The following is a 288,358-nucleotide window of genomic DNA, read 5'->3' as shown; positions in this document are numbered from 1 at the left end:
CTATGTGATGCTATGACATCATCATCCGTGTGATCCTGGTTAGTTAGGAACCTTATGTAAGGAAGAAGATTAAAAACGGCACAGAAGGAGCTGCAGCGAGTGGGAATATAGTAACTACAAACAACAACAACAACAACAACCAACATTATTTAAAAGGGGATGGTCATGCTGCTTGGTTTTGCACTGCGTCATTAGTGGCTAAGCAGATTCTGCAAAATTGGAAACTAGGCAGAAACTCAGATATACACAGTGGGATTCAAGATTTGTTAACTTTAGCCTCCCATGAAAATGTCTGTTAAAACAAACTGCAAAAAGATAGTAAATTTCAATTTATATGGGGTAACCATCTCGAGTTGTATGCAGAATAATGTCAACCACTACAAGGGTGGTGTAGGCCTACAAAGAGATGTGCATGACATTGAAGTATTTTCCCTTTCCTTCCCCCGCCCCCTAGATAGTTTGCTTTTTCTTCTTTGTTGTTGTTTATTAATATATTTAACTTTTGTTCAAGTCTCTTGTTTACATCCAGGATATCTTTTATCTGTTAAGAATGGGGCTGTATGAAGAGGGATGGGGAAACATGGAGGGGAGGGAATGAGAATAGGGAGAAAGGGACAGGGGAGATGTTAATATTTTGTATTGCATTGTAAAAAGGGGGGCAATAAAAAAGGCATGTTTTAGAAAGGCTGGGAGGCATCTTGCACCCCCACCTCACCCCCCAGAAGTACCTCTTTGACCTGAATGTTTTCACAGGATAGTCCAGTGTTTATTATTTTATTTATTTATTTGTTACATTTATATACCGCCCCATTGCTGAAGCTCTCTGGGCGGTTTACAAAAGTTAAAAACTGTAAACATTAAAAGTATACAAAATTTAAAAACATAAAAACAACAGTATAAAAACAACAGTATCCATTTTTTTAAAAAAAAGCGTTTAGTCTAATATGCAGTTTGACAAATTTTGTCGCTCTGAAGTGAGTTAATTTTTTGTGCAGTTGGACATACGGTATTTTATAAGGAGCTAGAAAGTTCCTTAAAAATAAGTAAATGTGGAAAAAATACATAAAAGCTATAAAAATAACTATTTATTAATATTTATATACCACTGAATATAATACAATATCTCAGCAGTTCACAACATTAAAATAAAACATTAAAAATGTAACATTAAAAATACAGCATAAAAACAGTTGCAATTGCAACATAGTAAAATGGAGTGGCATGATTAGTTCAGATACAGACCAGGGAAAGGCTGGGTGAACAAATGTGTCTTCAGGAGGTGTCTAAAAAATTCCACATTTTCTGCCTCCTGAACTACACAAGGGAAAGTCTTCCAAATGATGGCTGCAACTACAGAGAAGGCCCATCATCTGGGCACTTCATGGAGACATTCCATTTGTTCGGAATGACTAGCAAGACCTTCTCTGCTGATCTTAAAGATTACCTGGGTATGTAAAATGGAAGGTGGTCTGCTAGGTATCCTGGTCCCAAGTTGTTTGGGCTTTCTTTGACAGTAACATAACCTTGTACGTGGCTCAGTAGCTAATAGCTAACTACAATTTTCTTACAATCTTCATAACACTATTCTAATAATATCTTACAGGCTTCCCTTTCACCTCCATTTCATGCAAGATACCTCCACTTTTCTTTCCTTTCTGCCATTTTCTCACTCATGTTTCCTTCCTTCCTTCTTTCCTTCCTTCCTTCCTTCTTTCCTTCCTTCCTATCTTCTTTCTCTCCTGTTTCTTTCTTGATTTATTCTCATTTATTCTGTCCTATTTCCCAGACTTTTCCTACAAAAACTTATGTGCGGGGATTGGGCAGGATTCTTGTGACTCTATTTTGGTGCAAGTGTTGCCATTCTTAGGTTTTGTGTGTATGAGAGAGGGCATGTCATAAGGGGAGAAAACCTACCAGTCATTCTCTTCTTTGCATTTTTTTCACACCATTGCAAATTAATTGTAACTGAAGAGGAACTGCTGATTTGGGATGATCAGGACTGAATGCAAATTAATTGAATAGTTTATTTTAGTTGAGGTGGTTTTAATGAGAAATTCGTTGCCTGGCTTTGCCTCCTATGAAATTTAAATAAATCCCAGTAATTATTTCTAAATGTGCATACATAGAGATATATATTTGCCAATGCAAATTTTATCCAGATTTTTTTTCCCCTATGGGCCTGGGCTTTGAATTTTCTAAATGCTTAGCAACACCCCTGGGGGAGTTTAGAATATATGCTGGTGTGGTGAACTGTTTGTGGTCATCCTAGACCTGTGTGGAGCAAACATCCACATGTGTCAACAACATCAAACAATTCACACATGCATGTTTATGACTTGATGACTGCAGCACCAAGTGGTGACAAAGAGCCATCACAGAACAAAGTCCAGAGTTAAAGCTTTTCCATCACCACAAACACAAGGTTCTTCGAGAAACTCAAGTCATCTGATAACTTAAACAATGTACAGATGTGAACCAGTCATTAGATACACCTTCTTTTTCAATATTTGAAAACTGCATAATGACTCATGGCTTTATCAATAAAGTTACTGCATCCAAGAATGCACCTGAGAAAAAGAGGAAAACGGAGCACCCGTACCGTCCTTAAGGCTTACAATCAAAAATTGGCTGCAACTAGATAACAAATTGGCTGTCTCTTATGGGCAGACGGTGTATATTTCAGCTACCTGCATACACTGCTTAGACGCTAGAGTGACAAGCATTTACCATGTAGATAAATGGAAGCACACCTAACACGCCCTCTTTTTTGAATCTTAACACGTAGCTTGGACTTTTTGCTTTTGTTTATAGCATCAAGATTTCTCACACTATTCAATGAATAAAAATGATAGATTCTGTTGATCACTTTGCCCACAGCTGATGTCAGTCGCCTCTGAGGTGTGTATCAGGCACAGAGCCCCCACCAAAACATCATTTAAAGTATTTCTAGGTTTGTCCAGGGGTGGCACCTCAGAAAACCACAAAATGACTTCATTGGCCATTTATCCATATAACAGATGCCTTCCAACAGAAGAAGATACAGAGTGACTTGTGCAAGCTGTAAATGATGAATAAGAAGGAGCACTATCTGCAATCAAGAATCCAGTGTAACAGGAAAGGTCTACCCCATAAAACCTATACAAAGTCAGGTTGTTGTTTTTATTAATTGAATCCATCCCATCACCTCTGGGTGTTGACTGACATCTTTTCTTTTCTTATTTTGGAATACAAAGTGCACAGTGAAAGCCTGTTGAATACACAGTATAAGTGGGAAATAAAATCTCTTTCCTAGACAAATTCCCATCCAAGTAATCACTTCTGACTTCAGCAGTGGGGCAATATCTGCCACCATTCCCTAGAAATTGTGGTCTTTGCTTTTATTGGTAAAATATAAATGAAGGCTCTGAATGAATATCTGTGGTTTTTAGATAGATTAAATTCTCCAGCATATGTCATTTACTATGTGATTCCTAATTGGCTGGGATCACACTGAGGGAGAATTGCGCCAGAAACCAAGCAGCAAGTGGGAACAAACCACTAATGAACAGTCACCATCCTCTCGCCCAATGGGGATAGGGGCATTTTGTGACCCACCTGTCCCCTTTTACAACCTGAAAAGTTTCACAGGAAAACATTAACAACACACTAGTTCCCCATTTGATTTAGCTGTGCTGCTTGCGATTGTGCATCATTCAGGTCAATTGTATGTGCTTTCTAATTCAATTGGCTGAATGTTCAACGTATTGCATTACATCACTCTTTTGTCCTTTTCGATGTGTATAGATCCCATGATAATAGTCCAGAAATGTGTTGCTAACATCATGAAGCTACATAGACAATGAGATTTGGCTGTGTAAATTTGCTGCTGAGAAAACGACAAAAGGAGCCCTTTGCTCTCACTCAGCAGTGGAAGAATGGCTGAGGCAACCAGGCAATACTACATGTTTTCCTGTACTGTGCTGTAAAGGTTATTTAATTGCTCACCCTTGCAGGGCAGCATAGCAATACAGGGACACATTCCTTTCCCCCTCTCCTCTGCCCCTGTATCTGGATACAAATCAAAATGCACATTAACTCACCCTTCCCACTGATGCATGCTTGAACACATGTTCAGAGGCCCATTCAATGCAACTGTTTTTAAGTGCTGCACTGCATTGGTTCCTTTGCAACAGTGAAGCATGGAAAACAAGGAGTAACAACCCAGGCCTTAGCTAGACCTAAGGTTTATCCTCAGATTGTCCCGGGGTCGTCCATGCCTGCTCCCTGGATCCCCTGTGTCATTTACATGAACAGGGATGACTCTGGGACAATCCCGGGATAAACCTTAGGTCTAGCTAAGGCCTCTGTAGCTGAAACAACAGGTATGCATTCCCTCTCGCCCACATCGAAGCACTTCTGTGCCCTTTCCAGTGCCTCCAATGCCCTCCAATCACTGAAAAGTGCCTCCAATGCCCTCCAATCACTGAGAGGCCTTTAGCTGAGCTCAGCTGCACAGTAAAAAGTGGAGCACAATAGTCCAGCACAAAGCACAATCACAAGCTGGTCAGATATTTGAATGGGGTCAGTTGCACCATGTGAAATAGGAAGCTGGTTAAATATTTGAATGCACCATGTGAAATAGGAAGGCGGTCAGATGTTTTGAATGGGGAACAGTTAGGATTGGAAATAAAATCCAAAACCACAAGCAAATGGATGCTGCTGTTTTTATACTGTTTTCATGTCTCTGATGGTTTTGTATATTTTTAATGTTTACTGTTTTTAGCTTTTGTGAACCACCCAGAGAGCTTCAGCTATGTAAATAAATGTAAATAAATAAATAAATAAATTAAATATACCATTTGGAATAACCCACCCTTGCAAAAATGGCAAGTGTCTGAAATGTGAAATATCAAACTTTTTCTTTCATTCTTTTTAAAGTTTCGTCATGCTATTCCACACTCGGACATAGGAAGATGCCTTATTGGTCCATCTAGTGTCCGCATTGCTATCACTGACTTGCAAAGGCTCTCCAGGTTTTCAGGTAGGATTTTCTTTCCAGCATTACCTGTGCAACAATGTGTGGGCTTTTGTTCTACTCTTCCATTTTTCCTGTAAAGCAGAGGCTGTTATGGAACAGTCTGTTTTCTGTTAAGAAGACAGAACCTTCCATCAAACTTTAATGACAATGTTTCAACATACAGCCACATTTCTTTGACTCTCTGCCTTGAGTAGGATTTCAGTTTTAATGAACCAATTCTCGACATATTAGCCACGAAAAGTCTTCTCCCACATTCGGAGCCTTTCCATCAGTGACCCAAACTTTGGTATCACTAAGTAGATACATTTGAAATCATATAATGAGTCAGCTCTTCAAAATCACGACTTTGAAGACATAAATCATTGGGGGTGTTTTCGTTACCTTCTGATGGCAACACTCTTAGAAGTGTTACCATCATGTTTTCAACCTTTTCTTCACATTGCTGAAAGGTACAAAATTGCTTTCCCACCCCCAACCCCACCGCTTCTGCAGAATAGTTTTAAAATGAAAAACTGAAATTCCCAGGATTGTACTCTCACATTGCTTTCTCCTTCTTGGAAATTCACACTCACCTATGGGAAATCAGAACTTTAGCTTAAATGGGAATAGTCACAATATGACTGAAGATGCCTACATTTTCTTTTCAACATATAGATTGGTACAAAAATATACAGATGTGCACCCTTTTCACATCATTCTCATTCATGGCTCAGTATACAAAATTACAAGCAATGACCAGCCTTATGGATGGGTGGGAATTTCATTTCAGTTCAGTTTTGATAATTTACCAAAATTTGAGACAAAAAGAACTTGAGATTACAAATATGGGAGAAACCAAAACAGACAGATTAGTGATAGAATATTGGCTCTTGAGGGGAGAGGTTTAATTAAACAATGGGTTTGGGAGCCCCATGCCTGCCTCATAACATGTAGTTCTGTTCTCATAGATCTGCCCCAGTTAAACTTTGTATTTCCATTTCCAAAACCGTGAATAAAGAATGTTTCATTGTGTTCAATCCAGATTTAGTCCTACCTAGAGCAGTCCCTCTGAAATAAATAGGTCTATTTATGACTAAATATGACTAAATCTGGATTCAACTCATTGAAAATAAAATGGCCATTTATTTATTTATTTCATTTATATACTGCCCCATAGCTGAAGCTCTCTGGGCGGTTTCCAAAGTTAAAAGAAGCTGTAAAAACATAAGTGCCATGCTGGATCAGACCGAGGGTCCATCTAGTCCAGCATTCTGTTCACACTGTGGCCAACCAGCCATCAGCCAGGGATGAACAAGCAGGACATGGTGCAACAGCACCCTCCCACCCGTTCTCCAGCAGCTGGTGTAGCTGGGTTTCTGCCCTTGATATTGGAGGTAGCATATAGCCATCAGGACTAGCAGCCATTGATGGCCTTCTACTCCAGGAATTTATCCAAGCCATCCAAATTGGTGGCCATCACTACATCTTGTGGTAGTGAATTCCATAATTTAACTATGCACTTTGTGAAGAAATACTTCTTTTTATTAATTTTTTCTAAATGAGTCTTCTTCAACCTGACACCCTCCCATCATCTCCCAACAGCTTGGAGAGATCTCTTTGAAGCTCTTCACAATCCCTTTGTGTTTTAACAACCTTAAATAATTTGGTGTCATTGGCAAACTTGGCCACTTCACTGCTCACTCCTAATGCACCAGCACATATCACAGAACCTTTGAGATCTGCAGAAAGTGTTCTGAGTTCCATTGGACCTACTCCCATTAACCAATTGTCCCCTGCAGTATTCCAAGAGTTTGCTTTTAAATTTCCAAAAGATCATCTATTGAGTCGTTGTCAGATCACTGACACTGCCAATTAATTCCCTTTGCAGAAAAAGAAAGCAAGATGTTCCAGATGGGATTATTTGTTATATCTAGACTTTATAATGATAATGCCCAAGTCATGGAACAAGGACATCTGGATCATTTATTACCCACACTTTTATTCTTTTCTCTCTTCCTTCCTTTTAGCCAAGTTAGCACTTTCAGTGCCTTCTTTCCAGAAGCTAATACCCAAGGTGAATTTAGAAGTGGCAGGTCCAAATTGTGATCGGATCATCTCAGTTGTGGCAGCCGAAACTGATCTTATCTGGATGGTGACCTTATCCCACTCAAGAGAGCACAACTCATTACAATAATAAGGAATAACAGAGACAGAGAAAGAGCAATCACAGCAGAGCCTGGAAAGAATTCACTTTGCCATCATTTCGGAAGATTAGTTCTAAGCCTTTCTCCCGTAAACGTCATTTTTCACTCCAGCAGGAGGTCCAGTTCAGAAATTATTTTGGCCGACTTGCAGGCTATATCTCTTTACCCCTGATTTGCAATCCATTTCTACCTCCTCCTAGCGCACTCAATTGCATTTGTTTAATAGCTACACACACACCAAAAAAAAAAAAACTTTACATGGAACAAACAATGCTATTTCATAATGCAATACTTTGTTCGGTGTATAGCAGGCATGCTGATCAATATGTGTGTGTGTGTTTGCATGCAAGACGGCACCTGAAAATAAACCCACTGGGTGGCCTTGATGATAGGAATAGTGAGTATATATGTAGCGGCGGGAGAGTGAGAACAACTGTGAATGATGAGTATGGATGCAAGAATGCAAATGCACAAGCAAAGATACTGAAGCAGATTTATCTGTACATTTGTAGTGGCAATCGCCCACCAGTTTTTACTAGAACTACCACTGGAGGTGCTCCTGCAGGTATATATGTCACATTAGGCTAACAGAAAGAGCCATAGCTCAGCAGGAGAGCACATGCTTTGCACATACACAATCTGACATTTACAATGCAGTCCTATATGTGTCTGTTCAGAAGCAATTCCCATTGAGTCCGAGATGTGTGACTATAGGATTGCACTCTTAATCTCCAGCATTTCCAGCTAAATGAGTTGAAGGTTTGGAAAGATCTCTGTTTAAGACCTAAACAAGATTTTGCGAGTGAGTAGACAGTCCTGAGCTAGTTGAGCTGACTCAGTGCGCCACCAAGGTTCACCATGAATAAGAGGAGCCCTACTGGATCAGACCAAGGGTCCATCTAGTCCAGCATTCTGTGCACTCAGCGGCCAACCTGCTGCCCACCAGGAACCTACAAGCAGGACATGAGTGCCACAGCACCCTCCCACCCTATTCCCTACCAACTGGTGTACATAAGCTTACTGCCTCTACTACTGGAGGTAGCACATAGCTATCAGGGAGCTGTCTGTACATAAAGAAAGCCCAGGGGTGGGTGCATGGTGGTGCTGCATTGATTATACGATGCAGCAGCCACCTCATAATGGGACTTTCCCATGAAGCCGCAAAGAAAAAAAGTTGGGGACTTACCTCAATTTTTTTCTTCAAGGCAAGGCAAGAATGGCACATCCGCCATCTATCCTTGCTCCGGAGTCGCATGGAGGCATGGCCAGGCAGATGGTAGCCCCTGATTGGTCACTGTCCACCCAGGCAGAGGGCAAGGGGTGGGCCCAGCTGCCAGAATCCCTGCATTTTTGCTGCTGCATTGGGCTTAGCCTCCACCACCCCTGAAGCAGCAAATGCACAGGCTTTCGTTTATTGTGGCAGCAACCTGTCACCATATAGGCAGCCCCCAGGACTAATAGCCATCAATAGCCTTCTCCTCCAGGGAAGACAATACAATGAAAATGGCAACACAAATGGTTCTGGAAATTGGAATACAGTACTATTCTTCTCTTAGGCCAGGGGTGGACAACATGGAGCCCATGGACCACTTGCGGCCTTCTTGGCTGCTTGGCTACCTGCAATATCCCACCACTAAAGATGATGATGATGATGATGATGATGATGATGATAAATTTACTACTGCAGAGGTGGCAGCAGGGGGAAAAGCAGCACTTTGCTTGAAGTATAAAGCATGTGGGAAGGGTACACCTTGTTTGGAAGCAGAACCATGTCCCTGATGTGCCTTTTCCCAAGTAAAATCACTGCCTTCAGTGGCAAATCTGGCAGCAATGCAGCCCCTTGGGGGCCTGGGGGGCAATGCAACCCCTGACCCCTGGAAGTTGCTAGTCTCCGTCCTAGGCACAAGCAGAGTGCCCTTTTCAAAGGCAGCATCCTTCTTGTTCACTTACCCAGTTCAAGGATAGGCACTCCTTTTCTTCCCAACATGGGAAAGCTGAGAAATCTAATGCTTTATAAACAGATTGTTTATGGTAGGGCTGTGCTCCACTCCGATTTGGATCACGAATCCGGAGCGGAGCGACCCGATCCGCCTCCGCCAAAGGCGGATCCAAATTGAGTTGGCAGAGCTGCGGATCGAGGCGAAACAGTTTGCCTCCATCCGGAGCTCTGAATGCAGGTAAGTGGGGGGAGGGGGCTCACCTGGTACCGTCGCTGCCGTCACAGTTCATGCGGCACTGGCGGAGGAGCCAGTTAAGGGGGCAGGGGGGCTTACCTGTGTCTGGTGCGATCCAGTGCCGGCTTCACCTGAGGCCCAGGCCTCAGCTGAAGCCTGGGCCGGACTGCGATGGAGGCAGGTAAGTGGGAGGGCTTACCTGGCTCCGCTGCCGCTGCCGCAGTCCATGCAGTGACAGTGGTGGAGCCAGGTAAGGGGGGAGGGGGGCTTACCTGTGTCTGGCGCGATCCAGTGCCAGCTTCACCTGAGGCCCAGGCCTCAGCTGAAGCCTGAGCCAGACCGCGATGGAGGCAGGTAAGTGGGAGGGCTTACCTGGCTCCGCTGCCACTGCCGCAGTCCATGCAGCGACGGCGGTGGAGCCAGGTAAGGGGGCAGGGGGGAGGGGGGCTTACCTGTGTCTGGTGCGATCCAGTGCCGGCTTCACCTGAGGCCCAGGCCTCAGGTGAAGCCGGCGCCGGACTGCGACAGAGGCAGATAAGTGGGGGGAGGGGGCTTACCTGGCTCTGCCACCGCAGTCTGTGCGGCGACAGTGGCGGGGCCAGGTAAAGGGGCAGGCAGATGGGGGCTTCCCCACTTACCTGCCTCCACTGTCCGCCGCAGAGGCAAGTAAGTAGGGAAGGAGGGCAAAATCTCGAATCGCCCCTCTGGATCTCACTCTGCGGAACAGAGCAGGGGAGGGTCGGATCAACCCGAAGCTGTTGGGGCCCGATCCGAAAGTTCCAGATTGGGGCACGAAGTGGTTCGGGGGGGGGGGGTCCGTGCACAGCCCTAGTTTATAATTTATTTATTTATTTATTACATTTTTATACCGCCCAATAGCCGAAGCTCTCTGGGCAGTTCACAAAAATTAAAACCATCATAAAACAACCAACAAGTTAAAAACACAAATACAAAATACAATATAAAAAGCACAACCAGGATAAAACCACGCAGCAAAATTGATATTAGGTTAAAATACAGAGTTAAAACAGTATAATTTAAATTTAAGTTAAAATTAAGTGTTAAAATACTGAGTGAATAAAAAGGTCTTCAGCTGGCGACGAAAGGAGTACAGTGTAGGCGCCAGGCGGACCTCTCTGGGGAGCTCATTCCACAACCGGGGTGCCACAGCGGATAAAGAATCCTTCCAAAATATAATAGTTGCAGAATAGTTGTAAAAAAAAATTTATTTTTAAAAAGGTGATTTCAGACTGTTAGAGCAGATTCCTGACTGTTAGAGCAGTACGACAATGGAACTAGTTACCTAGGGAGGTTGTGGGCTCTCCCACACTAGAGGCCTTCAAGAGGCAGCTGGACAACCATCTGTCAGGGATGCTTTAGGGTGGATTCCTGCATTGAGCAGGGGGTTGGACTCGATGGCCATATAGGCCCCTTCCAACTCTACTAGTCTATGATTCTATGCTATAATTTCCAGAGATTAACTATATCAAACTATACTCCACCCAGGCCAGGCCACCCAACACTTTTTAGGACATCTTACAGAATTGGAACAAATTGGAGCAAATATCAGTGGACAAGTCTTGAAGTAAAGTGACAGGATGTAGATTTCAGAAATGAAGTTAATATAGGAATAAAGTCCTGCAATTTGAAAATGCTTTTCATACCTCTTAGGGAAAAGATGAGAGCATCTTTTTTCTAAGAGAGCATCCTTTCCCTACCTTTCTGAGAGCATCTTTTTTGGCCTGCTCCATGTTGTCTCTGAGGAGGATAAAGTCACACTTGGCTAATTTGGTAATTTCACAGGCCCACCAGGCAGGCGCAGTGCAGGCCATGTATAGGATACGTACAGTACATACAGGCCATTGTCCTTTGGCTGTCTGCTCCTTTCCATTTCCAGTCTCTCCTGCAGATTTTGGCACCTGAGGTGGAAAATCCACCTGCCTCAGCCCAAGATAGAATAATGTAATAATACATTCAGAGACTGACAGCTAGCCTTTAATGGTCTCTAAATCTGTTGCCTGAAGCGGCTGCTTCACTTTCCTTGTGATAGTGCCAGCCCTCTTCTTTTCTTTTCTTTTTTTGCTGTCTCTGCAGGTGTCAAATTATACTGGTTAGCTGTGCTGACAATCAGGATCCCCTGTAGACAAATGTTCAAGCCTTCAGACTTCCTCCAAAACATGGCCTAGTGAACACCAACAGAAACCGGACACCACCTGAGCACTCCATGCTCCATACAAATAATATTTTCTCCCTTCCTTCTTTTATTTCTTTTATTTATTATTACTTTAATATCCCACCCTTTTTTCTTGTGCAAGGAAACCAAGGCAGCTCTCATGGTCCTCCTCATCTGTCCTAGCGTTAACATCTGACATCATCTCTTACTTACACTTACAATGGAGTCTTGATCATGTGTTCATCATGACATCACAACAGGCTACTGTAGATGTAAGCCAATTACCAGGACTCTACTTTGGCACAACATCCATCAGTTGGCAAGTGCTCTCTGCCACCTATTAAGAGGGTTCCAGAATGCAGCTGTTGCTCTCAACACTGGTTGGCAGGTTTTTCCTGTGTGCAGATTTAGCACTAATCTTCGGCCCTCCCTCATCTGTTACCTAGTGGCAGCCATTCCAGCAGTCTGCAGAGCAGAGGGAGAGAAGCGAAGCAGGGGTATTCTATTCCTTCTGCTGAGAGAGCAACTGTCTTGGGCTCTCTGAAACTCTCACAGAGGCCACAGCTAGACCTAAGGCTTATCCTGGGATCATCCAGGGTTCACCCCTGCCTGAGCACTGGATCCCCTGTGTGTCACCTAGGTGAACAGGTTTGACCCCTGGACGATCCAGGGATAAAACTTAGCTCTAGCTATGGCCTTAGTGGTGGCCATTACAGCAGGCTGTTTGAACTGTTTCCATCCCAGCCACTCATTACAAGAAGTGTAACTTTAAGAACTAATGCTTGAGCTTACTTTTTTCTCCTCCTTCCCCATCATTTTTTGTTTGTCTTCAAGTCTGCAAACCAGAGGGCAGGGACGGTTTTACTTGTACTTTTTGTAAGGCAAATAAATTTGTTTTCACTTTTAATGCTCAATATGGCCAGTTGCTCCTGTGTTCAGGAAATATGAGACCCAGATCACCAACACAGCATACTCAAGGGCCCCAAGCATTTTAGGGCATCCTAACACTATGTTCCTTTAGAGAGAGAGAAAAGAGAGGAAAGTCTCTAGTCCTCATGAAAGTGGAGGATTATGCATATTTTTTTTAATCATATCACATGCAGAAGTTGGTATTGCATACAAAACTGAGCATCCTGAAAATCTCCAGTTTCTTTTCTTTAAAATAAGAATTAGAATAAAAAGCAAGATTGCTTTAAAATGGGCTCCAGAGCAGTTCTGGTGGTGGAGCCTGAGCATTCTTTGGTGGGCCCAATGACAGAGGATAGTGGGTTTTGCTGGTTCCGGAAGCCCAGCACAAAAGGTGACAGCATCAGAATAGCCCTGTTGGATCAGATCAAAGGTTCATTCAGGGGGAGAGCGGGATAGAACAAAAGAACATGTCCACAGTAGAACCCAAAAATTGTTCTCCAAAAATTGGAATTGTGCATAATGCCTCTGATCCTGAAGATAATATATATACAGGCGTTATGACTAGTGGCCGTTGATAGCCTTATCTTCCATCTTATTGTGCATCTGGCTGGTGACTCATTGGCTGGAATAGATGCCCTTTGGTCTCAGCCATCAAAATGGACCATGTTTTCTATCTATCCCCACCCTACTGGGAGAAGTTAAATAAAATATGCACATATATGGGGTGCACAATTTATAAAGGTCGCAAGATTGAGCTTTTCATGACGCAATATTTGACTTATGCTCTTTAAAAATATATATTATCAAGCAAACACAACTTGTTAACATAGTGGAGGCCAAGCCTACAAATGGTCCATGATCGCTCTTTTCTTCTCTCCCATGACTACCGTCCCACCACTATTATCCTTTACTTCAGATCCCTTTCAAGGTTCCTCCTGGAGCACTTTTAGGCAGGACTTAAAGAGACAGGTCTTAGCTAGATTTTGAAGCCTGGGTTGACTGAATTTCTACAACATGAAAAGAAATGCAACATGTGAAGTGAAGTAGGTGGCACTGTCATTTTAGTGGGTGATTCCCACTGTATTTCAAGGGGACTTTGGTGGGGAAATATATAGCAGTTAAATGGACCAAATGTTGTATTCCCTTTTAACACTCCGTATCACATTGATAGAGCACATCTGTTATGAGCAGAAAGTTCCAGGTTTAATCAACAAAAGGACTAGGTGCAGATGATTTGAAACACCACCAATCAGTTTAAACAATAGTGACTAGATAGGCATAGAGTATGACTAGGGTTGGACAGATCAGACTATTTCTGGTTTGTGGCAGTTTTGCATGTGTTAAATGATAGCTCCATCCGATCCTATTTTCTTTGATTTAAAACAGAAAATGGGATGGAATGGGCCACCCAAAGTACAGCGTCTAATATCTTAAACTCATCACTAATTTCGAGGAAAAGTGAGAATCACATTTTGTTTGTGATGAGTTAATTTGCTCAGACTCATGAAACACATAATTTCTATAGACTTTCCCAACCTAGTGCTCTCTAGATATCACAGAATCACAGAATCACTCTCATCATAGAATCATAGAATAGTAGAGTTGGAAGGGGCCTGTAAGGCCATCGAGTCCAACCCCCTGCTCAATGCAGGAATCCACCCTAAAGCATCCCTGACAGATGGTTGTTCAGCTGCCTCTTGAAGGCCTCTAGTGTGGGAGAGACCACAACCTCCCTAGGTAACTGGTTCCATTGTCGTACTGCTCTAACACATATCCACAGTATGTCCTGATATGTGAACCACCCAGAGAGCTTCAGCTATGGGACAGTATACAAATGTAATAAATAAATAAATAAATAAATAATATAGAATGTTCAACCTTTTTTTACTGGCCCTGCTCTGGTATATTTAACAGTACCAGACAGAAAGAAATGTAACAAGTGAAGCATATGCCATAATTTTAATTTATTTATTGGCCATGTCAGGAAAAGCGTTACCTGCAACGGCAGGGGTGGACAACTTGCGGTCCTCCGGATGTTTTGGCCTACACCACCCATCAGCCCTAGCCAGCATAGCCAATGATGAGGGATATGGGAGTTGCAGGCCAATGATCTGAAGAGCCACAAGTTACTTATTCCTGTGTGAAAGTGTAAGATTGTTGTTAAAGGGACAGGAGTAAGGTTAGTAACAAAGACAGCAACTCTTCATCAAGTCTCAATTGGCACTCTCTTGTTCATTTCTTAAATTTATTCCTCCTTCTATAAAAAATAGTGCTCAAAAGTGTTCTGCATAAGTTTCAGTTGAATTGACAGGGGGAGTGTGTCCCTGTTGGTACTTCTGGACTTCTCACCGACTTTCAATACCATCACTACCATGGTATCCTTCTGGAACACCTGAGGGGATTGAGAATCGGGGGCACTGTGCTCCAGTGGTTCTGGTCCTACCTCTTGGGAAGGTTCCAGATGGTGATAGCTGCTCCTCAAAGAAGGAGCTGTTGTGTGGCGTACCAAATGGTGCCATCCTATCCCCAATGCTGTTCAACATCTACAAGAAACCGCTAGGAGAGATCATCCGGAGGCATGGGGTGGGGTGCTATCAGTATTCTGATGACACCCAAATATATTTCTCTATGCCTTCAACAACAGCGTCAGCTAAGGATGGTGTGTCTCCTCTGAATGAATGCTTAGAGGCAGTAATGGGCTGGATGAGGAAAAACAAACTGAAGCTGAATCCAGACAAGACAGAGGTGCTTGCTGTCAAAGGCCACAACCTGGGTTTGGAGGTGTGTCAACTGGTTCTAGATGGGGTTACATTCCCCCTGAAAGATTGCGTTCACAGCTTGCGGGTGCTTCTGGGTCCATCACTCCAAATGACAGCCCAGATAGATGTGACTGCCAGGAGTGCCTACTATCAGCTTCAGCTGATATGCCAGCTGTGCCCCTTCCTAGAGTTGGAAGTCCTAAAGAAGGTAGTGCACATGCTGGTAACTTCGAGGCTCGAGTTCTGCAATGAGCTCTACCTAGGGCTACCTTTGTGCCTAGTCCGGAAACTTCAACTAGTTCAAAATAAGTCAGCCAGGTTGGTCACCAGTACCCCTAGAGGTAACCATATTACACCAACTTTAAAATCACTTCACTGGCTGCCAATTATTTATTTATTTTATTTTTATTTATTGCATATCTATACCACCCAATAGCTGAAGCTGTCTTAGTTTCCGGGCAAAGTATAAAGTGTTGGTTATTACCTTTAAAGCCCTACATGGAGGGGATCTATACTAGTATATGAAACGTTGTTTTTACAGTCATTAAACATTTTGTTTTTGAACTATTTAAAATGTAGCGGTTTTTAAAACGTTTACTTACGTTATGCATTCTTTTTGGCCACACTAAGAAAATAAATCCGTTTGTTCTATTTCCCCATCTGCCAATTTCCCCTCCCACTTCCTCTTCTCTCTGCTTCAATTGCCCCTCCACCTACAAACAATCCACCAAGATGCCTCCCAAAAGTGAAACTGGAAGTGGCTGCAAAAAAGAGGCCTGAAAGAAAAAATAACCAGCTCCAACTTTGGGTGCAGAAATTACATAAACACGCCCCCCAGGAATGCGATTGGCTAATTAAAAAATACAGGAAACCCATTTAATACGATGAAATCTGCCACATAGAAATCAGTCAAATAGAATGACTTATTTCAGAGAAGTTCAAAATAAAAACTGGAGAACAGACAACAATAAAACGTCACAAACTATACGTCATGTGGCGTAATACTACAAAACACACACTTAAAAATGGTAAGACACATTCTAACTTGACTAGTGTAGATCTCCTCATGGTTTGGGTCCAGGTTACCTGTGGGATCGCCTTTGACAGTGGGCAGGGGACAAGGCATGGCAAGCAGGGACGGGGGAGAAGAACTCAGGTCCTCTGGGAAGGGTTTACTCCAGTCAGCTACAACTAGGCTGGCAACTGTTACCCAGAGGACCTTTTCTTCTGCCACTCCCAGACTGTGGAATGGCCTGCTTAATGCTCTCTCTGAGTTTAAGACAGCTATAAAGACTAGTCTCTTCTGGCAGGCCTACCCAGCTGAATTTTAAACCTAAGAATTTTAAGATGTTATGATTGTTATTTTAATATTATATTGGTTTTATATGCTCTTTTAACTAATTTTATGTATTATATTTTATTTTGTGTTGTTCCCCACCTTGATCCAGAGGGGAAAGCGGGTAATAAATTATTATTATTATTATTATTATTATTATTATTATTATTATTATTATTATTATTATTATTGCCACTTTCAAAACCTCAAACTTGAGTCCCCAAATTCTAGGAGAATGTGTGTAGCATTTCTGCCCTTTTTCTTCTCACTGACGATAAGGTGAAAAGTCAACTTTATCCATCTTTCCGTCCTTCATTTTTCATTAAAAAGACAACGTGAAAGGCTATAAGCATCATCAACCAGGACAAGGTGCTTTCCCCACCCCAGAAGTTAGGACTGCTAAGTAAAGTATTTGAAAGAAAACATTAGACTAACACTACAATTAATCCAGGCGTGTGTGTTTTGTGATTTAAAGGCAGACCCCATATAAATATAGCGAAGGAGAGGACAGTTTAGGTGGAAAGCACTCCCCCTTCCTAGACCGACCCCAGTATCCCAGACCAAATACACATCATGCTTCAGGGCATCATACAAATTGCTATTATAAATTCGTATGGTGCACCAGGGAGTGCCTCATTGTGTGTGATTAGAGACTGTCTCGAGAGCAGTTTAGACACTCAGCCTGCTGCACGCAAGCACTGCCCCGGGGCTGCTGTTACTGATGCATTGTTACAAAGTGCCATAATAAAGCATGAGCTAAAACAACTTAGTTGAAATGAAGATTAATATGGAACATGTGTTCCCCTCCTTTCACTCAGATGGATCAGCCCAATCAAGACAAGCTCCACAAGGCTCAGAAGAACACTGGTCTCCAAGAACAATCTGATTGGCTGATGGCTGCCATTGCATATGCATGGCATCTCCAAGCCATTTGTGGCCAAAGTTACTGTGGTGTTGCTAAAAGCAGTCAGTTTTGGGAAGGACGGCTTGCCAAATATTGAAAGTTATTTCAGCAAGCACAATGTAAACTCCTATACATCTTGGTCCAATATAGTCTTACTATGCTTCATTGTAGTGGCATCAAAGCAACTGGGTTACTCTGCCATGTGTCTCCTTAAATGGGTATAAGAAGAGAAGGGCCTAAAAGAAGAGCCATGCTGCATCAGAACAAGGGTCTACCTTGTCCTGTACTCTGTTCACACAGTGGCCAACCAGCTCTCAACCAGGGAAAATATCCCCCATCCTGTAACTGTGCATTTGGTTTCCTTTTTCCTAGATGTAGAACTTGGCATTTATCCCTGTTAAATTTCATTCTGTTGTTTTCAGCCCAGTGCTCCAGCCTATCAAGATCACTTTGAAGGTTGTTTCTGTCTTCCAGGGTATTAGCTAACCCACCCAATTCTGTGTCATCTGCAAATCTGATCAGCATTCCCTGCACCTCCTCATCCAAGTCATTAATAAAAATGTTGAAGAGCACTGGGCCCAGGACTGAGACCTGCGGTACCCTGCTCATTACCTCCCCCCAGTTTGAGAAGGTACCATTGATTAAAAAAAAACCTCTTTGAGTCCAATTCTGTAGCCAACTGTGGATCCATCTAGCCCACTTTTAACTAGTTTGCTGATAAGAATGTCATGGGGTACTTTGTGAAAAACTTTGCTGAAGTCAAGATATATTATGTCCACAGCTTTCCCACAGTCCACAAGGGAGTATACCTGATCAAAGAATGAGATCTGATTAGTCTGGCAGTCCTGTTTAAATTTATATTTTATCTTTCCATCTGGCAGAGTTATCAGTAGACTGGATGGATGAAGTTACATTTGGATGGAGCATTTTAAAACCTTCTTCAGGGTTATACTTTATTCAATCAACAGAACCATGAACATTACATCAACTTGCAGGGGCCTTTATTATATGACAGATTTAAGCCAAGCATGGAAAGTTGTTATGAATATTTTCAACAAAGTAGCCAAAACTACTTACCTAATTTCGTGTTCATTTTCAAGTCAACAACCCTCTTCAATTTTTATTTTAAAATTCATGTATGTGTATGTGTTCTCCCTTCTCCTTTGCTCTCACTCTCCATGCCTTCACTTGCCCTCATTGCCATTTAATCCCATTTAACAGGTGTGCACCAGATTCAGCCAAATCCTAAACTGCACTGGGTCGATTCAGACAGATTTGGGAGATGTTTGAAGTTGGGCTTCTCCGAGTGGATCGAATCCAAATCTGAAGCTCCCTGAAGGTTCAGGATATGAAGGGTCAGAGAAACGCAGACAAGGCTGTATGAACAATAAAGTCCTGCCCACAAAACACCCACAGGCTAAATTCCAAAAAACAACAACAACACCTTGCTGTGGGAGGATTTGAAAGAGGAATGGAACTTCAGATTTAAGAGATAATAAAGTATTTCATGCCTTTTTAGTAAGCAAGAAGAGCTAGGCCGTTGCTAGATGAGGCGTTAGCGCGGTGTGAGGCCCGGTCTCCCTCCTGTGCATCCAGATGACGCACAGGGGATTCCGGGGTCAGGCCGGGCTAAGACCTCCCTTAACCCGGGATAAGCGGATTCGCTTATGGCCCGGCTTTTCCGCAGCCCCGGCCTCAGGCCGGGGCTGCAGAAGGTCTAGCAGGGTCCATGGCTTTTCCCGGCTGCTCACGAGTAGCCGGGAGAAGCCACAGACTGGGCACAGCATTCCATAGGAGCGCTGTGCCCATCGGGCCGGGGGGGGGAATCACAGGGAGGGAGAAGGGGGCCGGGGGAAAGAGCTGACCCAGCAGGAGAGATGGGGGGGAGAGCGGAGCCAGGGCATGGCAAGCGGGCATGGGCAAGCGGGCAGGGGACGGGCATGGCGAGCGGGCAGGGGACAAGGCATGGCAAGCAGGGACGGGGGAGAAGAACGGAGACGGGGGACAAGGCATGGCTGACAGGGGGAGGATGGGTGAGCGAGTGAGCAGGGGAGGCATCAGACATTGTGTGGGGGGGAAATCGGGCAGGGGGAGCGGGGAACCCTTTATTATTATTTTTAAAAGACTTACCTGTTTTGGCGGTGCGCTCCTGCGCACATGGCCCTTTGAGGGGGTAAAACGTGGAGCACGCGACGGGGCTTTCCCTTGCCCCGTCGCATGTTGAAGTCTGGAACAGGGCAACGGCACGCGCTAGCTGTAGCACGCCATCGCCCCTCCTCCCAGATGGATTATCCAGTAGGTCTAGCAAGGCCCTTAGTTTGTGATTGCTCCTGAGCATAACAATGAAGCAGGGTCCCAAACATAGCAGGGTCCAAAACTCCCTGCCCACTTGTTTAGCGCACATAGTCAGAAGTGTGGGCAACAGCTCCAGGAAATAAGATGCCACCATGTTGTCCTGGCTGTGCATTATTGGCTATGTGGATTCCATCATCCATGTTGGCCTGGCTTTTCCCCAGCTTTGGCATTCAGACTAGTAAGAGAATCCTACCAAAGTATCCGTTATATCAGCATTTCCAAATGGTACTATTTGTTCTCAGAGTGTAAAAAAATTACAGTTTACAATCTTAAAGCCCCTCAACTTTTTGGTCAACATTTATGGCCTTTGGTGTCTTAAATAACACTGTGTGTCTGTGTTAAAAATGTTGTGTGTGTGTGTGTGATTCCACTGACTCAGTTCTGCAGCTGCTAACACCAGAAGGTTTGTTCTTTCTTTCAAGTGGAATTGTCTTTGCTGGCCCTCCATTAAATCAGCTCTGTGGGTAGAGTAGGAAGAGAATCCATATGCCGCATGCTGGCTTGTCGCTCAATTTCTGCCATATCCCACAAAGTGCTGAGCAACTCTCACACCATGTTCAGTGGAAGATGCCTTACAGGTCAGTCAAATGGACATTGTTTTCACAATTGAACAGGGTACAATGTCCCACGATGGGAGGAAAAATCTCAAATAAAATGCTGAAGGACTTGGTAGATGGGCCTGAAAAAGGCCCACTAATCTCGGTCCTTTTGTTCCTGCCTATGCTGATGCCCATTTCTCTCCCTTCCTTTCAATGGGCAGAATCCAACTTCCAACCTGCCCCCTTCCAGAAACAAGCGCTTCTACTCATTTTGGGGCTTTCCTCCAGAATTGCTAAATCATGATAAGGAGCGGCTTGTTAATCGGAAGTGACAGGGCTGGCCACATGCAGGCTAGAATCAGCAGCCAGCTCTGCCAACAGTTGGGCAATGTTGGATTCTGCCCTATAACTTATATCCTACCTTTCTGCAGGCAATACATTCAAGGTATCTAATAATAAACACAATACAAACACTATAATCTACAATATAAAACAACATCAAAATACAGCAACAGATTCAGACAATGTTCAAAGTGGCAGCATTTCTAAGGAGCTTGCTGGAACAACAGCCTTCATTGCCTGTCTATAGCAGGCAGGTGAGGACAGGTGTACCTCTCTGGGGAGGCTGCCCACTATCTGGGGTGGTGGTGGCAGAAAAGCCCCTTTCCCTTCTTCATATCTGCTGAGATGGACTTCAGTGGTGGAACAGAGTTCTCAAGCAAGTTTATATGGGAGGAGTCAACCCTTGAGATAACCCGGACCCAGTCTGTTTAGGGCAGGGTTCCCCACGCAGCCTATAAGCTTCTTTGGCCCTGTTCAGACAACACGCTAAACCATGCTGCTTAACCACAAAATTCCTTTAACCATTTTGTGGTTAAACAGCATGGTTTAGCATGTTGTTTGAACCAGGCCATTTTCTCTTATCTTCGAACAGTGATCAGAGGTAAAGGCAAGTAACCTTTAAACACCCTGCAGAGAATCAAGCTCCTGGAAAGAGTCTGAGCTGTGTGTTTTGCAGGCAAGAGAGCTGTTTCACTGAACTGAGGTGTACATTTTCAGGAAGGGGAACTGCTGCACTTCAGGGCTGTACAGTGAAAACCCAGAACTCTGAACTGAGCCCAGAAAAACATTGATATTTAACTTGAAGTTGGTACAAGATTGGCATGTACAGTTACTTTACTGTATATTTTAAGGTGTCCATTAGTTGCTTTGAGGGTCCCTTTCAGGGATGGAAAGCCAGGATATAAATGTTCAAAAAAGAAAGAAAGAAAGAAAGAAAGAAAGAAAGAAAGAAAGAAAGTGGGTTTAAATATTTAAGAGGATAAATACTTAGCAACTGAAGGTGGAAGTCAGCTAGGGTAATTATGGTTTCTTGCAATTTCTCATTTTTCCAATCTTAAATTCAGTTCATCCCAAATCTGAGAATTTTTCTAATGTTAAATTCACTTTGTCTTGAATGCTGAGGAAAAAGTTTGCATGAACATGCATCTGTATTTTTTATGCATTTCTCTTAATGCATGGATTTTTCTGTGCAATTTTGCCTAATGTGCACATTTTTGTAATAGAATTTTCCTAATAGAATGCATTTTGGGATGTTCCCTCCTCCAATGTACACATGTTTGTACGCACATTTTGACTGGAGAACTCTATTGCGAAATTTGGAGAAATGCAAAAGTGGAAGAATAACTGAGTTTTGGTTCACATATTAGTGCAAAAGTGCAAAATTAGGTAATTTCAAACTGGGGGAAAAATCTCCCCCTTCCTAGTAATTATTTTGATAACCAGCAAGAGACCATCCTGAACATACACACAAACACACACCAGCTTATCTTTATACCCAGTTGCAGTATTGACTTCCCTTTGGACATAAGAAGAGCCCTGCTAGATTGACCAAAGGTCCATTTAATGCAGCATTCTGCTTCCCACCATAGCAAGCCAGCTGCCTGCAAAAAGTGCACAAGCAGGTCATGTCTCTCTCTTATACTGGCTCCTCAGTAACTGGCCTTCAGTGGTATACTGCATTTGAACATGGAAATTTCATCGAGCCACCATGGCTAGTAGCCATTGATATCCCCCATGGATTTTGATAATCCCCTTTAAAGCCATCAAAATTGTGGCTACAGCCACATCTTGTGGCCGTGAATTCCACAGATTTCTTGTGGAGACACAGGACACTACTAGGTGTAGCAGCACCAAAAAAAGCAGCAGGAAAGAGAGAGAGAGAGAGAGAGAAAGAGAGAGAGAGAGAGAGAGAGAGAGAGAGAGACTCTAGGGGAAATGGATCTAGTGCAACACAGCTACCAAACGTAGGCGGCTCTATGCTTCAGAGGCAGGGAAGGTGGGATAAGGACTAATTAAAAGCAGGGAACAGATGCCCCTGTGATGCTGGCATTGATGACGTTTTCTGTTTATGGAAACAAAACCCCAAATCATTTGTCATTTTTTTTAAAAAAAAATAAACAAAATGACATCAAATATTGAAACAAAAACAAAAACGAGGAAAGATTGAAGAGGAGGCAACCCTCACGGAAAACAAGCAAAACTCCATTCAGCACATCTGTTTTCCCCTCCACACATCGAGTTGACACCGCGAGAGCACAGCTTCTCGGATGGCAGGATTTACAACCTCACTGCCATTTCTAAAGGGGTTGAGATTCTGCAATGAGCATTAATGGCTAAAAGCTGGGCAGCCTGCCTTAGGCAAAGCAGCAGGGACAAAGTCCACGTTGAAGGGGAGCTTTTGTGAAGAGCAGAGAACGTGAAAGGGTTTGTTTCACAGCATAAATCCATCAAGTCACACATTGTTTGCCATTTCTGCCCCGAGGATGCATTTATGTGGCTTTCACATCCTTCTCAGTCCTACGTGATGCTTTTTAATGTGCCTAAAAAGCCCCATGGGCACAATCCACCAGGGATTTGTCCATGCAAATTTTCGTTGAAATGAATGGGAGTTGTACAATATCATGGCACCAGGGGACCTGTGCGGGAGAACTTCCCAGTGGATTGTGGCCTGTGTTGACAATCTTTTTCATGCTTGTCTTCACAGTGAAATGGTAATGTAGGTCACTAGTATTCTCATTTTACAGATGGGGAACAAAGATGGAGGCTCAGCTAGCCTGTGGCTGATGAAAGGTTTTAACCTGCCTATGCTGTCCCCCTTCTCTAATATCAACATCGTGATCCATTTTTAGACCCACCCCACCCCACCCCAAACATCCTAGAATTGCAGGCAAGCTTCTGTGATTGAGACAGACTTTGTAAAACGCTTTTTGGAAGCAGTAGAAACTGAGGGCGCCCATTCCAGTGGTGAGGCTGTGAATCCATTCTGGGTTTAACTCAGAACAGGCCAGAACACTAAAGGAGCTACTGAAGGTGCTGAACCTTATTGCCAAAATAGGTTCAGCACTTTGGATAGCTGCTTTAGAGTTGCGGCTGGTTCTGACCCAAACCCAGAATGGTTTCACAGCCCCACCAAAATTGGAGCCACCGGCCTCCGCTGTTTGGAAGTCTAGTGTTCTTGAATTAGCAGGCAAATCCTTTGCTGAATTGCCCCTTCACATCACCTTCTACCTTACCCTGTGTAACTGGAGATGCCAGGGATTGCACCTGGACCCTACCACTAGAGATGTGGAAGGAATCCATTTGTGGGGGTCAAGCTCAGTGAGTTGTCACTAACTCGACACAATCATCCTCAAGTTGGCCCAATTTGACGAGTGATGAGTTGGGCCAAGTTGCAGATTTTTCACGAGGTTGTGCAGATTGCTATTTGCACAAAGCGCTGGCCATAAAAAGTGCAATTTGCACAAAAATTGCAGCTGCAAATGGACTAATTTGTGCAAAGTAGACCATTTATGGCTGGGATTCTGTGTAAAATACCCTCGATAATGTTCCCAAGTTTCAGGAACTATTGTGTGGCTCAGCTCACAAATGCAAGCTGAGCCAGGTCCGTCAGGGGATCCTTCTGGCCCCCAAAGTGCTGGATTTCTCCACAATGGACAACCCTACCTGTCACTGAGCTGCATACGGTCTCCTATATTCTATATAGCTGGGCACGTAAAACCCTATTGTTCTTCATGGTCCCCGATGTTTTTTGGTCAGTGGGCAAATTTGGAATTTGGAGAGAGTGTCATAGGCACACCCACAAAATGGCTGCTTGAGAAGGTTGCCCATTCTTAAAATGTTGCACCATCCGGGAGACCCCACAAGCATCATGTTGGAGACCCCGTGTTAGGTAATCATGATTCATTACTGGGTCACATACCCCAAACTGAGCCTCAGTTCCTACATTTTCTTCTGTACAAGGCATCATGTGGAGAGAAGCATCCCAGCAGCTGTAGTAGCAAGGAGAACTGCCATTGCAGCTGTTGACTTAGGCCACAGCTAGACCTAAGGTTTATCCCGGGATCATCCAGGGTTCGCCCCTGCCTGAGCACTGGATCCCCTGTGTGTCACCTAGATGAACAGGTTTGACCCCTGGACGATCCAGGGATAAACCTTAGGTCTAGCTATAGCCATACTCTCATGGAAGTGCAGTGTGGTTGTGGTTGTTGTTGTGGCAATTTTCTCTTTTCCACATGCATTCTATAAGGAGATACCTATAAGGAGGAACAGAAGGTGGGGGTATCTTTGGCTGTTGTGGCAAATGGCAGTCTACAGCAATGGGAAAGCTTCTCTCTCTTTAGTTCCTCAATATGAGGCCAAACAAATGAATTGAAGCTAAGGTGAGATGCAGCAATGGTGTTTCTGCCATTTTAAAAAGGAGAGATGGGGGAATGGAAATGGATAAATACCTTAAGCCATCCTTCACCATTCCTGGTACTTTCCAGCTGTTTTGGATTAAAACTCCCAGGACTCTTGACCAAGGGCCATGCTGGCTGGGATTGATGGGAGTTGTAGTCTAAAACTCTGAAGGACATCAGGTTCTGGAAGGCTGCTGTAAACAGTTACATTGGGTCCTTTGTTGCATGTTGGGGTAATATGTGATTTCAACTTCTCAAAAATCTGAAGATTACTGCTTTATAGAAAAGGAATCTATAACCTATAGAATATCATGTGGGTTTCTACACAGGTGATGACTATGCCATAAAAACACCATGAAGACTAACAAATGCATTACAGCATAAACTTTCATAGTGCCATGCTGGATCAGACCAAGGGTCCATCTAGTCCAGCACTCTTTTCACACAGTGGTCAACAAACTGTAAACCAGGGACCAACAAAGCAGGACATGGTGCAACATCACCCTCCCACCCATGTTCCCCAGCAACTGGTGCACACAGGCTTACTGCCTCGAATAATGGAGGTAGCACACAACCATCAGGGCTAGTAGCCATTGATAGTCTTTGCCTCCAGGAATTTATCCAACCCCTTTTAAAGCCATCCAAATTGGTGGCCATCACTACATCTTGTGGTAGTGAATTTCATAATTTAACTATGCGGTGTGTTCTGAATCTCCCACCAATCAGCTTCTTGGGATGATCCTGGGTTCTAATATTTTGAGAGAGGAAGAAAAATGTTTCCCTATTCACATTCTCCATACCATGCATAATTTTGCACATCTCTATCAGGTCTCTCCCTAGCCTCCTTTTTTCCAGGCTAAACAATCCCAGTTGTTGTAACCTTCCCTCACAGGGGAGATATGATACTGGCAGTTTTATTCTCAATTCCTTTTCTTATAATGCTTAACATGGAGTTTGCCTTCTTTACAGCTGCTGGGCACTGGGTTGAAATTTTCATAGAGCCGTCCACTACAACCCCAAGATCTCTTTCTTGTTTGATCACTGCCAGCTCAAATCCCATTAGGTTATACTTGAAGTTGGGTTCCCCCACCCACCCCCACATGCATCACCTTACACTTGCTGACATTGACCCGCATCTGCCATTTGGATGCCCACTCTCCCAGGTTGGAGAGATCCCTTTGGAGCTCTTCACAATCCCTTTGTATTTTAACAACCTTAAATAATTTGGTGTCAACTCTAGCCCAAAATGTTTATACTATAATAAATTTGTTAGTTTTTAAGGTTCTACTAAACTAGAAGTGAGTATCTTGTAGCCCTCCAGATATTTTGGCCTACAACTTCCATCAGTCCTAGCCAGCATAGCCAATGCTGAGGGATGATGGGAGATGTAGGCCAAAATATCTGGACCATCTCAGCCAGGGAGAGGGCCTTTTCAGTGGTGGCCTCTCAGTTATGGAAGAGTTGCTCTAGAAACTAATGAACACTGCTTCTTCCTGCACTGCTGGGTTTGACATGAGAAATTGTGGACTTTGGCTTCTTCCGACACCAATGTCAGCCCTCCAGAAAACTGATTAATGCTGTCATGGGGAGAAGCCATAGTATGGACTCTCCTAAGCTTCTGATGTTATTCAGCATAGTGTGGAAATGAGCAGTCCCACACCACTATTGCTATGTACAAGTCAAATTCAGTTCCAATAGGTGACTTCCAACATTGTCTTGAAAACTTCAAGGGAAGGAGATTCCACAATCTAGATTAATTGATTAAACAATCAAAATGTTGCCAATGATTAAGTAGGCAAATTAAAAATTGCAGATGCGCCATGTCAAGAGAGGCATTCTTCCTTCCGTCGAACTCAGGCGGGGATGCCTCTTCTAAAATGATGCCTGCTATAGCACTTGCATGGATAATTGAAAAACAATGTATGCTTCTTGTTTCAAAAATATTATTTTTGCCCATATGCAAATGTATGCAATTTTAATGGATTGATTAATCAACTAACATGATTAATCAGTTAAAATGTCTTTTTAATGAGGTTGCAACATTACTTCCTATGCATTTGCCTTCAGTGCTGAACTACCCTTAGAATTAAGTTTTTCCTGATTATTACCCTTCTCCCATCTATCCAGTCCATCCATCCATCCATCCATCTATCCATCCATCCATCCATCGATCTTTCTGCAGTTTAAATCCATTTCTTCTTTTTCTATACTCAGTGGATAGAGTGAGTGATTACTCTTCCTCTTCTTTCTGTCATTTATAACATTTGAAACGCTTGACATATTTCCCCTAAATATTTTTCCTATGCCATGCATGCCTGGCTCTTTCAACTTTCCTTATATCTGCCTTCTAGGTCATGCATTCTACTCATAACTCTTCATTTGTGGTGCCCAGAACTGTTTTGTGGCACTCTGGATACTATACAAGCAACAATGCAAGCCACATATATTGATCATTAATTTCATTTTATGAAAATGTTTATAACCTGCCTTTCCATATCAAATTTAAAATGACCAAGGCAGCTTACATTAAATTAAAAGAAACTAACTAAAAACAAAATGCAAAACAGAGAGCAGCAGATAAAAGGATCAGTCACCACACAACAGAGTCAGTGGTCTGCTGAATAAAGAGGGGTGAAAGTCTTCAGTTTATGATGAAAAGGGAGAGAACCAAATGGATCTCCCATAGTAGAGACTCCCACAATTGAGGGGCAGCAACAAAGAAGACCGTCCCATGTTTTCCTGCTAACCATACTTCAGATAGGATGTGTAAGTAATGTTGTTTGTTTTTGACCAGAATTTACCCAGTTTGTAAGTCTGGGAACGGAATGCAGACCCATACACAATCTGCTGTCAAAGTCTGAACACTGTCAAACTTGTGATGCAAAAGGAATGTGTTAGAAAAACGCATCCATTTCAAAATGTGCATGGAAAATTCATGCTTTTGGAAAATGCACAGAAACATGCTTCCACAAACGATGGAAGAAAAATGTGTGCACTTCAAAAATTCACACAACTGATGTGTTCATTTGGGGAAATGTGCAGAAAAAAAGCATGAATGTCCATGCGAAAAGAAGAAAAACAAACAAGTCTCAGACTCCAATAGGAACATGAGTAAGAATGAGATGGAATTTCCAGAACCTCAATGAGCTCAGGTTTTGGTGATTTACACACCCATAGGTTCAGATGGTTGCAACACATGTAGGAGGGCTTTCCCAGCTCATAGAGTGGATGGGCAGAATTATGTAGGAGGAGATGGTCCTTGAGATATTATGGCCCTAAGCTCGTTGAGACACAATACTATCTAGAGGGCCATAGGATTTCTCAGTTCCTGAGAACTGAGGTTGGAGCTAGGGGTCCAACCTCAGTTCTCAGAAACTGCCCTCCCCACTCCCTCCCCTGTCCCCTCATAGCCAGTGCAGTTCTCACTGCACTGGCTATGTCTCCGCACTTGTAAACAGATTGCAAAAAGGGGCAGACCCTTGGGTGGGAAGGGGAGGTGACTGCAGAAGCCATTTTACACAGCTTCCTATGTGCCTGTCTAGCCAAAAATGCAGGGTGGTGGGAGCACGGAGGTGAGGGACTGCATTGGATGGTCATCAACCTCCGATTTCAGAGGCTGATGACTATTTTCATAGGATTGTGTCCTTAGACATTTAAAGAGCATGACCAGCACCTTTGAAGTGAGCCTGGAAATAGAGTTGAAGGCAGTGAAGCTGTGGGGAAGGCCCACTGCTCTGTGGTAGTGCAGAGAAGATCCCCAGTTTTATCCCTGGAATTGCCAATTTAAAAAAGGGATCAGGTAGCTGGTGATGGGGAAAACCTTTGCTGGCATGCTGGCTGGGGGATGCTGGAAGTTGTTAGACTTTTCATGTCTAAACATGAATAGGATTGCATCTATAGGAGACTTTGATGCATCACTTTGAAATACTAAGTTCTATGTTTTCAGGAACCTACCTTATTCCAGGTCAAATTATTTGTCCATCTATAATAGCATTGTACCCTTAAAGAGTTACTGATAAAATCATTTCTTGCTTACAGGATCTTTTTTAAAGCATCCAAAAGCCATAATATGATGAACTACATGAGACCATGTCCTAAGGAGTGTCCCTAGTAGTAAAAAGAAAAATCTATATTCTTATCTCTCATTTTCTTTCCATTCCTATCTTTATCCCTGACCCTTTATTGTGTCTCCAACAGAATTGTTTTGTCACCATAAGACTTTGCTTTCCCTTAATTGCTTTGAGTTTTTCTTTCCCTATCTCTAAAAAGGAGATAGGGATGCATTTATTTGTTTGGGAAGGAGGGGACATTGGATGTAAATATGTATAAAGTGCATGAATACTTACAAAGATCTCCGAGACCCTTGGATGAAAAGTGCTGTTTAAGTGCAGATTATTAAACCTGTCATTTCGTTGAGTGCTCTTGCAAAGAATTCTTTCCATTTCTCTTTCCCCTGCCCAAATCCCTGAAAACAGGTGGGTGGGTGGCAAGCACTTGGCACACAAAGAGTTTAGAAAAGCTCCAAGAGGCTTAAAATAACTGTTGTATTATGGTGCTTCAGTATGTAACACTGAAAATTAAGCTTTGTGCAAGCTCCATTATGCCCGAATGTTAGTGCCTCTGTCCATGGTGCTGAATTTTAAACTTTCCCCTCCTCCCTCGCCTCTATTTCTCTCTTCGCAGCAGTTTCTTGTTTCATTCTCCATGGTCTGACCTTAATGGCCAGACATTTATCAGTGTTCTTCCTTTTACTAAACAACATTTACTCCACATTATATGCTGGATGGGCTGCATCACAGAGATATTGCAAATAGCTCTGCTGTACATTGTTGCATTAGTTCAGTAAAGCAACCAAAGTCCTCAGCACAGATCTCTATCTCAGATCTAGGTTACTTGCCCAAACGTTGTCACCCATCCGGAATTAGTTCAGAGGGAAGCAGATCAAGACGGAATTGATTTGTGACCTCTGAAGACTTCATTATATGTGTGTGTTTAATGCCAGCTAAAAAATGGTGCAGCAATGAAGCTGCAGACAAAGGAAACGCTAAGCAATAAGCTTCTTGGGGACAGACACAGTCATTACCCTTGGTTACCAAGAGGTAATTGCTGCATTTTGACCTCAATTTTGGTCAAATACATCCTACTGAACACTCCAGTGCTTCCTTCCATTGCCTGAGCTCCAGTGCACACAAGGAGCTCTCATATTTGCAAGGGCTTCCTCATTCATATCCACAGAAAAGAGAACCCCACAGAGACAAAGGGACGCACATGTGGAGCTTCTCATTTCATTAAAGTAATTCAGGAATCAGATGAAAGCCCTCTCTAGTCCTGCATTCTGTACACACAGTGGCCAACCAGCTGTTGACGAGGAACTCACTAGCAGGACATGAGTGCAACAGACCCTCTCACCCATATTCCCCAGCAACTGTACTGGAGGTAGCATATAGCCACCAGGACTAGCAGCCATTGCTAGCCTTATCCTCCATGAATTTGTCCAATACTCATTTGAAGCCATCCAAATTGGTGGCCATCGTTTCAGCTTGATGAAGTGAATTCCATAGTTTAACTATGCACTGAGTGAAGAAGTACTTCCTTTTATCTGTCCTGAATCTCTCACCAATCAACTTCATGGGATGACCCCACTGGGTTCCCATATTATGAAAGAGGGAGAAAAATTCTCCCCCTCCACTTTGTCCAATTACCATGCATAATTTTGTACACCTCTATCGTGACTCCCTGTACTCATCTTTTTTTCCTGTGCTAAACAGCTCCAGACATTGCAACTTATCCTCATGTGGACATGTTTGTTAAGCACACCAAATGAGGATAGCTATTTTACTGACCTTCACTTAACAGTAGAAAAAGCAAGGAGAAACAAGCAGCTAATCTTGCTTTTAAAATGGTTATAAAAAGGACCCTCTCCCTTTTCTTCTTAATTCTGAGTAAAAATATAGAAGCTTAAAGCTGCAATATAAAAATGCAACCAGAATAAAACCCAGCAGCATGTATAGTATATTTACATGTGGCAGAGTCAGCAATGTGTCTATATGCAGTTTCCCCTTGTCACACTGTACATGTAGTCTTCATGATTTATCTTACATGGAAGTATTTTACATTTAGAAAATCTGTAACTTTTGGAGCTCTCCTCAGTTGCCACAGCATTTATTTTATTTTATTTTATTGGTGGGGCGAAGGCTCTTACTGTTCAAGAAATACTAATCTTTTGGAACTGAAGATTACCTATATCCAAGCAGTCACATTTATGTTAATATTTCTGAATTTAGACACTTGAGAGCCATGATGAACAAAATACGAAATCTGGGTTTTGGGCTTAATTGGATTTTAGAAGCCCAGTGAATAAAACTGATAAATATTTATTACTGCAGGTGATCTAGCTAATTCTAGGTAATTTCCATTTCCTCCTTCCCCCTCCCCATTCCATGATGTTATATTAACCGTTTGGCCAGAGTATAGCAAATATTACAGAATCATAGAATAGTAGAGTTGGAAGGGGCCTAAAAGGCCATCGAGTCCAACCCCCTGCTCAATGCAGGAATCCACCTTAAAGCATCCCTGACAGATGGCTGTTCAGCTGCCTCTTGAAGGCCTCTAGTGTGGGAGAGCCCACAACCTCCCTAGGTAATTGATTCCATTGTCATACTGCTCTAACAGTCAGGAAGCTTTTCCTGGTGTCCAGCCAAATTCTGGCTTCATGTAACTTGAGCCTACTATTCTGTGTCCTGCACTCTGGAATGATCATAACATGCCTTCATAAATCCCCATGCCAAACATTTAGCAAACTACTCTTGGACTGCCTCCTTATGTAACACTAACAACTGGGAGGCTAGTATGTATAACTTCTTTCAGTATGCAGACTATTAGATATGCTTTAGCTTGTGTTTCCTCATAACAAACCTGTGATAGGTTACTGTTACTCCCATTTTATGGATGCAGAACTGACACTGAGAGATAATTATTTGCTGAAGGTGACCCAGCAAATTCATGGATCAGTAAAGCTTGAATCAAGTTCCCCGAGATGGAATTCTTTACACCTGTTCCATATGGTCTTATAAACATGCAGCCTATTTTCTTTATCAGTTCAAACCTCTTTTTGGCATGATCTTTGAAAGCAAACTTTAGCATCAGAAAGGCAATAAAAACTTGAAGAAGAGATTTCAAACTTAAACCCCCATGTGCTAATAACATGCCCATGAATACTCATCGACATCTTTTATTTGTCCCTCTATTGAATATTATTTACTTTGGCTTCCTAGTTTATAACTTCCTTTCTCCAAATGGGAAAACATGTTTTATTTACTCCAATATTGCTCCACAGAGATCAGGAAATAACTGAAGATTCTCATTGGCTCCTTTGTTTTCAGGGAATACATTTGATTGGTGTTTTAAACCTGATGCCCTTCATCTAGAATCATAGTTGAGAGGCAATGAACAATGCAGCAAGGGGAGAATGTATAATCCAAGCTCATCTCAGACTTGAAACATCATGACAGTGATGCTAGAATAGTAAAGGCATTTCAAGTTAAACAGTATCCACTAACAACCTTTGTCCTGTATTGGCATTCATATACCCAAGTACTACTTTAACACAGCAGGGTTCCCTTTAAACCTTATACTAGCGCTGGGGGAGGGGTTCATCCCAAAGCACTAGTATCACACATAAAGGCCACATAGCATGGGTCTTCCTGTAAAATTGGCATCCAACCAGGCAGGTACTAAATCCCAATGGAGGGTGGTGGCTCCAATGTTAGTGGGGCAGTAAATCCACTCTGGGCTTCAGTCAGAACCAGTCTGGACTCTAAAGGAGCCATGGCACTTTGCTTTGCCCTGTGGATAGCTCCTTTAGAGTTCTGACTGAAAGCTGGGGAGGATTCGCTGCCCCCCTGACATCAGAGCCACCAGCCACCACTGCTAGATTGCATGGAAAGGGTTCTCTGATCATGTGTCAAGGGCTGTGCAGTGCTGTGGAACCACCTCCTGAATCACTTCCTGGCCTTTTTTTAAAAAAAAAATGTTGTTTTTTTTAAAAATCGCAATGGCTACAAACCATAATGTTTATCGGCTACCTTCAGGATCAAAATACCAGGTGCTGTGGTGCATGAGTGGGAGGGTGATGTTGCCATGATGTCCTGCTTGTGTGCATCCTATAGGCAACTGGATGGACACTGCAGGAAACTAGATGTGAACTAGACAGGCATTTGGCCTAATACAGAGGGGCTCTCCTTATGTTCATAAAGCCCATTTCACTCTGGTTAGAGTTGGATCCAGGTGTAAGGCAGAGTTTTTACCGGCCGTATGAACTAGGACAGCCTTCCCCAACCTGGTACCCCCCAGATCTTTCAGACTGCCACTTCCAACATTCCTGACCATTGGCCATGCTGGCTAGGGCTGATGGAAGCTGAAGTCTGAAACATCTGGAGGGGATCAGGTTGAGGAAGGATCGGCCAAGGGCAGGGCTTACAGAGAGCCTATATAGGGTCTCTGCTTAATCCACAGCACATTCTGGTGGGGGAGCTTCTTTGAACTGAATCAGACAAGCTCAAGGACTGTGCCGGTCCCTCTCCTTTGAAGCTTGGGAAGTTTCTTGGGCTTTCCCATAGTTCCCCGGAGCCTTAAACATCACCCCAGCTCTGAGAGAGTGTTTGGCCCTTTCTACACCTAGGATTTTTCCAGGGATCATCCCTGGATCATCCCTGTGCGTCCAAATGGGGGATCCTGGGATCAGGGAGGGATGATCCCTCCATTTCCCCAGGAAAACCGAGACCTCTGTTATCCTGGTTTTACCCACAGTCTTGGGGCAATCCCAAGGACCACGAGCAGTGTGGGTGCCTGTCCCTGCTTCTTCCCTCTTCCCGCAAGCAGCAGGAGTCATCAGAGGGAAGGAGCTGGGATGGGGGGAGTCCAGGGCCATCAGGGGTGGGGTGGGGAGCAGGCGTGGGCTTCTTCTTTTTTACCTTAAGTTTCTCTGGATGATGCTTTAAGGAGCAAACATCCCAGATCAAGGGACGTGTTTTCTGCCAAATGCAAAAGTGAAAGCAAAATGGAAAGACTGCACTCACACATTCAGAGACAGAAGAGGACTCTTGGGAACTGGGCAAGCTTTTCCCACATGCTGACTGAGAATGCTGGTCAATACTGAGCTGGTTCTGACTCAATCTGAGAAGAGTTTGCCTATTGCTAGCAGAGAGAAATGCTCCACTATCAACATCCCCTATTCAAGACCCCTGGAACCTTTCAAGAACGTAAGTCTAGGATCATTACAGATGGTCTGGTGGAGAATGAGAAAAGCCCAACGTGTACCATTGCAGTTAACCATGGAGACCATGAACAGGTCAGTGTAAATTATTGCCTCCTCTCAGAGCCTTACCTGTGCAGTACTTCTTTCAAGGTTTGGGGGCACACTTTCAATGTATTCCAACAATGCCCAGCTTCTTTGGCATGGAGCTTAGACCTTCCATGGCCAAGCTGCTTTTGCAAGCATTGGGGGCATTGCTTTGATCTTATAATGCCCCCCAAGCAGTTTGACCAGAAATAACCTAGTCCTCCAGATAAAAGAACTGGCAAAAGTACCCCAATTGGAAATGAAAGTTTCCCCACAGTAGTGCAGAATTCCACCGGGTGTTGATTTCCAGTTCACCTGGCTGTGGATGAACATTGATTTAAAATGGGTTTGGAAGTAAAACAAAATTAGATGTGGTACTGGTGGGTGCTTTAACCAACCAGTCCAATAAACTGGCTAGCTTAGGGGCAGACAGAAAATCCCACAATTTCTTAACCCTCCATCCACACCCTTTGCTGCAGTCTGAAGTCAAAAGCTATTTTCTGCAGTGCTGCTGTCAGTTCACAATTCCCAAGTATTTTGGAACAACACCAATCTACTTTAATCACCTGTGGAAACAATCTGTCATTGGATCTACATTTTCCGTGGTTTGATTTAGACAGTTTTGTTACCAGCTTATTAGCAGACTCTTATAATCTTTCTCACCCACGTAACTGCAGGTGTTAAGGGTATGTGGTAGTTTACAGGGCCATAACAAATTTACACAATAATGTATCCTGCATGGTATTGTTTGTTTATCTATTTATTTATTTAGAATATTTTTAGATTGTGCCTCTACTAAATGAGTGCTTCAGGCAATGTACAATAAAAATTCAAAGATGTAGGGGGAGCAATCCTATGGCCCCTACTTCAGATTCCCAGATGCGTGACAGTGCTCCCACCTCGGAGGGGGGAATTTGCACTCTGCCTCCTCCAACCTCCCCCTTGCAGTTGGTGCAGATAGAACCACACCGGCTGCCTCTCCAAGATCAGAAACACAACCTTGGAGAGGGTGGAAATGGAATGTTTTGGAGGGTGGGGATTTGAGGAGAGTGGAGAGGCCAGAATATGAGCTATTCTGGGGGCTCTCCAGTCTCCTTCCCTCCCCCTCGGAAATGCCCCCCGCTAGATGGGAAGAAAGCCCATCTAGCAAAATTGTGGAGTGGAAGGACAAGGAGGTGAATATTGTCTCCACCATGCTGCCTCCTCTGCATTGGATAGTTGAAAGCTTACAATTATCGAGTGTGGAAACAATAGGATTATTTATTATTTATTATTATTATTATTATTTATTACATTTATATCCAGCCGTTTTTTCCTCCAAGGAACCCAAGGCGGCATACATAATCCTCCTCCTGCTCCCCATTTTATTCTTACAACAACAACAACCCTGCGAGGTGGGCTGGGCTGAGAGTGTGTGACTGGCCCAACGTCACCCAGTGGGTTTCCATGGCCGAGTGGGGACTAGAACCCGGATCTCCCGACTCCCAGTCCAACACCTTAGCCACTACACCACACTGGCTCTCCATACTGTGAATTTGGCTGGATTGTGCCCTAAATCCATAAAAATTCAAAACCCTAAAACGTACAAGAATTCATGATAAAAAGAGATTGGGGGGGGGGCATCACCAGACATCCAAAGGACACTAAAGAGGAGGCTGGCCTTCTGAGGAAGGTGTTCTACAATGGGGGTGCAGCTACACAAAAGGCCCTGTTATGAGTGCTGTTCAAACTCACCTCCTTAGGAAGTGGGAAGCACAAGGAGCTTTAGATGATGAGAACCAATTTCAGGCAGGTTCATATGGGATGAAGGGATTTTTCAGAGCAAATATTTTCCAAACTAACAGTATGTTATTTACAGAGTGCCTGAGCTGATGTGCTCCCATTGCCCTGCTGAATTTTAGGGCCATAACAGCCAATGATCAGTGGGGGAAAGAGATCAATCCATACCTTAAACCTCCTTTGCTCATTCTTTGCTGCACCAGCTAAGGATAGTTGACAAATTTGTTTGCTGTGGGGTGGGTGGGTCGGTGGTTGTTTTTTAATAAGAACTCACCAAAATTCACAAATGACTTTGTAAATGGGACAGAAAGAATTTGATTTTAAAAAAAAGAATTTAGGAGAAACCAAAACTGATTCATCCATCCAGGTTGAATTCTTAGCTCTTAAAAATCTGGGTTCAGATCCCTGACTATTCAACCAGGGCAGGATCTACACTACTGCTTTAAAACGGTTTATAACTGTAGTGACAACTGTTGATGCCCAGGACACACTGCCTATAAAGTCTTCAAAACTTTTTCAAAGTGTTATATCCTGTTTAGTATAGATCTGGCCCAGGTTTGTGATGCTGACTTGGGTTTGCCGTCTCTTCTTTCTGACAAATTCCTTATCTTTAATATCTTCATGGCAGGCAGGCACAACATGATCCTCTCCATACTGGGAATAGCTGTACATATTTAATTTGGCTAGTTCAGATGGGTGGGAATGTCATTTGCTTGGTGTTTGATTAAAAACTTACCCAAATTTGCAAATTTCTTCATAAATGCAGTGCAAAGAACTTGAGATTTAAAAAAAAATGGGAGAAAGCAAGAGTGATAGATTAGTTTATCCCTAGCACCAGCACTTAAGTACTTAGATTGAGGTTATTACTAGCAACACCAAAACAAAAAAACAAAACGAAACCCATGATGTTAGTGTTGGCAGTGCAGGCAAATACACCCATCCAAGAGTCTCAGACATAGCAGAATGATCCATTATTTGAGGTGGATGGATGGAAAAGAGAAGCTAGAATCACCTTCCCAAGACATCCAAAATTCTGGAGTTGTAGTGCAAAAAAAGAAAAGGTGTTGAAGAGCATGGGTGTAAATATAACATTTGTTGTCACAGTGAGCATCGGTTTTGCCCTCTTGCCACTCAGAGAAGGAGTGTCATTAACTTTCATTGTGATAGGAGCATGAAGGAGCCACAGATGGAGCAACGGGAATCATTTACATGGAACATTAGTTTTAGGAGCTCCTTCAGGGCAGTCAAAGGAGGTGGCCTATGCATAATTTTCAACTTGCCAAGGCCTTAATGTGCCATAAACATAGAAGATGGGGACACAAAATATAAATGCCATAAATGCTGAAGAAGCCCCTCCCTTTCTATCAAAGAAGCTCTCTTTTTTTCACATCACACACACATACAACTCTTTCTTCCTGGTAGTAGTCATTGTCAGCTCCAAGGAATATCAGGCATGAAATAATGTGGGGGATGAATTTCCCAGATGCATTGACCAATGTACCTTATAGTGCAAGGGGAAAAATAGGTCTGTCCCTCTCACCCCACTTTGGATTGCTAGCTCATCTTCCAGCTGCTGAGGAAGGCCTTAGCTAGACCTATGGTTTGTACTGGGATCGTCCCAGGGTTGTCCCTGCCTGCTCCCAGGATATCCTGTGTGTCATTTACATGAACAGGGATGACCCCAGGATAAACCTTAGGTCTAGCTGAGGCCGAACAGTTCACAATGGTAGCTTATGTGCACATGGACAGGGAAATTCACCTCTATACTATTATTAGACAAAAAAGCCTACACGTAAATTATTCTGCAATTGGTGTTAAACAAATTACCATTCACACTTATGTTGCATATCAGCCTTTCCCAACCTAGTACCCTCCAAAAATGTTCAGCTATGACTTCCATCATTCCCGGTCAGCATGGCCAATGGAGTTGTAGTCCAAAACATATGGAGGGCATAAGGTTGGGGAAAACAGTTGTATATGTTACGTGTGAACTGGGAGACAGGTATGCTTAAGCGTAAGTATGAGTCCTCAGCTTTAACAACTTGTGTGTTAGCAGAACAACTAGATTCTCATGAGGTTGAACTGGGTGAAATCCTGGCTGAAGGAGCATGCATTACCCTGGATGAATCACATTGGACACTCTGAGTCAAAGGAATAAGAAAGCTTTATTTTATTGCAGGAAATACGTGTTGGATGGGGGGGGGCAACCTAGGATGGAGGGAGTCCCAAAAAGATGTCTCTTCTATGAGAAGCAAGAGCATGAAGAAGTAGGAAGTAAGAAGTGTGGTCAGCAACACTAAAAGTACCAGTCTAGCAACAGAAGGAAGGTCAGCACAGGTCAGAGAGCAGCCTAGGAAGCTTGGAGGTCCTCTATCTGTTCTCTTTGTTTTCCTTTTGAAGCTAGCTGAGCTGCACCTACACTTCCAACAGTGTGAAGCAGCTCTGATGTGATAATTGAAATAGCTAAGAGCCGCAGTCCACTATAAATGACGGGCACATCAGCTAGGGTGGATGAATCAATCTATTGCCAATTTGTGTTCCTATGTTCATTCATAAATTTGTTCTGTCCTGTTTCCACCTTACTTAGGTGAGTGGGGAGACAGAAATTTAAAACCTGCACAAAAAATCCCTTTCTTGAGGGAACCTTATGGGCATGCTACCAGGCCAGGATTAAGGAATTGTTGTGTATAAAGCCCTAAACAACTTCAGACCAGAATATTTGAGAGACTGCCTTCTCTCACTGAAATCAGATGAGGCACTCCTGATGGTTCCACATGGATCTATAGTCCATTTGGAGACCACTCAGAGCAGAACCTTCAATGTATTGACTTCTTCTCTATGGAACACCCTGCCTGATGATATCGGGCACGTATAACATTGTTGGATTTTTGGCACCTGCTAAAGATGTTTTCATTTAAATATGCTACAGGTTTATTAGCATAGTTTGATTTTAATGATTTTAATTCTGTATTTCGATTCTTTTTCTTCCTTTCTATTGTTCAACTCTAGGGAATTTAATCGAATGTAGAGTGGGATATAAATCATATAAATAGTTAAATAAATCATATTTAAATACATTTTAACAATTATTTTTGAATGTATTTTGAAACATACTATACATTTCTAAGCATATTTTCTCCAAAGTGTGTTTCTAAACACACTTTGTCCTAAAATATACATATTTTGGTCAATTTGTGAGCCAAGAATTGGATCGCAGAATTGAGAAGTGCATAATCCAAAAGATAACGTGTGTCAGTCCGGGAGATATGGATCATGTTCCATTCACATTGGAATTTGCAAAATCAAAAAGAATTAATTCCTAAAGTATCCTTAACATCATTGCAGGGTCTCTCCTTAGATAGCTGCCTCCAGCCGCACATGCCTATTTTCCGGGGGAGCCAGTTGTAGCCAGAACGACAAACACTCAGATCGGAAATTGACTGAGTTTTACTGTACAGATGCATTGTGCTTTGACACATTTCTTCTTGCTTTTGTATCTGGTCAAGAGAACAGGGTTCCTGCAGCTTTAACTGTTGTGGTGAAGAGGGAATTTCACCATGTGCTGCATGTATACAAGTGACACCTGCTGAAATCCCCCTTTTCTGTTCAACTGTTAAAGCTACAGGAGCCCTGTCCTCCTTTCCATATGGTCACCCTAATTTCTCTCCCATCCCTAATAACTACCGAAGGAGGCTTCCACTTACTGTTCCTCCTGAAGCCCCTATTGCCTGTGCTTTTGCTCCTGCTTATACATCCCCACGACCCTCCTATCTGCACATCCAGGGCCGGCACTACCATTAGGCCAACTAGGCAGCCGCCTAGGGCGCAGACCTCAGAGGGGTGCAGTACTGACCTTTAAGGGTCACAGTTTTATACAAATTAGCTGTTTTAAGAAAAAAACAATAAAAGGAAAATATAATAGTTCAGAAACTCTTCTTGAACAGCTGAATCGAAGTTGGCAATTTTTTTGGGGGGGGGGTGCAAGTAGCTCGCCTTGCCTAGGGTGCAAAATAGTCCGGCACTGGCCCTGTGCACATCTTCCCCCATCACAACTGCTTCCTTTCTCCAGCAGGCCAACCCTACTGTGAATTCGAGATCTTCTGTGCTCCTGCCATCCAGATGCCAGTCTTCCCAGGCTTTTTTCTTGTACCTCCCTGCTTGCCCCATGGACTCCGTTCCGGGATCTAGACCCTAATTTTGCTACCAGTTCTTTCCTTTGGTTTTGATCCACTGACAACCCAGTGCAGGCCTCTAGCTTGAAAACTCCATTTGAACTCAGGTGGCCAAGACCTCCCTCCCTTGCAAAGGCAGCTCCCACCCCAACTAGCCTTAATGCACTCACATGGTGTCCTAACACTTCCTTATTCCTTTCCTTTCTGTTTTCTTTCCCATCTTTCTTGTTCACGCTAGAGCATCTCAGGTTGTAGATGCTGCCACATTCCTGTGACGTGTCACTCTGGTTTCACAAACACACACACACTAACCCGGCCCCTCGCATTTTGTTTACAGGCCGTTCTTTCTCACTTCATTTCCAGATTTACCATGTTTGGAAAGGCAACGTGACCTACTTAGGCTTCCTGACCTAGTTATAGCAGAAACACGGACTCCAAATGCTCACTCTAGGAAAAAAAAGGAAAAAAGGACAAAGGCAGTGGAGCACGGAGAGAAATATTATCATGATTGTTGCTAATGAAAACAAACCCACCCGTACCGAGCTGCCTGCTGTTACCTTTTTCAATTGCTGCTGATTCCCTGAGGGATACTAGAAGTTCAGCTGTTCTTCCAGTTCTGCAGCACCAGAACTACCATCCAGCTTCATTCTGACCTTTCCTTCAATTTCTCTGCTGCCCAAACATTGTACTATACTATGTCTTGGGTACTTTTTTTAAACAAACTACTTAGTTACTGTAGGCTCCTTGCATCTCCTCACTCCATGATTCTCCCTATTCCTACACAAACAGGAACCTCTGAAGTCAGGGTTGGATTAAGACATGCCCAGGCCCTAATCCATATCAGGGTTCAGAGGCCCCATACCATAAAAATAAAGAGAAAAAACGTGATTTTAATAGAAAGAATAACGAAAGGATACCACCCCCAGCATTAGGGAATGCTTGTATTTGTGTTAGACAGCCTGCTCTGAAGGTGTGTATGAAAGCACTCATAAAACTGATTTGAATTTCTTTTAAACTGGCTCTAGTCTGTGCTTATTGCCTCCAATACTAAATGCTGCATTGGCACGCTTCCTCTATATAAGGCAACTCTGCGGTAAATCACACCAGACTCCAACATATTTAATCCATATTTAAAATGTGAATTACAATGCATCTTAGTTATCGCCAACATATTTAGAGGTTCCTCATAATATGATGCCCTAAGCCATGGCTTATTTGACTTGCTCCTAAATCCAGCACTGTCTGGAGTGAGTAAATGCTGTTGGCTGTTGTTTCAAGGTTTCCCTGCTTCCAACATTTACCTCCATCAAAAGGCATTGAACAGGTTCATGGCAGAATATACTGTTCCTCTTTATGACTGTTGTAGTTTGTGGCTATAGATATAGTAAAAGGAGAGACCTACCATGATCTTAATTACATGTTTCTCTCTCCTGACCCTGCTGATGGGGGCCTCAGAGGCCCTATTAACAGGGCATTTTAGGCCCCCATCAGCAGGGGGGGCAGAGAAAGTGGAGGAGAAAAACCACACAATTTCCCTAGCCTTGGGGAAATTACATGTTTCTCCCTCCCCCTCCCCCCCCAGGCACCATTTGGGGACTTAAAGGCCCTCTTACACAAGGTAAGATTATTGGGGGGATCAGCAAAGCATGCCAATGGCATGGCTGGGGGAACTGGGAACTTTCCGGAGGCCCCAGAAAGTGTACTTTGCCAAGGGCTCAGGAGGCTAACACAGCCTGCAGAGCACTAGGCAAAGCCCCACATGGAAGGCTCCTTGAAGTGGGGTTACATGAGTAAGGGCCCTCACGAATTCTCCAAAGCCTAGTCTGCATGTCAAATACTGAGTTGACCTAAAACCAGCCATTACACCTCGTTATATCTCTGAAGCTAATGTTTCAGAGAAAATGCCCAGAGAGCACATGCTCTAAGCGGTTTACAATCATTTTTTTGTGCAGAATATTCTGAAGTTCTCACTGAAACTCAGAACCATCCAGTGAAGAAGGTTAGATAGAAATATAGGCCCACACTACCCAGGGAGCTTCCTGGACAAGCCATGCCTAAATACATACACTTTATCCACGGAGCTACTATGGACATGTCTTCACCACCCGGCGTTCCTGGAGGGAGGGGGGAGGACCTTGCGATATGCTGATCGGAAGATCTTCCCATTGCATTCACACGCAGCGCACGACATCCAGGGAGGAAGGAGGATGTCACGTCCACCATTTTTTTTTAAAAAAAAAAAAGACACGAGCTGGGCCGCACCAGCACTCCAGCACAAAAGTAAAAAAAAAAAAAGCCCCAACCCCACTCTCCACCCCACCCCAATGGCCCTAGACTCTTCCCATCCCATCTCCTTTCCTCTGATGCCCCCCGCTGCTCGCAAGGAAGAGGAAAGCCTTGATATGTGGCCACACCACCCGTGGTCCTTGGGATTGTCCCGGGACTGGAAAAGCCACGAAGAAAGGGTATGGCGATATTCCCAGGAAATGCAGGGATCTTCCCTCCCTGTTCCCGGGATCCCCTATGTGTCATCTAGATGCACAGGGACAATCCCAGGACGATATCGCCCAGTGCAGACATGCCCTATGAGACATTCCAGGAAAAACTTCTCTATTTTTTTTATAATGACATCCTCATTGGGCTTTCCTGCAATGAATACGTTTCGTGTCCTTTATTTAAAAGAACAAAAAACAAAAAAACACCCTTCATTTCTCATTTCAAGTTCTAATCATTTTTTTTCATACCTTGCTGTATCTCAACTCCATTACTTTTTATGAAATGTACTTGTTTTCAATGTCAAGAAGTAATCTGTTGCAAGCAGAACTGAGCTTCCTACTTCATGATAGGCCCACATTAAAAATTTGCTTCCGTCCGATGGCAAGTGTGAGATTGACTTTAAGACGGCAGTGCTAATGATGATGAGGGTGATCGTAATGATGATGATAAATGACTTCTGTTTATTCCTTGTTGAGGTAATGAGCCTTTAATGTCAACAACACTTCTTCTTTTCTGCAGTCACAAGTCTAGAAATCTAGTCAGTTTCTGGGGATTCATTTATTTATTTCATTATTGGAGCTAGAAAGCCAAATTTAGATTTCCCAGTAGTTTCCTGTCTTTCTGTGACTGGTTTAATAGATCAGCAGTACCTTCCAGTTGGGACTCAGGGCAGGACCACACAACAGTTGACATCTTTTGGCCCTACGGAGGGACAACTGCTGACCAAGTTTGGCTAAATGCCAGCGCTGGTGTGACATTTTCCAATTACGCAATGACATTTAAAATGCACATGTCTGCATACATGCGAGAAAGTGATATCCGAATAGATCAGCGACCGTTTATAAGGCAGGGTTGTTAAATCTCTATCATGCCAAGGGCCAAATTCCATTTCAAAGAAGCTCTCAGGGGCTTCACACCAGTGGTGGGTGGGAGTGGGCCAAAAACACTCCTAAACAATTTTAGCTGAAAACTCTTAGTGACAATAAATAACCCTTAGAAGAAGCATTTCAACCTTTTAGATTAAGGGGGAAAGCTGCAGAAAAGCTGGGAAACCACCCAATAATTGTTGCTCAGAGGGGAGGAGTTGAGGACAGTGGAAAAGGGTATGACCATTTGAAGACCTCAGGAGGGCCAGATTTGGCCTCTGGACCTGAGGTTCTGCATCCCAGTTATAAGGGGATGCACCATGTAGGTGGAAGATCCCATAAGAACATAACATGAGAACATAAGAACAGCTGGATCAGCTCAGAGGTCTATCTAGTCCAGCATTTTGTTCACACAGCGGCCAACTATTCTCTCAATCAGGAACCCACAAGCAGGACATGAATGCAACCGCACTTTCCCACCCATGTTCCCCAGAAACTGGTGTACATAGGCTTGTTGCCTCTGCTCCTGGAGGTAGCACATAGCTATCCAGACTAGGGGCCATTGATACTCTTAGCATGAGGATTAGCAAGGTGGTACGAGAGAAAGAGGAGAACCTGGGTCAACTGCATGCAGATGTGTTGCTTAGGGTGACCATATGGAAAGGAGGACAGGGCTCCTGTACCTTTAACAGTTGTATTGAAAAGGGAATTTCAGCAGGTGTCATTTGTATGCATGCAGCACCTGCTGAAATTCCCTCTTCATCACAACAGTTAAAGCTGCAGGAGCCCTGTCAAGAGGGCAGGGCTCCTGCAGCTTTAAATGTGGTGATGGAGAGGGAATTTCAGCAGGTGCTGCATGCATACAAATGACACCTGCTGAAATTCCCTTTTCAATACAACTGTTAAAGGTACAGGAGCCCTGTCCTCCTTTCCATATGATCACCCTAGTGCTGTTGCTACCGGGCCAGGCAATTCCAATCTAGATTTCAGCAGTCCCACTGGGCACAGCTGGCCAGCCTGCAGCTATACACTACTACTGTGCTGTCTCAGATCCACCTCTGTCGCTGGTGCCAGCACACGATGCCCACTGGTAAAGGGGTGAGCTTGGGGCTTCCACCTAAGTTACAATTTGCTACTCAGTGGTGGTGGCTTCTTCCCATAAGCTGCACCTGTTAGTGAGCAATGCCTGGAATGACAATCTGTTTAAACTTTCCACAGCATGATCTTATTACAAGTTACTTTTCGACCTAGATTTATGATATCACTTTCCAGGAAAAGTGACATGAATTTCAGGGTTTAGTGAGTAGAAAATGTTATGACTGCACTGGCCCTCAGCAAGAACCACTGTGCAGATCACAAAGACCAGCTCCAGAGGGGAACAATTGAAACAATAAGGAGAATACAATTAAAGGATTAAAAAGAAACGATCACTGATTCCTTCTCCCCATCCCACCCCACAAAATCCATCTCCTCTTTCAGGAGAATTATGAATATGTAAGACAGGGGTGGAGAACCTCAGCCCTCACCCCGTTTCCACCAACCACTCATCATTTGGTAGGTTGCCAGCTTTGGTGCAATTTCCCCCTATTCTCAGAGGTCGGATGGCCTCCCCTAAGGCTCAGTTACTGGCAGTAAGAACTTCAAGCTAAAATACCTTGGCATTTTTTATTTATTTATTACATTTTTTATATTGCCCAACAGTATAAAATGGGTGGTTCACAACCATTAAAACCCTAAAATAAGAAACAATGAAATGCAGATGATAAAATACAATATAAAAGTTTAAAAGTTTAAAACTACAATATAAAAACAAAACAACCGAACAGAAGCTAACAGCAAAAATTTAAAATAAAGTACCAGATAAAAAACAAACTGAAAAGGGTAAAATGCTTGGAAGAATACAAAGGTACTCACCTGGCACCGAAACGAGCACAATGTAGGTGCCAGGTGAACCTCTCTGGGGACCTCATTCCACAGCTGGGGTGCCACAGCAGAAAAGGCCCTCTTCCTAGGAGTCACCGAACTCACTTCCTTTTGCAGGGGCTTCTGAAGAAGGATTCACCCCTTTTGCCTTTGCCTCCACTGCATGCTGTCCTGAGAGCTTCTCTGAAATTGAATTCACACCTAGAACTGAAAGACTTTCTTCACTCTTGATATAAGTCCTAGTAACTGCTTTTATTCTATTTGGGACGAGAAAAATACAGATTGTTCCCCTCTGGACAATGGGGAGCAGTGAAGGCTGGTGGCTACAATGGGTGTTAAATCCACTCTGTCTTTCAGTCAGAACCAGTCAGAACTCTAAAGGACCTCTCCAAGGTGCAGAGCAAAAGTTGTCAGGACATAAGGACATAAGAAGAGCCATGCTGGATCAGACCAAGGGTCTATCTAGTCCAGCACTCTGTTCACACAGTGGCCAACCAGCCATTGGCCAGGGATGAACAAGCAGGACATGCTGCAACAGCACCCTCCCACCCATGTTCCCCACCAACTGGTGCACACAGGCTTACTGCCTCGAATACTGGAGATCGCACAGCTGCTTTCTTTTCTCCTAAGGTTTTTTCTTTTCTTTTTTGCATTGCCATGCAAGTGGAAACAGCAGCAACTGTGTCAGCAGCCTGGCTTCAATTTGCATTGTCCAAAATAACTCCTTACCTAGCATTGTTCTGGGGCATTGTGGAGTTGGGAGAGAGGGAAGGTGAAAACCACCCCCCAAAAAATGGGGAAGAAAATTTGGGGAAATTCTGCAAAGTGGTCTTATATTTCCAGGGAGGGGGGGGTTAGGAAAAGAAAAATCTCAGGACTTCCGAGAAATTTTTGTTCAGCTGTAGTTCATTCTTTAGATTCTCCCACCTCCCCCAGGATCTTCCAAATGTTAAATTTCTGAGGACTGATGGTGGGTGCATCTTGTCTCTCATGCAGGTGGACAGTGATGATTGTACAATGGAAGACAGGATACTCATGCACATTCCTTGGCCATCTCATATGTAAGATAAGCACAAGAACCCTGAACCCAACTCATGATAATTTCTCTGAAATTTCTTCTCCTTTGAATTATTTTTCAAAAGGAATTTCTTTTCTATCAAATTGAATGGGAATAATGTGGAAGAAATTTTCAGCACAGCACTAGTTTAAACAACACACTTTATAGATTGCTTGAATTGGGCATTATTTAGACATCTGGACCTGAAGTTCTCAACTTGCTCAGGAACTCTCGAAGGATACAAACTTGTAAAATGTCTCTCAGCTGTCACATTGGACTCAAGCTTGCTTCAGCTTCATCTGAAGTGTTTCTTCTGGTCAAGGGCATGTCTGAAAAGTGGGGGGGGGAGTCACTCAGTTGCCTCATTCCAAAGTCTCTCTGCTTCTTGAAGCCAACTGCTTTATGCCTGCAATCCGACCAGAACGTGCCTTAAAAGTGGTTTTGCATTCTTCTTTGCCTAGCAAATCCTCACAGCTCCTGCCTTCTGTGATTTCAGCTCCACATCTTCTTCAGCCTCTTTCCTTAGGCTCTTCTGCTAGCCTTCTTCTTCCTTAGGCTCTTCTCTACCTGGCTGACTGCCCAAACTGACTCTTGGAGAGTGTTAGGACTGTCCTTTTATACCCTCTAGTGAGAATCCTCTGGCCAATGACCTTCTAACTTGCTGTTAGCTGTCAGTCCATTGCCTTATATTTATGAGCCAATGAGTAAATAGAATGTTCATTAACTGATCTTTTTGATTCCCCTCTCCAGTATATAAACACCTGGAGCAAGTGTAAACTTGTTAAGGTCCATAATATGTTCCTTAGTAATGCAACAGTAACAGTTTTACTGGCAGTTGGCAGACAGCCAAAAGCACGCTTCCTATACAAGGCAAGCGATGGGCTTCAGTTGAAGGCAAACCTTTTCAATGCTCCTTGTTAACCTCCATAACCATAATGCTATACTACACAACACACTTATTATAAATTTTAGACCAGATTTTAAACATCTTTCCTGTCAGGATTTATATATTTTCCACAGGCACAAAGGATTCTACTCTTAAAAGTGGCTTAGAAATAATTTTAGATTTAGATTTAGAAATGAGTCAATTTCTGTGCCCACTTTGCACCTGTTCATCTACGCACTTTCAAATAGTTCAGTCTTGGCTTTGCAATGTACTTCTCAATCCACATGACCAGTGTGCAAAATCCTATCTTGTGCTTGCCCTGGAATATTTTAATGATCCAGGTATGTTGTGACTTGAGCATCAGTACATGGCCCTTCATTGGGTCGTGGACTGGCAGGGTCCTGAGATATGACTATTCTGGAATGCCCATCATAGGACAAAGGAGGGAAATAGAGGAATCAGCCGCACCAGTGAAGGAAAGTAGGAATGGGAGAGCCAAGGAGGTTTGAGGTCACTGACATTCTCTGAACTTTTCTTCAAAGCTCACTCCCATTCTCATTTGGGGCTGTTTTCCAATTTGTTGAAATGGGGAAAACCGTGCATTTCCCAAAGTTGCACTTTTTGGAAGTTGTGCCTTTTTCAAAAGTTATACACTTTTCAAAAGCTGTGCTTTTTGAGAAAGTTGTGCATTTTCCAAGTGCCTATCTTGTAAATATGAACGCAAGTTCAGCAATTGGTGAACATTTTCAGCAAACATGTGCTCCTTTTCACATTGATATTCAGGATTGCAAACAGGGCATTTTTGAGTAATTTGCAAACTGAAATGAAATTCTCATACAACCCTAAAGGAAGAGTCACTAATGTGTATCATTAGTCTAAGATGGTCAGATGATATTCACTGAACCCTATAAAGATTCCTGGGCCAGTTGTGCTTATTGGACTGAGGAATTAGGGGACCTGATCTTACTGGCTACAGTTCAGTTTCAACAGGTCCGATGCTAACTGCGGTAGGGTAGGAGGAGACCTGCTAACCATGAACAGCGCAGATATGTGAACTGGCCATAATACCAGACCCCACTGCCACATTTGTTTTCTAATGTTATATCAGGAAGATACCAATATAATTAACTTAACATCAAATAAGTGCTAACTAATAGCTGCCTTATGTCTCCTGTACTGAATTCCTTAATCTCCATAATGTGAAAGGAATGAAGGATTCTATGAGAACATGCTGCAGTATCTCTGGGAATAATCTGCCTAAGAGATCATGCTGTGATCTCTGGGGATAGCTAGGCCTGATGCTTTGCAACAGAGATGTTGAATATTAGATATTCATGCCAAATCTGGCCCACCTGGTTTTCCATTCTGTGGATTTCCAGTCTTGAGGGGGGGGCTGCCCCAAAACAGTGGGGCAGGCCAGCATATAACTACATCTAGGAAACAGAAACCAAAGGCACAGTTACAAGATGGGGGATACTTGGCTCAGCGATACTACAAACGAGAAGGATCTTGGAATTGTTGTAGATCACAAGCTGAATATGAGCCAACAGTGCGATATGGCTGCAAGAAAGGCAAATGCTATTTTGGGCTGCATTAATAGAAGTATAGCTTCCAAATCACGTGAGGTACTGGTTCCTCTCTATTTGGCCCTGGTTAGGCCTCATCTAGAGTATTGCGTCCAGTTCTGGGCTCCACAATTCAAGAAGGACGCAGACAAGCTGGAGCGTGTTCAGAGGAGGGCAACCAGGATGATCAGGGGTCTGGAAACAAAGCCCTATGAAGAGAGACTGAAAGAACTGGGCATGTTTAGCCTGGAGAAGAGAAGATTGAGGGGAGACATGATAGCACTCTTCAAATACTTAAAAGGTTGTCACACAGAGGAGGGCCAGGATCTCTTCTCGATCCTCCCAGAGTGCAGGACACGGAATAACGGGCACAAGTTAAAGGAAGCCAGATTCCAGCTGGACATCAGGAAAAACTTCCTGACTGTTAGAGCAGTACGACAATGGAATCAGTTACCTAGGGAAGTTGTGGGCTCTCCCACACTAGAGGCATTCAAGAGGCAGCTGGACAAGCATCTGTCAGGGATGCTTTAGGGTGGATTCCTGCATTGAGCAGGGGGTTGGACTCGATGGCCTTGTAGGCTCCTTCCAACTCTGCTATTCTATGATTCTATGATTCTATGCATCCCTTGGTTTACTAATCTCCCCTAGCTTAAAACTGTATGGACTGCAAAGCAGGTTAGGGATTCTAACTCTCGTGGCTCAAGGTGTTACTACGGGCTTCAAGCACACAGACATAGTTAAATTAATTAAAACTAATTAGTGCATTTTTAAAAAGATGAGGTGCACACCCCTAGGGCCCCTTTTGAATACTTGCTATGTTTCAGATGTCTAGATCCTTTGCTAGACCTACCAGTAAATCTGTGACAGACAAAGGGAGACCCCGCAATGCAAGTATTGTGGGATGTCGCCCTCGTTTACATGTAAGGCGAGGCGACCTCACAAAGAGAGCTGTCACCCCCGCCATTTTTTTAACTTTTAAAGGGGACTACACGCACAAATGATCGTGCGCAAAGGTAAGAGGTTTTTTTTTAAAAAAATGGCTTTTCCCATTCCCCCCCCACCCTGCCCCCAATGGGCGCAGAGCCAGGAAAAGCCACGAAAACGGTTCACACGCTCGAGGTCTCGGGACCACAGTGAAAAGCAGGCCCAAAGGGGTAGGCTATATCCCGGGGCCAGGAAGGGTTGATCCCTGCCTGAGCCCGGGATCCCCTGTGCGTCATCTGGATGCACAGGGAACGATCCCAGGTATCACCCCGGGATATAGCCTGGTCTTGCAAAGGCCTAGGTTTCATGGTCTTGGTGATATGGGGCAGAGAAACAGACGGAGAGACATATTCTCCCTTACAGATTAATGCCCATGTTTCTGGTGTGGCCAATTTTCCTTACAAGGACAATGCATGGCTATTGCAGAGCCGAGTATGAATTCCCCACCTTTGTTTCTACGACTAAGCTGAAGCACACTTACACACACCCCACACACACAGCAAAGCACCTGCACCCCTTGCGAATGTCTAGTGTGCTTTTTGCCATCCATATTGCAGAATGTTTTCAAAGCAATGTATTAAACCCAAATTCCAGACACACTGGCTACATTTCTGACTCTAGTCTCTGATTGAATTTTCAGATGTCTCTAAGCATCCCTGAGCCCATCGTGTGTCAGCCACACTCCACTGTTAAGTTTTATGTTATTAGTATTGACAATCATTCACTTTAAACCTAGGTCAGGACCGAAATCCCATCTTGTCACTTATCTCTCCCTTTTTATCTTGTTTGTTTCCTCTCAACATTACAGATAAATCCTCCCTTTCATAAAGATTTTTTAAAAAAAATGAGGAGAAAGATGCAAAAATGGAGACAAATGGATTAGCAAATGGCACACAGAGCTAAAGAGGCAGGCCCAGAGACAAAGAGGAAGCTTTGGTTTTCAATACTAGTGGTGTTAATTTTTTCTCTCTCTAGAGTAGCGTTGGTAGATTCTTTAGTAGCATAGTGAAGAATATTATTTTCCTTTAGGAAATGAGGAACACAAAGAATGGGTAAGAGTTCTTGCGAAGGAAGGATGACCAAGTGGTAAAACCAAGAATGGGCAAATCTGTTAAACTCGATTTCACTCAAATTTTCATTTTTCCAGTGCTAAGTTCATTCTGTCCCTATTATTATTATTATTATTATTATTATTATTATTATTATTATTATTATTCCAAAGAAAGCTTTGTATGATTTTCATACATTTGTATGAATATATGAATAAAAATTAATTTTAAATGTGTTTTTAAATCTACATTTTTGTGCACACTTTAGCAAATACATTTATTTTTCACCCCACGTCCCCATTGAATAAAGCATTTTTGTGCTCATTTTTGCAAATATAAACTGGCACTTGATACTGCATCAGTTTTGTTGTTTTAGTTGTGTGGGGTTTTTTTTTGCGGGGGTCTACTTTTAGTGCCTCCCTCCTGTTGTCTCTGTTTAGGGATGGGAGGAACAGCAATTTTCTAGCTTGCCTAAATTCTCCAAGAATCATTCCGAATCTCATTTCAGCTCACTCTCATTTTAGATTTTGGGCTGGTTTGGGGCTCATTTAAATGGGAAAGGTGTGCATTTCTATGCATATTTTTCAAAAGTGCATGCTTTGCCCCATTAACAAAAGCATGAAACTACTTTTTAAAAAATTGGTTTTTCAAAATCAAAATACATTGAATTAAAGAAAAAACACCACACACATTAATGCTTATTCCAAATCCCTCCCCAATCCCTCCCTATGCTTGGTCGATTACAGAATTTTGCCTCTTACATCTTTCATTTTCATCTTCTTATCTTATAAATTTCCATTTCATTTATTAATCATCTGCTTTTCATGAATCTCACAAATTTCTGTAGGCTCCTGCAATTCAGGGTTGGGCTAGCACAACCATGAGTAGGAATTCCACTCTTAATATAGAAGAAAACTGCCTGCTTCTCCTGCAGATATGGGAATGATGGTGGGTAACACCAGCATAAGATCCTGAGCACCCATTGTCTGCATGGCCAACCGAACTGGCTGCTGTTGAAACCAGAGTGATGGACTAGATGTAACTTTGTTCTGATCCAGCAAGGGTTAAGATGATGTTCAAAGAGATCAGCCGAAGATCTGCTCTGGTGAGATATAATAGGCTGAATTCCTAATTCTGATATGGAACCAGACTAATCTCACTAGTTGCCCCTGCCCATTTCAGTTCAGTAGCCCTTTCTTAGGGCCTTGCTAGACCTACCTTATAATGCGTCTGGGAGTCGGGGCAACGGCGCGCTACAGCTAGCACGTGCCGTCGCCGTCTTCCAGACGTAACACGCGATGGGGCAAGGGGAAGCCCCGTCGCGTCGGCCATTTTGTTTGTTATTTTAAAGGGGCCATGTGCGCTGGAGCACCGCCAGAGAAGGTAAATGGGTTTTTTTAAAAAAAAAACCCGCTCCCCCTGCCCCTGATTCCCCCCCGCCCGCTCACTCGTCCTCCCCCCGTCCGCCAGGCCTGTCCCCGTCCCCGATCTTCTCCCCCACCACTTGCCAGGCCCATCCTTCTTCCCTCGCCCCCCCAGCCCCCATCCGCCATTCCCTATGCCTGCTCTACCCCCAGCCCCCGTCCGCTTGCCATGCCCGATCCCCGCTCTACCCCCAGCCCCCATCCGCTTGCCAGGGCCGATGCCCGATGCCCAATGCCCGCTCTACCCCCGCCCGCCCCCGTCCAACGCTTGCCAGGGCCGATGCCCATCCTTCTTCCCCCCCCCTCTCTCCTGCTGGGTCCAGCCTTCCCCGGCAGCCCCTATCTCCCCCCTGGGATCCCCCCCGGGCCTGATGGGCACAGCGCTCATATGAGCACTGTGCCCAGTCCGTGGCTTCTCCCGGCTACTCACGAGTAAGTGAGCAGCCACAAAAAGCCACGGACACTGCTAGACGTTCCTAGCTAGACGTTCCAGGCTGGGGCTGCGGAAAAACTGGGCCATAAGCGAATCTGCTTATGCCGGGTTAAGGGAGGTTTTAGTGCAGCCTGACCCCAGATTCCCCTGTGCGTCATCTGGATGCACAGGAGGGAAACCGGGCCTCACACCGCGCTAACGCCTCATCTAGCAACGGCCTTAGTCAGGGAGCTTCTTCTGATGACCATTTTATCGCATACCCACAACTGGCCACTCACGGATCTTCGAATGTCATTTTGATGATGCCGTCTTCCTCCTGCACACCTCCCACTGGTCTCCCATTCCTTCCGCCATTTTTTCATTATGAAATGCAACTCTTCTGAGCTATAGCAAAATTTGTCGCTATTTCTTGCCCTGTGCAGCAGTTTCACTATAAAACACACAATAGAGGGCACTGTCCCACTACACTGAATGGGCCATGTGGTTGCTGCTTTCTTCCCTTTTCTCCCTTGTGTGATTCTTCTCTTCCCTATCATGGAAGAGAAGCAGGAACCAAGCGCAAAGGTAAGGAAATAAATTTTCCCTGGTCTGAAAGAGCTCAGGATCTGCACCACTGCTTTATAACGGTATTGGAGTGCAATGAAAACTGCTGGGGCCCATGACACATTCCATATACTGTTTTCAAACTGCTTTCATGGTGTTATATCCTGGTTGGTGCAGATCTAGTCTTACTCAAAGAAAACCAGCTCCACTTTCCACCATCCTTGCTATTGTGCAAGGAACATGCTGCTTCTGCTGAACTTTGTTTCCCAAAGTTATCCATAATAAAGTACAATATTGTATTATTATTATTATTATTATTATTATTATTATTATTATTATTATTATTTAAAAAGAAACAACCAGCAACCCCTTTGGGAAACCAGACACCATTGTTTTGACTTGCACACACATTTGGTATCTTTTCTGTGTGTGCGTTGGTTTTCAGCAGGAAGAGCATTTGTTGCTTTTAGCACACTTATGAGTTTAAATAAAAACAAATATATCTGTATTGACTCCAGTTATTATGCTTGGTTTCATACAGCATAAGTGGTTCAAATAAAAATAGATTGGTTAGAGTAAATGTGCATCAGTTCCAATAATAACAGAGGCAGCTTCGAGAAGCACAGGAGTTTCATTTAATGCACTTTGGATTGACAAAGGAAAGGAAAGAAACCTGGGTGTAGAAGAGCTTTTAGTCTAAATTTCATGTCTAAATGCTTCCCCCCCCCTTTTACTGTTTCTTTTTTTTCTTTGCTGCAAGGTGAGAACATTTGCCAGATTCACAAAACAGCACTGCTGAGCGATTAAAGATATATCAGAAGGAAGACGAAGTTTTCTTTTGCAAAGTCAATCAGGGATGGAAACTAAAAACACAGGATGAGTGTCAAAGAGTGCGGAGACTTGGCAAAGGTCTTGCACTTGTGGATCCAGCAAGCATCCTCAGCAAGCCGTAGCATCAAGGCTACTATGCATTTGCAGGACTGGTATTGCAGCGGGGCTCCTGTATTTAGCATGTTCTATGTCACTAAGGGCAGAGGGGCAGCTAAAGTTGGATGTTGGGGCCAAAGTCTGGGGCCCGGCAGCCCTTGGGGCTCACAAACCACCACCCAGAGAGCAGCAGGTGATGAGGGTGTCAGGGCAGCAAAAGCAAACTGGGGCCTTAGCTAGACCTAAGGTTTATCCCGGGGTTGTCCTGGGGTCATCCCTGCCTTCTCCTGGGATAGCCTGTGTGTCATTTACATGAACAGGGATGAACCCGGGACGATCCCGGGATAAACCTTAGGTCTAGCTAAGGCCTCCATCTTATTCCTGTAGTCACAATGGTGCTCTGATTTAAAGGAGTTCAAAATGCAAATACAGAGTATTATTATTATTATTATTATTATTATTATTATTATTATTATTATTATTCAGGGCTGGCAAACATAACAGCAACGTAGAAGCCATTGTAAAGCATGGAACAGTGGCTGGGGGTATGGTGGAGGGAAGAGAAATGTTAGTTGTGTGCTTCACAACTGAACTACTACTAGGGCTGTGCACAAACCCCAATTCAACTCAGAGGCTGATTTGGAGCTTCCAAATTGGCCCCGATTCAATTCAGGGTGCCTCAGAACTACTCCAACCCATTTTGGATTCAGTTTCAAATCCAAAGCGGGGATGGCTGTTGCGGTTTCCCGGGCACTCAGGAAATTTGTGCGCAAGGCCGACCGGGAGTCCACAGGACTCACTTCCCCTCCCGCTTGCCTCACCAAACCCGGCGAGCTGCGGTCCCCACCCATGGGACTTACCTGAAGCCTCCGTTTATGCCAGCAAGCCACCCATCCTCAAGGACGGCCGCTCTGACCTACCATAGACCTGCTGTTGTAAGCTATGGCAGCCAGAAATGGCCAGTTCCAATTGCTGCAGTTTATAACAATAGATCTACATATAAGGGTTATTGCAAGGAGCCCTGCAAGATGAGATGCACATATAATTGCCCTGTGCTGTCCCAGTGAAGATGGCCTGAACTACCCAGTGTCACAGGTAGAAAGCAAGTTTTACCCTCACTGTAACTGTGTCACCAAGTTCGCGCCTGACTTTAACTCATAGGAATGAATGGCAGCCATGTACTCCTATGGGAAGAAGTATAGAGGCGCGCTGAAGGAAGCCACTGGGGTGGAAACTTAACATGTTCCCTGGCACTGATGACCCCAGTCACTGTAAATCAAGCCTGTGCCAAATTCAATAGCTCTGCCGTTTCCTCATCCTAATTCTGTTCCTTGTGTTGGAATAAGCATTAGTTAATCCCACTGAATTCAGAGAAAAATAATTGGTGGAAAAGCCACTGAATGGTTAATACATGTGGGAACAGGGAGGTGGGATGTTTCTTTCTCTTCCTCTCTTCCTGTGTAGCTCTCTCTGCATTGGTTTTGGTTTCACTTTTTGCCACTTAACTTGGCTTGCTTCACTGGTTACCAAAAAAAATATGCCTGATTATGTTAAGTAAAAAGTCCTGTTGAAAGCTTTCGGTCATTTCCATCTTAAGTGTGGTCAGATGAAACTTAGGCTGCAACTCCTTGGTCATGCTCCAGTGTGCCAGAATACCGGGAACTGCCTTTATGTAGACTATTATGAAGTGCCATCACTGTGCATTTTCAGAGGTGTGCATAAAAGGAGAAAGAGACTGGGACCTCCAGAAAGGAGACTGGAGAACAAGGTTGGACTGCAGGGAAAAGCAAGTGATAGGGATGGGAAGAAAAAAGGAGAAGGAGGAGGACAATGGTTCACCAACACAACCCAGCATCAGCACCTGGCCCTCTCCAGGTCTTGTCCCCGTTGGAGGAATCCTCAGAGACAAATTGCATCAAGGAAGCAGCTATGCTAGGAAACCAGGAGGCAGACTTGGAGGAGTTTGGGCATTGTGGGAAGTTAAAATGGCTAGCCATGGCTACCATCAGCAGGTAATCTCACAGATGGGACCCCACTAAGATAGGAGGGAACCCACTAGTGGAGGCAAATCTGGAGCCAATCCTGACAGGATATAGCAGAAGACCAAGGCTATAGCTAGTCCTAAGGTTTATCCCTGGATCGTCCAGGGGTCAAACCTGTTCATCGGGGTGACACACAGGGGATCCAGTGCTCAGGCAGGGGTGAACCCTGGATGATCCCAGGATAAACCTTAGGTCTAGCTGTGGCCCAAGAGTCTGAACATACGGTAAGTCTTCTGGAGAGTGACCTCAGTCCAGCAATCCACCATGGCGGCACTTCGGACATCACAATCCAACATTGCATAACTGGAGCTGAGGAAGAGGCAGCTGCGGACTTAATTAAAAGGTGCAAAAGAGTGGATCGAGCCCATGGGCCAGCAGTTCTCCATCCCTGCCCTAGCAGGATGCAAGGACTGTTGGAGTCCCACCTCTTTGGGTCAGACTATGCATAGTTATAAAGGTAGCAGTGACATCTTTATTCCCCCCCTCTCTCTTGAGTGGTCTGACCTACCCACCCTGTATACTTTTCAGGAGGTCTGTGTGGAGTGCCACCTCAGTGGCCAGATCTGGTGGCTTCCAGTGGCCATGAGACCTCTTGGGCAGATAAGCCTGCCTTGAGGATAGAATTTGACAAGTACCTAAAATGTGGGGAGGGGGTCCTAAGACTAAAAGCTTCATCCCACGTACCTGTTTCCCTCAAATTATCCCCTACAGCACTAAGCTGTCAGCCTTGATGTTGTTGTTGCTAAATCACACCCCGGGCGGCAGCGCTCCTAAGATCCTTTGCAAAGGGTTTAAGGGGGGAAATGTAAAAAAATCATGAAAAATCAACAGATGACCCAGTCTGATTCAAATTTGGTATGCTTAAAGCTCTCCTTAATATTTATTACTGTGCCAATTTTGAAGTCTTTATCTTTAAAGCTTACGCAGATGTAAGCATTTGTTTAATTCATATTAAATCCTGCTCCTGCACCCCAGTGGCCGCTCGGAAAAAACACTTGAAAACTAGTAGCTAAATACCTCGATTCTTTTCTTTTTATAGCACAATTAAAGCAGGATGCACGGGAGTACTTCACAGTCAAAGCAGATTATAAACTGGAAAACTTCGGAGTCCTTTGCATGCAATTCGCAGTGATTGCACAGTATAACGCTGGTGTGATAAAGTTCTAAGTCACAATGCTCTGTGCCTGATGTTGCTAAGCGAATCGACTGAAACTGTGTAGTGAACCTTCTAGGAAAGGAAAGGAAAGGGAAGGGAAGGGAAGGGAAGGGAAGGGAAGGGAAGGGAAGGGAAGGGAAAGGAAAGGGAAGGGAAGGGTTTCTCTAATCAATGTGTTTTACTTGCTTGGCCCACTCTTCCCTCTGCCAGATTTCTGCTGCTCTGAAGACGCAAGCAGCAGAAAGAAGAGCATTGCTTTACCATCTGAATCCAGTGCACCCACCTTAACTAGCTCCTACCCGATAGCACGAAGAAGCCGTTGTGGCTAGAGGTGATGGAGCTGTGGTTGGGGGAGGGTGGAAATACAAGTTTGTCTCTAGCATGGAACCCTGGAGTGAGAAATGGGGTCTGATTTCTCTGTTCCACTCAAATCCATAGACGCTTCCTCCCAGCCCATGTGCCATCTGTTTTTCCCTCCCGGGGCCATCTGTTCACAGTGAGCATCGCTCACAGGACACGGTGTTCACTGCGACTGGCAGATTGAAGCATGCCAGGAGAGGTGAGAAAGCAACAAGCAGACTATAAATGCAGAGTGCCTATTTCCAGCGTTTGAAGCCTGCGTGCTTCCCTTGCTTTCCCGTGCGCTGCAATGGGAGGCATTCAGAAGCATGGCACAAAAATAGAACGGCAGACTCTTGTCTCTTGAAGCCATCCTTACTCCAGCTAAATGCTTATTGGATAGCACAAACAGATGCATTTGTACCACTTGCATGAATGGGAGCGCTCCTAGAAATATACAAAGATGCCAATGAAGCATTATCAGTTCCTCAGCTGGGAGCATTTTATTTATTTATTTTGCTGTGTGTACGTGTTCAGCCCCATGTGATAGTAAGGAATTATTCTAGGACTGGCTACAAACCTGAGCCAAACTTTCTCGGGCCGTACAAAATGCATAGCCCCCAGATTTCCATTTTGGAGAGGCTAAAAGCTTGAGATGTTATTTTATTTGTTTATGCTACAGGGCCATCAGAAGCCAATGGTAAACGAATGAATAAAAGCATAACCCCCAATTGTCCTAATTCAGCCAGGACAACCACAAATGTTTCTTCCCCTATGCCTCAGTGCCTCTCAGCTGTAAAATGGGACCAATATCTCTAAAAGGTGTAAATGCAACATAGTGCAAATAGGTTATTGTATTTGATTTGCTGTTTATGGTGCCTCAGTGCATTGTATCAATGCTTTTATCACCCGGGACCATCTGCTGACATTCCATGGGAAAGTACCTGGACTCGCTGACTCCTAAAGGCTTCAAATGGGGGTGATGGCTGCAGGAAACATGCCAGGGGATGGCTCATCTGTATGGCTAGCTGGGCAGATATGCGGCAATTTGCGAAGCAGGCTGGGGTCAAGACAAAGCTGAAAAGGTAGAACAGAGGAAGACGGAAGGAGGAAGGAAAGGCCAAGCAGGAATGACTGGAGGAGGAGGAGGAGGAGGAGGAGGAGTCTGAACAGACAGGCAAGTGATAAGATGACTGCTTAGTAGAGAGAGAGAAAGAAGAACAGGGAGGCAAGTGGAGAGGAAGAGGGGAAGGGACCTCTAGGGGGGAAGAAGAAGCCTTGACTGGAAGGTGGCATCAGCCAATAGGGATGGGCAGACAAGAACAGTTCTGGATGGTCCCTGTGAAGCAGAGGAAGAGGGGTTTGCTCAGACCACCTCTGATAGTTGCTTCCATCAGCCCCAGAGATCCTATGCTGAACTATTCATACAACATACCTATAAATAACAATGTGGGAGAGCTGTTGCCCATCATACCTGCTTGTTGTTGTCATTGTTGTTATTATTATCCCACCTTTTGTCCAATGCTGGGCCTCAAGGCGGCATTACAAAATTTAAAACCTATACATTTAAAACCTATAAATAGAAATATACAAAGTTAAAAAATATATTAAATATATTCCAATATTAAAACATTTGCACATTTAAAATGACAGTTTTAAAAGTCCTTGGCACAGACAGAGGCCTTCCAGGAGGCATCTAGTTGGCAACTGTAAGGAGTAGGATGCTACACAGGATGGATCTTGATGCCCTGCTCGAGTGCCACCATTGGAACATGTGTGGATGGTGCAACCCCTGCAAGGCACCAAAAGGAGCTCATAGGTGGACTGTGTCCAGCATGGAACCAAACTCTGGACTCCATGGGCAGGTTCACTGCCTTCTCAGCACCATTGTCACTAGCTACTATTGTTCCTCATTCTCTTTCTCATCGTCACTACCACTTCCTTGCTTGACAGGCAGAAAGCCAGTAAGCAAGTAGGCAGTGGCAACTAGTGCTCCTCACCACCACCACCACCACCACCACCACTGTCTAGGCCAGAGTAAGAGGCAGGAGAACAAGGAGGTAGAAATGGTGAAGAGGAGAAGCAACTCCAGAGGGCTCCTGTCAGTGGGACTCTGCTGGAGTGTGAACAATTGGCAAGTGCCCAACTACCCCTACCCTTGGTGCTAACCCTGGGGGGTTCACATTCTGGCCCTGGAAACATGGGCTCTGTGCCGGAAAAGAGCAAGGAGAGTACTAGAAAAGGATCATGAGGTATGGGCCTAAGAGCCAAATGAACCCTGGCCGATTCTTACAGCATAGCTGAGTCCCAGGGCGGCAGAGCAGTAAGAATGCATTAGTTGCCCAAGACTCAAGTTAGTTGTTAATTTCAGAAAGAAGAGAACCAATCTCTGAGACTGGACTCAGGGTGGAGTAGAACCTCTGCAGATATACCTAGCCACTTGATAGAGTTAAAGCTAACTAGCTGAGCATTACAAAAGTCATAGGTCCAAGAGAATGTTAGATGAAGGGGTAGAGACAAGGACAGGAATCGTGGGGGTGGGGAGGAGATGCCTGTGTGGTGCTTTAACCAGCTGATCTATCTCAGGGATGGAATGATGGCGGACTGGGCCATGTTTCCCACCAAGGTTCTGTATTGCCCAATTGAAAGCTACCCTCATGGGTGATCTGGCCAGGATGGTGACTTGGAAGTCCAGTAGGCATTTGCACATAGCTGCAGTTCCATGGGAGAAACTCCTTTTAATTTAATCAGTGGAGGACATACATTGGCAATTATATCTTGGCCCTCTGCAGCCATCTGGGGCTCTCTTCTCGTTCCTGGCAGGCTCCAAGCCTCTGTTCTGGCTGCCCTTCCAGAACAAAATGGACTCTTTAGCCAAGGTGTCAGGGTGATGCTAATAAAACACACACCACATGTGTACAGAAAGCCCCCACTGCTGATGTTCTCTGTAACATGACTTCTCCAGGTTACAGGTCCTTTGTTTCTCTTCTGCTTTGTAGTGAGCCACTGGTGTTGCATTAAGCCTATATGCACCAGTTGCTGGGAAACATGGGTGGGAGGGTGCTGTCGCACCCATGTCCTGCTTCTGTGTTCCTGGTCGGCAGCCGTTTATTCCAGAATAATATTGAAGTTGTCCCTATCGGGCCACATCACTCACAGCTGATCCCACTTTGATCTCAGCTCCACCACTCAGTTATTCTGGGATTTCGCTGACTGGTTTTGTCACTCCCCCCCCCCTCTTTTGCTACAATCCCAAAGTCCGTGGCCAGTGTGCCCCTCCTTTGCGAGATCGTTGCTGTTCGCCGTGAGTTTCGGGATCAGCAACCAGCCAATGACCTGTGAGGGGCATGTGCATGGTTATCAGCAGGTTTCATCGCTGAGTGACTTTTTTGTTTTAACACAAACATATTTCTGTGACGCATTGCACATTTGATGGACTCCCTATCCCCCATGTGTAGCTGTGCATTTGCATTCGTGCACATCTCTGAGGAGTAAAAAAAATCCCCATCCCCGTAGCCACGTAATCTGCCTATCCCCACCCACATCTCCCAATCCACATGTGGAAGCACTGTCACGGGGCCCATGTCCTCCTGCAATGACACTCCTGAAAAACTTCGTTCATGTGTTCCCTGTGAGTGTGGGAAAACTCACAACCACCCCTCCTCCTTTGCAAAAGGGCTGTAGGTGTAGATTAGGCCCTGGTTGGCGACTGTGTGAACAGAGTGCTGGACCAGATGGACTCTTGATCTGATACTACATGGCTCTTCTTATGCCTTTAGTTACATTTTGTGTACTCTTTATATCCTCCTGCACATTACAGCTGCCAGTCTAAATCTCCTTTAGGAATTTCAGCAGGTGTCATTTGTATGTATGCAGCACCTGGTGAAATTCCCTCTTCATGACAACAGTTAAAGCTGCAGGAGCTATACTAGAGTAACCATATACAAAAGAGGGCAGGGCTCCTGCAGCTTTAACTGTTGTGATGAAAAGGAAATTTCACCAGGTTCTCCATATATACAAATGACACCTGCTGAAATTCTCTTTTCTGTACAACTCTTAAAGATACAGGAGCCCTGTCGTCCTTTCCATATGGTCACCCTAGCCCTAGGCATATAAGGAGGGGCAGAGAGCCCCCTGCCATGTGTGTACTGGTCTGCCAACACAGTGTGTTCAGATTTAATGTTCCTAGTGTAAAATATTATGGTCTGTTGGAGCAGTATCAAGGGACAAATTTGAACATTTTCCCCTGCCTCTCCCCTTCCTTCTTCTTATGTGCCTGGCTGCAGAAGGGACTTCCTGGTTTTTTAAACCACAGTTTCCCCGTGACGTTAAAATAAAGAAACTGTGGCTTAAGTGCTCCCTGCAATGCTGGATCGTGAACTATATACCCACCAGGGTTTCCAAGTAGCTGTGGTTACTACTTCCAAATTACTGCATACTATACTTGCCAGTGTTAAAGGGAAAAAATTCTACACACGAACCTACAGGGAGGTCAGTTTCAGAGCAGAAGCCGGAGGAGGAGGAGGAGGAGGAGGAGGAGGAGGAGGAGGAGGAGGAGGAGGAGGAGAAGAAGAAGAAGAAGAAGAAGAAGAAGAAGAAGAAGAAGAAGAAGAAGAAGAAGAAGAAGAAGAAGAAGAAGAAGAAGAAGAAGAAGAAGAAGAAGAAGAAGAAGAAGAAGAAGGAGAGCGGGCCCAAGTAACTGCTCAAGTCACAAATCAGGTATCTGACAGATCTCAGATGCATTTTCCTATTTTAGCCAACAGGTTACCTTGAATTTCTGTCAACCTAGTTCTGAGCAGATGAGTTTAGGAACCACATGTCTTAGTGCTTTGAAATGATTGTTCCTCCCATTACATTTTATCTCTAAGAGGATCTAAAGCTGCAGCCACCGAGCCTGTCTCTAAATCTGATCAAATCCTCACTTTCTCTTTGGAGAGGGAGAGAAATCTTTATGGCCACTCTTACTGCAGCTTCACCTCCTGACACAATATTATTTCATCATAACCTGCCCAGTAAGCAAATGGCTTCTTTGGCCCCAGCGCAATCTATGTACAAAGCCAGCTGTATTGATTCTGACTCTACGCTGGTGCTTGTGGGGCAATACCAGGAGACGAGGACTCGAAGAGGGCACAATTGCTCCTTCACAGAACTATGCGATGCAAAGGAGAATATAAGGATCACATCAGTAGGAACACAAAACACATTAGAATGTCCTCACTTGAAAGGGTGCAAAAGCAGAGTGGCCACATGAACTGAAGCACTTGCTTTTGAATAAGAAGCCATAGCAGTATTAGTGGTACTTGTAGTTGCTGCAGCAGCAGTACATTGATGGTAGTAGTAGTAGATTGATAGTAGAAGAAATTTGTAGAAGTATTTTAGCTGGGCTTGGCAGGTAACTATTATTTCTGGTAGCCAATAAGGCATGGCTTTCTTATTTCCTGCTTCACAGAAGTCAAGTAACTGCATTACTTCTGTTTCCCTGTACAACAAGATTGTGTGTGTGTGTGTGTGTGTGTGTGTGTGTGTGTGTGTGTGTAACCTGTCTCCCCCTCCCCTCCCACTCATGACTCTAATGTTGTGTCCCAGCACAAGATGTAGCCTGGCGGTTTTTTTCTTTACATTGTTCATCCTGTGGCCACGTATAATGGATACTTTCCCTATTGATCCCCACAATTTAATTTCTGGTCATCACTGGTGAACTGATTGTGATATTTGTAATCACTTAATCATTAGTATTTACACTGCAGTTTCCTGTGTGCTCAAAGCCCTTCACATACATTATCTCTGGGCGGATCCGCACATCGGCCCCAGAGTGCATTTATGCGACCCCAGGGCACCCCGAAAACGATAGTCTGTACTTGCCTGTAAAAAGAAACGAGGAAGAGACGACGATGATGCCACCGCCACCCAGCTTCCTGCTCCCCAGCCGGCTCGGAGAGTTCTTTTTGAAGAAGGCGGGGTAGAGAGCTTTTCCCACTCTCCACCCAGCTCTCCGTCCCGGCCGGGGAGCAGGAAGCTGGGTGGCGTCGGCGTCAGCGGCGTCATCGTCGTCATCTCTTCCTCGTTTCTTTTTACAGGCAAGGACAGACTATCGTTTTCGGGGTGCCCTGGGGTCGCATAAATGCGCTCTGGGGCCGACGTGCGGATCCGCCCTCTGTAATCTTTAAAACAGTCCTGTAAAGTAAGCCATCATCATCATCATCTCCATATAGGAGTCCCATTGTTAGTAGAGGCAAGGAGGGGGCAAAGCAGGAGGCAGATTGTGAGTGGTTCAAGAGATGCTTTGGATCTGAAGAATCAAAGTCTTCCCGGCCCCTAGACACATCTCGGATACTTGGGGAACTGTACACCAGCACAAAGCTGGCATAAATAATTTTCCTCCTATTGGTTCCAATGGGAGGGAGATATCAAAAGAAAAGGAAAAAATGAAATGATGGAGGAGGAGGAGGAGGAGGAGGAGGAGGAGGAGGAGGAGGAGGAGGAGGAGGAGGAGGAGGAGGAGAAGGAGAAGGAGAAGACTACTCTGCTCATTCTCCCTTCTGCCCTGCAGGTGTGAGCCCAGCAAGACTTTGGATAAGGCTTTTCCTCTGCCTTCATATCTTCCCCTAACCACTTTTAGGTTTGGTCTGTAATATTCCCAATTGACAGATGGGAGTATTAATATTGTGATCCTTAAATGGAAGCAAGTTCAATTGAAAATCATTTATTTGAGTCAATAGATTTTTTTAAGGACTGCATAAGAACAGGTAGTGAGACTGTGGCCAGATCTACACCGAGCTGGGTATATGGTAGATGGAGTGTATCATGGGTCCCGACAGTTGTCAGTACCATTATAAACCATTTTAAAGCAGTATTTTAGATCCTGCCCAAAAGACCAACTAGGGATAGACAGATCTGTCAATTGCTCTCACTGAGCTTGCCTGTTTTGAGATTAAGCTCATTGTGAGCCAGTTGGTTTAGTGGTTAGAGTGATGGACTGGGACTCAGGTGAACTGAATTCTAGTCCTCACTAAGCCACGAGGTTTACTGGGTGACTTGGGCTGGTCACTGACTCTCAGCCTAACCTACGTCACAAGATTGCTGTGGGGATAAAATGGAGAGAAGGAGGACCATGTGAAATGCTGTAGGTTCCTTGCAAGAAGAAACAAGGCAGGATACATATCTAATAATGACCCTGTTCAGACAACACACTAAGCCACAGTGACAAAGCATTTTGAGCTAAACATTATGGCTTGTAAATAAAAATAAATTCCATCCCATTTCCACACAAGCTTGCAGACAGTTTTTAAAAGAGAAATCTGTACAGAAATCCATTTTTTGTAATGTACGCATTTTAAACATATGTGTTTTTAAACCCATTGGCTAAAGCGTGATTGTGCCCCCTTTTGAAAATGTACCCATTTTTCTTTGTTCATTTTTCAAACATGCACATAATAGTAAAAACATTATTTTTTGTTTTCTGGAATGCATCACAAGCTTGGAAATGTATGAAATTCTGACTGCAAATTGAGGTCAGTTCTGGGAGGTGCCAATTGAGTAACTTCATTAAGTGCTCAATCCTACACATGTTTAGACAGAAAAAAGGCCCTCAACTCCCAGCATTCCTCAGGTGGCCATGCTGGCTGGGGAATGCTGGGAGTTGTTGACCTTTTTTTCTGTCTAACGATGCAGACAATGGCTCGCTAAAAAAACACACCAAATACTTTAACCGAGCGAATTTCTCATACATCCCTTAATGCAACTGGTAACTTGTGGATATCTTGGGAAAGACCCAGTGCCTCTTGAATTCTACTTTCAGGCTCATTCCAGGGGGTCTCGGCCTTTTTCTATATTTTTTTCCTCCACCTTCTTTATTGGGTTTGTTGAAAGGAAAGACATTTCATTAATATTTGTAAAGTTCTTTGAAGATTAAAAGTGCCAAGTAGGATTATTAATACAGTGCTTGTTTCATTTGCTTCAATAACAGTGACTCCAGGGAAAGAAGACTCTCTGCATACATGAGCCGTGCATTTGCTTGAGCCACTATAATATTTATCAACCCTTGCAAGCTTAGAGGAGCGAAAACAAAATGAGATGAAAATGCCTTGTATTCTGGGACAGATGAAGACTGAGATAAAATTTAGCCCCAGTCATGGGTATCCTGCCACCCCCTCAGAGAGGCAGAGCTACAATAGATGCCAGGTTAGGTCACGTTCCCATAACATCTTGTTCAATGGCATCCTATTTGGAAATGTGTGTGGCTTGGATGTGTCTCATAGAGTTAGCAGCACATGACATGGTGCCCCTGTTGTGTCTTTGTGGGTGATGCTCCATCACTGACACAGCCACGCTGTTTACACTTCCAGCTTTATAGTGTTGTGAGAGGAGTAAATCCAAGTGATTTATTGTCTAAACACCTGGTGACAGGCAGACACTCTCCTGCACTGGCACAGCCAGGCTAAAGCATTTCGCCTCTCCTCCTATCGATCAACAAAAGCCTCCAACGCATGTTCACTCCTGTGCAGGCAGGATGGAGAAGGTGCTGATGGTGCCAAGAAAAGGACTTTGGAAGTGATTGTTTCACTGTGGAAAGTTTGCATTCTTCCTACCTTTGCGTTCTTCCACAGAGCTCAGAGTATCTGTGGGCAACTCTCACTTGATCCGCACAACAGCCTCAGACTGACTTGGGCCTTAGCTAGATTGGGCTTTATCACGGGGTGAACCCCGGGATCATCCCTGTGCGTCCACACAACGCACAGGGGATCCCAGGATTAGGGAGGGATTTATATGGAATAATGAGTTGGGGCCAGTCCAATGCACTTTGCTGCCTGAGATGAAGGACAAGATGGCACCCCCTTCCCATTCCATTTCAAAAACTGACTGGGTCGGTAGTTGAATTTTTCTACAATCTTTCTGGTGATGGGGAAGCATCCCTCTAGCTTGGGGGAGGGGAGCCAAGTAAAGGGGTGGGTGGATATGATAAAAGTGCATAAAATCATGCACGGTGTGGAGGAAGTAGACAGGAAGAAATAGGGCATGTCTACATCTAGGGACGGAGGGGCACGATTTCGCGATATGCTGATCATGAGATCCTCCCCCTGGATTCACACATGGTGTGCAACATCCAAGGAGGAAGCAGGATGTCATGGTCGCCATTTGGGGGGGGGAAGCAGTGGGGGTGGCTATGCAAGAGCAAGGCCCTACTCCAACAGAAAGTAAGAAAAATAAAAATAAACTTTCCCCCTGAAATTGGCCCCCAAACCCCCTCCCTACCATCCCAGGGGTGTCAAAATTGCTGACACCCCCTCCCCTGATGGGCACAGAGCCAAGTCATGTCCCTCTGCGCCCATTTCTGGTGCCACGTTTACTCGAGAGTAAGTGGACATCAAGCGGGATGGGCATCCACACCTCCTGCAGTCTCAGGACTGTCCCTGGACTGTGGGAAAAATGGGGTTAACTGGGGAACTAGTTATCCCGAGAAAATGGAAGGGCTGTCTCTGGTTGCCCTCGGGATCCCCTGTGCGTCATGTGGATGCATAGAGATGACCAAGGGACAACCCCAGGATAAAAGTCCCATGTAGACATGCCCATAGTTTCCCTCTCTCATATTACTAGAACCTGGAGTCACCCAATGAAACTGAATGATGAGAGATTCAGGGCAGATAAAAGGAAGTACTTTTCACACAGTGCATGGTTAAACTATGGAATTCCCTACCTCAAGATATAGAGATGGTCACCAACTTGGATGGCTTGAAAAGGAGATTAAACAAATTCATGGAGGAGAAGGCTATCAACGGCTACTGGTCATGATGACTATATATTACCCACAGTATCATAGGGAGTATACCTCTCAATACTCTTTGCTGGGGACCACAAATGGGAGGATGCTATTATGCTCATGCCCCATTTATGGGCTTCTCATGAACATCCAGTTGGCCACTGTGAGGACAGAATGATGGACTAATAAGCCTTCAGTCTGATCTACCACAACTCTTATTATGTACTTATTTGAACCAATGGCTTGGTCCTATGTAAGGAAGTTTTCTGCAGCTCTTGGAGCATCTCTGCTTTATACCTCTGCTTTCAGAAATCTAACTGTTCTCATCAGTGGATATTACTTTTAATAGTTAGTCCGCTTACAATCTCTGTTATCTTTCCCCTGCAGCATGATGTCATGGAAGAAAAAACCCTTCTGTTGTTGCTGGATCATGACACTCCTTCCTTAGACGATAATGTCACTATGAGACTGACATATTTCCAAGCATTTTCATGTCTTAACAGCCCACTTCATAGGAGCATGGATGGGCCTCTAAAAAGGAAGTAGCTATCATTCAGCAATCAGCAGGCAGCAGGGCCACCCCTACCATTAGGCAAAGTGAGGCGGCATGATGCTGGGAGGTGGAAGTAAGGTGTTGGAGGAGAGAGCTATGTGCCACAAGGCCTGCTCTGCACCCGAACCCCACCCCAAGAAAGCCTGCTGCCTTCAGGTACAGTGGAGAATGCTTCCCCATCACCACAAAGATTGTAGAAAGATTCAACTACCAACCCAGTCAGTTTTTGAAATGGAATGGGAAGGGGGTGCCATCTTGTCCTTCATCTCAGGCAGCAAAGTGCATTGGACTGGCCCCAACTCATTATTCCATCATCTAGTCCACGTTCTGATCATTGTGTTGCTTTCTGGATGACATTTGGGAAAGGTGAGCTGGCAGTTAACTAGTCTAATGATTTTTCATACTGATGCAATCCAATCAGCACATTCATATTTATTTGGTTTCTCCTATATAGTTATGGAATGAATGTTCCAGTACTTCTTAACATATGTGTGTGGGGAGGTGAGGCTTCTTTGAGCCCACGGTTACAATATTTGTTCATCTGCCCCTGCAAATACAAATTCCATGGATTCCTATCACACCACACACAACTCACCACCTATATCCCTTAGTCACGGCCATGTAACCATATGCTCAACTCCAGATCAGCTCATCTCCCCAATGCTGGATACATTCCTCTCTCTTGCCACCCCCTTCCTATTCTTCTCCTTATAAATCCTGGGCGTGGCGGACTCTCCCCTTCTGGTAAGCAAGCAAGGCAATCAAACCATATCAAATAGGCCCTAGATGGGCCCTAGATAGCAGTCAAACTCTGCCATCTTTGCATATGCTCAGATGATGGTTGCTGTAACCTTTTAGATACCAAAGGAGAAGAAAAAGACTGGTTTGGAAGGCATATGTGCTGAATAATTTTGCTTTAGTTCCTCTCTGCCAAAGGAATTATTCCATTTTAAAAAACAATCTAAAACCATACAGCAGCCAATCACATTTGAAGAAAGTTGATTTGTATCCATCCCTTGTTCAATATTCCTTCTGCACTCATTGCTGGGCATTCATTTCTTCTTCAGCTAGTTGATGTTTCCCTTGAGCATCAAGGATAAGAAGTCTTTTTTTCTGATAAGTGTGCGGATGGCACTCTGAAGGATATGGAAAAGGTTATGTTTCCTCCATGTGTTCAGCCACTTGCTAAACATGCATATTGAACTTTTGAATGAGTCCCAGGACTTAGTGGTGCTGCATGCATGTGGAGGGGTTCCATATTGATCTACTTCAATGGTAAACAAAATACAAGTGATAACCAATCAGAGAAGGATCTATCAAGACACATGATGTCATAACACACATGGTGGAAATGAATGTTATATTATGCATGGCATGTTTCCAAGGTGCACTTTGTTGACATGCATGCACAGAAGTTTGAAGGTACTTCGAAATCTTGTAATAATAGATAACTTCCATCTGAGTTTATGAAGTTGGATTTCTAACGTAGGCCTTAGCTAGACCTAAGGTTTATCCCTGGATCATCCCGAGGTCATCCCTGTTCATGTAAATGACACACAGGGGATCCCGGGAGCAGGCAGGGACGACCCCGGGAAGATCCCAGGATAAACCTTAGGTCTAGCTAAGGCCTTAGTGAGGAGATATTATTACAAATTACCAAGGAAATCTTCTGGTTGTAATTCAGTGCAAAGAATGGATAAGTATTTCTCGAAGCTCAATACGTTTTCCTTCTTCACACATTTGATTCCTGCCTGTGGATCAAAAAAAGAAAGCTCTGTCTACACAAAAATGAAATACCATGCACTGTGGAGAAAATCAACAGGGAAGTCAACGGCCTATGACAATCTTTTTTCCTGACATCCCTAAATATGTAGCCCCCTTTATGCTGCCTTCCAGCCAGGGATTCTGAAGCTACTAAACATTCTCTGCAGAATCCTTTGTGGTATTCCACACTGGAGGCTGGTGGCTCAGATGCCAGTGGGGTGGTGAATCCACTCCAGGTTTCAGCCAGAAACAGTGAGAACTCTACAGGAGCTCTCCAAAGTTCAGAGGAAACCCGGAGCAAATTCAACACCCCTCTAACATCAGTGCCACCAGCTTCCACTGGTATCCCAGTCTCAGAATGGCTTCAGATAAATTTGAGGTACTTCAGAGAAAAGCAACCATAAATTATGGAAGGGCTACAAGGACTGATTTATGAAGAAAGGAATATTATATATACAGCTTGGCAGGGGTACAGAGTTTTAAATGTAGAGCCTCTTGTGTATTCAATCATGATTAATAGCAATTAATAATTTAAATAATAATTAAAAGACTATGAAGGGAGGGCAGGACAATTGCTTAGAAAGAATACGTTCTACGGAGTATGTTTAAGTGGGGTGCTAATGCAAATGGAATAACATCAAGGCCATTCAGATCTTATCAGGGAATGTTTCCTAATTGGACGATGTATTTAAGATTAGGTTTTGTGTGTGTGCACAGTGTGTGAAATCCAGCTGGCCTGAGTGGCAAAACAGCCTGGACATCTGATGTGGATGCATGAAACCATAAGCAAACACACATCGCACATTTGAATGGGCTCCAGTTGACCCAGGCGATTTCCAGGTGAGTCAGAGACAGTAAAACAGGAGAAATGTCCTCCCCTGCAGCTGACCCAGAAATAATTTGGCTGGTTTTATTTCTCCCAGGCTGAACTCCTGTGCACATATACTTTGGAATAAGTCCCACTAACCTCAGTGGGACTTCTTTCCAAGTAAATACAGTATGCATAGGATTGGGGTTTAAGTCTGCCATTCTATGTAGATGTGCGCTGGAGTAATACCCATTGAAATCAGGAGGGTTACTTGAATAAACATGCTTAGGATTGTGTTGAGTAAATTCCCTTAACTTAGAATCATGAAGTTATTTTATAAGAACTACATCACTGCTGGGGGAGAAATAGATTAACCCACTCATCTACAACAGACCTGGGGAACCTATGGCCCAGACTACAACTCCCGTCATCCCTGATCATTTGTCATGCTGGCTGTGGCTGAAGGGAATTGAAGTTCAACAACATCTGGGAGGCGTTCCTCACCTCTGACTACACAATAGGATTCAGTGGACTCTCATATTCAGTTCCCAACCTTAAAACTAGATAGCCTAAACCAGACCTCCCCAGACTGGTGCCCTCCAGATGTTTTGGATTTCAACTCCCATCAGCCCCAGTCAGCATGGCCAATGGTCAGGAATCATGGGAGTTGTAGTCCAACAAATCTGAAGTACACCAGGTTGGGGAACACTATTCTGAACCTAAAGTATGGAACCAAAATCCTTCCTCAGCTGTGACGTTTACTGTGTTGACTCATTGACAAAAAACAACAACCCACCACTTCCTCCATAGACATTTTGTACAGTTTGTTGCCACACCAGGAACAGCGTTTAGTGGTCGGGCCTCATTGTCAGGAGCACAAGTTACTAACAATGCCTCATGAAGATCCATGAGACACAAATGAACCCCATAGATTGAAGCAGTTATCAGCTGAAAAGGAAAGAATGGGAACAAGAGAAGTAAACCTGAAGCAGATAAAGCAATCATCATGTTGAACAAAAGAAATGAAAGAAATAAATGGGATTCATGGGGATGAGAAAGCAAGGTTGCTGCATGGCATTGCATAATAGGACACAGATGCTAACTTTTTGATAATGATCTGCTGTGAAGTACTGAGAAATTGAATTTGCTTGGTTTAATTTAAATTTGTATATAAAGGCTTCCATTAATTACCTTTGAAGAAGGGGATCCGCACCAACCTGAAATGACGTCCATCCTGCCCCCTTTTCCCCCGACCATGACTTCAAGATGCAGCATTGGCCTCATCCTTCTGGGTCTGGTTCTAATCAAGTCTTGGCATTGCAACATGCTGGAAATTAGAGAGTTGGCTAAGCTCACAAATAAGCCTTAGAGGATGCAACCTTTATGGAAACAGACATGCCAAGATGAGCAGAGACACCAAGCTGGGCACCTGGTCCAGAAGGACAAAAGCTTATTGGGAGATTCTCAATGGAGGAATTGAAAGTTGCAAAATACTGTAAAAAAAAAAGTGAGCATGTTTTAGGCTTTCCATCAGTTAAGGTTCTGTGATGCTCTATGTAGCATGCTTCCAAAACTGGAATAGTCTAAAAAGTTTCTTCTCTTTTCAACACAGACGCACTGGCCTCCGATTCCTATGTCACAAAGGGTAGCATGCACCAGGCCAGCCTTCCCAAGCCTGATGCCTTCCAGGTGGTTTGGATGTCAACTCCTATCATCCACAGGCAGCATGGCCAATGGTCAGGAACGCTGGGAGTTATGGTCCAAAAATCTGAAGGGCATTAGGTGGGGAAAGGCTGTACTAAATGCCAACAACTTGTGAGTTCACTATGGTTCTGCATTGACTAAAAATCCCGTTCTGTTATGAAGTCGCCCTCTTTTAAGTGAGCAGAACCAATTCCATTTGAGATGAAGCTAATAAGCTAGGTGTCATCATCACAAGCTTCAGCTGATATGGGAAAAAAGTACAGGAACTGAGAGCAGCCAGGTAAGACTCCCTAAAATGCATGCCCTAAAATGCTCCCTAAAAATTGCACTGAATCTAAATGTGCTGAATACCAAGAGTCAACAACCTGCATTGTGCTCCTACCTTTGTATTCCAGCCTTTTTCAAATGTATACATGCTGGCAAGGAATTTAGGGGGTCCACAAATCACATTGCCAACTTGGAAACATACAGACTTTGACTGCAGATTGTATCCAGGTCAGTTTTCAGTCCAGAAGGTGCAAATTGGGTAAATCCTGGTTTGAAAAATGAGCTGAAATGAATTTCTCATACATCTCTTGTCCTAAAATAGCTCCACCCATTTCAGCATCTTCAGTGGCAGCCAATTATCTACAGTATATGACGCAGCCACCGTCACGAAGCCATCCAGGGGCAAACCCCCCAAAGCTCCGCTTTAAAGAAGTCATGAACTTAGCCTGACTTTTTTATTATTATTATTATTTTTGCTGCGGAGGCGTGTCACAGCCAATGTCGCCCCCTGATTGGTTACCATCGGCTGGACAGGGAAGGAGGCGGCCCTCCAGCAGCTCCAAGTTAGGAGAGCTGGGTCTGGGCACCGGGCATCCCTCTCTTCCTCCCCTTCCAGCTGCCTCGTTCCTTCCCTCCTCCCCATTTTTTAAAAGATTTTTTATCTGTAAATAAATAATAAATAAAAAATGGTGGGGAGAGGAATGGGGCCCGTTCCTTCCCCCCCACCCCCATTTTTTTATCTGCAAATGCGAAGGGGGGAGGGATGGGTCTCTTTCCACTCCCCCCTTTTATGATTTTTTTTAATCTGTAAATGAGAAGCTTTGCATTTACAGATCAAAAAAATAAAAAAGAGGGGGAGAGGAGCAAGACGCTTCACATTAACAGATAAAATAGAAAGGGGGGAGGGGAACGGGGCAGCTAGAGGGAGGTCAGAGGGAGGAGAGCTGGTTTGGGTACCGCACGTCCCTCTCTTCCTCCCCTCTGGCTGCCTCTTTCCTCCCCCTACCTCCCTTGTGCTCAGCAGTGGTGCCAGCAGCAACTTCGCACTCGCGCTCCTTCCTGTGCAGATGCCAGGAAGGAGCCCAAATGTGGGAGCCAAAGGCCTCGCAGTGCCAACGCAGTGCCGTGAACTGAAGACGCGTTCCCGGAGTTGCAACACCCCCTACTTCCTTTTTGCAGGAAAGGGCTTCAGCTCAGGGAAAGGTATATTGTACTTGGAAGATGTTAGTACAAATTGTAGACTCACCCCCTCTTCCCTCTCTTTCTGTATGCTTCAAGCCACAGGAAGATTCCTTCCCACAGTCTTGAAAACCACAGTGTGTAGATGCTGGAATAGATGGAATACAATCCCCCTTCTCTTTAGCATAGATTCCCTTCAACCCGTTCCTTCTGCCATGCTCCAAATCTCTCTCTCAATCTCTCTCTCTCTCTAGTCTGCCCCAGGTTTCTGAAAAGGTAGCCTGCTTTGCTTTTAGAGCAGCAATTTTAAGGAGGAAAGTTTGTGATAAGTTGAACTGTCATGATGAGTAATCCCTTACTGTTAGGTTTTATTATTATTTTAAATTGACGTGTATTTTGCTCTTGTTTTTATGTGTTCTGTTTTATTGTAATGGCTTCTGCTACACAAATAAACTATTTGATTGATTGATGACTCTCTCTCCAGGGCCTGATCTACACCAAGCAGAATACAACACTTTGAAAGCAGTTTGAAAACAGTATATGTTGTATGTCCTGGGCCCCAACTGTTGTCAATACTGTTATAAACAGTCAGAAAACAGTAGTGTAGATCCTGCTCTATAGGCTACTCCCCTCTGGCTCCCATGAGCGCAAGTGATTCATATTTACCCAAATCCTTCCTCTTTAATCTGTAGGAAGCTTATAAGGCATTGGGCCTTTTCAGGCGACACCCTAAGCCATGGTTAGGCCGCTAACCCTTTTGCAGCAAATGATTAGTGAGCCTGTTTAAACTGCAGTTATGTAGCCACTGTGGTTAGGAATGGTTCACATGACACACCAAGCCATAATGTTTAGCTCAAAATGCTTAACCACCGTGGCTTAGCATGTCATCACAACAGGGGGCCTTGCTAGACCTGCCGGCTTACGCCGGCAGGGAGGCGGGGCCGAGGCACGCTGAAGTTAGCGCGCCTCCCCCAGGCTACTAGACGCACGACACGCAGGGACGTCGCGTCCCTGCGGCGTCCAGCATTTTTTTTTAATTTTAAAGGGGCCGGGTGCGGCCCGAAGACTCCGGAGAGGTAAGTGCTTTTGGGGGGGGGTTACCGGGGGGGGCGAAGGCTGGGAGGGTGGGTGCCAGGGTGGGTGGCACGGGGGAGGGCGGGTGCGATCGCGCCGCGCGCCGCCCGAGCCCGGGCAATGCCTGGCATGGGGCGGCGCCCCATGCCAGGCATTGCCTGGGCGGCGCGCGGCGCGATCGCACCCGCCCTCCCCCGTGCCACCCACCCTGGCACCCACCCTCCCAGCCTTCGCCCCCCCCCCGCCGATGGGCACAGCGCTACTATAGGCGCTGTGCCAGGTCCGCGGCTTTTTGTGGCTCCTCGCGAGTAAGCGAGGAGCCTCAAAAAGCTGCGGAAGTCCCTAGACGTTCCCCAGCTCCGGCCTGAGGCCGGAGCTGGGGAAAAGGCGCGCCATAAGCGAATTCGCTTATGGCGCGTTGGAGGAGGCCTCAGCGCGGCCTGTGTCCGGATTCCCCTGTGCGTCATCTGGACGCACAGCAGGGAAGCCGGGACAGAAGGCGCGCTAAGGCCTCGTCTAGGAAGGCCCAGGGTCACTGTAACTGACCTTATTTTAAGGCAAACGGCTATATGAACCTGTCATAAGGTTTTTTCTTATAGGGAAGAGCAGTATAGATAACATAAGATAAGTATAAGATGGGATACCTAAGAGAACCAAAGGTTACTAGGCTTGGTAAAAGATTGGTTCTGTGGGCCTAGTTTGAGCTGTAGCGAATTTTGAGAAATGTTTGTATGGATACCAGCATTATCTTTTGGCTTTGAAAAGGAGAGGGGTTTATGGGGGAAAGAGCCTCATGTGGCACAGAGTGGTAAGCGGCAGTTACTGCAGCCGAAACTCTCCCCACGGCCTGAGTTCGATGCCAGCGGAAGTTGGTTCTCAGGCAGCCGGCTCAGGTCGACTCAGCCTTCCATCCTTCCAAGGTCGGTAAAATGAGTACCCAGCTACCTGGGGGAAAGGTAACCACGACTGGGGAAGGCAATGGCAAACCACCCCGCTACAAAGTCTGCCAAGAAAATATCAGCGAAAGCAGGCGTCCTCTAGGAGTCAGCAATGACTCAAGTGCTTTCACGAGAGGTTCCTTTCCTTTCCTTATGGGGGAAAGGTTGAGGTTAATGCACCTTTTTAGACATGTTGCCAACCACAAGGTACAGGATGCTTAAGGAGAAGTTAAGGACTTGTCAAGTTTTTCTCTGTCAGTAATGACCTTTTCAGAAGGAAGGCATTTATATTTAGGGGAAGTCTACACCAGCCGTTTTTTGCAGGATTGTATCATAGTCATCACTTACAGGCCACGTGATGTTCACCTGCTCCCGTGGTGATCTTGGCACCACCTCTCACTTTTACCAGAATATCCCTCACTGCTTTTGTCGCGGTTTTGCCGTCTTTCTCGCTTCCATTTCGAAGAACGTTTGTGGTGTGCCCCCCTTTTGCGAGGTCATTGCTGTTCACTGTGAGTTCCGGGCTCAGTGAATAACCAATTAGCTGTGAGGGGCATGTGCAGGGTATTGGCGTGTTTTACCACTGAGTGTGTTGTTTTTTAATACTCTGCGCAGGAGCACATTATTCGACGGAGTTCCTATCACCCCATGTGTTGCTGCATGTCTGCACTCCTGTGCGTCCTTCATGAGTATTTTTTTAAAATATCCTGTGCCCCATAGCCATCTGCCTAGCCCCACCCACTTCTACCAATACACATGCGGAACCACCATAACAGGGCACACGTGCTCCCGCAATGGCACTCCTCTAATTGCAGTACAGATCAGTCACATGTGCCCCATGAGGGATGATCGCTGAAGCCGGCAACCTTCGGGAGCATGCCTCTTCCATTGCGAAAGGGCTGCAGGTGTAGATTAGCCCATAGAGTAAGGAGCTAGACCACCTTGTAAAAACCCATCAGTAAGCTTATAGCATAATGGATACCAAGTATGGTATTGGATAAAAGGTTGGCAAAGGACTTATGGATATAAAAATCTTTTTTATCTAATGGGTGAGGTTCCTGCCTTCTATCTTGACTCTGTTTTTGTTGTTTATTCATTCAGTCGCTTCCGACTCTTCGTGACTTCATGGACCAGCCCACACCAGAGCTTTCTGTCGGCCATTGCCACCCCTAGCTCTCCCAAGGTCAAGTCTGTCACCTCCAGAACTTATCCTCTGTTCCTCCCCAGTAGCATTCTGACCATCTTCCGACCTGGGGGTCCCATCTTCCGATGGTATACCGACATATCTCTGGTTGTACTGATCCATTTAGTTTTCACGGCAAGAGTACCGGGGTGGGTTGCCATTACCTTCCCCAGGGATCGTATTTAGTCTGACCTCTCTGCCATGACCTTCCCGTCTTGGGTGTCCCTTCACGGTTTAGCTCATGGCATCCTTGAGGTGCTCAAGCTCCAGCACCACGACAAGGTAACGATCTCCTTTGCTAAAAGAACTTAATTTTGGTGAGAGAGGTGACAGGGCCTCTGTCAGCAGATTTGTTGTAAGTCTAACTCTTTTCTGTTCGATGTCTGTAGTAAGCATGAATGGTGTGTGCAAATAAATCGCTATAATAAAAGTACTTCCTTTAACTTGAACTGGTTGTATGTGTAAGGTGTGTGTGTGTGTGTGTGTGTGTGTGTGTGTGTGTGTGTTTATATATGAAACTCAGCCCTTCACTGTGTCAAGATAATAATATCTCCTAACCCAAGTCAAATTCTAAAAGACTTTACTCCTTAAAACACTATTCTTAAACCTAATTTCTTTTGAATCTATCACCCCAGCATACTCTCCTCTGGCAACCCAAGCAGCTCACACCTGTCAGCAGCCGTCCTTTTAGGACTGGAGCCCAGCTTCACTGAGAGAATGCAGCTAATTTCCCCATCAAGGCATCCCTCTCGGTGAAGGCTGGAGCGTCCCCAATTGGCGTAATCGTTAACAAATCCATTTGCTCAGCTAATTCTCCCAAAATCACCTTGTGCATTTGAATCTCTGTAAACCTCAATAAATGTGTCATTGCGGTGTTGTCATTTTCAACAGTGTCTGAGTGTGGATTTCTTTAGGTGGGAATTGCCTTCTCAGCCACAGATGCTACATTTGCCATTGTCTAAAGATTCCTTATAAGTGGGTGTGTGGGTCTCATTGGAATGTGTGTGAGTTTGTACATGGGTTTAACGAGAGCACATCATGAAACCGTTCTCTGAAAAACAATTTAGAGTGCAACCCTAAACCCATTGAGTTCAATGGGACTTTCTCCCATGTAAGTGAGTATATGATTACGGCCTTAGGGTTGTGAGGTGCTATATATACCTGCCAATTTTGCTGATGAATCATCTGAAGTCCAGAGAGTTCTTTGACGCAGCGTGCCATCACTGCATTTAATATAGCAATATAATATTAATACCAATCCTTGTGCCGCACATACACTAATACCAGAGTTTTCAGCTGATATCTGCAGACTGTCTTCAATCTGAAGATTAAAGTCACATGAGTATCAGTTATAAGAGAAAAAACATGGGTTAAGTAATATAGGCATGCACAGCACATTTCATTAGTGTGCACCCAGCGATTTTTCTAAAAGATGAACATTTATTGAATGCTCAATCATAAAGAACATTATTTTTATTCATTTATTTATTAAACACTGTAGACACTGATGTGCTACTCCACATTCGGCTTGTCTGACTGCAGGAGGGCCATTGCAGGTGTGGGGGTGATGAGAAGATGCTCCTCAAGCCCCAGCAGTGGTGGGGTTTCATGGTGACACTGGCCTTTTCATTCCTGCTGCTGGGAGCAATGATGCTCTCTCAGAGGCAGCAGTTCTTCAGCGTGGCAGTGGGGCAGCCGGAGGGCCATTCCTGCTGCATCTGGATCCCCCTCTGAATCTGCCCCCCTCAATTCAGCATTTCTTGCTTGAGATATTAGGGTGTGCCTGGGCACACCCAGTACACTCCTTGTGCATGCCTAAGCAACAGGTGGCAATGGCCACTAACAGGAGACATAAAGCCAGTTTATACATTGAATAGAACCATTACACCAATGTATGACAACTAGATCTTTCCATGGATATTAGTCAGGCCAAAACAAATCAAGACACCATGATTAGAGATAGAGGTAGATATTTTATGCTCCCCAAACATTAGTTTACATAATTAGCATGTCAGGGATATATTTTTAAACATATTCTTGCCCGCCTTGAGCATTCAGAACAGGACAGATACACATTCTAATAAATAAGAAATCCTACCAGTTGCTTGCACCAAACATAGGTATATTATTTTATATATCCTACTTTTTATCTCCCACTCAGTGAACCTAACCATAAGCTCCCAAACGTAGGTGTACAGTACTATAGTGATGACAGGAGCTACAAAGGAATTGAAAACCAACTGAACAGAACAGAGAATGACACAGATCATTTTTGCAAGTGGGACTGAATCACATGCTTACATTTTCTGCTGCAGAACCAGACTGTATTCCATGCGTCCAGCCGCTAACATCTCCATGCTCTTAGAAATAACCACGCCTCTCATTCTCAAGGGCAAGGGAAACCATATCCCTTGGATGAGAGCCTGGAAGCAAGGCTCACCCATGGTAAAAATTCAGGCCTTCAGAATATGTCATCTTCTGAAGTTGTCCTGGCTTTTGCACATCTTCTGTTCTAAAGAGCCAGTGTGGTGTAGTGGTTAGAGTGTGGACTGGGCTCCGGTGTTCTAGTTCCCACTTGGTCATGAAGCTCACTGGATGACTTCGGGCCAATCACCAACCCTCAGCCTAGCCTACCTCACAGGAATATTGTGTGTATAAAATGGAGAGGAAGAGGAGGGCTACATAAGCTGCCTTGGGTTCCTTGCAAGAGGAAAAATGGCAAGACATTAATGCAATAACATATATGTTCACATGTCCAGTTAATCTCACTACCACCACATCATTCTAACTCAAGGTCATTGAACCTCTTTCAGCCCAATGGCTCAATTGTGTTTCAGAGAAGCTCTTGTGGGGAGACTTATTCCAGAAGGGGTGGGACCAGAAATACAGCATATTTTAGCTTAAAACTCCTCCTGTAACTAACCCTTAGTAGAGGCATTCCAACCGTTATTTATTTATTATGTATATATCCCACATTTCCTCCCAAGGCAGCATACACGATCCTTCTCTTCTCCATTTAATCCTCACAACAATCCTGTGAGGCAGGTTAGAGTGAGAGTCAATGACTGGCCCAAAGTCACCCAGTGAGCTTCATGGCTAAGTGGGGACTAAAACCTGGATCTCCCAAGTCCCAGGCCAATACTCTAACACCACACTGGTTCTTTAGATGGAAAATGTGAAAAAGCTGGGAAACCAACAGCAGAAATGTCATTAAAGACATCTTATGAAGCCCTGAACACCATTTTTACCATGGGTGAGCATTGCTTCCAGGCTTCCAGTATGGCTGGCTGGGGAATGCTAGGAGTTGTAGAACTTCCCTGCCCTCCAATCATGCATAGAATTGCACCCTTAGTGTTTTAGCTGCTAATGCAGGGGCAACGGAGGCATATTGAGGGACTGGTAGATGTAACAATTTGATTTCATGGCCATCCACTTTGCAGAATTGGGGAAGAGTGGGTTGGCGCATCAGCCGCCACATCCTCCTCAAGGTGGTCTTCTTGTAAAAACTAGTTGCTGCTGGCATTCTGAGAACTGCTTTTCTGATGATGGGGTGGAAGTGGGTAGCCTTTGGCCACAGAACATATTACATCAAAGCAACTCATGAGTCTACATGTGTGTGTTTCTCTTTTAGAGTGTTAGATATCACAAGACATTTTTTGTGCCATGTGTGGGGGTGTCCCAAAAACCCGACAAACAGGGCAGTGGCCCTGGTTCTGTACCTTTCAGCAAGACCACTAACATCTTTGCAGTCTGGACCTTTTAAATTCTCCTGGGAACTGGGGTGAAACTATCATGATGTCCTCCTGAAACCACGACTCAGTCTATAGATTAGTGAAGCAAGAATGAATGAGCTTCCACTGTCAAAAAGGGGCACATTGTCCAGAGGCAGCCTCTATTTCTTTGAAATGGCACTGGTACACTCGGAGCTGTCCATGTGTGCAATTTGTACACTGTCACACCCCAGCAGATCAATGCTCTCCATTCCAACGCAATTGGACTCTCTCCTTCAGTGCTCACACCGAAGAACTCTGCAACGTACAACCTCAAAATGACCTTCCAAGGCTCCATTATTTAATAATTTAATAACAATTATAATCCAAGAGCTACAATTATACCCTATGCGGGAGAAGAGAAGAATGAAGAGCTGATTACACAATCAAAATGGCTTGGCTTATTAGAAATACAAACAAGCTTCTATTATAGATTGACATCGTGGGCCAGATCTTCCACTGGTGTAAACGGGCATCACTCCACATTAGTCAGCAGGACTGGGGAGCTTTCCACCAGCTTATTTGTGGCCCTTTGTCTTTAAAATAATCAGATCAGCTACATGGTATACATCGCTAAACAAAATCATTTCCAAACATATTTTGTATGCATGTAAATAATACATCCCATAATGACATTGCAAATTAAAAGATTGGGCTCTTCACCACAATATGATTTCTCAGCCCTTTTATGTTTACACTGACTGTTGTTGGGATTGTTGAATTGGAACTGAATATGCTGGGCTGTCTGTGTCTTGAAGTGGTTGATGGTAATGATGGTAATTTTTTCCTGGTTTGCTCATCTTTGCCATTGTGATGGGTGTGGCTGATGGTATTGTTGGTATTTAGCAGGCATCCTGGAAAGAGATCAATGGGATGCCTTAACTCCAAAGGCTGCTTCTTACAAACGTTGTGACCTGTGTTTTGTTTTTTTCATATGTTACTCGATAACACACAATGTGCATTGGTGGCGATGCCAGTGGAGGCTGGTGGCTCCGATGCCAGTGGGGTTGTGAATCTGCTCTGGGTTTCAGTCAAAACCAATCAGAACTCTAATGGTTCTGAACTTGGAAAGCTCATTCAGTGTTCTGGTTAGTTCTGACACATTTTCTGAAATTTACAATTTTTTGTACACTTTTCTATTGTATGCATTTTTTCAATTGACTAAAATGTGATTGTGCATGTCTTTTGACATTTTAGTACGCATTTTTCAAATGTACGCATGGTTTCCTGTGCATGTTTTTGTCTCTGAAACTCAGCATGTATCAATTGTTATTATTATGCATTATGTATATAGCACAATCAATGTACAGTAATCTTAATAATAGTTACATATTTACTAGATTTTCTCTTGTTAATGCTAGCTAGGGAAAGCCTGGTAGTAGCATAAGAGTTAGCGTGTGAAACCCTTCCCTGATCCCCAAGCTCCCTTGGGAGCCAAAGGCAAGAATTTCTCTTGCTAGAACTACTGCTTATAAAGGGAAGTCTTTGTTGTGTGGGTGGGGTGGGGTGAGGAGTGTGTATTGAGGGTAGTTGTGTGTATGGGGGATGTAAATGAGTGTACAAGTGTGAGTTTATGTGAATGTCTGAGTGTGTGACTGCATAGATGTGTGCATTCATATGTGCAGCCCCTGACACCCCATGTGGCCCTTGGGGCTGAAGAGGTTGCACACCCCTGGGTTACACCTACCCAATTATAACTGATGCAGGATGATAGTTTTATACACAGGAATCCACCAGTCCTCCACAAGCCTACAGAGCTCACATAGGCTAAGCTCTAGGACAGGAATAGGCAATTTGTGGCCCTCCAGATGTTTTGATCCACACCACTGTTGGAGGAGCCCTCCTCCGCTGTGTCCCACCAATGCAAGACATACACTATGGTGAGACATGGGAGAGGGTTTTCCCTGTTGTGGCAACCCGACAGTGGAATGCCCTCCCCTTGGAGGCCCGACTGACACCAACGCTGACTTTATTCCAGTGCCAAGTAAAGACATGGCTTTTAAACAAAGCCTTTGATGGCTAAATTCACCAAGCATGCACATTGTTTTAACTGTTTTCATTGGTTTTACTGCTTTTAAAGTCTATACTGGTTTTAGCTTGATTAATGGTTTAATTTGTTTTTAGCTGTGTATATCTATTGTTTTATACTGTTGTATAATTTTATTTGTATGGCACCCTGAGATCCTAGTGATATATGGAGGGATAGAAATGTTTAATAAATAAATAAAACTCCCATCAGCCCTAACTCCCATCCCACATAACTAATTGTGTGGGATGATGGGAGTTGTAGGCCAAAACACCTGGGGGGGGCACAAGTTGCTGACTCCTGCTCTAGGACCTTAGGTTTGTATGTTTGCTTGCTTGTTTAATTTTAAGCATTTAACCAAGGACATTAAGAGCTGAGAAAGAACTCTCAAGGAACTGGCAAGCTTTTTGCCAGCGCCCCTTGAGCCAATGCCAAACTGAGCAAAAACTAGCCGAAAGGCATAAGAGCTATATAGGCTTGAACACTCCCCCTCTCTTCCTAGAAACGAGCCATGATTATGCATACTTTTGTGCGTCATCGATATTAATGGGTATTAATTGTACATAAAGTATACCTTGGACAGTGTCCAAAATGTTTTAATGGAGACAGGCTTGGCAGGGTGGGGAGAGACGCACATAAGCATCAGCATGATTACATTTCTGTTGCTGCAGGTGCACTTTTGTCTTTACTATTAAGTGCAGGATCAGAATCGCAGGCACAACTATTTGCAATCGTAAGTGTCCCTTTTAATCCTCCATCTGCTGGGAGCATGTGCAATCTGGTAACTAGGTACTGTTGCAGATGCTAAGAATGGTGAGATGCCCATCACATCTAATTACGGGGATGATGTTTTTATTTTGTGTTTTCTTTTCTTAAGCATTCAGTAAAGGAAATTATGCTTGAAAACTTGCATAAAAAGGGCCCCCATTTGATCCTTTTCTCAGCAGTGTTCATGCTTTCCTTCTATGTCTGAATCCTAATGACCAGGTTATTGGGGTTACTGAAAACAGGGTGCAAGCAATGCACACCATAACCCACCATTCCCAGCAGAGTGTCTGAACGACTCGGCTCACACACCATGGTTTCCAGGCGGATTTCCATGTGGTGTTCAAAGAACTGTAACTTTTAGATTAATCCCAGATCTGTCAGGCTCCATCATTTTCAAGCGAAGCTCCAAGCTCCAGGGGAGTTGGTTTCTTTCTCTAGCGCTGAACAGCCGGAAGCCTCTCATTCTCTCGGTGAGTGGACAGCTCTGTTCCGTCCCTTCTCTGTTCCCAAGATGACCTCAGAGTTTCTATTGGCTTGGCCCTGGCCACGATACTCAAGAGAAGTAAGCCATGAATTTATGCATAATCTCTCTGAAAATTTCCTGTTAGTCTCTGGCTAACTCAGTCCTGCTAACAATCCTTTATGCATTCTCTCTGTCCCTGAGGCAAACACATACACACACACACACACACATCTTACCTCACTCTCAGCCTCTGTGTGATACTTTTGGAAATCTTTACAATGGTAATTGAGGCATTTCAGAACTCCTTAGGAAACTCAAACTAACGTCTTAGTATCAAAGCATGTAAAGTGTCCAAAATAATAGCAGTCTACTACCATTTGATGGCATTAGACGTGTGCAAGTTTTGTTTCGTTATTACATTTATTTTGGTTATTCATATCATAGCTTTGTTATGCATTTGTTTCTATGACATTTATTTCATTACTCAAATTCTTTCTCTTTTTCTGGTGTTTCATTTTGTGTTTTGTTTTTGGTTTGGTTTGCAAAGACCTGTGGCGGCATTAGTGTAGTTGAATCCAACAGCCTTCTCCTGGAATTCCCTAGAAATGATATTGTTCTTGTGAATTATGGGAGAACATGGTGGCCACCATTAGAGAATGCCTCAGAACATTGCAATATCTGGGGCATCTTTGGAAAATAAAATGGCAGCTGCCAAAGCAGCAGGTGCCAATGGAGAAAGGCATGCCACTAACCACCCTCAAAATTAGTGACACATAGTATAATGAAGACAAACTCATTCATATCCATTGGTGACTTTTTCAGCACTTGTTGCATTCATTTAATTATAAATGGAAATGAACCAAATAGGCCCCATTCAGATCAAATTTTCATTTGTTGCAAATCAGACACACACCACAGCTGGTATTCCCAACTTTTCAGCACCAGCTCAAATTTTCCCACCTCCTGATGTGGAAGAGCACACTCATGCGCATGCTGCCACCACCTCATTGCCACCATCTGCCCTTTCATACAGGCAAACTCGTGGGACACTCCTCTCACAATGCCTGGCTCAGAGGAAGGTCTCCCTCAGAGCCAGGTATCTGGGCCTGACCAGCTCTATGAAGAGCTGTGCCTCTGCTCCCTCCAGCCACTGTGGCTCCCTATAGAGCCCCTCTGCTCTCTGGCTGAGAGAATTCTCCATCCAAGCCAGAGGGAGAGTGACTGAGAGCAGCTACGCAGCTGTTGAAGATGTGGAGAAGAGAGATGGGGACCTCTGAGCATAAGCAAAGATCTTTTTCCATGTAGCTAAGTACAACAACCTGTCTCACACATCTCAGATTAGGGTGAAGATTCCCAAGTTGAGGAATACTGCTTCTAAGACAGATGAATCCTGGGCACTTATCTTTTTGAAAATACACACTGGGACGCAGTGCTCCTACACTGGAGCAATGGTCTGCACTGTTCTTTGTAGCTGCTGAATGAATCAGATCTTATTCAGCCAGTTTATTTATAGTTCACCTCCAGCCTCTGCTTTAAAAAAGCTCAAATGAAGGAGAGTAAACTGACCAGGCCGATTTCCACATTAATAACCAGGTACCTGTTGATGGTTAGGATCCTAGGATCATGTATGTTCTTTGAATCGGAATGTTAGAACAGACCAAAAGACCATCTAGTACCATCTCCCTGCCAAGAGACAGGAACATCCACACATAATTCATAGTTTTCACAGAATTTCCCAGCCACCTCAAAACAGTCAACACTCTCAGTACTGCCAAACCGAGCTGACGTGAGTATTAAATAAAGGCATCTGCAATGAAAACCACAGTCCATATTAAAGGTGTAAAGAAAAAAAAGTCACAAAACATCTTCAATGTTTAGAGGAAGCGGTTAAACACTGTCATCCCATGTCATCAATTCAAAATTAAAAACTACCATGCCATTCTAGCTGAGCAAGCTGGGTTACAGATATGGCTAAACTGGCCTGACCAAACCTTATTCATTACTAAAGGATAAAGTTGCTACCATTCGTGAAAACGAACTCAACCTAGAAACCAAAGCTGGTGTTAAGGGTAGACGTTGTTGGGCACCTCCCAAAGGTCCACACCCCAGCAGGAATCCAGTGGCAAGGGCCCCTAGAGTTGCTCCTCTTCTTCACCATGGCAACCTGCATGTTCAGCTGCCTTCCACTCTGGCCTAAACAATGTTGGTGGTGTGAAGAAGGAGCAGTCACTGGCCCTTTGGTTGTCAGGCAAGCAAAGAGGGAGCCATGATGAGAAAGAGGATGAGGAGCAAAAGCAGCTGGTGGCAACAGTGGTGAGAAGATCGACTCACTGAGGAAGGGGGGACCGCTGAGGGTATTTTGCCCCAGGGTCCCCAGAAATCTGGATCTGGCATTGCAAGGAGCAAATGTAAGGAAAGGGCTCCCTGAATGCAAAGCAGTTGTTGTATCAGCAAGCATTAGTGCAATGTTTTTCCTTTACCCTTTATATTTTTAACTGGTAAAGGGCATTTCAGTTCTTTCACTGGTTGTTAATCCACTCAGAGAATATTAGTTATTGGGCAGATTAGAAATGTACTAAATAAATATTTGCATATTTTAAAATTCTAAGCGTTAAATACCAATCTGGACTATCCTGAAGATCTGAAATACACACAGCAGAAGTTGGGCATCTGGCATCATCAGCATCATAATTGTCATCACAACAATAAGCAGCAGCAATAATAATAATAATAATAATAATATAATAATAATTACATTCACATTTCAGTGTTCAAATCACTTCTCCCTTACAACAATCCTGTGAGGAAGATCAGTCTTGCATAACACTTATCTGGAATGCCATGCCCTTAATTTCACCACCCCTTTCACAGGTAGCAATATGGGGGGGGGATTTTTCAGGGGGAAGCTAGGCAAAACATACCAGAAGTGATCTTCCCCCCACCTTAATTTGTTGTCCCAATTTCCCCCTCACCACAACACTACGTGATGACATTGCATTATAGTGAAGGGACTCCTTGGTTACAAACATGGCTGCTACCAGCAGCCGCTGAGAGGAACGTGACTTTTTGGAAGGGCAACTTCCTCCCCCCCCCCCAACTTCCAAATATGGGGCAAACGTTTCTTTGGTTGGAGAACTTTTCATTACCATCATAGCGCAGATGGAAGACTGAAATAAAATGGCCATCTAATGGCAGAGGGGAGATTCCACCCGGGGACTTCCTGTTTGTTTGTTTGTTTGTTTGTTTGTTTGTTTGTTTGTTTAGATTAACCTCTACATCAATCCTAAATACAATTACCTAGGTGTAAGCACCCCATTGTTTTCAGTGGGACTTACTTCTGAGTAAACATGCATAGGATTGCATTGTAAGCCAGTATATTACACCAGGTGTCTAAACCTCAAATTGTATTAATATGCCCAAATACATTCTGGTGTTGGAAACTGTTGTTTTGTATCTCTGTTTTGCAGGACTCAAATATCATTATTTTGTCATTTAATTCAAGGGCCAAAGGACCTTACGAATAGCCATCATTATTTTCCCATTATGATTTCTGAGGGAGCAGGGAACTTGCATTCTTATTTATGTCTGGGAGGAAATAATATTGCAGTCTCCAACCCAGCACTCCCCGGAAGCAAATCTTGGTGGTCCTGACTAAAAGAATTATCTGGACTACTGCTGTATGTGGTCTCCTCCCTCCAGTGTCAGGCACTTTACTGTGCTCTGTTACAGTAAAAGGGGGGGATGTTATTTTAATCATCAATATTGTGCTCACAGCTGAACAAAATCTAGGGCAAACTACCTTTCCTGCCCTGCTGAACTCATATTCAAAATCATTAGTGACAAGCAGTCATCCCACACTCCAGATCTCCGAAGCAGTGGTGGGGGCAGGGATGCCCTCCTTAGTCATTAAAGAGAGTGAGTGAAGTCTGCAGTCACATTGCTTATGTACGATCCTTGCACATTTGAAAAGGTTGGTGGAACCTTCAAGACTGGCTGACATATATCTGAAGCATTTTTAGCCCTTTCCTCAGTCAAAAAGGTTCCCAGAGTGGCTCACTTACAATCAATAAAAACAAGGAAGTCCCTTCCCAGGGGCTTACAATCTAAAAAGACACAATACCAAAGGAGGAAGACGAAGAGGAGGAGGAGGAGGAGGTGGTGGTCCTTCTGCCAGGTTGGTGGAATAGCCCTGCTTCCCACTCATGTGATGTTCCTCTGCTACAGCCTGCTGGAAAGGCTTCTGGTGGTGACAGACCTCTTCATATTTTACCACCATAGCTATCTATACCTGCAGAGCAACCCATCCCATACTAGCATGCAATGACCAGACAACATGGCACAAAATAACTCCCTATATTAGCAAGGGTGGTTTTCCATTCCTGTTCATTTGCTGGTCTACAAAGGAAATGTCCAGTTGTATCATGTTCCTGTAATGGCCTTCTCTCTTATGGCAACCCAGAAGTAAGGACCTCTGGCCCTTTGTCCTTATCTCCAATGTCTGTGGTGTCCAGTTCTTCACATCTGTTTTTGGAGCAGGCTTCTACTCACATTCAAGGGGACATGGGTAGATGCAGGGCTGGCCTTAGGGGTGGACAAGCTGGGTGGTCACCCAGGAAGCCAAGCTGAGCTGAAGAGGCGATCAAGCAGAGCTGAAGGGCTTTTTAAAAAAATGTACTGTCTACAGTGAGCTAAGGTGGCAAAAGGCAATTGTCTGTAAGCTTTCTTTCAAGGTTCTACAGGTTGTTTGGGTACTAACTTCAAAAATGACCTTCCTTCAATTAACTCTAAAGTATATTTCTTTTTCAAATTCCACTTTCATGTCATTTGTGCTAGGTCAAACACAGTGGAACACAGTTTTACTTTGAGGCAACATTACTGAGCACTCAGCACTTCAAATACTGTAAAAGCACTATATAGATGATAATGAAATAAAGCCGTAAGCTGTAAAAGGTCAGCTGGATAACTTTTTTTTTATTTATAACTTTTTTTATTATTTTCAAAGAAAAAAATGACTTTCTAAAATAAAGAATGCTTACGAAAAGATAGGAACTGCTACAAAACAAAACAAAATATTAGAAGTAAAACCTGTGATGGCTCTGTAGTTTTGCATAGTGTAATGCCACTGCTCGTGGCCTTTCGGATTTGTGGCTTGTGCAAACTCTAGCACAGTGGCTGAGAATTTATTTATTTATTTCATTTCTATACCACAGATTAGCTGAAGCTCTCTTCAAGGTTTTGAGCAACGTCACCGTCAATGGACATCACTCGTGCACCAGGCCCCTTAAATTCTCTAGGTGGCCCTGCAAAACTGACTTTGGGGGGGGGAGGGTACCAGAGGCACTCCTCACCCAGGGCACTATTTGTCTTAGGGTGGGTGCCCCCTTCAGACCTTCCCTCATCAACTTGATAAGGTCATATATTGTATGTTGGCACCGCCAACCTTTTAGCCCTCATGTGAGCAAGCTGAACCCTGGTATCTTATTTAAGAATATGGTAGTGTAAGGCTTATTAATCGAGATCTACCAGACCGATTTTGCTCATTTTTGTTTTAAATTGAAGCTTGAGCAGTGTATACATGCAGGAAAAAAATGAAAGTTCAAAAAAGTTCAAAGCTTGAGTTTTAATAGCCAAATAGTATGGTTCAGTGTCATGTCTAACCCTACTGCCTCTGTTTCAGGAGAAGGGGTTTCAGGTAATCAATCAGAATCAGATTCAGAACTAGAAGACGCAGCGCCAGACACCAGCCAGACCGTACCAGTGGGGGAAGAAGCTCTCACGAGAGATTCCTCAGCTGAGAATAAGCCCACTCCAGAGCTTATCTCCTCAAGACCAAATCCTACACCCTCAGAGGGAAATGAGGGAGCTTCCGGAGGTGAGCATTCACTAACTGAAGCTCAAACGCACAACGCATAAAGAGGCTGTGAGAAAATCAGAGAGATTGTGCCAGAACCTACCACAGCACCAGGCCCTTTGAAGTATGGGCATTTGAGAGGTAACTTCTCTCTCTCTCTTCTTGAACGGACAATTGTCTTGCTTAATTTGCATAGTAATTGCTTAAAGCTTCGTTACAAAGAGGTAGACTATTCAGGTTAAAGAGACGTTTGTTGCTTAATAAAAGTGTTGTAGATTACTTAGCAAGCCTCATCATTTGTCACCCATTGGAAGTACGAGGGCTTGAGAGTGACACGACAGCCTGCACCCTGGCCAGGAGCCTGAGCAGTTGGGCAACTACAGTTCCCACACAGCTCCCAGGCAGGGAGGAAAACACAAAGGCAGGAATGAAGGGAGGGCCTAGGGCTTTGTGAGACTCAGGCACACTCTTGAAGCGGCCATATTGGATAGTGGTGGAGGCAGTGGCAAACTCTCTAAGACTGTGGCGGCAGAGGAAAAGAAGTGACCGTAGGAAAAGCTGGGTTTTAAAATGTGGGGCAAGAGGGAAGGAGGTGGGCTTGTGGCCTGAGGGGCAGAAGCAAATGTTGTGAGGAAGCAAGGGCCGAATGTCCTCGGTTGCATTGAATGAAAGTAATTTCCATACAGTTTCTGGAGGACTGACATAGCGAGAGTGAAGGAACAGTACGTTTCCCCCACAGACTATTAGTGCCTATGGTCACATGGGCTTTACACTAGTAGAGCTATAATGTTTGCATGATGTACCTGGAAATCGTTTTACTTGTATGCCTAAAAACATTGTATGCAACAAAGTTGTCATTAGGTCTTCTCCCTTATAGATTTACTAATTTATTCATTGATTAATTCATTATTCAAAAAATGTGTCTGATGTATATTTATGGGCATTTCTAAAATGCTTTTTAAATGGGGCTCCCAAAGGTGTTTCCAGATTAACCTGGGCATCCATTAAGATCTTCAGCTGAAGTTTAACTCTGGCTGCTCCTGCCTTTGGAGATAAGGCTGGTCAGTGGCTGCTGGAGATAGTGTCCTGCTTGCCAGATGTACTGCAGTACTCACTAAGGCATTTCTGAGCACTGTAGGAATACAAGGTTCCTAGTACAAGCATGGGTCCTTTAAGGAGATATGCCTGGTCCTTAAGAGAGAGAACCTGGACTGCAAGTCCTGATCCAGTATATATAAGAATTCAGTCCAGTGGTACAACTAGGTAATTTTAGACCATGGTCTTATGAACAGCATTTTAGATGACCAGGAATTATTACTTTAGTTGTGGAGCACACTAACATTTGTCTCCCCAACACCCCACTGCCACTCCATGCTTTACAACTGCTTCCACATTACTAGGAACACAAGGTGGCTTACATGATCCTCTTCCTCTTCAATTTATCCTCACAACAACCCTGTGAGGTAGGTTAGACTGAGAGTGAGTGACTGGCTCAAAGTCACCCAGTGAGCTTCATGAGTGAGTGGAGACCAGAACCTGGATCTTCTGAGTCCCAGTCCAATACTCTAACTACTACACCACACTGGCTCTCATTTACATTTTAAAGTCACTCAAATCATAGCACCATCAAAGCTACAGGAATAAAATGGAGTTTGCTTCTCCTGCCCTGCTGCTCCCTGGGTGGTCATCTGGGCCTCCCTGGGTTCTGGGGGCCTGGACTGGGTCTGGCTGTGCCCATTGTTAGAGCAAATGACCGTCCTTTGAGCTTCCTGGGGTCCTGAAACTCATATCCAGGCAAACCAACGCTGTGGGCCCATCTACCTGTACTAGGATACCTGTTGCACCCATCAATTGACCACTACTCATGAGGGTCTCATAAAAGCAGATTGCTTCCATGAGAACTCTGCCTCAGCCAAGGGTTTTTACTGGGAGAATCTCTGGGCGTGTGCAGTGCAGTTCCTTCCTCCCTCTCGAGCAACCTTTGTGTACACATGTGTGTATCGTGCAATTGAGTGGAAGGGAGCCTCGCCAAAGGTTTCCATTTCCAGGCAAACTGGACTGCTGGCACAACAAGGGGAGTTGCCTCTTTAAAAGACCCATCCCAATGTGGGCCTGGCTGTCTCCTTTGCCATAATTTTACTCTCTCTGTAGTACTGGGGGTTTCGATCATGCTTTTCCCTACTCAGACCCTAAAGGCATCCTGGCCTTCGCATCCTCCTTAAAAAGCCAGAGGAGAGCTCCTTAAGGTGCCACTTTCACTGCTTAAGCAATTATCCTTTCTATAAATACCTCCTCCTCATGCACGGAGCAGGCAAAGAGACTCCAGTGTGCAGCCCCGTGAAAATAATTTAACCCTTCTGCATGCAGCAAAGAAATCCCATTATCCTGACTCCTTTCCTGAATACCTACTGAGAGGCAGCTGAATCAATGTTTGACTTGTACGAAGAGCCGCCCGACTGCTATTTGGAAGGGATTCAGACGGGGATTACAGCAAGGCAGTGGATAAAAATCTATTACATGGTGGTATTTATTCTAGATCCCCAGGCACTTGAAGTGAACTCCAGCAACGCACTTCGTCATCATTTAGTGAAACACTTAAGACACAGGGATCGCAGGAATCTCACTCTGGAAGAGGAGGAAGCAGAGGTGAAGCTCGGGATCAAGAGTTTGGCAGCTATGATCCCAGGGCTTCAGAGTGCCAAGACAGACCTCTCTGAGGCAGGGTGAGAAGCATAGATTTAATAGAGTCAGAGACTCATCAAGTTAAAAGGGATCTCAAAGGTTATCTAGTTCAACCCCCTGGTGATGCAGGGAATCCACTGCTGCAGCATCCCTGAGAGACAGACAGGGCAAGGTCGTTGACTGGGTACAGAAATATCACCATAACTGAGCCAGCAAAAAGTTCAGAAAGACCGCATTTCAATACTAAGTTTGCTGATGATGCCAAATTATTTAGGGTGGTTAAAACAAAGAGGAATTGTGAAGAGTTCCAAAAAGATCTCTCCAAACTGGGAGAATGGGTATCCAAATGGCAAATGTGTTTTGATGTAAGCAAGTGTAAAGTGACGCCCGTTGGGACAAAAAAGAAAAATTCAACTTCAAGTATAACCTGATGGGACCTGCATTAGCAGTGACTGACCAAGAAAGAGATCTTGGGGTTGTCGTGGTCAGCTCAGTGAAAATGTCAACTCAGCCCTCATCTATACAACGGGATTGCTCCTCATTGAATATTATCCCGAATTTTCATTGATTCAAACCTAGTCCAAGAGCATCACACTTCAGGAATAACAACAATTTATGTCCTGATTTTTTTTTCATATTGCAATTATTACCGCACACATGCACACATTCGCGTGCGCACACACACGGGTATGGATTATCGCTGAGCGAGGCTCTAACTCTTATCTATGGAGCTCTGGGGTAATGGAAGAGAAGAACAAGCGGGGAAAAGAATGAGCGGGAGAAAGGAATGACGCAACAGAGCAGGATGTGAAAGGGGGAAGCAGAGCATTGAAAACAATACGTCTCCTGCCTCTGGCTACCCGTTTCCCCCAGTTTGTTTTCAAATTCAATATAAGCTCTCTGCGGAGCTCTGCAGGATCATACAATTCAAACTGAAGTAGCGTGAAGGGACGAGGAAGGCAGAGGAGGATGCAATAGGTGGGAAGGCGGGCACTCGGCCAATCACTGTGTCCTGCCCTGGAAGATACGCCCACAAGTCAAAAGGCGATTTAACCCCCTCAACGACACATAGGTTTAACGCGGTGCACACTCGAACATTGCTCAAAAGTCTCGTTAAATCAGAGCTGTGAATATGTGCATTATTGCGTTTATAAACTGGCCATCCCGGTTTCATCCCGGCTCCTCACAAGTAAATGCGAGGAGCCGGGAACCGGGCACAGGGCACGGAGCTCTTCAGGTGCTCCGTGCCCACTGGGGGTGGGGGGAGCGGGAGTGAGGGGTTTTTGTTACTGAACTTTTCATTGGAGCGCAAGTGTGCTCATCTTCAGTTAAAAGAAAAAGAAAAAAGAACAAAAATGGCGGGCACGACAGCCCCCTTCCTCCATGGACATCGCGTGCTGCATGTGGACAAAGGGAAGGATCTCACAATCAGCATATTGCAAGATCCTCCCCCATTTCCCCCCCCCCCGGTGTACACATGTCCTGTGTGTGTGTGCATGCACAATTATCATGTGTGAGTTCAGTACTGAGGGCAGAGTAGAGTTCTGTCTGGTTGTAACTAAAACCCAGAATGGATTCTCTGAACCCATGGAAATTGGAGCCACCAGGCTCCCCTGATAACATATCAACACATATTGCAACCAGCAGAAAGCACTCCCATGGCAGCGTTTTACTAGTGTAGCATCCAGCAAATTGCCACGAGAAATAACTACATTAATCCCTTCATGTGCAACCAGTATATTATCGTCATTATCATCCTCTATTTATTTCTATCCTGCCTGTTAAAAAATATAGATATAATCAAAGCAGTGTTCAATATCACATTAAAAGAAACATACCCAACTAACAACATTCATAATTAGAAGCAGTAAAAAAAAAAACATTTGATATTACTAAAACCAACATAAAATAATTTAAAACAGCAAAGTGTTCAAATAGCAGAAATCAAATACTGTTGAAATAAAAAGGTTTTAAGAGCTTATTTAAATGTGAGAAGACAAAAGCCCTATTCAGGTGTTCACCTGAATGGGGGAAAGCTTAAAGAGGATACAGAGTTGACAACATGCATGATGGTTATACCTCCAACATCTCCAGGCATGCTGGCCACTCCCACTCTGCACTTTGTTCAGACTTTGCCATGATGAATCAACAAAGTCTGAAAGGGAGTTCTACTTGTGTTCACCTGAATGGATGCAAGTAGAACTCTCTGCACAATTGGGACCCCTGCCTTGTCAAGCGAATGTGAGTAGAATTCCCTGTCAGACCTTGCTGATTCAACCCAGCAGGGGTCAGGGCCAGCTCAGCCAAAGACATAGTGGAAGGGGCCAGTGTGCACGGCCCTGACTCTCTGCTCCTTTTAAATATTCACACGTTCAGGGATAAAGAGTTTGTTGAATCTCACCAGGGAGGCAATTCCACAGCTGTGGCGCCACCCCCAAGAAGGCCCAGTCCCTGGTATCTGCGAACCAAACATCCATTAAGGAAAGTCCATAGAACAGGGCCTCCAAAACCTATCATGGGTAGAGTGACCATATAGAAAGGAGGACAGGGCTCCTGTATCTTTAACAGCTGTAGAGAAAAAGGGAATTTCAGCAGGTGTCACTTGTATACATGCAGCACCTGATGAAATTCCCTCTTCATCACAACATTTAAAGCTGCAGGAGCTATACTAGAGTGACCATATACAATACAGGGCAGGGCTCCTGCTGCCTTAACTGTTGTGATGAAGAGGGCATTTCACCAGGTGCTGCATGTATACAAATGACGCCTGCTGAAATTCCCTTTTCAGTGCAACTGTTAAAGATACAGGAGCCCTGTCGTCCTTTCCATATGGACACCCTAATCATGGGAGTCGAGCAGGTTCATATTCTTGAATCCTCTTTTGTTCTCCCAGGGGGCATTTAGGGCTTGGCAGCATTTTACCAGCACTTCAAAATGTTACTAATTAAATGTTAACAAATTTAAGCAAATTGAAACATTACCACCTGGATGTTCTTCTCATGAGCATTCTGGTCTACCCATACCAAGAAACATTGCATGCTCATGAGGTTTCAGCAGGCTTCACATGAGCTCCAAGCACCTGCATAAACCTTTTATGCAAAGTTTAAACGTGTGTGTATGGGGGTCAGCACCTAGGTTATGTAAGGCAAAGCAAACCTTCACCCTAAAAAGTTCACTGAAATTCATCCACCTACCCCTAGGGTGTCCATATGGAAAGGACGACAGGGCTCCTGTATCTTTAACAGTTGCTTAGAAAAGGGAATTTCAGCAGGTGTCATTTGTATAAATGGAGAACCTGGTGAAATTCCCTCTTTATCACAACAGTTAAAGGTGCAGGAGCTATACTAGAGAGACCAGATTTAAAAGAGGGCAGGGCACCTGCAGCTTTAACTGTTGTGATGAAGAGGAAATTTCACCAGGGCCTGATCTACACCAAGCAAGATTTGACACTTTGAAAACAGTTTGAAAACTGTATATGGCGTGTGTCCTGGACCCCGACAGTTGTCACTACTGTTATAAACCACTTTAAAGCAGTAGTGTAGACCCTGCCCAGGTTTCCCATATGCAAATCACACCTGCTGAAATTTCCTTTTCAATACAACTGTTAAAGTTACAGGAGCCCTGTCTTCCTTTTCATATGGTCACCCTACCTACCCCAAAAAGGAACAGATCCCCCCATCTCATAGGAGGACAAATAGTGCCCCCCCCCAATGAGGAGGAAAAATTGGTTCAGTTTTCCCATATGCCTAATGGGAGCACTGAATACTTTATACAGTTAGAGTGGCTAATATCCAACGGAGGCAGTAGTTACACCAGTGAAAAGCCAACTTATCTGAATTGTATTCCTGCTCCTGCCGTGAATTGCAAGTGGCCCCAATGCACAGCCCAGTGACCGACAAGTGACCACTTTGAGGACCCCTCATCAGAATACTGCAGTCCCTGCAGGCCACAACCAATTGCTAAAGAATGCCGCTATGTGCAAAGAATGAATAGCTCCAGATTTTTCTTCATTCCTTGTTGTTGCTTTCCCAAACATTCTGAAACCTGCCATTGCTGCTGCTAATGTCAGCTTTGCAAGGCAGTGAGCGAGACTGGAGAGGATGCCCTGGCTTAGCAAAGCCTTTGTGCTTCCCCGGTGCACGTCACAGACAGAGCAGGGCGGGGGCGCCCGGGGGTGGGAAGGCCACGCTGTAAGACATGACTGACTTAACTGAGTGTGACAGGCCTATCCGGCAGTGAAAAGAGTCAGAGTCAGCCTCTGCCTTCAGAAAGGAAGGAGGAGGAGGAGGAGGAGGAGGAGGAGGAGAAGCAGCAGCAGCAGCAGCAGCAGCCGGGGAAGGGGGGGATAGTAGGCCCATAAAGACTAAACTCCTCTTCTGTACATTTGTGTCTTCCTTGATTGCTATGCTCAAGTTTAACCGGGGATCTACACTACTGCTTTTAAAGCGCTTTAAAGCGCTTTGAAAACGTTTTGAAACCTGTATATGCAGTGTGTCCTGGGCCCCAACAGTTGTCAAAACTGTTATAAAGCGCTTTAAAGCAGTAGTGTAGATCCCCCCCAATACGATATGCCCAAGGGGGACGTTTCTGTCATTGCCCCAAGTTGTAATCCCTTTGATCAACTTTCAGTAGGCCAAGGAGCCAGGTCATCTACCTCAAAGAATGTGGAGGGGGGAGGGACGGGCATAAAAAATCCCTGAGGTGAAATGTACTTCGCACACTATAGACTCAATTAAAAAACAAATAAAAAGAGCCATGTTGGATCATACCAAGGGTTCATCTAGTCTGGCATTCTGTTCACACAGTGGCCAATCAGCTGTTGATGGGAAACCCACAAGCAGGACTTAAGTGCAACAGCACTCTCACACCCATGTTCCCCAGCAACTAGTGTACAAAGGCATTCTGCTTCTGATGCTGGAGATTGCATATAGCCACTACCACCATGGATAGTCTTCTCGTCCAGGAATTTATCTACCCACCCACCCTTTTAAAGCCTTCCAAATTGGTGACCATCACTATGCCTTGTGTATACTGTACTATCTATTGCTGTATATACAGCATATTGTATATTAGTACTGTATAATGCTGTATATTAGCCTTCTCCAACCTGGTGGTGCTCTCCAGATGTGTTGGACTGCAACTCCCATCATTCCCAGCCAGCATGGCCATCAGGAGTTGCAGTCCAAGTCTTCTGGAGGGCACAACCAGGATGGAGAAACCTGCTGTCTATATTGGCCCATTCCTTTCCTCCTTACAGGAGGGCAGGAACCTGCCTTATACTGAGTCAGAGCATGGCTCCATCTAGCATAGTGTTGTCCACACACTGACTGGCACCAGCTCTCCAGGCTTCCAGGAAGGGGGTCTTTCCCAGGGCAACCTGGAGACGCTGGGGATTGAACCTGCGACCTTCAGCATCCAAAGGATAGGTTCTACCCCTGAACTATGGCCTTCCCCCTTTCTCTTGAATGCCCTTTCCAGTGCTGATGAAGTTTGTTGTGTTAAGAAAGCTAACAGATCCCACCAGATTTCCATGAAAAAGCCTCGCCCAGCGTGGTATTGCAATATAATTCTGAATTAATGGTACAGAACTAGGATTTTTCCTTCTCTATCAAGTAGATATTACTGTCGGTTTGCTTCATTTCCTTCACAGAGACATGGGGGACCATTTTTCCACTGATGGGATTGAAGGGGGGAGAAGCATCAGGATTGCTATATTTAGCAGCTTCCGCATTTTGTCGCATTTACTTTCTAAAAATACCTAAACGCACTTCTTATTTTAATGGAAGGGAGGAAAATCAGCATTTCTGCCTTTTATCATCCGATTATCCTGGTGACGAGAAAAGCAGAAAATTGCAATTTGAGATTCCTTGACAGTTCCCTGCAAAGTGTTAAGCTCTTAAGTTTCTGCGTCTGTTGAATTAATTTTTTTAAAAAGAAGCACAACAGAAAAAGAGTCAAGCAACCAGACGGGTTAAATCAGTGGGAAGCAAAGTGCTCTTTCTCATAGCTAACGCAGGAAAAGAAAAAGAAAAAGACATGAGGCGGATCACCTGGGCTGAATACCAAATTAATCCAAATATTTGAATACCTGACCTAGTTGGGTTGACTTTATTTTCAGCTTGGGCTGGGGGAGGGCTCCAAGAGAGGATGTATGGTGTTGCACTGCCACGCAGCCATGCTCAAGGGAGGGCTGTAGTCACCATGCTCCATGCAAAGGATCCACGGATTGATTTATATTTGTATAGGCACAATGGCGCTGCTCCTAGGAAAGTCAAAGGCCGTGCGGATGAGCAAACCCGACCTTGGCAAGATTCTCCAAATTCCACCTCGCAGCTCATTCTGACTTGTGCCTGTATCAGTTGTGAGCTTTGGGAGGTTTGTTTTTTATTTCTGTTTCGCACGAAAATGAAGGCATATTTTCACCTGCATCAATCATGCCCATTTTTAAATGTATACATTTTCCTGTCTTGGATCAACGCACGCTTGCGCACATTTTTCGATAACTGCTCCGTTACAACATCCTGCACTTTTAGTGCACATGTTTAGTTTGATCCTTTATCAGTTCATGCCTGCGATGAAACTCTTGGGTGTTCAAGAATTCTTGGAGCATCGCCTCGGTCGCTTGAACAGGTATCACGCTTCAGAGAACCTTGCACAAAAACAAAGTTTTGGCTGGATAAGGTGCAGGACTTATTCGGGGGATGCAAAATCCTAGTTTCTTACACTTATGTGTTGGCGTGAAGCAAGCAGGGAGGAGGATGCTGAATGCAAAGATGTCAGGGGTGGGGCAGGGTCCAGTGATATCAGGGTGAAATCCTTCTCCGTCTACGAATAGAGGAAACACCTGAACAGGGCTTAGTGTTAGAATGGACTGTTCAAACTGCAGCTGAGGGATACTACTTTTGCAAAAAGGAAAAGAAAGAAAGCTCTCTGCAAATGGAATAGCAAATGTACTAACCACCACCACCCCTTTGTCTTCTGTCCTGGTTTTCTATTTTCATGGAGTTGTGTTTTTTTCAACATAGGGCAGTATCCAAAACTGTTTCTCCTAGCTATTACCTGAAGTGGAGCAGCCCATCCGACCCCTGCAGCATCCTACCACCATCCCCCACATCAGTTTAGCACCTCTTTTTACCACCTTGATAACACCTACACCTTCTGAGAACACAGACAGAGGGCCCATTCAGAAGAAACCTTAAACCATGGCTTTAACCTTGGTGGTTAAGTCAGAAAGCCAGGCGTTGTTCAGAAGACACCTTAAACCACGGCTTTAACCACGGTGAATAATACTTTTTGCTTTATTCACTGTGGTTAAAGCCATGGTTTAAAGTGTCTTCTGAACACAGCCTGGCTTTCTGGCTTAACCACCATGGTTAAAGCCATGGTTTAAGGTGTCTTCTGAACAGGGCCAGAACAAGCAAACATAACTGTCTGAGTATTCCCACTCCCAATTCACTATTAATATAAGATCCTATACATCCTCCACAAGTCTAAATTGAAGACAGAAAAGGTGCTGCAAAATGTATTTTTGGATCCTGATTGCTGATACCACCGCCATAGGGATGGTAAATGCCTCTCAACCAGTGGTGTTGTCAGTAGGAATATACACCTGATCCCCTGAACACACTGAACGAATGCAGAGAGGGGCTCACAGGGCCGTGCAGGCTAGCGCTGCCCAGGACCACCTCCGCGCATCTGCCGCCCCTCTCCCCTGATGAACGCCCACTTGACGTGCATTAGAAGGAGTTCTGCCTGTGTGCAAATCTACACACAGAGAGAGCTACTATGTGAGAAGGGACCCTGATCAGCCAAGCCCCCTCCTTGTGTGCAGAAGCTCTGCACACACAAATCTGTAGGTGTGGGGCAGCAATAGTGGTAGGTGGGGCAAGACTGCATGACACCCCCGCACAACCCCCTCTGCACATTCATTCAATGCGAGGAGGAGAAATTGTTTCCCTTAGCAAACGGTGTGCTCGTGCTCTTCTCATCAGCTGGGTTAACTGCACAGTCATAGTAGCGCATGTTGTCATGGTTGTACAGCTCAGCAAATTACGTTCACGTATCAGCATTGCTTTCTTTTGCTGACGTGATTCTTAACTGGAATGACAATGATGTTGTTTTTGTTTTATCCCATTCATTCTTTACATTTCTATACCATCCAATAGTCAAAGCTCAATGAACTAACGCTGGTTACGAATGCAAGAAGAAGGGGAAAGTGTAGAATAGATGCCACATAATATGTTGGATTAATTCAAACCAATGCAATAGCATTCCAAAGAGGTTTTTATGGATAAATTTCTCTCTCTCTCTCTCTCTCTCTCTCTCACACACACACACACACACACACACACACACACACAGAGGTTCACATAGCTCTTTGAGGGTCTTCAACAACTATGGCATTAGCTAGACCTAGCGGTCTAGCGGGACGGAGGGGTGAAGATCTCACGATTTTTTTTATCACAAGATCTCCCCCTCTGTTTACACGTGCCGTGTGACAACCTCAGACAGAGTGGCATTGTGCCTGCCATTCTCCCCCCCCCCCATTTGTTAAAGGGACAGCAGCGCACAAATGCTCATGCACAAAAGGTAAGTGATTTTTTTTTAAAAAAAAAAACTTTCCCCACTCCCCCCACCCCACCCCCAATGGGTGCAGTGCTCCTGAGGAGCTCTGCATCCCGTGCGCAGGTCTCGAGGAGCCGGGACAAAACGCAGCGCCCGGCCACATGTTCCGTAGTCATGGGCTCAGCCTGAAACCATGGAAAAAGCGGGCCTAAAGTGGAGGGCGAGATCCCGGGGCAAGGGAGGGATCATCCCTCCCTGATTCCGGCATCCCCTGTGCGTCATGTGGATGCACAAGGATGATCCTGGGGATCTCCCCGGGATAAAGCCCTGTCTAGCTATGGCCTATGTTAAGGTCTCTAATGACTGTTTATAATCATATATCAAAGTGGCCAAAACTTTCTCTGCCTGATTTGGGAAAATGAAACCCAAAAGAAAATGAAATAATTCTTAACTGCAAACACTCTCGCACAGCAATCATCCATTTCGATGAGGACTGCACAAGAGAATTTCCCAAACTTATTGTCCCCAGGCCCAGCATCAGGGGTCGGAATAGTGAGGCAGCTGCTTGAAGGCCCATATGATCGGGAGGGGCCAGTCTTTAAGATGGCAAGCGCAGAATGGACCTGACTCAGCTTCCATTCAAAAGTGCTGTACCTGCCGTTTCTACACCTGCCTTTTTTTCTGTGATCATCCCGGGATCATCCCTCTGCATGCAAATGACGCACAGGGGATCCCGGGAGCAGGCAGGGACGATCCCTCCATTTTCCTGGGATAATCCTTAGGTGCAGAAAGGCCCTCAGAGGCAATCAGCACTTGGCTCCACTCGGCACTTGCTGCCCGCCATCTTAGATTACCCCAAATGCAGTGCCTAATGTTGACATGCCCCAAGCAGCATGGGAGTTGTAATCCAACACATCTAGAGGGTACCAGGGTAAAAAAGAGGGGGGGGGAAAGGCTGAACTAGAGACAGCCAAATCTAAGAGCTGACAAATCTATCCATTTGGCTTGTCTCACTTTCTCATTTTTCCAGCTTTAAGTTTGGTTTGTTACAAACTTTGACAATTTCCCCAAACTTAAATCCACTTCATCCTAAACTTGGACAAAAACAAGTTTTGTTTTTTTTAAAAAAAGTTCTAACGCATTTTTGTATGTATCTCGTACTACATGCATTTCTGTACACTATTTTGCCCCGTATACACATTCTTTGCAAGCAATTTTCCTAATGTAACACATTTTAACATTATTTTAATGAATATACGTATTTTTGTGTGCACTTTCACCTAATATGCGCAAATTTTGATTGGAGAGTTCCATTGCACAATTCAGAAATGTGCAAATTTTGAAGGATAGCAAAGTTTCATGTGTTGGTTCAACAGGGAGAAATTGGGTAAGTTTACACAAACTGAACAAATTTATCCCCTTCCCCACCACCACAAACAGAAAGAGAGAGACACACACAAATCCCTTGTGTGTAGATTAGGCCTGTACCAAAGCCCATGGTGTGGGAGCTAGCCCTGACCTGTTCGAAGCGGTTCCTTCCTGGAAGCGTTTAAGGGAAGGGCTGTGAAGCTGCAAACAAGGCCTGCATGGGCCTGCCACGGCCTCGTCTCCAGTCTCTGGCCAGTGCTATCTCTCTCTCAGCAGCAACTGCCTCGCTCACTGCCGACTCTGGCTGTGCCCCTGCTGCTCGAGTTAATTACAGTCATTATACCTGCTTGCTCCTCAGCTCCAGCTCCCTTTTGTTGCTGTTTTCCTGCCTGCTTATTTGCAAATCTAATCGCTCAGTGATGTGTTGTGTGTGTGTGTATGTGTGTGTGTTTTAAAGAGAAGAGCACAGAGTGGGATGGGAGAAGCGGAGAAAAGAGGACCAAAATGGGCCATTTTCAAAGCAGCAAAGCCCCGTTAATCAAGAAGCTTTCAAGCAGTGACAGGTGTTTTTCGCTTCATTCTCTCGTCCTATACCCCCCCCAACTCCTCCGCCACCACTTATTTACTGATGGGGAGACCTCTTATAGCCCCCCGGCAGCATGACCAAAAAAGAAAGGAAAGCCTTTTATAACCTGACCCCCTTGGAGAGGGAACAGGACACACGACAAAAATGCGGGGAAGGGAATGGCTCCCTGGAGAACATGCAGTATTTTCTATGCCTAGAACCACTGGCAGCTGGTGGGTACGATTTCCATGGGGTGGTGAATCTGCTCCGGGTTTCAGCCCAAACCTGTCTGAACTCTAAAGGAGCTATCCAAGGTACTTTAGAGTTCTGACTGGTTTGGACTGAAACCCGGATCAGATTCACCACCCCACTGGCATCGGACCCACCAGCCTCCACTGCATGTAACATCTTCCCCCAGCATATGTGTGGAGTCTTACTAGACCTCAGACAGTGTAAATCCCCATATTTACGTGTCCTTACAGCACAATCCTATGCATGTTTACTCAGAGACAAGTCCCATTGGCCGCAACCCAATGCCCCCTGGGAGGGCATCCCAAGGGCCATAGGATATATCTGATCTCCCATTCTGAGGGCAGAGAGAGAGAGAGAGAGAGGTCCATCCTTAGAGGTAGAGATCTGACCTCAGATCCCCTCTCCCAGCCCCTGTAAATGGGGGCCTTATCTCTGCAACATCTGAGGTCTGATGTCGGGAGAGGGACAAGGGCGGGGGCATGTCTTGGACAGATCAGAGGAGCCTTGGGATTCAAAGCCCTCCTAGTCTCTGACCATGCCCCCAACATGGGAAAAAATTATACCAGCCCTGGAGCTGGTGCAAATAATGTCCCTCCCATTGCTTGAAACCATTCCTACCCTCCCCCCCCTCCCCGGCCGCCCCCAAAACTGGCAGAAAAAAGTGAGAATGTCACTCCTCTCTTGCTTCCACCCTGCCAGGAACAGCCTGACAGGGCGTTGATGATGTCAGATGATGCCTTGTCCTGACTATGTTCAATGAGGCTTACTCTCTAAGAAGTCTGTTTGCACACTTACCTGGGAGTATGCCCCATTGAACCTCCTTGTGTCTCACTTCCAAGCAGACATGCATAGGACCGCACGGCTCATGTTTAAGCTTCTTTGCCCTTCTCTACCCCTTTGTAGAGCGTGTGATGCTGCATTTACAGCTACAAAGCATAAGACAAATCTTTCTTTGTGCAATTAACGTGTCCTGAGCTGCAGATGTCTTCCCTCAGTGTGACACTTTGAACCACATCCCATTGTCACTGGGTCCATTTGTGTTGTGCAACTTTACCATGTAGAATGCAGTTGTGGAAATATCCTGGGCTCTAGGACTGCTTTAAAAAATCCAATGAAAATTCTGCACTCAGGCCATTCAAAATCTGCATCAAGTAAAGCCATGGTCTGTAACCTTTATGCAAATTGAGCAAAGTTCCACATCTTTAGTTTTGCATGGTTTATTCTGCAACGGCTTTCTCTCTCTCTCTCTCTCTCTCTCTCACACACACACACACACACACACACACACACACACACACTCACACACTCACACACACTCATTCCTTAGCATCTCTAGATATTTGCTTATTGGCAAAAGATTTCTATCCTTCTCTTTAAATATTTATTTATTTATTACATTTTTATACCACCCAATAGCCGAAGCTCTCTGGGCGGTTCACAAAAATTAAAACCATCATAAAACAACCAACAGGTTTAAAGCACAAATACAAAATACAGTATAAAAAGCACAACCAGGATAAAACCATGCAGCAAAATTGATATAAGTTTAAAATACAGAGTTAAAACAGTAAAATTTAAATTTAAGTTAAAATTAAGTGTTAAAATACTGTGAATAAAAAGGTCTTCAGCCGGCGATGAAAGGAGTACAGTGTAGGCGCCAGGCAGACCTCTCTGGGGAGCTCATTCCACAACCGGGGTGCCACAGCGGAGAACTTAGACAATGAGTGACAGTGTTCTAACAGAGATTGAAATTAAATTATAACCGCAAAATGAAACCTCAGGTAAGAATACAAACTAACAACATTTATCAGCAAAATCATCATCATCATCATCATCATGCCACAAACAACAATGCAGCAGCAAGACACCAGGGAGAAAAATGACCCCAGCACAAAAGCAGACACCAGCAATACCAAAGACCTCTATAAAGGACCAGGCCTTAATTTGGCATCTAAATTTATTCAGTGTTTAGACTAGGCAGATTTCCCCAGGAAGGGCATCCTTAAAGTGCCCTGTGTAGGCATTTGCTTGCACACATGTAGTGCTAAATCGTGGAGGGGATGTGGGTAGGTACGTATGTGAGCCCCACCTCCAGCATCCCTGTGTGCTTGGCTTCCAGGTTTTCAAGCTTTTCCAGGGAAACCACCATGCAGCAGTGGTTGATGTCTTTGGTCCTTTCTACACCTGCCTTTTTCCCCTGAATCATCCCTGTGCATCCAAATGACACACAGGGAATCTCAGGAGCAGGCAGGGATGATCCCTCCATTTTTCTGGGATAACCGAGACCTCGGTTATCCCAGTTTTACCTGAGGTCCCAGGATGATCCCGAGGAACACGGAAAGTGTGGGCGCCCGTCACGGCTTCTTCCCTTCTCCCTGCAAGTTACAGGGGTCAGCAGAGGGAAGGATCTGGGCCGGGGGCAGTCCAGGGACATCAGGGGGAGCGGGGTTGGGGCTTTTTTGTTTGCTTCTTTTTCACTTACTTTTCACTGGAGCGCAAGTGCGCTCCGGCTCCTGTTTTTGTTTTGTTTTGTAATGGCGGGCGGGATGGGCACAATGTCCCTCTTCCCTTCCTGGATGTCACGCTTCCATTTAGATGCCCAGGGACGATCCAGGAACCAGGTAAGTTCGGGGTCATCCCTCCTCCCTCCCCAAAGGCCCTTAGGTGTAGAAAGGGCCTTTGTCTTCTTCTTTGTCTTCTTTTTCATCATCTTTTTCTTCTTCTTGCTGCAAATCGTCTCTGGCTGCCATTCCCCCCCCCCCCATAATTCCTCAGATGGATCATGACTCCAGGGCACTAGGGCATGGCAGCCACCATCGGAGCCTGACATTTGTGTGTTAGGTGCCCTTTTTCCCCATAGTGCCTTAGAAGATTGCCACATCTGGGGAATTATGGGGAAAAGAAAATGGTGGCCAGACACTGAAAAAAGAGCTCTGAAAAAGAGAACAGGAAGACACCCACAGTTACTGTAATTCAGAGAATTGCCCCCCCCCCCATCAGATTTGCCAACTATGAACAAGGGCACAAATTCAGGAGCTATTTAGCTTCAGCCCTAATTTCTTTATAGGTTGAAAACTCCATTACTGTCCCCATTGTGTAATCCTGGGAGAGCATCAACTGATTACTCCTTTCTTTTCCATTAATGCCTCCAAATGTTGTGAACCTTTTAAAAAATATTTCTGCATAGTTGTAGAAATAAGACTGCTTGGTTTCCCACCTCCGGCTCTGAAGCACAAATCTATCTTCAAGCAATTCCCCTACAAATATGATCTGCAAACAGAATTTCACTCTATGGGAACTTCATCGGGACTATGGTAGTATAGTGCAAAGAGAAAAAGGTTGGAACGGCCCTCGCCTGGAATGGGCCTAACCCTTTCTTTTCATTCAGAAAGCAGGGAACTATAATGGGGCAAGGATCCACGAAGAAGTGTTTCAACGCTGAATGGAACAGAGGCTCCATCTAGAGGCGTGTTTAAGAGGAATGGTGCTTGGGGTGAGTCCTAAAGCAGGGGGGAGAATTTCTTGCCCAGAAATTTAAAGAAGTGTTTAAAATTCTTTCAGCTGTATACAGAAGTTAAACACCTCTCCTCTGAGTGGATGGGACGTGGAAAAGTGACTACATCCTTTAGAAGAAATGACAACTCATTTTACAACCTTCATGGTGTTTATCCTATATTTTCAATATATGCTTGTACAAGGAGGTTCTTTAAAATCTTGACAATCCAAAATTCAAAATCTTGAATTTTGAACACTGTAGGCAAAGAATAGTGCTTTGACCCTCCGTTATTACGTTTGTTATAAGTGACACCTTATATGCAAAATTCATACTTCCCCTCCAGGGCAACAGCTAAAGGATAGCAGTCACCAGATCGTTTTCTCCATTTCACTGCAAGTCCTGAAATTGTATTTAGAAGACGATAGCAGTTAAAACAAATTTCTAGCCCTCAAGGTTCCTGCCAGAAGCTGGAAAATGTAATTGTGGCATTTCCTATTGATGGTTCCCAAATGTATGACAGTCTATGATTTGCAGGGCAGTCTCTTGCTTTTAATGGCCTGACTTTTGACCATTTCACACCTTTGACCTCAATCCACAGAGCAATTGCATACAGAGGGGAGAGGGTCCATACCTGCTAGGCTTACCAATGAGTCCCTGTGCTCCCAATTTCTATGTGTGAACACTGGATGGACAGCAGGACACACCAAGCAGGGCTAGTCCTGGTCCCCCTGTCCCCATTACTCTACACATAGAGGGAACTTGTGAAAAGGGTTTTAGCATTATAATTATTATTATTATTATTATTATTATTATTATTATTATTATTATTAAATTTCTATCCTGACTTTCCACGAAAACGATTGGCACCCGAGGTAGCTAACAATAAAATCCAGATTAAAAACAAAATCTTAATTAAAAACATCACATAAAAACAAATACATTCAAAGCACGATTAAAATCACAACCATCAAAAACCATACGACCTGTACAGTCACAACGGTCTTCTATTCGGCCTTAAACATGTGAAATATGAATATACTGCTGCCACATTTTCCCCCATTATAATAATGTACATTTTAAAAATGTAGCAAACAGGTCCAATTTATGCATACAGGCATGCATAAAGTCCTGTGATTTCTTTAGACTGCATGTGATCAGGTATTTTGCACTTTTTCTGGTTTGTCTTTGCACCCAATCTCTGCTTGTGGTAAACTCTGATCTTGGTTATGCACTTTAACTAAAGGGATGAGTACAATTCTGATTTGTGGAAAGGACTTGAAATGGAGAACCTTTTGGCCCCTTCAAAGTAGCTCATGTCATTCTAAAAGCGAACATCCATTTTGCAGCTCCATATACTTGCCATCCACTTCCGTCACATGCTAGGTAAGGATTCCATCTAGTGGCCAGGGCGAATAATTTCACTCCTTAAGTCTGTCTAATTCAGAATTTTTCAGGCTTTTGTCACTAGGGTCACCAAAATTTCACTCACAGAAATGTAGTGGGTGGTGGTTGTTTTCCCCTGGCATAGAAGGTAACACCATGGGACAGTCTTCTCCTGTGAAATTGTTGCATGCCGGTGTACTGTTCAAGCCACAGAAGCAAAGTCAGGTGAAAACATTGTTCTCTTTGAGAAAACCCTAACTTGAAATGGCTCAAAGTGGACTGTGACTTTAGGATTCAAGGTCTTGAGCTAACATGTCACTGGAGGAAGTGCTAATAGCACGTTGACACAACATTGGTTCTCTAGTCCTGATAGCACATAGCCATCAGGACTACACAACTAGTCCTGATGGCTCTATTCCCCGTCCAGTATCAGAGGCAGTATTCTTATGTACACCAGTTCTGGGGGACATGGGAAGAAGGGTGCTGTTGTACTTGTATCTTGCTTGCGGGTTCCTGGTCAACAGCTAGGCCTTAGCTCGACCTAAGGTTTATCCTGGGATTGTCCCGGTGTCGTCCCTGCCTGCTCCCGGGATATCCTGTGTGTCATTTACATGAACAGGGATGACCCCGGGACAATCCCGGGATAAACCTTAGGTCTAGCTAAGGCCCTAGTTGGCCACTTGGTGAACAGAATGTTAGACTAGATGGACCCCTGGTCTGATCCAGCAGGGTTCTTATGAGGTTGGGTCATTGTGCCTCGGTTCACTCCCCTTAGATGCATCTGTATACCTTGTTTGGGCATAATGCCTAAACAAGTCTATACATGAAGTGCTGTGGCTGTCTAATTTTTGCAGAAAGAAAAAGTGCACATGAACGAAAGGAGTGGAACCCTCTCTCGCCTTACCTCCTTGCACTTTTCTCTTAGCACAGCTCCAATATCCAGATGAGCCAAGTTGGATAGAAAACTGCTTGAAAGATTGGAGCACGGCAAGGAAAGCCAGAAGAGAAGCAGGTTCAGCTCCTGTCACCTGTGCAACCCTTTGTTGTAAGGACGAAATACCCCCCAGCATCCGCTTAAATCAATAAAGTGGCAGAAGCATGAAATGCAGCTCAACAGAGCCTGCCCTACCATTAGGCAGAAGGTAGAAGTAGCCTCAGGCAGTAGAATCTACTGATTAGTATGTTTGGTGGGAAAATGTCCAAATTGGTAAGAATTACATTTAGCCCTGACCACTTCACCTTTGGCTGCACCCATCACTGGAATGCAGCTGCCAAGAATTTCTCCCTAAGGGAATTTGGGAAAGGTTCACCAGCCCTGCTGGGGGCAGGGTGGGGCAGGAAGTTGCTGGCCACCTCGCCTGCCCTGCACTTCCTAAACTAGCCTGCTGTCCTCAGGTGCAGTGAAGGACAAAAGTTCTTGTGGTCAGTGTTGAAGCAAGATTAAACTGCCAGGGAGGAAGGGGGGGCTGTCGTTTTCTTCAGCACAGGTAACAAGTTTACTTGGGCCAGCCCTGCAGCTCCACTCCCACCCACCACCATTTCACCATTGGGCCTTTAACCTTTGAACATAAAACAGGATTCTCTCTTTGCAGTATAAGAGTGAGTTGGACGTTTTGAATTCCCGGCCAGTAGATGGCAGTGGAACTTGCACTCGGCTAGCAAGAAGCATGGTTAAGAAACAATTCAAACAACCAGTTCTAATCATAAAGCCTAGATTTACATGCAGTCCCTAAATGCTAGGGAAACTGACAATAACTTTAAAAACAGATTCTTCTTTTTAATTGTGTTTGTACTACCTTTTATTCATTTAATACTCCTTAATGATGCTGATTTTATTCAGTGCTGTACCAAAATAAAAGGGGGGTTATACAAAAATGAAATATTTATTTATTTATTTATTTATTTATTGGATTTCTATACCGCCCAATAGCTGAAGCTCTCTGTTTAATTGTTATATATCCATGTAGACAAAGTTGTAGGATTATGCATCATCCAGTTAGTGCTTTTACTTCCTTCTCATACTGTGTTGCGCTTGTGGCAGTGAAACCTTTGCCATTATCATCAGCTAAATTGAGGGAGCTAAACAGTTTGCAATCCAATTTCTGTGAGGAAAGGAGAAGCTGTCAGTTTGGCTGGCATTAAACTCTGTCATTGTGCAATCTGAGGACAGAGAATGGAACCTGGGATATTGGAAAGCTGTAGGACAAGAAACCCAGAAATAAAGAAAGAAAGGTGCAGAATAGTTCATAGACAGTGAAAGAAGGACCTGAAGGAACATAGGCAGAGGATGAGTCTTGGGGATAGTGGTAGAAGAAGCATGGTATTGAGAAAAGAAAGGGCTTGTCAGAAAGGAAGCTCTGAAAAAACTTTGCTATACTTAGGAGCAGGGAGGGATATATGCTATAGAGGGAGGAATGCAAGAGAATTAAGGAATGGCTAAATAAAGTTGGATAAAGTAAGCAGTAGCCAAGAGGCAAGAACCTGAGGAAACAGTGGGTGATAAAGACATGGAGGTGATGAAAGGAGGAGTCAAGGAGAAAATAGGACCTGGAGGGCAGTGAGCAGGCTTGAGGGCTGTCAAATGTGAGCCAGAGAAACAATGGGGCACACAATTGCTAGTGTCCTCTCTAGAGTTTTAAATAAATAAATAAATAGTCTAGATCCTGACAAGGGGATTCTGCCAGTTGTGGCTTCTGCTGTTGCTGCAGCATTGTGACCTAGCAATCTTAGGGTAAAGGAGTGTAGCATGGTGGCAGCATGTGTGGAAGATTCAGGATAGATAAAAGAAAGTCTTCCTTATGGAGTCCACTACCACAAGATGTAATGGTGGCCGCCAACTTGGTTGGCTTTAAGAGGGATTAGACAAATTCATGTAGGATAAGACTGTCAGTGCCTACTAGTCCTGATGCCAATATATTACCTCCAGTATTGGAGGCAGCATGCCTCCATTTTCCAGTTACCAAAGGACACAAGTGGGACAATGCTACTGAACACACGTCCTACTGGTGGACTCCCCACAGGCAGATGGTTGGCCTGTATGTGAAGGCTGGACTAGATGAGCTTCTGATTTGATCCAGCATGGCTCTTGTTATGTTCATATGAGGCAGCAGCAACAGAATTGCTCATACAAGATGGGACCTAGGTGATTTCCCCCCTCTGCACTTCTAGAAGATCAGCCTTGTCTTCATTGCATGGACACCAAGCTCCTCAATGACCATTGTAAAACAAGAATCGTGGCAGCCCCACCCTATTTGCTACCCCACCCATCTCTCCTTTTGGCATATTAGAACAACTCCAGATCTGGAAGGGGGCACTTAGGCCTTAGTTAGACCAGGCTATATCCTAGAGCGAACCCCAGGATCGTCCCTGTGTGTCCAGATGATGCACAGGAGATCCCGGGATCAGGGAGGGATGATCCCTCCCTTGCCCTGGGATATAGCCCTCCCCTTTGGGTCCACTTTTTCCGCGGCCTTGGGCTGAGCCCAAGACCATGGAACGTCTGGCCCATTCCCGTGGCTTGACCCCGCTCCGCACGATGACTCACCGGGAGCTGCGCATGGGGCGCAGTGCTCCTCAGAAGCACTGTGCCCATCAGGGTTAGGGTGGGGGGAGCGGGGAAACCAAATTAAATTTTAAAAAAGACTTACCTTTAGCATATGAGTGTTCTTTAAAAAAAAATGGTGGGCGCGATGCCTCTCTTCCTAAGGTTGTCGCGCCTTACGTGTAAACGGGGCAGAGATCTCGTGTTAATCACAACGCGAGATCTCCCCTCCTCTGCCCCAGACTTTCCGGTAGGTCTAGCTAAGGCCTTAGATGCCAGATTGATCTGATATAGTATCAGTTAGGGATTGTACCAACTCCTGGGCTAATTATTGCAAGTCGGAATAGCAAACTGAGATGGGCCATAGCTCAGTGTGATAAGAGCACCTGCTTTGCGTGCAGATGGTCCCCAGTTCAACCCCCAGTTTCTCCAGGTAGAGCTGGGGAAAATTCTCCCTGGAGAGTCTCTGCCAGTCAGTGTCGACAATACTGGGCTAGTTGGACTGATGGTCTGACTCAGTGTAAGGCAGCTTCCTATGTTCCTGTGCTTCCTAAAGTGGGGTCTAGTAAAGACCAGTGCAGACAGTTCAGTCCAAAACAAACACTGATGTGGAAAACCTCTACACTACTTTGTACGTCTTACATGGGGTAACTCTTCCCCCACCCTCTATTTAGTTTTGCAGCATCTTTCCCCAATCTGGTGCTCTCCATATATGTTGGACTGCAAATCCCATAATTCCCAGCCGGCATGGATTTAGCACTCTACAGTGCTCAATCAACTGTGCAGGAAGCTGCTGTCTGGACACAACCTTTCTTGCGTATGATAACAAATAACCCAGCAAAGTCTCCCCCAGACACTCTTGTTATCTGTAGCAGGAGAAAAAGCCATCCACAACCCAGAGCTGTGACCTTGTTATAGTTTGTAATGAGCTGACGGGAAAATATTTCTGCCTGATTAGAATCCTTAACGAGTTCCTGATTATTATAAGAGCAAGCTGGCCAGTCTCCCATTTTGTTCCATCTGTAGCAACGGCAGGGTAGTTTCTAGAAAGCCCTGTTCCTGGTTCTTTTACAATGCTAGAAGTAAGGCTTTTTTACCACTATTATCTGCATGTCTCTCACTCAGGCTAAATAAATAGGCATTTGCCTATCACTTGTATCATATCTCAGAACTATACCATCACGAATGCCACCAAAGACTTTTCAATAGAATGTGTTTCTCCTCCCCTATTTTTTGACTGCACCAAGGGCTTTGCTAGACCTGCCGGGATAAGCCGGCAGGGAGGTGGGGCGACGGTGCGCTAACTTTAAAGCGCGCTGCCCAGCCTCCTAGACAGACGACGCAAGCCCTGGAGCGTCGGCCATGGTTTTTTTTTTAAAAAAGGGGCCATGTAGGGCCTGAAGCCGCCGGAGAAGGTAAGGTGTTTTTTTATTTAAGCCCCCCCCCCCATCCGCCCTCCCTCGCCGTCTCCCGTTCGTCGCCCTCCGCCCCCCCCTCACCATCTCCCGGTCGTCGCCCTCTGCCATCCCCTCACCGTCTCCCATTCGTTGCCCTCCGCCATCCCCTCTCCTGCCGGTCCTGCCTTCCCTCCCCCATCTCCCTCCCCAATCACCCCCCCAGCACGATGGGCACAGCGCTCGTATGAGCGCTGTGCCAGGTCCGTGGCTTTTCGCGGCTACTCGCGAGTAAGCTACTCGCAAAAAGCCACGGACTTTCCTAGATGTTTCGCAGCCCCGGCCTGAGGCCGGGGCTGTGAAAAAGGCGCGCCATAAGCGACTTTGCTTATGGCGCGTTAGAGAAGGCCTCAGTGCGGCCTGGCGCCGGATTCCCCTGTGCGTCATCTGGACGCACAGCAGGGAAACCGGCCCACAAAGCGCGCTAAGGCATCGTCTAGGAAGGCCCCAAGTCATCAGATTTTGGCAGAAGACTTACAAATATACATACTTCTGTTTTTCTTCCATAATTTCTCTTTTGAGTTCACCCAGCTATTTAAAAACTGGAGGCTGTTCTCTCTTGCATTCTGCATCAGGCATGTCCCAAAGAAGAAGAAGAAATCGGACTCCCACTGTTCCGTTGGGTGCATCTATAAACATCAGGAAGTTTTTTTAAAAAAATTGCAACCTTTTGAAACCAGAACGAGTAAAGGTGAGAAGCATGTATCACTGTTAAGTGAAAATTACAACACGAAGTGTTTAAAAAGTAAATCCTATCATGAGAATTGGCTTGTAAAATGAGCTAATGGGCTTTTAGTCTAGTGGGCAGACATCCATATCATAAATAGCACCACTACAGCTGGTGAAAATGATCCTTTTTGCTGGCAGAATCAGATACGTGAACAAGAGACACCCACAGATCTCAAAGTAAATTTTGACAGCAGGACCCCTGTGGTTATGAAATGGGGGTGGGTGGAGGTCTTTCATGAAGTGAGAGGTTTTGCTCTATCTTTTTCCTACCTTTTGATTCCACACAAAAAGAGAAGGATAGACTAACAGCTCCGTTAGGCCTGCCCAGCCAAGCTAATAATGTTCCAACACTTTTCTGTTCCAGGTTCCATACATGGCACCAAATGTACATCTTGGTCCAGATGTTTGTGGTAATAAGCCTATTACTGTTGATCTCACTGCCACTTGAGCTCTAGAAGGGTCTTCTTCAGCTTTTGGCAGTTTAATGGCTACTAGCCCTGATGGCTATGCTGTACCTCCAATATCAGAGGCCGTAAGCCTTTATTTATTTATTTATTTATTTATTTAGAGTATTTTTATCCCGCACCTCAGCCAAAAGGCTCTCGGAGCGGCTTACAATGTATCAATAAAGAAGACAGTCCCTACCCTCAGGCTTACATTCTAAAAAAAGACGTGACACACAAGGAAAAGTGGATGGGGAGGGAAGAGGGAGAAAATAAAAAGAAATTAAGGAGACTGTTTAGGCTGGTGGGAAGGCCCTACTCCGTCCTCTCATCTCCCAATGGAGGGGCAAACCAACAGCTCCTTCTTCCCCACAAGGTGAAGATGTTAGCCCTGTGGGGGGGGGGGTTCCAACTGAAGCAGGCTCCGATGGTGCCTGCCTGCTCCAGTCTCCCTCGCATCTTCTTCCCCACAGGGTGAAGATGGCAGTTAGCCCTGGGGGGGGTGTTTCCAACTGAAGCAGGCTCCGATGGTGCCTGCCTGCTCCAGTCTCCCTCGCACCAGTTCTTGGGGAACATGGGTGGGAGGGTACTGTGGCACCATGTCCTGCTTTGTTGGTCCTTGGCCAACAACTGGTTGGCCACTGTGTGAACAAAGTGCTGGACTAGATGGACCCCTGATCTGACCCAGCATGGCACTTATGTTCTTATGAGCTCTGTTACAAACATCTGAGCTGTTTCTAATTCACTCTCCTAGTAGCTGGCAGAAATTACCAGCTCTAGGCCAGGGATGGGAAACCTCCAGCCCATGGGCCTAATCCAGCCCAGAAGGATCCCCATTGGGCCTGTGGAGGCTTGGACTCCCTCCATGGGCTCTTCTCAATCCCGCCCCAAGCCCTGCCTGGAGGTTGCCAGGGCTAACAGGAATCTGGAGATAAACCAGGGCTTGTCCTTACTTAGTATACCAGTGCTCTCCCAGTTGGGAGGGTGAATGGCACGCTAAGTGCTTCCCTGGCCAAACCCCTAGGTGGAGGAGCAATCCTTTGTCCAGCAACTTAGCTGGGGAAGCTGCAGCGCACATGTGTATTCCCTGGCCAGGGAAAACATGCACACACCAAAGCTGGGAGCAAAAGGGAGCTGCGCCACTTTGGCTTCACTTGCCCTGCGTCCTCCCCAAGGTGTAGGGAAAGGTGTAGGGAAGGCAAAGCCACCCCGGCTGTGGGGTCAGTTGGATTATCTACAGTCCAGGTCCGGGCCCGATTCAAAGTGCTGGTATTAACATTTAAAGCCCTAAACAGCTTGAGGTCAGGCTATCTGAAGGAACGCCTCCTCCCATATGTACCTGCCCGGACCCTAAGGTCATCCTCAGGGATCCTTCTCCGTGAGCCCCTGCCAAAGGAAGTGAGGCAAGTGGCTACCAGGAGGAGGGCCTTCTCTGCTGTGGCACCCCGGCTGTGGAATGAGCTCCCTAAGGAGGTTCGCTTGGCACCTACATTATATGCTTTTAGACGCCAGTTGAAGTCCTTTTTATTCTCCCAGCATTTTAACAGTCTATAAATAAATTTTAACTTGGTGTTCTAAAATTGTAATTTTGCATTGCTGCTGTTTTTATCTGGTTGAGCTTTTATATTGTATTTTATATTATGGTTTTATACTGTTGTTTTATACTTTGAATGTTTTTAATTTTTGTGAACCGCCCAGAGAGCTCCGGCTATTGGGCGGTATAGAAATGTGATAAATAAATAAATAAATTGATTCCTCCGCTGGGATGGCTTCACTGCACACAGGCATTCCCTGGACTAGGAAAACCGCGCACAGTAAAGCTGGGTTCCCAGCCCTTGTGCTATCTGGAGAAACTCCAGTCAGTGATTCAGCCAGGGACCAAATGATGGCAGGAAGCATTGCCAGCCAATGGCAGGGACGTGGTCCTGCCAATTGATGTCATTTGGCCTATGGAGGGCTCAGTGGGAGGTCATCCAGCCCCCCCCCCCAAGTAGTTCCCCACTCTTCTCTTGGCAATGTGGTGGATGCTTCCCCCTGCCACTACAACATATTTAATAGAAGACAAGGTGTTGTGACCTCAGAAAGGGCAGATCTTTGACATCTGTTCCACATTGAAATCTTTGGGAAGGCAATGATAAAAAAAATAAGATGATAAAGGATTTCTTTCACAGTCCTTAGGTTGCTTTTATGAACATTTGCTTTCATTCCACCTCCATGTCATCTCCTCTTGAGCACAGTTCTGTTTCTTAGATTCCTGGTCTGCTCTGCCTCCCTCTATGGTGCTGTCCTTGCTTAAGAGAGATTAACTCCATGGCCACCTCCTCCTAGTCTGTTCCTCTGAAGATTATCATTTCATGCTAGGGACAGATAATCGCATCAACTAACTGGCCAACTGCCACAAGCAGGACTGATTAAAATCCATTGGCTCTCCCACACCCTCCAAGGTCCCTCTCTAAGTCTTTGCATTTGACTGGCTGGAGAAGTAGAGGAATGAAGTAATTGGTGGTGTTGGTTATTTCAGATTTTAATAAACAGGCATCAAGGAAGATTGCAAGCAACAACAACAAAATTGACATTCAAAATTAGTGCCAACATGGAGGTGTGTAAATCATTAGTCCCTGATGTCCAGGAAACACATTGCATTGGATCCAGATTTAGTCATACTTAGAGTAGACCCATTAAAATAAGCACATCAGAAGAACCATGCTGGATCAGACCAAGGGTCCATCTAGTCCAGCATTCTGCTAACACAGTGACCAACCAGCTGCTAAAGGGAAACACACAAGAAGGACATGATAAATCCCACTGATAAATCTTGAACCAACCCGTTGAATGTTGTTACCATGCTCCAAGATTGCTTCTTAACAGCCTAAGAAACCATCTGAAGCCATGTTGTACTGTGTCACCACTGGGCTGTGGGCAGCCTGTGCTGTTTTGACTCTTCACTTCTATTTTATAGAGGAACTTTTCATTTTATTTATATTGCAATTATACTCTACCCATTCTGATTCAAACTTGGCATGTTGAAAGCTCTAGATAAGAGCTATCACCATGCCAAGTTTGAACTCTTTATCTTTAAAAGTGAGGGATCTGCAGGTAAGGAGGGTGGGGTTGGATCAGTAAAAAGTCCATTCATTCCAACATTCCACACAGAGTGCTGAAGGAGGAGAACTGCCCTGCCCTGCCCTTTCATCAGCAAGACTCCATTCAAAGCACATGCCCCCAAGGGGACAGCACTACACCGAGACTTAATGTTGCATTAAAGTTGCTTGGGGAAAATAATCCAGACTTTCCCTACTCCAAAAAGGAACGAAAAATGGAGGGGAAGAGGCAAAATGAGTGCAGGACAGGGACAATGCCATGTGAATACCAGGCTGCAAACCGCATACCAGGCATGGCGAATGTGTAATAAATCGCTTGTGTGATGGAGCTCTTAGTATGGTTTGTATTTGTTCCAATAATAAGAGTTAACAGGAGGCATCCTCAACTATAGTTTCTGTTTTCCGTTTTCCTTTCTGCCTTGACAAACCAAAGTAGGCTGCAATAGTGAAAAAAAGTTTAGCAAATGCAGCATAAGCAATTGTGTGCCCATATTGCTGGTCATGCCCTCCCAATGCTTTAATTGGCATTGGCAAGAGGAGTTAATGTTCGTTTTATCTAGTATAAAGTTTCTATTCAGCTGAGAAAATTTTGCTTGTCTCTTGAGGAGAGGGAGAGAGAAGAGAGTGTGAAGGCAAGGGCATTTCCAAAAAAGCAACCTCAGACTTGGTGTGCAAAGAACCAAATCAGTGTTTAGCTTTTGCTTCCCCCATCTCCCCCCGCACCCCTTTACTCAGAGATAGTGAAGCATTTTCCAGGACCCAGAGGCAACGTTTAGTCTGATAGTTCAGGGCCCATTTCCAATTAACTTAATGAAATAAAACTCTTCTGTCTTCAGTATTGCCCTGTGCATGCACACAGCGGTGAGGAGACTGGGGTTTTGTTTTTGTTTTTTCCGAGCATCAGTTTTGGATGGTAATTTTTGCTGCATTCACTTGGAGACATCTGTCTGTTTTCATGCCTGCAGTGTAGGCTGGTGCTGGAGTTGCATCTGTTAAGGAGCCTCTGTGCTTTCTTTCCTGGGGGCTATTTCAGGGCAAAAAAAAATCCATTAACTGCACACACTGAAGCACCCACTCGACAAAAGCATGAGCAAAAAACATAATGATACATCAAGCTCAGCGTGCAACTCATCTAAAGAGGCTGCGGTCAGAGAGACAGAGGGAGCCCATCCAGAACAAGGGAGCAGCTGCCATGACTCTGCTTTCCCTGCCATCTCTTCTTGCAAAAAAGAAAAAGAACATGGAGGTTGAAAACTTAGGAAGCTGTTCCAAATCAGACCATCAGTCTACCAAGTTCACTATTGTCAACATGGATGACCAATGACTCTGCAAAGTTTCAGGTAGGAGTACCTGGGCCTCATCTTAACAAGCTTGGGAGGAGCGCACATTGTTATTCTCCACAGTATGCTGAAATCGGCTCCGCTCCTTCATGGAGCCAGCTGTTCCTACAGCATACATCCAGGGGTGGAACAGAACGAGTGTCATCCGGAGAGAGGCTTGCTACCCGCCCCTATCCAGGTTCCCCCTGCTAGTACAGTTTTATGAATGGGAATGGGGAGTAACTAATTCACAGTACTGGTTCCCCATGAGAGCATCCTGGCACAAATAAACCCCACTCCAAAAAGTGTCACACCACTACATCAGAGAACCCAATTAATGCAGCTCCCAACTCTGAAGCTGCAGAGCTCTGGAGCTAACACCACATCATAGAAGCAAATTAATACAGTCCCCTTACAACTGTGGAGGTGCACAGCTCCAGAATTAACACCACATCACAGAAGCAAATTAACTCAGTCCTTTTGTCTGGGGAATAAGGAGGTGGGAGGCTTTCCTTTTTTTATTTCCCCCCTTGTGTTTTACCCAAGACCACTCTAAAGTCGAATGCTTGTCATGGCCTGCCTCCATCTAGGCCCTGAAGGCAACAGCCCTCGTGCACTGTTATTTTCTTGCATATTACCTTTGAACATGGAGGTTCCACCTATAACTATCTAGTATTAATAGTTCTGCATAGGATCTCTAGGGCTGACGAAAGTAGCTATCAGAAGTGTTCAGAGCAAGCCCGCTTCCTCAGTTTCCACTGAAACCATCCAGAGCTGTTCTTGTCTGCCCATCCCAATTGGCTGATGCCACATTCCAGTCAAAGCTTCTTATTTTCCTCCAGAGGTCCATTCCCCTCTTCCTCTCCACTTGCCTCCCTGATCTTCTTTCTCTCTGCTAAGCAGCCAGCTTATCACTCTCCTGTCTGTTCAGACACCTCCCCCTGGCTCAGCCTTTCCTTCATCCTTCCGTCTCCCCGCCTTTCCACTCCTGACTCTTGCTGTTTCTACACCATACAGGTATAGAGGGAGGGGGGCGATCCCGGACTTACCTCCTTCCAGGATCATCCCCCGTGTCCAAATGGCCAGTTCAATGTCCGGGATGGGAGGAAGGACATCACACGAGTGGAGGCGGCCGTTTTTTAAAAAGTTACAGGAGCTGGAGCGCACTTGTGCTCCAGTGATAGGTAAGTGGGGGGGAATGCTCCCCCACCCATGCCCAATTCCTCCAGGCCCAGCTCCTTCCCTCTACTGATCCCCACTACTCGCGGGGATGGGCGGCCACACACCTCCCATGGTCTCAGGATGATCCTGAGACCACGGGAGGAATTGGGTTTTCCCAGGGATTATTTAACTCTGGGGAAATGCGTGCTCATCCCCCCCTGCCCCCGGGAGTCCTTGTGCGTCATTTTGACGTGCAGGGACTCGGCCGTGACCAGCCCGCATTTTCGGGCTGGTGTAGAAATGGCCTCTGACTCTGCTCTGCTTTTTCAGCTTTGCCTTGCCCCCATCCTGCTTCATAAACAGCAGCATTTCTGCCCAGACAGACAGATGGATGAGCCATCCCCTGGCATGTTTCCTGTGGCTGGATTTGGCCCACAGGCCTATGGTTCAACACCCCTGTCATAGGTGAAGTGGTAAACCTGATTCTGGTCTGTATCACTTCAGATTGCGGGATGCAGGGTTGTATGATTAAATACAAAGACTTATCCGCACATTGAAAACGGTTATGTTGGCGAGAAGGCTAAGGTAGAAACCTCTCTGATATCTAGTTCTCTCTATGCAGGGAAGTCTTTGGATGGATGATCACTCAGTCGTCTGATCCCAACCTTACAATCTAAAATAGTGCAATCCAGGTTTACCACCTCATCTGTTGTGTGTGAGAACTACGCCTCATGGAGGCCTACTTTCAGGTCAGGGTCTGGAAAAGGCAGGTGAGTCCCAATCCAATAAAAAATTAAATGCCCTTGGTAGTGAGACCATCTGTTCCACACTGCAAATAGGACAATTGCCTGCCCCAGGAGCTGGCTACTTCCTTTCCTTTCCATGCCTGTTATCATGGCTACCACCTGTTCTGTGCCTTTCATCTTTGCTAAAGAGCTTCCTACCAGTCCATGACTCAGAAAGGGGTAAAATAAATTCACTATAGAAACATGTTGGTGCTGGTGTTTTTTAAAGATAGTTGTGCTGGTCTATATGGGGGCAGGAGATCCAAAAACACACAGTTGGGTGGTGTCTTTATTAGGACCAGCCAGAATTCCACAAAAACGTGCATGCCTTTAAGCCCTCCAGAACTTATCTTCAGGCTACATGGTACAAAAAGTAGGGGATAGGGGGAGAAGCAGAAATGCCCATATTTGGCCAGGTGGCTGTCTATATGGCGCTGCTGAACCCCCCAAAACCCGCAGCATCGCAGTTGCAAAGCGACAAACACTGTGATACATAGGCAGGAAAGAATGCGGAATATACTGCCCCGAAACTTTGCAGCATCAGTTTACGTGGCTATAATGTACATCAAACAGTGACAAACAATGGGGATCTCAATGTAATAATAATTTTTTAAAAAAAATTCTGTAGCGCTGCACAATTCCGTAGCAGCAAAAGGATGTGTCCATGCACCTACGAAGTTACAGACTGCTGAGTCTTGGAATTTAATTTAATTATCTGCCTTACTTTCCCGGGATATCGATGACAACTTTTGTCCCATTTCCCCGCCCCCCACTCTCGCAAAAATCCCAAGGTGCACAGCTGGTGTGCCCTCCCCTCGCAAAGCTGTTGTTCCTCATGAGTAGTGGGGCTCAGCAAACAGGCGACCAGCTGCGCGGAGCAAGCACATGGGTATCGGGATTGAGGGGGAGAGCATTGTTGACACGTTCTGGATGGGTCTCGGGGTCTTTCAGCGCCGAGTGTGTGTGTGTGTTTAAAAAAACTTATTTTCACACAGGATCGCAATTCTGCTCTTGGGCAAGAGTCAGGAGTCGTAAAAAAAAAAAAAAAATCACCCCGGAATGGCTCTCCTTAAATTGCGGGCAAACTTGCTGCCGTGTGCCCCATGAGGGACATTCGCTGACACAGAAAACTTCACGATCATCCCGCCCCCCGCTCAAAAGGGCTCTAGTTATAGATCAGCCCTCAATCTCAAAATGGAGATTCCAGTATGAATGAATTCGTAGTAGTAGGTGTTGCAGGTATCAGGTTACCTAGTGATGCATTTTGGGATGGAAAAGCAATGGCTGATCTCTCCATTCCTGAAAACACTAAGTCCAGCTGTACCTCTGACCTGCCCCTTGTAGATACAGGATCTCTCTACCCACCTTTAGCTCACCTCAACTCCTTCTTCTTTCATTCTGCCCTGGGTAAGGGAGAGATGAGCTTAGCAGGGGGGCAGGAGAGCCAGTAGACGAGATTCTGAATTAGTCCTGGGTGACCTAATAAGACAAACCAGCTAAAATGTCGCTCTCCAAACCCTATACTTCAGCTTTCTTGGCTATTCTAGTTGCGGCTGTGCCATCATGGCAGAACATGGGAAGTTGACAAATCATGATAATTCTGTAGTGAGGCAGATTAATGTCTCCCTAGGCCTAAATTCGGGTACCTGAATTCATTTTGCCTGTGATTCAAACAGAATGTAGCCCATGTTCTCCAGGTCTGATCCAATAACTGAATGAGCCCCATGGCTTTACCTAACCCCTCCAGCATTTCCGCCTTTGATAAATAACGTAACAAGAATGGCACTAAATACTCAGCCACGTATTTTAATGGCGATCAGATGGCCCTGGGGGAAAATATACCTCCCATTAAATCTGTTCTAAGCCTGGCTGCTCTTTTTGACAGGAATTGACAAGGAGCTGGGCCTCCCTCACTGTCGTTAAAGAGACCTGAACCAGCATTTACCGCTACCTCAGGAGACTGTGTTTATTCAATTTTCAGGATGTATGAGGAGCTGGGTTCAGTTTACAGACACTAAATAAATATTAGTCCCTTGCTGCAGTCAATATAGAAAGGTGACTAGGGAAAAGGTGGTGCAGAATGTTTTTTTAAAAATTGAAATCCCTGAAAATTCAGAGCACACCAGAATAATAGATGCCAGGAAATCACAAAACAGAACATGAAGTGGGGTGGGGTGGGGTGGGGTGGGGGAGCCTGTATATTGATATTTGAAACAGGCTCTTTAAAATGGAAGATAATAACTGAAAATTATTCTGAGCTTTTCAAAGGCATAAATGACCAAACAGCCTCCTGACTCCTGAATTACATTATACAGAAAGAACTTAATAGCATGCTATTATCACTTCTCCTCACTGACAGGATTTCAGCAGTGAAAAGACAAACAAGAAGTGCATTCATAATCGCAACCGGGTTCACCTCTGCAAAACGCCGACCACAGCTAATTTCAGGTAAGTGCTGTGGGGTGGGGGTGGGGAGAGAGAGCTCAGCAGCACTAATTTAACTTGGTGGCGAGGTAATTTTTGTCTTTGCCATTTACCGTTGCCATCTGAGAAGAACAAGGCTGGGTCGAGCCTAGGAAGCGTGCAGAGAAGGGCCTGTGGCGCTTGCTTGGGAGAGCCACAGAGAACAGAACTGCAGGGATACGTTGATCACGCATATTGCCATTGGCAACAACAGACAGAATGCCTGGGCAGGATCTACACTACTGCTTATAACGGTTTTTAATGGTTATGACAACTGTTCAGGCCCAAGACACATTGCATATACAGTTTTCATACCGTTTTAAAAGTGTTATATCCTGCTTGATGTAGATCTGCCCCTGGTCACAGAAAACATGAATCGTACGGCAGGGTCTACACTACTGCTTTAAAGTGCTTTATAACAGTTTTGACAACTGTTGGGGCCCAGGACACACTCCATATACAGTTGTCAAAACTGTTATAAAGCACTTTAAAGCAGTAGCGTAGATGCATCTAAATTTGATCCAAAACACAAGACTTAAGTGAGGCCTGGGAACATTTTTGAGGCAAAAGGTGTGCATTTGGGAAGGGTGAAATCTTGATTTTTACTCTCTTTTTCCAGAGCTGTTGACAACCATTGGCTTCAGAAACATTTACTTATTTATTCTATTGTTTGGTTGGTTGGTTGGTTGATTGGTTAAGGCTTTTTAAAAATAAGAAGAGCCCCCCGCTAGATAAGATAATCCAGCCTTCCACGACCTGATGCTTTTCGAATGTGTTGGACTACAATTCCCATCATTCCCAGCCAGTATAGCTGATGGCTGTAGTCAAAGGGAGTTGTAGTCTGATGCATCTCAAGGGCATTGAGTTGTGGAACGAAGATCTAGGCCTATGATAGCCTTTTTGAGACTGAACAACCAGACATGGTCTTCGATGTCTATTTACTAATGCCCAGAGCATGGGAAACAAACAGAACGAACTTGAACTCTTATTACATGAAGGCAAATACGACTTGATAGGTATAACTGAAACTTGGTGGGATGACTCCCATGACTGGAATATAGCAATTGAAGGATATAACTTGTTCAAAAAGAACAGAAGAAATAGAAAGGGAGGTAGAGTGGCACTATATGTTAAAAAATACCTATCCCTGCACAGAAATACAGGCAGATCAGACTGGGAGCCACATCGAGAGCATCTGGATTAAAATCAAGGAGAAGACGAGGATGAAACTTTTGAGAAACAAATTGCCAGAGTTTCAAGGAAGTGTGATGTAGTACTGATGGGGGACTTCAATTACCCTGATATCTGTTGGGAGACCAATATTGCCAAAAGTGGCCCTTCCAAGAAATTCCTGACATGTGTGGGTGATAACTTTCTCCTACAGAAAGTGGAGGAAGGAACTAGAGGATCGGCAATCCTTGACTTGATATTGAACAATAGGGATGACTTAGTGGATAAAGTGGCAGTTACAGGAACTCTGGGGGAAAGTGACCACGTCATACTTGAATTCTTGATTATGAAGGAGACAAAAGTTGAGTGTAGCCATACACATACTCTGGATTTTAGGAAAGCTGATTTTAATAAACTCAGAACTATGATAAGTAAGGTCCCATGGCAAATGATCCTAATGAGAAAAGGAGTGCAGGATGGGTGGGAGTATTTAAAAAAGGAAATTTTAAAGGCACAGTTACAAACAATTCCAACAAGGAGAAAAGATAGAAGACAACAGAGGAAACCAATGTGGCTTCACAAAAAGTTTAGAGATGACCTGAAAACAAAAAGGGATACGTATAGGAAGTGGAAGGAAGGCCAGGCTACAAAAGAAGAGTACAGACAAGTGGCGCAGAAGTGCCGAAATGGCGTCAGGAAGGCTAAAGCTGTGAATGAGCTGAGATTAGCGAGGGATGCTAAAAGCAATAAAAAGGCTTTCTTCAGATATACAAGTAGTAAAAGACAGAGGAAAGAAATGGTGGTTCAACTGCTTAATGAGGATGGTAAATTGATAACGGATGACATAGAAAAAGCTGACGTGCTCAATTCCTACTTTGCCTCAGTCTTCTCCCAAAAGCGGGTCTATGACCCCCCTGGAAAAAGTGAAGCAGAAGTTGAGGGGGCAGGATTACAGTTTGAGATTGATAAACAAATGGTCAAAGAACACCTAATTTCCTTGAATGAGTTCAAATCTCCAGGGCCCGATGAACTGCATCCTAGAGTAATGAAGGAGCTAGCGGAAGAACTCTAAGAACCTTTGTCTATTATCTTTGCAAAATCATGGAAGACGGGTGAGGTGCCGGATGACTGGAGGAGGGCTAACGTTGTCCCTATCTTCAAAAGGGCAAAAAGGAGGAACCTGGGAACTACAGACCAGTCAGTCTGACATCCATCCCTGGGACAATTCTGGAGCAGATTATAAAGAAGTCAATCTGTAAACACCTTGAAATCAATGCGGTGATCACTAGAAGCCAACATGGATTTGTCAAGAACAAGTCCTGTCAGACAAATTTGATCTCATTTTTTGATAAGGTAACCTCCCTTGTGGACCGTGGGAACGCTGTGGACGTCATATATCTTGACTTCAGCAAAGCTTTTGACAAAGTACCACATGACATTCTGATTAACAAACTAGCTAAAAGTGGGCTAGATGGAACAACTATTAGGTGGATTCACAGTTGGCTACAGAATCGGACTCAAAGAGTACTTATCAATGGAACCTTCTCAAACTGGGGAGAGGCAACAAGTGGGGTACCGCAGGGCTCAGTCCTGGGCCCAGTGCTCTTCAGCATTTTTATTAATGATTTGGACGAGGAGGTGCAGGGAACGCTGAACAAATTTGCAAATGACACAAAATTGGGTGGGATAGCTAATACCCTGGAAGACAGAAACAAACTTCAAAGTGATCTTGATAGGCTGGAGTGCTGGGCTGAAAACAACAGGATGAAATTTAATAGGGATAAATGCCAAGTTCTACATTTAGGAAATAGAAACAAAAGGCACAGTTACAAGATGGGGGATACTTGGCTCAGCAATACTACAAATGAGAAGGATCTTGGAATTGTTGTAGATAGCAAGCTGAATATGAGCCAACAGTGTGATATGGCTGCAAGAAAGGCAAATGCTATTTTTGGCTGCATTAATAGAAGTATAGCTTCCAAATCACGTGAGTTACTGGTTCCTCTCTATTCGGCCCTGGTTAGGCCTCTTCTAGAGTATTGCGTCCAGTTCTGGGCTCCACAATTCAAGAAGGACGCAGACAAGCTGGAGCGTGTTCAGAGGAGGGCAACCAGGATGATCAGGGGTCTGGAAACAAAGCCCTATGACGAGAGACTGAAAGAACTGGGCATGTTTAGCCTGGAGAAGAGAAGATTGAGGGGAGACATGATAGCACTCTTCAAATACTTAAAAGGTTGTCACACAGAGGAGGGCCAGGATCTCTTCTCGATCCTCCCAGAGTGCAGGACACGGAATAACGGGCTCAAGTTAAGGAAAGCCAGATTCCGGCTGGACATCAGGAAAAACTTCCTGACTGTTAGAGCAGTGCGACAATGGAATCATTTACCTAGGGAGGTTGTGGGCTCTCCCACACTAGAAGCTTTCAAGAGGCAGCTGGACAAGCATCTGTCGGGGATGCTTTAGGGTGGATTCCTGCATTGAGCAGGGGGTTGGACTCGATGGCCTTGTAGGCCCCTTCCAACTCTGCTATTCTATGATTCTATGATTCTTTAATTATAGATATAGGTGCACATTGATGTATGTTTTAAAAAAACTCTTTTGTTTTCATTTGGCTCTTTTGTTTTCAATCCCTTTCCCATTCATTCCCAACACTGAGTTTGTCTTTTTCCCTGCTGCTGCATACTGAGTCAGGATTTTCTTTTGTTTACTAGTTATTAATTGTTTAATAGTTATAACCTGCTCTTACATGGGACCTTCAGTGGTTGTCCATCTAGATTACTGATCAGGCCCACACACACTTCCCTTGAAGAATTCACCAGGCACCAAGTTGATATGTTTACTGAGCTGTAAACTTCAACGGATGTTGTTGGGGTAGGAGAAAATGTGGCCTATACATGAATGAGTATCAGAAGGAAGGGAGTGTAGCCTCTGTAGCCTAATCTACACCAAGCAGGATCTTGCACTATGAAAGCAGTATATAAAAGGCAGGAGCCACACTACTGCTTTATAGCGGCATTGAAGTGCTCCTTCCTGGATCAGCTGGGATTCAATACAATCAAGGTCAGCTGGGATTCAATGGTCTGCTGCTGGTCTCTGCACTGTTGCCTTTCTGAGGTGTGTTTGTGGGTCACTCAAGGCTACAGGGGGAGGAAGGACTGATACTACTCTCTCAGCACGGCGCTATCTTTCCTATACACCACCACCACCACCCAGCAGCTCCTTAGTCCCTCCTCCTGGCCTGGCTTCCCTATAAATACTTCTAAATCAGACCCCTGCTGTTGTGTGCACAGCAGAAATCTTGCACTTTTGTGACTCCCCATCCTTGCTTTGGGTATTTTTCCCTATCAACTGCCAGTTCCTCTGTTGTCTCCCTGTCTTCTGGTCCCCTCCTGACCTTCTAACCCCCCTCCCCTGAATAATATAAATTTATTTCTTATATTTATATCCCAACTTGGCATGCATGACCCTCCTCTTCCTCTCTATTTTATGCTCACAACAACCCTGTGAGGTGGGTTACACTGAGAGTCAGTGTCTGGCTCAAAGTACCTGGTGAGTTCCATGACCAAATTGTTAGCAGAACCACCTCCATTTTTAACAGGAAACTGTAAAATCTCCATTGCACTCCAAGCAAAATGTCAAAATGCCCTGTATGAGAATGTCTCCTTGTGTGCGTCCTTGCATCCTTGATTACTAATATAAACAAGAGTCCTGGCTCCAGCTGTCTGTGTTGAAGTTAACTCTCTGTAACTTACTGTCAGGCCAAAGGTATTGTTTACAGGACTGTTTAGCATAATTAACTATGCCTCAGTGTTATGTTCTGATTGGTTAATGCTGCTACTGGGCCCTGCCCCTTGAAAGCTTTAATACTGTACCATATTCCCTATGTCTTTTGTCTGATTGCTCCCTTTGAAGAGACCAGGCCTTGATTACTAATCAATAAAGCGCTTTTGAACCCTCTGTCGCTGGAATGGTGGAGTCGTGCTTAAGGGCTGTTTGGATCTCGTCCTTGGGTGAAAAGAACATTGATCTAACAAAATGGGGACTAGAACTCAGGTCTCCTGAGTCCTGGTCCAAAACTATACCCAATATATTGTGCTGGCTGTCACACTCAGCGCAGAGCCTGGCTTGCTACTGACCCTGCATCCCATGAAGCTGCCCCCCTTCCCCCCCTTCAGGCTGGTTTTCTGTAAGTTGCAGCAGCAGATGGGCCCTATCCAGACCTCTGCCTTGGATAAGAGCTGCCCCCACCCACTCTGCCAGAGCACCTGGGCCACAATCCAACAGAGAGTTAAGCATGCTTAAGCTCATTGATTTCAATGGGCTTAAGCACACTTAATTCTAAGTTGGATTGTGGCCTTGGTTTTGATTAAGCCGATCAGCTGACACAGAACATGACAGCCGGTCTCCCGCCAGGATTTAGTCTCCAGGAGTGCATTACTCTAGTGTTTCATCGTCTGCACTGTTCATTTTTCTTTTTTTTTCCAGAGGAATAAAATATTAAAGTAACGGTTTTCAATTTAATCTGCATTAAAGTCCACTTCAACCTTCTCTTTCGTATTATTCCAGTGGGGGCAGTTGCGGGGTAGGTGTTTCATTCTCTGCCTAGCCCGTTGGTCCCCAAAGGAAGGTGCCTGGTTCCCTCTACATGGAGTGATGTCACAATGGACTGGGGGTTTACTGGCAATCGGTAATAGGTCTTTTCTTGTATGTCTGTTCTTTTCATCTCTCATTCTCTGAAAATACATGTTAAAGAAGCAAATAATTCCTTCTTAGCAAGATTACACGGCTGTTTTATTGAACATTAGCACCTTGCCCACAGCTAACAGAAATACAAAGCTTTCTCTTCTGACTTTTACCACCCAAGGCTAAGCTAAAACTGGCTACCACCCTCCTACAGGCCCATCTGGCTTGTTAAAGTGTATCAAAGATGCATTGATACACCAAAATAAATCCCCAGCCTACAGAGCCTTGGCATTATCTCCCTCAGAATTCGTTCGTACAAAGGATGAATATTCCTCTACAGATTTTTCAAGTAAGGGAGGCTAAAGGAGTGGAATCCTTCATCCTTCTGCTTTCATCCCAGAGAGAGAGAGAGAGAGAGAGAGAGAGAGAGAGAGAGAGATCCGGCATCCACAAGACACCGGTAAGCAAAGGTGATTCCACCACAGAAGGGATGTGGGAAATGAAATTGCATGCCATGTGTTGAATGCAAACGCTTTGAGAGAGATATTTCCCTATATTTACTAAATGCCAGGAGTCTCTTTCATCCTTATCAATGTGATGGATTGTTTTAAGGCACATTGAAAGACAAGATAGCGCTAACAATGGCCACAATTACTATTTTCCATAATTTCTTTAACGGCAGTAATATATTACTGTGCTCCTGGCACATAGTTTTATCTCTCAAAAACCACTTAGCAGTCGCTTCAGTCCTCCTTTTATTAAAGTTGGAGACACCATTAGGGTGTCAGCTGGCAAGAGGCTAGTTGCTCCGCAGGACTTAACGCCTCGCGGCCAGCAGTTCCAATGGGCTCCCATCCTCGAAAGAAACCAATTATTTCAGCCGATCACAATCTTGGGAGCTTCAGGTACGTGAACAAGGAACATTTAATACACATTTTGCAAGTAAAATGTGCCCTGACACACTCATCCATATACAAAGGCCCCTTTGCTCCAATCAGGGAGGTTAGCAAGTCATTTGAGTATGTTTATTAAAAAATAATAAACTCCCATTTGAAGGATCTGTTCACATGCCAAAGAGGTGGGAAATGGGGGTGCTGTGAATACACAGCTTCAAGGTTATAGTAAACAAATGGACCGGTATCCATTTCCATCCATCTTCCTTCCCATAAGAAGGCCCTGTATCTCTGCAGCCGAAAGGAATACATGGATATTCTGAATCAAAGTGTTCTGAAAGCCAATCCTGGGTTGGCCTTGAGAAGGTCTGAATGCCACCATTTACACCAAAAGTTATTACATGTGTCTCACTAGAGCAGACCCTACATTTTGGGCTCTGATGAGGTCTCGCAATTAGGCTTGGAAAAGCCCTCCCATTTAGGCTTCCTTTTTTCCAAAACTTCTGCATTGGGGAGAGGGAGCAACTTGGTGTGGATGTATGTGTGTTATGTCCTTGACTAGGATAGTTCTGTCCAGAGGTTTTAACCCTTGGCTCATGGCAGGAGCGGGCAACATGTGACCCTCCAGATATTTTGGCCTACAATTCCCATAATCTCTCACTATTGGCTATGCTGGCTATGTCTGATGGAAGTTATAGGCCAAAACATCTGGAGGGGCACAAGTTGCCCACCCTTGGTTTAAGGGCTGCAATCTCATCCACCCAACCTCCATTGTCCTGATGACACAGTGAGCAAAGTAGCAAAAGAATTGGTATCTGACTGCTGATCTCAGACAGTGTGCACTTTCTACAATGCAGACAAGATATCACTGCAATAAAAAAACCTTGATTAATTGTGGGATCATACAACTATGGAACTCCATCTCTTGGGGCCAAATACACGTGGCTGTCTTCTTTGTGGCAGCCACTTCCCCTTCTGCAGTCCATGACATCTCCTTTGTCACGGTGAAGAAGGCATCTGACTTGCCTGCCAAAAGCAAAAGCTGGCGTTTGTAATTGCTACCCATCAGCATAGATTAGAATCTGCAATTTCTCATCATGGAGAATGAGTCAGATGTCCGGTTTGACAATAGCAGGGAGAAACCATGTGCTGAAGGAAGGGGGAAAGTACCTGCCACAAGTCAAATAGTTGCACACATCTGATCAAAGAGGTTCAACCAAAGCAGGTCTAGTTGCTTGGGGAAGGTGCTATGAGAACCTACTTGACCCAACTTTTATGGCCTGACATTAAGCTGATACGGTAGGATTAGAACATTCACTGACATTTTGTTCTTAACATATTCCAGGATTCCACATTCTAGATTCAAGATGTAATATATTATTTAGTGTACTCAACCATCTAAACCTTTTAGTTCACATTAAAGTTGTCACCTGATTAATCGGTGGAACTGATGACCAGCAACTTGGGGACTTGGATTTCTTGTAGGGCATCTTATCATATAGACCAACCATCCTCAACCTAAGTGCCCTCCCAATGTTTTTGATTACAACTACCATCATTCATGACCATTGGCTATGCTGGCTGAGGCTGATGGGAGCTGTAGTCCAAACCATCACCAAGATGGGGGGGAGGGGGGACTATGTAAATACACCAGCCACCTCCCTGTGCCAACTTTGAATAAAAATACATTTAAAGATGGTTTTTTTCTCCCAATCCAAATTCAGCAGATTTCTTCAGGCCCAAACCTCGCATTAAGAGGAGACATGTGAATGCCACTGAAACACATCTCACTGGTAAGCTATAGTTGGGGGGGGGGGGAGGTGGATATGCAATGTGGCATCATCATGTTAGCATTTCCCCACCCTCTGCTTCACTTCATTGGCTCCTGCTTGTGTGGGATGGGAAGATGCTAATGCAGTGGTGTCATATCATGTGTTTGCTTCAACTATATGTTACTGAGGAGGCGTGGGAGAGGACAGGAGATACTGGTTGCCCGTATGTCTTCACAACTGTAATTCAGCCTTCCCCAACTCAGTGCTGTCCAGATGTGTTAGATGACAACTTCCATCATCCCCAGCCAGGATGGAAGTTATACTCCAACACATCTGGATGGGGAAGTTGGTGTAAGTTATCCAACACTTAAGAGAAACTGTCTTTTTTAAAATCACCAAATAAGGATTTTAAGGGTGCAATCCTATGCATGCGTAGACAGAAAAAACGCCTACAACTCCCAGCATGCTGTCTAGGGGGCATAGGATTGCTCCCTTAATAACATTTTGCAGTATTTAAATATAAATCTGTTTAGGGACCAATCCTACGCATGTTTAGATGTGTTTAGTCTATATATGGTGGGAGTTGTAGGATTATTATTTTTTGTCTAAACTTGCATAGAATTGTACCTTTAATCCATTAATTAGAACTGGCTTGATTGCTATTACACCCATTAAGAAATAACATAGATTTTAAAAAACAAAAAAACCTAAACCCCAAAGCCCTTATTTTTGGATGTTATGCTGGCTTTCAAAAACGTTGGAACACAGATTAAAATTAAGTTAAGGAAAGAGCAAGAACCACTGACCACGGGCAGTTTGTTGTGGGCCATTCGACTCATGCATAGTTATCATCCACATTTTACGGTTCTTAGAGGGTAAGCCTATAAGCATGGGTATCCTCTTTCCAAATAAAATGCCTAGTATGATTTTATGTATCCTAGATCCTTTGCCACCTTGAAGTGAAATCTGATGAGATAGGAGCACGGCTTGGAGGAGTTACGTTATGACAAACAGCCACACAGAGTCTGTCTCCCGCCCACATGTACATCTGCATATGGCCCTCTTTGTCACCTCCCATTAAGGAGAGCAGCTGAAGAGAGTCACCGAACATAGATAACAGCCTGCAGTTTGCACGGGTGGGTTATCGTAAGCCTGTGCACACCTTGATTCTCTCTCCCCTCGCCATTGGCACTGAAGAGGCATGAACATACAAATGCCAGAAAAGGGCAGCCTCCTTGACCTTGATTATGCAGTGGCCTTACACGTTCCCACAATTCCCAGATTATCCCAGCTCTTGGAGATCCTTGTTACTGAGGAGCTCTGGGAGTAAAGGCGAGCTCTAACCTTCCTTCCCTAGATTGCATAACCACCATGCTCTTGTATTCGACAGCTCGTCATTCTGACAAAACTGACATCTGCTACTGCCTGCAAGAATGCACAAGGGAGGGGAAGATGAAGAAGTTGCATGAAAAGCAGAGCGAAGCAAAAGCACCCAGGCTTTAAAACATGACTGAGAAGGAAATCCTTCGAAAATAACATGCAGTGTTCACAAGGCATCTGAGCCTGCAAAGTGGGGTATCTCTCAAAATCAGAATTGATTTTGTCTGTTAGAATAACCAAGCTTTTACTTTTTTAAGGACAAAGAGAAAATGGATAAATCTAGTGCAGGGAGGTTTAACACATGTAGATCGAACTCTCTGCTTGATATTTGCTCCAATGAGCTACTTTGTTCCTCTGTTCTCTTTCCCAAATGCCCTCTTCCCTTCTCCCAACTGGAGAATGAATATCAGCCGCAGCGTAGACCCATGCGAGTCCTCGTGCTGCTTTTCAAATAGACTTCACTTCATGATTGGAATGCCAACAAAGTTATTATTGCTTTGGACATTGCAACATTGCAGCAAATCAGCTATTCCCTTAGCCACAGACAGAAGAGGAATGGTAATTACCATCTCAAGCGGCTAACACAGAAGGTTTAGGGATTGGACAAAGCAAATAGCATTTGGCCCTTTCAGGTTTGCTTTTGTCTACTGCTGTCTACTCTTTGTGTATACTGGCTTCAGTGTGGGGGTCTCTCTAAAGAAGCATGGAAGGTGTTGTGGCTGCTGTGTATGCAATCATGACTTAGAGCATAGTGGTTAACTTGTTGGACTTTGGCAGAGGGGACCTGAGATTGCATGAGAAAGGGAAAGAGAAGGACACAGCATGTCCCCAATGCCCCAGAATTTTATGGGAGTCCCAGACAACCATACTGTATTTTCCCACCACTTCTACCACTTTTTTTTCTTATCAGAAAAAATCCTTTAAGGGAAAAAGAAATGGAATAGCTGTACAATGAGCTCCATAACACGTACTTTTTTTTCCTGGTATGCACCCGCAATTTTGACCTCTGTTTCATTAGCGCGGCAAACACTAGTCTTTTACACAATTGCCGCTGTTGTTTGCTCTCCTGCTATTGCACACACCCCACCCCTTCTCTTTCCCCCTCCAGTTCATTGGTTCTTGTCGTGTGATGGACATGGTTGCTTTCCCCCCAACAAAAGCAACATAGCGGGAGGACAGCAATACACAAGATGGAAAGGTGCTTTTATTTCACATGGAGAAAATATATCAGACTTTCTGGTTTTTTGTTTGTTTGTTTGTTGTTGTTGTTTGTGGCACGAGGAAGGCCAGAAGGGGCGGGAGGCGCACAGGAGGCCGACATCATGAGAAGGATCCGCAAAAAACCATGAGTGCCCAGCAACAAGCATACAACAAAACATTCATCTGATGGAGCTCAATGTCTTTTTGATGTTAGATTAGGAACTCTCCATCTGGAAGCCCCCAAACAGACAATTGAAGAATATCTATGCATCAGTGTTTTTCCCAGAGCAAGGCCACTGTTCCATTTTGACCACAGTTGGGATAACTGAGATTCATACCTTGCCAGCCCCTATGGGCAGCCAACATTTTCTACACAAAATATATCATACTGTAGGAGATGGGGGAAAGAAATGCCCATGCTTTGGCCAGGCTGTTCCCTACACAGTAAGAGCATATCCGGATGATAGAGAATGTGTGCTCCAAACACATCTTAACACATTTGCAAAATAAACTAACAAGCATCATAATGCCATTATGTAAATCTATGGCCCATCCACATTTAGAATACTGTGTTATTTATTTTTTTAAATGTTTATACACCAGATTTCCATTAAATCATTGGCAGTCAGCTTATTTATTGATTTTAGAAACAATACAATAATAAAATATCCAAGAACGGCAGACAAATTAATAGCACAACAACAAATTAGCAACAGTGAAATAAGAGTGTGGCTCTGTTCAGAAGAATTCTTAAACCACGGCTTTAAGCATCATGAATAAGGCAAAAAGCCTTATTCACCATGGTTAAAGCCGTGGTGTCTTCTAAACAGTGCCTGTGACTCAAATTCTAGAAAATTTCATGCTAATACCAAAAGGTGAATTTTGACCTAGTGCCACAAATTAGAATTGGGGGGGGGTGTTATTTGATAATTAGTGTGCCACCCCAGAGTAGTCCCTGACCATAGTGGCCACTGCTCCAGTCTTTGAAGGCACTCAGAACACAGCCTCAGATGACAATCTCAACAAACAGGCAGGTTTATAAGGGGGAAATGGGTCCTTCAGGTACCCTGGCCATTTGTTTGTTTCCTTGTTTGTTATTTAAGGTTAAAAAGATTTTTCCAGGACAGCTTTACAACACAGAAAAACAAAATATGGTCATGTCTGACCCCAAAGTCCTGCAGCGACCATCATGTGAGCACAGAGAGTGAGGTGCCAGTTGTGCAGAACTCGGCATCTAGCATGATCATGGGAGTAGGACATCTCCACTATGAAGAAAGACTAGTTAGAGCTTTCAAGTTTAAAGAAAAAAAGGTGATTAAGGGCCACGCTAGATAGGACACATGAGATGTGCAGACCTTTGGTGGTTTTACGTTTTATTACTGAAATACAGGGGGGTGCATTTGATTAGAGCACTGGTGGGGCAGAGAGGTTACTTAACTCTTTCTCATTATCCAGTCAAAACCATTCTTCTCATACATTTTTCTCCCTGCCTAGGGAAAACATATGGAGTCCTGCAAGTAGAAAACCAGCTTGGGGGGAGTTTGATTGAAAACACAACTCACGTGGACAAAGAATGAAGCAGTCCTACTTTTCTAATTAAATTTGCAGTCACTCGCAGCTGCCTATTAAAAATAATAATAATGGTAGACTGTTCACACATCTCTTGTGCCACATCTATTCTGGCCTCAAGAAATGGCGGGCATGATAAATGTCTATTAAAATGATCAACCATAAGAGGATGAGTAGGATGAGAACAGAGAATTATTCTCTCTCCATTTCAAACCGTTAGAACTCTGGGTCATTCAGTGAAATTCACTGGCAGCAAGTTCAGGACAAACAAAGGGAAGAAGTACTTCATGTAATTAATTTATGGAATACATTGCCACACGCAGTTGTTAAGGCCACTAGTTAGATGAATTTAAAAATGGCTACTGACAGAAGAACAAAAGTCATATGTGGTATGATTACTTTATTATCCCATAAACAAATGTGTTTGCATTTTAAGAAGCTTGAGTTAAAATGTCTAATAAACTAGTGCCTTATAGATATACCCTGTCAACGGACTCCCTGGGCAGTAAACAAAGCTGACACTAAGCCTCCACCAATTCCATTGTGCTCATGGGACCCACACTTTGCAATGTGGAATTTGCAGTTGAAAGAGTAATCCCAGAAAGTTACCAGAATGGGGCTGGTCAGCCAAGATCCCTTCTGCAGGCTCTGTTGATCTGCACCATACCAGAAATGAGCGTTTCTGCTCATTTTGCATTAGGGGAATGCTAGATTTCCATTGGGCTAGCAGGAAGTTCCGCTAGCACATGGCAATATTGGAAATTGCCCTTATTTATATTATTGGGTTGTTGTTGTTTAAAAAGGAATACGATGTGGCTAGAACATTCAAACTTAGCAGGACATTTAATAAAAATGTTAATAAAAAATTGCTAAAATTGTAATAGCCACAAAATGGCGACTAGCTAGTCTGCCGACAGGAAAGGAACGACTGAATAAAGCTCAATATGTATTTTGTCCAGTCCTACAGAAATGGTGTGTCTACAGGAAGGCAGACAAATATGAACATTTATGGACCCCACTTACTGACTATATGAGTCAAAAAAGTAATAACATAAATAATTATACGATTGAGTTTGCTGTTGAAGAAATTAAATAAACAAATGTAATTTGAATAACTGCACAATTCTATACCTGTCTATCCAAAAGTAAGTCCCACTGAGTTCAATAGGATTAACTTCCAGGTAAGTGGGTTTAAGATTACAGCCCTAAGGTGCAATATGTATGAGATTTAGACAAAAAAAAAGTCCTACAGCTCCCAGCATTTTCCCCCAGCTGGTTGGGGAATGCTGGGAGTTGTAGACTTTTTTCTGTGTCCTTAGTGTGTTTTCTAGAATTTTTACTATCTTTGATGTTTAATCCGTGGAAATATATACATGATGGCAAATATGCATGTTTTCTAAGTCTTGTAAGTTAAAAATAAATAAAGTACCTTAAGCATGAATGAGCTTGGCTTCAGGGCTTGTGATCCTGAAGCAGCAATACCCTAAGGCAAACCTTGTAGACATCAAATGAGACTATGACTTTTTGATGTAGAACAAAGAATATTAGCATTTATTAAAAATATTGAAGATCAGGCTGGCAAATTGTAAAATAGAATCATAGAATCATAGAATCATAGAATAGCAGAGTTGGAAGGGGCCTACAAGGCCATCGAGTCCAACCCCCTGCTCAATGCAGGAATCCACCCTAAAGCATCCCTGACAGATGGTTGTCCAGCTGCCTCTTGAAGGCCTCTAGTGTGGGAGAGCCCACAACCTCCCTAGGTAGCGGATTCCACCGTCGCACTGCTCTAACAGTCAGGAAGTTTTTCCTGATGTCCAGCCGGAATCTGGCTTCCTTTAACTTGAGCCCGTTATTCCGTGTCCTGCACTCTGGGAGGATCGAGAAGAGATCCTGGCCCTCCTCTGTGTGACAACCTTTTAAGTATTTGAAGAGTGCTATCATGTCTCCCCTCAATCTTCTCTTCTCCAGGCTAAACATGCCCAGTTCTTTCAGTCTCTCTTCATAGGACTTTGTTTCTAGACCTCTGATCATCCTGGTTGCCCTCTTCTGAACACGCTCCAGCTTGTCTGCGTCCTTCTTGAATTGTGGAGCCCAGAACTGGACGCAATACTCTAGATGAGGCCTAACCAGGGCCGAATAGAGAGGAACCAGTACCTCACGTGATTTGGAAGCTATACTTCTATTAATGCAGCCCCAAATAGCATTTGCCTTTCTTGCAGCCATATCGCACTGTTGGCTCATATTCAGCTTGCAATCTACAACAATTCCAAGATCTTTCTCGTTTGTAGTATTGCTGAGCCAAGTGTCCCCCATCTTGTAACTGTGCCTTTGGTTTCTATTTTCTAAATGTAGAACTTGGCATTTATCCCTATTAAATTTCATTCTGTTGTTTTCAGCCCAGCACTCCAGCCTATCAAGATCACTTTGAAGTTTGTTTCTGTCTTCCAGGGTATTAGCTATCCCACCCAATTTGGTGTCATCTGCAAATTTGATCAGCGTTCCCTGCACCTCCTCGTCCAAATCATTAATAAAAATGTTGAAGAGCACTGGGCCCAGGACTGAGCCCTGCGGCACCCCACTCGTTGCCTCTCCCCAGTTTGAGAAGGTTCCATTGATAAGTACTCTTTGAGTCCGATTCTGTAGCCAACTGTGGATCCACCTAATAGTTGTTCCATCTAGCCCACTTTTAGCTAGTTTGTTAATCAGAATGTCATGTGGTACTTTGTCAAAAGCTTTGCTGAAGTCAAGATATATGACATCCACAGCATTCCCACAGTCCACAAGGGAGGTTATCCTATCAAAAAATGAGATCAAATTAGTCTGACAGGATTTGTTCCTGACAAATCCATGTTGGCTTCTAGTAATCACTGCATTGATTTCAAGGTGTTTACAGATTGACTTCTTTATAATCTGCTCCAGAATTTTCCCAGGGATGGATGTCAGACTGACTGGTCTGTAATTCCCAGGTTCCTCCTTTTTGCCCTTTTTGAAGATAGGGACAACGTTAGCCCTCCTCCAGTCATCCGGCACCTCACCCGTCTTCCATGATTTTGCAAAGATAATAGACAAAGGTTCTGAGAGTTCTTCCGCTAGCTCCTTCATTACTCTTGGATGCAGTTCATCCGGCCCTGGGGATTTGAACTCATTCAAGGAAATTAGGTGTTCTTTGACCATTTGTTTATCAATCTCTAACTGCAATCCTGCCCTCTCAACTTCTGCTTCACTTTTTCCAGGGGGGTCATAGACCCGCTTTTGGGAGAAGACCGAGGCAAAGTAGGAATTGAGCATTTCAGCCTTTTCTTTGTCGTCTGTTATCAATTTGCCATCCTCATTAAGCAGTTGAACCACCATTTCTTTCCTCTGTCTTTTACTACTCACGTATCTGAAGAAAGCCTTTTTATTGCTTTTAGCATCCCTCGCTAATCTCAGCTCATTCTGAGCTTTAGCCTTCCTGACGCCATTTCGGCACTTCTGCGCCTCTTGTCTGTACTCTTCTTTTGTAGCCTGGCCTTCCTTCCACTTCCTATATGTATCCCTTTTTGTTTTCAGTTCATCAATAAGCTTTTTGTGGAGCCACATTGGTTTCCTCTGTTGTCTTCTATCTTTTCTCCTTGTTGGAATTGTTTGTAACTGTGCCTTTAAAATTTCATTTTTTAGATACTCCCACCCATCCTGCACTCCTTTTATTTTTAGGCTGTATTGGGGTCTAATCCCAAAAAGTTCTGATTCTCTTGCTAATCCTTGCTGGTTCTGGTCCCACCTTCAGATATATCTCAAAGCTGCTATTTCCTGGAGTGCTCTTTTTGCCTACCCAGGACATCAAGCTGAAGATTGGAGCATCTGGAGGGAATCTACACGTCGTTGTGAGGGCGCTTGCATGCGCCCCCAGTGCGCCCTCACAACAACTGTGTAGACGGAGAAAGAAGAGACGGAGGAAGAGGCGGAGGAGGAGGAGGCTGGGGAACCGGCTGTGTCCTCCCCGCCAGCCTCCTGCTGCCGGGCTAAGAGCGACCCAGGTCGGAGAGCTCGGCTTCCACTTCCGCCAAGCTCTCCGACCCGGGTGGCTGTTAGCTCGGCAACAGGAGGCTGGCGGAGAGGCGGCGGCAAGGACGCGGCCGGTTCCCCAGCCACCGCCTCCTCTGCCTCTTCCTCCGTCTCTTCTTTCTCCGTCTACACAGTCGTTGTGAGGACGCACTGGGGGCGCATGCAAGCGCCCTCACAACGACGTGTAGATTCCCTCTGGGTCATCCATGATTTTAGACCAACAATGAATTTTATACAGTTTGTTGATTTTAGGCTCAGCAGGCTCCACATACCTCCAGGGATGAAAAGAGTGGTTCAGTAGGTTACACAATTCCTATCAAGAAGCACATAGCTTTATTTAGCACTGCCATAGCCACAGCAGGTACAAATATGCTCAGTAAGATTTGCTTGCTTAGACTTAGCTTCCAAATAATATTAGCTTCCAGTGTGCCCACGACATTTCATGCTGCAAGTAATCAGCTTGCAGCTGCAGGATCTAGAACACATCCATGAAGCATGAGTTAGTCCAGTTTTAGATCACAAAAACAATGGAATAAAGGGCAACTCTCCTTTGTGCTTTCTCTGCTCCATCTGCTTTCCTCCAAGAAACAAACAAAAACCATTGGGGTGGGGCTGAACCTGCCCCCTGCTCCGTGAATCCAGTGGCTGGGGTGAGGGACTCTTTCTACACCCTTTCAACTGTGTCACATGTGGCACCCCATTTAGTCTCATGGAGCTGAATGGCAGCCACTGAGAACTAAGCTAGTGTCCACCTGCATACTCTCATCCCTAAATCTGCATAGCCTCATCCTGTTCTCTGTTTCTGTGTGATGTTGGAGTGTGATGGAATCTTTGACATTTAAGCGTGTGATGAGAGAATGTAGCGAACTAGCTAGGATAGCTGGAAGGCTGGATAAATCAGTAATCTTTTGAACAGAAGCCTAACATAGGTAGGTTGAAATGCCTCTGCTGCAGCTTAGTTACTGGCATTCAGAACTTTGAACTGAACCCTGCTGGTATTTCGGCCGCCTCCCTTTTGCCCTCAGCCCCTCCAACCACTGGAATGTGGGCCTCAAGAGCCTCTCCAGAATTGAATTCAGCCCTTGGATTGAAAGGGGTTCTGCACCTCTGCTCTATTCTATAGAAAAGTCATAATCCAGAGTTGGGCGTTCCCAGCATTTTGTAATTGGCCATACATTCTAGTTTACAATCTTAAATAGACACGGGGAAACAGCAGAGGAAGGAGAGAATAGAGGCATGATTAAGCGGGGAAGAATATGTGATTATTTCAATTACACATACTTTGGCTTAGTTACAACAAGGTATAGCAGGTAGCACAACAATCCAACAGCTTTCTGGAAAAGATTAAGTTTTAAAGAGGACTTGAAGAAAGTAAGGACGCCTATCTTCTTCTTCTTCTTCTTCTTCTTCTTCTTCTTCTTCTTCTTCTTCTTCTTCTTCTTCTTCTTCTTCTTCTCTAAGATAGCACTGGAATCTAAAATATGCTTTAATACAAACAGGATTTGGAAGCATGTTTATGTCCCTTCTTCAATTGGTATTACACTGTTGGGCCAGCAGAGGGAGTCACGGGAGACAGAAAAAATGAACAATCCAAATGAAATTCAATTTCCCTTGAAACGTAACCCTTGAAAGCCAAGGCCTTGTTGTGCAAACAGCAGATAACTGGAAAGGCGGTCTCTGCAAGCAAGACGATATATGGAGTAGAGAAGCATAAACAGTTGATCTTGGATAGTCAACCCCAAAGTCTAAAATGGGGCAAAAGGATTAAGGAAACTTTTCTTAATGCTAACCAGCTGGAAGTCACCATCTCACATTACAAAAAATGGTCCCTTTACGTGCTTCTGCCATTATAAAAAACAAACCAAAAAGATAGTAGCAAGATTCTTAAGCAGTTCAATTTCTGTCTAACATAGGGGGATTCCACACGTCGTACTGAGGGCGCTTCCATGCGCCCCCAGTGCGCCCCCAAAGCGATCGTGTAGCTTGCCTGTTCAAAGAGACGAGGAAGAGGCGTTCTTGCCGCCGCCGCCACCACCCACCTACCTCCTCGCCAGCCGAGTCGGACAGCTCGGCCAAAGAAGGCGAGGGGGAGAGCTTCTTCCGCTCTCCACCCCGCCTTCTTCCGCCGAGCTCTCCGACCCGGCCGGCGAGGAGGTAGGTGGGTGGAGGCGGCGGCGGCAAGGACGCCTCTTCCTCGTCTCTTCCAGGCAAGCTACACGATCGCTTTGGGGGCGCACTGGGGGCGCATGGAAGCGCCCTCAGTACGATGTGTGGAATCCCCCATACTAATTGTAATAGCAGGAATCTAGGTGCTGGTAAAGAAAGACTTGATGTTTAAATGAAAGTCTGTTAGAATGATGAGAGGCCAATTCACACCACCAGATTAGCTCATGTGGAATGTAGGATGAATGACAGAAAAATATTACGAACATAAAAAGAGCCATGCTGGATCAGAGCAAGGGTCCATCTAGTCCAGCACTCCGTTCACACAGGGGCCAACTATATTCCCCAGCAACTGGTGTGTATAGGCTTATTGCCTCTGATACTGGAGGTAGCACATAGCCATTAACAATTATACTGTGTTTTCTAGCTGTAATCCTTTTACCAATCAATTAGACCTGGGGTCCCCAACCTTTTGGGACCTATGGGCACTTTTGAAAATTTAAGAATCTGCTGTGGACACTACCACAAAATGCTAGTCATTGCATCACCACTTTGGCATCTACCTGTCACATCTATGGACCTTAGGCTGCATCTTATTCAGCAAAACCTTTGTTCTGTGTCTACTGGACACCATGACTTCTCTTTAAGAAGGGATTGTCTAATTCAACTAATTGCTGGAGGTGTGATACAGCAATGGTTCTTTTAAACAAATGTTTTGGCAAAGTTCGATAGTTGCTTCTTTTTGGAAGGAAGTTATTACACATATAAATTTTGTACTGGAATGTCTTCAATATTCACTGATGTACATGCTCTTTTAAATTATACCTGCTTCATGGAAATTAACAAATAGTCAGCGTCAATGGATTGTCTATGCCCTTTTCAAAGCTAAAAGAATATTACAATATTGGAAGGAGAAACACTTACCTCCTTACAATGCTTTCAATATTTGAATGTGTCAAATAGGTGCCACCTTCAAATAGATACTTATTTGGATATTTGGTCTGCTTTTGTTGAAGCCTATGAATAATTGCTATAAAGTTGTATGTGTTTTCATTGTGTATTCATTGCTATGGCTATACCATGTACATATGTTTAAAAATGTGAAGAAATAATTTTAAAAAACCACATTGGAGACACCGTCATGGGTGCCATTGGAGGTGTCCACAGATGACACATTGGGAACCCCTGGATTACACTAAGGGCCAAAGTATAGGTTATGAAGAATGCATAGCATACATCCACATCTTCATTTTTTTTCTTTATTTGGTTTGGACAGGGGGAGGGGGTATTGGGACCACATAGCATAGGGACAGGAAGTTTATTCCTTCCTTCCCAAGCTACATTCAGGACAAAAATCACCACACTCCACTGCACAGCTTTGAGACTTAAGAAAAAAGTTTCCATTGGTGCTAATGAAAATATTTTCTAAACCTTGCAGCCAAACTTGCGGTGGGGTTGGGGATGTTTATCCTTATCACAGGAAGGGAAGTGATAAACCACCCCTCCAATAACTACTATCCCAATAACGATCTCCACAGACACACATAGCTATGAAGCTCATTGGGTGAGTTTGGTCAGCCTAACCTACCTCACAGGGTTGTTGTGAGGATTAAATGGAGAGGAGCACCGTGTAAGCTGCCTTGGGTTCCTCTCAAGAAGGGAAAAGGTGAGATATAAATGAAATTAAATAAATAAAGGCTGTGGCTTTCTTCAGGCCACATAGAGAGACCAGAGTCGAACCAAGGATTTCCTAGTTTGTAACTCCTAAGTTTGGTTCAGATGATCACCTACGTCATAGTTTATGCAATCATGAACAAGCCATGGTAATCCTTGGGATCACACATTCCACCTCTCCTCTTTTACCCTGTAATGCATGAGATTGAAAGCTCTTGCTTTTCTATTTTTCTGCTGCAGAGAACAAGCTAAATGAATGAAAAAGGGCATTTTGCAGGTGTTCAGAGGCACATTTGTTGCACTGAGGAACGATCTGGCTGAAATTTCAGGATGTGAGAATGCAAATCAGAAACTTTATCAAATACTGGATCAAATTTCTCTTTGTCTCTTTTCTGTCAGTTGTGTATGGGGACCGGGGAGGGGGTAAATTTGTTGGGACTCAGTCCTGCTTGAAGCACATACCTTCTTGCCCTGGGAGCACTGTTTCTTAGCCTTAGCGGTATATGGGAGTGACATGTGTTTGGTGAGAAAGAGACATTTTGTATGCCCCCAAATACACTATTTTAAATTTATTTATTTATTTCAAATATTTTTAAATACTGCCCTTCATCAAAATTGATTCCAAGGTGGTTTACAAAAGCCTTTTCTTTTTAAGGTTGAAACAACAAGGAATGTGAGGAGGAAGCTTACTTGTTCTGACTCGCTTTGGGGGTTACTTCACTTGTGTTAAGGAAGCAGGGAAGGGAACAGGGTCACGTCCAAAGAACTTATTAAATGGTTTAGCTAATCACCAGAGACCATTGTCTGGAGATGCTATAATCCAGAGGTTAAATACTACACTTCTTATTCTTCTCCACATGATGTTTATTCTGTTAGATATTTGGGGGTGGGGGTCAACCCCTTTGTTTATTTAACAAGTATCAGAAGTCAAGCCCTGTCCTGTTTTATCTGTTAATCACACCCTGCTTTTCTTGTGTTGGTCTCCATGTGGTCAACAAAATTGATCATGATACTGACGTCTGGACAATTTCATTCTATTAGCTGAGTCATTAATATCAGAGGTTAAATAAAGTACGAAAGAACACTTTCAGTGGAATACAGCAGCTGGCCAACTATGGTTGGTAATTTAGGATGCTTATAAAGCAATTATTGGCGGATCTCTGGTTCAAAAGACCTCATTCCTGGAGGGGGGAAAAACCTTATTTAGGACATGGAGAAATGAATGATTGTTGATCATTAAACTGATGGTTGTAAGTGAATAGAACTCTTCTTAGGATATTTATTTATTAATTAATATGCCACAAACAAAGGTGTTTAGACTTCATATAGGACCAAATACAAAAGAGGGCAGGGCTCCCGCAGCTTTAACTGTTGTGATGAAGAGGGAATTTCACCAGGTGCTGCATGCATACAAATGACACCTGCTGAAATTCCCTTTTCAATTCAACTGTTAAGGTACAGGAGCCCTGTCCTGCTTTCCATATGGTCACCCAAGGTAAATATTACAGGTTTGGAGTAGTTAGAACAATAGGATGAGAACTCAATAGTTGAGCACATGTGCAACATGCAACATGTAGAAGATCTCACATCCCCATCATCTCCAGTTAAAGAGAACAGATAGCAGGTGACAGAAAAGACCTCTGACAGAGACCCTTGAAAGCTATTGCTGGTGAGAACAGACAATATAGACTCCAGAGACAAATAGTCTGGTATATCATAAGACAAATAGTCTTATATCATAAGACAATGATATGCTATAATACAATACTCATGAAGGCAGGAGTAAAATAGTAAACCTTGTGTGCGTGCAGTCTTTTCTATTCAGCAAAACTATAAGATCAAGTTGAGCCTGAGGCTTTCTCCATATACCTCGCATTATTGTAATGAACAAATAAACAGGAAAGAGATTCTTGGGGATATGTCTGCATGATCCTTTGTGTCCTTGAAGGACTTGATTGAAAATGGCGTTGTTGAGCAAGTAGCTAGGATGAGGCCCACCGTTGTTCCAATACTTTCAAATCGGACCCTCTGTTTTGGCACGGTCAAGGATGGTCCTCTGAGAGATCCAACTAAGTCTGATGTTCCTCTGTTTCATACATCTGGTAGAGTAGAAGTCTAACTGATAAGATTTATTCAGTGTTAAAAGTCCTTCACTGATAGTTCAAAGGTTTGCCAAACGATATGGTGGAAAGATTTAGGGATGGTAAGATTAGCTTGGCAGTGCCTGCAGTATAATAAACCTAAAACCTTTATATCAATGAACTTGAAAGAAAACTTTTCAAAAATCTATTGTCAATAGTACCTAACCCTGAAACAAACTGAAGCTAATTTATAATTTGATATAAGCTGGAACTGTGGAAAATCTTTTCACATAGTCTGTATATTTTAATTATTAATTATTTTTGAGAAGTTAAAAGAGGACCCAGCCTTCAAATATAGAGCAAAATACCTGATCGTACCGATTGATCTTCTAGATGAGGTCTTGAATTATTTACATCTGTTGGCTGATGATAATGATGCAGAAATAGCAAAGGCCACTATTCCCTATTACTGGAATATGTTTATTGCTCCTCCTTTGTCAAACTGGTTTTATAGAATCTGGAATATATTATGGCTAAAGGAACTTACTATATACAGACTCAAAAAGGATACATTATTGAGAGCCCATTTAGTCAGAGCTCTGGTCCTTATTTAAAAGATTTTGGAATTGTATGTTCCATGGAAGTGTTAAAGCTTACGCCAGCCTTCCCCAACTTGATAGCCTCCAGATGTTTTGGACTACATCTCCCAGCATCCCTGACTATTAGCCATCTTGACTGGGGCTGATGGGAGTTCAAGTACAAAACACCTTTAGAGCACCAGGGTTTTGTCCGTACGCCCCATTTAGCCCATGGCTGCATGTTGGTGCTGCGTTGTTTATATGGTGCAGTGGTGACCTTGCTTCGGGTTGAGGCTGGGAGCATTCTGGGGGCAGATCAAGGCCCAGGGTAGGGGGCGGGAAGTGTGGGAAGGCTGGGCAGAGGCGGGCTCGAGGTGCCAAATGGCCGCCAGTGCTGCAGCTTTTTTTGGCCGGAAAAACCGCATTCCCTCCTGCCATTGAGATTTATCTGTGCTATCCTGCAGCCACGATGCCATGGGTTTTGAGGAATGAGCAGCCAAACCAACATCGTAAAGACACCCCCAGGTTACGGAAGACTGTCCTATATCATATTTACTAGGTTTGGAGGTGTGTCAGCCAGTTCTGGATGGGGCTACACTCCCCCTGAAAGACTGTGTTCGCAGTTTGGGGGTGCTCCTGGATCCGTCGCTCCAAATGACAGCCCAGATAGATGCGACAGCCAGGAGTGCCTACTATCAGCTTCAGCTGATACGCCAGCTGCACCCCTTCTTAGAGTCAGAAGACCTAAAGACAGTAGTGCAGGCTCTGGTAACCTCAAGGCTTGACTTCTGCAATGCGCTCTACATAGGGCAGGGCTACCATTGTACCTAGTTCGGAAACTTCAACTAGTTCAAAATATGGCAGCCAGGTTGGTCACCAGTACATCTAGGGGTGAGCATATTAACCCAACATTAAAATCACTCCACTGACTGCCAATTAGTTTCTGAGCAAAGTACAAAGTGTCGGTCATTACCTTTAAAGCCCTAAATGGTTTGGGTCCAGGTTACCTGCGGGATCGCCTTCTCTCATATAGTCCACCCCGCACATTTAGGTCCTCTGGGGTGAACTTACTTCAGTCAGCTAAAACTAGGCTGACATCAGTCTCCCAGAGGACCTTTTCTTCTGTCACCCCTAGATTGTGGAATGGCCTGCCGGAGGAGATTCGTAAAATTAACTCTATGTGTGATTTTAAGGCAGCTTTAAAGACTAGCCTTTTCCGGCAGGCCTATCCAGATCAATGTTAAATCATGAATTTTTAAGATGTATTGATTCCTGTTCTAATGTTGTTCCCCACCTTGATCCAAAGGGAGAGGCAGGTAAGAAATAAATGTATTATTATTATTATTATTATTATTATTATTATTATTATTTGCTATTCATTGATTTATTCTCTTTCTCTCAATGGGGAATGCAACAATTTGGAAGGAGCATAATCTGGATTCACTGAAATATGTGAGTGAACAAATAGAGTAAATACTGTACAAAAAGGGTTAGCGTGCGCCCCTACCTCATCTGCTCCACATGGAAGAGTATTGAATCTCTTCTGAGAAAATGCATGATTCAGCACCAGATGATTTAGAGACAAAACCAAACTATTCCACCGGTGAGGCTGCTGAAACTCTCTGATTTCACTGTTAACAGCACTGACAATGGGATTTTGTTTTGTTTTTGCTTCAAAAAAGAACCAAATAGGCAAACATTCTATTTTTCTTTGCAATTCTATTTTCCCCTTGCAAAAATGCATACATGACCAGCACTTGACTTCTGAATGAATTCTGAGACAATAATATGTTGCCATTCAACAGTGCCTTCTCTCTGAATACTCCCAAGGCAGGTTGGCATTTCTGCCTTCATTTTACAGACAATGAGTCAAAGTAAACATCCAAAGATGTCCCAAACCACAATTACTCAGTGACAGATGCGAGAACAGACCCGCAATTCCAGCCCTTGCTCTCATAGCCTCCCAAAACTAGGGATACCATTCAGCCATCCTGGCTCCCAATCCCTTGCTCACCTGATTTCCATTTTGTTTTGGAACATTTTAGCAGATTTGAAGAGAGATTAACGCAACTATTCCCTTGTACTAGTTTAGAAAGCTATAAGGCAGATTCCCTCTGCCTGGTGTCCCACAGAAGCTTTGGGCTACAGACCTTATCATTCCTGACTGTTAATCATGCTGGCTGGAGCTGATAGAAATTGTAATCCAAAACATCTGGAGTGCCCTAGGTTGAGGAAGGGTATTATTAGAAGCTCATAGGTCTTTGCAGAATTTTAAGTTCCACTATAGAATTTTATGGTAGAACTGGATTTTCTTAATTGGACTGAGAACTGAGAGAATTGCAGCCTCATACCCAAGCTGCCACCTCCCTGAACGATGTTTGGAAACACAGGACTTCTGGAACCCTGGAGCTTTCGCTGCTGCTTTGTGCTTTCCCCTCCACTGTGGCAGAGAGAAAGTGACCCTGCAAAAGGCAACGAGGACAGCACCATGTGTTACACAAAAACAGAGCCAGCGGAATAAATAGAAACAGAATGCTACAGTCAGGAAAGGTGGGGAAGTAATTGAGGCCGGTTTCTCCCACCAGTTTGTGTCACTCTGAGGAATGGTGCATCCAGCTCAGGAAACCAATGACCCAGTTCCCCAGCTGGGAGCCCTTCAGCCGGAGGAAGAGTTCATACAGGTTGATCTGCCACAAGCTCAGGGCCTCGGAGAGGGTTAACTGTGCCTTCCTGTACAATGAGTCACTCTTGCTCCTCTGATACCTGGGTAAAACACAGAAAGGAAGGCATTAAACCTTACAGCAAGTAAGTGGCCAGAACCTCAGGCCCCCAGGGTCAAATCTGGCCCTCTGGGGTTCCCCAGGTGGCCCCACTCTCTTTCCTTCAACCACCAATCATTTGGTGGTATCCCAGCTTTTGTCAAATTTTACCCCATTCTTAAAGGTTGAAATGCCTCTTCTAAGGCTTAGCTACTGGCAGTAAAAGCTTTAAGCTTACATATGCTGATATTAGGGGGTATGCTGGCTCTGCCCCTTTTGCTTTTGGCCCCTCCCATCACTGGAAGGCACACCTTGAGAGCTTCTCCAGAACAGAATTCAGCCCTCAGGTTGAAAGGGGTTCAACACCCCTGTCTGACAGGGACACAACCTAGCAACGGGAGGCCCACAGAAGAACTCCCCATGTAGACCAATTCACGAATTTGGGCTAACTATGTGAAGCAGCAGTGATAATCAGATAGACTGCCCTGTAATCTGGGCAGCCGAGGGAATAAAAGGGTTGAAGAATGTGGCTGTAGTTTTAGTTAGCATTTTATTGTTTAGAGGAAGAGGGAACCTGGACAGAAGATTTACCACCCGGGACACCTGAAGGGAGGATGAGGGGAGATATCTTCAGTCTTTGATGCCAGAGAAGTTCTTATCTGGCCTCAAGGCCATAAACCAGCCCAGTCTGCTGGAAAGGAGAGGCTGCAGCTGGAGAGGTAAGAAAGATCTATCATCCCTGGGAGAGGAGAGGGGAAGAGTTGGGCTGATTGGAGCAATGGGGGGAATGATGGGCCTCCTGAAAGCGTATCATTCTCCCCCGCCACACTAATGGTGACCTTAAAGGGGAAATCATGCCATTCCAGGGCATTATAGAAAAATACAGAAAATCCTCCCGACACCCAGGATAGAATACCAACCAGGACAAATCCAGGGAAATTCTGACAGTTGGTCACCCTAAGATAGATCAGCTAGATTTTATTTTTTTTAAGACTGCTGGGGTTCTTTGCTGTACTAGCTTTGTAAGTTTTTTTTTTATTCTTCCCTAACCCCTACTCTTAGTTGTTTTCTGAACAGGCACAAAGAGTAGCAGGAGATAGGAATCGCCTAGCCACATGGCAGTCCTGGATCCTGCCTTCTGGGTAAAGGGGACTCACGTGGCAACGGCCCGTATGCAGCAGCGAGACATGTTGAGGAAGGAGCTGGCACTGGCCCGCGTTTGCAGGGCGGACTCAACGCCCCTCAGTAAATCATTGGTCTTCAGCAGCAGCAGCATCTGGCGAGGGACATTGTTGAGGAGCTTGGTGATCTGAGGTAGGTAAGTGGCGGCATTGTTCCGGATTTCCACATCCTGGCATGGTCGGATTGGGGGTGCATGGAAGACAAGGAAGAGGAAAGTTCACATTGGAAGCACGGGTGCTGATGGTGTCTGGGGCCATGTTCTAGGACAGTGTGGCATCACCACCCTCTGTGACACTATCAGCAACCTCTCTTATGCTGCCACCACCCGCTTACTTTTAAAGGAGGGAACTTTAAACCTTTTTGTGTGATACACAAACCTTCGGCAACTAATAAGACCAAGCAAGGCGTAGCTTTAAAATAACAAAACAAAATTTAAGACTGTAATGATAAGAGAAAAGGTATTTTAATAAAACATATGTTTCATGGAGTTAAAATAAATGTACCTCTCTCCACAACCTAGGGAAAGCTAACCACCCCTCAAATCTATAGCCCCGATTCCCTAATCCTATCCTTCTCAAAGCCAGCTTATTTACCTCACAAAGAAAAACCCAGTGACAGTTATACTCTCTGTCACTTCTCAACTGAAAATAAAACAGCCAATCAGAGGACACCATTCAAACAGCTCAACATTCTAACTCCCCCCTCCCCCCTACTTACCATTGCCTGTAATAAAAAGGATTTGTTAAAGCAAATCAAGCCTGCAACCAAACATTTATTTAAAGAAAATGAACAACAAAATAAAAAACCATTTTGTCACAGTGGCCTTCCCCCAACCTGGTAACCTCCAGATGTATTGGCCTACAACTCCCAGCATCTTGCTTAAACCTGTCAACCAAGGGTGAAACTACATGTTATGTATGTTATATAGTAATTAAAACCCAATTCAGATTGGGACCGCCATGTATTGGGAGGGGAGGCTTAAACCTTCCCCTACCCCACCGTTTGCTTCTCAAAATCCCCCCTTCCCCCACAGGGTTAAAAAAAGAGGGGGGAAGTGGAGCATTTTTATTTATTTATTTACACTCCATGCAGGGGGTATTTTGAGACGCAAATGGGGTGGGGGAGGTTTAAACCTCCAATGCATGGCAGTCTTGAACCAATTTGGGGCCACGCATACTTACACTACAGAAGGTGAAGAAAACATAAGCTTTAGCTTTATCTCACACAATTAACATAGTAATGATGGCCCCAGGGAGAGGTTTCATCTCTCTAATGAATGTAATGTGCCAAGGGTTAAAGATGGCTTCTCTGCCAAAGGGTGGCTACACATATAGCTATATGCCAGATTTGCATTCCTTAATAATAGACATCAGACAAAAAGAAAAACTTTCAACCAATAGAGCATTGAATGTAACCTATGACTCGTTGAGATTGTGCACCTTAACTTGAAAATTGAATGTAACTTAACTTGCTAATCCAGAACTGACCAATAGAAGGGTTAGAAAGAGACTAACACCCTCTTGTAGTCAAGGCCTATATATACTGTGAGATTCCTTTGTTCGGAGTGCCTCCTCCATCTTGTGGAACCGGAGAGCACCCCCATACTGCAGTATCAGAAGTAAATGGATTAAGTGTATTCTCCAGCCTCATGTGTTTGATTGGCTATTAACGCGCCGGGGAAGCGGGCCTTTAAATCCCTGGTTAAGGGACAACAGAAATTTGACCCTTAGATTATTTTAATAGGAAATGCCAAGCACTGAACCTGGAACCTTCTGCATGTAACAGACGTGCTCTACCACTGAGTGTTGTCCCTCCCTCTTAAGACCCATAGACTCACCCACACAATATCCCTACATGATTTTATTGAAAATATAGCACAATGTGGTAGAGCACATGCTCTGCATGCAAACAGACCCAGGTTTGATCCTCTGCACCTCCAGCTAGGGCTCCGAAAATCTCCTGCCTGAACAGCCACTGCCAGTCAATACTGAGCTAGATGGACTTGATATATGGCAGCTTCCCATGCAGGCCTTAGTTCAGGTACCAGCAGATAGTGCTCAGTGGGGCTGAGGGCGCCCAATATTCTGCTAAGATTGTCGGAGGAGGGCAGGAGATCACACGTGGCAATCAGCAGCTGCTTGCTGTGCATTGGAGCAATGGTACCTGGCTGTGGGGGGAGTTCTCTGCCACAAGTGAGTGGGGGAGAGGCAGAGGGTCACCATTCCATTTGCCCCAAATCTAGAGCCACCTCTGGGTCACCTTGGTGTTCTTGGTGCAGCAGCATCCCTATTTATTATTCATGTTAAACTGTGAGGCAATAATAACCAAAAAAAATTACCTCTTTCCTTGTGACTGGTAACTGGTTGATGCCCCTGTTGACTGATTCCCAGGACCTGGCAGTGAGCATGCAAGCAAAGAGGGGATACAGGTCACCGGCTCCCAGTTGCCGGCTGTATTTTTGGATCCGCTTCATATCAGCCTTGATCAGGGCCTGCCAAAGCCGACAATAGTCCAAGCGGAAGTTGTCTGTCAGGACCTTAATAGGAAGGAGGGTTTTTATGGTTTCAGAGGAAATCAATCCAAAAGTGACATCATGGCTGGACAACACAGGACTTTTGGGTAAGCAGCAGGGGTTTGGCAGTTATGAATGAAAAATGGAGAAGCCTGAGACTTTTAATTCACAAAGAGGCAACTGGCTACTACTCTGATGGGAACACTTGTGGACGGCACCTGTATCCCTAGACTGGCCTTGCACGTCAGATGACATATTAAGATGGTGCCCTCCTTGCTGAGTCCTGGAGCTCATACCTGAACAGGGGCAAGGGATTATCAGCCCTTGCCCCTGCTCAGTGCTGAGAAAGTGAGCCTCTCTCAGCACTGTCAGAGGAAATGCCCCTCTCAGCTGAACTGCATGGGCCAGCTGTGGAGATGAGGCTGGGAAGTGTATGTATGGGGTGTGTTTGTGTGAAATATGAGAGGGATGCTGTGGCGTTACCCCCACAATTGAGTATCTTGTATATGTCTAGATTAGTAAGTCTGGTAAGTATGGAATGTTAGAAATGAGTGGGTATGGTTTATGATGTAATAGGTGGGAGGGGAAAGAGTATATAAGGAGTGTTGGGAGTTTGTGGGGTGTGAGTTTGAATGTGTGTGAGGAGAGTTGTTTAGTTGTAGAGAAAGAAGAGTTTGGATTCTAGGGACTTAGGATTGGTGTGAAGAGAGTGAAGTGGTTGGTGTGTGGAGAGTTAGATCAGGCAGGATTGAAAGTATTATATTTTGACTTAAAGCTTTTAAACAACAATAAACTTATTTTTATTTTGTTAGCTACCAAATACCATGTGTCAGCTTGGCATTATTTACCTGTCTTACAGTTATTAAACACCCACATCAGAGTATTCCCACAGTATATTTTGAGAGATCCTATGTTAAACCTGTTTCCCTCGTAGCTAGGGGAAAGGTCTTAATTAACCCTCCCTCAGGTTTTCAAGTGGTGGTGCTTGGCCTGAGAAGGCTATATGTGACGGGCCCTAGTATAAGGGTCTGTTACATCACAGATGCCAACAGTGGCTCAACTCACATTGGACAATTATTTATTTATTTATTGCATTAGCCGAAGCTCTCCACGCGGTTTACAAAAGTTAAAAACAGCAAACATTAAAAAGAAATATACAAAATTTTAAACCATAAAAAGCATAAAATACAAACAAAAACAGACAATATCCATTTAAAAACAATGCCTAGGGTGACCATATGGAAAGGAGGACAGGGCTCTTATATCTTTAACAGTTTCATAGAAAAGGGGATTTCAGCAGGTGACATTTGTATGCATGGGGCACCTGATGAAATTCCCTCTTCATCACAACAGTTAAAGCTGCAGGAGCCCTACCCTCTTTTGTATCTGTTAAAGACACAGGAGCCTTGTCCTCCTTTCCATATGGTCAATGACCCCATCCACTGCTCACATGTGATTCCCAATGTCTGGGTCCAATTTGGCTCTTAAGCTGAATTTAGCCCCAGCCTGACAACCCCAGCCTCCCTGGGTTCCTTTCCCTAGTTGTTTCTTGCTGCATCTTCTCTTCAGCCTTTTGTGTTCCTGAGCAGGAAAAACAGAGACACCAAAACCTTACTGAGAAAGGAAGTAGCTTGCCAGTGCTTCCTGACAGTGTTCCACCCTAATCTCCAACCCATGGTTGCTTTCTGGTACATCTGGCCCTAGCTCTCTCCCAATCCCCTCACCCTGCCCTCAGCTTACCTGATAGAGTCCATGGTCCAGAAGTATAATGTGTGCCTTGCCCGTAGTTGGGCACTTCCTCACTAACACATTGCCTGGGTGTGGATCACAGTGCACGAAGCCATTGACAAAGATCATTTCACTGTATAACTTCCCCAGGTTGCGAGAGATCTGAGGAGAGAAAAGAGGGAGGCATGGTCTGAGACAAGGCCCTAGCAAGCAACACCACTAAGGGCAGGGAAGCCCACGTGCCAGGTAACAGTAACCATGGGAAGCAAGGAGCCTCCTACTGGCATGGCAGACAAACAACTGCTTATTATATTCCGATGGCTCCAGAAAGAGAATGTGAGAGCATTCAAGATTTAACATGGGTGCAAGTCTATAGGGAAAGCATTTTGAGGGCCTCTCCAAGGCAGGATGGGAAGTGTACAAAGTGGATTGTTTGCCTGTATAAAAGTAGAGCAGGTGTGTTGAATCTCAGGCATGGGGGAGAAATCCAGGGTTCCCTAGATGGCTATGCCCCATTCTCCATGTCACCAGGTGGTTCGTATTCCCCCCCTTCCCCAACGGTTTGGTGGTTCCCCAGCTTTAGCATGGTTTTTTCCCCATTCTAAAAGATTTAAATTCCTTTCTTGAGACTTAGTTTCTGGCAGTGAGAGCTAAAATACACTGACACTTTTTTGGTATATTTGATTCCAACCCTTTTGCCTTTGGCCCTGTCCCTTTGCCTTCAGCCTCACCCACCACTGGAATGCAACCCCCAAACATGCCTCTGAAATTGAAATTCAGCCATAGGAGTGTGCATGGGGTGTGCCTGGTGTGCCCAGGCACACCCTAATGTCTTGAGTAATAAGTGCTGAATTAAGCGGGGGACCATTCTGGGGGAATGGTTCTCTGGCTGCTCTCCAGCATCTCTGCCACTGCACTGAAGAACTGCTGCCCCTTAGAGAGCGCCGTTGCTCCCGGCAGAAGGACCAAAAAGGAATCTCTCTGCTGGGAGCTGCACCCCTTCAGCCACTAGGCCTCTGCTGGAGCTTATGAGACTTACGACAGAGTGTTCAATAAATGTTCACCTTTTAAAAAGAAATAATTCCCTGGGTGTACACCCTAATGAAATGTGCTGTGCACGCTTATAAATTCAGCCCTTGGGCTAAAAGAGGCTCTGCACTCCTGGATTGGAGTCATTCTGGAGAAGGGCACAGGGAGCCAAGGAGACCTGCAGCAAAGTTGGATGCATTTCCTGGATGAGATACAATACCAAGAATAGATTCAGAGGGAACTTCCAAGCAAGTCAAGGAATTAATGGGAAGCCAAGGAGGTGGAAAGGAGGATTGTGAAAAGCATAGCTGAAATGCCCACTTGAAGGACGTTTTATATATTATGCAGAGGTAACTCTGGCTTTCTTGTGGAGTGTACACTCCAGAAAGAGCTGCAGTGTGTCCCTGTATGATGCACAAATACAGCTTAGGTGTACACCTCAAAAAGGTTTTTATGGAAGTGGCCCTCAGTGGAGACAAAGGAAGTGCATCCATCTTTCAGCTTGTATTTCAGTGGATGTCGATCCACAGAAGCCATAGTGTGCCCTCATACATGCTGGGAGAACACTATTTTGCCTTTATTATAAGGTGAATACAATTCATATGGCATATAATGCAGGAAACAGTCATTTTTAAAACAAATGATAATCAGGAAACCAGCTTATTTTGATTGAATGATGTGCTGGGTACATTTTTTCCCCATTCTAGTGAGTAGTCGATATTTTAAAGATACACATTATTTATTTATTTATTTATTTATTTATTTATTTTATTACATTTATATACTGCCCCACAGCCGAAGCTCTCTGGGCGGTTTACAACAATTAAGAATGGTAAACATTAAAAGTATACAAAAATTTAAAAAAACATAAAAACAGTATAAAAACAACAGTATCCATTTAAAAACAACAATTCTGGGGTCCATTAAAAACAAACTTAACGTTGTTAAATGCTGTTAAAATGCCTGGGAGAAGAGAAAAGTCTTGACCTGGCGCTGAAAAGATAACAACGTTGGCGCCAGGCAAGCCTCATCGGGAATATCATTCCACAGTCGGGGGGCAACCACTGAGAAGGCCCTCTCCCTTGTCGCCATCCTCCGCGCTTCCCTCGGAGTAGGCACTCGGAGGAGGACCTTAGATGTTGAGCACAGTGTACGGGTAGGTTCATATCGGGAGAGGTGTTCCATCAGGTATTGCGGTCCCAAGCCATGTAGGGCTTTATAGGTTAAGACCAGCACCTTGAATTGGGCTCGGAAACATATAGGCAGCCAATGCAAGCGGGCCAGAATCGGTGTTATATGCTCAAACCTCCCTGCTATCAATCTGGCCGCCGCATTTTGCACAAGCTGCAGCTTCCGGACCATATTCAAAGGCTGCCCCATGTAGAGGGCATTGCAGTAATCTAATTTGGAAGTTACCAAAGTATGGACAACTGAAGCTAGGTTATCTCTGTCCAGATAGGGGCGTAGCTGGGCCAACAACCGAAGTTGGTAGAAAGCACTCCGTGCCACCGAGGCCACCTGAGCCTCAAGTGACAAAGATGGTTCTAGGAGAACCCCCAAGCTATGAACCTGCTCCTTCAAGGGGAGTGCAACCCCATCCAGAACTGGTTGAACACCCCCCATCCGATCAGAGGAACCGCCCACCAGCAGCATCTCAGTCTTGTCTGGATTGAGTTTCAGTTTATTAGCCCTCATCCAGTCCATTGTCGCAGCCAAGCACCGGTTCAGCACATCCACAGCCACACCTGATGAGGATGAAAAGGAGCAGTAGAGCTGCGTGTCATCAGCGTACTGACGACAACGCACTCCAAAACTCCGGTTTCATGTACATGTTAAACAGCATGGGGGACAAGACCGACCCCTGCGGAACCCCATACTAGAGAGTCCACGGGGCCGAGCAATGTCCCCCAAGCACCACCTTCTGGAGCCGTCCTGCTAAGTAGGAGCGGAACCACTGCAATGCAGTGCCCCCCACTCCCAACTCAGCCAGACGTTCCAGAAGGATACCATGGTCGATGGTATCGAAAGCCGCTGAGAGATCAAGGAGAATCAACAGAGTCACACTCCCCCTGTCTTTCTCCCGACATAGGTCATCATACAGGGCGACCAAGGCTGTTTCCATGCCAAAGCCAGGCCTGAAACCCGACTGAAATGGATCCAGATAATCAGTCTCATCCAAAAGTGTCTGGAGCTGGCCCGTCACCACCCGCTCAAGGACCTTGCCCAGGAATGGAACATTTGCTACCGGCCTGTAGTTACTAAGATTTTCTGGGTCCAAGGAAGTTTTCTTCAGGAGTGGTCTCACTACCGCCTCTTTCAGACGGTCTGGGACCACTCCCTCTCGTAGAGAGGCATTAATCACCTCCTTGGCCCAGCCGGCTGTTCCATCCCTACTAGCTTTTATTAGCCAAGAGGGGCAAGGATCCAGTACAGAGGTGGTTGCACGGACCTGTCCAAGCACCTTGTCAACATCCTCGAGCTGTACCAACTGAAACTCATCCAAGATTACAGGACAAGACTGTACTCTGGACACCTCACTAGATTCACCTGCTATAACACTGGAGTCTAAGTCCTGGCGGATGCAAAAGATTTTATTCTGGAAGTGCCTGGCAAATTCATTACAGCGGGCCTCAGATGATTCTACCATGTCCTTGGGGCCAGCATGTAATAGCCCCCGGACAACTCTAAAAAGCTCCGCTGGGCGGCAAATCGAAGATTTAATAGTGATTGCAGATCTTCTTTGCCAGGGAGAATCAGAGCAGAAGTGAGCAGTACGCTAAACATGGGGCTGCCACTGAAAACAGCGGTATGGGATAGGCAGGAAAATGTATAACAATATCAGGACATGGTTTTGTTACACATTAAGGAGAGGGAGGGAGAATTCAGCACAAGACTGCTAGTAGTTTCCACAGCGGATGCAAGTTTATCGTAACACGTAATTGCACCCTTACCACCCATTAACCTTTGGGCCTGACTAACTCTGAATCAATGTGGTGCCATCATCCAACCGTGGGAAACGTTCTTTTAAATATATATATTTCAATCCCTTTGTGACACTGGCTGCATTTTTTCCCATCTAGTACATATGAGTATCTCACTGTCCCTTCCTTGCTCTTTCCACTCTCCACACCTCCTTGGTCGACTAGATGTTAATCTGATTTATGATGTCTGCAAAGATGAAGCGACACCACGAGGCTGTTTAAATCATTCTGTCACTGCTTGTGATTTCAACACACATACACACCCTTTGTCAACCCCTCTCCCAAGTCCCCTCCTTATCACGCCATTTTATTAAAGTGAAAAAGCCAGTTCAGAGTCAGTAAACCCTTTAACAGTTGGGACATACATATCCCTCACTTATGCAACAGAATAGTCTCACAGAAGCATGAGTACACACATACACACACACACACAAGCTGTTGCCTGACAATCTCTTCCCCCCAGCAAGATACAAACAGCCCCACAGCAGGCCTTCCAAGAGGCAATTAAAAGGCGATTATTATAAATGATCCCTGACACATCGCCAAACACGCAGTATGAGCAACAAACTATAAAACTGTGTCAGGAAAGGGAGGGAGATTCCACGCACGCCCCAGCAGCGGGCCATGTGCCCGACATTCCCATAGGGAAGGCAGAGTCCAGAGAACTTTGCAAAGACCTCCTCCTCAAGCAAGCATTCACAGGCACCCACCCTGCCCCACGCACACGGAATACGTCAGGGTCAGGAACGTAGCATGTGCCAGAGGGCTGCCGTTAATTTTGCATATTACTTTCATCGCAGCAGGTGCCACGCTGAACCCACTGCTCTTATTCGTCAGTCAGGTTATTTTAAAATATTTTGCTTTTTAATTTAAAGTTTAATAAAACATCCCTCATTTTCATACAAAACACACACAAACAAAACCGAAGACTACAACAACACATTGAGTGCCCCCACATCAACCTTCACCCTCTCCCACCCACATAACCCGTGATCCAAACAGGAAGCCAACACATGTTTACAAACAAACATAGCAAACATAATAGAAGGGGAGATGATGTGAACCGTGAGCTTTCATCACATGGAATTATGTTTCAAAAAACTCAAAAGACTGCAGTCATTACGTTGACATGCTATTCTGGCATGGTGATAGTGGTGGGAGGTTTATTTATTTATTGCATTTCTATACCGCCCAATAGCTGAAGCTCTCCCCACCCCACCCCCCGTGGACAAGTTTTTGAAATTACTTCCTAAAAATGTAGGGTGTGTGTGTGGAATGACAGTGTTTGAAACATTTGGACAGAGTCAAACTGGAAGGAAACCAATGAATCAGTCTGTTGGTTTTCAGATGGCATTCCAGGGGATCTTGATGTTCTTTGGAAGCTTATTATAGACTCATCGGTGAGAAGACCAGATGTTTATTTATTTAGGTTACAGGATTTTTATACTGCTTGTTCTACATATAATAAATTTCCTGGTCGGTGAACAATAAAAAGGAAGAAGAAAGAAGAATCAAAATACAGAGTTAAAATGGTTAATTCTGCGAATAAAACCATGGCTGGTTAAACAAGGCAGGCTCATTTAAATAAAAATGTCTTCAGCAGGTGCAGAAAATGAAATGATGATAGTGCCTCCCTGACATCAACAGGCAGGGAGTTCCCAGGATAGGAAGATACACTGAAGGCTCTTCTCTGAGTAGACTCCAAACAGACCGGAGGTCTATGTGGCCCCACCAAGAGTGCCTCATCTGATGAACTAGTTACCGGCCAGGCTGGTAAGGGAGAAGGTACTCATAATAGCAGCTTGTCCCCAACTACAGATCTTCCTCTGTAACAGAGAGCTGCTGTAGAATGTTGGTTGTGTTCTAAGTCTTGTCCACAGTGGGGGAATGGGGAAACCCAACAATCCTGGCAAGTATTCCACATGAACTCACTGGGTTTCCATGGCCATCATTCTTCAGCAGAGCAACCTATACTCAAGGACAGATTCTTCCATTTCACTTTCTAACCTGACACCAAGATATACTATTTTCAGTGCCAATTAAAGGGGGACAACCAGGGACCTGGTTGTTTCTCTTTAATAGGCAGTATCCAATACTGCCACTGCACTCCCACTCATTACATTGTCCCAGTGGGACTCAACGCAATGGGGAAATAGATCTTCTTAAAGTAACCCTAGAAAGGACTGGAAACGGTAGTTTTCAGATTGGGACAAGTCAGCGAAGCTGCATGCTCTGCTAACCTGGCCCTGTAAGAATTGTTAGCTCCACATTGTGCTAGTGGTGTGTCCCACTGGATACCACTAAATATTCAGAACTGAAGCTGACCAAGCACAAAATACTGGGAGTCAATCAAGGCTTCAGAAACCCCAGGGGGAACTAAAAGCAATGCAAAAATTTCTACTTCTTTGCTGGGTTTCCCACAATGGGTGAGCAACAGAGGCCTCTGCCCTTAGGGATTCAGTTTCTAGTCCACAGAAGCCACCAATTAACAGTCTTTTTAAACCAATTAGCATGGATCTCTTGACCTCAGGAGTGTCAGTTAAGTAGGATAGCCTGGGCTGAGCTGAGCTAGGCTGGACTGGGTTGGGTTGGGCAAGGAGAACAGTGAAGCTACAATACAGGCCTGTAAGAGTCATTTCCCATGTTAGATTCCCCTACATGTGTTTAGGAATCAGGCCAATGTGTGTTGATGAAAAATGGCCCAGGGGGCTTTTCTATAAGTAAGCATGTGTGGATAAAACAGCAAGAGCAGCAGCTTTGGTGTGATTAAGAGGAGAGTTCCTAGGACTGAAATTGCAGACATGTCGTGGACTAAGGCTGAGATCCTTTGCACTGTTTATGGAACGCCAGAAAACCGTCTACATTCAGAAGCCACTATAATTCAGAGCAGGAAGTGAGAGACCCAATGCCTGAAGGGAAGGAATCCCTCTGCAAGACTGGTGCCCTCATGTGAACTTCCCACTTCAATATCTGTTTTTATCCCTCCTTCAAAGCCACCATCTTCACTGCTGAGGCCTGTGAAGGCCTTCTGGGGCAACTGGGGTGGGGGAGTGTACCTTCCCTCCAAAAAGACATTGCTCAGACACCTCCCCATCCCCTACCTGTGCAGCATCCCAGAAAGCAGCCAGCTTGCTGGGATTCTCAGCACATTGGAGCCAGGCGGCAGCAAGAGCACTGGCAGAAATGTAAATGGGTTCATCAACATTAATCACAAAGCAGTGATAATAAGAGGAGCTATCTGTGCCCAGTGTGTGGCGAGGCAGCATATATATCACCCAGACTTTGCATGCTGCCCAGCTCTCCCTGTGAATTTCCCTGATCAAGGTGAGGAGAGAGAGAGTGTGTGTGTGTGTGTGTGTGTGTGTGTGTGTAAAAGACAGAGAGAGAGATGATTAGGGTGACCATATGAAAAGGAGGATAGGGCTCCTGTATCTTAGGCCTAATCTACAACTGCCAGTTATCCCGGGATCAGCTCAAGGTCATCCTTGTGCATCCAGCTGATGCACTAAGGATCCTGGAGTCAACTGGGGACGACCTCTCAGTTGTCCCAGGATAACTGGGATTGTGGTTTTCCCGATTTTTCATGCAGTCCTGGGACAACCCCAAAGACTGCTGGCAGTGTGGCAAGCGGTCCCTCCTCCCTGTGAGTAGCGGGACTCTTCAAAAGGGCATGGAGCTGTGCTGTCCCCCTACCCCTGATGGGCATGGACCCCTACCATACAACTCCATACCCATCGGGGGTGGGGGGCAGCATTTTCGCCATCCCAGGATGGGTCTTGGCATGCTGGGGTGCCGAGTTCTTAAAAAACTTACGTTTCCCCCAGATCACGGCTGCAATGTGGGGTGCGGGGGAACAAACGCCGCACCAGGAATATCCCTCTTGACTTCTGGGATGACGCACTGCTGTTTAGACACAGGGGGACAATCCCAGAAGCAGGTAAGCCTGGGATCCTCCCCATCTTCCCTGTCCCAGAAGGCCTCAAGGTGTAGCTGAGGCCTTAAACAGTTGTATGCATGCAGCACCTGGTGAAATTCCCTCTTCATCACAACAGTTAAAGCTGCAGAAGCCCTGCCCTCTTTTGTACCTGGTCACTCTAGTGTAGCTCCTGCAGCTTTAACTGTTGTGATGAAGAGGGAATTTCACCAGGTGCTGCATGCATATAAATGACACCTGCTGAACTTCCATTCTCTATACAAGTGTTAAAGGTATGGGTGCCCTGTCCTCTTTTCCACATGGTCACCCTAGAGATTATAAAAGTCTTTATGTATGCCAATGTAGCTGTGTATGCTTGCTTCTAGACTGTGCACAAGTAATTATGCATTTGCATGAGAGCCTATGGCCAAAGCGCTAGCAAACCTGCAACAAATTGTGAATCTCTGCCTGCCAGAGATGGGAGAATAACAATTTCCAGTGAAATATCACTCAGAACTTTACTCTGGCTGCATTTGCCTCTTTTGAGTTTGCCTTCAAGCATGAACAAAATCCAATGGGGGGAAAAAAAGATAAATGTCAAAATATTACACTGTATTAATGACAGGATGAATGCTCATTTAATTAGAGAACAGCAGCTGCAACATTTAATTTTCTGGACCAATCGGCCAATCAGCACTCAGCAAGAAAGCTTAAGTTCCATGTATATTGAGATCAAAGCAGAAGCTAGGGATGCTGCGAACTGAGGACACAGTAGTCGAAAAATAAATTGGGGAACCTGGGTGTGTGGGGTTTTTTTACCCCTCTTTACATCCCCTTCTCACACCCCCACCTCCACTGCAAACATCTGGCCCGCTTGCATTGGCTGCAACCCAATTCAAGGTGCTGGTTTTAACCTATAAAGCCTTGCACAGCTTGGGACCACAATACCTGACGGAATGCCTTCCCGACATGAACCTACCCAAACACTACGTTCAACATCTAAGGTCCTCTGAGGGAAGCTCGGCGGGTGGCAACAAGAGAGAGGGCCTTCTCTGTGGTGGCCCCCCAACTGTGGAACAATCTCCCTGACGAGGCCCGCCTGGCACTGACATTGTCATCTTTTTGGCACCAGGTCAAGACCTTTCTCTTCTCCAAGGCATTTAGCAATATGTAATGAGCCTGGGTCTGTTTTTTGGCTCATCGTTTGTAAAGTTGTTATAGTGGTTTTAAATGTATGTGCATTTTGCATGTTTTTGTAGTTTTTCATTTTTGTATATTGCTTTTAAGTATTTTTATCTTATGTGAACTGCCCAGAGAGCTTCGGATATGGAGCAGTATACAAATGCAATAAATAAATAAATATTGTTTATATGACCAGTTTAACAGTCATGGCTTCCCCCAAAGACCTGGTAAATGTAATGTGGCGGGGATGCTGAGAATGATCTATTAGTGATTTCTCCCCATACCCCCACACATAATTACAGTTCCTGATGTTCCTTAGCGGAAAGAAATGCCTGCTAAACCCATTTAAATCTTTTGTCTAGATACCTTGTCAAATAAACACCAGCCTGCCACAGTTTCTTTGCCCATCAGGATGATTGTTGGACCCACCAGTGTTCCAGGGAACTTATCTCCTAGTGCTGCTGACCTCTATTCCAGATGAGATGACATGGCAGTCAAATAAATAATGTTAAATCAAGCAGGAGCAAGTGTGGCAAAACCCCGTCAGTAGACTTGAGCGGAAAAATATCCAAGCCAGGTACTTACATGTCGGGACTGCACAAATCCCCCCAAAATAGTAAAGAATAAAATAAAACAAGTGAGGCCCCAGAAAAAAAATGCTTTTATTTATTGTTTATTCATTTACAACATTTCTATACTGCTCAATATCTAAAAAAGATTCCAGAGTGGTGAACATAGGTATAAACACTAAAAAGAAAGATGATTTTAAAAAGCAAATTCAAATTGTTCAATTTTAAATAAAGGACCAGTAAAACAGTGGCTAGTCAGTTGAGGCAGACTTCTGGAAATAAAGTTGTTTTCAGGAGGTGCTAGAAGCAGCCTAGTGTTGGTGCCTGACTGTCCTCCAGGGGCAGGGAGTCCCAAAGAGAAGGGGACACCACACTAAAGCTCTTCTCCTGGTGTACTCCAATCGGGCCATGGGTCCATGTGGAACCACCAGGAACATGCCTTCCAATGACCTCAGTGATCGGGCAGGTTGGTAAGAGAGAAGGTGCTCTGCAAGGTATTTTGTGTTTGGGGCATGGAGAGGAACCATGTAGTTGTAAAATGGGTCTGCTTTCCTTGTGGAATCTGTCATAGGGACAAGGATGTGTGAATCAGCAAAACCAGAGCTGCTTAGGGTTCTTCAAATTCCACCTTGAAGTTCACTCTAGTCCAGCACTCTGTTCACAGAGTGGCCAACCAGCTGTCGACCAGGGACCCATGAGCAGGACACGATGCAACAGCGCCCTCCCACCCATGTTCCCCAGCAACTGGTGTATATAGGCTTACTGCCTCAAATACTGGAGATAGCACATAGCCATCAGGACTGGTAGCCATTGGGATGACCCCAGGTTCTAGTATTATGGGAATGGGAGAAAAATGTCTTCCTATCCACATTCTCCACACCATGGATAGTTTTGTACATCTCTAGTGTGACTCCTCATAGAATCATAGAATAGCAGAGTTGGAAGGGGCCTACAAGGCCATCGAGCCCAACCCCCTGCTCAATGCAGGAATCCACCTAAAGCATTCCTGACAGATGGATGTCCAGCTGCCTCCTGAATGCCTCTAGTGTGGGAGAGCCCACAACCTCCCTAGGTAGCTGATTCCATTGTCGTACTGTTCTAACAGTCAGGAAGTTTTTTCTGATGTCCAGCTGGAATCTGGCTTCCTTATACTCCTTTGTTACTCTGCCACTAACAAACGTCAGAAAGGTGTCACAGAAAAAAAAACTTGAATTCTTTTGGTGATCCAAGGCCTATGGTGGCTCAGGTAACACCAAGGTGTCCTCCAGTTCTCAGAGAGTACAAGCAGAGCCCTTGCAGAGAAATAATTGTGTTCAGACTACTTCAGAGACACCACCTCTTCAAAGGAAACCATCTATTAGTTTTAGCAGATTACGTAAATGGTTCAGTTGTGGAGCCAGTGTCCCATTGCTTAGCCCAAAACACTGAAGGCTAGAAATGAAAGCTGAGATTCTAACCTGGTATCATGGGCAGCAATGCTCTATTATCAGGAAGCCAGATTCCGGCTGGACATCAGGAAAAACTTTGTGACTGTTAGAGCAGTACGACAATGGAACCAATTCCCTAGGGAGGTCGTGGACTCTCCCACACTAGAGACATTCAAGAGGCAGCTGGACAACCATCTGTCAGGAAGGCTTTGAGGTGGATTCCAACGTTGAGCAGGGGGTTGGACTCGATGGCCATGTAGGCGCCTTCCAACTCTACTATTCTATGATTCTATGATCACTTGGAGGTATTTGCAAGTTGCCCACCTTTGGTACGGAATTTGTGCTTTGAGGACTTCACCTCTCCATTGACTAATGGAAAGTCTTACATGGAATCTGTTGTTTCAGACAGGATCCTGTTGTGCCCATCCTCTATTTATTCCTGTCTCTTTCAATTTAGAACAGGTACTAGCTGTTGGCCCTAATTTGGCCATAATATTTGCCAATTATTTTAAGAGATGGCGACACTAACTTCTATTGATCTCATTAAAAGTAAAGGTCGTAATGTAGCTCATTTCTCAGGGCTCAATATTACCTCCTCAGGCCAAAAGAATAGCATCGATTTTGGAACTTTAATCGAAGGTTAATTGGATTAGCGAATGTGGTTTGTTTGTTTTTTAAAAAAAATCTTGCCACTGCAGGTCCCCAGTCACATTGGTGTGAAATTAGCAAAGGCACTGTAAGATGCAAGGGGCTGGACAACACATCATGTTCATTATTACAACTCTCCAACATCTCTTGTTAAAGAGAGCATAGAAACCCATAGCACTAACAGAAAACATGGAGGATTTGCTTTCTAGGAAGATAGTTAATACAATGCAGAGCATGTCGCCTATGAGGGAAGGTTACAACAGCTGGGATTGTTTAGCTTGGAAAAAAGGAGGCTAAGGGGAGACATGATAGAGGTGTACAAAATTATGCATGGTGTGGAGAAGGTGGGTAGGGAGACATTTTTCTCCCTCTATCAAAATACTAGAACCCGGGGTCATCCCATGGAGCTGATTGGTGGGAGATTCAGGACAAATAAGAGGAAGTACTTCTTCACACAGCACATAGTTAAATTATGGAATTCACTACCACAAGATGTAGTGAGGGCCACCAATTTGGATGGCTTTAACAGGGGTTTGGATAAATTCCTGAAGGAGAAGGCTATCAATGGTTACTAGCCCTCATGATTATCTGCTATCTTCAGTATTCGAGGCAGTAAGCCTATATACACCAGTGGGACCACAGTTCCTGATGGAATACCTCTCCCGGCATTAACCATCCACCAAGGTCCCCCTCTGGAGGGTGGTAATAAACGAGAGGGCCTTCTCGGTGGTGGCTCCCCATTTATGGAATCATCTTCCTGACAAGGCCCAGCAGGCACCAATATTGATATCTTTTTGGCACCAGCTTAAAACTACCCTCATCTCTCAGGAATTTGGCAGCATATAACAAGTATTTTTTATCAAGTCCCAGATTGTCTCTGGCTGATTGTTTTAAATTGTTTTAGATATAGATTGTGTATACTCTCTGTTTTACGTCTTTATATGAATGGTTTTATATTTTATATAATGTATTTTAATGGTTTTTAATTTTTGTGCCCAGAAAGCTTTGGCTATGTGGCGGTACAGGAACATAATAAATGAAATGAAGTGAAATGGGGTGGAAGAATCCTGAGACTACAGTGATCCAGACCTTGACTCCTGATCAGAAATGTAGTTCTGCACTCTCTCAATGTGTGCCTGACCTCTTACAGCTGGAGTGGGTAACATCCATCCCATGAGCCACATGCACCACCCCTGGCCTTTTTGGTGCCCCCGCTACACACATCCCACTGCCACTGCTGAATTTGCTGTGGCAGCAACAAACCCGATGCATGCCTTGTTTTAAAGCAAAATCATGCTCCTGAAACTTCCCTGAGCACAATTTTGCTTTAAAACAAGGTATGCACTTCCTGTATGCCTTACAGCAATATTACCTCACAGCAATATTGGGGGGCGGGGGGGGAGTGCCACAGTTGTGTCATCAAATTTTGGCAGCACAGCAACAGTGGGGAGCAGAGATGTGACCCCCAAAAAATTCTTGAGGAGAATTGTCCTCCTGACTCTGAGATGTGGCCCACCCATCTTCATAGGTGTGCTGGGTGTGCTCAGGCAAACCCTAATGTCTCAAGCAATAAGTGCTGAATTGAGGGGAGCACTGAGTAGGGATCCAGATGCAGTGGGAGTGGTCCTCCAGCTGCCCTCTGGCTGCCCCGCTGCTGCCTCCCATGGCAACCGGAGTGAAAAAGAATCACTGCTGGGAGCCTCTCTGCTGGAAGCCATGCTTCAAAGAGGCCAGGAGGAGGGCACCCGAAAGCTAACGTTGCCTCGTAAGCCCCTTCTCCGGCCACCACCACCAACGCCAGGGCTTGAGGAGCCTCTCCTCATTCCCCCACCCCAACTGCAACGGCCCTCCTGCAGTCAGGCAATCTCTTCCGGCAGGCCTACCAGGTTGAATTTTGAAATGTCTGGCTATTATTTTAATAATGTATTAGTTGTATATGTTTTAAATCAGTTTTATATATTTTATAGTATTTTTATATTTGATGTTGTTCCCCGCCTCGATCCAGAGGGAGAGGCAGGTAAGAAATAAATGTATTATTATTAATAATAATAATATTATTATTATGTGGAGTAGGACATCAGTGTCTATAGAGTTTAATAAATAAATGAATAAAAATAAGGTTTTTATTATTTATAAGTGTTCGCGTTTTTAAAAAATCCCTAGGTGAACACCCTAATGAAATGTGTTGCGCACACTTATGCCCATCTTAGAGCATTTTCATGTTGTACGGAAAAAGCCAGTGACACTATAGCGCATGATTTTGTTCTGTGCCTTTCGTCAACCGAGGCCTGCCTCTTGGAATGCCTCCATAGGGGCTCACCAGTTGGGCGGAACAGCTCTTCGCCCTTGAGGTGACATTTCCCAAGGAAGACATTTTTGCCAAGGCAAAGAGAGTGGCCTAGTGGCTTTCGAGGTTCTAATCTCAGTCTGTGGTCAAGTTTCCTTTAAAGCCTGTGGGTAAATCCCTCTTAATGGTGCCTCCACTTCCTAACTTGCAGAATCTTACCAGCCATTTCCTGACAAAGTCCATTAATGTTTAGAGGGTGTTTTTTTTTTGAGATTTTGAGCAAAGAGGGCTTAAGGAGGGACAAAGGGCCATTGACCATTTATTCACAGAGAGAACAAAAAGGCGTAGAACCTCTGCTGTGAATAGCTTGAAAAGCACAATTTGCAATCATCACACCGGAGGGGAAGGGAAGAGAATAGTTACAAATACAGAGCACATATACTAGCGTTAAATCACTTACACTTCTTTATTACTAGAATCATGCCTCTTGCTAAACACGAACAGCCTCTAATCCGTCTCAAAGCATACAATATCATTTCAGTGATTGCTGCAGCTAACTGATGGCAGCAGAAAATCACTAGGTCTGACAACCAAATGGGATCCAACAAGCGGGCGTCAGCACCATCGTAATCAGTAAAATTGGGCAGATCTTTTATTTGTGGCACCCCATGCTTTATCCAAATGTCTCAGAGGTAGAGATTTCAAAATGAACAAAGGAGCTATTAAAGTCATATTCGAGACAAATGGGGCTTTATAAAGGAACACATAAGGATTTTGGATAATCAGATCAAATGCAATTTGCAGATCCAGTTTGCTTAATTTGTGCAAATTCCAGCCACAAGTTGCGCAATCCGTGCAAATTCTGGTTGGAATTTGTGCAGTTAAGCAATTTTCACTTACAATTTGCACAAGTCAGAAGTGGAGACACAATCAAAACAAACAAAGGAGTTATTAAGGTTGTATTTGAGAGAAATAGGAAATTAGACAACTAGATCGAATGAGCATGAACCAAAGAATGATGTATGGGGGGTGGGGTTCCCTTGCTGTATGTGGGACAGCAGTGGTTTCCTGAGCATGCACATGATGACTAAGAGCCAAACTACACATGGTGTGCAGGATTTTCTTTCATAAAGAGCCAGCATGGAGAGCCCAATCCAGACTGGGACTATGGTGTGAGTGGTAGGGGTCTTCAACCTTTTGCCATCTGGTGTACTCCCAAATGGCTCCTGCTATTTGCATGGGAAAATGCAGTCAGATCACGACTGGAGTAAAGGACAAAGAGTTAAAGACCCCACTTACTTCCTCCTCCCACCCCCATCATTGCAGGATTGGGCTCCCTCTGCTGGCTATTTCTGGGGAGCACTCAAAAGTCAAACCACATGATTAACAAAATAACCGGACCAGTAGGGAAGGCTGTGAATTTGCTTGGGGCAGCGAGTCAAGCTCTCAGTTGTTTAGTTCCCTTCCATTATGTCACACAGGGATAGCCAACAGGCAGCTGATGAGAAAATTGGTCCAGCCCTTGATGGTCCTACTCGGTTTTTACCATATCTTGATTAAAAGATATGCCCACAGTTCCACTGGTGAGGAAAGACCATTGTTTTCAAGTGGTAGGAAACAGACATCCCAGACTTTAACATTAACTTCCCTCTTTGCAGTGCTGACTTCAGGTTTTTAAGGGCCCTTGGGCAAGACTCCTCCAATGGGCCCCTTCCCTCAGTGGGTCTACGTTCTCACCACCATTGGTGAGCTGGTGATGTTCGTTACCCTATTTTTTATCGTTTGTGCCACTTGCTCACTTAACAGGCAGAGACCTGATAAGGATGTCTGTTCTTTGAAACTCTGACCTGTTTGGGGCCTGATGAATATGCACTGCCCACTCCTCTGGCTCAGCTTTTCCCGAAATCTGAGAACTTTTTGCATTCCCCCCTTGTCAATAGAAATCTGCGCAACTGCAGGTGTAATTTCCTTAATTTGTGCATACTTCAGCCACAATTTGTACAAGTTACACAAATTCCAGGTGGAATTTGTGCAAATTAAGCAAACTGCACTCGCAATTTGTGCAACTTTCTATTGACGAGGGTAAAAACAGAAAACCTGCCAGCTGATCCTACTCGATGCAGATAGAGTCAGCCAGCTTGTGGGTAAGCGAGACAAAGTCCAAGGAGCCGAGCTGCTGAAAGCTCGGTGAACTCCACCCCACAGAGGGATTCATCCAAAATCTCTACGATTTTGAGCAAGTTGGCAGTAGCATCTACTGTTCCTCCTCCACCGCTCCACCACGATTCTCTAGGCCAAACCAAAAAGCAGGCGAACAAACAAGTTGCAATGATGACGAGGAGGAGCAAGCCCAAGGAGCTCTTGTCAGTGGGCCCCCTGCTGGCGTGGGGGCCCTTGGCTGATGCCCAATGATGCCTACCCTTGGCACCAACCCAGACTCTTTCTATGTGGTGGCAGCACTATGCCAGAGTTCATGCACTCCATAACAATAAAGCCTGTAAAGCCAGGTTATGTCTACTTTGTAATGGAGCCGGAGCACTGATGAGATGGGTTGGTTTGTATATCAAAACATTCTTCTAGCCCCCTGTCTGCAGAAAGGCGAGGAAACTTAGCTCCCCTCTGATCTTGATCCGTGCAAATGTTGTAATGTGCTTGTCCCCATGTTGGCATCTAGAATATCTGAAGCCCTGATCCAGGAAAAGTCCCTCTTCCAAAAGATCTCATTCCCAAACAGGTATATCAGCCTGCTTCAACCAGGTGCACTCCAGATGTATCGCACTACAACTCACATTACCCCACAGCCAACATGCCTATTGGTCTGGAATACCGGGAGTGATAGTCCAACACAACTGGAGAGCACCAGGTTGGCGAAGGTGGCTCTACATCCATGACGAGTCTGCCTCTTCAGTCCCTTCCCCTCCCTCTGTCTTCTCTTCGTCCGCCAGCTACATTCTCATTCTAGGCTGCCCTTGCACATGAATAAGTAACTGTTCCACAGGCAGAGATTTCAGTGTTTGCACTTGTCTTTAGAAATCAAAGGCTTCTCTGATTAAATGCCATTACAGTCCAGCGCTCGGACGGATCCAGAGAGATTAATGTGCTTTTGGGCAGCTTTAATGATAATCCTGCTACAGACGGCATTAAGTAAATGTCAGTAACCTGGTTTGAAGGGAGCTTTCCCCTCAGGGATCCTTTCCATTTAGGAAGAGGAAGGCTCAGGCGGCGTCTTCAAGGCGGCATGGCTCTACAGAACAAAGCCTGCTTAGCGTGGGTTCCGCTCTGCCCCCTCCCAGCAAAATGTGGCAAGACTATTTGGGGGGGGGGGGAAATGAGGCAGCGGGGTTATAATCATGGGTCCACAAAGGCATTGCAGCTCAGTGCTAGAACACAGAGGAGGCTCCTTGTTTAATTCCTGGCACCCCACATTTAAGAAAAGCAAAATCGATCACAGCAGGGCTGGAAAACACCTTGGAGATCGGCTGCCAGTCAGGAGTAAACAGCATTACTGAGGTAGATGGGCCTGTGACCAGACTCAGTCTAAGGCAGCTTCCTGTGTTCACCTGAGGCAGCAAAGCTGAGGGGAAACCGAGATCCTTGAGACCAAATGAAGCTGGCTTGTAATTAATTGATTCATTTGTTAGATTTGTTCGTCACTTTATAAAATCCAAGCAATGTACAACATCAAGCAGAATGCAAAATTAAAACAATAAAAATACAGCAATTTTTGTTAATTGGCGTATTTTTATTATTTTTATTTGCAATCCAGGAAACAGGACAATAATTGCCAGCACCAGTAAAAGCCAATGAATGACATATATGATGTAAAAACAAAAACAGCCAATAATTATCAACAAGGCAGATCAATAATAAAATTATGCTAATATGATATTGAAAAGGCCTCGAAAAATAAAAACATCTCAGGCTGACACTGAAAAGACGTAAGAGTAGGTGCCTGGTGAGTCTCTCTCAGAAGAGCATTCCACAGATGGGGAGCCACCCCAAAAAAGGCCCTCTCCCTTGTGATCACCTTCCTGATTTTAGCTTGAGGTAAAGAAGGGTCTCCACTGCTGATCTTAGGGCACAAATAAATAATACGGAGGAGGTGTTCCTTTAGGTTAGCTATCCCCAACCTGGTGCCCTCCAGATGTGTTGGAGTACAACTTCCATCAGCCCTAGCCAGCATACCCAATGTGTGAGGGATCATGGGAGCTGTAGGCCAAAACATCTGGAGGGGACCAGGTTGCCCACTCAAAGTTGAGGACAGCTGCTTTAGGGTCTCAGTCTCTGTAGGGCTTTATTGATCAAAACCAGCACTATGAATTGGGCCTAGAAATGAACTGGGAGCTAGCACAGGCGAAACAAGACAGGCATGATCATGCATGGTCTCGGTTCACTATTTCGCTGTCACCAGTTGCGAATTCTGGCCCATCTTCAAAGTCAGCCCCATATACAGTGCATTAAAATAATCCAGACAGGAGGGTACCAAAGCATAAACCTCTAATGCCAGGTGAACCATAACTATATCGGGACACAGCTGGGATACTAGGCTACATGGATAAAAGCCACTTGGGCCTCAAATGACAATAGAGGGTCACTATATTGAGTCGGACCATTAGTCCATTTAGCCCAGTATCCTTTACTCTGATGGGCAGCAGCTCTCCAATGCCTCAAACAGAGTTCTTTCCCAACCCCACTGCCTGAGATCTTGGGATCCTCTGCACAATAAGCACATGCTCTTGACACTTGAGTCATGGCTGAGCCCACTTTTACAGATGGGCCATAAGACACACTCTCTCTCTCTCTCTGCTATCCTCTCTGTCGTTTTGTGGAAAACCAGTGCAAAAATATATAATAATGGCACCACATATTATGAACTACTAAATGCACCCTGAATCACATGGGTTGGAATAGCCCTTAGTTTGATACAGTGAAGCCTTCAAGCAAAGTTAGCTGTCAGAGTTGGGCACATTATGCCAATCCTGTCACCTTTGCTGACACCCCTAGATACAACCCCTGCCATGGTATGCTCCTATAGCCTCCTAAGGGAGGGATCTGTCCACTACATTCTCCTGAAGGGGGCTGTCCTACAGCAAGGAGGAGGGGGTAGGCATATAACTCTGTCCAGTAAAGGCTGGTGGCACCTATGTCAGTAAGGCAGTGAATCTGCTCTGGATTTCAGTCACAACCTTTCAGAAGTCTAAAGGAGCACCTTGGATAGCTCCTTTAGAGTTCTGACTGAAACCCAGAGCGGATTCAAACCGATCCAATACAAATGTGTACTAATTTCTGAGTACTAATTTCCCTTCACGCTACTGACAATCCAGATACAGCAAGTTAAAAAAGTACACATTTGTACTTTTTTACTCAAGCTGTGGCTTGACATATTATATATTTCTTTCAAATTCTGGGGGAAACTATTGATGTACTTTATTCAGGCTTGTTGAGGAGTTGTGCCTTTCATTGGTTTGGGGGGAAACGGAGCAGCAGTTTAAAAACTATCACGGTTTTTCTGCCCCATGAAAGCCTATGGCAGCAACTGCTGGCAAAGCTATGTTGGGCATGCTCACTTTCACTCTGAAGCTAGAATGCTGCCGCCAGGGACTCTATCCTGCCCATCTGGATTTGGGCCTGAAAGACCAAGGAAAAGTGTGGATGCACAGAGGGTAAGTTGTAAGTTAGCACAATTGGTGAAATTACATAACATTATGACTGATCATGGGGCACAACTGTTAAGGCATCAGCCTAAACTTCCAATTTCCTGGCTTTGTGGTGCTTGAGCCAACAGGAGACAACCTTAACTCTGGCCTTAAACTGGCAAGTTTTTTAAATAATTGAATATATGTATTTCACGGCGGAGGCATAGGAAGGCAATGAGGCAGTGATTCTGAGTACTAATTTCCCTTCACGCTACTGGCAATTAGTGCATTAACGTGATGTGTATGTGCTTACTTACATTTGTGAGCAATTCCTTCTAGTGGAAAGTAGGAGAATACAGATCTAGCCTCTTAGAAGATAATGAATTCATGACGCGACTCCCCCTCTGGATATATTTTGGAATGTCTATAATTGATGCTGAGTGGACTTTGCCACAGAATAAGAAGATGACAGCGGAGGGGGCATCCAGGCTTCAGAGACAGACGGACAGGCGGATTAAGTACAATTGATTATATGCTGAAGCACTTTGATAGCTAGTCAGCAAATTGGCATTTTGACACTCCTCAATAGTGCACCAGGGCGGGATGGGGACGGACAGGCAACACTAATTCAATCAGAATTCACTGACTCGGAGGGCAAGATGGATAGGCTGAATAAAACTAGGTTCCTCCCCCACCCCCAAAATCAGACGTACTTTAATCTCAATGCAGGGGGTGCACCCTGCACACAGGAATCATTGCGTCGGTCAATAACACGTGACTACATCTGGAATGGAATATGACACGTCTATGAATAGATCTCTAATCTAGGAAAGAAAACAAACAGGGGAAACTCTGCCTTACACAAATGATGTGTAGAGGCAGAGCTGAATGAGCTGAATTTTCACCTCATTTAGTGGGCCCAAAAACAGTGCTTTGGGGAATGGCCAATATGATTACCAACATCCCCTGCCCGTTATAAAAAGGTTCACTTTTTTCTTCCTTGTTTGGCGTCTCTGTTTCCTCTTTCCGCTAATGTTTCAGAGGCATTTTATTCCGGGCCTCTTTCCTCAGAATAATCACATGGGCATTCTCAACCAATCAACCACATCATGACACCATATAACCAATCACATATGACTATATGAAGACGTTGCTGATGGAAAATACGTTCAACTGAGAGTGAGGCAATAATTCATACATCAGCATTGCCCCCACTCTGAATGGGTGAACGATTTTGCCCCCTTCAGAGAAACTCTCAAAATATTAACTGAAAAGGAAGACAACAAACTGTGCTGAAGTATGGCTAGGGCACTAGGAATTACAGGCTGAGTTTTGCAGTGCTGCTAATAGCTACTGAAACAATCTTGCAACTTTTAATAGCTTTCTTACACCCCAAAGGTGCTGCTGTGTGAGTCAAGCTAAATGTAAAGTCCCTTCTCAAAAGGTAGTCTAACCAATGTCCCCCATTTTGCAGAGTACTAAATGACACATATAAAACAGAAGAACGAACGGCATGTCATAGAGTGACACCTGTGCGACATCTGCCATACACCTTTTCATTATGTAATAAACTGCCTTCTATATGGGCCATCCTTTGCCATTAGGTCCTCAAGTGCAAGTCTGGTGACTAGGCTGCCTTCACTTTGGTGAAGTTGCACAAAGTGCTCAGCAGGGTTTTCTAAATTGTGGCTAAGGGTGTGTGAGAAATCTGTTTGATTCACATTTTAATGCAGACCAACAAATTTCTCAGTTCCCAAGCCTACTCAAGAACTGGAATGTAGCTATACAGTGACAACAGCACTTTTCTGAATTTCGCAATGCAGTTCACAAATCAAGATATAGGCACAAAATACACTATATTAGGGGAAATTGTTTGCAAAAATAGTGTATATTTGGAAAAGTGTATACTTTGTATGTTAGGAGAAATGCACGTTAAAATGTATGAATTTTCACAAACTGTCACCATCTGACCTGAAAATGGGACAGAACAAATTTAATGTTGGAAAAATGAGAAACTAAGCAACAATGAACATCATGAATTCAGTTCTCCCTAATTCTGGCATCCAGCTTTAGAACTCTCTACCTAGATGGCCCCTTCATTGTATGCTTTCCGGTCACCAGCAGACAAGATGTTTTCACAGACATTTGCTGGGTTCTGTTGTAGCGTTTCTCTTGTTTTACTGATTACTTTAAATGTGGTTAAAATTGTTATTGCTTTAGGGTTTCATTTCTGCATGGCATTCTGAGTATCTTTGAGCTGAAAAGGCAACTAAGGAACTCATTTAAATAATGAATAAAAATTGAAGTAAATCTATTCGCCTGAGAAAGCCAGTGATCCTTTAGACCAGCCTTCCCCAACCTTGTGCCCTCCAGATGTCAATTACCACTCAGAACATCCACTAACGTTGGGAGGTTCATTCTGATGAAGATTTACATCACTCTGTGCAATTCTGCAATGACAGAGTACCTTCAGGTGGCATGTCCTGATGTTAACAGAGAACTAGAATGCCAGGGGACTCACAGATTGAGGGCTCTCCTAGAGTTATCAGCGCAGAAGTTATCCATATGTACATAAATTTTCTAGCTCCTAAATCACTCTTTCACTGTTAGCTTCTTTTGTTTTTTTAATGTCACATGGTTTCGTAACACCTAGTGATGTTGCCATTTCGCTCTATTGCTGCCACTAGCGGATGTCACAATCAGAGGGAATATTACCTCATTGACATTGATGCAATTTCTCTCCATGTAGTCCTTGTCATTCACCTGTCCACCTTCCATGAATTCCATGAAGAGCACACGCCTCGTAGAAAGCTCCCAGTAAATCTTGGGGACCTGAAACAGAACAGGACATTCTGAATATCTTGGGATAAGGAGAAACAGAAGAAAAAGTGTGCATGTGTTATATACCATTACCAACAAATAGGGAACTTCCCACATAAAATGAAAGAAATCCAGGTTCTTGAAGGAACCACACATAAAATTCTCGACAAAGGCCTTATCAAAACTCAACATGAGTCAGCTCTCAATTTTTTGTTGCTGAACCAGCTTTTTGTTATGCATTTGTCAAATGTATACCTGCAGAAATGCCCTGTTATACACAACTATTGGGTGCAGGAGCCCTGATCTCTCTTCCATTTGGACACCCTAGTCAGAAAGCATGCGGAACTGGAAGCTTGGGGTGTCCTTTTACTTCCTGTGAATGGGACTGCCTGTGAGTGAGATCGGTCCATATAATACAGTCCAGTATTCCCATAGTAACCAATCACATGCCTGATGGGATAGAAGACTCTAAAAAAAATCCAAATATGAATGATTAATAGGAGACACATTGGAAAGTTCCCAGGATTCTGCAGTCATGCTTTAGAATACATGTGTATGTGTTTTTAAGTAGCCCAGGAACAGAGTTAGTGATTTCTATGACAGTTCAAGCAAGCTGGACCTTTCTGGTTTGTAAGTGTGAATGTGTGAGTACTCCTGCTCAACTTAGGAAACTTTTTTTCAGCACTATGGTATCTGCACTATTATGTACTATTATGTTTGTTAATATAGATAATAATATCTAGCACACCACCTTCCCTTATATATTCCCAGCCGACCTTTAAGTTCATCAGAAGAGGCCTTGCTGGTCATTCCAAAACCAACAGAATGTTGCAACATAATACCATGATAGGGCCTTCTTGGTGGCAGCACCCACCCTCTAGAAAAACGTCTCCCATATAGTTTGGGAGGCAGAAAATGTGGACTGTTCCAAACACCTCCTGAAAACACATTTGTTCACCCAGGCTTTTTCTGATTTGTAATGAATCATGCTGCTCCATCCTATTGCTCCTTGTATTGCTCTGTACTATTATTGTAACTGGATTTTTTAAAAATAATGTAGGTTACATGTAATTTTAATATTTATATGTGAACTGCTTAGGGATTTATTATATTAAGCAGTATAGAAGTCTCACGAATGAATGAATGAATGAATGGGGAGATGCACTGGTTCTTTGCTTCTCAAACACTGACTGGGTCACACCTCAGAGGAAGCCTGCAGGAGGAGATGTGTCTTAAGCAGAAGTCCAAACATCAAAACTGAAGACACCCGTCTAATGTCAATTTGTAGTAGCTGCTTGGCCACTATCTGAACAGAATGCTAGACTAGACGGATCCTTGGTCTGATTCTGCATGGCTCTTATGTTCTTATGATCAATGGTTTCACTCAACATAAGGCTGTTTTATATGTTCATATGTTCATAGAAGTGTTCCTAGATTCATCTGAGGGCATGTTATTATCAAGATACGTGAACAGGTATGTCGGAAAAATCCACAATAGAATCAAATTAGTTTCGATTTCTATGAATCCGACCTGCGGACCACCTTTTCCTGACTTGCATGTATTCCATGGACTTGCAGATTTATTTATTTATTTTCTGGAATTTTACACAAATTTAGTTGTAGAAAAATACATAAAATGGTGGGTTTTTTAAAAAAAATAATCAGCCGAAAATCTGTGTTTTCCCCATAGGCGAAAGCATGAAAATGTGCATTTTGTGGGTAAAAGCACACTTTGGAGGGGGATTCGCACATTTTTGCATTCGTATTGGATGTTTTTAATTTTTGTGAACTACCCAGAGAGCTTCAGCTATTGGGCGGTATAGAAATGTAATAAATAAATAAATAAATAAATAAAATGTGCATTTGGACACACTGAGCATATAAGATGTTCAACCCTTCTCAAAGGTTGCTGCTACCTGTTGCATGTGTCTGACTCACATAAGCAGTTCCTTGGTAGAGGAGCTTTGTCTCATGACTTATGCGTAGTGCATATTTAACATTGCTCTGCAACTAACAATCATATTCTGTATTTCAACAGCATCCCTCTGACTACAGACGCAGCCAAGCTGACAAGCCCCATACACAGGCCTCCGGGCTATTGCATCAGAGGGAGAGGGAGAGAAGTGTCTCATACATATGAGGTTTCTTTTAAAAAAAAAAACCTGGGAGATCGTTAACTCCTTTTCTGCAGAGGCAACACCTTTTCAATCAGAATATCTTTCATTCTGTCTGCCTGCAGGGCCCAAAGGGGTCGGATCTGCAAGCAATCAGTTGGATGGGTAAGGGCTGAATGGCACGGTCCAGGGCAGGCTCAGGCCACTTTCCAGAGATGGCAGTCAAAGGAGCCAGCAGCAAGCTTCGAAAGAGGCAAGAAGACAAAGGCCAAGGCAAACAACCACATGGGCCAAAGTCAGGAGATACAATCTGACACAAGCAGGCAAGCACCCAAGGCAGCAGACCAAGGAAAAGGAGGCAAGGAGAATCCTCATTTTGATGCACCTGACACTTTACACGGCCTTCCATAAATTATGTGGCCAAGCAGCCATTGATCCTCTTTCCTGGCCTTCCTATCAGGTGTATCCAAGAGGTGTTTCCAGGCCCTACTGGCCATGTGCTAGTTGACCATGTGCTCCCCTGTCTCCCCCTTTTTTCCTATGGTTTACCAACTGCCCCCCCTCCCAGGAAGGGTTGGGTAAAGCACAGGAACATAAAGGGAAATAGAACCTTCTGCTAGCTTGCTCTGCTTTTCAGGACTTCTGCGTCAGACTCTTTTCCCCCACCCCAAACCAAGTCCTTACATGAGATGTGGGGGGAGAGAGAGAGAGAGAGAGAAAAGAGAACAGAACAAAACTCAGGTCTGTTAGAATAGAGTCACAACACATGGTTAAAAAACAATATTTTGGAGCAAAGTCTCCAAAACTCCAGAAATTTTACCATCTCCATGCCACAGCTCCTCAGTCTGGGTCTGTAATCGCTCTTTCTCACAGGCTACATCACCGTGACTTTCTACCATCTCTATAGCACATTCAGCAATCTATAGCACATTTCACAGGACTTGAACCCATAAGTTCAACATGAAAGGTTAGCACCAGAACTTCCAGCTTTGCTCAGAACTATTTCTAGGCCCTCTTTTTTACATTAAAAACAACAACAACCCCACAGCTGATGCACCCTGATCCTGATGCTAACAGTTTCTCTAGCCCCTGCTGTTACCACACTCTGCCTTTTAAATCCATTGATCCTCAAAGCTGTTCGTTTATTTTAACCCTGACTCGACATGTATCTCCATTTCAAAATTTACAGCAGCGATCAGTGGTCTTTATTAAGCTGTGTGTAAGTCTCACTCACACAAAACCAGCGTCTTTGGCAAGCTTAAATTATGCACAGACGTTTGGCCCTAAAGCCTGTGCATGGAAACAATTTATCTCTGGATTTACAAGCTCAAGTGGGTTCACGGTAAGAAATCCACTTCCCTGCTGTGCTATTGGCAGAGGGGGATTTCTCCCCACACACACAGAAAAAAAAATACAGGCACCCAACTCCCTTGCTGCCTTTGGGGTTGATAAAAACGTCTTGGAATCGACAAGTTGGACAGGGGAAATCTATTATTTAGCCGTTTTTTGCAGCAATTTGTTATTATTCCCTGAATCGATATTGCAATGGCTCTTTAACCCAGCAAAGATGTGATTGGCTGTCTCCATGGGGATTTGCTCCACACTCTCCTAGTTGTTACAGCAGCAACGGACACCACTCTCCAAGGCGCAAGGCTCTCGATAAACATTCGCTTAAAACAAGCCATCAGCTTTTGGCCTTTTGTGCCCTTTTACGGCCTGTTTGCTTAGCGTTCCACGGAGAAGGACAGAGTGTCACTGGGGTGGCATTCAAGCCTGGAAAGGGCTGGCCCAATTACAGAGCGTGAGAGGGAGTCTAGGAAAGGAGCGCCATACTCTTTAAAATTGCTCCCCCAACATGGTATCCTTTCTTCCTTCCTTTCTTTCTTTAATTTATTAATCAGATTTATATACTGCTTTCCACAAAGTTTCAAAGGAGCGAACGTACAATGCCATGCCATCAAACTACTATAAAGTATAACATTAAAACTACACAACAATAAAATGAATATTCAGTTGTAAAACTGCACACTCTACTGCGTACTGCGGGCCATAGCTGGCCGGAGCACAATTCAGAAAAAGCCTGTGTGAAGACATGGTTCTTGAGAAGTTGGCTGGCTGAGGCGTGCTGGGAAACGTAGGCCTTTTTACTTCTAAACATGCATAGGATTCTGCCCTGTAGGTCAGAACTGGGGGCCTGTCTAATGACAGTTGGTAACACATTGAGCAAGTGGGTGCTGTGACTACAACTGCTCCTGAGGTAACTTCAGGAGCCTGTGACACCCTCAGAAGTGCTTCCTTGGATAATCACAAAGATCAGGCAGGGACATGAAGGGTGAGGCGATCCCTAAGGTAACTTGGTCCCAAGGTATTTAAGGCTTTATATGTTAACAACACTTTAAACATCACCTGGTAGTTAATTGGCAGCCAGTATGGTTCTTTCAGTAAAAGTGTAACATGCTGTCAGAAATAGGGCCCAGTTAGAAGCCTCGCCCCACGACCAGCTGCAGCTTACGGACCAAGTCTATGGGTAGCCCCACATGGAGCACATTACAATAATCCAGTCTCGAAGTTACCAGGGCCTGAACCAAGTTAAACTATCACAGCAGGCCTGGTGCAAACTCTCTCACCGCTTGAAGCGGGAAAGAACCTGTGCCGTCATCACCGCAGTGCTCTCCTTGCCACCATATCACAGATGGCCTCCCATTGCAGCGGCTACTTCCCTGCCACCTCCAGTGAGCATGCCAGAGAGTCCCACTGACCACTTTCCTGCCATGTCATTTGCTGCAGTGAAAGAGTGTAGTAGCATCTATGTGTTACGCGTCAGAGTACTCACAGTACTCTGTGAGTGTACACAGTACACTCACAGCGGTGTACTAATCGTGCTGCTCCATCTTATTGTTCCTTGAATTGCTCTGTGTACTACTGACAAAACAGCAAGGAACACAATCCTTTTTGCATGTTATAAAAAGTGATGGTTTTCTTTCTCCACTGCTAAGCTTCCTTTTGGATTCATTTGGTTCTTTCCACTCTAGTCTTATAGTTTTATTTCAATTTCTCCTCCATTGTTCTGAGGAAACTCATGAAACGTGCCCTCTGATGGCATAGTAGTTAAGATAAGAGCAAGTTCAGAGAGTGCATAAATCTTGAAATCTGTCCCAAGGAGCAAGAACCACCAAGAGAAGGTTGATTAAGAGAAGAGATTTGCTAACTAATAGGATTCACTCCCTTTCAACCCTGCATGGAGATCTTGATATATATATATTTCCAGAAGTGCACTTTGCTAAACCCCACAGTACACATGTATTGAGATGCTTCTATTGTGTGGATCCCCAAATGACCCCAGCAGTGCACACCAAAGAAAATCAGGCCAGAATCAGCACAACCAAAGCAAACTACACAACCAGTTTTCTGTTGAAAACAGCAAAAGGGTATTTGCTTCTTTAAGCAACGCCTCCCTCCCTAGTGCTTCTGGGTTCACCTCTAAACCAGCCTTCCCCAACCTGGCGCCCTGCAAATGTATTGAACTACAACTGCTATCACCCCCAGCCAGCTGCCTGGGAATGATGGGAGTTGTAGTCTGAATATCCAAAGGACACCAGGATGGGAAAAGCTGCTCTAAACCAAAGGTTCAGGAAACTGCCAAACATCTCCTTCACCACAAGACCAATTCTGGCATCACATGTTGTTTCATTCCATTGCCAAGTGGTGGCATCGACAGAAAATGGCATCTCCTGTTTTCATTCCCCGCAATGGCCCCATTCAGACAACATGCTAAACCAGGCTGCTTTCGTTAACCATTTTGTGGTTAAGCAGCCTGGTTTAGCGTGTTGTCTGAACAGGCCCAAAGTGTGTATGTGAGTTCAAACTTACTCAGAGTTCAAACTGACTGGTTGTGTTGAACCTTCCTGGTATTCCATCTTTTCTAATATCAAGTCCTGTCACTGATTTTTTAGAATTGCTGCTTGGTATCCCAGAATGCTATGGGCTAGAATATGTGAGCAATGCTGGGCCAGGTGACTTCTGTGTGCCAATGGGCCCTTCTACCCACTGAAACTGAGCTTACGTAGAGCTGTTGTTCCAATACTGAAAGCATCGTGCTGTACAGAGATTGCTGAGCTGGGGATGCAAAGAAGAGCATTCTGCTAGTTGTTAAAAGAGAGCACCTCTTTCTTTCTTTAGACAGTGAATTCAGGACAAAGTTAAGACTTTGTCTCTGCCTGCTATTCTGCCCTGGTTTGATGAGGCTTTGAGTCTCTAGGATTTTAAATCTAGCATCTTCAGCAGAATCACATTCACAGACTCTTCCCTATGTAAAAAAATAAAATAATGCACCATCTCTGCAGAATGCCAGTAATACACCCATTTGGTTGCACATAAACCTGTGTATAGGTATGTACACATATGCACACACATTCACACATTACCTTTAGAAAGTCAAAGCATCTGAACATGTGGGCCACCTTTTCAGCATTTCTCCCCTCATTAAGGAAGTCCAATTCGAGAGGCAAGTTCTTCTTAGCTTCATCCACCAACCACATGAACTCAAAGTCTGGAAAGATCTGCTTCACAGCCAAGACAAGGATCTGAAACCAAGCAGTGAAACTGTAAATTCCCACAGGTCGCTTGGACCTCCTGCTGGATGGCAATGCAGTGCCAGAGAGCTACAGGAAGCCCGTACTGAAAGTCACCTCTGGAAGAACCACTTTTTGCTGCAATACAAGAGCCCACAAAACCATTATACCGGATGCAAATATGGGATTAGTGTGTGCCCCATTAGCAGAGGTCCTTCTTTCAAACCGCCTTCAACTCGGGGGGGGGGGGGGCAGTGTTTTCTGACTCTGGGCTTTGAATTCAAGAAGGCAACCCAAGGAGGGAGGGTGTTTTAGGAAGATCTATATTATTTTATTCACAGGATTGGCCTTTTCCCCCCATGTTGACTTCAAAAGAAATTGCCAGTTTCTCATAACCCAGCCTAAAAAATAGATTATCTTAAATTCACACAAGTGTCTTTAAGTTAGGGGTGCAGAACCACAGGCCTGGAGGCCAAATCTGCCCCTTCATGAGTCTTGTTCTGGCCCTCGGGGGTTCCCCAGAAAGCCCCCCCAACACCAATTATTTGGTGGTTTCCTGGCTTTTGTGCAGTTCCCCCCCATTCTATAAGATTGAAATGCTTCTTAATTAGTGGCAGTAAGATCTTTAAGCTAAAAGGGGCTAGCCCCACCCCTTCTGCCTTTGGCCCCACCCACCACTAGAATAGGGTCCCCTGAGAAATTTTCTGAAATGGAGGTTCTGCACCCCTGCTCTATGTTATACAAGTTAGAAGATGGGGGAAGAGAGTCTTGTGATCAGATCCAACATACATTGAACTCCCCAATATTACATGTACAGCACACCCCATCTTTGAGATCCATGGCAGAGATATGATAACAAGGCAATCCAGTGTGTATCAGACACCTTCACAGGACCTCCCCTTCCCATGGATTTTTGTCAAGAGGTGGCTCCACAGATCACCTACAGGTGGGGAGGAAATGATTGTGTGAATCCCTGTTGCATGTGATCAAAACTGTGAACATCTCTGAGATGGGTTATGTGAAGCAGACAGCCTTTTTCCACCTCTACGTTTTCTGAGCTGATAAGTCACTGTCCTGTCAGGAAAAACCTTTTTGAACAGTCAAGACATGAAAATCAGATTTATCTACCAGCGGTAGACAGATGAAACACTCTCCAAACTGGTCCCATAAATCAGCCGCTCTCAGTAGAACACATTTTGTTGACCTAGTTTTATATTTTAACATTGAATTTTTAGAGTAATATAAAGTGATCACACCTCCTCTGCCCAGTAAAAAAGAAAAAAGAAATGTCAATGATTTTAATAAGCCTAGTCAATGGGATCCACTAAGCATCTCTGCCCTCCTAGAGGTTGTTACAGAAATGCATTTGCATACAGCTGTAATACAAACTACTTTAAAAAAATACACTTGACAGCAGACTTGGTCTAACTTTTGCGACAAAATATTGTGAACATAATGGTTGCTTCCACATAGTACTCTAGAATTGCCATCTTTTGTTCACTTATTTTATGGACAATCCATATGGTGTCATGGCTAGCCCATTGCATATTGTGTCCTGTGTTGTCCTTCCATCTTTTTGCAGACTTGATGTGTGGCGCTGCTTCTTTTTTCAACCAAAAAAGCAACTGCAGCCTGCTAATGTGCCTTTAATTATACCACCTTCCTCTTTGCTGACCCTATTATTGCTTGATGATCATTATGGCAGCAACGGTTACTTATGCATAGCCTCTTAACTGCCACTTAATTCGTCAGCTCCTTTCTGTTTCCTTTTATTTTATTTTATTATATTTAGCGGTATATAAATATTACGAATAAATAAATACATATCGAGTAGTATGGGTACTAGAGACAGATCAGGGATTCTGCTGATGCAATGATCACCTTGCTTCCTAACAATCTCTCTACCTTGTCTGCTCAATGTCATTCTGTATAGTGCCTTGTATAATAATGGTGCTAAATAAACGTGTGTGTAAATCAGGGGTGGGCAACCTTTTTTGTATTGAGGGCCATATTCCTCCATGTTGTGGGAGGGCTTGCTTAGGGTGACTGTATGAAAAAGAGGACAGGGCTCCTGTATCTTTAACAGTTGCATAGAAAAGGGAATTTCAGCAGGTGTCATTTGTATATATGGAGAATCTGGTGAAATTTCCTCTTCATCACAACAGTTAAAATTGCAGGAGCCCGGGGTTGGGGGGCAGCATTTTCGCCATCCCAGGATGGCTCTCAGCATGCTGGGGTGCTGAGTTTTTCAAAAAAACTTACATTTCCCCCGTATCGCAGCTGCAATGTAGTGGGGGAAAACAAACGCCGCACCAGGAATACCCCTCTTGATTTCTGGGATGACGCACTGCTGTTTAGACACAGGGGGACGATCCCGGAAGCAGGTAAGCCTGGGATCCTCCCCACCTTTCCCATTCTGGAAGGCCTCAAGGTGTAGCCGAGGCCTTAAACAGTTGTATAGAAAATGGTCACCCTACCCCTGCTGGCAGTGGATGAAGCCAAAGCCAATGGTAGGCAGAGCCAGAGCCAAAAGTGGGCAGGCCAACCCTTTTCTCTTCCTGTTACCTCCTTTTGTCTCTTTCCTTCTTCCTTCCTTCCTTCCTGCCTAGCAGGCTGCCATGGAAGGGACAGGTCACTCTTGCCAGAGGTCCGAACTGATCGCTTGCAGAGGGCTTTTGACATTAGGCTGAGGACCGCATGAAATTGGGCCATTGGGCCGCAGGTTGCCCATTCCTGCTCAGTGAAAGGATGCTCATTATCTCAGGTACACAAAGATGAGCTGAATTCAAAATTCTGTGCAAGCACACACGTTCAGCCCAAAACTCCCAACAGCCACCTGAGCTGGCCATCCAGCTAACAGAACCATAGTGGCGGAAGAGATCTGACGTTCCAATCTGACTTGTGATAAGAGATGCATTTCCTAAGCTCAGAAGGCGATCTGCAGAGGTGGCCACAGATGTGCACTGATTTACCTCCATCAGTAGGATATCCATAGAGCTCTGCGCTTGAACCTTAGGATGCTGGACTTTCACCGCAACTGTCCTCCCATCCTGCAGCACAGCCTTGTGGACCTGGGCCAGGGATGCAGCCCCCAGCGGAGCATCTTCAAAACTTACAAACAACTCGTTAATCTGCAAGGAGGAGGAAACTGTCAGGCTTGCATCAATATACAGTCTGTTAACATCCTAGCCAGTGGAGGCTGGTGGTTCCGATGTCAGTGGGTCAGTGGATCCGCTTTCAGTTTCAGTCAGAACTCTAAAGGAGCTATCCAAAGTATGAAGCTCCTTTAGAGTCCTGATTGAAACCTGGAGCAGATTCAATGCCTCACTGACCTTGTAGCCAACAGCCTTCACTGACTTCAGCCTTTGGCCTTTCTGTATCACAGAGGATACAACACACAAATATAGCACCATTTAGGAATTACAGCGAAAACATTGCTGGGAAACTTGGAGACTTCACATATCATGTGTGTCAGGAAACAAAATCAGAGTTATCTTCAGGGTGGAAAATATACACTTTCTCCACCCACAGGAGCTAACATGGGGAAAATCTAGTGCTGTGGCCTGATTAAAGAAAACATTCTCCAGCAAGCCTTGTTGGGTGATGTAGGACTTATTTCTATCCAAGCATGCATAGGTTCACACCCTTACTCGATTCAATGTACAGGTTTTAGGCTTCAGTCCTATATGACTTACCTGGGAGTAGGCCCTATTGAACTCAATGGACTGACAATGTGTAAAAGATTCAAAGTTTAACTATGTTTTAGATAGCTGGCAGTAAGAAGGATATGTTAGTTTATATAAGAATTGTATTTGTGGATACCAACCCTAGAATGATTATATGCAATATAATGTGATGTACAGAGTACTCTGAAGAAGCACAAGGAAAGAGGAGATTGCATATAACAACACTGCCACATTTCAGGTGCCCTTCTTCCCACCCACATTCCCACCAACTGATGGGTCCCTAAGTGACTGGAGTCAGCCCAGTTCTGAGACTGCATCTTGCCTTTGGGTTTGGCTGTCTCAGCCCTTCCCCTATCTGCTCTTCCAATTATTGAAATAACCCTTGTCATGATACTGGGCCAAGCTACTGCATGTAGTCCTGATCGATGGTGCAGCTAGTGCTGGAATTTGGGGGCCAAAGTCCAGGGCCTGGAACCCAGAGAGCGGCAAGGCAACAGGAATAAACTCCCTTTTATTCCTGTAGCCAGGATGACGTTGTGATTTAAGTGGGTTTAAAATGCAACACTGCCCATGCTCAGAGTATTATTATTATTATTGGCAAATAATGTTGTTGTTCTAACAAATCAAGAATGTAGAAGTAACTGTAAAGCATTGAATGGCATGGGAGAGGGAGAAGATAAATTTATCTGCATGCTTCACAACTAAAGTAATACACGTGGCCATCTAAAAGGGTCCCCCATAAGACCATTCAGTCCAGGGTCTAAAATGACCTAGCTATACCACAGGACCTGATTCTGTGAGAACTTACATCTTACTCAGGAAAGAGCTTCGGAAGTGGATGCTACAATTAGCAATTGATCAAAAATCTGCCTGGGCCTGCAAGGGCAGCGGACACCCCTACGTCCAGCCCTCACGGACCCAGGCAAACCCACACAGCGGTAGGATGGGCCTGTGTCTGACTGCTCTCGAGCCTTTAGAGTGAAGGGAGAAATTGCTTGTTTCTCTACCCTCGCTGATGAGGGCCTTAAGGGCCCTATTTTATGCAAGGTAGCATTATTTCTAGATTGCTGCCGGGGGTGGGGGGGAGATCGAGACAGCAAAGCACACTTTCTGGGGCCTTCAGAAAGTGTGCAATTCCCCTGGCCTCGCTAATGGCTTGGCTGGGGGAATTGCACACTTTCTGGAGGACCTGGAAAGTGCGCTTTGCTGAGGGCTCGGGAGTCTTGCACAGCCTCCCGAGCACGTGGCCTGACTCCTTGAAACGGGGCCACACGAGCAGGGCTCAGCAAGTTCGCAGGGTGGGCCTCCTGCCAGTTCTCCAAAGTCTAGCTACAATACATTTAGCAGGCTGCATGGGATGGCACAAGAATGGCAGGTGAGAAATAGGGCTCATCGAACAGGAGGGCAGCTCTTGGAAGAAATTTCAATCAAGGGACATCTTGACTCACTTCCAATCCTGACAGAGTTTCCTAGAGCTGCCCCATGTTGTTGTTGTTTTAAAAAACCCAGCAGACTTGGTATAGCAGAGGACTGCCTGTCCCTTGCATATATATCACCAGAGCCGGCAGTCAAGGAACACATAATATATGCAGAAATTAAAAGAAAACAAATTGAATGCTAGTGCATTTTTATATCCTACTTTTTAACACGGTAATTAAAGATGGGAGCTGCAGCAAGCCAGCAATTAAATCTGAATAAAACACTTCTAAACAGAGCCTACATGCAAAGCGTTCCACAGAAATCTTTTGTGCTGCTGAAGGGGTGGGGGAGAAACACCATTCTAGAAGCAGGCCGTGCCTGCAGGCAGCTGCTGACAGCACACACACACACACACACACACCACACACCTGCCTCTCCCCACCCCCAATACACACCTCTTTTACAGTAACTATAACCAGAAACAAACTGACACATTTGCAGCAATTAGATTCAAATGGAGTCTCAGCTGCCTCCAGTAACTCACAGAGAAGGCACCTTTTATTTATTTATTTATTTATTTATTTATTTATTTATTTTATTCCTCTGGCGGCAAAATCAATTAAGTAGAAGAACCGCATTTGAAAACGACTAGTTGGGTGTGTTTTTAATTACAAGCGGATCCATGATTCAGACCTTGTGACATTCCTGCCTTTAGAAAGAATGTCTTGCTTGCTTTCAAACAATTCACTAGGTGTTTCTTCCTACCCTCAGATCTTCTCCCCTGCCCCCCCCCCTGCCCAAAGCAATAGATAATTCAGTGAGAAGTAAATATGGTTCAGTGGAATTGGTAACATGGGCATGGAGATGTTTGGGGCCTTAATACTTCATGTTATCACTGAAACTACTGCACCTGAGTAGTGATTTATGTCCCCTGGGTAGATCTTATTCAGAGTGCCCCCATGGAACGAAGTGAGGCGGGTAACTACCAGGGAGGGGATCTTTCGGGCAGTAGCATGCCAGCTTTGGAACAGCTTTTCAAGAGAGGTTCGCTGGTGCCATCCCTGTGGTGTTTTCGGCGCCAGGTGAAGATCTTTCTGTTCATACTTTTTTTAAAAAAAAAAAAAACCTGCATCTACTTCTTCCCAGCCATCAGGGAACATGATATCGTGACACTCCATAGCAGATCTGGTATGGCTATGTGACAATGTCACAATTCAGAGTGAGTGCAATGCTTCCTGCCTTTACTCTGCATTGGCAAGCATGTTTTTTTTTATCCTGTTCACGGATCTTCTCCCAAAAATATTACAGAAAGGGGACTTGTTCAGAGAGCAGACAAACACTATGGCTCAAAGTACCCCCTTTTCAACGGCTATTTAATTGTTACTGTTTCTTAGTTGCGTGGTTGAAATTTTAACTATTTTTGTGAGCTGGCTCAATCTCAGGCTGATTCAGGAATTTAATATTTTAAATCAATCAATCAATACCCTTAATGAAGAATGTGGATTTTATTTTCAACGCAAAATATGAAATGCCAATGGGGCATTTCTGTTTGTTTCTGTGGCACTTTTCTCCCCACCCTCCATCCCCCAATCCCACCAAACTCCTTCTAAGGCTTCTGAACTTGCCAGTTCAGTTGAGCAGCCAGTAGGTCTACACAAATCCAGCAATACATTAAGCCTTATTTTTCCGGGGCTTTTCTAATACAGTGGCCTGGTTTGCCTCCAATGTCAGTAGGGCTGCGAATCCACTCTTGGCTTCAGTCAGAGCCAGTCTAAAGAAGTTATCCAAGGTTCTGAACCCAAACCCCAATCCCTTAAAATGGAACAAGCCTGAGCAGAGCCCCAGGTTCACCCGCACAGGAGGAGGACACCTGCCGAGTTTGGTTTCACTTCCTATGAAAGCTGGCTATGGGGTGGTATAAAAATGCAATAAATAAATAAATTACATTTGAACTGGAGATCATGGTTTAAAACAACCTTTAGTTACTCAAACCAGTTAAGCAATCCAGAGTTTGAAGTTGGTTTGTTTTGAAACTGGCCAGAGTTTGTTTTAAATCATAATGACTTGCTGTCTATCAAAGTGGATAATACCAGGTTTGATGGATAATCTTGTATAAGGCAGCTTTCTATGTTCCTACCACCAGCTCTAAAAATATTGTACCCAGTACTTGAAGCTATGGATTCATTGTTTGTTGTTGTTTATTCGTTCAGTCGTTTCCGACTCTTCGTGACTTCATGGACCAGCCCACGCCAGAGCTTTCTGTCGGCCATTGCCACCCTTAGCTCCCCCAAGGTCAAGTCTGTCACCTCCAGAATATCATCCATCCATCTTGCCCTCGGTCGGCTCCTCTTCCTTTTGCCTTCCACTTTCCCTAGCATCAGCCTCTTCTCCAGGGTATCCTGTCACAAGTCTTAGGCTTGTGCGGTCAACAAGTATCAAGCTAATCAGCCTCCCCCCACCTGGTACCTTCTAGATGTTTTTGACTATAATTGCCATAATCCCTGACCATTGGCTATGCTAGCTGGGGCTGATGTGGTTTGAAATTCAAAGCCCCAGGTTGGGAAGCCTGAGCTAGTGCATTTAGCCACCGCTAAACTCTAAACCTGGACAGTAAATGAAACTCGCTCTTCCCCCATCAATTTTTGCATTCTGTGCTCAGAAATCAAGTGTTGCATTGTTGCCCTAGGAGTTATTAAGACAGCAGAAGTTGAAAGATTAGATTTATTGTGGCAGATAGTGGATTATGAAGAATAATTCATCAAACGTCAGAACAAACAGACCACAATTTATAGAAGCCGGGCTGCGGCTGTGAAATCTGATTGGACTTCTTTTTGACTAATGAATGCCAAGCTTAATTGATGAGACCCTAACTGGGCTGTCAAGAGAGCATATTTATTAAGTATTTTTAATAATAATATCTGAACATGCGTGCGATATAATACTTTTCACCCCCAACTCAGACACTGTACAAAAGGCCTCTCCCTTTTCCTCAATGCAGATGGACCATGCCCTTATGATAACTGGAGTACTTCTTGGGTGGGGAGGAGGGGGAGAGAAATATCTCCTACGAAACAGAAGCACGAGGCTTATTTTGGTTATAGGCTTTTAACACATGCCAATTTGCATAAACATTTATGTAATGACAGAACCATGACTTGACTTCTGCAGAGTCCCCGAGCCACGCCGTGACTTCTCTGACCAATGTTTAAGTCCCTCCCGAAGATGCTGAGCCATCTTTGAGTCACTTGCCCGGGATATTAACTCATCCAGCTGTGATGTGTATGAATCGGGGATGGGCGAGAAGTTCTTGTCAATTTGGCTTTGATAAGAATTTTCCAAAATTTACGAAGTTCTCCATATTTGGGAACAAAGAATATTTGAAATTTTTAAAACTTGAATGTGGGAGAAATTAAAATGGACAAAGTTGTCTATCCAGGCTCAGGGCTTTGAGTGCTGAGCTCCCAAAAGTTTGGGTTTGAATCCCTGTGCTAAATTAGGGTCACTATCTGCTTCCTCTGAAAGCCTCCTCATCTTTAACAACTATATGACAGCAGGTACATCACGGTCTTCTCCATTCTGGGAATTGATGTACCTATTGGATTTGGCTGGTGTGGACAGATGAGAAATTCCTTTTCATTTTTGATAAGGATTTACCAAATTCCACAAACTTCTTCATATTCCGCAGGGAAGAACGTTAGATTTTTTTAAAAAAAAAATCTAATTTGGGAGAACGTGAATTTGCTAGTAAATAAATAAACATCACCACTGCATGGGAGAGTATCACCAGAAGAAATGGCACCCAAAATATTCTGCAGTGATGCTTTAGTGAAAATGCTTTTTATTCCATTCGAATTTACTCCTGCTTATCATCTGCTTATCTCAGGCAAACACACAATAAGCCAGGCGCTTAATAAAAGGCAAAACTACCAATAAAAATAAATAATCCTGGACTGATAACAATAACCTATTATGATGATACCACCAGGGAAAAGGCAGGAGATGGAAACAGGAGCAGTACCTAGCCAGAATCTATATACAGTACCTTTCTCAATCTGGTGCCCTCAAAGTGTGTTGGCTTACAACTCCCATCATCTCCCAGCTAGCATGGCCAATGGGAAGTTGTAATCCAACACATCTAGAGGCACCAGGCTGGGGAAGGCTGATATACATATATACTACAAATTTTATAGTATACTCTAAAGTAGAGGTTCACAACATGCAGCCTGCAGGAAGTCCTCAGCCCCTTCTGCTATGGCCGCAAAGCTAGCAGCACCTCACCCACTTTCCCCTCCCACAGCCCAACTGTTATCTAGCTTTTCCCTAACCAAGGAGTGTCAGGGCATGGGAAGGAAGCTGCTGAGTGATTCAGTCCTACTTACTTCTGAGGCTTGCCCTGCTTATTTGTGACTAGACATGCTGTTTATGCTCATGCTTAATTCTGAGTAGATGTGCAGGGGATAGGTATCTGGGATGCTATTTGAATGTACCTCCGCTTCATCATCCAGATACCCAGATGTGCTAGTGTGAAACATAAGCGTACACAAGGGGTATGCCAAGTGTGCCCAGGCCTACCCTAATGTCTGAAGCAATAAGTGCCAAATTAAGGGGGCAGTGCGTAAGGATCCAGATGCAGCGAGAACAGTCTTCTGGCTGCTTCGCTGCCATCTCCTCCGACAGCACACTGTTGCTTCTGTCAGCAGGGGCAAAAAGGAATCGCTCTGTTAGGAACCTTTCTGCCGGGAGCCACACTTCAAAGAGGCCAGAGGGAGGGCCCCCAAAGGCTAATATCGCCTCGTAAGCCCCTCCTCCGGTCACCACAAAGCCCCACCAATGCTGGGGCTTGAGGAGTGTCTCCTCATTCCCCCACCCAACACCTGCAACGGTCCTCCCGTGGCCAGGCAAGCTGAACGCAGAGTAGGGCATGAATAAAAACAATGTCCTTTTATGATAAATGTTCACCTTTTTTTAAAAAAAAAAAAATCCCTGGGTGCACACCCTAATGAAATGTGCTGCACACACCTATGGTGTGAAAGCAATACAGAGCTGCACAACACCTTTACAGGAAGCCAAGAAAAATGTCTCTATTCCCTTTCCCAATATGATACGTATAAGAGGCCTGGTGACGTGTGATGTCACCAATGCTTTTCTGGCTTTGCTTTTGCCATAACAAAAGCATCCTTCAATCTGGTACCATTTTCTTCCTATGCCAAGTCAGTTTCCTCCTAATTTGCTCTTCTGTCTCAAGCTGTCTCCCACCTAGACTGAGTGATGCTCATTAAATCCACTGCCCTCCCTCCCGCCCTCCCTCTCTCTCTTTGGAGAAATATTATCTTGCACACATCTTCCGCCAGCTTGCCTGTCAGGATAGAGCTGTGTCTGTCAATCTCAGAGATGGATTGGAATTGTGGCTCTTCCAGAATGTGAAGGTTTCTCAGCAGCAGCAGCAGCAGCAGCAGCAATTAAAATAAATGTGCTTGGAGGAGGAAGAGAAGGAGGAAGAAGAAGAGGAGCAGGAGCAGGAGCAGGAACCATCTCTCTGCCATTGCCCATGGACATTCTAGGTTGTTCTAAGTCACAAAATATGCTCTGCACAAAACTTACAGGTGAGGGAAAAGGCTGACCTTGAAGAACTTTCTCTGTAACACAGCAGTTTGGGCAGAAGCAAAGCAGCCATAATTCCAGCGGAGGCTGGTGCCTCTGATGTTTAATACTTTGATTTTTAACCTGTTGGTTGTTTTATTATGGTTTTAATTTTTGTGAACCGCCCAGAGAGCTTCGGCTATTGGGCGGTATAAAAATGTAATAAATAAATAAATAAATATAAATATACTAGAGAGGTTCACCTGGCACCTACGTTTTACTTTTTCAATGCCAGGTGAAGACCTTTTTATTTTCTCAGTATTTTAACATTTTACCGTGTTAGTCTTTTAACTTTCAGGTTTTAAAGCTGTATTTAAAACTTCGTTTTAAGTCTTCATGTTGCTGCTTGGTTTTTATTCTGGTTGTACTTTTATATTGTACTTTTATATTATTATTATTATTATTATTATTATTTATTTATTTATTTATATAGCACTTTAAATTGCACTTTGTGGTTTTAATTTTTGTGAACCACCCAGAGAGCTTTGGCTATTAGGCGGTATAGAAATGCAATAAACAAATAAATGTCAGTAAGGTGGTGAATCCGCTCCAGGTTTCAATCAGAACCAGTCAGAACTCTAAAGGAGCTATCCAAGGTAGCTCCTTTCGAGTTCTGACTGGTTCTGACTGAAACCCAGGGTGGATTCACCATCCATTGGAGCCACCAGCCTCCACTGCATCATTCCATCACACAGCATACTGTATGTTCTTTGCATGCAGTTCATCTTCTTTAAAAAGTATCATGTAGCAGGTCATCTGCATGAGACCCCAGAGATCCACTGCCAGCCATCACAAACAATAGCAGGTCAGACGAACAAACAATCTAAAACAGATTTCCCCAACCTGGTGCCTTCCATGTTTCGACCACAATTCTGTCATCCCCAGATAGTGCAACACATCTCGAGGGCATCAGTTTGGGGAAGGCTGGTCTGATAACATAAGAACCGTGCTGGATCAGACCAAGGGTCCATCTAGTCCAGAATTCTTTTCACATAGTCGCCAACCAGCTGCCCACAGGAAACCCACAAGCAAGACATGAGTGCAAAAGCACTCTCCCACTCATGATCCCCAGCAACTGGTGTACATAGGCTTACTACTCCTGATACTGGAGGTAGCATATAGCCATCAGGAATAGTAGCCATTGATAGCCTTATTCCCCATTAATTTCTCCAATTCTATTTTAAAGCCATCCAAAGCATTGGCCATCACTCCATCTTGTGGTAGTAAATTCCATAGTTTAACTACACATTGTGTGAAGAAGTACTTTGTTTTATCTGTCCTGAATCTCCCACCAATCATCTTCATTGCATGGTTATGAGTTCTAGACATTCTGAGAGAGGGAGAAAAATTTCTCCCCATCCACTTTCTCCACACCATGCACAATTTTATGTACCTCTGACAAGGTGTAAGACAGCTTCCTAAGTTGCTATGAACAGGGAGCATTCAAACATTCCGTTCCTCACCTGCAATAAGAAATGATACACCCTAGCAACAGATGAAGCACATGGGAGTGCTGCTCATGTTTTAGCTATCAGTCAACTGAAAAGGATGAGATATCAGAACGATCAATAGTCATGTTTGACAGCAAGGCAAGAAATCCTTGGATTTATAGCACAGTGTGCAAATTGCTGGGCACTGCAGAAGGATATTATTATTTACTAGCTGACATACCCAGCGTTGCTCGGGTCCCTGAATAAGTTTTGTCACATTTATTTGATAAATAAGAAATATCTTTGCAACTTATTCATCTTTAAGGAAGGGACAGGCAGGGGAGAAAGAGCCCTGGAGAACCCTTCCATGGTATTTATTTATTTATTACATTTTTATACCGCCCAATAGCCAAAGCTCTCTGGGCGGTTCACAAAAATTAAAACCATTAAGAACATAATAAAACATCCAACAATCTAAAAACCCAAATACAAAATACAATTAAAAAAGCACCTCCAGGATAAAATCACACAGCAGAAATTGATATAGGATTAAAATACAGAATTAAAACAGCAAAGTTTAAATTTAGGTGTTAAAATACTGAGAAAATAAAAAGGTCTTCAGCTGGTGATGAAAAGAATACAGTGTAAGCGCCAGGCGGACCTCTCTGGGGAGCTCGTTCCACAGCCAGGGTGCCACAGCGGAGAAAGCCCTCCTCCTAGTAGCCACCTGCCTCACTTCCTTTGGCAGGGGCTCATGGAGAAGGGCCCCTATCTTAATGTCCGGGCAGGTACATATGGGAGGAGGCGTTCCTTCAAATAACCTGGCCCCAAGCCGTTTAGGGCTTTGTATGTTAGACCATAAGGAAAGCTGAGTGAAGGAAGATAGATGCTTTTGAACTGTGGTGTTGGAGGAAAATTCTGAGAGTGCCTTGGACTGCAAGAAGATCAAACTAGTCCATACTCCAGGAAATAAAGCCAGACTGCTCACTTGAGGGAATGGTATTAAAGGCAAAACTGAAGTACTTTGGCCACATAATGAGAAGACAGGATACCCTGGAGAAGATGCTGATGCTAGGGAAAGTGGAAGGCAAAAGGAAGAGGGGCCGACCAAGGGCAAGATGGATGAATGATATTCTGGAGGTGACAGACTTGACCTTGGGGGAGCTAGGGGTGGCAATGGCCGACAGAAAGCTCTGGCGTGGGCTGGTCCATGAAGTCACGAAGAGTCGGAGGCGACTGAACGAATAAACAACAACAATGTTAGTACCAGCACTTTGAATCGGGCCCGGACCTGGACTAGCAGCCAATGAAGTTGTAAAAGGACTGGCATGATGTGATCTCACCGGCCAGTCCCTGTTAGTAAACGGGCTGCCCTGTTTTGTACCAGCTGAAGTTTCCGGACCGTTTTCAAAGGCAGCCCCACGTATAACGCATTGCAGTAATCCAAACGAGAGGTTATCAGAGCATGGATAACTGTAGCTAGGCTGTCTCTGTCCAGATAAGGACGTAGTTGGTATATCAGCCTAAGCTGATAAAAGGTGCTCTTTGCCACTGAATTCACCTGTGCCTCAAGTGACAGTTCTGGATCCAAGAGCACCCCCAAACTACGGATCTGATCCTTTAGGGAGAGTGCAACCCCATCCAGGACAGGGCAAACATCACCTCGCCGGACAGATGAACCACCCACTAACAGTACCTCTGTCTTGCCTGGATTGAGTCTCAGTTTGTTAGCCCTCATCCAGTCCATTACCGTGCTCAAGCACTGGTTCAGAACAGCCACTGCCTCACCTGGGTTTGATGAAAAGGAGAGGTAGAGCTGGGTATCATCCGCATATTGATGACACCTCAGTCCACATTTCTGGATAACCTCCCCCAACTGTTTCATGTATATGTTGAACAACATAGGGGATAAAATAGAGCCCTGTGGAACCCTGTGGCGTAAGTGCCACGGCACAGATCAATAATCCCCCAGCACCATCTTCTGGAATTGGCCATCCCAGCAACCAAGCCACCCCAAGGCCCCTGGGCCCCTCATGAGCTGCTGCTCATCCTCATCCTCTTCGCCACCCTCCCACTGCTGTGACGGCAGCAGCTGCTCGGCCTCCTGGCCAGCCGCAGGCTTCCTCAGACTGGCAAGGACATCATCAGCATGTAGCAGGCAGCACAGAACCTGGCACCCGTTGCCATGGCTGTGCTGTCACAGCAAACGGGGTGTTTCTGGGCATGTGCAGAGTGCCTCCCCTCCCTCTTAAGGGCCAAGGCCATGCACACACTTTCCCCTTCGGGTTGGAGGCAGATTCTGAGAAAACAGTGATATCAGGATGGGGTGCCTTTGATGTGGAATTGGGTTGACTGCTGGAGACCGTCTTTAGGAGACTGGCTTGTGAAAGGCATGCAGTCCCCACTCAGCCGTAGACTCACAAAGCCAGCAAAGCCCAGTAAGTCTGCCCTCCCACCCAAGGCAAGCCAGGAGTTGTAGGTGTAACCCTATGTGGTTTTTTTTATTAAAGTCTTAAAAAATACTTAAAACCCCAGAATTTGGGTTTTAAGATTTTTCTCGTATATTGTACACGAAGACCTATCAGTGTGCCAAATTTCAAGTTTCTAACTCATCTGAAAGTGGATAAACATTTCTGGACATACAAACCCTCTCTCATACTTTCAGCTTTATAGGTAGAGATTACATTGTATTGCAACATCCTGCATGCGTTCCCCAAGATACATCTGTAGAATGTCTCATGACTGGATTACAAAAACATGATCTCTTGCATCCAAATATATGAACTACAGCCACTAAAAGCATTATGCTTTGAAATGAGAGCTGGTTTAAAAGATCAGTTCTATAGTGTTTGAACTGTGATGGTTATGCACATTATCACTTGATTTTACAACCAAGACGCCTCTGTGAATTCTCTTTCCTACAACAGGACTGGGAACTTTTTTCCTATAAATGACCATTGACTCCCAGGAAAAGTCCAGCAGGGGCTGCATCCAATGGTGGACAAAGCCAAAGCCAAAAGTGGACAGAATTTGCAATACTGCAGGAATCCACAGCACTTTCTCTGGGCCATGTTCTCTCTCTCTCTCTCTCTCTCTCTCTCTCTCTCTCTCTGTGTGTGTGTGTGTGTGTGTGTGTGTGTGCCCACCTAATCACTAATGTCCTTATTTATAGAGGATAGTCCTCTATTCAAAGAGCTGTCAGAGGATAGATCTCTATTTGAATGTATTCTCTGTTTGCCCAATCCAAGCCTGGTTTAAAATTGAAGAACCATCTCAACAGAGAACAGAAGCCTTCAAGTTGCCCATCAAGTTAGTACTTGAACAGCAAATTGAACCTCGTCAATCTTCAATGTTGGTGCCTGCCTGACTTCCAGAGGCACGGAGTTCCACAGAAAGGGGGTTTACTCTTTTCCAGGTGGAGTCCAATTGGACCATAGGTCCAAGAGGAACAATCAAGAGCATGCAATCTGATGACATCCGTGACTGGCAGGTTGATAAGGAAGAAGGTGCTCTCCCAGACATCCTGGTTCTAAGTTGTTTAGTTCTTATTTCTAAATTGGCATATATATATATATATATATATATATATATATATATATATTCAGCAAATGTTATCCAAATTAGTTTCCATTTTTGTCCTCTTTGGGGGCAATGTGTCAGTGGCCACCCTACCTCTGCAACATCCCACATGAAATTAGGCGTGAAGCCAGATGAAATTTGGCTGAGGGTTTGCATGTTTCTTAAAAGTTCCCCACCACACCTGATACACATGTTTTATTTTATTTTTCAAAGTTCCTAGTTTAATTAGCTGTGGAATTTTAGTGTTCAAGGGAAAGACAGACAATTAAGTGGGAAATGTGTTTTATAAAACTCACGGTGTTCAGAAAATGATATGCAAATTGAATTCATTACATAATGCTAGGATATTTATTTTGTTTATTCTTTCTTTCTGACATTCCTGTCCTGCCTTTCTATATAAAATATAACTAAGCAGCTTACAAATAATAAAACGATCACCGCAGAGAGCAAGATAACAGTTAAAATGAACTAAGCTATTTACCAGAAGGTAAAAGCAACAGTAGCAGTAAGATCTTTGAGAAAGGCAATATGGTGGGATGCGTCCCTGAAATAAAGCCAACTCTGCTGTTTGTCTGTAAGTGAGCAGCAATGGGTCCAGGTATTCCTCATCAGGAAGGATCTTCCAGACATGAAAACGTAGCCATCCACCATACCTCCAATGGTCACTGGTATTTCCTGGTTCTTTAATTGGATTTGTAAGCTGCCTTATTTAGACCCATTGGGCCAAAAGGTGGGAAAGAAAACACTAAATTTAAAATAAATAAATAAATAAAACAGCTGACAAGAGAGTATTATTGTAACTCCTCTGTAACAAAATTTACTTTAAAATCTATACACATAATTATTCCAAACCAAAATAGGTGATACATTCGTCAGGGCTAGTGGTGTTAATTAATCCTACTTAGCTGTGGGCTAATAGATTAGAAAAAATGTATGTGGCTTTTCATAAACTGTTTATTGAAACTGTTGTTTTCAGGTTGGGTCCAGAGTTCCCGTAAGCAGTTTTACTCTGTACAGCACCATGTACACTGATGGTGCTATATAAATTAATAATAATAATAATAATAATAATAATAATAATAATAAGCAGTTTTCACTGATTCTTCCTTCCCCCTGTGCCTCCTGAAAAGCTACTCTGGAGGGTTGGGGGACAACCTCCCACCCCAGTACAGCATGGGACATGGTGGGGGGGCTTCAGGGGGAATTTATGAAAATTGCCTCTCCCTTTCCCTAGCAGGAGCCTCTCTGCTGGGTCTCAGTCCATTCCACACAAAGCGGCAATACATGCGTCAACATGGGGTGGGGTACAGCACCTCTGAGGTTATTTCCAACTCTTTTGTACTCTAAAGGTGAACCATTTGGAGTTGTAAGAATGGAGAATGCCTCTGAGCTTAATTCGGGGGAGGGAGGAAATGGGGAGGAATGTACATAAAAGCATAAGCTACTGCTGTCCTGGAAAGCACAAACATCACATTGTTGCCATAATTGGGGTGGGCAACTTCTCTGACCCTGAGGGCCACATGCGATGCCACATGGTGGGTTGGGGGCTACACACACACACATATAGGATGGGATTACAGGAGGAGCGGGAGGCTAAAGTCTCTTCCTCCCCACAACTCCTCACTGTCAGTGATCCGTAGCTATTTCCCTCAATGCTGTTAACAGCAGAGAAAGAGCAGTCCTGAAGGCATGGGATGGACAGTGCTAGGGAAGAGGGCACTTGGCAATGACTCTTGCCACATACCCCTTCCCCAAAGGGCAGGGGAGAGAAGCAGGAGGAATTGGGGGCGATGGCAGTGGACCATACAGGCGGCCTCTGAGAATTGCATGCAGCCTGCACCCTGTGGGTTGGCTAGTACATCAAATATTCTCTTGAGGACTGCGCTCAGGAGGGACATCTTCTGCCAGCTTGAAGCAGAAGGAGCTGGTGCGGTTTGCCAATTGGCTGGGAGCCTGTGACATCACAAAGCACCCTCCACAAAACAGCTATGTCACTTAAAAACATGAAAGCGAGGGAGGGGCTGGAACACGGTAGCTGAGCACATGCCTCTCATCCTGGGCAGGATCTACACTACTGCTTTAAAGCACTTCAGTGCTTTATAACAGTTTTGACAACTGTTGGGGCCCAGGATGCACTCCATATACTGTTTTCAAAACTGTTATAAAGTGCTTTAAAGAGCTTTAAAGCAGTAGCGTAGATCTGGCCCAGGGCCCCAACAGTTGTCACTACTGTTATAAACCATTTTAAAGCAGTAGTGTAGATCCTGCCCAGGAAGATCTCAGGTTCAATCCTCTGCACCTCCAAATAGGCTTAGGAAAGAGTCCTTCTGAAATACTGGAGTGCCGCTGCCAGTCAGTGTAAACCAGGGATGGACAACGTCAGTGCGTCCAGGGCCCCTTTCCAACTCAAGCCCCCTATCCCCCACAGGCCACACTCCTCTCGCCACTCATGAATTCAGTGGTGGTGAATTTGCCACTGAAATTTAGCAGCAAACCACCATGGAAGCTTCATAAGGAGACATTTTGGTTGCTTACAAGCTTCATTTCTCCCTTATAAGCCTCTCTGGTGGCTTAGTGCCAAAATTTGGCGGCAAACAGCCAGTGTGTTTTTTGTTGGCCGCACAACCACACCTGAGGACAGGGCTGGGGTGAACGCAGCCCACGGGCCACATGTTGCCCACCCCTGGTGTAGGCAATACTGAGTAAATGAACCAATGGTCTGGCTCAGAATAAAGGCAACTTCCTATATTCACATGTTTAAATGAATAATTGTACCAATGATTTTAATCACCATCCTCATACAAACATGCTTTAAAGTAAACAAACCAACATACACAAAGCAGTCATGGAGCTAGCGAGAAAATCAGCACTAGTTACAGAGACAGGTACATGTGGCATTTGAACAGCGAAGGCAGAGGGAAGCTGGGGTAGCCCAGGAAGGATAAAATAACCATGCTGGCTACTGTTCTTGTATATGTCTACATGCACCAAAAGCAGACCTCAGATATCAGGCTGTTTTAAAAACCTACTGCAGTAAGGGGCATATCTTGAATTGTTTGCGTAAGTAAGCGCCTTTCTGTAAAATCAGTTTATTGCACAAAGCATGCACATTTTGTTTCCCTGTGTGTTGCATACAGCCCTCAAAGTCTTGCCACGAGGTTTCACTTTTGCCGCATGGATTTTGCATTTTCAACTGAGTTGCTGAACCAAGGCATTTGCTAAGTCAGCATTGGAACACGAACACACACACACACACACACACTTTCCCCCAATTTTTGTTCCTCCCTTTGTTCTTCATTTTCTCCTTTCTCAGACTGTTCACGTTTCCCTCCCGACTTCTTCCTTCACTTCCCCACCCATCTCTTTCCTTCCTGAGCTGCCAGAGCCCGGGTTCAGTGGTACAACTCAGCTGATTTACTCTCCTTAAAGCGGCATCTCCTTGCATGTAAATCACTCTCCAAGCCCAGCCTGTAAAATGGGCTTTTTCACTAAACTCTATGAATAGGGAAGTAGGCACAGCTGGCCTATTCATAATCAACATAAAAATAGATTAGCGCTTTACAGATTAAACATTATCGTCTCAACAGTTAACATAAATCAACTGCGCTTATGGGCCCGGCGCTGCCGCCATTCCACCGGGACTTGATCTTCCAGGCAAAAAGAAAGAATCCCAGACTGATGGACATGATCATATCTTGGTAGGGATGGTTGGGGAGACTAGAGCTGATGCACATTCCCCACCCACCCCTACACAGAGGCATGTGAAGCTACTTTATACCAAGTCAAAATATTTGTCCATCTTGCCCAGTACAGCCTGTTTGACCAGCTGCGGCTCTCAAGGGTCTCTGGTAGAGGTCTTCCCATTGCCTGTGCCCTGCTTCCTTTAACTGGAGATGCTGGGGATTGAAACTGGGACCTTCTGTATGCAAAGCCTATGCTCTGCCACTATGCTAAAACCTCCTGGATTCAGTGGAAGAACGGAAGCTGCCCTCAGGACACGAGCCGGAACTTCTCTATTTCTATTTTCAGTGCACCAACACTATATCAACTTTTAAACCAAGCCAAAGAAGGATCACCCACTGATTCCAGTTGAATTTATCCTCAAATAAATATCAGCCAATGTGCTCTACACATTATTTACTATTATTGTCTCCTTTTTTCTCACTTGTGGCAGTTTTTCTAGACGGACATGATGGACTTTGTCAAGTCATGCTGTCTTTTACTAATTCAGGAATTTCCAGACTATTGAACATATTTTGAGTATGATTGCTTTCTGGACGTTGGTATGGATGTATTTTGGTAGGCCCAGTTTCTTAACATTTTCTGTATAGTTTTTTGATGTGATGCCGATGACTGATGTGACTAATGGAATAATTGTGATATTTTCCTGTTGCCATAGTTTTTTAACTTCTATGGCCAGTGGTGTATATTTTTCTCTCTTTTTCTCTTCCTTTCCTACAACATTTTTGTTATTAGGTATTGTTATGTCAATGAGGTAGGGGTGTTTTTCTTTTTGTGTATAACCGTTATGTTTGGTTAGTAGTCCATATGAACTGTCCTATTATTATTATTATTATTATTATTATTATTATTATTATTATTATTATTTCTATACTGCCCATTAGTTAAAGTTCTCTAGGTGGTTTACAAGAATTCATAAGATAATAAAATACAGCATAAAAATAAAACATAGAATACAGCATGAAAATTGAAACATACAAAATTTAAAACAATTTAGACAGCTAAAAACAGTTTCAATAATATTGTAGACCTGTTTAGATAATTGGCATAAACACCCCATTGTATGTCACTGGGAGTATAGCGCAGTCCTAACCTGGCACTGAAAACATGACAGTGTTGGTTGCAGGTGGAGTTGCATTCAAATCCTCCCCTTAACCATATCCCCCAACATGTCAAAGATGAAAACAGCAACAAGTTGATAACAACCCTATTTCATATAACCTCCTACACTCCCATATATTCCTATATCTGTGGTCCTACATCCTGATAACTTTAGATAAAGGACAGTTTAAAAATACTAATAATAATAATAATAATAATAATAATAATAATAATAATAATAATGTGTTTCATGGCAGATGTGGGCAGTGAGCACAGGATGCATTTCCATTACACCAGTACTGATGTAGCTAATAGCTGAACTAGCTACAAGTCAAGAAGCCTTTAGTTGGAATCTTTCCTCTGCTGTGAACTCAGTCAATAACCTTAGGCAAGCCTGAATCCCTCATCTGCAATATGGGGATGGAAACAATAATAGTAATTTGTAATTTTGCATTGCTGCTGTTTTTATCTGGTTGAGCTTTTATATTGTATTTTATATTATGGTTTTAATACTGTTGTTTTATACTTTGAATGGTTTTAATTTTTGTGAATCGCTCAGAGAGCTCTGGCTATTGGGTGGTATAGAAATGTAATAAATAAATAAATAAATAAATAATGAGGGCAGCATTAAAACATTAAATAACTAACAATTTACTGCCTTAACCTGACATGCAAAAACAACCCTGAGATGGCCACCTCAGTCTGCCTAATGGTAGGGAGGGCCTTGGGAGTTGTTACCATAGCAGCAGGGAGTCTCATCACACTGCTAAAACCTGTACTAACCATTGCACCCAGTCCTTTTTTTTTTTTTCAAAATTCCAGGAATTGTGTCACACATGATAAACTCTCTACATAGATATCACTTCTATCCCATCTGACAGGAACCACAACTCAGTGCTTCCAGAAGAAGCTCCAAGGCCAATCAGGCACCACCCCCACCCCTAATATGTTTGGCTCCAACAGGTACATTTTGATACCCTAACTTTCCTCTGAGCCACCCTTCCCCAACTTGGTGCCCTCTAGATGTGTTGGACTACAGCTCCCATCAAACCCAGCCAGCATGGGAACTGTAGCCCAAGGCATCTGGGGACTGCCAGGTTGGAGAAGTACACTCTGCGGCCATCCATATTCCCCCAGAGAACTTTTCAGGTTCTCGCTTTCAAAAGGAAGCACCACTGGGAGCTACAGCATGCTTAAGGAAACCACAAAAATCCCTGCGGACACTTTCCTCTGCGTTCTGCTAACTTCTCTCCCTGGGAGACATAAAATCGAGCTTGACCTCAAAGGCCCCAACCCCAGCACTAGAAAGGACTTGCTACACTTTCAGCAGTTTGCCCTCAAACGACCTCTCTTTCTTTAAGGGGCAGTGGGGCTCAGTGAGCTGGGAAAAGCAGACACCTCCCTTGAAACTGAGGCAGCTGCGGTGCCACTTTTCAGTTGAGTAATGTGGGCCCATTTGTTCTGGCTGACATTAATGCTCCTTGCCATCCATCTCCGACTCTTTAAATTACCTTTTTATGGCTGAAATATTTTCTCATAATTGATAAAAATCTCCTTTTTTATATCCCACATTATTGGGGGGGGAACATGGAGGGGGTTTTCTTTTATTTTTTAATCCCTCATTTTAGGTTTGATATAAATGCGTATTTTATTGAAAGTCTGACAAGCCTACTGGGAGATACTAACAAAGACGGTGAAAAAAGCAATCGTCCCCCCTCCTCTTTTCACCCTCATCATCTTCATCTTCAGCATCTTGAGCTGTCAAGCCTAACAGCTTTGAGACCTCGGGACAGAGTGACGGAATAAGACACCTGGGCATTAAAAAGAAAGGCTGGTGAGGGTGAGAAGCAATTTTGGGGAGGGAAAGCTAAATTCAAACTGTCAAGCTTTCTAGAACTCCCAGTAGAAAGGTGGGTGCTTACTGGAAGTAACTCTATAGAATCATAGAGAAGGGAAAGCTCATCTTGTTTATTCCACCACTGGCATTTTCTAACATGTTGCAAAGCACTCAGTAGCTACAGAATTTGATTATCCTAAAATACCGTGTGGCTTTTATATGAGTGAAGCTTAATGGGATGTTGTCCGATTGTTACAAGGCCAAAATGGAGGGATGCCCATTGCTTTAAGACTCTGCCCTTGTGATTCCGGAGATATTGAAACATTGATACATATGATTCAGAAAATGTTGGCATCCTGTGCCGATCATTCAAATGTGGTGCAACTTCTAATAGGACTGGAAGGGGATAAGAACATAAGAAGTGCTATGCTGGATCAGACCAACGGTTCATCTAGTCCAGCACTCTGTTCACACAGTGGCCAACCAGCCATCGGCCAGGGATACATAAGCAGGACATGGTGCAACAGCACCCTCCCACCCATGTTCCCCAGCGATAATGTCAACATTACCCAGAAGCTTGCAATGTTTTTAAATACAGTTTTTTTTAAATTAGAGCAAAGATGCTTGCAAATGATGATCATTCACTTTTCCATTTAACATTAAGTGTATGTAGTTGTGCCCCTTTATGTATACTTCTGTTTGCATGTGCATTCTATTTTTATGTGTAAAGAAATGTAAATGGTCTGTGGAGTAGTTTTAAATAAACTATCTATCTAGAAACATCAAACAGTTGTCCTGAAAATGCACTGAACTATTGCTCACCAGATCACAAAACTCACCTAACTCAAAAACAAATTTGGCACTATGAGCTCCCTTTACCTCACTGAGTTGCCAGGCCCTCAGCCCCAGTACTAGGGAACTCTCTCCCACTTGTTGATCTGACAAAAGTAGCGTCGCACTGGCTGCCCCCCTTCCCTCCTCTCCCCGCCCACAGAACTGCCCCCTTTCCTTCCTCTCCCAAGATCAAAACCTCTGAGAGGCAGTCAGGGCACTTCTGTCCACACGGAGCTTAATGGGAGCTGGGAGGGGAAGCTGTAGGAGGGGGGAGGATGAGGAGCTCCGACTCCTGGGTCCAAGGTCAGAGTACTGTCTCCAACCTCGGATCCAGGAATCCGAACTGTCCTATGGCCCCCCAGATGCTGTCTAGGGATCATAGGACTGCTCTCATAAATTGCATATGACAACCACATACCTGTTCTTTAAACCCAGGTTTGCCTGAATCATATATAAAAAAGATGGTGGGGAAGGGGAAATCTGATTTTTGACACCCAGCAACCTTAGGCAGCTTCTGGGGCAACCAACACCTGGCCCGATGCCTGGGCCCACCTGTTCCCTTCCAGTTTGGCTCTTCTTCTTCTTCTTCTTCTTCTTCTTCTTCTTCTTCTTCTTCTTCTTCAGCTGCAAGCAGCTCTGAGCCACATGCCATTTTAAATCCGTCCCCCACACCCCCATACCCTGGAATAATGCTACATTGGGCTATTCTAATAAATTGTAAATGGCTGCTGGATTGCACTACAGAATGTGGCACTGCTTCTTGCCTGCCGTAACTGCTAAACTTTCTGATGTCAGTAGGGGGAATAGCAGACCACAGTTTGCTAGGACTCCCCTTGATCCTATCTTGGAGTTTCTATCTTACCTAGCATGGTGATTCACCGGGTGACTTTGGGCCAGTCGCTGACTCTCAGCGAAACCTACCTCACAAGGTTGTTGTGAGAATAAAATGGAGACAAGAAGGACCATATAAACCATCTTGGGTTCTTTGCAAGAGAGGGAAGGCAGTATATAAATGTAATAATAGACTACATGTTATTGAGGGAAATTCTAGACGAGGCTTTTATAGAACCATTTCCTTTCCTCGTTCATAGAATTTTTTAAGGGGACCCAGACAACATCTTTGACTCATAGCCCTCCTTTGTTTTCCCACCACTTCTTCCATCTTTTTCCTTACAGCGAAAAATCCATTAATACAAATCAGAATGGCAGCACAATGCCTTTTGATTGTTAGCACTAGGAGCCCTTAACCGGGAAGCACTCTGACATGCATAGTTCTAGATAAATGCATTCCCCCCCTGCCCCCACAAACTGCCAAAGTGGGGAACCTGATCTAGACTGGGCTCTTTAAACCCTTTCCCCCGCTGCATTCCTGATCCAGATTGTGGCCTATACACCCGCAATTCCCTTTGCCAAAAAGGATGTCATTCATTTCAGTGGGGCCTTTTTTTAAGCAAAGCGAAGTGGTGGTTCATTCCAGATCAGGACTGCTGCAAGGGGGAGAAAAAGGTTTAAAGCCCCCTCCCTGTGCTATCATTGGGCCCCACATATTAGTAATTTGTGTACAGGGCAGGGGAGACTCAACAAACCTGCAAGCAAGCCCAGAAATACGCACCTAACCTAATGTGCAATTTGGCCCTCATGTGTCCTGCCCCAGATACATAAGTGAACTTAATTTGGACCATAGCTCAGTGGTAGTATGCATACTTTGAGTACCGAAGGTTCTGGATTCAGTCCTGAGCATTTCCACATAATAAAGACCTCAGGTGATTAAAAGTATATCTGCCTAAGACCCTGAGGATCTGCTGCCAGTCAGAGTAGGAGGCTTGATGTACCCATGATAGGATTCAGTATAGCACACCTTCATACGTTCTTACGCCATTTCTCTGAAACCACCAGCATCTAACTGTGGATTATTCCTAAGTACAATGTTCACCAAGAAATTGTTTCTAGTAACATGAAAATTGAGAAGCACTGTTTTAAAATAAATACAACAAAACTGTGCAGGGGAGTATTTTACAGTTACACCCAGGTCTCTGCAAGCCAAGCCTCCAATTTCTCTCTTACATAACAAGTCTTGTTCAGGGTGGATCTAGTTGGCCATCTGCTGGCCATTTTGGAGTAGAACTTCCAGGGCAGCCAGGCAAGGGAGCGGCCTAGTTCAGATTTTGCTAGGACAGTTGAGAAAATTATTGCCACAGCCTAATTATTTTTTTAAAAAAAACCTCCACCAGCACAGGGAATATCCTGAGGGTTTACGTTATGTAAAGAAAAGGAAACACTCCGTGACTCAATTTATTAGAGAAACGCAGTAAGGGCACAATCCTATGCATGTTTTAGGGTGACCATATTTTGGAAACCAAAAAGGAGGACAACATGGTCACCCCCCAAGGGGGCGTGTCCAGCACCAAGGGGGCGTGCCCACCAGAACATAGCCTTGGTCACATGTCTGATTTTACAGCACACATTTAAGACAAATCTGTTCTACATAGCATCTTAATGTTAAAATCATAAAATAAAGAACAAGTAAGAGATTCAATGTGTCTGAAATTAACTTCAATCACTCCTACTTTTGTAAGTTTTCCTGTACTTTGAAGCTTTTGCTATGCTTTGTGTGATACAGTCTCTCCTTCCCTCAAATATCTTTTCTGACTGTGTCTTCATTCATTGCAAGCTGCTGTTGTTGTTAACAGGGTTTGCTACTGGCCGGCTGGATGGCTGGCTTTTTTTAATTTCAATTTTTTAAAAAAGCTTGTGTATAATTGTCACAAGTTTCTCTACTCTAACATTAGGGTGGGTGTTGTGGCAGTTTACCTAAAGATCCCCTTAATGCCAAGGGCTGAAACTGCTCAATATGCAAAACCCCAAAGAGGAGGTTTGACAACCTGAGTTTGAAGGATATGGCTCCAGCAGTTTTAAAACACAATAATTTTAAAACTTTGAACTTTTAAAAAAATCCTAAAAAAAATGGATGAACAGATCTGATTCAAACCTGGCAGAGCTAAATGTCTCCTTAAGAGCTATTATGGTGCCAACTTTCAGCCCTTTATCTTTTAAAAATGTCATTTTAAAAAAATAATTTTGAAACCTCAAACTTTAAAAAAAAATCCTAAAACTCAATGGATGGACAGATCTGTTTCAAACTTGGCATAGCTAAAGTCCTTGTTAAGAGCAATCATGGTGCCAAGTTTCATCTCTTTATCTTTAAAAATGTTTTTTTAAACAAATATTTTTTTAAATCCTCAAATTTTAAAAAAATCCTAAAAATCAATGGATGAACAGATCTGTTTCAAATTTGGTGTGGCTAAAGCTCTACCTAAATCCTATCATGGTGTGAAGTTTCATCTCTTTATCTTTAAAAATGACAATTTTAAAAATAATAATTTTAAAACCTCAATTTTTAAAAAAATCCTAAAAAATCAACAGATGAACGGATCTGTTTCAAATTTGGTACGACTAAAGCCCTTCCTAAGAGCTACCATCATGCCAAGTTTCATGTCTTTATCTTAAAAAATGACGGAGTTATAAGCATTTTTGTTAATTCCCATGAGAGCTGCTCTTAGGAAAAATCCGGATTTCCCCTCCCCCTCCCGGATTTGTCATCAAAAACCCGGGCAAATCCGGTCATATGGTCACCCTGCATGTTTAGACAGAAATAAGTCCTGCAACTCCCAACATTCCCCAGCCAGCCAGCTGGGGAATGTTGGGAATTACAGGGCTTATTTCTGTCTAAACATGCATAGGGTTGTGCCCTAAAGAAATCAGCTTTAGAAAAGTAGCCATATTAGGGCAGCTGTTTTAGGTGTGGCCCTCCAGATGTTTCGAGGAAACAGCAACGGGAAGGCATTAACGTCATAAAACAAAAGAGATATTCTCAGGGGCGAGGAAAAACTTTTTATTGGGCCCAATAAAAAGTTTTTCCAGGCCCCTGAGAATCTCTTCTTCCCTGTTTTGTGGCCTCCAGGTGTTTTGTCCTATAACTCCCATGATCCCTCACCACTGGCTATGCTAGCTAGGGCTGGTAGGAGTTGTAGGCTCAAACATCTGAAGGTCCCCAAGCTGGCTGCCCTGATCCACATAATCAGCGTGCTGGCAGTTCTCACTGTGCTGGTGTGGAGGAGCAGGTGTGCCCTGCTCTCCCATCCAACAGCAAGCATCCACATGCCTCTGGTACAGTCCAGTTAAAATGGCCCCAGGAAGCAGGGCATTTCCTTCAGTCCTTGGAGAGCTGCAGCCAGTCAGAAGTGGCACAATATTGAGCAGAGATAGCGGAGGAGCAAGGCGGCTCAACCCCAAAATAAATCAGAGGCTCCTCAAACATTGAAGCTTCTCAAGAAATGCATGATCTCCCTCCTGACCAATTGAGCATTTTCTGCCATGGATGATAATGCTTGTAGTCCAACTCCTATAATCCCAAGCAGACGGAAGTGGCACAGCATCAAGACTCCAGCTATGTCTTTAGATTTCACATGGGGGGGGCTGGGGGGCTGGGTGCGCAAGTCAGCAGTGTCAGGGCCCACTCAAGGTGGGCAGTGCTTCATAACTTGGTTCTCTTCACAGAAATTTCAAGAACATGAGCAAGGTGCTTGAGAATTTAAGAAAAGCCATTCTGGATCAGGCCAAAAGCCAATCTAGCCCTGCATCTTGTTTCCCACAGAGGCTAACCAGATGCCCCATTGGGAAACCCAGAAACAGGGTATGCTATTCCTACTCACATTCCCTAGCAAGTGGTATACAAAGGCATACTGCCTCTGACACTGGTGATAATACATAGCCAGTACAACCGGCAGCCATTGATAGCTGATTATCCTCCATAAATTTATCTAATCTCCTTTTCAAGCCATCCAAGTTGGTGGCCATCACTACATCTTAGGGTAGCGACTCCCCATTATTTGCCTTTTTCTAAAATAAACAGTCCCAAATGTTGTAACCTTTCCACAAAGGGGAATGGCTCCTTGACAGTTTGGTTGCCCTTTTCTGAAAGACATTTTTTTGACATCCTTGTTCAATACTGAGCTGGACAAATCAGTCAACTGACTGAATATCATCATGCTGGATTTCTTTCCCCTCCTTCCCCTAGGGAGCTCAGAGTATCCTAACAACCCATGTGAAGTAGGCTAGGCTGGTCACAGTTGAATGGGGATTTGAACCTATGTCTCCCTTGTTCTAGTCTGACACTCTAACCACTACACCACACTGGATCTCCATAAGGCAGCAGCATATGTTCACATGTATTGGCCCGGAATTCTAGGAATGGGGCAGAGTCAGTAACTGAAATTAATAAAACAACATAAGCTTGCACTTATTTAAAATATATATTAAGTACTTGCAGTGAGCATTTCCAAATGTGCAGAAGAACCACCACCTGTACAAGAGATATTTCCTACCACCATTAGATTTATTATTTATTCAAGTGCTAGAAATGGTGAAGGGTGGGAATTCAAATCCTTTGGTTATCTAGAGGGAGATATGCCATCATGCCCGGATTTCACATTAGCCCATACTTTGATGAAATAAGGTATAATGAAGAATTTATCACAGTACCTATGTTTCAATCACAGTCATCACTAGCAGTCAGTACAGTTAGGCAGCTGCTAGGAACAACCATGGTCAGTGATGCAACTGGGTAATTTTAGGCCCTGGACTTAACGTTGTTATCCCCACTTTTATTACTTCATGTATTACTTCAGTTGAGAAGCACACAACTAACACTTCCCACCCCAAATTGTCATTCTATGCTTCAGAACTGCTTCTGCCTTCCTTATAACTTTCCTGATATGGTAGAACAATAGTAACAAGAAAACCGTGTATCAACACTGATGTAAAAAGAAAAATACCTTAGAAATGACAGGTGTGAGGTGGCCTGGATTCCACTCTGCCTTAAAATCTCTACTCAAAAAGAGAGAATCTAATAAAAATAATAATAATAATAATACCCTATTTCTTCAATTCTAAGATGCACTTTTCCCCCCATATAAACATCTCTAAAAATGGGGTGTGTCTTAGAATCGCGGGTGTGTCTTAGGTTTTTTTTTCTGTTGGTGGTACTGAAATTAGTGTGCGTCTTAGAATCGATGGCATCTTACAATCGAAGAAATACGGGTAAATAATAATAATAATGATAATAATATCTCTACACTACCAAATTGTCAACATTTCTTCTATTCCACACAACAGATGGGAGAATTGTGGTGTTACTGCAGGTGGTGGACACCTCCCAGGAGAAAGACATGCAGAACACCTTGAGACAATGGCCTTCTCACCCCCGCTCCCCACTCTCCAGTACTCTTAATACTTAGTTCCCAAGATATAAGCACCAGAGGGTTCTTCACAGGTTCCATGAAGCTCTTTGAGAGTAGATGCAGAGTTCATCAGTGCATCAGAGACTGAACTCACAAATACACTAGACCTCATTAATGCACTGCTTGGGACTGAACCACATTTTATTAGGACTATCCTGCATTTTGGTCCCATTCCATCGCTAAGCCAGATTCTCCTCCATTAAAGCTAATGAAAGTTTAGATGCTTTAAATATCTTTATACTAGAAAAGCAAACGACTGCCCTCCATCTGGATTTTTACTAGACAGGCTTTTTTGCAAGTCTAGCAGGGGCGTTTCAGAGGGGGAGAGAAGGAGGCTGGAGTGGTCACAGGATAGCTCATATCCTGGCCTCGGCTGTCTCCTCCCTGCTCCACCCACTGAAATGCCCCCTTTTCTCATCCTCCAAATTCGGGTTCCTGACCTCAGATAGCAGCGAGGTTTTTCCTTAGATTTCCGTCTCTGCTCTCAGAGTTAGAAATCCGAAATATCCCCTGGCCCCTCAGATGCTGTCTAGAGGCCATAGGATTGCTCCCTTACCTGAGAAAACAATAACCAGCTATATGGTGAACGGTGTATTTGATATTTTCGCTACTAAGTGTCAATTGTAAACAAAAATTTGGCTACCTCGTTAAATCTCCATTTTTAATTTCATATTTTTTCTGCTTTTGTAAATGTTCTATAAAACCGAAGAAAAAAGAAAAGAAAAGAAAGCCTTAAAATCTTTGGACATCAGGGTGTTTTTTACAGCAGATCAAAGCAGCAGCAACAACAAAGGAAATTGACTGGTCATTGCTTATAGCTTCTTTGACCTCCTACAAGATCAATTATATTCTCCATAGTGATTTTCATCGCTATGTTGGGCACCAGGCTTCTGTGCTGGCTTCTCAGAACAGCAGGAGAATAAGTATTTAAACATCCTTGATTTTGAATTGCCTGATGTCCCTAATTCAAGATGGTTATGTATCGACAAAACATAATCAGTGTGTCTCTTATTTCTGACACCATAGATTCAGGCTCAGTTCACACATTTTAAAAAAGCCTGGGTTGTTGTGAGCACAGCAGTGTGCTGTCTAAACAACCCAGGGATGCTCCATTCCTGGGTTGCTTAGAATGATGTGTGAACCAGGAACCCCAGCTTGTTGGAAACCAGAGTTAAATCCCATTCATTAAAATGTATTATTATTATTATTATTATTATTATTATTATTATTATTATTATTATTATTTAAAAGGCCTTGAGGGTGTATCTTAAATTTTACCTGTTTGATATCTTGTGTGTTCGGAAAAAATACTTTCCCAACTTAACAGTATTAATCTTACAAATTAAGCGTTGAAATAACTGCATTCATGGGCTAAATTCATTCTGGCAGAAACTGAACCAGGTTCCACCAAAGTGTGGTGCCTTTAGATCCTTTGGACAAAGCAGGCTTTTGCTTGCACAGCTGATGTAGATACAATAAACATCTAGATGCACATCTGTATTTTTATGCTCATCCAAGCTTTACTAAACTGGCTGGAAGCATCTTTTGGTGAGAACTGAGATCCATATCCTCATCTGGAGCCAACAGCTGTTGTGAATAAGTTGCAGGAGGCTAGAGCTGAATTAAGGCCTGTGAAGTTTGAGCCAACAGGACATTAATATACGAGGTTCCTTAAAATCCACTATTAATATAGGATGACCATATGAAAAGGAGGACAGGGCTCCTGCATCTTTAACAGTTGCATAGAAAAGGGAATTTCAGCAGGTGTCATTTGTATGCATGTCACACCTGGTGAAATTTCCTCTTCATCACAACAGTTAAAGCTGCAGGAGCTATACTGCAGCTATACTGTGACCAGATTTAAAAGAGGGCAGGGCAACTGCAGCTTTAACTGTTGTGATGAAGAGGAAATTTCACCAGGTTCTCCATATATACAAATGACACCTGCTGAAATTCGTTTTTCTATTCAACTGTTAAAGATACAGGAGCCCTGTCCTCCTTTTCATATGGTCACCCTAATTAATATACATTTTAAAGTTGTTAAATCCCTTGCTGAATTTTAATGGGTCCCCAGAACTGCCCTTGAATTCACCTATTATATAAGCACGCACGCCCACACATCACCACCACATAGCAATTGCAGAAAGGCCGCTGTTCCTCAAAACAGTCTGAACCTCAGATAGTGAAGGCACATAAAGAAGGACCCAACTCCTTGATCATAAGCAGTGGTGGGTCTCGTATGAGAAAGGTGATCTCTGAGGACTGTAAGATGCAGGTTGTGAAGGATTTCAAAGGTAAAAACCAGCACCTTAAATTGAGTCCAAAAGCTAAGCAGCAACCAGTGTGACTGCCATAAAACACCTTGAATATACTCCCACCTCTCAACATCCAACAGGATGAAACGGATGGAAAGCACTGTCTACCACTAACACTTGTGTATACAAAAGTGGGCAGGGTGCACTCCAGAACTAATGAGACAACTACTTCCTTGTTTATCTCAGTCATGGACCATCCCATCCAGAGATTTAGGATTACCAACTAGCAAAGCTGCAAAGCTCTGGCTGTTGGCTCTCAGCAGTTTCAAGCAGGTGTTAAACACACTGGTGAGAAAACCAAACCTTGGAGACCTCACATAACAGCTCTTGTATATTCTGCCCCCCACAAAAAAAAAGAACAAAGCTACAATAGCAAAGTCTTTCCTTGCAGTTAAGAACTATAATGGACACCCCCTGCCAGATATTCCAGCTGTGTTCTCACCAGATGTTATGGCCCAACATATCAAAACCTACAGAGAGTCCTCAAACATTATTTATCTCCACATTGTACTTAGGTTCTTAGTCAAGTCGTTTTTCTTTTAGTCTCACTGGATTGCCTTTTGGGTAAACGATGTGTTGTGACCAGCCATGCCCACCTTGGCAACTATTTTGTGAATAGGCAAGCCTCCTATAGCAGCCACTTTGTGAGAGCGACCAGCGGCTACTAGTCCTGACAGCTATGTGCTACCTCCAGTATCAGAGGCAGTATGCCTATGTACACCAATCGCTTGGCATCATGGGTGGGAGGGTGCTATTGCACCATGTCCTGCTTTGTTGGTCCCAGGTTGACAGCAGGTTGGCTACTGTGTGAAAAGAATGGAATGAACTAGATGGAACTTTGATCTGATCCAGCATGGCTCATCTTATGTTCTTAAGATATTCTCTCAAAATCCCAAAGGTGTCCACTGACTCATAAAGGTTGGTGAGACCCATGTCCTAAAGAATCAACAGGAAGGAAGAGTACCTCGTTTCAACTTCTAGACCATGTATATTGATGGTGCTATATAAATAAATAAATAAATAAATAAATAAATAATAATAGACAAAGAATCCATCAGAGCTAGCAAAGCCATCATAGTCCACACCTATTAAATATCAAAATCCACTTGTTTCTTTATTTCTCTCTTTTTGCCTATTTCTTCTTTCCTTTCTTGTTTATTCTCATTCTCTCTCTCTCTCTCTCTCTCTCTCTCTCTCTCTCCTTGTCATTTTCTCTCTCTCTAAAATTGAATATCAACCTGGTGCTGCCCATTTGGGTGAAGCAATGCTAAAAGGATAGTCTGTGGCTGAGAGGGGATTCGAGCTGCCTCACTGGGAATCAATGAGGCATGGAAAGCTCCTGAAACACTGAAAGAATCCAGGGTGGATCAGTAGCGGCTGGAAACACATTCAAGAGAGAAGAAAAGGCCCCTGTTGCGGAAGCTGCATTTGAAGCCACACAAGCAGAGCTAGAGGTGACCAAATTCCATATTTCAATATGTCGATTTCCTGCCTTTCTCCACTTACAGGGAGCTCTGGATGGGGCGAGAGCAATTTGGAGAAAGGCATGAAAAATACTGAGCAGGGCTTAATTTCTGCAAAGGCTCACTGGGATATAAATTCACAGAGTAGGGAAAGACGAACCAGTCTATTTCTGGTCCATGTCAGTTTCGCATGAATACCTCCCTTCCATTCAATTTCCACCTCAGACTGCTATTTTTTTTAAAAAAAATAATGAATGCACAAAACCTAACATTTATTTTAGTACACCATTTCCCCAACCAACCCATTTTGTACACGACTTTTCCTAATAGATGCCTTTTTGGGTACGCAATTTTTTAATTGAAAATGGCGGCACAATGTTCAGAGGACTATGTTCTGATTGCATATTAGACTGGGAAGTGCAAATTAGGTTGACCGACTTAAACGTGCAGACCAAAAACAGTTCTCCTTCATCCCTATCAGGGTATTTTCATTGTCTGGGTCCAATGCTAAAACATGAATAAGGTACAAAAAATACCTTATGTTCTGTGAAATGCAACCAAATGCAACGTATTCCTAAGAATAGTGCAAAAAGATTGTAGGCATAGGCCTCTGCCCTGTCTACCATTATTTCTTTCTTTTATTAATTGCATTTCTATACTGCCCAATAACTGAAGCTATAGGCATTCTAAGTGCTGGTTTGGACTGCAATCCTATGCCTACTTACCTGGGAGTAAGTCCCATTGAAGTCATAATGGGGCACATTTCTGAACAGACATGTATGGGATTGCACTGCTAATCTATAACACCCTAAAGGCCTTGGCCCACCATATCCCAAGGATCATCATCTCTTCCATCCATGGCCAACCATGATTTCTCAGGTAGTTGTATAAATAGTTGGATTACCTCAATGCATTGTGTGTGGTGCTACATTTGAAAATGGTTCGAAAACTTCTGTTAGTCCAAAACAGAGCTGCCAGGCTATGAACTGGGACTGGTCGACGTGATTCTGAAGTGCCAGTGCTTCTTCGACAACACTGACTTCCAGTCTGTTTCCAGGCCAGATTCCGATTGTTGATGTTGATCTTTAAAATCCTAAGTATTATTATTATTATTATTATTATTATTATTATTATTATTATTATTTATTTATATAGCACCATCAATGTAGCCTGAGTATCCAAAGGAACATCTCCCCATATATATTCCTGCCTGGACCCTTGGGTCATCTTAAGAGGCCTTCCTCCAGGTGCCCCCACTGAATAAAGTTAGGTTGGAGGTTACAAGAGAAGGGGCCTCTTCAATTGTAGCACCCATTTATGGAATGCCCTCTCCAAGAAGACCTGCTTGGCACCCACACTGTCATCTTTTTGGTGCCGAGGAAGACATTTCCCTTCTCTCAGGCATTTTAGAATACATATTTTTATTCTATTTGCTGTTTTTCATCAGTTTCTATCCTGTTTTATTACATGATCCGCCTTCAGGACCTTTTGTTGTACGGTGGCACAAAAATGAATAAATAAAATAAAATAAAATAAAATAGTAAAATAAATAATTCAAAATTAGGAATTTACAATCTGGGGCACCATTACCATCCTTCCCTTGCAGACACTCCAGACTGAGCACCTGCCTGTCATGGACCCAATCCTTCAGGCACAGGACAATGCAAATCAGTGAGACTTTTTTATTATAACGAATCCCATGGCAAAAGCTTAATGGTTACATTCTTCCGAAATCATATAGCCAGCAAGGGATTGGTAATCCAATACATCTGGAAAACATCATGCTTGGGAAGGCTGAAATAGACCAATATGGAGCTAGATGGAACAATGGCTCAACTCAGTATTGGGCACCTTCATATGTTCAATGCTACTGCATCACACCACACTGTAGAAAGCAGGCAGGATGACATCACAGAGGCTCATTTTCAGCAGCAAATGTCATGATGATGTCACAATTCAGTGAGGGTGGGGCTACTCCCATGGCTCAAACAGCATGGTTGGGCCTTAATTGTGAACATTTCTATCCATCTACAACAAGGATAGGCAACAAGGATAGGCAACCTGTTTGGGGCATGGGCACATCTGGCAATTTGAGAAGCTTGTCTTGGAACCACCACAAAATGGCTGCCATGGGAGGCGTGGCAAAGGACAAGTAACCTGCCCAAAGGACTGAGTACAAGGCAGAAGAGGTGTCTGAGCCCCACCACACTAAACAACTCCTTTGAGCCCATAGTTTTCAACAGAAGCAATTTTCACAGTGATCCCAGCTGCCGGTAAGAAAATGTTGTTGTTGTTAAGTGGTAGAGGTAGGGCACCTTGGTGGGCACCTAGAAAGGTGTTGGGGTGGATTGAAGCCCATGGGCACCATGTTGCCTGCCAACGATCTACATCTTAGCCTCCATTTTCCTATCATTACTCATATTTCCAGCAAAGGCTACTTGAAGGCATGGCCACCTACTCATATACGCACTTGCCTATCCAAACTACACCATTTCTAATAATGCCATTCACCTCCTTATGAATGCTAACGCATTAGAGCATGCGCCTTTATAGCCTGAGAGCCAAATTCCATTTCAGTGAAGCTCTTGGGGTGTGCATTCTAGTGATCGACGGGGCCGATTATTGCCACTAACTGAGCCTTAGAAGAAGCATTTCAACCTTTTAGGATTGGGGTGAACCCAGCAAACGATCAGTAGTTGAGGGAAAGAGGAAGGGAATGTGGCAATCTGGGGAACCCTGTAGAACCAGACTGGGACCCCAGGGAGGCTGGATTTGGCCCTCGGGCCTGAGATTCCCTACCTCTTATTTAAAGGGAACCTTTGACCTCTCTTCTGGAAGCTCACAGGGGAACAAAAGGTCTTCAGCAATTGATGGGGTGTGGTGGAGAACCTCCGGCCTGGTCCTCTGGAGTTCTCCAGAAGGTGCCTGGAGCCTGAGAATCCACACCCCTGCTTCATACAACACACCTAGAGCCCCTTTTCACAAACACATAGCTCCAGAAATACTAGGTGTTCCCATTCTGCCACACGGCCTGCGTTTCAACCTTTTCACATACTAAAAGGCCACGTTTTCTCTTCTCTCGCACATTACAGGCTTCTGCCCCAATCGTTCCTTTAAACTATGACAGACACACTCTAGAGCCCGTCACACACACACATTCTTCATATCCTGCCCATCTCGATCCACACCTGAGGCTTGGCATATCACTAAAACTGAAGACAGGGAAAGTCACAGGGTGCCTGAAAGGTAATCTGACTCCCAGCTAGGAAGAGTAAATGGTGACATCGCTTCTTGGCTACTATGTGGGCCTCCGACTGAGAGGCAGCAACAATTTATGTAGTTATTACGGGGATTTATTTATTTTTCATTCGGGGTTAATTAGGGGGGGCTTGCAAATGTAGCAGGCTGACAAGTGCTTATCTGGCAATGGTATAGTGCAGCTAGGAGCAGCACAAACCGGCCACACGTAGCTTTCCGCTGACAACAAGTTTGCTGCCCTGGTAATTCTCCCGAAGAGCTCTGCGACAGACTATCCGCACTGCTTGGCTGATATTCCATTCTTACTTGTAGCCTTGCTCTCTGCAGCTCTTAAATGCACTTTGAACCAACAACCTCAACTGTCTTGGTCCTGTTTGGGATGGCCAGTGGGATGCTGAACAAGGCCAGACTTTTCAGCGGGAATTACACAGCAGCACAAAGCAGGAATCAGGTAGGAGGTACAGGTGCCAGGTAACAGAGACAGGCTCTGAAAGAGTCAGAGGAACTCAAAATGAGATGGACATTGCTTTGGCAGGGGTCAGAGCTCACCTGGCATGTCTGTTGAATGGCCAAGCCCTCGGGGGCCCTTAACTAAGAGAAAATGCCTTGCTGGACCAGACCGAGCGTCCATCTAGTCCAGCACTCCGTTCACACGGTGGCAATCAACTGTCAGCCAGGGACCAACAAAGCAGGAAACAGTGCAACAGCACCCTCCCACCCATGTTCCCCAGCAATTGGTGCTTATAGGCTTACTGCTTAAGTTGGTGCCAAAATGGCACCACCTATTTACCACCTATTTACACCACCTATTTACTCCGGCGTTTTTACTGCAATGCAGCCTCCCAGATTGTCTTGCATTTCCTGTCTGATACCATCTAACCTTCTGAGTGTCTCACTGACCCCTCTAAGCCTCTGTATCCTATCCTACCCACTTATATATCCACGTCAGACAAATTCCTCAGTTCATAAACTCTGCTCAGCTGTTGGCTTCATTGTTGGTGCAATTGCTGAACCTGTTGCCAATCAGATGTGCACTAAGAATAGCAAGCTGTAATACCTACTCCGGAGGAGAGATAAGGACAAAAATGTCCCATAAAATACTTTAATTCTCCACTATTTGTGGTGACAATAAGGTCTGCAGACAAGAGTAGTTGTGGTCTACATATGAAATGTTCCAATTGTATCAGATCTAGTTCATGGGTGTTGTTCCTGTTTTGCTATTTATTTATTTAAAAACTGTATATTTTGTTATAGCTCCTGACAAAGGACAGTACGTCTGAAACGTTGAGCAGAGCATTTTTGGATTTAAATAATAAAACAATTTTTAACACGATCATCAACCACCAGAGTCTATCTCTTCTTAGTTTTCACGCCAATCAGTTGGGCCTTCTCGATTTAACTTGTGGGCTAAAACCGAACCAAAATTGGTATCAATCTTGTCCATTGATTGGACTGCTGACAGGTCCTTCCATATTTTGTTCTACTTATGTCACTCAGGCCTGTTCTGCAATCTATGTTCTGCAATTCACTCCTGGCCCCCTTTTTAACTCACCAAGCATTTGCAATAAGCTAAAGGACATGACTAGCTTTGTTTGCGCAGTAAATACTGTGTCTCCAACGACTTAGATAAAATAAATAAGAACTGAAAAGTCCCACAGCCTTATCTTAATGGGATATGCCTCCCATGAGCTAACCCCTGTATCAGGTACTTGGGAACTCACAAAATTAACATATACAAAATGGTGCAGGTTTAATCCTGGGTAGTTGTAGCTCATCAATAGCGGAGGTACATGGCTTATCCAAAGAATTACCTAACAACAAGTCACCTAACAGCACTGAACATGGCACACAGCAATCAAACAGCAGTAGATAAGAGAACGAGGAGAACGAATTGTATTTTGCAGTGACAGAATAGTCCAGTTTGAGCACTGCAAGAATGCAATATTTTAGCAACAAAACGCCACCTTGAAGAAAGATGCCTGTATTCTGCACAACAAATGTGGCACTGCACAACGTATGTGCAAATAGCCGTGCGTTTATTACAAGAAAACATCAAGGAAGCCCCAACCTCTATTCAAAACACTGTTCTGTTACCCAGAATACAAGTATGGCTCTTCCTTGGCTAGGAAGTCAACAAGTGCCTATAGTCTCACATACCCCTTTCCCCAGGTCCTCCTGGATTACTTGCTCGATCTCCTCCATGCTGCTCTGGGGGGCTTGGCTGTGTAACACCTTGAGTGTGTGGGTGTACTCCTCAGGCAAGAGATAGTCAAGCGCTCCCAGGTGCTGTCCCACTTTGATGAAGGTGCCCCGATTGGCACAGCACAGGTCTCGGAGACGTTTTGCAGAACGCAGGTGCACCTGGAGAGAGAGAGAGAGAGAGAGAGAGAGAGAGAGAGAGAGAGAATGTGTGGAGGCTGTAAAAAAGTCAAGCTCCGTGTTAGGCATAATTAGAAAAGGAACTGAGAATGAAACTGCCAGTATCTGACTGCCTTTATACAAATCTATGGGGTGGCCACACTTGGAATATTATGTACCGTTCTAGGCACCACATTTTTAAAAAGATATTGTAGAGCTGGGAAAAGTGCAGAAAGGGGCAACTGAAATGAACAACAGGCTGGAGCAACTCTGTTATGAAGAAAATATTACAACAGCTGGGACTGTTTAGCTTAGAAAAACAGTGAGTAAGGGGAGATTTGATAGAGGTATATAATATTATGCATGTGTGGAGAATGTGGACAGGGAGACATATTTTCCTCTCTCATAATACTAGAACTCCGCAGTCATCCCATGAAGCTGATTGGCGAGAGATTCAGGACAGACAAAAGGGAATACGTCTTCACACAGCACATTTATTTATTTATTACATTTCTATACCGCCCAATAGCCGGAGCTCTCTGGGCGGTTCACATACTTAAACTATGGAATTCACTACCACAAGATGGAGTGATGGCTACCTATTTGGATATCTTTAAAAGGGGGTTAGATAAATTCCTAAAGAAGGTTTAGCAATGGCTACTAGTCCTGGTAGCTAGCTGCTACCTCTAGTAGTGGGGGTAGTGTGCTAGGGATACCAGTTGATGGGGAACATGAGAAGAAGGGTGCTGTTGTACTCGTATCTTGCTTGCAGGTTCCTGGTCAACAGCCAGTTGGCCACTGTATGAACAGAATGCTGGACAAGATGGGCCCTTGGTCTGATCCAGCACATTTCTTCTTAGGTTCTCAAGAGAGCCACAAACTCTTTTAAAAGTGTGCATCTCTTCCCAGAATTCTAGATGAAATTGTGAAGTTTTTGCTTTCTGTGTTGTTCAGAAGAATCATCATAAGGTTCCCTAAGTTTACCATAAACATCTTTGCACAAAGCAGGTGCCTTTCCCCCTAGCATGCCCTGTGTTGATGTCTGCAGTTTGCAATGCTTGGATTGCTTCCATCAGTCCCTAGATAGACCAGGGACAGATGTGTGCTAGCACCCATGACATGTGCAAAGAGTAGGCATCAGGAGTGCTCTATGAGAACATGCAACCCTCTCAATAAGCACCATGCAGATGTGCCTTAAGGCATACACAAATGTGAAGCAGAAAAGTGGATGTATGCAAAAATGTTGGCCCCAGCACCTTTGATGTCCAGTGCTCACAACTCTTCTGTTTGTGGTGGCTGCAAGCAGGAGCAGCCATCTTGGATGCCTCTGCAACCCTTCTTGATGAGGGTGCAGCAATGGCCTACAAAATGGTGGCTTTCATCCCCAGAAATAATAGTCTCACAATGAGGAGGAAGCTACAACCATGAAGGAGCATGACCATGAGCAAAGTAGTCATATACTGTTAATTCCAAAGCTAAACTATGGAATTCGCTACCACAAGATGCAGTGATGGCCACCAGCTTGGATGGCTTTAAAAGGGGTTTAGACAAATTCATGGAAGGTAAGGCTATCATCAATGGCTACTAGTCATGATGGCTATACGCTAACTCCAGTGTCAGAGGCAGTGTGCTAGAGATACCAGTTGTGGGGGACACAAGCAGGAGGGTGCTGTTGCACTCATGTCCTGCTTGTAGGCTCCCCATTGGGGCACCTGTTTGGACACTGTGTGAAGAGAATGCTGGACCAGATCGGCCTCTGGTCTGATCCAGCACAGCGCTTCTTACGTCTTCTTATGATCTGCCTGAGAAAAAAAGGGGGGGCATTCTGTTCAACTCCTTGACATGTCTGTCTCTTCTCTGCCTCTTCCCTTTTGAGTGGCAGAGATGTCATGAGGGAAAAGAGAAGGGAACAAGAGAAACTGGGAAAGAAAGGGTGCAGATGGGGGTGGGAAGAGGGAGGGATACAGCCAGAGCAGCTGGGCAGTTTGTCACAGTACAGGGAGTTCAGCCCATTACAGGGAAGCAGCTTTTATGCAGCTTGGATAATTGTCCTCAACACTGTCTCAGCAGAGGGGAAAAGCAGGCAGTGAGGGCGGGGGAGGAATATCAGCAGACAGCAAAAGCGGGGTGAGTCTTTCTATAGCTCTCCAAAATTAACCTGCATACCGGAGGAAAGGAAGGGGAGGCTGGGTGCCCTTGAAAAGGAAAAAGGCCACCTAGCCCCGACTTCTCACTTTTTTTTAATATTCTCATGTTGAGAAAGCATATATAACTGCACAGAATATCTATCAAGTCAGGGCTACTGGGAACACCCAAAATTAAGTCTGCATCTGAATACATGAGATTAAACCAAGGGACTAAAAGAAACCATGGCTGGGCATCTAACCCTGATGTTGATTCATCTTCTAAACCGACAAGCTCAAAATGGTTGTTTGTTTACTTGCTTGCTTCAATTTATTAACAAACATCCTGGGCACTTCACAGCCAGGCATCCCTGCAAAGACAGCATAGTTCTACCAGATGGCAGTTCTGTCTCATCTAAAGACAAGGAAGTACATAAAAACTAGTCCCAGTAGGATTCTTATGGGTGTATAATAATATTGTTCACCAAAGCGTGGACAAATACTAAGGGCTTTTCCTCATCAGCCTTTTAATCCATGCCTTTACCAAGGCTTCAGCATCCGGATTCTTTTCAGGATTAAGATCGGCTCCTTTACATTTTTTTTTCCAGCGGGGGAGGGGGGAGGCTTTCTCTGCCTTTCTATAAGTTTCATTACACAACTACTAGATGGTATATCAGAATTGCACAACTACACGAAAGTGTCATTTCGCCATTTCTAAATAATACCACACTTTTGTTGATCTGAAAAAAAACTGGGGAAATGGTTGCAAAGAGTGAAGGAGGTCTTGGAGGATGACTACATTGAGTAAAGAAACCACAAACTACTGTGAGTGAGCAATCACAAGCAGCCAATATAAAGGCTTTAAGAAGGCTAATCAAGGATATATGAAGAGCCACGCTGGATCAGACAAAAGGACTATCTAGCCCAGTATTCTCTTCACACAGTGGTCAACCAGATGCCCCTGGGAAGCCCACATGCAAGACCTGAGTACAAAAGCACCCTCCTGCCAGTGTTCCCCAGCAACTGGTACTGAGATACATAATATCTCTGATACTGGAGGCGATATACAGCCATTGTGACTAATAGTCATTGATAGTTTTCACTTCCTTTAAATGTTCAGATTGAAGGCAGGCCACAGAATAGATCATCCTCTATTATTTCCAAGGATGGCAACCATGTCAGACGTATAAGGCCAGGCATGGGGGAAATTCCCCAAAGTCGAACAATTTTTAATCCTGTTTTCAGTTGACTCAGTGTACCCGACTCTGATAATTCACAATCCCTGATCATGGCATTGACCGATAAAGTACAAGCTGCTACTACTACTTTTTACAACTACTTTTTACTGCAAGGTCCAGGCACTAGGCTCCCTGCACCATCCGGTCAGCTCTGTTACCGGCTTGGTCCTTGTTTACCCACAGTAGCACCCAGATAATGAGCCCAGAGCACACTGCTGTTCCTCAGCCCAGCCACACGCAGTGAGCAGAAGAACCAGTAGGGTTCTCCCCTCAAGTATTTAAGAGAAGGCTACCAGAGGCAATGCCTCGGTGTCACGCCAAGTGCGACGCTAAGTGTGCATTTATTAGAATGTAAGCCTATGCGGCAGGGTCTTGCTATTTACTGTTTTACTCTGTACAGCACCATGTACATTGACGGTGCTATACAAATAAATAATAATAATAATAATTTAGAGATGCACTTGGAGTTACACAGGAGGTGGTATAATATTCAGAACTCTCCAAGGAAGATGATCATCACATCATTTCAGAATTCATTGGTGCATGAAGACTTTTCTTAAGTCATATGAAGACTCCTCTATGGGACTTGGTCTCACTATTATTTGGTTCTTTTAACATGTGCTAGCTTGCTTTCAGCTCCTTGCTTTCTCTTTCTAAAAGTGTTTTTAATTATCTATTTGTTCTTCTTCATATGAACTATTACCATAAAGTTCTACTTCATTTGTATGGACAAGCTACCCAAGAATTTACAGCTCAGGGAATTAATTTAAAGTTTTTGTACTGCTTATATATTGATGGTTCTGTTTCCCATTTGCCTGGCTTTGAAACTGTGCAAGGAACACCCACTAGGTTTATTATTGACTCCATTAAGCTACTGAGCTGAGTACTTCCTAGTAGATTTGGGGAATCCAAAAACTTTTTAACAAATGGATCAATTGCATTTAGATGACCACGAGGTGGTATTTGATATTACTCTGTCCCCACCAGTTATCCAACAGGTACGGAGGAGTATCCCAATGAATATTACCCCAATTTCTGAACTAAAAAATAAGGAAGGTCAAGTACAGAACGTTATTTCCTCTATACCAGAAGGGATAATCCTATTCATCTGTATGTTTCTGTCCACAAAGTCCCATAGTGAGCTCATGGTTGATCAAGTTCTTGAACTCCTGGGCCCAACAGATTTAAACATTCCTGCATTTTTCATTCATCCTTTAGCCCCAGGACCTTGCTGGAGCTCTCAATTACTTCAGCAACAAATAAGCAAGATGAAACAATAATTAATGGCAGAGCTATATATCACCTCACTGAATAGGCTATGTGACAAACCATCATGGGTTTTGCCAAAAGAAAAATAATAATTTCCTCCCGAATTTATTAGGTTTTTTTTTCAGGGGGCGGGGGAACATTCAACAAAATAGTGCAAAGGCAGAAAGTGAAGAGGAGATATTTAATAGAACTTTTTCCAATGGCCTTTGACGAAGTCCCTGATCAACTGTGAGAAAATAATTATACAAGATGCAAAAACGTGGCCATTGATCATGGCCTTTTCAGTATTGACTTCAGGTTGAATCCCACACAACTGTACAATTGTTATCACTAGATCTGGAGTTGGACTTGATGCCCTCGGTGTACTATGAAAGAGTTCCTCTTATTATCCTATATAAAAGATCAGGAACCTATTTCGACAAGAGGGCTGAAGTGATTGAAACTGGAGAGGGGTTATCCAGCCCTGGTGGACATAGAAGCCTTAGTCCAGTCCCAGACTTGATTGGAGCAAGTGGCTCACTTGGAGCTTTCCATGGTGCTGAAACTACTGCCCTGCTTTGCCATCTTGCATCATTCTGCTCTATGGGGTTCTTGTCAAATTCGAAACAGGACATGGGGTCTCAATGTTCATTCAAGGCGCCCTTCCTTCTCGCTGAACCCGGTGTCAATGTGATTTATCTTTCCTCAGATGGAAGACACACCAAGGCAAGATCCAACCCTTGCCAGACTTCCCCATCACCTCTTCCACCCTGCAGCTACTCACATGTGCCAAAATTTCTTCTGGATGGTCCTCCAACCCTCCGGAGCAGATTTAGGAGGCACTGAAGAGGGGAAGGGGAAATCCATTCCACTAGCGGTTCCCTTCTGCTGGCAGAACACCACTGGATACAACCCATATTAACCATCAGAAGCTCATTTAATGCAGCAATATGTTAAGACTTGAAAATGGAACAGACAAAAATACTATTGGATTTACTGGCAAAGTACAGGACGCCTTCTGAATATGGGATCCTCTTTTCACATGTCATTAGCTAATACAGGACAACCAAGTTCAAGTCTGTGGCTGAGCCAGGAAGAATTCCTTATTGCTGTGCCCTGCTCTACTGACCTGCTTTCCAGCCAAGATATTGGTCTGCTTGGGGGAGGCGGGTGGATGAGTGGGAGAGGAGTCAATGGGCTATATGTTGATTAGAATCATTGGAGGGTGGTGGCTCCAATTTCAGTAGGGCTGTGAATCCATTCTAGGTTTCAGTCAAAACCAGCCACCTAGAATGAATTAACAGCCCCACCAAAATAGGAGCCACCAGCTTCCACTGACGAGACTTGCATGTCAAACAACAAAATGATGAGATCCACAATCTGAAGTCAACAGCTGAGGAAATGGAGTGCATAGGCAACCCCAAAGTACTAAAATTACTCCTGGTCATGGATTTCCATTTACTGATCAGTGTTACTACCATGGAACAAAAAGGATCTGATTATTTCAAACACTGAAAGATAGCATAGTTTGTATAGCTCCCTCCATGTGTGAGCCCTGGGGCAATTGCTGCCATTTCCTGTCTAAAAAACACCTCCAACCTTGCACATACACACACCTAGAACTGAGGCTTGAAAAAGAAAGAGGGGTGATTTATTCCTTCCGCCTATGAACGTAAGAAGAGCCATCCAGTCCATCACTTTGTTCACACAGTGGTCAGTCAGCTGTCAACCAGGAATCCACAAGCAACAGCACCCTTCCGCCCATGTTCCCCACCAACTGGTGCACACACAACATCTAAGGTCCTCCTCTGAGTGCCTACTCTGAGGGAAGCTTGGAGGGTGGCAACAAGGGAGAGGGCCTTTTCGGTGGTGGACCCCAATTATGGAATTATCTCCCCGACAAGGCTCGCCTGGCACCAACATTGTTATCTTTTCAGCGCCAGGTCAAACTTTTCTCTTCTCTCAGGCAGTTAACAACATTTGCTGAGTTTTCAACTGACCCCAGAATAGTTGTTTTAAATGGATATTGTTGTCTTTGTGTGCTTGATGGTTTTAAATTTTTGTGTATTTGTTTTTAATTTTCACTATTTTTAACCTTTGTAAACCGTCCAGAGAGCTTTGGCTATGGGGCGGTATATAAATGTAATAAATAAATAAATAAATAAATAATGTAGGCTTGCTGCCATTGATACTGGAAGTAGTATCAATGTATCATAACCATCAGGACTAGTAGCCCTTCATAGCCTTCTCCTCCACAAATTTATCCAACCCCCTTTTAAAGCCAGTAAGATGGAGTAGAAACCAAACTGCCTCATTGGCTCCTGACGCTGTAAAACCAGGGAGCTGAACCAGGGAGCTAGCCTTCATAAAGGCCTTTGTAAAGGCTCTTGAGGACATAGATCATAGAATGGTAGAGTTGGAAGGGGCCTAAAAGGCCATCAAATCCAACCCCCTGCTCAATGCAGGAATCTACCCTACAGCATACTTGACAGATGGTTGTCCAGCTGCCTCTTGAATGCCTCTAGTGTGGGAGAGCTCACAACCTCCCTAGGTAACTGGTTCCATTGTCGTACTGCTCTAACAGTCAGGAAGCATAGGGTGGCCACTTACGCATTGCCAAAAAATGAGGAAAATACAAATTTGCATAAAATAATCATATGCTAATTTGAATGTATAGACATAAATGCAGAAATAATTGCTCTCATTCACACAGAAACACAATACATCTCAAAGTGGTGCGGGAAACATTGACCGGATGTCCTGTGTGCCTGCCGAGTCTGCTGTCCAGGTGCCAATTGTTGATGGGCAGCTTCAAGGCCCCAGGTCTCCCTTTTGATGGCTAGCCATGGACTGGATGATGGCCCTTCGAACAAAGGACGCCTTCAGACAGAGCACTGTCCTTTGACAGCCCTTCAAATGTGGGTGGCCCTCTATAAAGTAGGACACTTGGAGGGCCTGCTTGATTTCCGGGCTTGCTGAGAACAACATAGCTAAGCATGCAGTCATGGCTGGACACACCTTAAGAAAGTGTTATACCCACCAATTTGCCACTGAGCTAGATTCAGACTGACATTTAGAAAGCAAAAGCTGAGTTTCTGGTGGTAACAAGATTCCAGAAGCTACATTTCTTTTTATTCTGAGAACAATTATAAAAAGGACCAGATAGCACCAATGATATACAGCCAGTTGCTTTATTAAAATTGCAGTCAACACTGAGAAATGAGACACTGCCACTAGTGTCAAACCCCAAAATATTGGAAAACATTAGTCATGGCTAAGAAACAGAAGCTATCTGATTGACATAATATAGTAATGGAAAAACTGAAGTAGTGATTACTGAAGTATTGTTACCATTAATTGTTTGGTATAACTTATTTTAATTATGAAAAACACTTTACAAATCTAATCCCATTTATCCTTACAACAAACCCTTAATGTTCCCATTTTGCAGGTGAAAAATGGGAGATGATTATTATTTATTACATTTTTATATCACCCCATACCCAAAGCTCTCTGGGTGGTTTACATGACTGGATTTGGACGACCTGATAACCCAACAGTGGGTTAAATAGTCAATGGTGGGTTAAATAGTTAATGGTTGGTTACTGGGTCATCTGTTGGGACTTTTTCATACCACGATTAGTTATTCAGCCAAAATAACCAACACAAATAACCAATGTTGTGCAGAGTTGATTATTTGAACAACTGTTGGTTATCATGTTGTGTGTCGGGCACCGTTGACTATTTTGTCGCACAGAATACAATTTGTCTTGGAAGGGCATTCCAAAGTTGGTTTCCCAGCACAGAAATTGACTGGCAGTAGGCTCAGGAACAAACAAAAGAAAGCACTTCTTATGATATATATATATATATATATATATATATATATATATATATATATATCATAGAATACACTGCTACAGGGTATGGCTATGGTCACTACCTCATTTGACAAGTATAAATGGCTATCAGCAACAACAGGCACAAAGTAAGTAGCCTGACAGTAGAAACCATGTGCTTTACTCTTCAAGCCAGTTTGCAAGTGAAGGAAACGTCAGGATTCCCCAACATTTTTGGTTGGTGGGCACATTTGGAATTTTGAGAGAGTGCTGTAAGTGCTCTCACAAAATGGCCGCTCTGGGGAGCTTGCCCATTCACAAAATGGCTCTCATGGTGGGCATAGCTGGTCAAAAAAAGACTAATTTCCCAGATAACAAACTGGTGAGATTAAAAAAAAGTACTATACCCAAGAACCAGAACCAATCTGAGGTATCTTACTGCCTGAAGCGAGAACATGTGCTGCAGCCCCCTGCCTGCCTAGCGCATGGCTGCTGCCACCTCCTTTACTGCCTCCTCCTCCCTTCACTGCCTTGCACCTCTTTCCAGGTGCAAGGCTCTCCAGAGAGCTTGACAGGATTCTCACAGAGTTCGCCTGAACTCTTCTGAGACCCCAACTCTTGTAAGGAGAAACTGAGGCACAAGCGATGGTTTGATGGCTGCCGTTTCACAGAGCCTGGCCAGCTCTCCCTCACTGTAGCCAATGCCATGGTGGGGGAATGGTTTGGGCAGGGCTCTCCAGAGCACCCACTGGAGGGAGTTGAGTAGCAGCAGCCCCTCTTGGCAAGAGGGAAGGGTGTAATTCACTGCTCCTCTCACTCCGCCACCTAATCCAGGCCCATCAGCCTGCATAATGATGGAGGCAGCTCTGTCAAGAACCTAAATACAAGACAGAGGTGGGATCTGCACTCCAAAACACAAACCTGTTTTTTGAAGCCAGATGCTGCTGAAGGACAGCACTTCGCTTTGCAGCATGCCAGTTAAAAAAAAAAATCTTAAGAAATAAAATAAACATCAGGAAGGGCAGGGAGCCAGGCAGGTGCCAAGAGAAGTGTCTGCGGGCACATTGATGCCAACAGGCTGCACTTTGAGATCCCAGTACTAAAGAATAAATCAGGACCACAGTAGCCTCCAGATTCAATACAAGGAAGGCCAGGATTATTTAACACAGCTAGATGCCAGGTCTCTCTAGAGACAAATTAAACGCAATATATACAAGCCCAAGATTAAACAGTACTGATAAGGAACAATCTGCACTACTCTTATACAGTGATAGGATCTATATTAACACTTGACCCTTCATGAGAATGTGCTAAACGTCTGCATAGGTTAACAATAACAACTACTCAATGCACAGCAGCAGGCAATAAAGGAAACATTCTGTTGGGGTGGATGAATGCATCAACAGGGAAGAATATTAAAAGACATGGCACCAGTGTCATCATAAGAATTGGTGATATGTTCAGTTTTGGCTATCCCACCTTGAAGAAGAACTATGGAAAACAGCCCATAATGTCTTGCACATTAAGAGGATGCTGTACCAAGCTGGATTATTTTGTTTAGAAGAACAGACATGAGGAAACACCCAGTGCTCAAAGGGCTTCTCTAAACAAGCGATTTATAGTGTACTCATAACTGGCCACTCACAGACGTTTATGGGTCATTACATGATGTTGTCAACAGCCAGGACATGTCCCGTGGTTTCCCAGGGTAATCCCGTTTTTAAAAAAACACAAAGATAATGCAGTATCTAATTTATCGTGGGATTTATTCCACCACTAGATGGTGTTTCATTTTAAAAAATAGCATTTCCTAGGAGGGAAGTTTTCAAAATCATGTGGTCGTTATTGGTTACTGTCTGAAGGAGCCCGTAGTGAACACGAAAAGACCCGAGAAAAAGAACACCTGATAAGGGTGCAGGTTTTTTTCTTCATGTAGAGACACCCAAAGAAGGGATTAAAGCTGAGCCTCTAATGGCCAAAGCCAGCGTTGCACCCTGCTGGATCTCTAATTGCATTCTAAATTCAAGTTGAAACTGCCAATTGAATAAAATTCACAAAAGCCAATTTAGTTGTACTCATTTTTACACGGTTCATTTTTAACTTGTGTGATTCACAAATGCCCCCCAAAATATGTTTAAAGGGGGCGGGGGGAATCAATTAATAGCACAGATGCAAAGTGTGCTTAGATTGCTGCAGAAATGGAATTTATAAGAATAGCAAAAACATTTGCTGTTATAGTCTCAGCAGAAACCAGTCTTGAAAGGCCATTTCACACATATTGTAAAGCAAACCCAAGTTTTCCCTCTAGCATATCCTTAACAAGGAGCTACAGCCAATCCCAGGAAGCTAGAATTCTTCCCTGATGACACAATACAGACATTTGAAAACATATGTTTGTCACCTTGACATTTTTAGGTAGGAAAAAAAACCACAAAAATACATTTGTCACACTGACATTTTTAGGAGGAGGAATCCAAACAAACAGGTAAGTGCACTTACTAAAATATACCTTAGCTAACTCCTGGTTGCTAGGAGCAAGCATAGGCTACTTGCTTGGTTACATTAAAAACCCACATCAGCCAAGACATTCTGTGCTGTCAGCCAACCAGGTTGTTCCCTCATGGTTTGTAACTGTTCAGTTATTTATTTATTTTTAAATGCTGAATTTTTGTTGCTGCTTTTAAAATAATAATTATTGGATTTATTTATCATTGGATTGATTGCTTTTGCTTTTATTGTGTACGTCGCCCTGGGAGCTCCAGCTCAAGAGCAACTCCTAAATTGGATGGATGGACGGACAGATGGATGCTCAAAGTCAACCCATGCTTGAGAGCAAAGTGTCTGCCCACTGTACATGTGGTTTTGTCAGGCAGTGCTAGCCAGGTTCTCAGGCTAACGTGTTACTTTGGAAGATAAAACTCAATTAATATGTAAATATGCATATTCAATTTAATTTGCCTGGGTATAACTGTGTGTAGTACAAAGAAATAAAGACTAAAAGGGAGGCAGGAAATTTGAGTGATATGCCACTTTGGGCTCCTTGCATATGTATGCCTGTGTGTGTATTTTTATCTCTGTGTGTATATAGACACCCCCACCACCACCAAGGGCTATAAGTGTCACAAAAAATGTGACAAACGCCTTCCTCCTAACTGACGGCACCCATTTTTACAAATTATTCTATAGTCTGGCTCTTTCACATTTAACTTCTCACAATCAATGGAATACTATGAGCCAGCCCTGCAGATACAAGACCTCAATTGTATGGCTGAATGAGAGAGAGTGAAGAAAACAAATCGTAAAGGACATGCCTTGCGTGAGGTTTAACCAAGTTGTCAGTCTTTTTCCCAATCCCCATCACACTCATGGGGTGGGAAGAGTGCAATTTACCTGGGGAGGATGGTATGTGGGACGGGTCATTCCTGCACACTTCCTCCCCCCTCACACTGCCACTTCTGCCAGCCCGCCAAACAGCTGGGTAAGGAGGGAATTTGGGAGCTTGGGAGGGAATTTGGGAGCTTAGGCATCCGTGGTGGACTACAGTCAAGGCAGGCCATGGTTTGCATACCTGTGTTTTGGGGGAGTGAAACCCTTTCTAGTACAGATTGAACACCACTCCCCCAGGCAAACGAAGCACTCACTAACCATACTTCTGTGTTGTCTGGATTGCACCTCATTTATTAGCCCTCGTCGAGTCAATTACTGTTGTAGTTTGTTAAGCTGCAGTCATAATATTGTTCTAGCAGTATAGGGTTTGGGAACACACATTTGATGGAGTAATGTGTGGTTCTGGCCTCAGGACGAAGCAGCACAACATCGCAATGGCTGTTAAAACTGCAATGCAGGCCTATATATTCGGGTCACATTACACTGACGAAAGATTATAGGAAACTCCAGATGGAGTCAAACACACTGGGAGATCTGGCAGCCCAGTGGCAGATGGAATTCAGATCAGTTTCTTTTATAACACGGCAGCCGCTGGAGCAAAAGCAGGGTGCATGGGTGCATTAAAACAAAAGGACAGAAATGAAAACGTAGAACAGATTACAAGGACAAGGAAAAATGAGACGGTGCCGCCAGTGTCAAAACCAGAATAATAGAAATCATTAGTAAAGCCCAGGAAATCACATGATTGATATAAAAAGCGCAATTTTTGTGGAGCAACAAACGTTGAGGTGGGTTGTTTTGGATTGCTTTTATTTGCTGTCTCATTTCTGAGCTCCAAGGATTCGCCGGGCTTGTGTTATTAAGCTTTTCGCCATAATGATTTAAAAAAGAAAGCTTTCTTTAAAATAAAATAAAATTGCACCGCTACAAGAGCCATGGCTTTATAGGAATAATGTGCATGTGTGCATATACAATCATTTCCATGAAATTCAAGGAAGTTTATTCCTTCTTGCCCTACAGCAGTCTGGTAGAGCACTGCAGCTGGCACTTATGCGTTGGCAGAAGCAAGTCTTAGAGCACAATATAATTTTGATTATATGGGTTGGCTAAACTTCTCAGGGAGCAAAACTACAAAGGAGTTGGGATAAGAGGGCCTTCAGACCCATTTCTGCACTAGTGGTCTAAGATCCTACAAGAATCATATGTCTATAGTCAAACCAAGCTATAAGCTTATATTTATTTATTTATTTATTTATTTATTTATTAGCCTATAGCATTTTTTCCTCCTTAAGGAACCCAAGGAAGCGTACATGATCCTCCTCTCTATTTTATCCTCATAACAACAGGATATGTGAACCGCCCAGAGAGCTTCGGCTATTGGGCGGTATAAAAATGTAATAAATAAATAAATAAATAAATAAACAACAACCCTGTGAGGTAGGTTATGTTATTATTATCATCCTATAAAGCCCTAAACAACTTGGGGCCAGTATACCTAGCATACCGCCTTCCCTTATACATACCCAGGTGACCTTTAAGATCTGCAAAAGAGGTGTTGCTGGTCATTCCCAAATGAACAGAATGTTGCCATGAAAATCCTTGACACCAGGCCTTCTCTGTAGTGGCACCCACAATCTGGAGAACCCTCCTTTGTGCAGTTTGGGAGGTGGAAAATGTAACATCCTTTAAATGTCTCCTGAAAACATATCTCTTCACACAGGCTATCTCTGGGCTGTAACTGCTGCTGGGTTTATTTTTGTTTTACATGGCATTTTTAAACTTTTAAAGTTTCATATTACGTTTGATTTGTTGTATCCTATGGTTTTAACTGCCCAGAGAGCCCCAGCAATTGGGCAGTATAAAAATCTAATGAATAAATGAATGAATAATAAACAAATTGGGCTAAGAGAATGCGACGGGCCCAAAGTCATCCAGTGAGCTTCCATAGCCTGATATATTGGATTTATATCAGTTTAAATGTCATTGCTCACCACCCAAAATACTGGGAATTGTGGTTTGGTGTGGTTATGAAAGGTTCTCTATGAGGTATCTCTAGAACCAGAAACAAAATGACAGTTCTCTGAAGAAAGGAAATTACTATAAAACCATTGTCTTTGTACCCTAAGAATTGTTTTATACATGACATTTTTCCCTACACAAAGTATTGTAGGAAAAAGGCCATTCATGCATATCACCATGTCTAAAAACAGCATGAATATCTATAGAACATTTTGCCACGTCTCTGGGAGTTAGTCCACAGCAAAATAACTGAAGGCAAAAAAACAAACTTTAGCAGTGTCTTCAAACTGTTCGTGGTTTCTTTTCTACACGGAAATTATCTCTGTGTAAGAAAAATATCATGCGGCTCTAATTATACCTGTGTCACTCTATAACAGGGTTCTTATTTTCACCTAAACCAGCTTGCATGCAGCCAGCCTCAGTTGCAGATATTGAGGAGGGGGGCTGGGGGAAAGAGATAACTACAGCATTCCCATATTGATCATCCCCCCAACACTTCCCTTGAAGAGAGGTGGGTTTATCCAGGTTGTTTCTGGGTCGGTTGGAAGCAAGCCAATTGGAATGGCTCACTGTAGTGGCCACAATTGGGAATGGCAATGACCTGCCGGTACAAGCAATGCTGTTGCTTTTTATAATTTTTTTTTCACTGTAAAATTTCAACAAAACAAAAAAGAGAAAAAGAAAGATCAATCCAACCTATCCAACTGATCTAAATGTGGAAGTCACCTCATCCTGTATTTACTCACTGTAGAAGCCCTCTGAGGAGAAACGACTCCAAACTCATAGCGTTGGATCCAGGATCTGCTTTCCGCTCGTGGAAAGCCCTTCTGCCCAATTTTTGGGACTCCCACACACATTCATCAGGGTCTCCTGATTCTCTGTGTAGCATTTTTAGACGGCTAGAGCGGCTGCCATGAAAAGGAAATGGTGGGAAAGTCCACTCCCACCATCACAGTTGATCCAGCATAAAACTGGATTCAACCTATAAGAAAGTGTGCTGTTTTGCATTTTTAGGTTTAGAATCATAACAGCCACCAGCTCTCTAAATGTGACCTTTTCTCCTCTGGATACTTCTGCATCTTGGCCTTATCCACACCCTTCTCCAACTACTGCTTTCATTATATTTAAGTTCACGCATCCTCCAAGGAGCTCAGAATGCATACATGGATCTCCTCCCCACCAGTTTTCTAAGCTCACAATGACCCGGTTTACACTATTCACTGCGGCTTAAACAAGTACAGTGGCTTGTTTAAGCTGCAGAACATGCTCATGTGTGCCAGGCACTATTTACCTACTTATTATTATTATTATTTATTTATTTATTTATATAGCCACCCAGACCTGGCTTGTCATATTATCCAAACTCAGGCAACATGGCTTTTTGAACTGGGCCAATAACTCTCTGGGGGAGCTAAGGCTGGTGCAGTTGGCCCAAGGTCACCCAGTGAGTTTCATGGCAGAATGGGGATTTGAAACATGGTCCCTACAAGACAGGGGCTCTGTCATTAGGTCACTTCTTCAGGGAAGAGTTTGTTCATGTTGCTGGGGCACCAGATCTCACACAGGATCATGTAGTGCCAAGCTGCCCCCTATCTAAGTCTTGCAAATCCATTAACAAGAATGACCAGGACGCAACATGTGATGTTACTCTAGCATTTGAGGGAGTGCTACAGCAAACTGCATTTAGAAAAGATTTCATGTTGTAAGTCAGAGGTGGGCAGAAGGTAGAACAGAATCTACTGGTGCTAGTAGATCAACAGGTGATTTTTGTTAGCTCACCAAGGATTCCTTATGCCCAGCTGTTTAACTGTGGTAACACCCCACACCCAAACTATATTGCTGAGATGAAGGCCCTGTTCAGAAGACACCTTAAACCATGGCTTTAACCACGGTGAATAAGGCAAAAAACTTTATTCACCATGGTTAAAGACGTCGTTTAAGGTGTCCGAAGAAACCTTGGCGTAACCTGGAATGATTTTTGTGTGGAAAGAATATGATCTCCATTCAGTTCTGGTACTCAAAACAAATCCCAGGGCTTAGGATTCTTTCATTCTAAGTGTAAGGGCCAGTTCACATGACACAACAGCCCATCATGGGTTACTTTACCCATAAGGTGCTGCAATGTGTGTCAACCGCCATTATGAATATACAAGCCCCTGGCGTGGCTTGTGTCATGCAAACCTGGGCAGCAGGGGTTATTTTAGGGTTAAACAACCCTCACATAACCCTAAAACAGACCATGGGTTATGCGAGGATTGTTGAACCCCCAAATAACCCCTGCCACCTGGGTTCGCATGGCACAACAAGCCATGGAAACCCCTGGCATACTCACAATGGCAGATGGTATGCGCCACGATGCCCAAACAGTTAATTATCCCATGGTGGGCTGCTGTGTTGTCCAAACCAGGACACGGAATAACGGGCTCAAGTTAAAGGAAGCCAGATTCCAGCTGGACATCAGGAAAAACTTCCTGACTGTTAGAGCAGTGTGACAATGGAATCAGTTACCTAGGGAGGTTGTGGGCTCTCCCACACTAGAGGCCTTCAAGAGGCAGCTGGACAATCATCTGTCGGGGATGCTTTAGGGTGGATTCCTGCATTGAGCAGGGGGTTGGACTCGATGGCCTTGTAGGCCCCTTCCAACTCTGCTATTCTATGATTCTATGATTGTCTTCTGCATGAAACTCCACTTGGCAGAATTTGGAGGTCTAGTATAAAAACCAAGTAGATCCCACAAGCCTGAAGTCTGCCCACCACGTTGTAACACATTTATTCACTGAGTAGCCCCAATGCAGTGAACTAAAGGCACCAGGAAGTACACAGATCACCTTCAGGAATGTGTTGAGAAAAACCCTTCTTGACTCTTCAAAGCCACCACTATGCAAAATTTTGCACTCCCACCAACATAACATAGGCCCAAATCAAAAGCACCATGTTGCCACAGAGGGAGAGGCTAGGTAGCCACCCTAGGCCTGCACCAAAACATGCATTAAAGCTCCAGCCACCTTGCCATGTTCCCTTTCTCCCTTGCAGTTTGATGCACTCACAGCTGGTGCCGATTTCCTGGCTCGCGCTCCATCTTCATTTTGCTCCAAGCTCGGTCATTTGCGCTCTGATTATCTCTCATTACCAACGACCTTGCTGTAATGAGTTTTAATCTGCCTCGTATTAATTAGAAACATTTTCATTAGCCAACTCGATTTTGGGTAAATAGCTAATAGAAGTGTCTGGGCTGCGATTACTTATCAATAGGGGTTGTTAAGGGGGAGGATCAAAATGTGTATAGGGAGCAGCTGTTCCCCATCTAAATACCAACGAGACACAATGGGCTCTTTGCACAAGGCCTCTTTAGAAAATCTTGGAAGCCAGGCCTCAAATACGTTTTTTAAAAAATCACACTCACAACATAATCCATTGGGAAGTTCTTCCACGCAAACCCCACTGAAGTGAACAAGAACTACCCAAAACCATAGTGACATTTCAAAGTGGTGCTCCACCACTGTGCACTTCAGCAGCTCCCATTCATGTCCACAGAGGTGGGGTGGGAGATTTTCCGGTCAATGGAATTCTCAGATGTACATGCCAGCCAGAGTCAGAGACTGCAATCCAGACAAAGTGAGCCCAGCTTAAGTCTCATTAACACCAATTGGACTTTGGTACACCTAGCCTCTCTGTATTTAACAGTGTCACTCAATCCCTATGTTTCTACATGGAGACACCAACAAGTAAAATTTCTCATTGATACATGCATTTATTTAGAATTATAGTCTCTACTATCTATAAAACTTAATTTCGATAGCAACATTCCTGACTATTAGGGCCAAGCAAAGATGATGCAAAAAGTCCATGGTGCCAGTACTATCTTCACACACACACACACACACTCCAGAAGAGGAAATCACTTCTGTGCATGTGTGTGTTGGAGAGAGAGAGAGAGAGAAAGCAGTCATTGTCTGGGTTCAAACAATCACAGGGTAAACAAGACATTGTATGTATTTATTTATTTATTTATTTATTTATTTATTTATTTATTTATTTATTTATTACATTTTTATACCACCCAATAGCCGAAGCTCTCTGGGTGGTTCACAGCTTCTGCAACTGCCCCTGCATGAGCTATATGCATGCCTTTCATGTGCTTAATTACCCACGCAGCAATGGGGGTTGGCATGGCACAGAAAACGAGGCTTCATACCCACCCTACAACCCACAACTTGCAGTAGGCCCCCCCGCCATGCCACGCACTTGGTTCAGAAGACGTGTAATCATGCAAACAACAGGCGCGCATGCAGCATGCGCAGAGGCTCTGAAAAAGCCACGATGGCTTCTCTTACCCGCGTGATCATTCAAATACCCCCACTGAGCTCTCCATAAAATGGAGAGGAGAATGTAAGCCACCTTTGACTCCTCATGTAACAAATAATGTAACAAACCAACAAATGTAACAAAACAAAAAGAGAGCTTCGGCTATTGGGCGGTATAAAAATGTAATAAATAAATAAAATAAAATAAAATAAATAAATAAAATAAAACAAACATCTTAAGAAGAGCCATGCTGGATCTGACCAAGGGTCCATTTAATCCAACATTCTGTTCATACCGTGGCCAACCAACAGTCAACCAGGAACCCACAAGCAGGACACGTGTGTAACAGCATCCTCCATCCCATGTTCCCCAGCAACTGGTTATATAGGCTTTCTGCCTGTGATGCTGGAGGTAGCACATAGCCATCACAACTAGTAGCCATTGATAGCCTCCTCCTCCAGGAATTTGTCCAATACCTTTTTAAAGCCATCAAAATTGATGGCCATTAATACATCTTACGGAAGCAAATTCCATAGTTTAACTATGCACTGTGTATACCGTATTTCTTCAATTCTAAGACGCCATCGATTGTAAGACGCACACTAATTTCAGTACCACCAACAGAAAAAAGGCTTTGATTCTAAGAAATAATAAACACACCCGCGATTCTAAGACGCACCCCGTTTTTAGAGATGTTTATATGGGGGGGGGGGAGTGTGTCTTAGAATCAAAGAAATACGGTAAGTACTTCCTTTGATCTGTCCTGAATCTCCCACCAATCAACTTCATGGGATGACCCTGGGTGCTAGTATTATGAGAGAGGAAGAAAAATGTCTCTTTATCCACTTTTTCCACAGCATGCACGATTAGCACACCTATATATGTCTCACTTCACTTGCCTTTTTTCTAAGCTAAACAATCCCAGCTGTTGTAACCTTCCGTCATAGGGGAGTTGCTGCAACCCCTTGCTCGTTTTAGTTGCCCTTTTCTGCATTTTTTCCAGTTCTACAACGTCCTTTGATAAGTGCAGTGTCCAGAACTGTACACATTATTATAAGTGTGGTTGGACAATAGATTTGTAGAAGGGGAGTATGATCTTGGCAGTTTTATTTTCAATTACTCTCCTAACTGTGCCTAACAAGGAATTTGCCTTTTCCCCAGCACACTGGGTCAACATTTTCATTGACATCTTTCTTGGTCAATCACTGCCATCTTAGATCTCTTCAGATTATTCTTGAAGGGGGTATTTTTGGTCCCAATGTGCATCACTTTACACTTGCTATTTTGTTGCCCATTTCCTCAGTTTGGAGAGAGCCTTTTAGAGTTCTTCGCTATCCCTGTTTGTTTAAAACACTCTAAATAATTTGGTGTCATCAGCAAAATTGGGTACATCTCTACTCACTCCTCATTCCAGAACATTTATGAATAATCTGAAAAGCATTGGTCCCAATACACATCCCTGTGGGACCCCACTGTTTACATCCCTCCATTGGAACTATTTACCACTTATTCCTACTCTGTGCTTTCTGTTCTTTAATCAGTTACTCATCCCCTATCTTCACAGTAACCCCGTGGTACTGAAAATTAGCAAAACAAAAAAAGGCAATAAATCTTAAGCATGGATCTCTCCCACATCTGGTTTAGCCTTCAGTAATGCTTAAAATATTATTGGCATCTGGGCCACTATTCTTGTTCTTTGCAGACCATCATATTTTCTGTTGAAAAGTTGTTTGAAAAGAGAAGTTGGCGAGATCTACACCAAGCAGGATATAACACTTTGAAAGCAGTCTCAAAAGCAATGTGATAGGCCCCAACAGTTGTCAATACTGTTATAAACCATTATGAAGCAGTAGTGTAGATCCTGCCGTTGTCTGAAAATTTTCTGAATTAAACCTCATGTCCTTCTGCATTCCAATGCACCTGTCCTGCATTCCAAACGAAAAAGTGTGCTAGATGCAAGAAAAGGGGACACATTGCTGCATTGCCAGTAGGCACTGCTAAGCTTGTGCATGTTTTGAGTCACTAAGATGTTTGTTCAGTTGAGAAATTACTATTCGAGCAAGAGTCTTACGTCTACCACACAGCGAGTAGGAACAGGGCACCGCGCCATGCAGCAATCTGTTCAGCAGGGCAAGTGGCCACTGTGGAGACTTCAAGTAAACCTGGTCTAGCAAAATTTTCTCTTATTTCTATTGTGCTTTTGTGAACCACCTTAAAACGCAGCTTAAAAAACAGTGCCTTGTACACCTCATCCTCACAACTACCCTCTGAAAGAAGTTATTACTCTCATTTTTCTAATCGGGAACTGGGACTGAGAGAAAGTATCTTAGCTAAGGCCATCTCACTCATTTGCATAAGCATATTTACTCAGGGTCAACTGTGGTCACGTGAGGCTGAGCCAAAATTTATCAGAAGATACTTCTCTAAAGAAATGTCTGATTTTCTTTCTCTCTCATCCCAAGAAAAAGATCACCTTGCAAAATGTTATCCAAATACTGCCCAACATGTTTTGTGGTGGCCGCCATTTCCCCACCCCAACATATACACACAATGCCCTGGAATGACACTGGGTCAGGGGTATTGTAGAGGACACAAAATGGTGGCCAGGCTGCCAACAGAATTGCTGCTGAAGTAGTAGCATGTGCGTACGCACTGACTTAGAAACCTTAGGTGGCGGGAATTATGGGAGCCCCATACAAAGAAACGGGGGGGGGGGATTTTCCTTCCCCTGGAGATGAATGGTGAAACAGTCCACCCAGTTTCTCTGCCCGCATATAGGGTAGAGAAGTTCAAGACACCATTTGCACAAAGCTCTACTTTAAACCACTGGTCCCTCTATCTTTTAAGCAGATTGTCTGGCGCCATCCACCATGGGGAGTAGCCTTCTTTCAAAACGCCATTTTAAACACCTAGGATTTTTTCAGGGCATTTTCACTGCTGTGTAGAGGAACATTCATGTGACAAATAATGCCCATTTAACAGGGGAGAAACTATCATCATCGGAAGTTTCTTCCTCCTAATCTGGCACAGAATTTGCCTCAGACTGTTGCCAAAAACTGTACTGTGCAGAGGTCCACAAATTTTGGGCAGGCTTTGTAGCCAAAAAAAGTTCAATGTTTTTGCTTCTGCAGAACTAAAGTAAGAGAATTCCTCTTGTACCTGCTGCCCACAGAGGGAGTTTTACAGAGAATAAATTTTGTGTGGTATGTGTGTGTTTCCATTTGTAGGCCCCTCCCTAGGTTGCAAGGGACTTTTTAAAAAATGGCTATGCCTGAGGCAGAGTATACAGGGTAGGGAGGGTTGTTGCTGGTCACCAGAACTAAATTTCTGGTCACCAGAACTAAATTTCTGGTCACCACTGCTGTCCATTTTTGTGGATCCCTGTGGGATAGGTTGTCTATGAAGTGCAGATCACACAGGAGAAATCCAATGCGTACATGGATGCATCACATGTCTGCAAACCCGCCAGTTCACACATTGCCCTGGTCATACCTACAATTGAGAACATTTATTCTCTGTCTTTATGGTGGCCTTTCAAATGTTCTGACCTCCAGCAACCCTGAATCCTCCTAAAGCTCATCCTACCTATCATACATCAGCTGGTATCCATGGAACGTGCCTTCAAAACCCATTATCTTTATTGCTGTCATCATCTCAGAAAGGCATAAAGGGTTGGACCATTTGACCTCCCCTGTTCTCTAGACAGAGGATGTCTGTCTGTCGTCATGAAAACCATGAACTGGTCCAAGCTCAGCTAAAATTAATGGGGCTGAAAGGTTAGAGGACAGAACACAGGGTCATTTGCACAATCTCTCCAATTAAGGGCAACCCATGAACGATGAGGCAAAATGGATTTCCAAAAATGTGATTATATTGCATCATATTAGGAAGGCAGTAGATAATGCTGATTGCCAAGTTGAGCAATGAACCAAGTTGAAACCTGAAGAAGCAAAGGGAAAAGACATGGGAAGGCGTTCAGAGAAGCCGTGGCAAAATCAAACAAAGCATTTCCAACAACTGGACACTGTGACTGCAACATTTGATTCAAGGCAGTTGAAAACAATAATAAATTTGACACGTTGTCACTCAAATACTCTGTAGCCAAAATCATCATCATCATCATCATCATCATCATCATCATCATCATCATCTTAGAAAAGAACAAGAGGGAGAATTCTGGGAATTCAAATACAAGACTGGAGACCATGGTTTACCACAAATCTAAAAACTAGAACTGAACATGCAGCAAGGTTGAGATGATCGCAAGCAGATTAAATCATGCAAATTACGCAAACTCTGCAAATGTTCTTTGATAATTTGATCTAACAAATCAACCACGTTCATTTGACCAACTCATTAGAATGACTCTATTTAGCAACAGCAGAAGCAATAACAGTTTACTGGAAACGGTGCTACCCATGCCAGATTGGATAGCCTGCTAAATAGCTGCAAAATAGTGTCTGCTGTAGTGAGTATGACTTTAGTTTTGCCCCACAATAGGTGAAAGAGCATCAAGGGCAAAGAAGCCAGTGGAGGGAAGGGACAGGAAGTGCAGTAGATGCATGTTCTTGTGATCTTACCGAAATTTTCGAGACAAGAAGGATCCACATTAATAGTTGACACAATCCTATGTCATGAAGCTGAAGGAAACAGAGGAATAATCTCACCTATACATTCCTTCTTCTCAAGGGCTGTTAGTTTTTATTTACTCTTCTTGAAATGGGTTCTCAGACATAAATACTACAGTCCTACGTGGGTAGAATTCCCATCCATAGAAAGTCAGTACAAAGTTGGCATCAGCCAAAAAAAAAAAATCAAGCCAGGAGTTCAGGCTTTAACCCTCAGATTGAAAGATGACCAAAACAGTGTCCTGGTTTGCCTGCTTAAGATGATAAACATTAATGAAAATAAACAATCTCTGTATCAAACAAGCACTACACACTGAGTGTTTTTAATTCCACTTTACTGATCGATCCCTCCAGCTGCCTGAACATTTTATGTTCCTCTCCTTTGAATGTCCTCCGATTTGTCAGTATTTTTGGTGGCGTTTAATATGCTAATGAAGGAAGAGGGAGAAATGGGATGGATTGCAGTGCATCAATGAACACAGATGTCTAATCACCAAAAACTGGCTTTACCTAGAACTCTGAATGGCTGTACTCTTGGGCATCTGGACAGTTTAAAGCTTCTGAAAAATTCCTTTTCAGCATGTGAGAAAATAGACTTCCTTTAAAGGGCTCTCGCTTTCACCTGAATCTCCAATTACGGTAAATATACAGATACACCGAGAGGAAGAAAAAGCAGGAGAAATTTCCCCCACACATCTGCAAGTGAAAAGTACAAGGATTGCAAGTCTATGGCTATCAGTGCACTGTTATTCTGTTACATACAGTGGGTTTGATTCTACTCATCTTCAGCAAATGGACCAAGATACAGTGGCCCCCACTAAATATTCAGCGGTCGTCATGCTACGGCATTATTTGATTTCATGTCATGTCCTATTTCCCAGAATCAAGCCAATTAAAGCATGGCGCCATAGACAGCGTGCTTCACTATAATCTCTGCACACACACACGTCTTTGGAACTGGGTATGTTTAGCCTGGAGAAGAGAAGAAGAGGGGGACATGACAGCGTTCTTCAAATACCCAAAGGCCTGCCACATAGCGGAAGGCAAAGACTTGGGCCAGAACTACACCAAGCAGGACATAACACTATGAAAGTGGTTTGAAATCAGTATATGGAATGTGTCATGGGCCCCAACAGTTGTCAGTGCACTTCAATACCATTATAAATCAGTAGGGTAGATCCTGCCTTGTTCTCTGCTGCTCCTACTCCTCTAGGACTAGATCTAATGGACTTACGTTACAGCCAGGTAGATTTCCATTGAACTTCAGAAGTGTATGAGCAGTTTGACATTGGAACCAATTACCCAGGGAGTAACTGGGATTTCCCTAGACTTGGCTCCATCTTTGGGGGTTCCCCTGGATTTAGTGTTATCTACGGAGGTGTGGGTGTTTTATCCACTTCAGCTGATTCGCCACCTGCAATTCTATTTAGAGAAAGCAGATCTGGCCACAGTGGCTCATGCTCTGGTCAGGTTGAGGTTAAACTACTGTAATGTGCTCTCCATGAGAGATGCCTTTAAAGATACTTCAGAAGCTCCAGATGCCCAATTGCTTGTGGTGGCTCATGCAACTGGAGCATGTAATACCTATTCTGTACTGGCTACACTGGTTACCATCTGTCAGGGATGCTTTAGGGTGGATTCCTGCATTGAGAAGGGGGTTGGACTCGATAGCCTTGTAGGCCCCTTCCAACTCTGCTATTCTAGGATTCTAGGATTCTAGGATTCTACCAATGTGCTTTGGGGCCCATTTTAAAGTGCTGATGGTTACCAGAATCTGACAAGGCACTAAGGAAATCGACCTCAGAGAAGAGGAGAAAGGGGGTGTTTTGGTGGGCAAGGAGGGGAGGAGACTCCAGAGGCCTGGATATGAGTTATCCTGAAGCTTCTCCAGCCTCCTTCCCCCTCCCCCTGAAACGTCCCAGCTAAATGTGCAAAAATGCCCATCTAGCGAAATATGCAGGGCAGGTGGCAAAAATTGCTTCTGATGCTCCTCCCACTCTGCATAGGGTGATCGTCACCCTCCAAGTTCAGGGGCTTTTGATCATTGAGGGTGCAACCCATAGGATTGCACCCTAAGTGTAATAACTTAACTATTTAAATAATTATTTTGCTATCTATTAATACTTTGCTTTGTCAAGGCAAACCCAAAGTTACATCCAAAGCATTCTTTTGTCCTGCTACTCTGCTTATGGATAGGTAATGCTGAATCAGTGAAAAGGCAGATTGCCAGAATAATCTGCATATTTACTAAATCTATTAGGGCAGCAATCAATAAGCCATTAAAACCTTAATTGCTAGCCCCATCGTGTTTCTTTTGTTTAAGTATACATACGTTCTGCTGCGGATTATTTAAAATAAGACCGTCTGTCTCAAATTTGTCTCTAGTGCTAGATATCTACGTAGGGAGGCCATCTGCCCTCTTTTACAGAGGACAGTCCTCTATTTTGAGAGTGTCCTTTATTTGAAGGGCAGTCCAGTCCAAGTCCAGTTTAAAGATATAATACCATCAGAAGGAAGAACCAGACCCATCAACAACACCTGAACAGCAGACTGAGAAAGGCACACAAGCCACCTGCTCATCATCTTCCACACTATGGTGAGTTGTATTTTTATTACTATTTAAAGTATAATAGTTATTTCTACATTTGCATCTACACATATTAAAATAGATTGCGGTGGCAGCTATTTAACCTGTGTGCAGATATTAAGCGGCAGTGGCTACCTGCGTGATTCCGAGCCCAATTCAAAGAGCTGGTTTTGACCTTTAAAGCCCTAAACAGTTTGGGACCAGGCTACTTGACGGACCGCCTTCACCCATATCAGCCTGCCTGCATTTTGAGATCAAAAAGAGAGGCCCTTCTCACCTGACCACCAGAGAGAGAAATTAGGTGGGTGTCCACACAAAAGAGGGCCTTCTCAACAGTGGCCCCACACCTATGAAACAAACTCCCACCGGCGGTCCACCATGCACCATCCTTACCATCCTTTTTAAGAAGGCCTTAAAAAACGTTTATTTTACTATGGCCTTCTCATAAATGAATACTGTTTTGCTGCTTCTGCCCTTGTTGTTTTTATTGTTAGTTTTTAGTGTTAGCTTTTATTGTTTTTAACTGATATTTTTTGGTTGTAAGCCGTCTTGGAAGGGCTTCTGCCCTGAAAGGCAGCTAAGAAATGTTTTAAATAAATTAATTAATAATATTTGGTTCAACAACAGCAAAATGGTACAGATTCCCTCTGACATTTATAAGTCCCAATCAGATATGTACCTGACTAATAGTGGCATAAAATACTTCAGCAGGCCAGCCTGGTCTCCCTGACAGCCCCCAATTCCAAATCTGGTAGTTGCCATGGAAGCCTAAAGAATCTGATAATATTTTCTTTTATCAGGGCAACTTTCTAACTCTAATAGTTATGTAAAAAAATGTGTATGCAATTTCTGATAAATGCTTAGAAGAAAGACCTGGGTGGGGCAGGTCATGGAGTAGAAATAGATGTATTATCCCTCTTCACCACCACATATTCTCTCTCTCTCTCTCTTTCTCCCCCCTCCCCCGGACTTCTTCCCTACTGCAATTAAACATGCCACTTTCTCAGCTTTGTTCAAAAAATTGAAAAAATCTCTTAACCCATCCCGCCTCTCCAGCAACTGCACACCTAAGTAAGTGTAACTAGAATAGTCACACATTCTTCCCCAGCTTACCCCTGCCTGCACGTCATTCTCCTTCCTTGGTTGTTTCCTTTATGATGAATTTTAAATTTATACCCATCAACGCAAAGAATGGTCCTCTTGGTCTCTGTAAAGCACCATGCACAGTGATAGAGAAAGAAAGAAAGAAAGAAAGAAAGAAAGAAAGAAAGAAAGAAAGAAAGAAAGAAAGATATAGATATAGATATATTGGTATAATATTCTGCAAAAGGAAACTGGTAAAAGAAAACCCTATAAAAATGACTTGCACTGGAAAGGTGCTATTTGTATTAGGATTGGGCCCACCATGACTGCTATTCTCAACTTTGCAATTTGCCCTAGGCAATAAGCTGATAAGCTAGTTTGCTGGTTTGTATAGATAACATGCCTTACATCAGGCATCAGCGGGGTGGGTGGGTTTGATTTTCAGTATATAAATGCCCACCACCCAACCAGCCAAAATTTACAGGATATGGAAAGAAATCTTTTCCATCGGCCTATTAATCTGCCATAACAAGAGTCTTCGTAATTAATTTGTCCCTAACAGTTTCCTTATAATGGCAGCCAGAAAATATTTCAGGAATGGCAATTACCTCTTGTGTCAAAATGATGAGGAAAACAAATGTTCAACCATCAACAAAAATATCAACACCTTTCACACTCCCCCTTCCCTATCATGGGTGACAGAATTGCACACTGGAATTATTGTGTAACTAATTATGGGGCATGTTATGATTGAAGCTACATTTTTTATCTGAAGGTAAAAGGTGTTTTTTTAAAGAGAAATCCAGGGGAAGGGGGGCATCTGTCATCAGGGAGGGGGGCAGACTGGTGGTCTTATCTATGTATTGCTTCTTCTTTAATTAACTGCACATATGTCCCATAATTTACAAGCATTCTACAGTTTATTTATATATTTAAGAGACTTTCATTAATTGCACATATGTTCCACAATTATTCTGTAAAGCAAGTTAAGATGGGGGTGGGGAGCAGTCTTGCTACAAGGCAAGGTTGTGGGTTTGGGCTTGTTCAATGTCCCACAAAACATCACATATTGATTTTGGAAATAGCATTACCATGTATTTTGTTCAAAGCCTTCAGGACCTCAGCAAATCTAGCCAAGGGGGCATTCTGCAATGTAATGTTGCATTGCATGGCTGCCTTGGGGGAATGTTCAGAAGCTTCAACGAGTGCAGAATATAGCTGTCCACTTCCTGAAGCTTCTCCTTTGAGCTGGTAACACATCATAAATCTGCAGTAGCACAGAGAGTACAGCCATTCTGGTCTTCACGATGATCACATTCTCTAACATCATCATCATTTGTCATCAATTAACTATCACATCAAGCTTCTATTCAGACACAAGGATACGGCCAGAAATACTGCCTTACACTCATGTTTGCTGGAGTGTAGCCCCACATCCCAAAATTCACACACAACACACCCTTCTCCAATAAAATCAAATATTTTAAATTGCTGCTAGTCCTCATGGTTGCAACCATGTGCTTGTTTTAAGATTTCTTCTGCACCACCTAGTTCACCTACCCACCTTTTTAATGTTTAAAAATCATGCTTGCCCATGGAACTTATGCTGCAGCTTTGGTTTGTAATTGGAGTGCTCCGAGTATAGCTCAATGTAGCCTTGTTGAAATATGATTGCCTAGATTAATAGAAGCATACACACTAATGCTTGCCCATCTTACTGGGTTGAACAGCCAGACAATTTAGTTATTTGATGAGAAGCAAAGGCTACTGACAACCATGTCCCAAAGCTCCATTTGATTGTTTCCAAATTAAATCAGCAGATGCTGCACCTCAGAAAGGATGGACCTTGATTCCAGCAGTTCTACCAGATAACGTTCCAGCATTTAGTTAGGCTGATTCACGGAACATGTTATTGTGGATTTCTAAGGAACTGACAAAAGAGACTAGTGAGACACTAGCAACAACTTTATTTTCTGCAGTAAACCAGAGTTAGCAGATATATGTGGGCTGAACCCCAATAGGAGAGGGGAAGGCCAGAAAACAGTTACAGCAGGCTTTTTATACTGCGGAGCAAACAATCTCAGTGTGCATGTCCTTCCAAATGTTTATGTACCATCATCATCATCATATTCTTACCCACCTCTCCATCCTGATCAAGGCAGGGGACAACAGTAAGTATAAAATACATAAAATATGGATTAAAAACATAGTATACATTGTTAAAACTTCCTAAAAAACATCCTAAAAGCATCCTAAAATTCTAACAACAGCAAGTCAGCATCTTGTCTCTATGCCCTATTCTCAACTGTGCTCATGTCCTTATCTCTAACATAACTGTTACTTCTCTGTGCTTTGTTTCCCCACAATTTCCCCCTTTTGGACCTCCGCCAGGTCCACATCTTACATTTCAATAGCCATAAGATCACTCACTTCTTTGTCTATTTCTTTTTCACGTTCTTGCTCTTTATCAATGAGCCTAAGAACCATCAACCTTATCTCAGATGTGCCGATGGTCTTGGCAGCCTTCCTAACACACAACTTGAAGCAGCATGCGAACATTTGAAAGCAAGCAGAAATCCACAACACTAGCCAGGTAACCTCTTGAAAACCTGCTCATTTTAACTCCCTGCCCATTTTCACCCAGTCATATGCAGCTGTTGCCATGTACAGCATTAAGTCTTTAATACACCGGTTTCAAATGTAATGTTTAAGTGTGATTTAAAGTAGGTGGACAGCACCCCACAAAGTCAAACAGACCCTGCCTTCCAGACAAATCTAAGTTTTATTTAAACTACGCCTTTTCCACAGAGCTCCCTCAGGCTGTTGCCTCTCTCTCCCCTCAGGCCAGAAGCAGTGTGTGTTTCCTGGCTCCTCCCAAGAAACACACCCCTCTAAGCCAAACCTTAACTTAACTTTCTTTATTGCGATCTATAGATCCATAAAAAGAAAAGAAACAAACAACAAACAACCAAACACAAGAATCAGACATGAAATCATACAGTTAGAGCTATTATCAACTTTAGTCTAATACACAAAGAGCTCTAATCTTGGCCGCCACTGTAAGAAATTTAGCAACAGCCAAAGTTACACTTGAGGACTTATCTTCCAACAGAAACTTAACATAAAATTTGCCTGAAGTTCTGGGCAGTTTGCTCAACAATGGGGTAATCATAAGATGGCGGGCCTGATTATAAAAGCTACAGGACAGAAGGATATGCTCCATCGTCTCCACTTCCGTATTCCTACAGGGGCACCATCGTTCCTGATAAGGGATACCAGCATATCTGCCCTGAAGTAATTCAATAGAATAAACATTGCATCTGGTCTTGGAGAAGGCAATACGATATTTAGCGACCGACAAGTTCTTTAGATAGTCAGCCAGCTGAAGAGGCCCAACGTAATGAACGTGCAATGCACTGGGAGAGCAAGAAACATGAGAGCGAGCGCGTAAGTCGCAGAAGGCTATATCCCACAGTCTTTGTTTGATAGCTTTAAAAGCAAAATTCAAGCCCCGATTAAGGAGGAGGGACGAGGAAAGTCCTATTGAAGCTGCCTTCCTGGCAAGAAGCTTGGACCAGCTGTTCACGTAGTTGTCCTGAGCCAGACAGGGAAGCAGACAGGGAAGACAAACCCAGCAGTTCTTAGATATTATTACATTTATGGTAATATACATGAATGTTACTTCTGCAGCCAGGTACAAGCTAAGAGCTGGCATTAAAGCATTCTTTTCCTCCTTAGTTATCACAAATCCAATGTCCTGCAAAGCAGCACGCATTTATTTTTTCACATGACTATTTCTAGGCCATGTTACATCAGAAGGCATTCAAAGCAGCTAATGTATGAATCAGCCCCAATGGTTGTATGAATCGCCCCTAAGATCTTTTCCTAATTTGGAGAAGCATCTACAAGCCAATACCAATTTCAGTTATCCCCTTGGCACTGACAGAGTAGGGTAAAATGAAGATGTTGGCTTGACAGGTAAGCTAATTGTGTGATAGCCTCAAGCACATTCCTTCATCAGATACACTTTAGGGAGATTTTGATAAGGTCACTGGTTTAGGAGAGAAAGCCTGCAGGATTTATGCTAAATCTGCTCCTCAATCTTGGCAAAAAACCCAAAAATTATTACATGATCCACTGACTACCTTGCTACAACAGGTATAATACTAGCAATCCAGAGTGTCATCAGATGGGGGTGGGGGGAATTGCGTTTCCCTACCATTGCTTTGCCTCCTCTTTCTATCCCACAATAGGGATGAACAACTTCCGCTTTCTTCACACAGGGATGAAAGAGGAAGCAAGCAATGACCACATGGCCCATTCAGTGGACGTTTTTATCGCGCTGCTTCTCCTGCACACAGCAGGAAATAGCAGCAAGTTTCATTACAGCCAAAAAAAACCCCCGGATTTTCTGGGTCTTTTTTTGTGATGGATAAATGAGCAGAAGGTGGACAGCGTTGTCAAAAGAACCCACGAACATCCATGAGTGGCCAGTAACAAGCGTGCTATAAAACACTCTTCTGATGACGCTCCCAGTGTCTCTGTTTTGCCAGGGCAAAACAATTTCTCTTCACATAGATCTCATATGAATTTACCAATGCTTTCCTAACCCAAGAACCCACTGAGCATGTATAAACATGTTAAAATGAAACAGTAAATAAATTTCATGTTAACGTATTGCTATTTTTAAAACTTAAAGTACAAACTGTACCTCGTTTGTCCTCATAGCAATGCTACGAAGCAAATGACTGCTGTGTCCAAATTGCCACAATTCTACTAAAGCACCATAAAAGTATATCCATCCACACCACAAACCCATGTTGATTTTATACTAATGTAACTATCGTTATACCACAAGATGTAGTGAGGGGCAAGAGAATAACTATTAAGCCAGGTGAAAAGCTGGGATAGATCTTTAAGCCACAGGAACCCTACTTAGGCATTAATTTCCTTCACGCACTTCGAAACATGTGCGGGAGACAAGGATGAACATGCTAGCTTTGCTCCTCCAGTCACCTTTCTCACCTCCATCCATGAGTCATCTCCTTGGGAGATTTAGAACATTGGAAGACTCAGGTTCTAAGTCACAAGGTGAACCTACATCTACTGTGCTTGTCCCAACTTTCCCTCATTGTGTAGAGCAGCGGTCCCCAACCTTTTTATTTATTTATTTATTATTAATTAATTAATTAATTAATTACATTTCTATACCGCCCAATAGCCGGAGCTCTCTGGGCGGTTCACAAAAATTAAAAACATTCAAAGTATAAAACAACAGTATAAAACCATAATATAAAATACAATATAAAAGCTCAACCAGATAAAAACAGCAGCAATGCAAAATTACAAATTTAAAACATCTAGTTAAAATTTATTTATAAACTGTTAAAATACTGGGAGAATAAAATGGTCTTCACCTGGCGTCTAAAAGCATATAATCTAGGTGCCAAGCGAACCTCCTTAGGGAGCTCCTTCCACAGCCGGGGTGTGGAATGAGGCACCAAGGACCGGGTGTTTCGTGAAAGACAATATTTCCACGGACCGGGGGGGGGGGTTTGAGGGGATGGTTTTGGGAAGCCGCCCCGCCCCGCCCCGCCCCCACTCCAGCATCCTGGCTTCACTTCGGCTGGGTGGGCGCCCAACCGAAGCGAAGCCAGGACGCTGGGGCAGGCGGCTTCGGAATGGCGCACCCGGAAGTTGCTCTCCCAGAGTAGCTTCTGGCCGGGTGCACCATTCCGAAGCCACCCCACCCCAGCATTCTGGCTTCGCTTCAGCTAGGTAAGCGAGATGGCGCCCCGTGCCCAGGTACGCTGGGGTGGGGGTGGGGGTGAAAGCAGCTCACCTGCGAGGCCCGGTTCCTAACAGGCCACGGACTGGGACTAGTCCATGGCCCGGGGGTTGGGGACCCGTGGTGTAGAGGATTTAGAACACCTGAATAGGGCTAAGGTGAGCTGGGATTCCTCCTGGCTTTGCAACTGAAGTGACAGACAAACATTCCAGTTGTCCCAATCTCTGGGTCTAGGACCCGGCCCTTGCTTTCCTAAGCCTCAGAAGGGAGGGTTTGCTTCACTTCCACCTCCTCTCTGTTCTAACCTCTCGAGTACACTCATGACCACAGTGGACTCTTTCTTGGCCTCAGTTTGCCTTTCCTTAAACATCTGAATGCCAGCTGTGCATCCTCTCACTTCCTGTCCTGTTTTCCTCATGGTTTCTTTCCGGGGTGAGGCCAGGAGGGAGATACCTCCATTCTCACAGCAACACAGCCCTGCTTTCTACATCTTGTTGTCCCACACCCAGAAACTGTCCAATTTATTATACCTAACCAAACCTGAACATGCCCTTCAAAGGCCCTGGTCATTGGGTCCCAGCCAACTGAGGCTCACCTAGCAACATGATTATGGTCTTCTGAGCATCAGATGAAATCCTTTTTATTCACAACTAGCATTTGGGGGAGAAAAAAAACAAAATCTGAGCTTTCGTGTTTTGGTTTGTAAACTGAGCTGCTAATTGATTGCATTTTTCTCCACCAGAAAAGGGTGGTGGTGGTGATTAAGCTACATTTCAGTGCTGCTGTTTTTGAGGATTTTTAATTATTATGGCCTTATGTTTAATATTGTATTAAAGCTGCCCAGGAAACATGCATTGATGGGTGGCCACATAATCATCATTTTTGAAGCACCGCATGAATATTTATCCAATAATTTCTTACCTTGTAAATGAAAAACGAAAAATGGGAGATGGTTTAAAGGGCAAAACTTCAAACTTGCAAAACTATTCTCCCCGCCCCAATTTCAACCCTGGAAGGGCAAGGCACATTTGGATGTACACCTTTACTAGCTGTGTGAACATGCCCCGAAGCTGTATGTTTTTGCCTACATTTCCCCCCCTCCCCCGATGTAAGATATGATAAATATTTGAAACAGAAGACTTATTTAGAAAACTTTAGGAGCAATTAAAGAAGTTAGAGCCATTGTTATTACAATGGAAGGACACCATAGGCATTTTCTTAAATAAATAGCACTGCTGCCATTTTCAGTAACTCTTAGAGGCTTAAAACTGGAGTCATCTCTTTTGGTTAAAAACTTTTGTCTTCCTTTTTTCTTATGATGTTCAGAATTCAGGTTGCTTCGGAGGATGTGTGCAGCTACAAGAGTTCCAAACATCAGCAACAATCCACACAACCTCACATCTTCATCTAACAAGAGCGCTGTGACCTTTCCTTTGCAAGCCAAGATGCTTCCAAAGGCCTGCGAAATTCATTTGGGGGCTTGGTATTTAGACCTCTAAGAAGACTGAGCTGCTATTAATAATCACCCGTACGCTTCAGTGAATGAAAACGGGAGTGCACAGCCACTGAAGGAAGCTGAGGGGAAGGCTGCAGCACATAGCAGCTAACAGCATGGAAATGCTTCAGCATGCTGACCTTTGAGCTGTAAAGCAGGTGAACACTCACCTAGCACAAATTTTAAAAAATGAAAATGGCATAAACAGGTGAGGGAGGGGGGAATTGGGTCACGGATCATGACTCGCGTCATGGGCACTACCCAATACACATTTACGATACTCATGTAGCCACCTTCTTCTTGGTGGTCTCATAAGCAGAAATAAGTCTATCTTACTTGGATACAATTTCCTAGCAACATAACAGTGTTGGTAGTGCTGGTAAAATGCCACATTCTCACAACAGATAATATTATTATTATTATTATTATTATTATTATTATTATTTATTTTTATTAATTTATATAGCACCATCAGTGTACATGGTGCTGTACAGAGTAAAACAATAAAATAGCAAAACCCTGCCGCATAGGCTTACATTCTAATAGAATCATAATAAAACAATAAGAAGGGGAAGAGAATGCACCAAACAGGCACAGGGTAGAGTAAAACTAACAGTATCTGAATCCGCCACTAGAAATGAGTAATAACCATGCATCTGTTGGACAAGGAAACTATTATCTGGAAAAGCAAGTATACACTTGGGCAGATCAGGTCTATAATTCCATACTTCGATCTACTCACTTCTCTTTGCGACAAAGGAGTTTATGTTTACAGTAGATGTTATGACAAGGTGAAAACCACTTCTACAGGTTTATCCTACAGGATGCAAGAGAGAGAGAGATCATGAAGAAAGGAAGTTGAGAATTAATTGGGCAGCCGATGAATGGACATTCTTCTAACTGGCAAACTGCCGATGTGTATTTTAATGTACAAATTGTGCTCATTATCAGTCCAAGCCTTATGAAACAGAAACTGCACAATGCTGTTGGTAGTTTTTTATTTAATATTGCTCATTGAAAACCATATGATCTCCAGTTCTGAAAATAAGGGCCAAAGCAGACATTACTTTGAAGATATGGTTAGGCCCTAGTTAGGCCTCATCTAGAGTATTGTGTCCAGTTCTGGGCTCCACAATTCAAGAAGGATGCAGACAAGCTGGAGCATGTTCAGAAGAGGGCAACCAGGATGATCAGGGGTCTAGAAACAAAGCCCTATGAAGAGAGACTGAAAGAACTGGGCATGTTTAGCCTGGAGAAGAGAAGATTGAGGGGAGACAGGATAGCACTCTTCAAATACTTAAAAGGTTGTCACACAGAGGAGGGCCAGGATCTCTTCTCGATCCTCCCAGAGTGCAGGACACGGAATAACGGGCTCAAGTTAAAGGAAGCCAGATTCCGGCTGGACATCAGGAAAAACATCCTGACTGTTAGAGCAGTGCGACGGTGGGATCAGTTACCTAGGGAGGTTGTGGGCTCTCCCACACTAGAGGCATTCAAGAGGCAGCTGGACTACCATCTGTCAGGGATGCTTTAGGGTGGATTCCTGCATTGAGCAGGGGGTTGGACTAGATGGCCTTGTAGGCCCCTTCCAACTCTGCTATTCTATGATTCTATGATATAGCAAACAGCTTCATCTTTTCTCCTTTTTTTACTGTAATGTAAGTGTGTAGTGTAAAGGGGAAATCCAGATCAAGACCCAGTGCGGTTCTAATCCAGAATAGGGGCTCTTCCATATATATTACAAAATAGTGTTCCATTATTCCAAGGGGTTCACTGTTTTGCGCTTCAAACTGTAAGCGCAGGAACACCAATCTGGATTGGACTGCAGCAGGGGGAAGGGGGAGGTTAAAGCTCACCTAGTCTCTACGTTAGGGACCCAATCCAAGTTGAGGGCCCTGCACTTACACTAGACCAAAAACATAATGTCTGCTTTGCCCCTCATACCTACCTTGACTTAGAATCATAGAATCATAGAATAGCAAAGTTGGAAGGGGCCTACAAGGCCATCAAGTCCAACCCCCTGCTCAATGCAGGAATCCACCTTAAAGCATCCCTGACAGATGGTTGTCCAGCTGCCTCTTGAAGGCATCTAGTGTGGGAGAGGCCACAACCTCCCTAGGTAACTGATTCCACCGTCGCACTGCTCTAACAGTCAGGAAGTTTTTCCTGATGTCCAGCTGGAATCTGGCTTCCTTTAACTTGTGCCCGTTATTCCGTGTCCTGCACTCTGGGAGGATCAAGACGAGATCCTGGCCCTCCTCTGTGTGACAACCTTTTAAGTATTTGAAGAGTACTATCATGTCTCCCCTCAATCTTCTCTTCTCCAGGCTAAACATGCCCAGTTCTTTCAGTCTCTCTTCATAGGGCTTTTTTCCAGACCCCTGATCATCCTGGTTGCCCTCCTCTGAACACACTCCAGCTTGTCTGCGTCCTTCTTGAATTATGGAGCCCAGAACTGTACGCAATACTCTAGATGAGGGCTAACCAGGGCCGAATAGAGAGGAACCAGTACCTCACATGATTTGGAAGCTATACTTCTATTAATGCAGCCCAAAATAGCATTTGCCTTTCTTGCAGCCATATCGCACTGTTGGCTCATATTCAGCTTGCGATCTACAACAATTCCAAGATCTTTCTCGTTTGTAGTATTGCTGAGCCAAGTGTCCCCCATCTTGTAACTGTGCATTTGGTTTCTATTCCCTAAATGTAGAACTTGGCATTTATCCCTATTAAATTTCATCCTGTTGTTTTCAGCCCAGCATTCCAGCCTATCAAGATCACTTTGAAGTTTGTTTCTTATACACAGCAATGGCTATTCTCCTACAGCAAGGCTATACCCCCACCTCCACCCCCGCTAATCTACCTCACCAGAATGGGATATCACAGTGGGAATAACATGAGAACAACCCTAAGAGTGAGAGTGTGTGTGTGTGTGTGTGTGTGTGTGTGTGTGTGTGTGTGTGTGAGAGAGAGAGAGAGAGAGAGAGAGAGAGAGAGAGAGAGAGAGAGTGTATAAATGATCTGTTTTCTTTTTAATTGTTTTAAAAAGGGCAGAAGTCCTTTAAGGTGATAAATCTATTGGGCCTATCTTTGATCCAACAACAAAGGAACAGCCCCACCTGGAGGTGAAAGTGGGAATACATACAATCCAGGCTATGGGAGATGAAGGAAGTAGAATAGCCATGCAGATCTGCAAATCAGAGATGAATATCTTTGTCAGTGAGTGGTATACAGCCTAATCCAACTAGATATTATTTAAAGACTTGTTCTACAAGCATGATGAACAACAATTAAATGCAAGAATGATTTCCTCTTAAATGTACCTTACTAGAAGTCACAGTGAACATGCCAGCTCCCTTAAAGCTCCTTCAAAGATTGTAGCTACTCCTGCCACCAAACTGACCTGACAAGTTTGCAGAATTCAAAATTTACATTATAACAGATTCCTCCATAGGGGCAAGAAGGTGGGGGGAAGCAACATGAATTGCTACTTCCAGGGCAGGATTAAGGCCAGCTGATGCCCTAAGCACAGCCCAATAGTGGTGCCCCCCTTGGCCCTTCCATTGCTTAGCCGGCAAGACATTAAGACTCAATAAGGTGAAAAGGTGAAATAAGACATTAAAAACTCAGCCTTCTTCAAGGCCACCCCCCACGCCAGAACACACAACTATATTAAATGTAAACTGTTTTGCATTATATTTATTTAACACTAAATAGCAGCAAGCAATATAAGCCAATTACTTATAACTAAGGCAACCAAAAAAATATATAAATTTCCATCACAGTTATGTATTTTTTAATAAAACTGTTATAAAGGAAAAATGCAAATGGAAATTTTTATTGAAAACGATTTTTAATCAGGAGTTCCTTAAAATTATATGGCTACAGCTATGGTACCGGTACTCTATGGTGCCCCTCTTCCCTTGGTGCCCTAAACACATGCTTATATTGCTTAAAGGTTAATCCAGGGCTGGCTCCTTCCGTCGAGTTAAAGATTAGCCTGTTGCCAGCAGCTTTTTCTAAAATAGTGGGCATTGTAAACGATGAGCCACTAGTTAATACGGTTTGGTGAATTTGGGGGAGCAGACTGAATAGGAATTCACGTCCTAGGACATGACCTGAAAGCATGTGATGCAACAGCCTTGCTGAAGTTTGTGTCTGGTCAGTACCTGGATGGGAGACTTCCTACAAATCCCAAGGTGTGCTGTCTTCTCCATGGAAAAATAGGTGGGAAATAAATAATTAAAGCAGTGGCAACCTCCTAATGCAGTCTTGCAAAACACCACTCATTTGGTCATGTGTTGTAAAAGGTCTGACTGGAGTAGTTCTAGGCCTACCCCACCCATCTTACACTGCCTTACATTCTGGTGACTGCTATGAATTCTGCCTTTTATCCTTGGAGTTGAGGAAGATGCAGTCAAGTCATCACATGTCCTTTGTCTGACGGGGAATCCCAGGAGGAGCATCTGCCTGCTGACAGTGATGCTGGATCCTGGAACCATCTCTGGTCAACATAACCAGTGAAGCATGAGCATAGCTTGATCTAAACAAGATCAGGAGTGAGAAGGAAAGAGAATTTCCTGAGGCGTTTTAACTTTTTTTTTTTTTTTTGGCTCTCTGCCTAAGCCTTACCATGTTCTGCCTCTTAATTAAACTACCTTGTATTTTTGTCCAGTTGTAAAAATAACAACTGAAATTATTCTGGATTAGTTGCCTATGCATGATGCTTTGCCACCTACCAAGGTAATACAAGAATGTAAGAAGAGCCTTGTTGGATCAGACCAAAGGCCCATCCAATCCAGCATTCTGTTCCCACAGATGCCCGCCAGCAAGATTTGAATGCAACAGCACCCTTCTATTTGTGTTTTTCAGCAACGGTATTGAGACTGAGGCATACTGACATTGGAGAAAATACATAGTCGTCATGACTAGTAGCTATTGATAGCCGTAACCTCCATGAATTTGTTTAATTCCTTTATAGCTGTCCAAGTTGTGTCTTGTGTTAACCTCAGCTCAAAAATAATCAAACGAAGCAGTGGTGACAGCAGTACCCCAGTTTTCAGGACTCAGTTCCCCTTAAGTCTTAGCCTATGCACTATTACTGGTTAAATCCAAGTCCAAGTTGAAGAGACAGAAAACACAGCGGGATTCACCTGGCTTTGGGACCCTCCTTTTCACAACAACAAACCCAACTGCTGCAGCGCCTCACAGTCACACTGTATCAGAACAAATTACTCAGATACCTTCAGCTCAAAAAACTGCATTTCGGAGATAGAGAATAGCCCAGTCCTGCTCTCCAAGAGAAAGAAGATAATTAACCTCCCCAAATGACCTTGTCCCTGACAAAGCAATTCTGAAGCCAACAGAGCTAACGGGGAGAAAGATGCTTGTTTAATATTTCTGGAGACTCCATGCAAGCAGGTTTGTTTCCATTTCCTTACAGACAGAAGTAAATAGCCCCCCAATTTGCTGCCCATAAAGAGATGCGAGGAACTGCCTGGCTGTGAGCATTAGCAGCATGGGTAGCTCACACATGAAAGGAAAACAGAGAGGAACTGAAGATGTTTCCTTGAAGCTAAATCGAAACCTGCATAGGAGCCCATGGGGAGCCCATTTCCTGCTTAATCTGCTTTGTGTGTAATTGTTTTCTAATGACGATGTCCCTTTTTGGCCCCAGCAGGCTCAGAGACCCGGACTGGAACTGAGGTTTCCTATCTCCTGACTACCGTTATGCGTATTCTATTAAGCAGTGCGGCCTACTAATTGCTGGGCATTGTCTGCTGGGTATTCACAGCAGACACTACAGTTAAGCACGGGATGGGGAAAATAGAATGCACCTGTAGTTGAAAGGAAGAGAGCAAAGTCTCTCAGATGAAGGATCAGAGATTGCCAACTCCCAGAGATGGAAAGAAATTGAAAACTCAAAACAGGTTTCGGAAAGAAACTGAAAATAACATATGGGATTTCAGTGTTAGAAGATCCTTATGTAACCAGTTTGATGGAGCAATTCTATTTCAGTTCTAATGCCTTACAAAAATTAAATGCCTTCTCCCCTACCAACCTGCCCGGTCACTAAGGTCATCCGAGGGCCTGCTCCTGGTGGTTCCACATAGATCCATCCTTTGATTGGAGTCCACCAGGGGAAGAGCCTTCAGTGTGGTGGCCCCCCTCCTGTGGAATTCCCTGCCTCTGGAGGTCAGGCAGGCGCCAACTTTGTACTCCTTTCGGCACCTCCTGAAAACATCATTATTCCAGGAAGCCTTTCCTTAATGACTAGCCACAGTTCACTGTACTTTTTGCTTCTTTTAAAATCTATTTTAAAGTATTATTCTGTTTTTATTTTATCTTGTACACTGCTACAAAATTTTCAATGGGGAGCGGTATATAAATATTGTAAATAAATAAATAATAAATAAATAAATGCCCAGGACTTGGGCAGCATCAATAAACAGAGGGAAAGTTAAAGGTGAACAGGCAAACTAATTAGACAGATTCAGGAAGAAACAGGACAGAACAAGGCAAAAGAAAAGTTAGCAAGATGGCTTAGCGCCTAGACAAGGACCTAGAAAAAGCAGCTGCAAACCAGCCTGGCAAGAACGTCAGTCTGTTTCCTTTTTACAAGGGCACTGGCAGACTGGAGCCAAAGGAACAAAGGAAGCTCAATTGGTTTCAGGTAAGCCTGAATTCCAAGAGGAGGCAGAGCTGAGGAGGAATCCCAGAGACCTGGGCCAGATCTACACTAGGCAGGATATAACACTTTGAAAATGGTTTGAAAACTGTCTATGGCGTGTGTCCTGGGCCCCAACAGTTGTCACTACTGTTATAAACCGTTTTAAACCAGTAGTGTAGTTCCTGCCCTGTTGGATCACACCAAAGGCCTATTTAGTCCTGCATACTGTTACTTACAAGTCGCCAACCAGATGTCTGTCAGAAGCCCACAAGCAGGACACAAATGTCTTTGGGCAACTGGTTTTCAGAGGCCTGCTGTGTCTGATCCTAGAGGTGGTGTATACCAATCATGACTAGTAGCCACTAATAGCTTTACCCTCCACCAATTTATTGAGTTCCCTTTTAAAGCTAAGTTAGCTGCCATCACCACATCTTGCCATTGTGACCTCCATAATTTATCTATGCACTGCGTAAAGAGTTACTTCCTTTTGTCTGTCCTGTAACTCCCACCATTCAGCCTCATGGTTCTTCCAGGCAAAGCTTTTATCCTGCAATCATCCTGCCTCAAACACAGAATTTTATGGTGAGGGGTGGGGGTATTGTCATCTTCCATTTGTAACCACACTGTATTTTCCCACAGATTTTTCCATCTTTTTTCTTGCCAGAAAAAAAATAATAAGGAGGAAAAGACAGAATAGGTGCACAATGCCTTTCGATCTGTAATAATAGGAACCTCCCATCTGGAAGTGAAAGCATGTGGGGGTTCGATCCAGATTGGGACCACCATGCACCGGTAGGAGGGTTAAGCTTTCCCACTCAGCCACTTCTCCTCCCTACATACGCACACATCATATGTGCCCACGCATAACAAGGGTGCTAAAACAAAAAATTCAATTGGTGCCAATGGTTTCTTCCCCCTTTCCTTCTTTAGCCCCAAAGCAGGAAAAAGTGGATTGGTGGGAAGGGTTATTACATTTATATACCACCCAGAGAGCTTCAGCTATGGGGCAGTATATAAATGTAAATTATTATTATTATTATTATTATTATTATTATTATTATTATATTTGAAAAAAACTTCCCAACCAGCACATGCTGGTCCCAATCCAGACTGCGCTTACAATAACATAAAGCAAAAAGTTAGAATCACCTACATGCTACGTATTTAATGTAGTGTGTAGTTCCGCTACACACAGGGCTTTTTCCTCACCATTCAGCAGAGAAACGTTCGTGTTTGTGTGAATTTTTGTTTTGTTGTTTATTCGTTCAGTCGCTTCCGACTCTTCGTGACTTCATGGACCAGCCCACGCCAGAGCTTTCTGTCAGCTGTCGCCACCCCTAGCTCCCCCAAGGTCAAGTCTGTCACCTCCAGAATATCATTCATCCATCTTGCCCTTGGTCGGCCCCTCTTCCTTTTGCCTTTCACTTTCCCTAGCATCAGCCTCTTCTCCAAGGTATCCTGTCTTCTCATTATGTGGCCAAAGTACTTCAGTTTTGCCTTTAATACCATTCCCTCAAGTGAGCAGTCTGGCTTTATTTCCTGGAGTATGGACTGGTTGGATCTTCTTGCAGTCCAAGGCACTCTCAGGATTTTCCTCCAACACCACAGTTCAAAAGCATCTATCTTCCTTCGTTCAGCTTTCCTTATGGTCCAGCTCTCGCAGCCATAGGTTACTACGGGGAATACCATTGCTTTAACTATGCGGACCTTTGTTGTCAGTGTGGTGTATCTGCTCTTAACTATTTTATCAAGATTTGTCATTGCTCTCCTCCCAAGAAGTAAACGTCTTCTGATTTCCTGGCTGCAGTCAGCGTCTGCAGTAATCTTTGCACCCAGAAATACAAAGTCTGTCACTGCCTCCACGTTTTCTCCCTCTATTTGCCAGTTAGCAATCAAGCTGGTTGCCATAATCTTGGTTTTTTTGAGGTTTAACTGCAACCCAGCTTTTGCACTTTCTTCTTTCACCTTTAACATAAGGCTCCTCAGCTCCTCCTCGCTTTCAGCCATCAATGTGGTATCATCTGCATATCTGAGATTGTTAATGTTTCTTCCTGCGATTTTAACTCCAGCCTTGGATTTGTCCAGCCCAGCACGTCGCATGATGTGTTCTGCATACAAGTTGAATAGGTAAGGTGAGAGTATACAACCCTGCCATACTCCTTTCCCAATCTTAAACCAGTCCATTGTTCCGTAGTCTGTTCTTACCATTGCTACTTGTTCGTTATACAGATTCCTCAGGAGGCAGACAAGATGACTTGGTATCCCCATACCACCAAGAACTTGCCACAGTTTGTTATGATCCACACAGTCAAAGGCTTTAGAATAGTCACTAAAACAGAAATAGATGTTTTTCTGGAACTCCCTGGCTTTCTCCATTATCCAGCGGATATTGGCAATTTGGTCTCTAGTTCCTCTGCCTTTTCTAAACCCAGCTTGTACATCTGGCAATTCTCGCTCCATGAATTGCTGGAGTCTACCTTGCAGGATCTTGAGCATTACCTTGCTGGCATGTGAAATAAGTGCCACTGTATGATAGTTGGAACATTCTTTAGTGTTTCCCTTTTTTGGTATGGGGATATAAGTTGATTTTTTCCAGTCTGTTGGCCATTCTTGTGTGAATAGATCTCTATTAATGTTCTTCAGAACTCTGTTGTAGCCTGCTTTTCTACAATAAACTGTACATAACTATTAGCTACTGTGAGAACCAGCCTATGAAGAATTTGTGAGAAAGACATGTACAGGCATTATAAAATAAGGTAAGCAAGGCTCAGACAGCAAGGCTTTCAATAAAGCAGAAGGATAAATGAGGAGCCAGTGAGAGGAATTAGTAATGAAGAGAACCTGATATTCTCAAGCTTTCACACAGGAAGTGAACTCTGATTCACGGAGAATCAAGGCTGCCAAACATACATTTCCTGGGCTATTGAGCCTCTTCCTGCATAACAGAAGCCACACTGCTATGGCTAAAAAGAGAGAGACCAGTCAGTTAAGGAAAACCAGTAATAATGGCAAATTTGGTTGAACACTGTCCGGCAGAGATTGAACTGAATTTTAATTTAATTTTCTTAACTTCTTATAGAGCACTAAACAAACCATCAATCCAAGGCCGCCAATCCAAGGCTACTCTGGGACTACAGGTCTCAAAGCAAACATAGACCATGGCAAAAGTCTTCTTGCAACACAGTAGCACGCTGCACTAACTAACCATTCACCTTGGCAAGGCTTTAATGCTGAATCATGACACCTAGGCTGCCAAGTAAGAAAAAAGCAGTGGAAATGAACCGGGCCTCTTCCCCATACATTAACTGAAAAACCATCAGCCAGTACCTGACAGAGGTTAATGAGGCCATAGAGACACAAGGCCAAGGGCCAACGCTTCGCATGGGCCATTGGCAACAGCTATCAAACCACAAGCTGCCGACATCACGGGAGAAAATCCCAATCAACTCTCCAGTACAGAAAAGATGTCAAGGTCATTATTTCTTCCGATTGATTGCATTAGGGCCAAGGAAGATCCCAGAATAGCAGGCTTTGACTCTAAAGGCTTCAGATCTTTCAAACAGAATCTCTACAGAATCTACTTTCCTTCTTCATCCCTGAGTTGGATGAGTGAATTTCAGCTGTAGATCCCATGAATCACTCAGTTCTTTACCTCTCCATTTCAAATGGCAGCCTATTAGATGATGATGATGATGATGATTTACATTTAGATACCACCCCATAGCCAAAGCTCTCTGGGCAGTTTACAAAGATTAAAACACGGAACATTAAAAACAAATACACAAATAGGCAGCCATTCCCATTCCCACTGGAGAGGTTATCAACAATCCAACAACTCATTTCATGCTGACCAAATGAACTATTATGAGAGGACTAAGTTTTCCAGGTGCTATTAGAGCTTGAGCTGTTCATGGATGATCTTTTTTCATTTTGTTGTCCCTGCCGGGTTTTACACCATGCAGGATCCACACCATAAACCATGGTCAAGACAACTTGTTTTCCCTCAAGTCAATTCCACCCCCACCCCCCCATGCTAGATAGAAAGTAAACAGTACCTCTGCACAGATTAGTACAAAGTTCTCCGTTATCATCATCACCACCACCAGTTATCATCATTATTTATTTATGAATTTAATAAATTATTATTATATTATTATTATTATTATTATTATTATTATATCCCACCTTTTGCCCAGTGCTGGGCCTCAAGGCAGCATCACAAAATTTAAAACATATACATTAAAACCTATAAAAAGAGATATACAAAAGTGAGAAGTATATTAAACTTATTCCAATATTAAAACATTTTAAATGACAATTTTAAAAAGTCCTTGACACAGATGGAGGTCCAGTTCATTCACCAAAGGCCTGCCGGAACAGAAAACTCTTTGCCTGCTTCCTAAAGCACATCAGAGAGGGAGCCAGTCTAGCTTCACTGGGAAGAGAGTTCCAGAGTACTGGAGCAGCCACCGAGAAGGCCCTCTCCCATGTTCCCACCAAGCGTGCCTAAGGAAGTCGTCAACGGTTTATACGTCCCCCGGGATGGACTCTCCAAACTCACTAGATAAAAAATCATCTTCATGTGGGTGCCTTTAGTACTGCCCTTCCATTTTCTTCTACATTGGGAAAGAGGAAAAGGTTGTCCATGCGACTTCTCCCTGCTAAATTTTGAACTGTCTGTTCAAATCAAAGCTTGGGCTCTATATTTTTGTTTCTTTTTTATTGTATTGCTTTTTTGCAGGGGATACCTTCGCTTTAACCTCCCAAATGTTTCGGTATCATGATATAAACATCTATTTAATCCTAGAATACTGTGCCTTCTCAGGGACAAAGTAGATATGATGTTAAACGCTTCTTTGCATTTAACATGCATTTTTAGAAAATGCAAATGGCAGCTGTGGTAGGCTGAAAATGATCAGGATCACAGCAGGCAGGGAAGGAGAGTTAAAAACCTTTCTTTCCCCACTGTGATCCTGATAAAAATCATTTCTACGAAGCTGTTGTTTACACTGGAAGGATGAAAGCTCCTATCACCCCAAACAGGAGCTTTCCTCCCAACGAAAATAGCAGCTTCAAAAGGGCAATGCTTGACAGGATCACAGCAGGGGAGGAAAGGGTTAAACTGCCTCTCCCCATCTGCTGCAATCCTGATAATAATCGCACATACACACAGCCACTGCTATTTTTTTATAACATGCACATTAGACATAAAAACACATGTATACATTTTATCTATATAAATAAAAATGTAAATGTTCGTTTGTTCCTAATCTAAAATCTCCGAAAGTTCTTCACCGATTGCTTTGAAATTTTGACACAACGTTGCATTAGAATACGTGCGTGTTTTTATGTAACTATATTATATATGGGGACAAAAGTGTGTCTTAGAATCAAAGAAATAGGGTATATAAAAGCCCAGAGGCCTCCTCCAAGCCACTTATGCAAATAGGAGAGAAGTCATTGTGACATCACCAACCAGTAGGCCAATCCACTGCCTCTGCCTTCTCTCCTATTTGCATAAGTGGCTTGGAGGAGGCCTCTGGGCTTTTATATACCCTATTTCTTTGATTCTAAGACACACTTTTGTCCCCATATATAATATAGTTACATAAAAACATGCACGTATTCGAATGCAACGTTGTGTCAAAATTTCAAAGCAATCGGTGAGGAACTTTCGGAGATTATAGATTGCAAAACATTTAAAAAGGAAGAAAGACGAACTAAAAAACAAAGATAAAAATTTAAAAACTAACGAAATATTTCAATTGAAACGCAGAAAATTGGAAACATTGAAATGGAATCGTACAATATGTAGTATAGCATGTGTTGCTTTTACGTCCAACAGATGGCGATGTTTTTCAAAAAAAGAATGTTTTTACCTGTCACAGGTGTGGTGAGGAGGTTAGTGGGTTTTGTCCCCTCTGCTAGGCAGGGTATATAAAAGCCCAGAGGCCTCCTCCAAGCCACTTATGCAAATAGGAGAGAAGGCAGAGGCAGTGGATTGGCCTACTGGTTGGTGATGTCACAATGACTTCTCTCCTATTTGCATAAGTGGCTTGGAGGAGGCCTCTGGGCTTTTATATACCCTATTTCATCGATTCTAAGACACACTTTTGTCCCCATATATAATATAGTTACATAAAAACACGCGCGTATTCGAATGCAACATTGTGTCAAAATTTCAAAGCAATCGGTGAAGAACTTTCGGAGATTTTAGATCAGGAACAAACGAACATTTACATTTTTATTTATATCTCAATCAATTGAGAATGCCATCACCGAATCGATCTGTTCCTGCTTTGTTCAATGTAGAATTGCATCGTGAACAAAATTACAACACGGGTAATCTTTTGTCGTATATGCAATCAAATATTCCTAAGCTAACGCTTGAGCAAAATCACATTTACGATCAAATAATGCAAACTGTAAATAACGGGGTTGGAAAAATCTTCTTCTTAGATGCGCCAGGAGGAACTGGTAAAACGTTCCTAATTACATTGATTCTGGCAACAATTCGATCCCAAAATGACATAGCCTTAGCTCTTGCGTCGTCCGGAATAGCTGCGACATTGCTACAAGGTGGAAGAACTGTTCATTCCGCTTTGAAATTGCCATTGAATATGCAATTCATTGAAACTCCCACGTGCAACATTTCCAAAGCATCCGGCATGGGAAAAGTATTGCAAAAATGCAAACTTATTGTTTGGGATGAATGCACAATGGCACACAAAAAATCCCTCGAGGCTCTTGATCGATCATTGCAAGATTTGCGAGGAAACATCAGACCATTTGGGAACGCGATAATATTGCTTGCAGGAGATTTCAGGCAAACATTACCTGTAATTCCTAGATCAACACCAGCAGAAGAAATAAATGCTTGCCTGAAATACTCTACTTTGTGGCGACACGTCAAGACGTTAAAATTAACTACAAATATGCGTGTCCAGCTGCAAAACGATCGATCAGCTGAGATATTCTCACATCAATTGCTGGAAATTGGGAACGGAAAGGTGCCGGTTGACCTGACCTCAGGACGAACTTTATTGCCTCATAACTTCTGCAATTTTGTGACGTCAAAAGAAGAATTGGTTGAAAAAGTATTTCCCAATATTCAAACCAATTATAAGAATCATGATTGGCTGAGTGAACGAGCTATTCTTGCGCCCAAGAACAAAAACGTCTACGAACTTAACAATATTATTCAGTCTAACATTCAAAGTGAGGCAGTCACATACAAGTCCGTCGACACTGTTGTGGAAGCAGATGAAGCGGCTAATTATCCAACAGAATTTTTGAATTCACTCGATCTGCCAGGGATGCCACCTCACGTACTGCAATTGAAAATCGGCGTGCCAATTATCATGTTGCAAAATATCAACCAGCCAAAGCTTTGCAACGGCACACAGCTTGCAGTAAAAAAATTACTGAGCAACGTTGTAGAAGCAACAATCTTGACAGGACCTTTCAAAGGTGAAGATGTCCTCATTCCTCGCATTCCTATGATTCCAACGGATATGCCATTTCAATTTAAGAGATTGCAATTCCCAATTCGATTGGCGTTTGCAATCACCATCAACAAAGCTCAGGGCCAATCTTTAGAATTGTGCGGTTTAGATCTAGACACAGATTGCTTCTCACATGGACAATTATATGTTGCGTGTTCTAGAGTCGGCAAACCAGACAATCTCTATATCTGCACAGACAATGGAACAACAAAAAATATTGTATACCCACAAGCATTGTGAAATTAAACATATTAGAAACGTGCACTTTCTCTTTTCTTTCTTTTCCATTTCACCAGACTGAGCCACAGCAACGCGTGGCAGGGTACAGCTAGTGAATAATAAATAAATACAATTCAATGTGATGTCAAGCTTGGCCCTCAGTGCTTCAGCTTCAGCAAACCAACCCTGCCCTGCCCAAGATCTGCCCTCTAATTCCTATCTACCCTCGCTTGTACGCCTATCCCAGAACTACAGATTATCCTTCTGGCAACTGCTTGATTACCTAATGAAAGTAATTGCTCCACCCTGAAAATTGATGACAGAAGGGAACCTCCAAGGCCCAGGCCAGAATCAGATCAAAGGTCTATCTAGACCAGAACTCCGTTTGGATCTGTTTTCTTTGTATTTTAATTGTTGTCGTGGTTGTTTTTTAGTTTGTAAACTGCCCCAGACATTTTTATGGAAAGACATATAGAAATATCTAAAAAATAAAGAAATCTCTCCAGGTTTCTGACATCTTGGTCATCAGAAGTATCTTGGGATTTCCTCCCTGGGTGGAGTTCCACTCAAGACGTCCTGGATGGTGGGAAGGGGGCAATTTTCACCAATCCTTTCCTCCCTCCCCTTCCAGCTACTAATGCCACCCCCTACAGTGTTCTGGGGGCAGAGTGTACTGCAGAGGGAGGGAGGAATCAGCGAAGATCCCCTCTTCTCCTGTTCTGATATTAGAAACGTTCTGCTGGATCAGAAACCTTCTATGAAGGTGAGGAGCCCTTCCATCCGCAAGATGCAGACACTGAATCCACACTCTTGTTTGAATTATGTACCACATGCAAATCATTGTCAACACCACCACCACCATCATGCAAATACAAAGAGTAAAATACAAGAGTAAAGCAAATACAAGAATAAAATTGACAAGAATCTGCCAGTTATGAGGTTAAAAACCTAGTAGCAACAAAAGAAAGAAACCATAAATTTAGTATGTATGTTCGTGTCAACATAATTAAAACTTTCTATATCCCAAGTTCTGCTTATCAAAACACTTACAGATTCTGATAAATGCATGCCATCTTGTGATGCATGGTATACTATATTCCAGATCAGATGGCAAACTAACTAGGCTTGATAGACTTGCTGCACAAGGTATTGTACAAGCTGGCATCGTTCCAGCTTCTGCAAGAGGCTCCAGGAGCATCCCCATCTCACAAATGAAGAACATGAGCAGAAATACTGTCAATATCTATCCTAATTGATATCACATGGCAGATGCTTTTTTTAATCACACTGTTCAGTAACATCCAGACAACAGATGTTTGTCCTTACTTTGCTTTGTTGTTTACCCTTTCATAAGGGAGATGAATCCAGATAACTTTCCCTACCCCACCTCATCACTCACATATGCCTTCTTTGTTCCAGCCTTCGACCACTGTTCTCTACCTAAAAATATCATTGCTAACCCATTCAGGTAGTTTGCATTTCCAAATCTGCAGTAGCTAAAGTGCTGGCTCTTTGCAAGCATCCCTACACCAAGAGGAAAAAACCTGCACCCTTACCATATTTTCTTCTTCTGGGGTCTTTCCACGTTGATTACAGCTCCTTTAGATGGCGACCAATGGTGATGAGGTGATTTGTAACTGAGAACTTCCCTTCTTGGCAATGCTCCATAAAGTTAAATTAAACAATGCCATCTAGTGGCCTGCAATATCCCACAATAGAGCATTATCTCTGATCTTTATTAAAGCGAGATTATTGGGGGAAGGCGTGGAGACATCCTAGAGATTGACCGTGTCATGCAAAGAACCTGCATAGTTCTGTGAGTGACCAATCAGGAGCATGCAATCAATTACTCATGTAGAGAAGCTCTGTATCATTTGGAGCTCTGGGAAACCTCCTTGAACACAGGCTCAAATCCATTTCTTCTCCAGCTATTACACTACTAAATCAAGAGTGAAGTTCAGTACTTTAGAAGACTGCCTTAAGTAAGTAAGACTTTCTCACTATAGTATTGTCTCTTTACCTGGGATTTGATGTAGTCATATTCTTCTGTCCCACGTGGAACACTCCTGAGAGAATTGAGGTAGTCAAAGGTAATTACAGCTGTCTACAAAACAAGCCAGAAACAAAAGTATAAACAACCTTCCTCCTTCCTAGTGACTCTTACTCATTTTATGAAAAGGATTGTGTGGTTCCTGAACCCTTGACTTGGAAGTACAGCCCTTTCATTCTTTTTAACTCATTATGCTCCACTGTTCCTATTTCTAGCTATCTAGAAATTCATCCCCATTTCAGCAAGCAACCAGGGCACCCAAATCCATATACTCACCCTTCTGCTAAAACCTTTAGCAATGGGTCTTTTGGTACCAGCTTCCAAATTCAAGTTTAACTTAAAATGAATAAGTAAAACTTATTAGGAAAGCAAAAGTCCTTTCAGAATAGACCTAATAACAGAGCTTTCCTGGGAAGTAGATCAAGAGGAGGTTCTATTTCTTATATGAGGAATCTGAGACTTGAAATACAAAAGGAATTTATCCAGTGTCCCTTAGAAGGATTCTTTATCAAAGGTAGGGCAAGAACTCAGGAGGAACCATGGCCCAGCCTGGCTTTCTCATGTCCACACACAGAGGCAGATGAGTATGAAGTCTGGCCAGAAAGAAGCCTAAAGCTGGCTTAAACTACTTGTCATGCCTTCCTCAGATTCTTCAGAGGATGAAGTGGAACGGCAGGTTGCAGACCCGGGTGAGGGGACTAGCACAGAAACAGCTCCAAAGCCCTCATGGCCTGATAGTGATCAATGCCCTGCCACAGCCCCTCTGAGGACCAAGTTCTGCTGACACCAGCAGAGCAAAGGAGGCTTCACGTAAAAGAGCAACGGATGCGGGTGTCGGACTGTTTAAGACAAAAAGCCTTTCAGAAGACCAGCAGCTGCTCCAGGATGCTGAACTTAAAAGCAGCCAGAATTTACAGGACCGTCGCTGACGATACAATGTTGTATCTATGTGACAGATCTAGACCCTGAGCCTTGCCCTTACCTGTACACGTTGAATTCCCTGGCTCTTGGGACCCTGGATTGGAAAAGGACTCTTCTCTGTCTCCGTGAATTTACTTTGTTCAACTGGCAAACTTCAAGCCCTGCATAAAGCCTCACCTCGCCCTACTTTCCTGGCCTTGATAGGTTTTATGCCTAACACTTATCTGCAAGGGATTTATGGCAGTCCTTGTAATTCAGCTTTGGGTCAGCTGGCAAAGCCTGACACTACTGAAACCATTTGTATCCCTCCTCACTTTTCACAACTGCATCACAATCCAGTATGGTGACATCATACCTGCTTTCATAGCAACTCAGTGTTATGCCTTAGCAAGGATGTAGCTTGGATACCAAGACAAAACACACATGCTAAGACAGAGGTGGGAAAATTTCTTTTCTAGTTTTGTTTCCCTGTTAATGGATCATTTCATTGCTTTGCCCTCATAGGTTCATACAATCATCTAATTAGAGGTGGGTTTCTACCTTATTTCCTGACACAGGTTCTACGACTTTAACAACTTCATGACAAGCAGAAATGCATCAGGTGATGCTTTGCCTGCTGCAATGAGGAAAACTGGACCTGCTAAATTTCTGCCAGCTGTTAAAGGCACTGCCAAAAAACAGAAAGGAAAGAAACCTTAACTCTGAGAAAAGGCAGACTACAGGCCTGTTCAGAAGACACCATAAACTACCGTGGTTAAGGCTTTAACAACTGTGGTTATGGCTTTTTTGTTAACAAAAAAACCTTAACCATCGTAGTTTAAGGTGTCTTCTGAACAGGGCCTATGATTTCCCTTTTCTATCAAATGTTGCAGCAGAGTAGATCAAAGAAATGGATTCCTAATGATAAAGGCCCACTGCAAACTAGGAAGATTTTAATCAGATATATTACATGTTAGCAAATGGGCCCTGCAGAGTCCAGCTCCTTTTAAAGTCAATTCATCTTAACCCAATCCATAAAAACCTTTATGCCTTTCTTCACACAAACTACAACTTACTGTGGCAACGGCTCTGCTTACTCGAACAACTGCAAAATCATTGGGATCCAGGTGCTTCTTGCTGTATAGGTAGGAACCAGTGGCAGTAGCAGCTGCTACAGTGGCAAAGGATGCAAGTTTTAGGGCCCTTCTGGCCATTGCAGCAAACACTGCAGAGAAATAAAGCAGGAGTCATTACTGGGGAAGGAAAAGGGGTGGATAGTCTAAAGTGAGAAGGCAGAATATTCCAACCGTGATGAGTTTTCTAAGTATTTAAAGTAGGAGTCTGAAACGTGCAGTGCAGGTACCACCAGTTCTTTTAAATGTACTTTTTAGTGATGTTTTTGTTCTATTTTTATCCGTTTACCTCATGTGTCCACTGCTCCAAAATCTTCGGATAGGGAGCAGTCTAGAGATTTTGGAAATAAATAATTAAATTCTCCCCTACAAATGTCCCCAAGGTATTTCCTCCTCCTGGTTTTGAAGCCCAGTTCAGGGATGTAACCTGCCTCCTTCACAACCCACATGAGTATTACAAGGGATAAACCAGTTGGGAAGCCCATGTTTCTTTCCCATGTAATGTCTGGCTCAGCTCAGTGGTGGAATCCATAGGAACATAAGAAGCTACTTTATACGGAGTCGGGCCATCTAGCCCATTACTGTCCATACTGACTGGCAGTGGCTCTCTAGCATTTCAGGCCAGAATGCTTCTAGCCCTACCTGGAGATGCCGGAGACTGAACCTAGGACTTCCTGCGTGTAAAGCAAGTACTCTGCTATTCAGCCACAACCTCTCCTCTGTCAATCCCTGCCTGTATGTTATTCCTGACAATTTCCTTTTGAAAGATTTTTGAGGCCTAGATCTTTGGGGCAGCAATTCCATGTACATCAGCCTTCCTCAACCTGGGGCGCTCCAGATGTGTTGGACTACAACTCCCAGAATGCCCCCTGGGAGATGCAATGATGTAAAGAAATACACCTAATTCTCATCTCCCTTTCCCCCCATGGTCTGTCTTTTTTTAATTCTTTTTTAATATATATATTAAAGAACTCCATCTGCTGCCATAGTTTATTTTCACCTGAAGCCATATTGTGTAATTTGTGTCATCACCACTATTGCCGTCTCCATAGATTGCAACACGTAACCCAGGATGGCAACTTTATGTGGGGGAACCTGAGAGGCAGCTGAGCTTGTAAGCAACACAGACACCTGTTTTTTGTGCTAATTTCCCTTTGTAATAAAAAAGGGAGTTATTAAAATAGAAGGTAAAAAGAACTGTTGGAATAAATTGCTTTGGAAAATTTCCATATGGCATCGGCGTACCTCTAGCATGTAAACGAGCTTCTATGACATCCCTTGGGAGAATCATAAATGCCCTGTCAGCTATGCAACGTGCTTTTTACATCCCGATTTGCAACAACAAACTATGGGTTAACCACTGAATTGTTTAGCCCCTGAGCAATCCAGCAGTCTGGGATTGCATATCATATTCAACAACCAACAAGTGAGCAAATAATAGACTGTTGATTAAGTGTGGAAGTAGTGAGCATGTTGGAAGCAGTGTGCTCATTCTCTCCCTCACATGCAGGACAACCCATGGGTTGTTTAAATCATGGGTCATTATGTGTGAACAAGGACAAGAAGTCTTAGAATGAATTCACTGGAGTTTGCTATCAGAAAAGTTTATAATCAGATTGCCAGTGCTAATGCATTCCATTAAGAAAACCTTCGGGGTAAATTACTAGCTTCTTCGGTACATGGGAACAGCTTTCTACCTGCCTGGATGACTAAGTACTTGAGATTTTTCCAGCTCTGGTTTCCACAGTCTTATACACAGTGCTTCCATATGTAGCACTGGCAGCATAATAAAATAATAATAATAATAATAATAATAATAATAATAATAATAATAATATCTTAAGAAAACAGGGACAATGATGTCTCAATGAAGTTCTACAAATTCAGCAAAGATATTTCTAGAGGCATTCAAGAGGCAGCTGGACAACCATCTGTCAGGGATGCTTTAGGGTGGATTCCTACAATGAGCAGGGGGTTGGACTCGATGGCCTTGTTGGTCCCTTCCGCTATTCTATGATTCTATGATTTCAGTCATAGCCACGATGACACAACTTGTCTGCTATTGTAAATTGTAGAGGACTGAAAAGATAAAAGAAAGATTCAAGTCTTTACTATAGTGCACAGATTCAGCAATGAACTGGATGAAGGCCAATAAACTGAAGTTGAATCCTGGCAAGGCAGAAGCCCTTTGGGTGAGTGGTTCCCGAGTCCTAGATCCATCACTATCGCTGGAGGCCCAAGTGGCTGTGGCGACTCAAAGTACCTTTTACCTGTTTCAGCTGGTTCACCAGCTATGAGCTCTCCTGAATAGGGATAGCCTGGCCACAGTGGCAGGGACATTAGTAACCTCAAGACTGGATTACTACAATGCGCTCTATGTGGGGCTACCCTTAAAGCTGCTCCGGAAGCTGGAGCTAGTACAGAATGTAGCAGCTCGGCTGTTGTCCGGAGCTGCCCCTTCTCAGCATGCAACTCCTTTCCTGAGGGTACTGCACTGGCTGCCTATTCACTACTGGGCCAGGTTTAAGGTTCTTGTACAAGTGTACAAACCCATAAACAACTTGGGACCAGGATACCTGAGAGAGGGCCTTCTCCCTTACCAACCTACCTAGTCACTGGGGCCATCTGAGGGCATGTTCCTAGTGGTTCCACAAGAAAAGAGCCTTCAGATGGTGGCCGCCGCCCTCTGGAACTCCCTGTCATTGAAGGTCAGGCAGGCCCTGATGTTATGTTGCTATACCCACTTACTTGGAAATAGGCCCCATAGATTTCAACTAGACTTGCTTCTGGGAACACATGTATAGGGTTGAGCTGTAAATCCATTCATTATTAAGGTGCCAGCAAAACTTAATGTGATTTGTGTTATTCAAGGCTGTTCCCCACCCAACCCAAAAAGATCAGCACCTATTCTTTCCAGTTAAGTCAATAGTACTCAAAGCTCCATCAGACAAGCGTTTTATTGCATGCTCGCTACTGGGCACTCAGGGAGTTTGCTCAGGTCCCTCACATGATGTCATCTGCTTCTCGCGCGCCCTCTGTCCTTTCTTGCCTTCCTTGTGCGACAAAAAAAAACCTCATTAAATCCGATGTTTTTTAAAACTTGGAATTGCTACTCTCTCCTGCTGTGTGCAGGAGAAGCAGCGCCATTAGAACAGCAGACTCAATGGGCCTCATGCTCATTCTGTACTTCCTCTTTTGAAAGAGGAAGTAACTGAGGAACGAAAACACGGGTGGAGGAGGAAAGGTAGGGAGCGTGTTAACCCCTGGTGTGATGTTGCTCACTCTCAGCTTTCAATGCAAAAACACTTTGTTTTGTTTTGTAGATGGGTCAACCAGGTCTTTAAATAGCTTTTAAGTCCAGCCATGAAAACATGCTCAAAGAAATACTGAAGAGGTCACTCTAGATCTTCAAACCTCTCTCGGCTTTGTGCATTTTACATATCAAGTATGGCAACATCTTACAGCTATTATTATTTCCAAAGCATGGGTGGCCATTGAGCGTAAGAACACTTCTCCCACCACGACCCCGATACCGACGAAAGCATGCGGGGAGGGTGTCTTGCCGGCATTTGAAGTTGTCCTCTGGCTGCTTGTTGACAAATACTCGGATGCGTTTCCCACAAGCGATCGTGAGGGGCGTGAAAATTCACTTGCATGAAGGGAAATGCCCGGTTTCGGGACTTGTTTGTAGAGTGTGTGTAATGCGGGGGGATGGGATTATTTGAATTTCAGAAGTCAATGAATGAACGACCTCTAAGGAAAACGGAGGCGGCGGGTAAAGGCACTGCGGTAAAAGGACATGACGATCAACGGGGATCGGGCGCGTTTCAGGAGCGAAGGGAGGGTAGAATATGTAAAGTGGAGACGTTTAATATAAATGAAGGACGGGGCAGACAGGAAGTCCCTACTAAATTACTTTATATAACTAGGTTGGGGATCTAGGGGTAAAATCCAACGTAAGTTCTACTTAGAGCAGATCCACTGAAATGAATGGGACTTAGGCTAGTCAGGAGTAATACATCGCTCATTCATTCCATGCTGGCTCTTTTGAGCCCTCTGCCTTCTCGCTACTCTGCCTCCTAAATCCCACAAGAGCTTTCACCCCCGTCCGCTGGAATGATTCCAAATGCGCTTTCTCCCCCTTTCCCATGCAGCCATACCCAGTGAATATAACGCGCCCTCCACACTTACCGGCTTCCTGAGCGCCGCGACAATTTTATTTGGCGAAATCAAAAGGCGATCGTAGTACCGACTTCTCTTTGCAAGGGATTCTGGAACTTGTAGTTTTCCCGCGGACGCCAACACCTTAGGATCTGTTGCGAGCGAGGGCTTTAAAGAACTACAATGCCAGAGCCCCGAGCGAACGCATTGAAAAGGGCCCCATTAAATACAGAATAAAATAAATAGATCTAGTCCTCCCTTTTTTCTTGGTTTTCTTTGGTTTTCTTGTTTAAAAGTTACGGTGTTTATAATATGGTTTACCATATTATTTTATGGTTTTAAGATTGTTTTGTGAATATCCCAGAGAGCTTTGTCTAATGAGTGGCATAGACATGTAATAAATAAATAAATAATGTTGGCACACTAGATTTGTCAGGATCTGAACCTAAACATTCATTTGTCTGCCTATTTGAGATTATTTTATTTCAATGGAATTTAAGCAGTCCAACTGTGAGACCATAGCAGACTCAATCTGTATGTAGTAGATCCATCCAAAAAAACTCAGGCCAGACTCCAAGATTGTTTGGAAGGCTTTTGCACCATTCTCCACCACTCCAGCACTAGTGATGGTCCAGAGATGCTCCCAGATGGAGGGGTCTAATGCTAACAGTCAGAAGGCATTGTACAGCTATTCCATCTCCCCACCCCCCTTAATACAATATACAAGCAAGTGGGGAGTCACTTTTGGCTTGGAAGCTAAAACTAACAAGAGAAGGCTTCAGCAAAAATAAAGTGTTGAAGTCATCTTAGTTAAAATAACTATGTTTTAAACTAAGCTTAGTTAGTTTTTTAAGGCATCACCGCTGGACCAAAGTGAACTTGTGGATGGTGATTCATTCTCCATATTTGTCACTAGCAGGGTTAATTGCTGCAAAATGTTATAATGAACCATATATCTTGGAGATCTAGGTAATTCACACTATTTACAGCAGTATATCTCTACTGATATTAATGACAATGTGAAGAATGCAATAGATTGGGAGGCAAAGTGACAGCCAATTATGTAGTTTGAATCATATATAGGAGGGTGATTAACTTTTTTTTTTCTCCTGGACATATTTTTTCTACAGAATGAAACTGCTCACCTCACAAAGAGGTGGTAATGGGCAGAATACAATGGGGGCTTGAACCACCCCCACACCAGGGCTGCTGATAGAATCATAGAATAGTAGAGTTGGAAGGGGCCTATAAGGCCATCGAGTCCAACCCCCTACTCAATGCAGGAATCCACCTTAAAGCATACCTGACAGATGCTTGTCCAGCTGCCTCTTGAAGACCTCTAGTGTGGGAGAGCCCACAACCTCCCTAGGTAACTGGTTCCATTGTCGTACTGCTCTAACAGTCAGGAAGTTTTTCCTGATGTCCAGCCATAATCAGCCTTATGCTGTGTGCAAACTTGCTCCAGCATCTCACTATGAAACAGGACCGAGGGCGGAGCTATGAAGAGAGGGCATCCTTCCTTTCTCTATGGCAGGATCTACACTACTGCTTTACAATAGGATTGACAACTGTTGGGGTCCATGACACATTCCATATACCATTTTCAAACCGCTTTCAAAGTGTTCTATCCAGCTTGGTGTAGATCTGGCCTTTGCCTCCCACTGAGTTTTATGGAACAAAATAAACAGTCTACAACCTAGGATAAAGCTGAGAGGGGGCAAAGCCTTTGTTTTAATTTCAGGTTTGGGGATCAGGTTTAACCAGCACCCTGAGTACATGCCTTTACATTGAGTACATGCCTTTACATTGTCCCGTATCAGAGAATGGCTGCCATTCATTGCTATGGAGTAAAGAAAACACTTGGGGACCCAGTGTTGGGCTGAGGGGAAAAACTACATATTGACAATGGGTAGATGAGCCTCCATTACTGAGGGGGATTGGAAAGAATGTTGCTTTTCCTCCGCTTCCTGAAGTTATCTCCAGACATGCAGGTGAGGGGACAATATACTTATAAAGCTCGCTTCCTCACCTCACAAAATGGGAGCAGATGTAGTAGCAGTGCAAGTGGGTTCGAGCATTCCTTATAATACCCTTTTAGACCTGTCCAGGAAGTTTCAAAGGCAACCTAGAACTGGGAAAGGAGAGATAAGATCACACTCCTTCAATTTGCAAAGCACATTTTACACCTGGGAAGTCGAACCTCAAGCAACCAAGCCAAATATGCCCCGCCTATGTTGCCAATCCAGCCTTCCAACCCCCATTAACAAAGCCTTTGATGGCTAAATTCACCAAGCTTGCACATCGTTTTAATTGTTTTAATTGGCTTCTAGTGCTTTTAAATTCTATACTGGTTTTAGCTTGATTAATGGTTTAATTTGTTTTTAGCTGTGTACATTTCTTGTTTTATATTTATTGTCTGATTTTATCTGTATGCTGCCCTGTGATCATAGTGATATAGGGCACGATACAAATGTTTAAATAAATGAAGTCCCCTGACCATTGGTTGGTTGGTTGTTTCCCAGGTTTTGCATAGTTTCACCCACCCATTTTGTCTTAAGAGTAAGGCAGTAAGTGTGTTAAGCTAAAATACGCTGTTCCCCTTGGCCTTCACCCCCTTGCCTCTGGACCCAACCACCACAGGAATGTGAATTCTGAGAACTTCTCCAAAACTGAGAAACTGGTGCTCATAAGAACATAAGAAGAGCCCTGCTGGATCAGACCAAGGGTCCATCTAGTCCAGCATTCTGTTCACACAGTGGCCAACCAGCCATCAGCCAGGGATGAACAAGCAGGACATGGTGCAACAGCACCCTCCTGCCCATGTTCCCCAGTAACTGGTGCACACATGCTTACTGCCTTGAATACTGGAGATAGCACACAACCATCAGGACTAGTAGCCATTGATAGCCTTCGCCTTAGGAATTTATCCAACCCCCTTTTAAAGCCATCCAAATTGGTGGCCATCACTACATCCTGTGGTGGTGAGTTTCATAATTTAGCTATGCGCTGTGTAAAGAAGTACTTCCTTTTATTTGTCCTGGATCTCCCACTAATCAGCTTCATGGGATGACCCTGGGTTCTAGTATTTTGAGAGGGAGAAAAATGTCTCCCCATCCACATTCTCCATACCATGCGTAATTTTGTACACCTCTATCACGTCTCCCCTTAGCCTCCTTTTTCCAAGGTAAACAATCCCAATTGATGTAACCTTCCCTCATAGGGGAGATGCTCCAGCCCCTTAATCGTTTTAGTTGCCCTTTTCTGCACCTTTTCCAGCTCTGTAATATTTATTTATTTATTTATTTATTTAGAGTATTTTTATCCCGCACCTCAGCCAAAAAGCTCTCAGAGCGGCTTACAATGTATCAATAAAGAAGACAATCCCTACCCTCAGGCTTACATTCTAAAAAAAAAAGAAAAAAGACATGACACACAAGGAAAAGTGTATGGGGAGGGAAGAGGGAGAAAATAAAAAGAAATCAAGGAGACTGCTTAGGCTGGTGGGAAGGCCCTGCTCCATCCTCTCATCTCCCAATGGAGGGGCAAAACAACAGCTCCTTCTTCCCCACAAGGTGAAGATGTTAGCCCTGTAGGGGAGGGGTCCAACTGAAGCAGGCTCTGATGGTGCCTGCCTGCTCCAGTCTCCCTCGCATCTTCTTCCCCACAGGGTGAAGACGGCAGTTAGCCCGGGGGGGGGGGGGGTTCCAACTGAAGCAGGCTCTGATGGTGCCTGCCTGCTCCAGTCTCCCTCGCATCTTCTTCCCTACAGGGTGAATATCCTTGATTAGATGTGGTGACCAGAACTGTACACAGTCCTCAGGGTGAAAGAGGTTTGATACCTGTTTTACACAATGAGCCTATGGCAGATCTCAAACTTAAACTCAGATCTCAAAAATGCAGTATTCTACACATCGGTCCACTCTGGCTAGAATACCATTTTACACCACATTTGCTTGCCTTCCCCCATAATACTCCAGAATCTACTAGTTCTGCCCACATGACAGCCCATTTTCAAGATCCTTATCAAGTACAAAAATTCTCAATAAACTGGAATATTTCCAACATCTCTCCACCACTGCCGTCGATAATCACGGATAAATGTGCTCATTAGGAACAATAGAAGTGTTGATGACAAGGGAAAACATTTGCAGGTGTGAGGGAAGAAGCTTCCTGTACAGCTGGCTTCTAACACAGGCCTCCCTACCACCAGAAAGAAGAAGAATGACAAACATCACCATTTTCAGGAAGATCGAGCTGATTTCTTTTCTAAAGCTGCACTAGAATAATTATGATGATGATAAACAGATTTTGAAAAAGTTTAAATATATTTTCTAACAGAAGGAATCAAGATAGGGAACAGAGAATCTTACCGAGCAATAACATTGTCAATAGAGACAACCAGTTCTAGGGCACCAAAAAGTCTGCTTTACACTTCCTTCATATTTCCCTGACTTGGTGGGAAGTTTAAAGGGCAGCTTTTTACAGGGCCAGTTTCTTAGCAAGGAGTTGAACAGAGGAGGATGTAGCCTTAATCAGACGGACAGCTGGATGCATTTGCATCCTCTCCTGCTCCTTGTCGCCAGCCATCTGCAAAACCTCAGGCCTTCTCTTTCAATGGCTGCAGGAGAACTGTCAAATGCTTTCTTTCCGCCTCCACCCAAGCAGAGGTATTGGGAGGGGGGGAGTGTCCAGTAGCTAGCAGCCACCAATATTCCTGTGCCTGGTTGGCACACTGTTGTGCCTTGCAGTATTATTTTAATACAAGGTAATTTACAACTGCAAGTAAGGACAATAAAATTAGGTAGGGAGGCAGTAGTTGGTTGGAAACCCTCTCTAATAGATACAGGGCTGACCTTACCCCTGAGGGTGGGTTTTTATTGTTGATTTTAGTGTGGCTTGATCGTTCAAGAAAGGGTTTTATAAACTGCCTGATTGTTTTAGAGGTGACTTTAGTTATGTGCTGGGGGCGGGGGAGAGCTGATGTGGACATGGATAGGCAGAGGTATGGTGTTGCAGGATGTAATGAATATGAGTTAGACATCTATCCCATTGTGGTTTCTCCCTCAACTAGAGGGTCTATGGTTGTCTTAACAGCCAGCACTCAGGCTTTCTGCTGCTAGTGTTGAACAATAGGCTGGTTCAGAATACAATCTCCCTTGTCTATTGTTTGATTACCTGGTATATATAATCAAGACTTAGGTAGAGGAGTGGGACTGGGAGGGGTGTGTGGTCTTTCTCAGTGGTGCCTCCACTGGGTACTTGGTTCAGCATCAGAACAGGATTGAGAACTGGGGAAAGGGCATCAATGTGACCTATAGGCATACACTCTTTCTTTCTCTCTCCAGGCTTCCTGTCCACGTGAGTGCCAATATGGACTGTTTGTATCTTGTGTTTGGTGATTGGGGCAGACTAGGGACTCTGCTGCCCAGCAGCTGGTTGGGTCCAGGAAGTGGTCAACTCCTCCTTAAGATAAGGAGTGGATCCAGCCTCCTTAAAAGAGGCAGTAGTGCAACCACTCCTGAAGAAATCATAATTGGAGCCGAAATCTTAATAACTATACAGATGTCCCTTTCTTGGGATTGTGGTAGATTACCAAATCCAGGCTCTCCTGAATAAGCCAGATTTTCTGAGTCCATTTAGGCCCGGTTATGCCGCCAAAACAGTCTTGGTTGCTTCGTGGGATGACTTCTATCAGGGGAGGGGTGTGTGAAACCCTTTGATTCTCCTTCACTTCTTACTAGCTTTTGATACCATCAACCATAGTATCCTTCTAGAACAGCTGTCAGAAATGGCTGCTGTTTTGACTGGAGGATTTCTGCTAGATTTCATAGCAACTTAATTTCAAGATCCCATCTTATATGCTGTTCAATAACTACAAAAAATCCACTGAGAAAGATTGGACCTGGCCATGGCAGTGAACTGAATGAGGGATAACAAGCTGAAGCTCAATTGAGCCAAGACTGAAGAACTGCTAGTAGTCAGAGCTTCCTCAGATTGGATGAAGGAAATTCAACCTCCTACAACATGCATAGAATTGAGCCCTGAGTCTATCAGAAATAGATCTGCTCAAAGATCTTTAGAAGTCCATTTTGGTTTTTTTGAATTGTTCTTCCCATCCACTGTGGTCCATTTTACACTCCAAGCATTTGAGGATTTTAGGCTACAATCCTATACATGTAGGGCTTTTTTTCTGTTTAAACAACTCCTAGCATCCCCCAGCTGGCCATGGTTGGGGCATGTTGGGAGCTGTAAGACTCCCCCCCCCCCATCTAAACATGCATATGATTGCACCCTTAATTGCTTACTCTTGCTTAGGGGTTGTTTTACTCGTGCAACAGCTTATAATTCTAGTTCCCTGCTAAATGTCAAGCAGATTGGTCACTCTACTTTCTCCTTTAATGATTGGATCACAAGTCTTGACCAAAAGGGAGGCATGTGCTCATCTGCTTTCTATCAGTATGTGTTCTCTTGATTCAAAGTAATCCACTTCTTCTGGCTCGTAACTAAATAGTCTAAACCTGGAACTGCAACAGAGGACAAAAACCCGTAAGGTTTATAATATAATACCATGTGCCCCCCAAACACCAGGTAATTATGTAACCAAAGCTAAACAAATGTACACCTACTTAGAGTGATTGGAGCTCCTTTGTTGTGGCTGTGCCTTAAGAACAGGCTCAGTTTAGGATAAAAAATCTGTTTTAGTATCACTGATGGATTAAAAAACTCAAAGGTGATCCCAAAATGTCAAGGCATAATGCTTTTATCATCTTAACAAACAACCTAAAATCACATTCATAAGCTCATAGCTTGCTCACGCATTACATATGCTCACACACACAAGATTCAGGCCCAGTTGATACAATCAGAAGAATCAAATTATAAAATCACCCACCCCGAATTTAACCACTTCAGAGTACAGGTAAGGGATTGCATGACTGAATACCCTTGCACACAGAAAGCTAGCACCACATGGTTAAGATGTTAAGTATATGAAAGAAATACTTGCTTAGTCATTAAAATTGTGTGTGTATGGCTATCTCAGGGTTAAACAGAGAAAGTCTATCTGTGGGCAATTACCTTGAGATAGAGGCTGTTCTGGGAACCTTGCCAAGATTCTAAGTTAGCCTCATCACAGCTGTATGTAATGTAGATAAGAATTGTGTAAGATGTGTATATAGTTTCTCACTTGTGTAAAATGGAACTGATCACTGCTTACTGATCACTGCTCTACAATCACTGCTCTCTGTGTATGCCTCAGTGTGCTGATCTGAACTGATCTGAATTGGACTGCACAGAAACCTGAAGGAAATAAACCAGCTCTGCTGTGTAAGACCTGTGTGATGTGTGTTTGTTTCTGAGCACAAACAGAGTTCCAGAAGGAGAAAAGTTCTGGCAATAACCCAACAAAGGTTATGGGCCCAGTCCAGGCAGCCCAGTCTAGCCTAGACCAGCCTACGCCAGCCTAATCCAGGCAGAAGAACCAGAACTTGATGGGAACAGTGCAGTATCAGAACCAGGAGTCTGCTAAAACAGAAAACTGTTGATGAAGGAAGACATCAAGCTAAAGCCAGTGCTGCAAAGTGAGGAAAAATCTCAGTCGGCTGACTCTGAGGAGGACTCTGAGCAGAAGGACGGTGAGATACAAATTCCTAAAGCAGAGGAAATGGCAGGAGCTAATATGTCTGGTTTGCATCAATTGTTGGAAAAGCTGAATGACTCTAACTATGCATTATGGTCTTACAAAATGCAAATGTATCTGATTCAGGCTGAACTGTGGTATGTAGTCACAGAGGATTCGCCAGATAGAGCAGATCCACAGAATGCTAAATGGTTTAAGGACGATGCAAAAGCAATGGCAGTTATTGCATTAGCTGTGGAAGACTCTCAAATTTCCTTCATTCAGTTTTTGAATACATCAAAAGAGTGCTGGAATGCGCTACAAGCTGTATATCAAAGAGAAACAGCGGGCAGTAAAATAATTCTAACCCGGAAGCTGTATGGAATGAAGCTGAAACCAGGGGAGTCTATGTCAAACCATTTGAAAAGCATGAGAGAAATCTTCAATCAACTCAGGGCACGAGGGATGGAGTTTACAACTATACACCAAGTCTATGTGATTTTGTCAAGTCTTGATTCATCGTACGACGCGGTTGTCACCATGATGGAAAGTCAAGAGGAGAAAAATTTAACCCTCGAGTATGTAGCTGGAAAACTACTGGAAACCTATGAAAGAAGACAAGCTTCAAAACAACAGAGCCTTAAACATCCTGTGGCTGAATTTCAACAAAGCCATAAATCTTCTGATGTGGTGGCTGCATTAAAGGCAAGGAAATGCTTTAATTGTGGTTCCACAGAACACTTAAGGCGGGATTGCAACAAGAAGAAGAAAAAGCAGTCGACAGCAAAGTGGAGAGAAGAAAACAACATGAATGAAACTGAATCAACAAAGAAGTGTCTTCTAGCAAGAGTCAAAGAGACAATGAATCCTTGGTTTTTGGACTCTGGGGCTTCAATAAGTATGGCAAAAGACAAACTTTCATTTGTAACCTTGGAAACTTCTACTTCAGAGCAAAAGTGTGTTACCCTTGCAAATGGAACAAAAATCCAGATTTGTGGTGTGGGTAATGTATATTTTGATTGTCTGGGAGTTGAACTACAAAGTGTTTTATATGTACCAGAATTGGAAACAAACCTTCTAAGTGTGTTTCAGTTAACAGAAATGGGGTATGAGGTTTGTTTTACTGAAGAAAATTGTACTATAAAACAGGGAAACAAGGTGTGTGTGCAGGGAATAATGAAAGAATCTTTGTATGTGATTAATACTTGTACAGAAAATGAAGTTGTAGCCAGCAAAGTCACAACAAAAACAATAGCCAATTGCAAACCACACCAAGAGTGTATCCATTTAACTCATAAAAGGTTTGGTCATGCTAACTATAAAACAATTTCTAAGATTCCAGAATTGTGTGAA

The 288,358-nt window shown here is 43.9% G+C and overlaps 1 protein-coding gene across 3 annotated transcripts; it reads right to left on the bottom strand.

Annotated features, from left to right (window-relative positions):
- Nucleotides 1–47,069: 47,069 nt before the first annotated feature.
- Nucleotides 47,070–279,452, bottom strand: ADCK1 (aarF domain containing kinase 1). 3 transcript variants are annotated; one of them, XR_010025105.1, is made up of 12 exons: nucleotides 279,418–279,452; nucleotides 275,170–275,318; nucleotides 273,164–273,247; nucleotides 222,809–223,012; nucleotides 187,022–187,180; nucleotides 183,903–184,061; nucleotides 177,260–177,376; nucleotides 154,885–155,034; nucleotides 152,971–153,168; nucleotides 150,608–150,801; nucleotides 148,608–149,454; nucleotides 47,070–47,082 (listed from the first exon to the last, which is right to left on the bottom strand). XR_010025105.1 is itself a non-coding variant. In XM_063118921.1 (11 exons), exons 2-11 carry the CDS (start codon nucleotides 275,305–275,307, stop codon nucleotides 149,283–149,285), a joined length of 1,575 nt encoding a protein of 524 aa, XP_062974991.1. In that variant the 5' UTR covers nucleotides 275,308–275,318; nucleotides 279,418–279,452; the 3' UTR covers nucleotides 148,418–149,282. The 3 variants fall into 3 exon arrangements, 2 of the variants coding, with proteins under 2 accessions (XP_062974991.1, XP_062974993.1); XM_063118921.1 differs by lacking the exon at nucleotides 47,070–47,082 and having other exon boundaries at nucleotides 148,418–149,454; XM_063118923.1 differs by lacking the exon at nucleotides 47,070–47,082 and having other exon boundaries at nucleotides 148,418–149,454; nucleotides 150,608–150,759.
- Between the last annotated feature and the right edge of the window lie 8,906 nt (nucleotides 279,453–288,358).

Source organism: Elgaria multicarinata, chromosome 2 (assembly GCF_023053635.1).
Source record: "Elgaria multicarinata webbii isolate HBS135686 ecotype San Diego chromosome 2, rElgMul1.1.pri, whole genome shotgun sequence".
In the NCBI taxonomy this organism is placed as follows: Eukaryota; Metazoa; Chordata; class Lepidosauria; order Squamata; family Anguidae; genus Elgaria; species Elgaria multicarinata.
Note: the sequence above shows the minus strand (reverse complement) of the source record. Positions and strands in the feature narration are given on the sequence as shown.

Bases quoted from the DNA above. Each gene is read 5' to 3' on its own strand.
- ADCK1 (XM_063118921.1), bottom strand. From the start codon at position 275,307: ATGGCCAGAAGGGCCCTAAAACTTGCATCCTTTGCCACTGTAGCAGCT. The intron at 184,062-187,021 runs GTAAATCAGTGC...GCTTGGTTTCAG, and splicing joins TGGATATCCTACTGATGGAG to ATCCTTGTCTTGGCTGTGAA. The intron at 153,169-154,884 runs GTAAGCTGAGGG...CTTCCTATTAAG, and splicing joins TGGACCATGGACTCTATCAG to GTCCTGACAGACAACTTCCG.